The sequence below is a fragment of the Bos taurus genome, chromosome 10 (genome assembly GCF_002263795.3).
Source record: "Bos taurus isolate L1 Dominette 01449 registration number 42190680 breed Hereford chromosome 10, ARS-UCD2.0, whole genome shotgun sequence".
NCBI lineage: Eukaryota > Metazoa > Chordata > Mammalia > Artiodactyla > Bovidae > Bos > Bos taurus.
The window spans coordinates 36,084,954-36,312,064 of record NC_037337.1 but is presented as its reverse complement, the minus strand read 5'-3'; the positions used below and the strand labels follow the sequence as shown (position 1 = coordinate 36,312,064).

Below are 227,111 nucleotides of genomic sequence, written 5' to 3'. Positions count from 1 at the left end.
CGGCACACGTGCAGGAGACTACAAGGCAACACCTGGGACAAAAGAAACTTACCCGAACCAGCCACCAAAGAGAGCAGCGAGTTCACCTCCACGTGTTCACGCCCTCATCTGGATGTATCAAAATCTGACAACATTCTTAATCTGCCTTGTGACATCTGCCTTGTTGTGATTGGTTTTTTAAAAAAGAAAAGCAAAACAAAGGCAGCCTGTAACCTTCCCTCCCAGGCTCTTGAAAAATCTTCACTTCACTGAAGGGCACTTACAGGGCTCTCTCTGTGCCTCCAGCACTTTGACCGATGAGGAGAGAAGTACAAGGGATAAATAGCAAGTTGTAACCCTAAAGGGAGAAGGCAATGGCACCCCACTCCAGTACTCTTGCCTGGAAAATCCCATGGACGGAGGAGCCTGGTAGGCTGCAGTCCATGGGGTCGCGAAGAGTCGGACACGACTGAGCGACTTCACTTTCACTTTTCACTTTCAAGCATTGGAGAAGGAAATGGCAACCCACTCCAGTATTCTTGCCTGGGAAATCCCATGGAGAGAGGAGCCTGGCGGGATAAGCCTGTGGGGTCACAGAAGAGTCAGACATGACTTAGCAACTAAACAACAACCCTAAAGTATACTTCCTGGTCTGATCTGTTTTTCTGTACCCTCTTTCCCTATTCTCTACCTCCAGGACTAGAAGTCTAGCTAGAGAGATAAGACATATTTATGCTTAACAAAGGATTTGTTAAACTAAAAACTAATGCCCAGGATATAAAGAAATCTTACAAATTAGGAAGAAAAAGAAGAAAAATGGGCAAATGACTCAATTAGGCACTTTTCAAAAAAGAGAGTGGAAATAGGCAATAAACATAAAACATAATGTTCAATATCATTAGAAATTCAGAAATGCATATTAAACCACAACGAGATAATGCTTTACAGATTTGAAAAAAAATCAAAATATGTGAGCATCATGTATTGGTGAGGATGTCTAGCAGTTGAAACGTGAAACGTTACTGTTGGGATTACAAATTGTTATGATAGATACAATCACCTTGGAAAACAATTTGGCATCATCCAGTAAAGCTTAAGATGTTCATTACTGTGACCCACCAGACCTCTCATCGATAAACCTAGGAAAACTCACTGACTACATCAAGAATATTAAAAAAGAATATTCATAACAGCACTGTAATTAGCAAACAACTGGAAACAGTCTTTATTGCCATCTGAAGTAGAAAAAGATTTTGCTTGATTCATACAATGGACACTACAATAAAAATGAATAAAAAAGCAAATACTGGGGAAAATACAGAATAATCCTATTTACCTAAAGCTCACAAACATGCAAAACTAAACAATTTGAAGGAAATGATAAATATAATATTCAGGGTAGTGGTTACCTCTGAGAGAAGAGAAAGGGATGGAGGAGAGACAGAAATGCAGGGTTCTTAAAAGATAAAAATGATGTTCTCCTTCTTACACTAGGATGTGGGTGCAAAGGATTATAAATGTACTCAGTTTTTATACATATATTATAAGTATTATTTTGTAGCCATTAAATATTTTGTAAGAACAATCCTTTTTAAATGTCAAGTGTCTTAGAGGTAAGGCCACCATCCCAAGGCATATGTCACCTCTCTTGAAAGAGCCAGGTACATAAGGCTCTCATGTTCTGGGCAGAGACCAGGACAGGGATTTGGGGTGTGCTCTACTCTCTCAGGCTGGCCTGTGGAGGGGTGGGGAGGAAACAGGAGGGCAGACTATCTCAGACTGCCAGGGATTTATTAAATTTGCAAAACTGGTCTGCAGATGCAGCATAAGATAGAGTACTCCATCCAGAATCACCTACCCCAATGCTGATTGCCCTAGCAGAGGCATGCACACCAGATAATATCTTTAATATCCAGGAGGAAATGAATTCCCCTACTTGGTTTTCCCATCTGGCTTCACCTCTTGCCACAATCAGTTTATCTGGCAGATCTTCCTCCCCTATAAAAGGAGAAGAAATTGTTCTTCTACTACTCAGCTTTTCATTATGAAAATCAAACTGTGTCCACAGGGTTAACAGAGGCTTATGACTAGCAAATTATTACCTTGTTTTACAGAACAATAGATAAGAAACAACTTGTTAAAAACCCCCTCTGCTTGTAAACTCCCTTCACTGATTAAGCTAGCTTTTGTTTTTAAAGCTAGCTTTAATTTGTTTTTTTTTTTTTTCTCTCTCTAATTTCATACCCTTCAAACATCACATAGCCTGGGTAATATATCACAAGACTCCTTAACCACCCCTACAGATAACACCTTTGAAGTGTGGGTCGCTATAGCAACGGGAGCTCAAGTTGTTTCTTGGGAACTTGGAATCAGTTCATGTTCTGTTCAAGCTGGCTAAGACTGGCTGGGACCACTGAGCCTAAAACTGGGTCCACACAAGTGTCCAATGAACAGCCTTTTGACATAAGAGGGTCAAAACTCCACCATCAGATCATGCTAAGCGCCTGCATTTTTAAACATACATCCCATGAAGAAGCGTATAACCCAGATATGGCCACACAGAACACCATTTACCTTACCTTTTCCTATCTCTAATCACCTTCCCCCATGCCTAAGATCACCCTTTTTCTTTTCTTTTTTTTTTTTTTTAACTTTGGCTGTGCTAGCTCTTGTTGTGGCAGGTGGGATTCTCCAGTTGTGATTAGAGGGGCTTAGTTGCTCCCCGGCATGTGGAATCTTAGTTCACCCACCAAGGATTAAATCCATGTCCCCAGCATTGGAAGGTGGAGTCTTAACACTGTACCACCAGGGAAGTCCCCTACCCTGTTTCTTTATATCTCAAGTCTTCAGAGAGGCGGATCTGAGATTTGTTCTCCTGTCCCCTGGCTTGGCTGCCTTGGTAATGAATTCTTTTTCTGCTGCAAACCTCTGTGTCTTAGCATTTGACTTGCCATGCTTTGGGCAAACAAATTTGGTTTGGTAACAAAAGCATTATCAATGTGGCAGGGGCTGGATATTCATCATTCCTTATTTCCTTCCTTCCTCCATGCAGCTTTTATGGATGGTCTTTGTATTAGAGCTGTGCTAGGCATAGGGAATGGATCAGGCATGAACTCCATCCTGGAAAAGTAAGCAGTCCAGTGGGTAGAGAGTCTAGAAAGCAAATATTTATAGAACCAATTGTAATACAGGTAACCAGGCCTCAAAGGCAAAGAAAGAAAATATTAATTCCACTAAGGAATTAATTAATTAAACAGGTTTTTATTCCCTCCAAAGTAAAAATACTCAGTTTTTTCTTATTACAGAAGAAATACATGCTTATTTCAGAAAAATGAGGAAAAATACGGAAAAGATATTAAAAGCATTCCTTTCTCACCACCAAGACAACATACTTAATCTCTTAGCGTATCGCAAGAGGTACTAATACTAATGAAACTGAATCCTTAAAAATGAGTAGCTGGAAAAAAAAAATCAGTAGCAGATATTGGTGAAGTTTTTTATTTAAAGGACTTCACCACAACCTCTGGAATTTTTTATTTATTTTTGGCTGCATTGGGTCTTCATTGCTTTGTGAGGGCTTTCGCTAGTTGTGGTGAGCAGGAGCTGTTCTCTAGTGCAGGCTCAGAAGTTGTTGCACAGGGCTTGGCTGCTCTGCGGCATGTGGAATCTTCCTGGACCAGGAACTGAACCCATGTCTCCTGCATTGGCAGGCGGATTCTTAACCACTGGCCCACTTAAGGAAGTCCCAAATGTACTGCTATATGTGTAAAATATCTCACAATTAAAAAGTAAATAAATATAATATCTAGTCAAGGATTTGGGAGGACTGGTTTAGATATTTTGACTCCCACTAAACTAAAATTTAACTTTTAAGAAATGCTGACAATAAAATTAGAACCATAATCCATAAAAAAATCTTGTCTTTAATTTTTTTCAAATATTTATTTATTATTTTTGGCTGCATCTTGTCTTCACTGGGGATCTTTCCCTAAGATGCGTGGGCTCTGTAGTTTTGGTGTGCAGGCTTAGTTGCCCTGAAGGCATGTGGGATCTTAAGACGTTCACTGGCCAGGGATGGAACCTATGTCTCCTGCATTGGAAGGCAGATTCTTAATCACTGGACCACCAGGGAAGTCCCTATGTGTTGTTTGCTTTTTAAGTAATTAATTAATTTTTGACTTATACTGCAGGGCTTGTGGGATCTTAGTTCCCCATGCAGGGGTAGAACCTGAGCCCCCAGCAGTGGAAGCACAGAGTCCTAACAACTGGACTGCAGATGATTCTCTTCTTTTTAGTTTCTAAAACTACAAGTTGCATAAAATCATAGGATCAAAATAGATTTATAAAAGTACAGTTCACAGGTGGTAGAAAAAAATGATTAAAACAAAATCTGAAATGCTATCAAACAGAGATCAACCCAAGTTTCAGCCTCATGCAAACATTTAAAATGTTATCATTAGAGGAATGAATTTAATGAATTTAATTTTCATTCTGGATATTAAAAAGAGTTTTTATAAGCCTGTCCCTGTTTAATGTTACAACAATTTAAGGTTTAAGATTTTTTTAAATGATGGGGTGTGCATCTTTTTCAGATGTCAGCTGGCAGAAGCTGGCCCTGGGGACTCAGGGCCTGATGTGGATAACCAACAACTTAACCTGTTTTAACTTGAATTGCCAAAGGCACTGTTGTGTTGAGCTTAGTAAACGATTTGAGTAAAAATACGTAAACAAATTGAGCTGAAATCAAATAAAGTCTGAGTTTTGACCGAGGGTTAAGGAAAGGTGGAGAGAGGTGGCGTTTTCCAGGTAGGGGTTCAAGACAGAAAGAGCAGCAGTGGAAAAGGTAGAAACGTTGGGTATTAGGAGCATATTCCGGGAACACTAAGTAACCTGGTGTGATTGAGGGGAAATGGAACCTCAGCTGTAACGTGGTGTGATTGGAGGGAGATGGAACCTCAGCTGGCCAGACCACGGAGTTACTGCTCTGAGCATCCACTCCAGGCAGTCTCTCAGCTTTCCCCTGTTTGTGCGTGCTAAGTCGCTCAGTCGTGTCCGATTCTGTGCGACACTATGGGCGGTAGCCCGCCAGGCTCCTCTGTCCATGGGATTCTTCAGGCAAGAATACTGGAGTGGATTGCCATGCCCTGTTCCAGGGGATCTTCCTGACCCAGGGATCGAACCCGCGTCTCTTACATCTCCTGCATTGGCAGGCAGGTTTTTTAACACTAGCGGCGCCAGCTGGGAAGCCCTGGTCACTTTTACTCGCCTTCTAACCCATTCTCGATTCGCCTTTCCAGATCTCTGCTGGCTCCGCCCCCCTGGTAGTGCCTGTGGCCCCGCCCCCTAGGGAAAAACCTGGCCACGAGGTGGAGTCTCGAAGGGCTGCTCACCCCCGCCTTCTTATAGGCGCGCGAGGCTGCTAGTTGGCACCGTTTGATGACGTCACGGTCATTGACAGAGAAGCCGCGGCCTTCGCCACAGTAGCTAGCGGTAGTAAGAGTGAGTTGAGGTCCAGACAGGCTGGGGCGCCTTCAAAGGGCGCGGCGGAAAGGCCAGGGTTTTGTAGCCAGGGCGGCGGGTTTGTGGTCTGCAGTGTCGTGAGGCTGGGGGGTGGATTTGGAAGCCCATCGACCTGACTCCGGTATCAGGCTTAGGGGGCGTGTTGGAGGGGAGGCTGCGAAGGGCCGAGTGGGCGGCGTGGTAGTCAGGCCTGGGGGCTAGCAGAAACCTTAAGGTCGGGACTAGGGTGAGGGTGGCGAATGCTCGGGGTCTGGGCAGGGAGATTATCTTACAGGGTTCGGCTTTGGCGATGGGTGGACCACACTCACGAATCTCTCTCCCTTCCTTCGCCCGCTTGCTCCTGGTGGCTCACGCGGGCTGCAGGTGTAGCATGTCTAGTCTGGGGACCTTGGGTGGCGCCCGCGCCGGGCTAGGACTGTTGCTGGGCACCGCCGCGGGCCTTGGATTCCTATGTGCCCTTTATAGCCAGCGGTGGAAACGGACCCAGCGCCGCGGCCAGAGCCAGAGTCAGTCCAACTCTCTGGACTACACGCAGACTTCAGAGCCTGGACGCCAAGGTAGGAGCGGGGCTATTGAGGCCTCAGTGACTGTTGAGGGGGTGGGCTTGGGGTCGGGGCTGCTTGTAGCAGAACCTGCGGGACAGGACAACAGGAAAAACTAGGCGGGTGGGTGCGGGGCCCGAGAGTTTCAAGTTTGGGGAAAGTTTATCGAAAAGGAAAAGCAGTCTTCCTCTTCTGTCGTCTTTTTCCTGTGATCCCAGGAAAGTATATAGTGAAAAGGCTTAGCTTTCACTTTTAGTTCTGGCCGCAGAAGTGCTGTGTATGTATTAAAGTTACTTGCTTAGTGTGGTTGAGGTGTTTAATAAGTAAAGGTCCGAAAGAAAGTAAAAAGAGAATAGTCTTGGAGAAATTAAAATCTTTTGAGGCTTATGTATTAAATTAGGTTAATATTAACATTCGAAGACACCTTGGAGACTATATAGTTCAAGGTTTTGTTTTTTTAAATCCTTCTTATGAGTAAGTTGAGATTGAAAAAAGTTGTGTAACTTTCCCAAGGCTGTCACAGAGCAAGTAAGTGGCAGGATTGGGCTTGGTCACCTGGTCCTGTGGACTTCCCACAGCATGGGGCCGGGAGTGCACTTACTGCAGTTGAAGCTGAATATGGCTGGGAGCCAGACACAAATGGTTAGTACTTTCAGTTTTGGAAAACTTTAATGTTAACCCATTAGAGCAAAGCATCTAGGGCTCGTCCAAACTACTCCCCTCATGTGTGTGTGTGATAGAAGAGGGTTCAAGTCATCTTGCCTCATGTTCATTGGAAACACATGTTTCCTCTGATGACCAAATGCCAGTTAGTTTTTGAAGAGTCTTAAGAGTTTTCACCTTAGATTGAAATTGTTTGTCAGCATTTTAATAAGCTGGTAGTAAGAGCGCTGCAAGTGTGCTTGCCCTTCCTTTCTTTTCCTTGTATTTTGTTTGTTGGTTTGTAATTTCTCAGCTGTAATCTTTCTTCTACTGAGGTTGGGAGGTGGTAGCCACATTCCCAGGGATCTTTCTTGCTTTACATACTGGAACATTGTTGGGTCTGTACAGTAATCCAGCCTTTATTGTTACTAGATTTCCTCTAACAGCTTTATGCTTGCTTGGACTGTGCGTCCTGCCTTTCTGGTTTCTCTCCTGTTTTTACATTTCCCAGTCCACTTGTCTTAGGTATCCGTTTTCTAGCATTTTAGAATTTACTTAGAGCTCAATTCAGGGCTTGGTGATGATGTTTTTTCCCAGTGGGGTTTGGGTGGGTTTTTCCTGGTGTACCTTTTCTCTCAGTAACTGCCCCTGTTTACCTTGCCACTCTCTGATAATACTAAATGAAGCTCTTGAGAGGAAAGAGTGTTCTTTGCTATTCTTTGTAAAGTGCAAGATCAGAATTTGAGTGAGCTCAGTTTCAGTTTTGCTGTGTGGTAAGGATTGACTGCCTGGGATTTGGGCAGCAGGGCAGCTATCCTGCCTTCTAGGTATCGCACTCTTGCGAGAGCATTCTACATTATCTGCCAAGGTGTACAGTGCTCATGAAGGGCCCTGGGTGCAAGGTTTTTGGAACAAAGGGCTCTTGTGGACTTTTTTGTTTTTTTCCCTTTGGCCATGCTTGCAAGATCTTAGTCCCCTAGCCGGGGATTGAACCTGGACCCTTGGTAGTGAAAGCATGGAATCTTAGCCACTAAACCACCAGAGAATTCCCTGGAGAGCTCTCGTTTAAAGATTGGGACCTTGATTTTTTTTTTTTTCCCGGTTTGTTACCTGGGACTTGTGAATATCTGACCCTCAAAGATCTTTATAAATTGAACTCCAGTGAGAAGTAAGAGTTCTTGAGTTCTGGGTGCAGGATCTTCTCGTCCCTCTAGCCCACGGGCATCGCTGTCTCCTGTCCTCCGTCCTCCAGTCAGGCCGTTGCGGGCAGCCCCGGGTGAGGCTGGTGATGCTGCAGTGCTCTCAAGCCTTCCACGAGGACAGGAGGTGGTACTGGACCGCCTGGAGTTCGTGCTGACCAGCCTGGTGGCGCTGCGGCGGGAGGTAGAAGAGCTGAGGAGCAGCCTGCAGGGGCTTGCTGGGCAGATTGTGGGGGAGGTCCGGTGAGTATTGCAGCCTTCCTTGCTGCCTTGGCCCCTGCACCCTAGCTTTTCCTCGCCCCGACAGCTTTCTCAGCCTTTGTTGTCTGTCTGTAAGGACACAGCCAGTTTTCTGGCTTCTCACCTCTCTGGCAGGGAAGCCATGTGCTTGATTCCTTGCCTTACCTGAGTTCTTGCTGCCTTTGGGCCCTCAGGGTCTATTGCAGCAGCTGAAATACTTTGTCCTGTTTAACCTGGTCTGCTCTGTAGGCTGGGTCCCGCCAGCTGCCCTTCTTGCTCTCCTGAGGGCAGAGACCCCAGAGTTTCTCTGCTTTGGGCCCTTTAATGAGCAGCAGTAGTAAGAGGCTCCCTCATGGTGAGGGGAAAGGCAGGCTGGAAGGGCCTAATGGCACCCTCTGGAAAGGAGCTTACTTTTCAGATCACATATGGAAGAGAACCAGAAAGTGGCTCGGCGGCGAAGGTTCCCATTTGCCCGGGAGAGGAGTGACTCTACCGGCTCCAGCTCTGTCTACTTCACGGCTGCCTCAGGAGCCACGTTCACGGATGCCGAGAGTGAAGGCGGGTGAGTCATGTCTCCTGGAGACAGCTGTGGCTTCAGCCAGGTTACATTGTGTAAAAGTAATGTTCAGAATGAAAAGTTCACACCAAGCTGCTGTAAATAATTTTTAGAACAAGGTAAGGATATAAACAAATGAAATACAAAACAGTTGAAATAAGAAAAACCATCCACCACATGTCATCCGGACAGATGGGAATGTCTAACAGCAGTTAGTGTTTGCATCTGTTATTTTTCTCAGAGTAGGTTTGCTTTTTACCTAGTTATTAGATCCTTTATTTTTGTTTTATTGTAACGTCGGTTGGGTGGTTTCCTGTTATCAGGAGGACTTTGTAAGCTTTGTCTTAACGGCCGTATTTCCTTCACTGAGTGACTGGGCCAGGTCTACAGAGCTGTCTAAGCGCTAAGCACGCTCCCTCCCTCGGGAAGTTCTCTTCCCACGGGGAGATCCGCTTGTGCGCCCTCGCCCTCTTCACAGGTGGGCGGTGACTCACCTGAGTAACTGGTGGGCCAGCAGGTCTGGCCATAGGCCTTACTGTGAGACAGGGCTGCAGGCAGGAGTCTGGTGGAACGCCCAGGTTGGTCAGGCTGAGGGCTTTTTGGTTTTAAACCACGGGTGCCATTTTGAAATTTCCATCCCACGGATGGAGTCTGAATGAACATCTTCGTTGCAGTGCTGTTAATAGCAGCGTCTGCCCGTGTCTGCTTCAAGGCCGCCATCCAGGTGGCCCACGTGGGGTCTAGAGGCTGGTCTCTCTTTGTGGCCTTTGCTGACCTTTCTCCCCCTTCAAAGAAGAGGCTGGTGTAGTGAGCAGTCAGGCCTGTCCTTTCAGGGCAGAACGACTGGTGTAGCTCCAAACATACACATGGAAACCAGAAGCTAAACCAGTCATTCATGATCTTTGCAGCATGTCCCTCTTCAGCTGAAACACTTCATAATATTAACCAGTTTATTCCTCCTTTGTGACAGACAGGTGGGAAGCACTTCAGAGGTATTTCCTTAGTCTCACAAAGGAGAGAGAGGAGCATCTCTTAAGGAGCATTTCTAAGCAACCCAAGGAAGCCAGTTACTTGACATTTGAACTTTATGAGTGTGGAACATAAGGACAGGTCACAGCTCTGCCCAAGACTAGGATAATAGAACTCAAACCCCTTCATGATGATTTTAAGAAATTGTACAGGCTTCTGGGGGCAGCACGAGCCAGAGTGATTAACCAGGGAAGTTTATGGGTGCTTCGTAGCTTAGGGTGCTCACTGGGGCTCCCAAAGCCATACAGGGCAGGACAGGGCTGCCAGCTGCCTGTAGCAGCTGGAGAGAAAGGGTGGCTTCCTTAATAACAGCTCCAGCAGGCTTAGCCTTATGACCGATCCTGTGGCATGTGGAAGCCGATGGTCGTGCATGGTGCAAGACTGGTTTAGCCGACTGCTCTCAGGAGCAATGGCCGTGGTGAATCATTCATTTGGTCATGGTCAAGGAGACCAAGCCTTGGGAATGGCTTATTATTTTTTTTTAATTTTATTTTATTTTTAAACTTTACAGTATTGTATTGGTTTTGCCAAATATCGAAATGAATCCGCCACAGGTATACATGTGTTCCCCATCCTGAACCCTCCTCCCTCCTCCTTCCCCATACCATCCCTCTGGGTCATCCCACTGCACCAGCCCCAAGCATCCAGTATCGTGCATCGAACCTGGACTGGCGACTTGTTCCATATATGATATTGGGAATGGCTTTAAACCTGTGGGCCCTGGGGAAGGAGAGCTTCTTTGAGGGATGAAAGAATAAGACTATTTGATGGACAGCTCTGCGCCACTGAAAGCTGTGTTCTCGCTTTCTTCCAAATAAAACAGCTCCCAGGGGATCAGCTGAATATGCCAGAGTCCGAATCACTGGGTGGGTCAGTGAGCTTGTTCCCAGAGCCTTGTTGCAAATGCAGCTTTACTTCCCTCCTTGCAAAACCCAACTCGCCCTAATACCAGCTCCCCTGGCAAACCTGCCCAGGCATTCCAGCCAGGAGCCACTGCCGGCAGCCTCATTGCCACTCCTCCTTGGGTGTTTGCTTATCACCTCATTCCTCTTGGTCTTATCTTCCCCGCCACTGTGGGGTCAGGGCCCAGGCCTGCTTGTCTTTGCCTCAGCTCAGCACCTCTTATGGGGCTTAGCAGTTGGAGGAAAGAAATGTAATTGCTGGGAGGGCTGTGTGTGTAAGAGTCCTTGATCCCTGACGCGGGGGCTCTCCTTAAGGAGCAGAGTTGGCCTCCTTGCCTCAAGGGAGCCTGGAGTCCTTGCTCCACAGTGGGAACAGTGTGTCTAGCTTGAGTGCACAGGACTAAAGGACCTTTTCAGAGGTCTGTACTCATCTCAAAAGCTGCCGGGCATGTTGAACAAAAGGGTCACCACTTTTTCTCTGGTGGATTTCACCAGCAGCTGGGTATGTGGTCCAAGAAATGTGGGAGAATGCTGCGATACCAGCTGTCACTGGGTGGCAGCAAGGTCCCCCGACCTCTCCTTTTCCTTGCCCATGTGAACTCCCCGGCCTTTACGGCCTAGAGCGATCACAGCACTGAAGGACCTTCCTCCCTGCTTCCTTCCCTGGAGACTGCGCTCAGGCAGGATGAGAGCAGGGGTCTCTCCCCATATGCCGAGGCAGCCTTCAGCTGAGCAGGGAATGAGTGGGGTCTCCTGTTCTTTTTGCAACATGAAGTGATGAGACTCAAGCTTGCACCTGCCAAAAATTCATTTACTCATTTTGCCTCTGGGCCTGGTTGGGCTGAGTAGGGGCACTGGTAGCCACTGATTTGACTTTCTGGATGGGGCAGGTTATTGTCTAAGCCTAGGAGCCTAAGAGAGTTTCTCTAGGCTGCCCCTGTGTGGTCTTGCTCACCACCACCCAGGTTGGTTGTGAAATCTGATACCACTTGTCCTTGTCCCTTTTTTTTACTGCAAATTGCTTGAGGGGGGAGATACTTCTATAACCTCTTTAAAAAGCAAGGTTAAGAAGGTTTTAAATATTTTCCAATTTCTTGTAATAGATGTTTCTGGAGCCCCTTTGTTAAATGCATCTGAAAGCTCCTCTATAAAGAAATAGGATGGGTGGACTGGACCCCAGGTCTGGTTACTCACTTGGTCCCTGTCCTCTCTGGCTTTGCAGACGAGGAGGACAGCACTTGGACCTGCAGTACTCAGCCCCCTTGACCTTAGGCTATCTTGTTGTGACTTTGTTTGTGTCTCTCCTTCGGGTCTGATTTGCTCCAGCCACAGGGATCCTACCTCTCTTTTATTTCAGGACGGAGGAAGGCTTATCCTTAAGTGACTCAAGGATCTTCCCTGTGTCTTGGAACCTGCTAGCTCAGACAGAACCTGCTTTTCCTTCACTCAGCCTGGGGGCTCTTTGGTGTCTGGTTGTGACCCCTCGAAGCCTTATCTTCTGCTCTGCTCAGTTTTTGTCTGACTCAGTTGGCAGTTGGAGAAAACAGTATCATTAGCTGCTGGTGGAGGCAAAGATCCAGGAGAAACAGTGGATGCAATCAGAGTTGAGCTCCCCAGGAGACACCTGGATGGCAGCCCCACAGACACCTTCCTAAGGGATTGCTTGCATCTTCGGCCTTTCTTGCTTCCAGCTGCAGCCCTCCCCCGCTCCCCCCACCAGTTCCCAAGGTTTCCAAGGGCTACTCCTGTTGTGGTTGAGGTTTGGTTACTGACTTGGGACAGAGGTATACATTGAATTGAGAAAGAAAATATGTATATCTGTGGCTACCCACAGCCACAGAGGCTGGCATCCACCCATGTTGGTTCTGGCAGGTGCATTTGGCTGATAAAGCAAAAATGATTGACAAACCCTTCCCCTCGTGAGCCATCGAGCTCCACCTACATCTGAAGGTTTTTATCTTAAACTTTTATTACTTTACTTATAAGAATATATGGTCCCTAAAGCAATCCCATCTAATACTAAAATATAGGGGGGATATTAATTCCTCTGCCCTGAGAGGTCTACTGACATTTTGTTGATACCTTTCTAGGCTTTCTCTGTTTTCTGGCAGACGTGGTGGTAGCTAAGCAGGGGCTTCTCATATCGGCCTCTGACTGTCACAGGGCTCCGAGTTGGTCATTCTTCCCCTCCCAGATCATTTTCCTGTGGTTCCCTAGGAAGCATTCTCTCAGGACTGAGTCCCCCCTCAGTGAGGGGCATGGCTCACGGTCAGTGCTGATGGCTGCAGCGCTGTGGAGAGCCCCTCTGTGGAGGAGGCTAGACCCCTGGTGGTCTGAGGTTAAGTAATCCCCTCCCTTGCCCTTGTCACTTTGTTTCCCCGCCACAGCTACACAACAGCCAATGCTGAGTCTGACTATGAGCGGGACTCTGAAAGGGAGAGTGACGGTGACGGTGAAGATGAAGTGAGCTGCGAGACCGTGAAGATGGGCAGAAAGGACTCCTTGGACCTGGAGGTGGAGGTGGCTTTGGGTCTGGAGCCTGAAGCCCCGGAGGCTGGAGGCTCCCCTGGCCAGGAAGATGTGATGCCGCTCCTGCAGCAGGCAGACGAGCTGCACCAGGGCAGTGAGCAGGGCAAGCGGGAGGGCTTCCAGCTGCTGCTCAACAACAAGCTGGTGGTGAGGCTCCAACGGCCCGTCTACCCTCCTTCCCCTGCTCACTCCCACGAGTATGTCAGTGACCCTGCCAGGTGACATGGGAAGGGAAATGAGGGTGACACGGCGAGTTTCTGCATCTACCCTCAGGGTCGTACACCCTTTTCCAAGGAGGCCAAGTGCTGCCCCTAGGGGCCTGTGTACTCCCTGCCCCAGCGCTTCCTCCCCCACCACCCCCTGGGTAGTTGGCTCTGGCTCTCAGCATAGGGAGAAATGTGGAAAGAACTGAAACTTTCCCCTTTTATTTCCCTGAGGCAGACCCACAGCTGCTTGCCCCATTTGAAGTTTTCATCACCAGTGACAAGTGTCTGGGTCACTCAATCACAGTTCCCTTCTCAAGTTCACTGCCAGAATTTATGCAGAAAGACTGAAGGCAGGAGAAGGGGACGACAGGATGAGATGGTTTGGTTCGGTGGCATCACCGACTTGATGGACATGAGTTTGAGTAGGCTCCGGGAGTTGGTGATGGACAGGGAAGCCTGGCGTGCTGCAGTCCATGGTGTCGCAGAGTTGGACGCGACTGAAGTGAACTGAGCTATAAATGCCCTCAGTTAGAATTTCCCTTTTCCTGGGCCTTGCCACATGCTCTTGCTGTGACTCATTACATGTTGGAGTTGGCCTTCCCTCCTCATAGCATTGGGAGGCCAGGAGGCACCCACTTTGTGGGTTGTGCAGTCTACTGACTAGAGATGATGTCACCACCTAACTGCAGGTGAGAGGCCATGTAGATGGCCTGATATCAGTGTTTACGACACAGAGAGAAGGTCAGGGCTCCAGTTCTCTGCAGCTGAGAAGGAGCCCTCATCCCTCTCTTTGGATTGCAGCATGGAAGCCGGCAGGACTTTCTCTGGCGCCTGGCCCGGGCCTACAGTGACATGTGTGAGCTTACCGAGGAGGCGAGTGAGAAGAGGTCCTATGCCCTAAGTGGTAAGTGCTGACAGCCTCCTGGTGCAGCTGACTGATTCTGAGGGTGGAGCCAGCCCAGTGGCTTGGGGCCCAGGGGACCCACCAAGACGCAGGCTATCAGGGCAGCTGGGGCTCAGGTACTCAGCAGGGACAGACTGGCTCCCAGAGACCCATTTCCTCCTGGAGACACAGAATAGTCTCTGCTTTTCTGCACGGTATGGGGCTTGAGTCACACAGGCATATGTGACTGTAGCACAGCTGGCCTTGAACATCAGTGATTTGAGCAGCGCAAGCACATACAGTCCGTGGTTGCTTGGGCCTGAGGATTTGTTGTTGCTTAGTTGCTAAGTTGTGTCGGACTCTGCAACTCCATGGACTGTAGCCTGCCAGGCTCCTGTCCATGGGATTTCCCAGGCAAGAACACTGGAGTTGCCATTTTCTTCTCCAGGGCATCTTTCTGACCCAGGGATTGAACCCTCGTCTCCTGTACTGGCAGGCAGATCCTCTACTGGTGAGCCAGAGGGCTGACTATGTTACACGTGGATTTCTGACTGGGCAGAGGGCCAGTAACCCCTGCATTGTTCAGGGTCATTTGTGGTTGTTTCATTAGCACTGTTCTTTGTCCTAATTCTTTAACTACAAAGGGCAAAACCTTTCTTAACCTGAGGAGGGTTTTTTTTTTTGCTGCTGTTTAAGACTCTAGTTTCAGTTATGGAGCCTGTGGGGCAGGTGTTTAAGAACATAATGAGTGGAGTACGTTTGGTGAGTGCCAGGAAGGAGTAGTTTGGGAGAATACCACTAGCCTACAAGCCCGTGGGGTCTACTAGCCAGCTCTGTTGTCAGAACCTGTCCCCGGGCATGTAGGGTGCATCTGACTCATGCCAGGTTCATGGCCTGTCCTCTACTGTCGTGAAGTTAAGACCCTTGAGATTTTAGAGACTGGTTTTACGGGCAAGATGTGTCCTGACTAGCTACACAGCCTCTGAGTCAGGCACCGTCGGTGGACTTCCACATCTCGTAGTACAGCCTCGCAGACATTGAATTTTTGATAATGTAGAGTCTGACAGTACCTCAAGGTCGTCATTCTATAAACTGTTGTAGAATTCTGCCAATACAGAAAGGTCAGTTGAGCTGAATGTTTGATCTTCAGAAAAATCCCTGGAAGTTTTAACTGAAGGTGCTTAATTACTGTCTGTTTCTTTTCAAAAGTTTCTGCTACCTTTCCTGTGTTTCAGGTGAGGATTCTGATCAGCGTTTGGGGCTGGTGTCTGGACTCTTGGTGGCAACAACCACCTTTCCTTTTCCTTTTGATCATCTCTTAGTACTAATAGCCAACGTGAACCCTGAAGGTGGAGATGGAGCAGTGGTTAGAGAAGCAGCTATGCCCACACTGGTATGGCTCCTTGTAGCACCCCCAGACAGATCTGTTCCTTCTGGAGGTCAGGGGACTATGGAGAGACTTTGAAGGCTCTGCTCTGTGATTCTAGCCTTTTAGGACCATTGTTGGTGGATCTAAAGTTCATTTTGTGTTGCCTCTAGAAGCTGGACCATCAGGAGGCTGCAGGAACTGGTTGCCTTATTCTTCACCGTTATTTCCCTAGTGAGTGAGTGCTTTGAAGCGGGCAGAGTAAAGTCCCCTAAAAGACAGTGTCCCTCAGTGGTAGAGCCACATGGTTCTGCTTGGATAGGGGAATTGTAGGGTTCTCACCTGTTCTCTTTAAATGTATTTGTTGCATATACAAAATTATACCATGATTACTATCACTTATACATGAGGAAACATTTCAGATTAGCCAGCCTATCACCTTAACACCTTAATTTTGTTCCATTCCCTGTGTTCCCTTTCAAGCCCTCACCATTGAAAATTTCTTTTTATTATTTCAAATTTTTATTATACAGTTGACTTAATAATGTTTCAGAGGTACAGCGAAGTTATTCAGTTATACATAGATATACTTTGCAGATTCTTTTCCATTATAGGTTATTACAAGATATTCAATATAGTTCTCTGCTACACAGTAGGTCCTTGTTGTTTATCTATTTAATATATAGTAGTTCATATCTGTTAATCTCGAATTCCAAATTTATCCCTCCCCTTTGGTAACTAGTTTGTTTTCTGAGTCTGTTTTGTAAATAAGTTCATTTGTATCATTTTTAAAAAATATGTTTCACACATAAGTGATGTATATTTGTCTTTCTTTGTCTTATTTATTTCACTTAGTATGATCTCTAGGTCTGTCCATGTTGCTAAAAATGGCATTATTTCATTCTCTTTTATGGAAGCCCTCTTCTAATCAGATGTCCCATTTCGCAGTGTTCTGTTTTCTCCAGTGCGTAGGTGTAACGGTTCTGATCTGGAGGGCTCCAGCTCCTTGATGTTCTAGGGGACCCTTGTCAAGAGCCTGCATGTGATTAGGCCTTGATTTCTGTTAGTTTTGGTGCCTGGAAAACTTGGGTAAGGACTACATGAAAGTCATCCTTGGTCAGATGCCAGGTCATTTGGCTCTAGTGAGGAGTTCTGGCCCAGAGCCATGGTTACTGTTCCTAGATCATGGTCCTCTTGAGAATCCAATCAAAGCTGTGGACCCTCTCAAGAAAATGGACTTATGCCTAATATTTCAGTGGGATTTCATGGACACCCTAAGGCCTATCCACAGACCCCAAATCAAAAACTCTCCAGGTAATGATCTACTAGGGCAACTGTGATTGCTTTCGAGTCCTTTTATATTTGCAGTGCTCTGAGCATGTCGGGTGGGTGTTGTATAGCTGGGACAGCTGATGACAGAGATAGGGAAAGCAAGGCAAAGTGGAAGTTATCCTTGAAAAGCTATTTGTATCTCTTCACTCTGCTCAAGTGCATAACTATTTATAAGTCCTGCTTGGGTGGGAACTGTGAGAGCTAGAGCAGACCATCCTCCCACAGCCTTTCCCGTGGAGGGGTCACGGGAGCCCGAGTCAACTCTGGATCACTTCTGTCTTACAGGAAAAGAAGAAGCTGAGGTCGCTCTGGAGAAGGGGAATGAGAATGCGGAGTGTCATCAGTGGTAATAACACCCTGCAGGGCCCCAGAAAGAGCCCAGCATGGGTTAGAGTGGAGCAGAGCCCTTTCTTTTCTCTGCCCTGGCCAAACAGGCATTTGCCAGAGGCACCAGGAGAGGAAGCTCTGGCCTTTATTTTCATATGTCCCAATCCTCCCCCAAGCCAGGGACCCAGGGGAGTTTCCTTCGGGAAGTGCCTTGGGAGTGAGACAAGGGAAGAGTAGTACAGCTTCCTGTTGAAACTTGGAGAAATGAGTAGCTTTCTTATGTCATCCCTGGCTTCAACCTTGAGGCTCCTGGCTCCTCAGGGAGGTTGGGACATTGGCCGTTCCCCTCTCCCATACAAGCTCTTCATTCCCCTAGCTGCGATCCCTGGCTGGTGGTGGACTTTGGCTTCTTCGCTTTGCTGGCATGAGGAAACATAGATGTGAGCTCACCCCCAGGAAGTTCAGCAGTCAGTATTAGTCCACAAAAGCATCAGCCCTGTTTGTGATCTCATGTGGGCAAAGTCCTGCCACCTTGTGTGGGTCAGGGCCAACCTGGAGGCCTGGTTCTAGCACCTCAGTTTTAGTCAGTGTTCCTTTTCCACTCCCTGCTGCTTTCTGTAACTCTGCCCTCAGATTGTGAGCTGGAGAGCCCTTGTTTCCCCATCTGTTGCTGAAACTTTGCAGTGCCTCTTTTTAGATGCCAGGTCACTGTTTCTTAGACCTTTGTTTTTAAAGACAGAAAATGGGAAGCTGGATGGCTTTGTTTCCCTGGGAGGGTGTGGAGGAGAGGGCTGAAATCGGAGGCCTTTTCTTCCTCTGCTTCTGTTGCTAATTTTAGAGTATCCCCTTCCCAAACAGCTTCCCAGTGACGTACCAACTAAGCAGACAGTGTATTCACGTTTCTTACACATTGATGCTGATTTTTAGAGACCTGCTTAAGTTTTTATGACAGCTATGGCTATACTGATCATGAGGGGACATTTGGATTGAGACCTTGTCTAAATTTTAAGTATAAAAGAGCCCACTTTTTGTACCCAGTGTACTTTGGGGAACTGTGAACCTACCACTGTATCTGCTAAAGAATATGAATTGGGACCATAGGTCTGTGAAAAGAGGAATTATGTACAGATGAAGTACTGGGCAGTGCCGTCAGCCCTGGGTGGGAAGCCCCTTCCTGGCAGGGACGGTCCTCAGTCCTGAGCCTGCCGCTGCTCTCCCCCTAGGTATGCAGTGCTTTGTGGTCAGCTGGCTGAGCATGAGGGCATCCAGAGGCGCATCCAGAGTGGCTTTAGCTTCAAGGTGAGAAAGGCTTCTCTTCCTTCCCTGGTGCTGGTCTCGTGCAGATTACCTGCTCCAACCTAGCTCTTTGCAAAGGTGTTCCTACCCTACAGCTCTGTGACTTGCCTTTCTTCCCTTAGTAACTCTGCTCTCTGATGTTAACTTGTTTGTATTTCCGCTCTAGGAGCATGTGGACAAAGCCATTGCTCTCAAGCCAGAAAACCCCATGGCTCACTTTCTCCTCGGCAGGTGGTGCTACCAGGTGAGCTAGATTTCAGGGCTTGACACAAGGGCCCAAACTACCCTGAGACACTGATCACCGTGCAGTGAAGATCAGGTCACCTCAGCATGGTCTGGCTTATGTGTCCTTCCCTCCAGGCAGTCATGGGAGTGGTGACTGGATGCAGTCCTATTTGGCCCCTTTTCCTTTCAGTACAGAACATTTATTGTTCTTAAAGATACTTAAGTTTTTAGTTACACCTTGATCTTTTGATGGCAGGTCTCTCACCTGAGCTGGCTAGAAAAAAAAACTGCGACAGCCTTGAGTGAAAGCCCCCTTGGTGCCACTGTGCAGGATGCCCTCTCAAGCTTCCTAAAGGTATCAGGGAGGGAAGGGAAGGGTGGACAGCAGCCAGAAAGGCCGGGGTGACCTTGTTTTCCCTAAGGACATTAGTGTATTGGGAGGGGTTTCTGGTAGAGGGGAGTTTTATGTGTGCCTGTTCTGTGGAAAATGAGAAACCACTGGAAGGGCTTATTAAAAAAATGTAGACTCACTGAATCAATCTCCAGGTTGGATACTGAACTCTAATAAACTTTAGCCTGACTTGGATTTCGGAACCTCTTACTGAAATGCATTCTCCCTTCTCTAGGCTGAAGAACTACAGCCAGGATTTTCCAAAGCAGGAAGGATATATATTTGTAAGGTAAACTCATCTGCCCATTTCAACATAGATGAAATATATGTATGTTGATACTTTTTCTTGAAAACATACACTCATTCCCTTCTAGTCTCCTGGTGGTATTTCTCCCAGGTTTTCACTGTTGTCTCTTCTCAGTGCTACAAAGAACTAGGGAAAAACCCTGAAGCTAAAGAGTGGATGAAGTTGGCCCTGGAGCTGCCAAATGTCACTAAAGAGGTAATACTTAAGAGCTTTTCTAATACAGGGTTCTTTCACTGAGTCATTATGTGACTTTTCAGGAAAGAATGTCTTCCCGTGGTTCTTATTTCCCTCCAAAAGAGAGTCTGCACTTTGCATGTGGGATTTTTCGTATACATCTCACCTGGGGAGGAGACAGAGTTCGTAGGTTCCAGGTTGTCCTGGGAAAGTGGGAAAAAGACTGGTAATAGCAAGGAAGCAAAGGGCCCATTCTCAGGTACCAATGGTTTAGGAAATGTTGGCTTGGATTTAAAGTCCTAGTCTTATTCTCTTGTCTTCCTAGGATTCAGCTTTCCAGAAGGACCTGGAAGAATTGGAAGTAATTTTAGGAGAATAATCACATTTCAGTGGGCTTCATGACTCAAGGAAGGAAAAAAATTAAGTCTTTTCCCCTTAGGTCCTGCTTAGATCAGGAAACGGAGCAAGACTGCTTAAGGGAGTGTCTTGACTCCTAGGTCTGACTGCTGCTTGCTACAATTCCCCAATTTCTTCCTACTGGTTAATTTATTCTAATCCCTTACCTAATCTGAAATTGGGGAAGTACTTGAGACCTGGGTTTCTATTACTTTTTCCATAAAGTGAGTTCTCAAAAAATCAAGACTAGTATACACCTGCCCTAGGGTAGAGTGTGGATAAAACACTGGAGGCTCCCTTTCAACTGCTGCTGAGGTGGATGAACTCCAAAGAGCTATAGGAACAAAACACAGAATGTGTACTCTCTAATCTTTTTCACTGATTAATATTCAGAACCAAAATATATAGTCCTAAGATCACACACCCCAACCTACCAGGGCGGAAGGTCGGGGAGTCCATGGGTATTGCCTCTGCTCAATCTATCATGTGGATCGTAACTGTACTCCTGGGCTGAGCGCGGGACCACCTGACTTCCAGTGTCCTGGCAGCTTTTGGAACAGCAGTGCATAAGGCTTATGACTGAAAATGATGATCTGAAGAGTTGCCTGGAATATATTTTGGTACAAACTTGAAATAAATCCAAAATTTAAACTTAACTAGAAGTGATTATAATCCCCTTTCTATGTTTGTTTTCATCTCCTTATTCTTTCTTGGCACTTCAATAACTGTTTCCTACTGGGAGGCTATTGCAGACAAGTAGAAAAATAGTACCAAATAGTTTAGAATAAGCTCTTTGGTTAAAGAAAAATTGAGACAAGTTTTTAGGTCAAGGTCACTTAAAATACTTTATAGATCTAAAAGACTGAGATGCTTTTATATAAGAACCAAGCTTTCATTCCAGAGTCTGTCACTGTGGGTTTATTACATCATTCCAGGTTTGTTTTGTGATGGAAAAAAATGGAAGAAGATTTAGGAGGCACTCTGGTCTATAGTCAGGGAACAGCTGTTTTTAAAACAAAGTTGCATTAAATTTTGTCCTCCTATCTCCTTACATAGAGTAGGCTCAACACAGGCAACAGCTGAGATTTGCACTGCCTCTCCACCCAATTCTAGCCAAGAGGCCCTCTGAAAGTGGAAGAGTTGCTTAAAACTCATGCTGAGTAGAAGTGAAGGGGAAGGAGTAATCTCAAAGCCCTAAAAAGCAGAATAATCTAGGCAAGTACCAGATTTATACAGTACAAACCTTAATAGAAACAAAGGCCATAGGAATGCTATGGAGTAGCTATCTTGCGATATTTTCTATGAGTTTAAAGGAGAATAAAGGGAATCACCTGAAGGTTGGGACTTCCCCTTTAAAACTGAAAATGTAAAGTAATAGAAACTGATCATTCCTTCCCAGAGCCAAAACAGTATTATGCAGGCCCTATGTTGAAATATTCAGCTTGTACCAGGATAACTCCTATAAATAGCACATTCCCTACAAATAACTACTTTATTAGCAGCCCCACACTGAATCTACTTAAAGAGCTTCTGAAATGAGTATCTTGAATTGCTCTTAATATTAAAACAAAATTCTTACATAAGCTAATTCAGACATACAAACTTAAAAACCTGCTTCTGATTTAACAGTTTTTACTGATGAAGGGAAAAGAACCTGTGAGGCGACCCACTCCATTTGCTACGTAGCTCAGGTATTTTTTTCCCAACATTAACACAGAGAAGTCAGGTCTTTCCAGCTTTAGTTAGTTCTCTTGGAGACATAAGAGTGGCCAACAGCAGTTAGTTCTGAGTCAATCCCAAGGCGCTATGATGTCAAAGGTATTTCACACCTACCCCCCAAACCAAAGAATTCACATAGAGATTAATATATTCTAGAAGGAATAAACATTTCAGGTCAGCTTGTGACTACTGACTTGTCTCGTGTTTACACCGTAAGAAAAGCTGATATAATAGCTGTTTTCCTGAAAGCCTTTTTCTGCAGTCACAATAGGAAGAAGCCTGTGAAAAACTCCAGGGAGCAGTCCTTTCCATTAGTCTGCAGCGCTTAAGGTTTATCACAGGAAAAAAAACAATTCAGTCTTTGGCATCTCCCACTCCATCTGCATTGATGGCAAACATAGCTTCAGCTTCAGGAAGACAAGGAGAGTCATAGATTTTGCAGATTCTGGTTTCCCCTCTTCCTTTTCGCAGGTACAGTCTGCGGCAAAGACACAGACCAAAGCACCAAAATTACTATAATTAAAAAATTCTATTCCTGATCTATTTATGGTAGATCTAAAAGGTTTTTAGACGTATATGCTAACTAGAAGGATTTTAGGGGATCTTTCTGTATTCCTTAGGGTACTTATAATCCAGAGAAATCCATTTCTGCTCACCCCCTGCCCCCAGTGGATTTCCTATATTGAAACCTTTTTTAAAAAAATGATGAGACATTAATTCTTCAAATGTATTCTTCCACACTTGAGCTTTTAATTCCTTTGTGAACTAAAAGCAAACATTTGTTTTAACCAGAGCGTGATAATTACGTTAAGCAAAGGCTCCTGTGTCTAATTACAGACTAGGCCTTTAACAAGGTGTAAATGGAAATATTCTTTTCATGTCCACCTCACAGTAATATGACATTCCACAATGAAGTGCCTGTCCCATCACTGTACCTTGTTGTTGAGGCGTGAGCAATGATATTTCCTCCAATAGGTTTTTTAGGATCTGCAGCAAACATGGCTGCTCCATCCACTTGGGCTACCACCTGGTTGGTGATTACCACTGCTACACCAAACTGACAGGGAAAGGATAAACGTCATTTTTTGTGGTCAGACATTCCAAGAACCTTACTGCTGCCACTCCATCCCCCACAAAGCAATGAATGACTAAAGTCTCTATATCTAACTGATATCTTGATACCAGACTCCAGTATTGGCCTCCTGGCAAGGCTACTGGAATTCATAGCTCTTGAAATTAGGTATTCTCTGTCCCTACCCCAAAACTTACCTCATCAGCAAGTCGCAAAAGCATCCGCAGAAACCTGGCCAAGTGCATCTGCCTGGCTGAAAGCTCACCTCGACCCGAATAGTCCGTTCTGTAGAGGGCAGTGGCACTGTCTACAATTAGCAGTGCATACCTACAGGGAACACAGATTCTCTGAGGCCTGTTTCTAGACGCCGATGTCAGATTTTGCTCCCTTTCCCACTACCCTAACATTTTATATTTATGGCTACACTTATTTATTTATACAACATGCACTTGAGTTATCCTATAACAAAATTTCCAACAAGTTCAGGTGAATTATAGTTTCATATTTTAACAGTGACTTGACCTAAATCACAAAGCAAGGGTGTCAAAATAGGAACTAAAACTCGAATCTTCCCATTTCTAATTCAAGCTACTATCAAATTTGCCACAGCCTGTACAAGATTCAAGCCAAGGGCTCTGGGAAAACATGTTCAGTATCTTCTACTGCCCACATACCTGGACTCAACCATCATGGCCGATGCCTGATAAAGGAGCTGGGTCTGGTGGTCTGTGTTGAACCCTCGGGCATATGCTACATTATCCAGGACATCACTGCCAGAGAGGCCATATCTAGAAGAGAGAACATGTTGAGGCTGATACAAAACTAAGGCAATGAAATTACCTGAATGGGTAGGTAAGAAGTGATAGTAAGAAGGCTAAAGAATATAATTCCCTTTCTATTAGGAAGCCCAGGGAAACTACAGAGAAAGATATAACAGCAACTGCGTTACAGTAGATCTACCTGGCAGGACTTCAGAATAAATCAATCTATTCTTTGAGGATTCCTGAACTAGAATGATAAATTTCCAAATATAAGGAAACAATCAATGTTCTCCTGGAAAAACAAAAGGCAGCATGACAGATTTAGGACTGAAACAAAAACAATCACTCAAAGATCAATTAAACAAAATCATATAAACTGTTTGTTATATAGGAATAAAACCTCCTAAACTCAAAACCCTAAGGACTCAAAACTGTAAGAGTCCTATACTTAAGAGAAATAAGTGTACTCCATCTGTTCTCCCCTTTTTCTTGCTAGTAATAAGTTATAGAATCTGTGACATGGATCTATTATGGTTAAATAAGTAATACCTTAATTCATCTTATATTTCAATAATGATTTTTCACCTTTGCATTAAAAAATACCTTTCTTAGAACCCCTTTTCCTCCTGCCCCCAATCCCTCCCAGCATCAGGGTCTTTTCCAGTGAGTTAACGCTTCGCATGAGGTGGCTAAAGTACTGGAGTTTCAGCTTTAGCATCATTCCTTCCAAAGAACACCCAGGGCTGATCTCCTTTAGAATGGACTGGTTGGATCTCCTTGCAGTCCAAGGGACTCTCAAGAGTCTTCTCCAACACCACAGTTTAAAAGCATCAATTCTTTGGTGCTCAGCTTTCTTCCCAGTCCAACTCTCACATCCATACATGACCACAGGAAAAACCATAGCTTTGACTAGGTGGCCCTAGTTGGCAAAGTAATATCTTTGCCAAAGTAATACTTTGTTGGCAAAGTAATATCTCTGCTTTTTTTTTTCTCTAAATATCTCTGCTTTTTAATGGGCTGTCTAGGTTGGTCATAACTTTCCTTCCAAGGAGTAAGCGTCTTTTAATTTCATGGCTGCAGTCACCATCTGCAGTGATTTTGGAGCCCAGAAAAATAAAGGCTGACACTGTTTCCACTGTTTCCCTATCTATCTCCCATGAACTGATGGGACCAGATGCCATGATCTTCGTTTTCTGAATGTTGAGCTTTAAGCCAACTTTTTCACTCTCCTCTTTCACTTTCATCAAGAGACTTTTTAGTTCCTCTTCACTTTCTGCCATAAGGGTGGTGTCATCTGCATATCTGAGGTTATTGATATTTCTCCCGGCAATCTTGATTCCAGCTTGTGCTTCTTCCAGCCCAGCGTTTCTCATGATGTACTCTGCAAAGAAGTTAAATAAGCAGGGTGACAATATACAGCCTTGATGTACTCCTTTTCCTATTTGGAACCAGTCTGTTGTTCCATGTCCAGTTCTAACTGTTGCTTCCTGACCTGCATATAGGTTTCTCAAGAGGCAGGTCAGGTGGTCTGGGATTCCCATCTCTTTCAGAATTTTCCACAGTTTATGATCCACACAGTCAAAGGCTTTGGCATAGTCAGCTTGTCATTAAATGTATCTTAATAGGATCCCATTTCTTCAAAAGTGGTTTGATTTATTCATCTATCAAGACTCAGCTAAATGCCAGTACTTTTATAAAAGCTTCCCTGTATCTCTTGAATAGATGTGATTCCCCTTCTTCTGCACTTTGAGAAAACTTGATTTAGGCCTTTTTATGGCACTTGTGAGGAGCTACCTGCCATTCTTTTACTAGACTAAAAATTCCTTGAGGGAAAAGACTATGCCTTTCCAACTAGCACATTTTTTTTATACCTAGTAAATTCTGAATAAACATTGCTGAATATGAAGTTTTTAACCATAATCCAAACAAAAGGAGAATCATGTCATCACTTTAACTCAAGTAATATTTTCAGATTAAGGTTACCTAAAATCATTATAGTTCAAAAGTATAATACTGACTCCCTTATGTAATAGTTCAAAAGATAGTCTGTTGAAATAAAATCTATGTGCTATAATTTCTTGAGATCCAGAAGTCTCTATGCTTAAGAGTTTATCTTTTAAGAGAAGCAATCTATTCTATGTAAAGATTCTGATCATTACAAAAGCATATACTACGTCAAGCCTACTCTTCTGAGACTTAGCTTTAGTAGCTTTCCTCTGTTTTCCTACCCAAAAGAATAGAAAAACAAAAGAATGTCTAGCACTTGAAATAACCCTGCAATAAGATGAGCCTCGATATCAGGAGATCCCACTCCTCCCAACTGAATTTTCTACATCTTTCAATGGATTCATCATATTTGGCAAACCCAGTCTTTGCACTTTCCTGGACAGTTCACCAGTTATTCTTTGCCATTATCAATACAAAGGGAAGGTTAGCTGTTTTGTTTGCTTTTTAAAGTGGATTGATGATGATAAATTTGTTGAGTCTAGGCATGGAGACAAGAAAATGAAGCCAACACAGTTTTACCTTAGGATCATGACCAAATGGGGATAAAAAGATAAATTTTCTGTATTTAAGTCATAACTATAAGATAGAAAAAAGACTGAAGAGGCCTAAGTACTATACTACATAAACCTTCTAGTCTTGCCTCAAGAAACATTGATATAATCTACTATCAGGAATGGAGACTAACTTCTGCTGTTAGAATACAGATGTTACTAGAAAAACAGAGTCATCCTGGCCTTTCTTTCAGCAGAGTTCATAAAGATGATTATGGGGATCTCTGTGCTGATATTCTTGAAGTAGTAGAGAATTTTCAGTTCCTACAACTTGGAAAAAGCTGGCTGGAAATCAGTATCACTCATCACCAGGGAAATACAAATCAGAACCACAGGAGTCTATCACCTGTCAGGGTGGCTGTTCTCCCAAAGAAAAGAAACGCTGCTGAGGATGCGGAGAAGAGTGAACCCTCAGGCACTGTTCGTGGGAATATAAACTGGTACAGTCACTGTGGAGAATGGTGTGGAGGTTTGTCAGGAAACTAAATTATCATATGATCGAGTAATTTCACTGCTGTGTATGTATCTAAAGAAAAAAGACATTCAAAAAGATGTATGCATCCCAGTGTTCATAGTATTATTCACAACAGCCAAGATAAGGAAGCAACCTAACCTGCCAACAACAGAGGAATGGATAAAGATGTGGTATATATATTCAACAGAATATTACTAAGCCGTAACAAAGAATGAAATCTTGTCATTTGTAACAACATGGATAGACCTGGAGGGCATTATGCTTAGTGAAATAAGTCAGACAAAGAAAGACAAATACTGTATGTTATCACTTATATGTGGGACTTAATAAATAAATAGAACAGAACAGAAACAGACTCAAAGATACAGAGAACAAGTAGTTACCAGGGCGGAGAAGAATGGGGGAGGGACAAAAAAGGGGTAAAGGATTAAGAGGTACAAACTATTATATATATTAACAAAATAAATAAGCCACAAGGATATATTGCACAGGTAATATAGCCAATATTTTCTAATAACTTTAAATGGAGTATAATCTATAAAAATATTAAATCAGTATGTTATACACCTGAAACTAATATAATATTGTAATCAACTTCCCTGGAGGTCCAGTGGTTAAGAATCCACCTTCCAATGCAGGGCACATGAGTTTAATCCCTGGTTGAAGAACTAAGATCCCACATGCTGCAGGGCCACTGTGCCCCTGTGCCACAACTAAGACCAGTTGCGGGGACTTCTGGTGGTCCAGTGGCTAAGACTCCAATCTCTCAATGTGTGGGGCTTGGGTTTGATCCCTTGAGATTTAGTCAGGGGACTAAATCTCACATGCTGCAACTAAGACCTGGCACAGCCAAACAATGAAATATTTTAAAAATAATAATAAATAAGAATAAAATGAATTCCATCAAAAAGCAAAAAAGACCAGATGCAACCAAATATAAAAAAATCAACTATACATCAAGTATTCTATACACACATAAAAACTTATATAGTGCTGTATGTCAATTATATCTCAATCAAACTGGAAGATAAAATGGGAATTTTCATAGTAAAAACAAAAAAGCATGTAAGTTTGAAAAATTCAGCTGTATTGCCTCAAGGGAGTTCTGTCATTCTTTCTTTCATAGTATTTTAAATACATTCCAAAAGGGTAGGGACACTGTGGCAAGCAATGGTGGCCATGGTTCTCCAACTCAGCAAGCATCCCAATCACCTGGGGAGCTTGGCACACCACTGCTGGACCCTATCCTCAGTCTCTTGGTCATCTCTATTTCTGTAGATCTGTAGTGGAATCAGAGGACAGTGAAGGACAGGACTCTTTGCGACCCCATGGACTGTAGCCTACCAGGCTCCTCCCTCCATGGGATAGGCAGACGCTTTAACCTCTGAGCCACCAGGGAAGCCACAGGGATTCAGAGGATCTGCATTTCAATTTCCCAAGTGATGGTAATGCAGTTATAGGGAGGACTAGAGTCTTAGAGAAGGCACTGGCAACCCACTCCAGTACTCTTGGCCTGGAGAATCCCATGGACGGAGGAGCCTGGTAGGCTGCAGTCCATGGGGTCGCTGAGGGTCGGACACGACTGAGCGACTTCACTTTCACTTTTCACCTTCATGCATTGGAGAAGGAAACGGCAACCCACTCCAGTGTTCCTGCCTGGAGAATCCCAGGGATGGGGGAGCCTGGTGGGCTGCCGCCTATGGGGTCGCACAGTCAGACATGACTGAAGTGACTTAGCAGCAGCAGAGTCTTAGAAACCTCTGAGCTAGTCACCTGAATGTGAGTTAATATTCTTCAACAGAATATGGCAAAAATTTATCAATAAGGGTTGTTCTCTTGTGGAAGGAAATTAGGTATTAATTATCTTAGGAGGCCCTGTCCTGTAACTTTCTCAGATATATAAATTTAAATGCAATATACATAAATATAAACTCAATTATAAAAATTTTCCTGATAGAAGTGATTAAAATGAATTAAATTTCTAAACATTTTTCTTTTAGTTGACAAAACAGCCATAAACATGGCTCTAATAAATATTAGTTCATTAACAAACATCGAATGTGCTGTTCTAGGGCTTGGGGATACAGTGAATGGTCAAAACAAAGTCCCAGTCCTCATAACATTCTACTATCTCATATATCCTATCTGAACACTCATTTATACTATTGGACCAAAAGAACTCTTCAACTAATAAAGTAGCGTACTTAATTAAAAGTGTTTTCTGTAGAACACTAAAATCAACTTTGGGAAGGAATATACATTTTGATATACTCATCTTTGGTAAACTAAAATCAGGTTGCAAGAAAGTAATTCTTTTTTCCTGACAGGGATTTTCTAAGAAGAAGCAAAGGGCTACAGTTATTGTTCCAGCCTAATTTTATGCCTCAATGGTGTATATCTGATGACTTGGATTCCTCCAATTGTAAAATGGGAAAGACAATTCTGTTATAAAACTAGCGAATTCTCCTTAACTTAGCAAGGCAGGTTCCAATGTGAATCCAACATCTCAACATGCAATTAAATTTCATTTAATCATCACTAGGTTTCAGTAAAATGTGTGGTAGGAATCAAATTATCATATTTGACCCTAGACAAGGGAAAATTAAGGAAAACAATTTTGAAAGTTTATTTGAAAGCTGTATTAGGGGATGTAGGAAAATTACCAATTCTTTTGTTTAAATAAAATAAATTATTACTTATTTGGCTGCACCAGGTCTTAGTTGCAGAATGTGGGATCTATTAACAGTTCCCTGACAAGGGATTGAACCCAGCCCCCCTTGCACTGGGAGTGCAGAGTCTTAGCTACTGGACCACTAGGGAGGTCCCGAAAAATGTACAAATTCCTTACCAGCTTTTCTGAGGTATAATTTATATACCATAAAATTGATGTGTTTTAAGTGTAAAATTCAATGACTTTAATAATTCAATTTTAGAACATTTCCATTGCTCAGAAAGATTTCTCCAATCTATCTGCAGTTACTTTCTGTTCCTACTCCCTGCCCCAGGCAACCATGCATCTACTGTCTCTATAGATTTTCCTTCTGGGAATTTCAAATAAATGTAATTCTATTTGGTCTCTTCTGTCTAGCTTCTGTCATTTAGCATGTTGTTGGGGTTTGTCCATGTTATAACATGTATCATTACTTCATTCCTTTTAGCTGTTTAGTAGTATTCCATAGTATGGATATGCCACATTTTATTTATTCATTCATCAGTGGATGGACAATTGGGTTGTTTCTAGGTTTTGGCTATTTAATAATACTTATAAACATCCACAAACAAGTCTCTGTGTGGACATGTTTACATACCTCTTGGGTACATAACCAGAGTGTAATTGCTGGGTTATATGGCAAATTTATGTTTAAATGTCACAGTTTTTATTGTCAAGTCTCGATTCTATTCCATTGATCCATATGTCTATCCTTAAGGCAGCACCACACTGTCTTGATTACTATTGTTTATAGTAAGTTTTAAAATTGGGAAAACTGAGACCTCCAATTTTGTTCTTTTTTTCTCCTCCAAGAATGTTTTGGCTGTTCTGGGTCCTTGATGTTTCTATATTAATTTTATAATCAGCTTGTCAGTATCTGGAAAAAAGGCTGGTGGAATTTCAATAGGCACTGTATTGAATTTGTAGATCAATTTGATATTATTTTTAATAATATCACATCTTCCAATCCATGAATGTGAAATGTTTCTCTATGTAGATATTCTTCAGTTTCTTTCAGCAATGTTAGCTATCAGTGTACAAGTCTTGGACTTCTGTTAAATTTATTACTATTTCATTCTTTTTGATACTACTGCGAATGGAATTATTTTCTTAAGTTTTGAATTGTTCATTGCTAGTATATAGAAATACAATGGATTTTGGTATATTGAAATTGCATCCTTTGAACTAATTTAGTTCTAGTAGTTTTTTGTGTATGTAGCTTCTTAAGATTTTCTACATATAGGATCATTTCATTGATTAATGAAGATAGTTTATATTTTCTATTCCAATCTGGATGCTTTTTATTTTATTTTCTTGTACTGGCTGGGACCTTCAGTACAATGTGAATATAAGTGGTGAGTGTGGAGATCTTTGCCTTATTCCCAATCTTAAGGAGAAAACATTCAGATTTTCACCATTAAAAATGATGCCAGCTGTAGGTTTTTGTAGATGCTCTTTATCAGGGCATCTGATAAATGCTGTATCCATTACGGAGAGTAAGGTATTAGTCCCCAACAATTATGCACATATTTGGGGGCTCTATTAAGTGTGTATATATTTGTTATACTGTCTGGATGAACTGACCTTTTATTTATAAGATGTTCCTCTTTGCCTCAATTAGTACCTTTTTTTTTGTCTTAAAGTCTATTTTGTCTGGTATTAGTATAGCTACTCCCGCCCTCTATGGTTACTATTTGCATGCAATATTTTTTTCTCATCTTTTTAGTTTCAGCCTATTTGGGTCTTTGAATCTAAACTGGTTCTCTGGAAGGCGGCATACAGTTGATCTTGTTTTTTATCCAGTTTGACAGCAACTCACAGGTTTTTTGACTAAAGAAGCATGTTTTTCTCTAAGGTTATTCTTTTGAAACACACATACAACTTTGGGATATGGAGCAATAAGACAGAGGAAAAGATACCCTTCAGCCAGACTAAGCCTGGCAATCACTACAGTGACAGATGGAGCCATGTTTCTCTTGTCTGATCCAGTAACCTACCTCTCAGCCACTGCTAGCAGCCGTTCTGGCCTAAAGGTACCTTCGGTGTCAATGTACATGGCCTTTCCTTCACCTCCACCTCGGTCAATGGGAAGCTAGAGAGAAAAAGAACAGTGGAAATGACACTGTACTTCTGATATAACTGAACAACTTCCTTCTGACGGGCCTATAATCGCTTCCGCTCCCAGTAAAGCAAAAAGAAAAATAAAGTGACAATAAGATCTAGGGAGGAGACACTCACTTCTGAGAGAAGTGCATCTAGTAGTAGGTATGGAGGTCACTGTGAGGCTAGAGTCTGGCCAGAGTTGAAGAGTGCTTGGAAATATATACCAAAGTAAGTGATAAAATTATTTTTTTTAAAAACATACACTTCTTCCAATTAAAAAAAAAATTTCTACCATTGTTTACCAGCAAAAGACTGATCAAGTCTCTCAAGGCAATTTGGAAGATCATTTACTTAGCTTTAATAAGCAAGAGACTCTGATCCAATACCCAAATCATTTTATCATATCCAGATCACACTTAAACGAGCAGAGCTCATATTTACTGAGCAGAGTTCATTCCTTCGGGTTGCTGAAGGAGATTGGCAAATACCCCAGGGGCATCCCTAGCACATTTAATAGGTGTTTGCTCTAATAGTACACAGATATTGAAAATAAACAAACATAGAAAAGGAAAAATAATCAGAGTTTAAAAAAAAAAGAAAGAAAATGGAGGAATGCCAGGAAAACTGTCTCATGAGCTGTTCAGGGAAATCTGCTTTAGGTACCTATCCCATCCCAGATACTGAGTTCTACCAATTTTAAGTGAATGTGGCTAAATGGTAGTTTCCACCCTTGAAATCTACTTTGGAACCTTTAAATTCTGAGGAGAATCCCTTACAGCGGTTTACATTAAGTGCCTGGTAATGCCAAAATTTTGTCTTTTCCGATTCTGAGAAAAAGGATTTTTTTCAAAATTACAAAAGTACTACATGCTTGTATTAAAAATTCAAGCAATATAGAAATGAGTGGGGAAAAAAAAAAAAAAGGAAAATTTCTTCTTTTAAAAACTCCCATCTCCCAGATCATTTTCTGTGTATTTTCATACGAACACTTTTTATATGATTCTGCCACTTGGTATGTGACCCTGAGAATATTACTTCTCAGTTTTTACATTTTGTGTAAAATGTAATAAAACCTACTTATGGCACTGTTTTGAAGATGAGATAATTCACGCTAAGTGTTTAGCACAGTGCCTGATACATAGAAGGCATCTGGAAGACTCAAGCTGTCCTCCACCTCTAGGGCACTGACTTTAGCATATATTAAATTACAGAAGGCTTCGTTAATTTGGAAAGGGGAAAATGATTATGTTGTCATTTGGTAGGCTGGCAGATAAAATTGTTCAAACTATAGGAATTTGTGGAAAGAGCAAAAGATATATATACAACAGAAGAATGTCTTCAGAAAGCAAAAACTGCCTCAGTTTTTGGGGAGGAGAAAATCTTGACATTCAGGGGCCTAAGTCCATAGGAATTAAAATGAATGAGCTTCTCCTTTCTCTCACTTTCTTGCATCTTTAGTACTAGCATGAGTTCTTTTCCAGCTAAACAGACCTCCTTGGGCAGAAGGGAGGCCATGAGTGTCTGGACAGGGCATTGGTAGGCAGACTGACAGCAGAGAAGTGGACTGCTGGCCTGGTCACAGGGGGATGGACTATGTGCTGTACACCCCTGCTCATTTTGTCTCCTTTGCCTCACCCTTCCAGTGTCACCTCAGCTATCTCCTGTTGCTGGGCTGACCACCAAGGTAGCTATTTGTAATAACCACTTAGTACCATAAGCAGAGACATCACTTTGCCGACAGAGGTTCATATACTCAAAGCTATGGTTTTTCCAGTAGTCATGTATGGATGTGAGAGTGGGACCATAAAGAAGGCTCAGCGCTGAAGAACTGATGCTTTTGAACTGTGGTGTTGGAGAAGACTTTTGAGAGTCCCTTGGACAGCCAAGGAGATCAAACCAATCAATCCTAAAGGAAATCAACCCTGAATATTCATTGGAAGGACTGATGCTGAAGCTCCAATACTTTGGCCACCTGATGCAAAGAGCTGACTCACTGGAAAAGACTCTGATGTTGGGAGAGACTGAGGGCAAGAGAAGGGGGCGACAGAGGATGAAACAGTTGGATGGCATCACTGACTCAGTGAACATAAGTTTGAGCAAACTCACAGAAATAGTGAAGGACAGAGAAGGCTGGCGTGCTGCAGTTCATGAGGCTGCAAAGAGTCGGACACGATTTAGTGACCGAACAACCACAACAACCGTAATTTAATCTTATTTCATAATCATGCAAGCTGTTTTGAACTTTCACCATTTTATAATGCTATGGTGTAAATTCTTTCTACATATATTCTTGATTGTATGTGAAGAGTTTTCTAAGACACATTTTCTGTCAAGGGCATGTGCATTTAAAATTTGTACTTAACACTGTCCGCTCAGGATTTTAAAATTATTCTAGTACTGTGAACAAACATGGGCTATTCATTTTTATAACCTAAGTATGACTCTTAACTTTATATAACTTCACTATTAGACAGATCTCATACATAACAGGGTTTCACTTCATTAAGTTGAGAAAATCTGAACAAATAAGAGGTGATAATATTTAGATTTAAATCTAATCTAACAGCCTCTTTATACCTCTGGTTCCAGCTCTTAGGCTAGCGACATGTAATCCTTTCCATTACTAATGAATTAGAACTTTTTTTCTCTGACAAAAATATCAAAGATCCAGTTATTCAGCCAACTGTGAATGTTCAGTTGTTTTTATAGAGAGGGTATGTTTTAAAATTTTGCTTCAGTTTATTGTAAACAGGCATTATCTGACTAATAAACATTCCCGAGATAGGAGTCTGTCTGTACAACTTAAGAGCATCAGCATGCTATGCTGAGTTGCCAATGGCAACTACAGATATTGTGTAATGTACCCTAAATATTTATTCCATGTGAATCCCTGTCAAAACAACATAGGGAAAACATTTCTATTTTTAGAGGTCACATATCATATCAGATGACCCACATCTGAGTGATATTTTAAATAGTTCTATTTCCTTTTAGCTAAAATTTTCTAATGGTGCTTGAGCAATAAGCTGTAGCTCCGGCAGCTTGACTGTACCACTGTTCCTCTTCTCAATGCTTCCCCTCTATCCTAAAAGTTCTTATATCCCCCTCTTTTCTCCTCGGAGTTATTATGAGATGAGCCAACATAGCTTATGTCTACTTGATACTGGAATCCTAATGCGGCTACATGTGGTGACATTTTGGTTGCAATGGAAAAGATCAGCAGAGTTACTGAGGAGAGAAACAATCAAAATGAGAATGAGAAAGGAAAGTGATGAGAAAAACAGGAGACCAAGTTGTGCCTCCTGTTAGTAGATAAACTTTTATTCATGCAGAATGAAAATATTTTCCTATCTCAAGAAATGGTATTGACCACTTCAAGACAGTAGTGTTGACTGATGCACATTATCTGTAAAATGGGAAAAAAAAAAAAGAGAGAGACAGATTTTCTTGGGTGACTTGAGAGAATCAGTCTCATAGTATAAGCCTCTGCAGATATATGTGTTTCACTAAATGTGAACTCTATCCAAGACACAGTCCTAACAAAATCCATATTTCTTTAATGGCACATACCATCTGTATAACATAGCACTACAGTGATGTAACAAACATTTTTATAAAGTGTTCTTAAATACAGAATAAATTATAAATGGTAGTTCATAATTTGTTTCATAAGGGAAAATGCACAAAAGAGAACAATTTATATTTGATGTTTAAATTTATAAGTTCCAAGAATGAATATTATTTTGTTGAGAGGATAAGAACTCACATTGGATGGTAAGATACCAGGAAGTCCCCTCTGTCATACTGACTGAAGAAGGCAGATTTCCTTTCAGTTATTCTCTAACTCCACTGGTAAGTTGTGTCCTTGGGAGAAGTGAGTGTAATCTATCTAGAGAGTTTCCAACTTAACTATGGCTTGATTTACAATCTTTCAACTTTACCATCATGGGAAAGTGATATGAATTCAGTACAAACCAAAAATCTGAATTTCAGTCCTTTCCCAGGTGAGTCATTTGCTGTACAACACTTTCAGGGTACTGGGCAAGCACACTGCGCTCCCAGTCAGCCACTTGAGCTGGAGGGTAAACAGCTGGTACACTTAGAAACATTCTGGTTCTCACTTTCAGTATAGTATTCAATAAACTACATATGAGAAATTCAGCACTTTATTACAAAACAGGCTTTATGTTAGATGATTTTGCCCAACTGCAGGCTAATGTAAGTGTTCTGAGCATGTTTAAGGTAAGCCGGGCTAAGCTACGATGTTCAGTAGGCTAGGTGCATTAAATGCATATTTAACCTGTAAAACTACCGCACAGTTGTACTCATCTCACATGCTAGCAAAGTAATGCTCAAAATTCTCCAAGCCAGGCTTCAACAGTACGTGAACAGTGAACTTCCAGATATTCAATCTGAATTTAGAAAAGGCAGAGAACCAGAGATCAAATTGCCAACATCCACTGGATCATCGAAAAAGCAAGAGAATGCCAGAAAAACATCCACCTCTGCTTTATTGACTATACCAAAGCCTTTTACTGTGTGGATCACAACAAATTGTGGAAAATTCTGAAAGAGATGGGAATACCAGACCACCTGACCTGCCTCCTGAGAAATCTGTACCAGGTCAAGAAGCAACAGTTAGAACTGGACATGGAACAACAGACTTGGTTACAAATTGGGAAAGTACGTCAAGGCTGTATATTGTCACTCTGCTTATTTAACTTTTATGCGGAGTACATCTTGAGAAATGCTGGGCTGGATGAAGCACAAGCTGGAATCAATATTGCCAGGAGAAATATCAATAACCTCACATATGCAGATGACACCACTCTTATGGCTGAAAGCGAAGAAGAACTACGAGCCTCTTGATGAAAGTGAAAGAGAGTGAAAAAATTGGCTTAAAGCTCAACATTCAGAAAACTAACATCATGGCATCCAATACCATCACTTCATTGTAAACAGATGAGGAAACAATGGAAACAGTGAGACTTCATTATTTTGGGCTCCGAAATCACTGCAGATGGTGACTGCAGTCATGAAATTAAAAGACGCTTGTTCCTTGGAAGAAAAGTTATGACCAACCTAGACACTACATTAAAAAGCAGAGACATTACTTTGCCAACAAAGGTCTGTCTAGTCAAAGTTATGGTTTTTCCAGTAGTCATGTATGGATGTGACAGCTGGTCTATGAAGAAAGCTGAGTGCCGAAGAATTGATATTTTTGAACTGTGGTGTTGGAGAAGACTCTTGAGAGTCCCCTGGACAGCCAGGAGATCCAGCCAATCCACCCTAAAGGAAATCAGTCTTGAATATTAATTGGAAGGACTGATGCTGAAGCTGAAACTCCAATACTTTGGCCACCTGATGCTAAGAGCTGACTCACTGGAAAAGACCCTGATGCTGGGAAAGATTGAAGGCGGGAGAAGGGGACGACAGAGGATGAGATGGTTGGATGGCATCACCGACTCGATGAACATGAGTTTATAATAATTATACCTCAGCTATCCTTAGCTCCTGCCTCTCCTTTCAGTTCATTAAACAAGTTGCTACCAGAATATTTCTGAAAATTTGCTCATGCTTATCTTCTCTTGAAAAATGCTGAATGATCCCCACTCTCTATAGAATCAAGTCTATACTTCTTATATTTTGGTCAAGACCTTGTAAAATGGTCTTGATGTGTCCTTTTTAAAGGTTTGTCTCCTACTATTTGTCCAAATACAACTTCTGAGCTAGGTAAACGGACTTATTTTGTCTTATTATGTTATGCTCCCCTGTCTCTGCCCTATTCATACCATTCCCTATAGTTAAATGCTTTTTAGTTTATTTACCTGGTCAAATTTAGCATTCTTCAGGATCCTGGTCTAATCTCTTTTTCCCACAAAGTATTCAATGATTAGTGTGATGGAATCCTGTTTCTTCCTTAAATACTTAGGCTACTTCCCCTGTATTTTTTTATTTACTAATATATCAGGTATGCCTTCAGTTCAGTTCAGTCACTCAGTCGTGTCCGACTCTTTGAGACCCCATGAACCGCAGCATGCCAGGCCTCCCTGTCCATCACCAACTCCTGGAGTTTACCCAAACTCATGTCCATTGAGTTGGTGATGCCATCCCAGCCATCTCATCCTCTGTCATCCCCTTCTCCTCCTGCCCCCAATCCCTCCCATCAGAGTCTTTTCCAGTGAGTCAACTCTTCGCATGAGGTGGCCAAAGTACTGGACTTTCAGCTTCAGCATCAGTCCTTCCAAAGAACACCAGGACTGATCTCCTTTAGAATGGACTGGTTGGATCTCCTTGCAGTCCAAGGGACTCTCAAGAGTCTTCTCCAACACCACAGTTCAAAAGCATCAATTCTTCGGCACTCAGCCTTCTTCACAGTCTAACCCTCACATCCATACATGACTACTGGAAAAACCATAGCCTTGACTAGATAGACCTTTTTTGGCAAAGTAATGTCTCCACTTTTGAATATGCTGTTTAGGTTGGTCATAACTTTCCTTCCAAGGAGTAAGTGTCTTTTAATTTCATAGCTGCAATCACCATCTGCAGTGATTTTGGAGCCCCCCAAAAATAAAGGCTGACACTGTTTCCACTGTTTCCCCATCTATTTCCCATGAAGTGATGGGACCAGATGCCATGATCTTAGTTTTCTGAATGTTGAGCTTTAAGCCAACCCTTTCACTCTCCTCTTTCACTTTCATCAAGAGGCTTTTTAGTTCCTCTTCACTTTCTGCCATAAGGGTGGTGTCATCTGCGTATCTGAGGTTATTGATATTTCTCCCGGCAATCTTGATTCCAGCTTGTGCTTCTTCCAACCCAGCATTTCTCATGCTGTACTCTGCATATAAGTTAAATAAGCAGGGTGACAATATACAGCCTTGACGTACTCCTTTTCCTATTTGGAACCAGTCTGTTGTTCCATATCCAGTTCTAACTATTGCTTCCTGACCTGCATATAGGTTTCTCAAGAGGCAGGTCAGGTGGTCTGGGATTCCCATCTCTTTCAGAATTTTCCACAGTTTCTTGTGATCCACACAGTCAAAGGCTTTGGCATAGTCAATAAAGCAGAAATAGATGTTTTTCTGGAACTCTCTTGCTTTTTCTATGATCCAGCGGATGTTGGCAATTTGATCGCTGGTTCCTCTGCCTTTTCTAAAACCAGCTTGAACATCTGAAAGTTCACGGTTCACGTATTGCTGAAGCCTGGCATGCCTTAGGACATCTAATTCAATCATCTCCATTCATTCCAGTATTTACTGAGCACTGACTTAGGCACTAGCAGTACAGTAGAGAACAAGTCAGTTACTATAAGCCAGGTACTACTTTAATGAGTTTTAAGAGCATGGGCTCTGAAGTTGGGTTTGATTCCTGTAGCTACTACTTAAATGTGATATGATCTTAGGAATTGTTTAACTCATTGTTTCTGTTTCCAAATCCGTCCTAGCAAAGCAAACAAAGAAGAAACAGAAGGCATCTGGGGAAGTTTTTTCCCTAATGTAGGAAATACTAGGCATGCTTGTGTAACAATGAAAATAATTTAATAGAGAGGTAGACCAGAAAATAGAAGGAGCAGAGTCCTTGGAAAAGTGGCAAGGCATGGTAACCAGATCACAATGGTAGGACCTTTGAGAGGAAGAGAGACACTCTCTATTGTAACCCAAGGTAAGAAAAGGTGGCTATAGATAGATGGATTTACCTCACACCAGTCAGAATGGCCCTCATTAAACAGCCTACAAGTAACAAATTTTGGGGAGGGTGTGGAGAAAAAGGAACCCTCCTACACTGTTGGTGGGAATGTAAATTGGTATAGCCACTATGGAAAACAGTATGGAGGTTCCTCAAAAAACTAAAAATAGAGTTACCATATGCTCTAGCAATCCTACTCTTGGGCATATAACCAGACAAAACTTTAGTTCTAAAAGATACATGCACCCCTGTGTTCACAGCAGCACTATCCTAACAGCTAAGACACAGTAGCAACCTAAATGTCCACTGACAGATGGATGGATAAAGAAGATGTGCATATATACAATGGAATACTACTCTGTGGATTAGTACACATATATACAATGGAATACTACCCCATGGATTAGTACACATATATACAATGGAATACTACTCAGCCATAAAAATGAATGAAATACTGCCATTTGCAGCAACACGGATGGACCTAGAGATTGTCATACTAAGTGAACTAAGTCTGAAAGAGAAAGACAAATACCATATGATATCGCTTACAAGTGGAATCTAAAATGTGACACAAATCGACTTATCTACAAAACAGATATAGAGAAAAAGGGAGGGGGATGCTGGGGATGGATAGATTGGGAGTTTGGGATTAGCAGTTGCAAAGTATTATAGAGAATGGATAAACAACAAGGTCCTACTATACAGTACAAGGAACTACATTCAACGTTCTGTTACAAGAGACTTCCCTGGTGATCCAGTGGTTAAGAATCCACCATGCAATGCAAAGCGCATGGGTTCAATCCTTCACTGGAGAACTAAGATCCCACATGCTGTGAGGCAGTTAAGCCCATGAGCCACAACTAGAGCCCGCATGCTCTGGAACCTGAGCAATGCAACTACCTAGCCCGCGTGCCACAACTAGAGAGTCTGTGCGCCACAATGAAGGATCCTACATGATGCAACAGACAAGATCCCGCACGCTGCAACTAAGACCTAATGCAGCCGGATAAATAAATAAATAAAATCCTGTGACAAACCACAATGGAAAAGAATATGAAAAAGAATGTATATATTAGCATAACTGAATCACTTCACTAGACAGCAGAAATTAACATAATATTGTAAATCAACTATACTTCATAAAATTTTTATAAAAGCTACATGAGTTTATAGTTTTGACGTGAAGAACATGAAGAACAGTTTAGATTAATTTGCCTAAGAGTGAGGCTGAAGAGAAGCATGAAAGTTTGAGGAAAAAGGACAAATTACGAGATTCTTACTGAGTGGGGGAAAATGTTGCCTGAATGAAAAATTTTCAGGAGATCATTGAATGTTAAAGCCTGTCATCTTAAATTTAAGTGAGGTCAGTCAGCTTTATGTTAAGATTTTTCTCTAGTATGATCCGCTATTGGGGAAATCAGGCACTGAAAACATAGATAGGGTTCATCTAAGAATGGCATCTCTTCAGATGGGGAATGTAAATCTGAGGGTATCTGTAAAGGAATGACTTTAATGAAGAGTCATAAATATAAACCAGTGAAGAGGGAAGAAAAAGCCAGGAGAGGCCCAGTGGATAGCAAGAAAGTATGTGAAATTAATAATCTGAAAGTTTCCGAGCTGTTTGGAAGTCTTACAGTAGCAATCTGTCTTCTAATTAGCTATAGCATTCTTTTTCTTTTTCGGCTGAGTCATGCAGCATGCACAGGTTCAATACCCAACCAGGAATCGAACCTGTGCCCCCTGCAGAGGAAGTTCAGAGTCTTAACCACTGGCCCTGCCAGGAAAGTCCCCCTAGCATTTTTGAAGACAGAGAAAGTGCTTTTTTGGTCCATGCTAACAGATGCTTGCCAGTAGCAGCAATCAACTCATTCTTGTCCATGCGAACAGATGCTTGCCAGTAGCAGGAATCAACTCATTCTTGCTGATATGATTAGGCAGAGTCCCAACAGCTCACCTGGCATGTTACAGCCAATGTATGACAGATCTGGGTCTTCCCAGTTCGGAATTCTCCAAACATCTCTGTGATGGATCCAGTCTCAATTCCTCCTAAAAAGAGAAACATCTCTTAGCACAATATAAATGTTAGAAACATAACCATAGAAACATCCCAGTAGCTCATCAGAAAGATGTTTACATAATTTAGAGACCCAGTCTTCAACAAGCAGTAATTTTAAAAATACCTCATTTGGAAATAATTCTAGATTCATAGACAACTGCAAAGAAATACAGAGGTTCCATGCATTCTTCATCCAGCCTCCCCCAATGTTTGTTTTATATAATTATAGTATAGTATAAATATCAGAAAATTGACACCCATACGATTCACAGAGCTTATTCCAATTTCTCCAGCTATATATGTACTCATTTGTGTGTCTGTGTAGTACTATGCAACTTATCACATTTGTAGCTTCATGTAGGTATCACCACAACCAATATACAGAACAATACCATCACAAGTCAATAAGCAGTCATTTAAAAAATAAATTATAGATAATACCTAACATTTACCAAATAATTTTTGTGTATCTGTCATTGTGCTATCAATTCATTTAATTCCAATAACTTATAAGGTAGGAAGCTTTTTTTGACCTCATTATGAGGTCAAAGGTAAGACCTTATCTTCTTCAGTAAGATAAGAAAATGGAGGCATAGAATACAATACGTAATCTGCACCATGTAACATGGCCAGTAAACGCTAAGAGGGGGAACAGGAGGGAAAGCAAACGAGCAAATCTGAGTGTGATTCCTGAACTCATGCTATTTTGTGCCTGAATGTGATCAAATATTTGGGGAAGCAACAAGAACCAAATCTAACACTAAAATTTAGGACAGCAGTGCTTTCAAAAGTTCAAAAACTTAACAGCTTTCCATCAAGTCCTGAAAATTAGTGTGCACCACAATGTACTGATACTACAGTGTAGTATGTTAACCAGCCATCAGATTTTCTACCTTGTGGTAGAGTAAAAGGTTATATTATTTCTTTAGGCAGAGGGAGATGACTTTCAAGAATGCAATTATTAATTAGAGATTAAATTATTGAATTGGCAGATAATTTTAGTATTTCTAAAGTCAGCCTCACCCTTCAGTCTTACTGAATACTTTCCTTTACTTCTTAATTCTATCTAACACATAAACATGAACCAAATATCTTAGTTATGTTCTATAACCTGGATGCTTTGCCAACCGCAGTTCACGACATAGGATAAGAGATTACGATACCTTGAAGCAGTTTGTCAAGTTCTTTGGAGCCAGTAGTAATCTGTATGATCTCAGATCGCCTTTGGTGGAACTCAGTTGCAGTGGTGAAACCCATTGGAACTAATTTAGCTGCCTCAGTCTGGGGTAAAATAAGAAATGTCAAACTGATGAAATACACTTAGTAAAGTAATAATCAGGCATGTAGTGGGAAGAGGTAACATCTAACAAAATTTCCAGAACGATTTCTCTTTAAAAAGTTATCAAAACACTCGTAAGTTCTAGTTCTAGGATTATTTTCTCTCTGGCAAATAAAGGATAAACTAATTTAGAGACTCCAAGAAGACTGGCAACAGTTTAATTGTCATTCAAATAATACACTCATGTAGTTAAAAACAACAAATTGATACACCAACACATACATAGTTTGCCTGACAATACAGTACAAAGTCCAGTGTATTTAAACCTTTGTTTCCTGTTCCATCAACCACAGAATGTATCTCTTAACTTTCTACTTTGTTAAATGAGGACATTTGTCCTTTGATCTTTGCTCCCTCATCTACTTTTCCATCTCTGTCAACTGTACATTTTCTTTTACCCTGTCAGGTTGAAAACATTTAATCCTACTTTGTAGTCACTGATAAGCCATTAATGATCAGTCTATAGGTTGATTCCAAAATTTAAAAATAAAAGCTTTCAGATACATGGCGATTAAACATAATATTCCTAAATAAGCAATGAACCAAAGAAGAAATCACAGGGGAATTTCGAAGTCACTGAAATCAATGAAATTAAGACAAAACACACCAAAACTTATGGGATGTAGCAAAAGCAGTATTTAAAGGGAGATTTATAGCTGTAAACACCTATATTAGAAAGATCTTAAATTAATAGCCTAATCTTCCCACCTTAAGTTACTGAAAAAAAGAGCAAACTAAACATAAAGCAAGCAGAAGGAAGAAGATAAAATCTGAGTGGAAACTGGTGAAATAGAGAATAGAAATACAATAGAGAAAAATCATTAAAACCAGAAGTTGCTTCTTTGAAAAAAAATCAACAGAACTGATTTATTATTTATTTATTTTTTTTTAGAACTGATTTATAAAGAGTCAAATCACTAAAATCAGAAATGACAGAGAGGACATTTCTACAATCCTTACAAAAATAAATCTATGCCAACAGATTAAATAATTTACAAGAAACAAAGAAACCCCTAGAAACACACAAACTATCAAAACTCACTGAAGTAGAACAAGAATCCAAGTCCAGGCCCCAACTAATTAGCCAAACTTGAATCTAAATTCAGTAAAATAAACTGAATCTAATGAAAGAAAGAAAAGAGGGAGGGAGGAAGTAATGAAGGAAATTAAAAGAAAGAGAAGCAGGAAGAGAAAGAGAAAGAAAGTGGGAGAGGAAAAGAGAGAAAAAGAGAGAGGGAGGGAGGAGAAAATTTGGATAAATCTACAGCAAGTAGAGATTAAACTTGTAATTTAAAAACTTTCCACAAAGGGAAAAATCTAATGAAGAGGTAAATAGTGGTCTTGCTTTATTCTCTGAACTTCTCTATATGTTTAATACTTCACTTAAAAGTTGATTATAACGTTTGTATTATAGTTATTGCAGAACCAAAGGGTGTGCTAGAAATACATTTCTTTCACTAAGGTTCCAATGTTAACAACTGATGTCTCTCAAAGTTATCTGTCAAGTTCAAATAAATTTTTTTAAATGCCACTAGTTTCAAAATCATGCTCCACTTTACGCTGCTTTTATATCTGAGCCATATCTTTCTCTAGTATTCTCTGACTTAATCACTTCTCAAAATCTTCAGTCTCTCAGTCTTACTATGTATTCTACTGACTCCTTTCCTTCTTTCTCCAAACTGGGCTCTCTGCTCTCTCTTTCACTGGCTACCTGACATAGAGCCACTCCAACCTAGGTCCTGTGTTTTCTGATTTTAGTAAAGCATATCCTCAAGTATTGATAACTTCCTAAGAAACAATAGGTAAGAGCAAAATGTTCTGAATTCTTGTATTTCTGAAAATGTGTATTCTGCCCTAACACTGGGTGAGTAATATTGTTACCAATAGAATTATAGGTTTAAAATCATTTACCCTAAGAATTTTGAAGGGATTGCTCTACTAGCTTCCACCACCCAGATTTCTAATAAGAGACGTGCTATCTTTCTGATTTTTGTTCCTTTAGAGGTCACTTACTTTTTTTCCTCTGAAATCTTTCAGTCTTCTCTTTATAACTGGTATACTGAAAATTTCACACTCAGGAGTCCAGGTGTGGGCCTTTGACATTTTGTGGGGCCTTAGGCTTCTGTTTCAGAGAAGGCAATGGCACCCCACTCCAGTACTCTTGCCTGGAAAATCCACGGACGGAGGAGCCTGGAAGGCTGCAGTCCATGGGGTAGCTAGGAGTTGGACAAGACTGAGCGACTTCACTTTCACTTTTCACTTTCATGCACTGGAGAAGGAAATGGCAGCCCACTCCAGTGTTCTTGCCTGGAGAGTCCTAGGGACGGGGGAGCCTGGTGGGCTGCCGTCTACGGGGTCGCACAGAGTCGGACACGACTGAAGCAACTTAGCATAGCATAGCATAGCATAGACTTCTGTTTGCCTTTAGCTCTGAGAAATCTTAATTTTTTTTTTGAGAATTTCTTTACTTCATTTTTCCCATAACTTCTACCAATCTTTAGGATAAATGAAGATCAATGAAAATTAGAAAGTAAGAATACTAAAGAAAGGGGAGAAGAAACTATAAGCCAATATGGAACTCTAGTTTAATAAATGCTAAAATATTTAGGGGGAAATGTACTGCAACTTTCTTTAAAAAGCACAAAAAGAGCCAAGATGTACTGATGGCTAGAGAGATAAACAGATAGATGATAAAGCAAGTATATTAAAATGTTAATAGTAGTGTCCAGGTGGTGGGTAAATGAGTGTTCACTTCAAAATTCTTTCAACTTTACAGTAAGTTCAAAAATTTTACTCAAAAATGTGGAAGGAAAATATCAAACTCACAGAAGATGTTATCCCTTCATGTCATTTAGCCCCTACATTTTCTAGTTTATGAGCTCTTCAGTTCATTTCAGTTGCTCAGTCATGTCTGACTCTTTGCGACCCCATGAATCGCAGCACAACAGGCCTCCCTGTCCATCACCAACTCCCGGAGTCCACCCAAACTCATGTCCATTGAGTCGGTGATGCCATCCAACCATCTCATCCTCTGTCGTTCCCTTTTCCTCCCGCCCTCAATCTTTCCCAGCATCAGGGTCTTTTCAAATGAGTCAGCTCTTCGCATCAGGTGGCCAAATATTGGAGTTTCAGCTTCAACATCAGTCCTTCCAATGAACACCAGGACTGATCTCCTTTAGGATGGACTGGTTGGATCTCCTTGCAGTCCAAGGGACTCTCAAGAGTCCTCTCAAAAACCACAGTTCAAAAGCATCAATTCTTCTGTGCTCAGCTTTCTTTATAGTCCAACTCTCACATCCACACATGACCACTGGAAAAACCATAGCCTTCACGAGACGGACCTTTGTTGACAAAGTAATGTCTCTGCTTTTTAATATGCTGTCTAGGTTGGTCATAACTTTCCTTCCAAGGAGTAAGTGTCTTTTTATTTTATGGCTGCAATCACCATCTGCAGTGATTCTGGAGCCCCGAAAAATAAAGTCAGCCACTGTTTCCACTGTTTTCCCATCTATTTGCCATGAAGTGATGGGACCGGATGCCATGATCTTAGTTTTCTGAATGTTGAACTTTAAAGGAACATATTATAACCAATATGAAATTGGAAGTAATTTCATTCATTCAGGGCACAAATATCATAAGTAATTTGGCATGGTTTTGCCAAACTGCCAACTGCATAGTCTGGCAGAACTTGACTTCTTTTGTTTATATAATAAGCTTGCTTTCATCTGTCTTATATCTGTAGGAATTTTCAATGTCTGACAAAGTTTTTTTTTTAATGTCTGACAAGGCATAAGCAAAGGTCAGGATTCACTGAGTCACAAAAACTGATACCCAGAGAGAAACAACAAACAGACTTTAGGGACACCTACTGGCTTAATAGTATCACAATCTTTCAAAGAGGTATTAGGTATTCAGAATTCTTATTCAATTAAGTCACCACTTTAACAAATTTATTTATTTGAGCAATCCAATAAATGACAACTGCATACTTCCATAGATGGCAACATGTTTAAGAATTTAAATTAAGGATTACTTATGATATTTGCGCCCTGAATAAATTAATACTATAAAATAACAGACTTGCTAGCACTTAAAAATTCAAAGCTCTTAGTATAATACCTGATAAAACAGAATTTACTAGGTTGTATATATAATATGAGACATTAAAATAAATCTCAGATATTGTCCATCAGATTAGGTTATGTGGTAGAACTACATGCACTGAAGCTGCAGGAAGTTTTTTTTGAAGATTCTTTAGCTTTTGAAGATGATTTTTCTCAGAGAAAATTTCTGTGAAACTATAACAGCCATCAACATAAAAGTATAAAATATAATTTTATAAATTAAACACTTGCTTTACATTATAGAAAACTTCAACAGCAAAGCTAATCAAACTCTTTAACTACACAATGGTGATCTGTGGTCAGCAATCTTTGATGTTACTATAATTGTTTTGGGGTGCCACAAACTACACCTATAGAAGACAATGAACTTAACTGATAAATCTGTGTGTTCTGACTGCTCTACCCACTGACCATATCCCCACCTCTCTCTCCCCTGAAGTCTCCCGTTCCTTAAGACACAACCATACTGAAATCAGGCCAATAAATAACCCTACAATGGGCTTCCCTGGTGGCGCAGATGGTAGAGAATCCACCTGCAATGCGGGAGACCTGGGTTCGATCCCTGGGTTGGGAAGATCCCCTGGAGGAGAGCATGGCAATCCACTCCTATATTCTTGCCTGGAGAATCCCCATGAACAGAGGAGCCTGGCAGGCTACAGTCTAATGGGTCACAAAGAGCTGAACATGACTGAGCAACTAAGCACAGCACAGCACAACGGCCTTCAGGTCTTCAAGTGAAGGGAGTGAACCTGTACCCCCGTCACTTTAAAGAAAAAGACTAGAAATGATTTGGTTTAGTGAGGAAGGCATGTCAAAAGTTGAAATAGGCTGAAAGCTAGGCCTCTTGTGCCAAACCGTTAACCAAGTTGTGAATGCAGAGGAACTTCTTGAAGGAAATTAAAAGCACTACCCCAGTGAATACATGAACAGTAACAAATAGCCTTATTGCTAATAATGAAGAAAAATTTTAGTGGCTTGGGTAGAAGATCAAAGCAGCCATAACATTCCCTTTAGCCAAAGCCTAGTTCAGAGCAAAGTCCTACTCTCTTAATTCAGGGAAGGCTAAGGGAGATGAGAAAGCTGCAGAAGAAAAGTCTGAAGCTAGGAAAAAAGCCATCTCCATAACATTTAAGAGCAAGGTGAAGCAGCTAGGGCTAATGTAGAAGCTGCATCAAATTATCCAGAAGATCTAGCTAAGATAAAGAATGAAGGTGGCTACACTAAACAGATTTTCAATGTAGACAAAATAACGTTATATTGGAAGAAGATGCCATCGAGGACTTTCATAGCTAGAGAAAAGAAGTCAATGCCTGGCTTCAACAGTTTTCAAAGAATCAGCCGACTCTCTTTTTAGCAGCTAATGCCACTGGTGACTTTAAGTTGAAGCCAATGTTCATTTACCATACTAAAAGTCCTAGAGCCCTTAAGAATTATGCTAAATCTATTCTGCTTGTGCTCTATAAATGCAACAAGTCTGGATGATGGCACACCTGTTTAAAACAGTTTACTGAATATTTTAAACCCACTGTTGAGACCAATTGCTTAGGAAAGATCCTTTCAAACTATTATTGCTCACCAACAACATACTTGGTTACTCAAGAGCTTTGGAAATGCACAATGAGATTTAATGTTGTTTTCATGCCAGCTAACACAACATCCATTCTGCACCCTGTGAATCAGAAGTAATTCTGCCTTTCAAATCTTATTATTTAAGAAATGCATCTTGTAAGACCACAGTTGTCATAGACAGTGATTCCTCTGATGAATATGAGAAAAATCAGTTGAAAATCTTCTGGAAAGGACTTACCATCCTAGATGCCATTAAGTACATTTGTTAAAAATGAAAGTATTAAAAAAAAAAAAAAGTAAATTCGTGGTTCATGGGAAAAGGTCAAACTGTCATTTAACAGGAGCCTGAAAGAAGTTGGTTTTCACTCTCATGGATGACTCTGACAGGTTCAAGACTTTAGCAGAGGAAGTAAATACAGATATGGTGGAAACGGCAAAAGAACTAGAAGTGGAGCCTAAAGTTGTGGCTGAAATACTGCAGTATCATGATAAAACTTTCATGGATAAGGAGCTGCTTCTTATGGATAAGCAAAGGGTGGTTTCTTGAAATAGAATCTACTAGCGAAGATGCTGTGAAGATTGGTGAGATGACAACAAAAGATTTAGAATATGATATAAACTTGGTTGATAAAGCAGTGGCAGGGTTTGAGAGGGCTGATGCCAATCTAGAAAAATTTCTGCTGGGGATAAAATGCTGTAAAATAGGACTTCCCGGGTGGTCCAGTGGTTAAGAATCCATCTGCCAATGCAGGGGACACAGATTCAATCCCTGGTCTGGGACCATTCACATGCGATGAGGCAACTAAGCCCACGCTTAGGGCCCGTGTTCCGCAACAAGAGAAGCCAATGAAAAGTCCATGCACTGCAACCATAATAGCCCTCATGCAGCAACAAATGCCCAGGGCAGCCAAAACATTAAACAAATAAAAATTTTACAATCCTATCAAATAGCATTGCATACTACAGAGAAATCATTCATGAAAGAAAGGAAGATTCAATCTATGTGGCAAACTTCACTGTGGTCTTATTTTAAGAAACTGCTGCAGCCACCCCAACCTTCAGAACCACCACCCTGATCAGTCAGCAGTCATAAACGTCAAGGCAAGACTCACCAAAAAAAGAATATAAATTGCTGAAGGCTCAGATGATGGGTAGCATTTTTTAATAGTAAAGTATTTTTAAATTAAGGTATACACACTGTTTTTGTAGATCTAATACTATTGTATAGTTAACAGACTACAAAATAGTGTAAACATAATTTTCATAGGCAACAGGAAACCAAAAAATTCATGTGACTTGCTTCACTGCAATATTTGCTTTGTTGTGGCGGTCTGGAACCTAACCTGCAATTATCTCCAAGGTATAGCCTATAAATACGAAAGGATAAAATACATAAAATAAAATGTAATCACAGGGTACTATGAGTGCCAAAGGAATATATGAAGCAAGAAAAATGAATAGTAGCTGCAAGACATTGGAGGGAAATAAGAAAGGATCACAGTGTATCAGGATGAAATTAACTGGATTCTAGTCTTAGTTCTGCGATCAACTGCGTAACGTTGGATAAATAACTGAACCACTGTGCTCAAGTTTCCTTATCTGTAAGGCAGAGATAACACTGGTCCTACCTCTCTCTCCCAGTGTAGGTACGAAGGGCAAGTGAGAATACTGTGTATACAAAAGGGATGGGATTTCAAAGTTAAAGTGCTATAAGGGAACTCTACTCAATATTCTATAATAACCTATACTGGAAAAGAATCTAAAAAGAATGGATATTGTATATGTACTGACATATGAATCACTTAGCTATACACCTGAAACACAACATGGCAAATCAACTATAGTCTAATGTAAAATTTCAATTAAAAAAGTTAAAGTGCAATATAATATAAAGGATTATTATTACCTTATTTTGGTTAAGCCTGTAAAATCACTTTTACATCATTTACTAAAGTTAAAAAAACCTAAGTATTAATGATGTATAATTACACTTTCTTATGATTAAAGAATCTTGCTTATGACTAGTTAATTCATAGACTACACACTGGCAGCCTAATTAACATGACTCTAATATTCAAGGAATAAAAACAACTTTTCCATTTAAAGTAATACATGTTTAGGGGACTTTCCTAGTGGTCCAGTAGCTAAGAGTCCACCCTCCCAATGCAAGGGGCCTGGTTTTGATCCCTCTTCAGGGAACTAGATCACACGTGCTGCAATTAAGACCCAGTGCAGCCAAATAAATAAATAAATATTTTAAAAATAAAGTAATACAAGTCTATTATAGAAACTGCAGAAACTTCAGAAAATTGAGGCAAAAAAAAAAAACTGTTCACATTCTCACCATCCAGAAACAACAGTGTTAGTATTTGACTGTAGTTATCCCCAATGTATATGCTGGGGATAATTTATATGTGTATATAAATACACACATTTAAAAAGATAAAGACATAAGCACACAAACACATTTTTTAACCTGCTTTCTTATATCAGGAACATTTTCATATGTCAATAAATGTTCTTCAAAACTATTTTCAGTGGCTACATACTAATGAATATATTTCTAAGGCATGACATTGTAACATCCAGAAATGGTAAGGCACACATCACTCACGGCTGGGAGGAGTGCAAACTGGTAGTCAATTTGGCAGTATTTATGTCATACCCCCATGATATTGCAGTTCCCTAGGAAAAATCCCAGTTTATTCAAGGATACATACAAAGATAATTAGCTGGTAATACAGTCACTTCTGGAAAAGGGAAGAGGGTGGCACACGGGGGATGGAAGACGGAAGACTGCGGCCTTTCACCGTATGCTCTTCTATACCACTCCCACTGCTGCCTCTCTTGGTCACACAAGCGGTACTTACCAGAATTTTATCAGCTTTGGCTTCACTAATCCCCTTAATATTTATTAGCTCCTTCTTCGGTGCATAGGCAACAGCCTCTACAGTATGAAATCCAGCTTCTTCCAATTTCTTCACATCATTGGCATTTATACCACATTGCTGAAAGTGAAGAAAACTATGGATAAATCTAAGCTTTGGTTCCCTCATCTGTTGAATGTGGATATTGGCCCTACTTATTTCACAGGGCTGTTTTTAACTGTGATATTATACGCAAAAGCTTTAAAAAGTATGCCCTACATATGATGCATTTCATAACAAATTACCAATCTATTCATCATCAAAGGTATTCTCTTGGTGGCTCAGATGGTAAAGAGTCTGCCTGTAACGCAGGAGATTTGGGTTTGATCCCTGGGTTGGGAAGATCCCCCAGAGAAGGGAAAGGCTACCCACTCCAGTATTCTCGCCTGGAGAATCCCAAGGACGGAGGAGCCTGGAAGGCTACATACAGTCCACGGGGTCGCAAAGAGTCAGACATGATTGAGCGACTTCACTTTCACTTTTTTTTAGTTTTCATTCATTATCAAAACCAGTAGTTTTAAGCTAGCACTATGTAATTAAAAGACTCGTCATGAATTGGGATTAAACCTGTAACTAAACCTTTTGACTGGAACTCTAAATGAACTTTGAGACCTGGGCCCTAAAAGGCCACTTTAAACTGGTGCTTCCCAAAGTTTTCTACATCAAGCACCCATCAAGAATAATAAGTTTTACACTAAGCTGGGTAAACAGATAAGACTGTCCCAGAGCTAAGGGGAGCATATCTTAGCATACATTCTTTGTTGCCCAATAACTGGAAAGCTCGGCTTTAACAACTGATATTAAGAATGAGGAAAACTATTTTTGGTCAGGGATTTACATGCCACTTCTCAAAAACAAACCACCCAAAGGCACTTCCTTCTCCTGATAAACAAAGTCAGCTTTGGTTTTATTAGCCACCAAAACCATGACTTTGGGGAAAGCATGCATTATTAGCGGGATATGTATGTAGAAACCAGGTCTGTTGGTTTAAGCCATAAGATTTAAGCCATAAGCAATACACATGTGTGGTTATAAGGATGCTCACTGAAACCAAAAGTTGACTCTGAATTCTCCAATGTGTTTAACAAACCCGTTTAAGTATCCTCTGAAGAGCTGAAGCTTAGGTGGGAGATGGGAGGAATATGCATAAAGAGACAAGAATGAAGACTTTCTCAGTATACTCTGCTGATTCTTTCAGCCCAAGTCAATGGCACTCACTCTGGGACCACTGTACAATGTGGAGAAATAGTGCAAGGCCCCAGGTTTCATGCTTGATGTCCTTGCGCAGAGTCTTGAACTCTCACATCTTAACCCCAAGCCAGTGTGTCTATGACAGCTGTCTTCTTAGTAAGTTCATCACAGTTCCAAGTTGGTGGAGAGATGTTGTTCCTCTCCACTTCCTGCATAGCTGGCCCAGGACACTACAATTCCCTGGATGGTAATTTCATACTTAGTACAAACAGCACAGATTCTCATGGGATCCTAGGGCTTCTTAGTTTCTGACATCCAGTTCTAAGAAAAAAAAAATGATGAAAGAGGGGAAGAATTCTTGACAAAAAAGGGACCTGGCAGATACGTTTAGCAATTGTCTTAAGTCTTTCCACAGGATCCTTGACAACACTTCTGAAAACTCTAATTTGGACTTTAGTTTATGTAAAGGCTGTGATTCCTCCCAGTAGGTAGAACAATCTTATCCAGCATTATAATTTTAAAATTAACAACCAAGCACATACCTCTAGTCGGGAAATAGGTTGTGGACCAAAGCTTTCTTCTTCCACAGAAGTATCTGCATTTGCTTCAAGCTGCATTTGCATAGCCATTACTTAGTGTTCAATACTGAAAAACACAGATGACCATCAGGAAGAACACTAGAGAAAGTACAGACGCGCAAACATAGTTTTACAGTAAATCTCTTAAAGAATTACTTACTAGGCTTTTCCTCTGGATATATATATATATAAATAGTATGTATAATATATTTAAGAAAACTTATGGACTTTTGCCTAGCTAAAAAATGTATGGCATTTTGATTCTACTTGTTTGACTTATGCTAGAACAGAACAGAATGCTAGATTTTTAATTAAAAAAAAATAGATACACAATAAGCAACAAAAGTTTACTGTATAGCACAGGGAACTACAGTCAATATCTTGTAATAAACTACAATGGGAAATAAAGTGAAAAATAATATATGTGTATATGTCTAACTGAATCACCTTTCTGTGCACCTGAAACATTGTAAGTCAACTATAGTTCAATAAAATATATATATTAAGAAAAAAAAAACGACTACTAGGCTTTTGGTTTAATCACTGACCTACCCGTGGCAGGAAAAAGAAGAAATCCCTCACCAGCTTTCCCTTCCACCTGGACAGCTTAACTATATGAACTATGTCCCCCAGTTCTCCTGCTTCATATTTCTTATAGATAAGGGCCAAGTCTTATTTGTGTATAATTTATGATACATCATAAATGTTAGGTGTTTGTTAAATATTCAGCAACTGAATGCAGATTTTCCAGGACTCTACTTAAAAAAAAAACCCCAAACTGATATAGGATTAAAGTGTTTCAGTTCCACTGTTCCCTTCCAAGAAAGCAGGGTTTCGGGGTGATGGGAAAGGAGTGAAATGAAGGTACAGAATCACTGCCATAAATCTCCACTCCTGATACAGAAACAGTGGACTGAGATGAGAATTCTCCCCACCTTAGGCAATGATCATAGTTTGTAGTCCCACATTTTGCTTCTATTGTAACAAAAGTGTATGAAATTTAAAGATCAACATTTTAACCAATTGCAGACTTCACTGAATGCACAAATGAATAAGTAACGTGAAGTACCCTGCTCAGTTTGAAATCTTCCATATAAGGCCAATACCAAAAGTCAGATTATTTTAATAGTTAAGATTGCACTGATTGAAAGAATGGAGAACAAAAAATTTTAATTATCTTCATGAGGTATTAGTAAAAGCAAACAAGTCATGATGTCTACAAGGATAAATATACTTAAGTCACACCAAAATAATCTGGACAATGTAACAATCAAGATAAATTTAATTCAAAAAATAACAGGTAAGGAATCTCCAGTCTTAGAGGCTTGACAGAAGGTAACCATTTGTTCTTGACTGGTTCTGGTGTAGTTCTCTTAGATGGCATGCTTAGCATAATGTGAGTTTATAATTCCAAATATCAGAATCATCTGAAGGCAACTTAAAGTGTCTTCCTTCATAATTTATGAAAAAGATGGCTTGAACTGTATACATAAAGCAATAACCAAAAAGCAATAGGCTTAAAAACTGGACTATATTTAAATTTGGAAATTCTATCCATCAAAATGCTATGGCTGGGACTTCTCTGGTCATCAAGTGGCTAAGACTCCAAGCTCCCAATGCAGGGGGCTGGTGCTCAATCCACGGTCAGGGAGCTAATACCCAGTGCAGCCAAAAAAAAAAAAAAAGGCTATGGCTTCCCAGGTGACACAGTGATAAAGAATCTACCTGCCAATGCAGGAGATGCAAGAGAAATGGGTTCAATTCCTGGGTTGGGAAGATCCCATGGAGTAGGAAATGCACCTGGAAAATGCCATGGACAGAGGAGATGGGAGGGTTACAGTCCATGGTGTTGCAAAATGTCAGAGGACTGGGACTTCTCTGGTGGTCCAGTGGCTAAGACTCTGCACACGCCCATTGCAGAGGGCCCAAGTTCGATCCCTGGTTGGGGAACTAGATATTCACATGCCACATCTGAGACCAAGTGCAGCCAAATAAACTAGTAAAAAAAAAAAAAAGTCAGATGACTGAGCGACTGAGCACATCTAATCAAGACACCACGGCAAGAAGGAAAGTTAAACAATAGTGAGGGGGGAAAATATTTACCACAAATATAACTCAGGGCTGATAATGAGAATATATAAAGAATTCTTGCAAGTCAGCAAGAAAGACAACCCAATAAAAAACAGGCAAAAGAGATCTGAACAAGCACTTCATAGGAGAAGATACTCAAATGGTTAATAAACGTATCCACAAATGCTCAATTTCATTAATAATCAGGAAAATTAAAATTAAAACCACAAGATAATAGCTAAAATTTTAAAAAATTAACATTAACTATTAGCAAACGTGTGGAACAACTGAACACTCATTCATCTCTGGTTCGAGTGTACTGGTACTGTATTAAATATGGAAGGTGAAGACAGACAAATGCTTTGACCCAGGAATTTTGCCACTCTATTTTTTTTTGCCACTCTATTATTAACCCACTGAAAAACATATACGTGTGCACTAAACTGTATGCAGGAATTTTCTCAGCCATCTTTGTCCTGAAAGCTAAAAACTAGAAATAATCCTGATATCCATCATTGGTATTATGAATAGGAGGAATACAACATAGCAACGAGAAAGTATTGCTAAATGCAAAGACACTTACGAACCTACAGACAGAACGTTGAGCAAAGCCAGACACAAAAATAGTCTTTCTTTACATAAAATTCAGAAACAGGCAAAATTAACCAATGGTATTAGTAGTCAATACAGTGGTTACCTCTGGCGAGAGGGTGAGTATTAGAGAAGGGGGCACAAGGGAGGCTTCTGGGTGATGACAGCATTCTTTCTTGATCTGAGTGGTATATTCATTTTGTAATGACTCATGGAGCTGTACACACTTTTGATCTGTGCATTTTTCTATTTGTATACTACACTTGGCTTACAAGATTAAGAAAAAACAGCATACGTTACTACAGATCATTACCTAGACATAACGTAAACGGTCTTCCGCACTAGGAAAAGCAAATTATCTTACGGCAACCGGAGGTGGGTACTCTGGTAAGCAAAATTTTGTGTAATGAAAGGGCACTGACCAGAAACCTGGAAACTGTGGTTCTGGCTTAAGAGCTGTGACTCTGTCACTACACAGCTCTGGATCCTGGATTCCTCGCGGACGCCCATTAAGTAGGTGTTGGAAATGCAGGCCTCCCAAGGTTCCTCCCAGGAACTCTAACTAAACGCTAGAGTGCGCTTCTATTTTCCCCTCAGCGAACTGCGACGGTCGAAGTAGCCCGGACACGTCCCGGCTCCGCCCCGCCATTTCCGAGTTTCTCACTTGGGAGAAACGGAGGGGCCCCTAAGCCTGCTGCGGAGCTGGGGCCCAAATCTGGGTCTAAGCCTGGGTCCGGCTTATACCGGGACTAACCTGGCGGTGGAAGGGGCTTGGTCTGCGTCTCACACTCACCTGGACCTGCGGCGCTTTGGTATTCGCTAGGGCAGGCTGCACACTCCGACTACCGTCTGCTGGACCCGCCCGCGCCCGATCCTGGACGGACTGTAGATCCCCTCGCTTGTGCCCCGCTTCTCTACTCCCTTGCTTCGACCTTCTGCACAAAACCCAGGCGAGTTTCAGCTTCCAACTGCGCTCCTGCGGCGCGTCTCGCCTCCTCGTAGGCCTCGGTCTCAAGCCGCAGCGCGCGCTCTGCCTACAGCTTTCGGAAATCCCGCCAAATCCTATTGGGCAAGGTCACGCCCGCGTCAACGTAACGTCTCCCCACCCTTCTCTGACCCGCCTTCCAGCCGCTTCGACCACTCGTGAGACCGAGAGTTGGGCTCGAGGAACTTGAGCTTGCAGGATGTTATGGATTCCCGTCTTCTTTTTCTCCGTTAGGACTAATCCAGAACTTGAGAGTTGCGTTTTTCTCACCCTTTACCTGATCGAGGACTACAACTCCCAAGAGGTTGTGGGCCGCCAGAGACCACATATCCCAGTATGCACCGCGGGCGGGCGACTCAGCTGTAGCTTCTCAGCCCCTCTCCGAAATACCCAGACTCTTGGGAACTGGTGGCTTAGACAGTAAAGAATCCGCCTACAATGCAGGAGACCTGGGTTCGATCCCTGGGTCGGGAAGATCCCCTGGAGGAGAGCATGGCAACCCAGTCCCGTAATCTTGCCTGGAGAATCCCCATGGACAAAGGAGTGGTGGGTTACAGCCCATGGAGTGACAGAGTCGGACATGACTGAACGACTAAGCACAGCACTGGGATCTCTTAATATGCTTCTTAAGTGTCTAACCTGGGGCATTTGGCCCTTCAGGTTGCGCTGAGCCTCTAATTTAGACCACGTACGGAGTTCAGGTGCTTTCTAGGCTCTTATAGATGGTGGAGCTGATGATGCTGAAGTACATGGGTGAAACTGGAACAGAAAGCTAATGGAGAGAAAGAAAGGACTGAAATATTAGTCAAGCTGTGGTACTTTACTGGAAATTTGCAGGATTCCGGATTTTAAGAATGTAAATCTTTTCGTAGTTTATTAAAAGTTGATTCCAGTTTTAAAGGGTGATTAGTGGTACTTTCATGCATTGGAGAAGGAAGTGGCAACCCACTCCAGTGTTCTTGCCTGGAGAATCCCAGGGACGGGGGAGCCTGGTGGGCTGCCGTCTACGGGGTCGCACAGAGTCGGACACGACTGAAGTGACTCAGCAGCAGCTGCAGCAGTGTTTACTGGTGGAGAAGGCAATGGCAACCCACTCCAGTACTCTTGCCTGGAAAATCCCATGGGCGGAGGAGCCTGGTAGGCTGCAGTCCATGGGGTCTCAAAGAGTCGGACACGACTGAGCGACTTCACTTTCACTTTTCACTTTCATGCATTGGAGAAGGAAATGGCAACCCACTCGTGTTCTTGCCTGGAGAATCCCAGGGACTGAGGAGCCTGGTGGGCTGCCGTCTATGGGGTCGCACAGAGTCGGACACGACTGAAGCGACTTCGCAGCAGCATGAAGAGATGTATAAGACCATTAGAGAACTTTGATCTTTATTCTTTAGGTAATGGGTACATCTGAAAGTTTTTAATCCAGTGAATCTCATGCTTTAGACCTGTTTTTTGTTCCGCACTACTTTATATTTATGGAGTGCTTTAAAATTCATAAACTTTTTATTTAATCCTCACATGGTTACCCTGTGGCATTGAAGGACAGATTTCAGGATAGAGTAAAAACAACAGAAACTGTTATGAAGTGCTTTAAATATTTCAGGGAAGAGATTGTCGATTTAAAAAAGTCACAACCTAAAGGTTGAGAGTTATGTTTTATTTGGTGGGAATTTTTAGGACTTAAACCCAGGAGGCAGAATCTCAAGTAGCCTTGAGAGAACTGCTCAGAGGAGGCAAGGGGAGGAGCCAGGTTATATAGAAGTTCTACAACAAAGGACAGGCAGGCTGAATATCAGAGATTATTGTTAAAGGAAACCAGATATTCCAAGTTAAGAAATTTGGTGATTTTCCATGTCTGGGAAGATGCAAAAGTCTCGTGAGATCCTTGTTAATTGATATGGCAGGAAATAACTCCATTTCTCAAGATGAAGGTTTGCATTAGAGCAATGACAGAACAGATTCAGGAAGCATTCTGAAGGTAGAATTAACCTAACTAGTGATTCTAGATAGTAATTGGGGATAATAGTGAACTGCCATCCATACCGGAGATACACACCTTCATGCCTATTCTTCATATACTCTCCTTAGAACACCTGCAAACCCACAGCCCCTCTTGGCTATGTGATGATACATAACTTTGACCTTTCATTAAAATAGAATTCCTGTGGCTGTGGGGATGTCAAACCAGAGAAACCCATTTGCAGAAAGGTTAAGAAATGGAGATAAGGAAGTGGGAAAGAGTCAAACAGAAAGAAACTGTTTTGAAATCTGACTGCTTCCCAGATCTTTCCAGTTTCTCAGGGGCCCTGCAGCACTTAATGCTCTTGAGGTCCATGAGATAGCTCTACATTCCAATAATCTCCCTACATTCCAATAATCTTTTTTTTCCCCAGCTTAAACAAATTTGAGTAGTTTTATGTTCCTTTCTTCCAAGACAACCAACTAAGCTGGAAGTAAGACAAAGTAGATTTCTTACCAACAGTTCAATTAGCAATTCATGAGAATATCTATAAATGTGTAATTGAAGTTTTGAATATATATATCCCAAGTTACAAGGTAAGTGACCAATCTGAAATCTCAAGGAGGCAACTTCTAACAAAACCAAAACTTAATCAGCAGAAATCTGATCATTTGTTCAAGAATATGATCTCATTAGCATAATCAACCTGGAGCACAAAAAAGGAAATCCCATGTCACGTCCAAATGATCTATTTGAGTAGTACAAGAATGATGCAATATTAGAAAAAGTCAGTTATTTGGCTATATTAATGGGTCAAGGAGAAAAATCAAATGACTAATTTTATCACATTGGAAAGCATTTGTCAGGAAGAAATTTTCCTCTACCCTCATAGGTTCTTCTGGCTGATCTGAGAAATTGACATTAAGACAAAAGGAGAAAAATCAAAAGTTTAGTAATATGTACACCTGGAGTGATGCAGGAAATCTGAGTAACTCTGCAAAAGAGCAGAAACCCTCACCTTAAAAACCATCTTTAGCAAAAGACAAAACAGGATGTTGGGGATAGTGGCTTAGGACTTTAAAGGAGAGGAAGGCAGATGGAAAGGCAAATGTTTGGCAAATAAATATTTGTTGGGTCATGCAGAGACAATGGAACACAGAGTAGACTCGTGATACCTCTGTACCAGGAACAAACCTCTGAATTTTTTTTAGGCAATCAGGGGAAAGGTCAAAGTTACTTTCTGATCTTGATCAGGTCTTGATTGTTTTCAATTTGAAATAACCTACAAACCAAAGAGATATTTTGGAGTACTAAATTCTGTTCTACATATCCAATAAAATTAAACATCAGTTCAGTTTAGTTACTCAGTTGTGTCTGACTCTTTGAGACCCCATGGACTGCAGCATGCCAGGCCTCCCTGTCCATCATGAACTCCTGGAGTTTACTCAAATTCATGTCCATTGAGTCAGTGATGCCATCCAACCATCTCATCCTCTGTCGTCCCCTTCTCCTCCCACCTTCAATCTTTCCCAGCATCAGGATCTTCAAATGAATCAGCTCTTCACATCAGGTAGCCAAAGCATTGGAGTTTCAGCTTCAACATCAGTCCTTCCAATGAATATTCAGGATCGATTTCCTTTAGGATGGACTAGTTGGATCTCCTTGCAGTCCAAGGCACTCTCAAGAGTCTTCTCAAACACCACAGTTCAAAGGCATCAATTCTTCAGCGCTCAGCTTTCTTTATAGTCCAACTCTCACATCCATACATGACTACTGGAAAAACCATAGCCTTCACGAGATGGACCTTTGTCGGCAAAGTAATGTCTCTGCTTTTTAATATGCTGTCTAGGTTGGTCATAACTTTTCTTCCAAGGAGTAAGCGTCTTTTTACTTCATGGCTGCAGTCACCATCTGCAGTGATTTTGGAGCCCCCCAAAATAAAGTCAGCCACTGTTTCCCCATCTATTTCCCACGAAGTGCTGGGACCAGATGCCATGATCTTCGTTTTCTGAATGTTAAGCTTTAAGCCAACTTTTTCACTCCCTTCTTTTACTTTCATCAAGGGGCTCTTTAGTTCTTCACTTTCTGCCATAAGGGTGGTGTCATCTGCATATCTGAGGTTATTGATATTTCTCCCAGCAGTCTTGATTCCAGCTTGTGCTTCATCCAGCCCAGCGTTTCTCATGATGTACTCTGCATATGTTAAATAAGCAGGGTGACAATATACAGCCTTGACGTACTCCTTTTCCTATTTGGAACCAGTCTGTTGTTCCATGTCCAGTTCTAACTGTTGCTTCCTGTGTGGATCACAACAAACTGTGGAAAATTCTTAAAGAGATGGGATTACCAGATCACCTTATCTGCCTCCTGAGATACCTTTATGCAGGTTAGGAAGCAAGTTAGAACTAGACACGGAACAATGACTGGTTCCAAATCTGGAAAGGAATAAATCAAGGCTCTATATTTTCACTCTGCTTATTCAACTTACAGGCAGAGTACATCATGTGAAACACTGGGCTGGATGAAACACAAGCTGGAATCAAGACTGCTGGGGAGAAATATCAGTAATCTCAGATATGCAGATGACACCATCTTTATGGCAGAATTTCCAATAGAAATCCCAGTGGGATTTGTGTCAATCACTGGCAGTTGCCTATCCAATAGTATGGCTAAAAAAACTTAGTATGTGGAAGGATGCTCTCTAGTAAGATATGAATGAATTTGTCTTCATCCATATTCTTTTGTGTGTTGTTTGAATTTTTTGTACAAATTTGACTTTACAATGATAGTTTTAAATTGTAACAAAATATAAAATGTCTTGGAATAAACTTAACAACAAAAGTACACATTAAAAGGAACTTTAATAAAGGACACAAAACAGAAAAGCATACTATCTACTTGTAATGGAAGATTCAGCATCTTTAAGATAGCAGTCCTCCATTAGTTGATCTTTAAATTTAATACAACATGATCTCAGTAAAAATGTCAACAAGGATTTGTTGCAACTGACCCAGCTAATTCTCACCTTTATATGGTAAAATAAAAAGCAGGAAGAGTCAGGGACATTCTGAAATAAAAGGGTCTGAACCAACCAGCCAGTAAACTAAATTATAAAACTGTAATAATTAAAATGTACTTGTACACAAAAGTAGGTCAATGGCACAGACTAGTTTTCCCAGTGTTGTAGTTCCCTATTGCTGCTGGTAACAAATTACCATAAATTTAGTGGCTTAAAACAACAGAGATGTATTGTCTTACAATTCTAGAAGTCAGAATTCCTAAATTCTGAGTCTCAATGAACTAAAATCAAGGTGTTGGCAGGATTGTGTTCCTTCTGGAGGTCCTAGAAGAGAGTCTGTTTCCTTGTCTTTTCCAATTTTCAGAGGCATTTGCCTTCTCTGGTTTGAGGTCCCTTTCTCCATCTTCAAAGCCAACAATCATTCTGATTTCAGCTTCCATCATCACATCTCCTTCTCTGACTCTTGACATCCTGACTCCCTCTTATAAGGACCCTTGTGATTACATTGGATCCACCCAGCTAATCCAGGATAGTTCCACATGTCAAGATGTTTCAGCACATTTGCAAAGTCCCTACTGTGATGTAAGGTTACATTCATAGGTTTCAGGAGTTAAGATGTGGACATCTGTGGGCCATCTCTGGACTGTCTGAGCCACCAACTATATATTTGGTCAATCATTTCAAGTCCCCTAGTCATTATTCTGTCTACCATGCTCAGCTATAGATATGAATATATAGAGAAATTTGTATATGAGAAGAGAGAAATTATGAATCACTGGGAAAAAAGTGTGTTCATTAAATGGTGCTGAGATAACCACATAGCCATCTGGAAAAAATTAATTTTGATTCTTATATCTGTTTTAGGATAAATTTCTAAATGGATCAAAGATATAAATGTAAAGTGTTAAACCATAAAAGTTCTAAGAGAAACCATGGGCTTTACAGGTTCCAAAGAAATAAAGGGGGAAGCCAGGTATATACGTGACTTTTGACAAAGGCGTATGTGCAACCAAGCACACATCTTGGTAGGTGACTACTATTCAAAAAGAATAGATATCTTAGTTAATGGTGTTAGTACTTTTCTAAGTATGGGAAGATGTAAGAAACTGGGTTCATAAAATTTTCTCCAGAAAATATCTGAGGGCCAGTTCTGCCAGAGCATGAAATGCCTCATCCTGGTCTTTGCCCTGAATTCCTTTCTAGGATGTACTGTATGTACACTGCTAATGACTCAAATCTTATAGAACTGGATGGTGGCCAACATTTTTTTGTTTACAAAACCCTCCTTTTGTGTCTCAATTTTGACAAAGATTTGGGAGGCATTTCATGACCAATTTGTCCCACAGCATTAGGAATACTCATTCCCAGGTCAGGTGAGGATTTCATTGATATGCCACTCACTGTGCTATTACTGGACTTGGGCCTATTAATAGTTGCCCAAAGCCTCTGGATTGCCTGTCTTACTTGTCTCTTATGGTCCAGGAAATGGCTTATTCCCATACCTACACTATTATAAACATTGATCTTATTGAACTATACATTTGGTCAATCATTTCAAGTCCCCAAAAAAGTGAAAGTGTTAGTCGCTCAGTCATGTCCAACTCTTTGCAACTCCATGGGTTGTAGACTGCCAGGCTCCTCTGTCCATGGAATTATCCAGGCAAGAATACTAGAGTGGGTTGCCGCTCCCTTCTCCAGGGGATCTTCCCATCCCAGGCATCAAACCTGGGTTTCCTGCATTAGAGGCAGATTCTTTACTACCTGAGCCACCAACTATATATTTGGTCAATCATTTCAAGTTCCCTAGTCATTATTATTTTACTAGAGGCTCAGTCACACATTCTGTAATGTAAACACACACACACACAAACCAACCAACTAAACAACCCAGTAATCTTATGAAATAGGCAGAATACAAGTAATATGGCTAGCAACATTAATAGAGTCGTTAAGTAGTTAAGATAAGAACTTTCTTCCATTAGGTGTTGTCCAGGTCACCTGACCCAGTCTGTTCTGTACCAGTCATAATCTTTAAACATAAGTTCACCAAAGATGTCCACATATACAAGGTAGGTGGTAGTTCATTGAGACCTCTTACAGGATTGAGAAAAGAATTTTTTTTCTAAGGACTACACGGCTGGTGCCAGAAGAAAAACTGGTCTCTATGTTTGAACAGGTATTTCTGCTGTTGGGGAGGTTTGGTTAATGCATAATGCAGATGTGCAATGCACACTAGAGGGAAGGGAGGAGGCCTGAAAGGGCAGTGAAAAATTTTTTCTTGTCTTGCCTTAAAATGTTAATTTTATTTCATCATTATATATATATCTTTAATATTCTAAATGGCAAAACCCATCGTAAATAATGTCAAGTAAACCAACAAATGGGGGACATTTGGCAACCTATATCAAAAAGAGTTCTTTTATAAACACATCCTACAAGTCAATGAGAAAGATAACTCAGAAAAATGGGCAAAGATTATCAACAGACAGTTCACAGAAAAGGACATACAAATTGCTCTAAAGCACATGTGAAGAAGCACAATCTCACACATGAGAAGAATATAAATCAAAACCATACTGAGATAACCATCAAAAAGCTTGGGACACACTGTATTAGCAAGTTTGTGGTACTCATTCCTAGCAGGATTGATATGACTATTTTAATGGGCAGTTTGCTGACATCTATTAAAGTTACAAATGCAACTAGCCTTTGACTTAACAGCTCCATTTCTAGGAAGCTTTCCTATAAACTTACACATATGCAAAATTTCAGCATAATTTACAGTAGCAGAAGGTGATAAACAACCTACATGCTTATCAATAGATATAGCACATCTATCCAGTGGTCTATGATTTAACTAAAAGCAAAAATATGTGTTGGAAGTCCATTATGTATTGATCTGAACCTATCAAGATATGTCCTTAAGTGAAAACAGTAAAGTAAAGGACAGTGTGTATTGATGGGCTATTTGTGTAAAAAAGGAGAGAAGAAATATATATTTACACACTCATACCTACTTGCATACATGTTTACTTTTGTATACAGACAGGTTTGGAACAACAGGTAAGAAACAGGTAATACTGGTTGTCTCTAAAAAGGGAAACTGAGTGTCTAGGGGCAAAATAAAAGAGAAATGTTTACTTTCCTTGTGATTTAAGCACGATTTTTTAAAAAGAACACAATACAATTTTTCATTTTGGAAAAATTTTTAAAGGATGGGGAAACATCACCAGAAAGAATTTGGCATAGTCTAGGAAGGATTAAAATTTGCATCAGAAACAGCTGCAGGAAGATATACTTCCTTATGGAACAAAAGCAATTCATCAGTGTTTCCTAGAGCCTCGATGAAATCTTAGAATTGTACTACCTCTCGTGCCTGGCCACCAAGAAAACCTTTTTTTTCTTCTCTCTCTCTCTCTTTTTTGGCCACGCTGTGCAGCATGTGGGATCTTAGTTTCCTGACTAGGGATAGAATTTGTGCCCCCTGCAATGGGAATGCAGAGCCTTAACCACTGGACCACCAGGGAAGTCCGCAAGCAAACCTCTCTTCATCTCCAATTTTTCATTTTGAAAAAATTGAAGCCTAAAGAAATGTTGAAAGAACAGTGCATTTAAGCACCTATGTACATATTGCTGTATTTGTTTTCTCTCACTTTTTCTGTGTCTCTCACACACATGCATATATGCACATACCCACATATATTTTTAAAAAAAACATTTGAGGGTTTCCCTGATGGCTCAGTGGTAAAGAATCCTCTTGCCAATGGAGGATACACACATTTGATCCCTGATCTGGGAAGATCCCATGTGCCATGGAACAACTAAGCCCATGCACCATAGCTACTGAGCCTGTGTTCTAGAACCCCGAGCCACAACTACTGAGTCTATACACTGCAACTACTGAAGCCCAAACACCCTAGAGCTGTGCTGCACAACAAGAGAAGCCACCACCACGAGAAGCCAATGCACTGCAACTAGAGTAGTCTCCACTTGCTGCAACTGGAGAAAAGCCTGTTCAGCAACGAAGACCCAGCACAGCCAAAAATAAATAAAATTAAAGAAAGGCAATGCCAAAGAATGCTCAAACTACTGCACAATTGCACTCATCTCACACGCTAGTAAAGTAATGCTCAAAATTCTCCAAGCCAGGCTTCAGCAATATGTGAACCGTGAACTTCCTGATGTTCAAGCTGGTTTTAGAAAAGGCAGAGGAACCAGAGATCAAATTGCCAACATCCGCTGGATCATGGAAAAAGCAAGAGAGTTCCAGAAAAACATCTATTTCTGCTTTATTGACTATGCCAAAGCCTTTGACTGTGTGGATCACAAGAAACTGTGGAAAATTCTGAAAGAGATGGGAATCCCAGACCACCTGACCTGCCTCTTGAGAAATCTGTATGCAGGTCAGGAAGCAACAGTTAGAACTGGACATGGAACAACAGACTGGTTCCAAACAGGAAAAGGAGTATGTCAAGGCTGTATATTGTCACCCTGTTTATTTAACTTATATGCAGAGTACATCATGAGAAACGCTGGGCTGGAAGAAGCACAAGCTGGAATCAAGATTGCCCGGGGAAATATCAATAACCTCAGATATGCAGATGACACCACCCTAATGGCAGAAAGTGAAGAGGAACTTAAAAGGCCTCTTGATGAAAGTAAAAGTGGAGAGTGAAAAAGTTAGCTTAAAGCTCAACATTCAGAAAACTAAGATCATGGCATCTGGTCCCATCACTTCATGGGAAATAGATGGGGAAACAGTGGAAACAGTGTCAGACTTTATTTTTCTGGGCTCCAAAATCACTGCAGATGGTGACTGCAGCCATGAAATTAAAAGACGCTTACTCCTTGGAAGGAAAGTTATGACCAACCTAGATAGCATATTCAAAAGCAGAGACATTACTTTGCCAACAAAGGTCCGTCTAGTCAAGGCTATGGTTTTTCCAGTGGTCATGTATGGATGTGAGAGTTGGACTGTGAAGAAGGCTGAGCGCCGAAGAATTGATGCTTTTGAACTGTGGTGTTGGAGAAGACTCTTGAGAGTCCCTTGGACTGCAAGGAGATCCAACCAGTCCGTTCTGAAGGAGATCAGTCCTGGGTGTTCTTTGGAAGGAATGATGCTAAAGCTGAAACTCCAGTACTTTGGCCACCTCATGTGAAGAGTTGACTCATTGGAAAAGACTCTGATGCGGGGAGGGATTGGGGGCAAGAAGAGAAGGGGACAATGGAGGATGAGATGGCTGGATGGCATCACTGACTCGATGGATGTGAGTCTCAGTGAACTCCGGGAGTTGGTGATGGACAGGGAAGTCTGGTGTGCTGCGATTCATGGGGTCGCAAAGAGTCAGACACGACTGAGCGACTGATCTGATCTGATCTGATCAAAAAATCATTTGAAAGTAAAGTGCAGACATGTGTTTCCTAATAAGAGCATTCTCCTACATAATACCATTATCACACAAGAAATTTAACACTGATACAAAACTATTATCTAATATATAGTTTAATATTCAAATTTCCACCTCCCCAAAATATCCTTTATGAATTTTTTTAATACTGTTTCAATCAAGGATCAAGCAATGCCTTTCAAAAGTTCTTTAGTCTCCTGTAATCTAGGAGCATTCCCCTGCCTTTCTGTTTTGATTTCATGACATTTTAAAAAATTAATAATCAAAAACCTCAATTAAGTAGAAGAAGAGCAGAAAGGGGAATTCTCATGGCTTGCATTGTTGGCAGAGTCCAACAAAAAGAAGAAAGATTCCTTTTCTGGGAAGCGTTGAGCCAATGAAAAGCCTTTGTTTACTGTAGCCTCCTAGCTTTCCTTTCCTCTGTATAAAGTGTTTCCCTTTCCTTGTAGAGAGGGAAATTACATGTGGTCCACCATGGTTGCAGACCGTGAATTGCAGTTTTCTTCTGATCCCAAATCCATTTTTGTTGGAGAAATATCTGGCAGTCTAGACTTTAGGTCAACAACATGGATACTTTTGAAGAGCTAAGGAAGATTGTCTGGAACAGGGGTCACCAACCCCCAGGCCACAGACTGGTATCAGTCTGCAACATGTTAGGAACTAGGTTGCACAGCAGGAGGTGAGTGGTGGGCAAGCTTCATCTGCTGCTCCCCATAGCTCACATTACTGCCTGAACCATACCCCTCCCCTGGCCCCCAATCTGTCGAAAAATTTTCTTCCATGAAACTGGTCCCTGGTGCCAAAAAGGTTGGGGACCACTAGTCTAGGGACTATACTTTAAGAACCACTACATTAATTCTTAAGAAATGATAGTTTCCTAAGGGACTTCAAAATAGTTTTCTTTTACTGTGCCTTAGAGACAAAGGAATAACTACGGTTTGTACCTGGTTCTTTTATTAAGGTCCTGACATACTTTAATTTTATCTGAGTTTTCAAACAGGTGATTATTCCTAAAGTGAGCTTGCTTAGGCATATCTTCAAGGATATACTGGATACAGGGTAAAAAAAAAAAAAAACTTCATAAAGAGATACCACTTTAAACATATTTTACATAATAAACGTACTTTAATAGTGCAAAAAAATCTATTTCCAATCACTACTGAAGAAACTTCTAAAGAATTTTATAAAAATAGCCAATACTTTGAACAACTAGAAAAGCAAATAACTAGATAAATAATACAATTATGTTCTCCAAACCCAAGAAAGCAGAGATTATCATTACAAGCCAAATCATCCTTGGAACTGGTCATTCCAGGTTGCCAAAATGCATAAAACAAAACTTCTACTTTTTTAGGTTTACAGAAAGAAAGAAAACAACTCCAGTAAGAAAACAAATTTCATGGGCAGTTTCAGGGAAACACATCATATTGATGACCTTAAAATTTTTTCAAGGAGTTTACAGAAACAGGGAGCATTTAAATATTGATTTTTATGGCAAATGAGTTTTATGTTGACTTTTGAAGCTTAAAAGACCATTTACTATTTTGACTAGTAGTTCAGGAGTAAAAGCCAATCAAGAGGGCAGGTAACATTCATGGGACCCATAGAACTTTAACCTGATCCCAAAATATAAAGCAAAATATTAAGACAAATTAGTTTAAAAATGTAAATATATTTGAGAAATATATAAGGGAAACAAAAATTATCATGATTAGGATTTGACTAAAGAGTAGATGAAGTTTTTTCACATTTGTCTATCTTACAGATAATACTGATTATGCAGTTATCAATGGACATGCCTATTTTTGTGTATAAGAAAGTGTTTGGCTTCAGAAAACAATACTTAAAAGTTCATTACCATTACCAAAACTTGACAAATCTGTGTTTTGGGTGTGATATTGTTTGAAGCTATTATTAAATGAAAGAGACTGAGAATCTTGTTGTAAAGCATCCTTCAGAAAGATGTTTTATCTCTATGTATTTCTATATACATCTCTTTACTATATCACAAACACAAAAACAGTATTAATATATTTACATATATGTATCAGACCAAAAATTAATTTTTCCCTACAAAATTATATTTATTAGGAAAATACTAGTAGACACTATATAAAAGAACACAAGGTGTTTAAGAGAAGATGGCAACCACTCCAATAGCTGAGTGCTACTGCTTTCTCTTAATAACATCTCTGGAATGGAGAAAAAAGGAGGATGAATGGTTTGTAGATAGACCTGACTACCCTGGAAATATTTGGTAGGCAGAAGGCAGAAACCTAAAAATCACAGCCCTAGATATGGGAAAATGGCTAATATTTTTGTCTGTGGTGACCCCTCCTCTTATACTTAAAAGTTAATTCTTAAAGGGTTTGTACTAAAGCAGAGAGCATAACTTTAGTGGGAGAAATTTCCATCAGAAGAAACTTTACTAGGCTTCTATGACCTAAAGATGAATATTAAACAGTAATTGAAACGCTGGAAGTATTATTATTAAGTGTACTGTGTTTGATTTTTATAACTGAAATCCATGATTCTAGTGGTAGAAATGGCAGTCAGTCCTGAAGCAGATCTCGGTAAATTTGTCTGACTACATTCTTTAGGTAGTTGTCTTCCAGTGGCACTTTAGATAGAATGGCAGTGACTTCATCTTGGCTGGAAAGAACAAAAGGCTAATTAATTTTTCTGGAAACTTGTCTTCATTTCAATGAAATTCATATTTTTGAGTAGGGTTTCTCTATCTACTAGGAAGCACAAACAGGCATGTCTGGAAATAATTAGACTGTCCAATCTGAACTGAGATTCTAAAAATAAGGTCTAAGAACCAGTTATGTATGTAATTGTGAGGTACTGTGACTTAGCTGCTTTCTCTCGCAATAAAAATCTAAACTATTGGTGTTTGCTGATGGATTTGGGGTGGGCATATTCTACACTCTATCACCTTGCAATCCGTCAGCAGTGTATACAAAAAGTCACAAAACATACAGTAGAAATGAAGTACTTTTAAGTCTGTTCCACAAACTGAGAAAAGCACTATGACTACACAGTTCTTAAAGTGATTACTCTGTTTTTAAGGCCATAAAAGTTGTTCAGATGTGATCTGGGCTAAACTTAAGCAGGATTTTTTTCTTTTTGATTCCTGTTTTACGAAGGAGTGACCATAAAATGGAGCAAATATAAAAAAATAGACCAATGGTCTCCAGTATTCACTGGAGATAGCAATGAAGGTCACTGACTTTAAAAGAACAAATTCTTCAAAATGAAATGAGAGAGAGAGGTGACTTCTGGCTTTCACTATGGTCTATCCATTTTCTGACCACTTTGAGAAATCTTTCAAAGGAAAGAACAAAGGTAAAAAAGTAGTTGGGAGCCCTTTCTTGCTTGCTTTTTACTCACCCAATGTTTCCAAGGTGATTTTGAATAGAGAAAGGTAATGGGACTGATGGGTAGTGGGCTGAGAGAGACAAAGTTATCTCAAACTTTGCAAATGCTGCTGAGCTGGAGAATAAAAGCTTCAATCTGTAAAAGACAAGGTCCTCAATTAAAAATACAAAACAAAAATGGAATGAAACACAAATACATTTTCTTTTTATACTGAAACTATGGTATACATCATTGCTTACCAAAAGAACAGAGGGTAAAACATCTGGAACAAAGCATGCTTATGGTTGTATTTTCATCATTAGTCATCAAACTATTAATTATTTTAATAAGTTTTCGACTAACTACTTACTGTCATGGGTTGTGTCTCCTAAAATTCATGTATTAAAGTCCTAACCCCTAGTACAACAGAATGTGACCTAATTTGTAAAGAGGATCATTGAAGAATTAATTAGTTAAGATGAGATCATTTCAGAGTAGGGTAGGCCCCTAATCCAAAATAACTGGTGTCCTAACAAATGGGGAACATTTGGACACAGACATACACACAGCAAGAATGTCATGTGAAGATAAAAGAAGCTACCGGGATTACATATTTACAAACAAGGAATGCCAAAAGACTGCCAGCAAATCACCAGAAATTAAGAGAGAGGCATGAAATAGATTCTCTTTCATAGCCATCAGAAGGAACTGATCCTGCTGACACTCTGACCTCAGACTTCCAGCCTCCAGAACTGTGAGACTATGAATTTCCATTGTGTAAGCCACCCAGTCTGTAGTACTCTGTCATGGCAGCTCTACAGAAACTAATACACTTACTCAGTATTATTCACATCTATGCTTATTAGGTTATAATTTGGTCCCCATCGCTTTAAAAACTCAATCTCCTCTCCAAGGAGTTTGCAATGGCTCACTACCAGTGAGATTTCTTGAAGCATCTGGGAAAAATAGAAAAAGAAAAGATGGAAGTATAAAAACATTTCAGGGTTTAGTGACTCTTTTATAAAGAATGGCCCGAAGTTAAACAGTTTAGTATATCTTTAGTATATTTATCATTTCAGGATTCACTATTACATATATAAAATTTCAGTTCTGCTTTTTGGGACAGTTGACGTGATTTCCTTTAAATATTTCAGTGGGAATTTACCTTGGGTACCTGATGTTGTGTTGTACATGTCTTCTTCCAGGATTCCTGTTGCTCAATGTACTGGAAAATAAGGTTATGAACTAAAAGGGAGGAAGGAGGAGCTTTATCCTCTGAGGAAGCAAAAAAAAAAAAAAAGAAATCAAAAGCAGGCTATTACTTATCATTCATGTATTATATATACACACACACACACACACACACATACACACACACACACACACATACACACTAGAAATATTAACTAGAAATACCTTCAAACAACTAGGTATCTAACTATCATCTCCATTTTATTTTCAAACACATAAATCATCATATATAGTGAACATAAGTCACTGTGATATAAACTCAAGCCTTTATCACATACAGAATAAAACTGAGATAAATGTGTAGGTTTAAATGTAACATAACCCTGAGTTTAAATTCTGGCTTTCCTTACTACCTGAGTGATTCTAAGCACAAAATTGCTTTTGAGCTATAGTTCTCTAATCACAAAATGGAGAATAGTGTTGATGTGAGTAATACACATGTCTGATACAGAGTAAGTACCCATAATGGTAATTTTTAAATTATGGAAATAGCTATTACTCAAGATTTAGTAATAATTTTTTAAAATTTCTTTTAAAGCCCACACAATATTTAGAACAATTCTCAAGCAGTTTTTGGTCTAATACACATTTCTAATTACTATTGTTGTTTATATTTAATTTAGTATATAAAAGAGTTCTCAAGGAGCAATATACACTTATTAAATAATTTAATCAACATTAAATAAATTTCCAACAAAGTTTTGTTGGATTAAATGTTCTGAACTTACCATCTAACAGAGACTGAAAATTCAGATCAACAATCTTCCTATAAGCCTTGCCCAGGAAAGGGAGACCAACTAGGGAAAAACCAGCACAAAAACAGTATTTCTTTTTATCATCTGATTTAAAGCCACATACAACTCAGTACTTTAGAATCCTATTCTTTCTGGGTAGCAGGGTTTTTTCATAGACAGTTGAAGCTTTATCCCTGAATCATACTATTCTCTGTGTATGTAAAGTTTCCCCTGAGAACACTGAACTATATTAACTGGCAGGCCTTTAAGGAAATTTAAGGTGTGGGACATTTTTGTAAATTTATCAGGGCCTCCTCCTTTGAACACTAACGTCTGTGAAAAAATAATATTCTTTTTAGGAATCATATAAAGAAGATGACTACAACCTCCCCACACCTATTATCTTTGTACAAATACAGTGAAAACAATTTATGCTTTTAGCATCACAGTAATTTTAGCCACTCCAGTATTCTTGCCTGGGAAATCCCATAGACAGAGGAGTCTGGCGGGCTATAGTGAATAGGGTCACATAAGAGTTGGATGTGACTTAGTGACTAAATAACAGCAATGAATTTTAGGTAGCTAGGAGAGCTGATTGTTCTTCCATACACCAGAGTTATCTCTTGTCTCTAAGATTCTGATTCTTTTCACTCTATTGAATATTTTCTACGTGTTAGGCACTGAGGATATGCTAGTGAGACAAACAAACATGATCAACCTATGCTCTAAAGAATTACAGCTCAGGGGGACACACAGATAATTGCACTAATAAACACACCAAGAACTACAAACTGTAATAAGCACAATTAAGAAAACTGCATGAAGCAATTAGAACATATACCAGGAGGGCAAATAGCAGAGGGAGTGAGTAAAAGAAGAGTCAAGGAAAACTTTCCTGAGAAAGTGATAATTTAGTTGAGCTCTTAAGGACTATTAGTAGACATTTACTTGGTGAAGAGGAGGTGCTATGGTCTGAAAATTCATAGGCTGAAAACTTAATGCCCCCTGTGATAGTTGTAGGAGGTGGGACCTTTGGGAGGTGCTTAGATCATAAGGATGGAGCCCTTATGAATGGGATTAGTGCTCTTAAAACAGAGACCTTGAAGAGCTAGCTAGTTATGTGAGGATACAATGGAGTCTGCAGCCTGGAAGAGGGCCCTTGCCTGACCATACTGGCATCCGTATCTTGAGCTTCCAGCCTCCAGAACTGTGAGAAATAAATTTCTGTTGTTTATAAGCTACTTGGTGTATGGTATGTAAAATTTTATATTTTTAAATTTTCTCTAGTTGCAGCATGCAGGCCTCTCTTGTTGTGGAACATGGGTTCTAGAACGTGCCGGTGGCTCCATAGTTTCAGTGCATGGACTTAGCTGTCCCAAGACGTGTGGGATCTTAGTTCCCCATCCAGGGATTGAACCCATGTCCCTTGCACTGGAAGGCGGATTCTATACCACTGGACCACCAGGGAAGTCCCAGTTTATGGTATTTTTAAAATGGCAACCCAGAAGGACTAAGATAGGGCAAAAGTTTCCAGGCATAAGAAACATCAGGATGAATGTCCTGAGGTAGGATGGAATATGACTGAGCATGAATGACCATGATCTTTTAAAGAAATGAAAGAAATTCACTGTGGCCGATGTGCAGAGAACAGTGTCAGATGAGGCAGGAAAAGGAGGAAAAATTCAATTCATTCAAGGCTTTACAGGTTATAAGCATTTTGATCATCAGTTTAAGAGTAGGAGGTACATGATAAAATTTTCAACAATTACTACAGCTACAGGAAGGAGAAAGAAATAGAGGGGAAAAGAAAAAGTTCCAGAAAGACTATCTATATGTTATTGTACAGACTGAAGGTGTCTCTTGGCAGAAGAGACACAAAAAAGTAGAAGAATGTTAAATATGAATCAGTAAGTCATAATTTAGATATGCCAGGTAAAGAAGAAAGCGGTACAGAGTGATTCCTAACTTTTAATTTCGGACCTGAACAGAAGTTGATGCTATTCATTTAGAAAAGGAACTTTTTTATGGTGGCGGTGGTGGTGGGGGGGTTGTTCCACACGATTTACAGGATTTTAGTTTCTCAACCAGAGACTAAACCTGGGGCCATGGTAGTAAAAGCGCAAGTCCTAATCACTGAACAGACAAGGAGTTCCCAGGAACTGTTAAGGAGAATTGGGCTTGGACAAGGCTGAGAAATTATAAAGATTCAAAGTTTCAGTTTGGCCATGTTCACCCAGGGCTGGCCATGCTGAAGTTGTTTCAAGAGAAGAGACCTAAAGATACTGACAGGAGATTATAACAAAATAGCTAGGACTCTATCAACTTACCATCTAGTGATGTTTACCTATTTTGATAAACCTACCAATCAATATACAGAGAATTTCCAATTAGCTTTTTGGGTTAACTTATGTACATCAAAAACCCAGTCAAGAATCATCAGCATTAGAGCAAATACTCTATCACAACAGACAGACTGATGAAAAAAAAGAAGTCAGACTAAATAGATGTGAAGAGCATGTTGATCCATTTTTCTGGATAGGCAAAAATTCTATTATCTAATGTAATTCAACAAAGGGCAACTTTTCACCAGCTGAAGGTTTTTACTTTTTATTTAATAAAATAAAATTCTATTATCACTAATTAAAGTGATTGCCTCTTTTAAGATTTTCAGCAGTACTTTCATCATGTCAATACATGTTAATATTACATTAAAACAAAGATATGAATCTTTAGTAAGTTTAAGCATACATTTATCTGCAGAGGAATTATCTTATTATTGCTACTTACCTACTGGCTCTCCAAAGGTAATGATGAGTTCTATTGTGTCATAAAGAAAGGTGAATACAGCTTGATCATCACTCCACTCAATGACATCCCATTCAGACAAGCTGAAGAAAGAGAAAAGACAAAAAAACATTTTTAAGATAAAAGAAGAGAGTTAATTTCTTCTACCACCTGAATAGTACCATCAGCAGCTACTGGAGTTTTCTACTGGCTTGGGAGACAGTCATTATTTTAATTCCAAGACTGTGAATGTACAAACTTATGCTTTTGAAAGAAATAAGAACTGACTCAATTTTGAGTTATATGTCAGAGAAAAGCCAAGTCTAGGCAATATAAAATATTAAATATTTTAACATTACAAATTTCATAGCTCTCCCACCTTGTATACTTTCAGCTTCAAAAATTATTCTTTTTGAGAATACATTGCATTATAGCTTAAAAACAGTGATACACATTACAAACACATGTCAACTGCACTACTGGACTGAGACAACCACAAAGGTACAGGATAAAACACAAATTAATGCTACCTGTTTTCCCTTACCTCAACTGATCCAGTAGCTCTTCAGTTCTCTTTGTTTGTTTTTGCACAAAGTCTAATTGAGCAAGGATCTGCTCTTTCTGTATCTCCAGCTCTAAGAAATTTCTGCAAATCAAACCAGGTATTCACAGAAAGATAAGGTCACTGCTAGAGAATTCAGACATCATTAAAATAAAAGTTTATGACTAAAAGCCATGTGCTAAATGGCTCCCCCAGTGAGGTGAATGACGTATATTTTTGCATTTTTAGGTTTTTTTTAAATAAACATTAAACTAGAAGTTTGGGTCTATTATTATTAAAATTTACATTCCCCCCTCCACCCCATCCCACCCTCCTAGGTTGCTAAAAAACACCGAGCTCCCTGTGTTATACAACACTTCCCATTACTGATCTATTTTACATGTGGTAATACATACGTTTCAATGCTAGTCTCACAATTCATCCTATCCTCTCTTTCTGCTATGTCTAAAGTCCGTTCTCTATGTCTATGTCTCTATTCCCGCACTACAAATAGGTTCGTCAGTACCATTTTTCTAGGTCCCATATACATGCATTAATATATGGTATTTGTTTTTCTCTTTCTGACTTAATTCACTCTTTCTAACAAGCTCTAGGTTCATCCACCACACTAGAATATGTATCCTTATGGCTGATTCACATTGTTGTATGGCAGAAGCTAACACGATATTGTAAAGCAATTATCCTCCAATTAAAAATAAATTAACAAAAACTAACCTCAAAAAAATTTAATTTTCATTTTGATGTTAAAAATATAAGCATAATATAGACCATAAGAATGCCCACCTTAAAAATTAAACATGCCATAATTTTGGTGCATGCATTTGGTTTTGTTTAGCTTATTAGAGCTAAACAGAATTTATATTTTGTTAGTCATTTTGCTAGCATCAATTTAATTTTAGCTAAATTATTATCACCTATCAAGTTAATGTTTCCAGTTGGAATTTTACTGGTTTTGTCATTATTTGTATTTGATTTCTTTGAGTCTTACAGTTAAATTAAGATCCAGAGTATAAGAAACACACCTCATTTTATATTTATTTACAGTTAAGTGTCATATAAAAGTAGTTTAATGCTAGATTTTCTTTAACAGGATCCTGATATTACACAAGCTTGAGAACTACTGCCTTGGATTAATGCTTTGTAAGCAATAAATGCTTAGAGAATACTGCTAAGATGGCCTCCAAGGTCAAGTTCAAAGTGGAGTAGAAGCCCTGGCTCAACCTTAGTCAATATTCATGTTCTCAATCTTGTCAGTTTCTGGAGGTAGGAAATCACTTAACCATGTAGAGGTTAGCATATTTTCTAACACTCAAACTGAAGGCTAACCTTTGAAGCTTTTCTTCCTCAGTTTTCAGCTGTTCCAGTTCTTTGAAAAGAAAAACAAAAACAAATCTATCAGAATGTACACATTAAAATACTGGTATACAAATCATCTGTTTTATTGAAAAGTCTATCTCATTAATCTCATTTAAATAAAAAACTCAGAACAGAGGATTTTTTCCCCATTTACCTCCCTAATTAAATCAGTTACCTTTCTCTGCAGCTCTCACTTCAGAATTCAGTTCTTCCACAGGACTGTCTTTCTGTTCATCCTCCAAACTCTTAGTTTCTAAAGTAGACCATGGATTAAAATAACTCAGTCAAAAATAACTAAACAACCAGAGATGAAAAGAAGAGATGGTCCCAAAATGTCGTGTTAAGAATATTTCACAAGCATTTATGCTAACCCACCTCTTCCTTGACAAAAAAGCATTGAGATAAAATAATAATTTCATAAGACTTGCTTCTAGTGGCAGATGGAAATTGTTCATATATAATTTGCATACATCAAAATTATTGTTAGGCAACCCCATGGACTAAGCAGGAACACATACACATATATAAATGCACACACACATATTTAAATTTATTTCTGATACTTTGGAATCATCCCTAAAAGCCTTCTCTCTCCCCACATCCAAATCAACTTTAGACTTTTACCTCAGAAATATTTTGTGAATCTACTTTTTTCCTTCACCACTACTAAGTTCCCTTTATATAAACTATTGTCCTTTATTAACCATACCATCCAATAACTGCTTAACTTCTTAATTTACAGCCAATGCTTAACACCCTTCAAATGGCTATTCACTGTTCTCAGAAAAAGTCAAAATTCCTTAAGAGGCCCTCCTTGACCTGGTCCCTAAAGCTGGCATCTCCAGCTTTATCTTAGACTATGTTCCCTTTTGTTCTCTCTATTCTAGCCACATTTGCCTTATTTCAGATCCTTTTACTTGGTATATTCTTTTCCATAGAAAGGCTTCTGCCTGTGTTATTCATATTGAGCAGTCTGCTTTTCCCTCCCTTCTCACTTTAGCCCCAACTTATTCTTCAGACCTTGGCTTAAATGCCACTTCCTCAAAGGGAAGCCTCTCCTGACCTGACAGATTTCTACTTCAGGAACTTACGGCACCCTGGAACCACTCTTCCACTATTTAATGCTTATAATCTTTCCTCAATATTGTAAAAGCAAATTGTCAAATCCAAACATATTTGAATGTGATCTCCTGTAATATGAAACTAAAATAGCATTGGAGCTCTGTATAGTAATGTAAAAACTTAAAGTATGGAAGCCTTTCTTAATATATGAATGTTTGAATTAAAAGATAGTAATGGGAGAGTTGACCAAAAAAAAAAAATACTCCACAAGGGCATAAAGTTTTGTTTTTAATCACTACAGTAGTCTTAGCACCAAGCACTATACAAAGCACATGATAGGTACTTCGTAATTTGCTCAAGGAATAATGAAGAAAGAAGACAGAAATAGAGAGCCATTCAGTGGCAACTAGAGAAAGAGTGTGATTGTTGGTACTTTTAAAGGTAAGAAGTGAATATATTCAGTGGAGGAGGCAGAGAGGTTGTAAATACAAGAGATAAGGGAAAGTCAGTGTGATAAGATTCCTGAGAAGACAAGAGAGGCTGCAATTCAAAGTTTAGGTGGAGAGATTGATCTTAGGGAAAAGAAAGGAAGGATGAAAGAATGGATACAGATATATAAAAGTTTGGTTTGTTTTGTAGCAGGAAGTTTAGAAATTCTGGCTTCTATTTTTTTTCATGAAGTGAAAAAGCAAGGTAATGAACAAAGGGGTGTGACAGTCTAAGATTATGGACTTCATATATTTATTACCAGTTCAATGCAGAAAATATGCACCAGGCACTTTTTCTGTGTAAAGCATAGTGCTAAGAATTTTGAAGGATATGAAGAAAAATAAAAGCTGATCTTTGTCTTCAATGGAGCTTACAAATTAGATAGGAAAGTAAACTATAAAGAAGTAACTATAATTACAATTAGATATGATAGGTACAATAAAATAGCCATAGCAGCTCAAGAGAAAGAACACTATCCCTTGGTAAAAAATAAAAGGAGAATGTATTAGGCAAACACAAAGTGGCAGAACTGCATAGAAATGACAAGATTTGGTTGGAATTTAGAATGTGTAAGGGAGTAATAGTAAAAATCATGTAAGAAGGGAATATCTGAAAACGATGGTTGAGAACGCTAAATGTCAAACTCAGGAGTTTGGACTTTATTTTGTAATACATGGAAAGCCAGAAGTTTCTCAGGGTAGGAACACAAAAAAGGTGGCAAGAATTCATGGAAGAACTATACAGAACAGATCTTCATGATCCAGACAACCACAATGGTGTGATCACTCACCTAGAGCCAGACACCCTGAGTCTGAAGTCAAGTGGGCCTAAGGAAGCATCACTACGAACAAAGCTAGTGGAGGTGGTAGAATTCCAGGTGAGCTATTTCAAGTCCTAGAAGATGATATTGTTAAAGTGCTGCACTCAATATGCCAGCAAATTTGGAAAATTCAGCAGTGGCCACAGGACTGGAAAAGGTCAGTTTTCATTCCAATCCCAAAGAAAGGCAATGTCACAGAATGTTTAAACTACGGCACAATTGCACTCATCTCACACACTAGCAAAGTAATGCTCAAAATTCTCCAAGTGAGGCTTCAACAGTATGTGAACGAGAACTTCCAGAAGTTCAAACTGGATTTAGAAAAGGCAGAGGAACCAGAGATCAAATTGCCAACATCTGCTGGATCGTAGAAAAAGAGAGTTCCAGGAACTCTGCTTTATTGACTACACCAAAGCCTTTGACTGTGTGGATCACAACACACTGTGGAAAATCCTTAAAGAGATGGAAATACCAGACCACTTGACCTGCCTCCTGAGAAATCTGTAGGCAGGTCAAGAAGCAACAGTTAGAACTGGACATGGAACAACAGACTGGCTCCAAATTGAGAAAGGAGTACGTCAAGGCTGTATATTGTCACCCTACTTATTTAACTTATATGCAGAGTACATTATGCGAAATGCCGGGCTAGATGAAGCACAAGCTGGAATCAAGATTGCCAGGAAAAATATCAATAACCTCCGATATGCATATGATACCATCCTTATGGCAGAAATTGAAGAGGAACTGAGGAGCCTCTTGATGAAAGTGAAAGAGAAGAGTGAAAAAGCTGGCTTAGAACTCAATAGTCAGAAAATGAAGATCATGGCATCCAGTCCTATCATGGGTCCCCTCCAGTCCCATCACCTCATGGCAAATAGATGGGGAAACAATGGAAACAGTGACAGACTTTATTTTGAGGGCTCCAAAATCACTGCAGATGATGATTGCAGGCATGAAATTAAAATATGCTTGTTCCTTGGAAGAAAAGCTACAACTGACCTAGACAGCATATTAAAAAGCAGAGACATTACTTTGCCAACAAAGATCCATCTAGTCAAAGCTATGGTTTTTCCAGTAGTCATGTATGGATGGGAGACCATAAAGAAAACTGAGCACCAAAGAATTGATGCTTCTGAACTGTGGTGTTGGAGAAGACTCTTGAGAGTCCCTTGGATTGCAAGGAGATCCAACCAGTCAATCCTAAAGGAAATCAACCCTGAATATTCATTGGAAGGACTGATGCTGAAGCTCCAATACTTTGGATACCTGATTAGAACGGACACATTGGAAAAGACCCTGATGCTGGGAAAGACGGAAGGCAGGAGGAGAAGGGGACGACAGAGGAGATGTTTAGATGGCATCACCAACTCAATGGACATGAATTTGAGCAGGCTCCAGGAGCTGGGGATGGACAGGGAAGCCTGGTGTGCTGCAGTCCCTGGGTTGCAAAGAGTCGGACACGACAGTGACTGAACTGAACTGAACATAATGAATACTGTCCTTTATAATTATTAATCCTGCAGCAATGTACAGGTTGGACTGGAAAGAGAGAGAATGAAATTAAGAGTGTAGAAAGATTAGTTAGAAGATCTGAAATGGCACATGTCAGAATTAATGATAGTGTTAATGGGAATGGGGAAGAATACAGAAGATACTGAAGCGGATATAACAGGATTTGATAAAAGACAATAAAACTCAAAGACAATAAAAGTTATGAGCCTTTTACAATTTATAAGAATGGTGACACTTAATACAAATGAGAAGCATCATAGACAACAAATTTTCAGATATTATTTTGAAAATGGAAGACAATAACTTTCATTTTTTCACATAATGTTTAAGGTGCTTAAAGGACACTTTTGTTGAAAGGTTCAGCAAGAAGCTGGAAATGTTAAGTCTGGAACTCAAGAGAAGAGAAAGATGCCCTCATGCAAAATGATTACAAGTCACTTGAAGGCAAAAATCTGGGACATCCCGGGTGGTCCAGTGGATAAGACTCCAAGCTTCCAATGCATGCGGTTCAGGTTCCATCCCTGGTTGGGGAACCAAGATGCCACATACTGTACCTAAGCCCACATGCCACAACTAGAGAAGCCTGCACACCACAGTGAAGACCCACAGCAGCCTAAATAAATAAACATTTAAAAATGGGCAAAAATCTGTGTATATATTTTTTCTGACACTAAGTGCAGTATCTGGCAGGTAGTAGGTGCTGAACAAATGCTGGATGAATTTAACTGAATTTGGGAATCATTCATATAAACATAATTGTTAAGGCAGATGAAAGTATTAGGGGAGAAAATATAGAAATGAATAGATGAATGTTACACAAGGGGTTAGTTAGAAAAGGGACAAGAGAGGAGCTAAAAGGAAGAGTCAGGAGAAAAGAACAGTATCAAGATAGAGCAATATCATAGAGTTCAGGGAGAAGAACGTTACAGGAAGAAAAGAATAATCAGCAGTGTCAAATACTGAAAGAGGTCTAGATGGCTAAGGACTGAGAGAGACCAAATTTGATGATTATGTGAAATTTTGCGATCTTTGAAAAAGCAGTTTCAAGACAAAACTAACAAGTTGGGATACTGAGAGACCAAACTGAAAGGATAAATAAGTTCATTTATTAAAAAAAAAAACACAAGATTACGGTCTAGGTTATGAAGAGTTTTCCAAAGAGACTTATTATTTTGGGTATTTCTTGATTATGTTATGAATGACCACAGTAAAGGAGTTGCTCCAATTTAATGTCTCAAGCTGCTAACCAGGCTTCAGCATAGTGCTACTAGCAAAGTAGGGAAGGATTTAGATACAATTAAATTATCTTTTGGAAAAGTATTCAAGATATTTTACCTATTTCCACCTCGGTAAGATAGTTATCAATCTTCTTAAGTGTGTTGTCCATCTCATTTATCCTTTTATGAAGTTTCTCTCTCTCACTCTAAACACACAATATCATAGACTGTCAAGTTAAACCTCAAAACAAAACATTATAACATTATAAACAGTTCAAACTGCTAACATAACTGCTACATCTAATTTATGATCAAGCAAATCTTTTTGTTTGCTTGTTGTTATTTTTGTTTTGGCCCCGTGCAGTGGAAGTGCAGAGTCTTAACCACTGGATCACCAGGGAAGTCCCATGAACAGGCAAATCTAAAAGATCAAAACTTCTAGTCTTGTCTTAAAAAAAGTTTTTTAAGCATACATAACAGATTAATATTAATTCATATTTTATACTTTATTTTAGATTTCTATTAATATATATAACTTAGAGTTTATAAAAATGATCTATGGTCAAATAAATTTGGGAAACACTGTTCAAATAGAATTATAGCATTTTTTCTTTTTAGACCAAAAAAAAAAAAAAATTCTGACCTTAGACTTTAATATGTTAGCTATTATATTTCTCCAAAAGGGGGACACTGTATGTAACACTTTTCAGACTTATTTGCCAATGAAAATTTTTTTATGTAGGACCTTTCTTCAAGGATGATAATTTCGGAAAATCTATTTTTTTAAAATACACATACACATGCATAGCTGAGTATGGACTATGAGGAAGATAATACCAGAGCACAGATCTTCCTTAGCAAAGGAAGATCATAATTCTATATTGTTTTATTTCAATATATATAATTTGAGACGAGACATATGCCAGGATTTACTACTTTTGTTAAACTGAACCTCACTTCTTATGAACAATTTTAAGTTTTTGCCCAACTCTCATTCACATGTCTCCTAAGGAACATTCTTCATATTCTACAATCACTATAAAGTAATTTTAATAGATCTTTCTAAGCTCTTAACAGTCTCAAATTACCTGAGCTGACTGCACCAGCTTGCTGTATAAAGCCACTTTTCCTTGGTGAGTGAAGACTTTAGTCATCTTGGTAAAACGTGATTTTATTTTGTTCAAGTAAATTCCAAAGGCCTTCAGCTGTAAAGTCAAAGATTACACTGCATTAAAACAAACGAGTTAGAAAAGGCAAAAGGTCTGGGAAGGCTGGTTCAGCTGCTATGTGCTAAGATTTGCCCATCCTAGACTATGATTCCTAAGGCTTCTTATTTGCAAATTTAATTTCACTTAATAGCTTAAGTCCAGAACCAAAGATTTCAACTTTGATTCCAGTTGAATAATTCCAGTACAAAATTAATTTATATTACAAATTAGAAAATGACAGGTTCTTAGTTAATAAAACTTCAATCAGGGCAAATATAAAATGAGTTGCTTATTTAATCAATTAAAGTCTATCTCTTCCCTATCTAAATCTAAGTGAAAAGCAAACAAGAAGGGAACTCTAAATTTCAAACGTATTTCATATATTAAATTGATCATGTAAGAAATGTAAGATTCTATACTAACAATCATTCATGTATAATAAAATCCTACTGACATATTATATCTGAGAAGTAAACTAAAGAACTCACCACTAATTATCAAGTGTGAGTATGTGTATGTATTTGTGTGTGAGTGCTTAGTCGCTCAGTTGTGTCCTACTCTTTGTGACCCCATGGACTGTAGCCCTCCAGGCTCTACTGCCCATGGAGATTCTCCAGACAAGAATACAAGAATGGGTTGCCATGCCCTCCTCCAGGGGATCTTCCCGACCCAGGAACTGAAGCGAGGTCTCCTGCATGGCAGATAGATTCTTTACCAGCTGAGCTACCAGTGAAGTCCAATTATCAAGTAACAGGTACTAATTTCACAATAAACACTGTAATGTCTATAGTGATTCCCATTCAGAAAATAAGACAAAAGTACCTCCTCATCAGAGCAGTGTTTCATTTTTTCCCACAGGTTCCTATTTATATCAGTCAACAGTTTATCTTGGTTTAGTGCAGAAAGCTTTAATCTAAATAGAGAAAAGTTAATTAGCACAGAGTTCAGAAGTCAACCCGAATGATTCAATTTAGATCTACAGGCATACTTAATTTTTCCTAGGTCTTTTCTACATAAAGAGGGGAATTCACTCAGGAATAGTGGCCCGTCTGACTATTTCAACACTTGTAGAACAGTTCAAGAATGTTATGATTCAAAAAGATTTCCCTCCCAAATAGAATTCTCATCTCAAGGCATCAACTTGTTTCAAAATGAAAATACTGTTTTGGTCAAGAAGCTTATTCGGTTAATGAATACACTGTTCAATAAAGTTCTTGGTGAAATGAAAAATATGTCTTTTATTTTTACTTAAAACCAAACAAACTTTTTGGTCAACTCAATATGTTGCTTATAAAGAATCCTTTAAGGGCTTGTGAATGCATAATTGTTGGAAAGTTGTAGTTCTTTACCAGCTGAGCCACAAGGGAAGCCCTTTAAAACTATAATTCCCTTTAATTTATTTTTATTTACTGAGGTAACACTGGTTTAAGACACTGGTTTAAAACACTGGTTATATGTTTCATGTGTACATTATCTTTTGACATCTATGTACACTACAGTGTGTTTACCACCAAAAGTTTTAAAACTACATGATGCTTAAAAGATTACTTCATTTCTTTTCTGTTTGTTAGATTGGTTCAAATTCAGTTTGACAGTTCTAGATAAGTATGATATAAACACTGCCTTGAGTTGTAAGTTTTGGTTTACCTGTGAAAATCTAGATATACCTAATTTGTAAATTAGTCTGCTGCATCTACTTACACCAAACCACTGAGCTACAGTCTTGATTAAAACCATGTTCTTTTATAAAGCAAACTAAGAGCAAGTGTGATAAAACTATAAACCCAAAGGCAATCTTACTTTTAGGCACTATATAAATCTCTAAAGGGTACTATCTTCTTTTAAACATGTTCTTTTGGAATTTATGATATCATAATCTAATAATTATTGCTTATAAGGACCTCTGTTGTTGTTGTTTAATCACCAAGTCATGTTCAACTCTTTTGTGACCCCAAGGCTATAGCCTGCCAGGCTCCTTTGTCCATGGAATTTTCCAGGAAAGAATACTGGAGCAGGTTGCTATTTCCTTCTCCAGGGGATCTTCCCCACCCAGGGATTAAACCTGAATCTCCTGCTTGGTAGGTGGATTCTTTACAACTGAGCCACCTGGGAATCCCTATTAAGGACATACTCTTTGCTAAGAATGGCATGCAAACTTATATATACTACTTCTACTGCTCATTATATACACTACTTCTACACTACTAAGTAGGTATTATTAACCTCAATTGATGAATGTGGAAATGAAGGTTAAATAACTTACATAAGTAGCCAAGAGTTGAACTTCCATCTGACTACAAACCTGAAATTCTTTCCCATATACTATATATACTGCCAATTAATGCGGTCAGCTTTTCTTATGCCAGTGTTATTCTAATCAAAATCTTGTCACACAGATTATTCACCCATCCAACAAAACACACAAAAAATGGAAACTTTCATACTCTTCAATCTTCCGGCAAAGAACTTCACAATCTTCTTTATAAATCTGTATCTTGGGTCGGTAAACATATTGACTTAACATCAGGTCTTCCAGAGTAGGTGATGTGTTTACAGCAAACTGGAAAAAAAAAAATCCCTTAAAACTGGTATTTTGAGGACCAAACCACGTGCAAGGACTGTTAAGAGTCTCAAAACAGTGCTTGAGACATGAGTGCTTACTTTTACAAGTTCTACAAAGGAAAAATGGAAAACTTTAAATTCATATACCTAGTAAGCTACAGTTGGAATTTGAAATAAAGTCTCTGACATCAAAGTCCATTTCCCACTGATATTTAGAGGAACTGTGGAAGTTCCACACATAGGCTTAAAAATGATTTGAAAATGTTTATGCATTATTTGCACAAACACCTCAATAAACTTGGGTGGGAGAGAGAAATGGTTATACATTGTGTTTGAAGGATAACTGCTTTGCAGAATTTTGTTGTTTTTTGTCAAACCTCAACATGAATCAGCCATGGGTATACATATATCCCTCCCTTTTGAACCTCTCTTTCATCTCCCGCCCTATCCCACCCCTCTAGATTGATACAGAGACCCTGTTTGAATTTTACACATTGTTTTAAAACTATCAATATCTGAAAATTAAAACTTATAAAAAACCTCTTTATTGAAAGAAAAAAAAAAAGATGCCAGTTTCTAAGATTATTCTTTTCTATTCTCATTCACTAGCCCTGATCCTTACTTCTATCCCAGGTTGAACTCAGACTTTTCTGGCATACATAAAATGAAGCAGTAAAAATCTGGTTATTTTTTTAAATGTCTTATAATGTCTTTTGGACATTTTTAAAAACGTCTTATAGCTCTAACCCAATGACTTTCTGATGTCCCTAATGCAGTGTTGGAAAAACCAAGTTAGCCTATTACATATAAAATCCAAAGAAAACACTACAAATGTCCATTATTCATAGGCCGTGTGGCACAGAATAAGTCATTTTAGCATTCTAGGTTTTGGCCTCATCTATAAAATGGGCACAATATTGACCAACCTCTTAAGATCAAAGTAAAAGTTTTTTAAAAAGGTACCAAAGCTCAGGGCCTGCTAAATAATCTAACAAACTTTAGTTTCCTCTCATGCTCTCCTTTCAGTTGATAAATTAAAAGGAAATACAAATGAGGTTTTAATTTCATTTCTCCATCTGTAACTAGTTTTCTAACATGTTGTTAAAGTGCAAAAAGGTGCTAAAGGCAATGATTACTGATGATGACTCTCTTTCTTAAAAAGTAGTTTTAAGGCTAAATTTATAAAGAAAAATCAAAGCTCTATACTTCTCAAAGAAATCAGGCCTCCTTGGGAACATGGCTGACTGTCTTTCATATAGGAGCCAAATACTTAATAAAAGATTTTTTTTTTTACATAAGTATTTGGACATAATATGAAAAAATGAAGAAAATCATGATATCACTACTTTACAACTCTTAATAAATTGCTAGATCTAGATAATGATAACTTAATGGTGATCATCACCAGACATTAACTCCTGATGGAAGGACAAGTATAAAGAAAACTTGCAAAACAAAAACATGTCATCTGATAAAGCCTCTGCTGATTTACAGAAAATACAAAGGACAGGAGGACACGTTAAAACTAAAGTTAGGGTATGAAAAATGGGCAAAACACATACTTAGCAGAGTATGGAAAAACCTGGTTTCCTCCAAAAAAAAAAGAGGGAGAGAGAAGGGAGATCGGGGGACAGAGGGTTATTGAAGGGGACCTTATACTTTAAAATATAATTAAGAAAGAGCTATCAATCTCATTTGGGTTGCAATTTAACAAACTGGAAAATAATGCAGACAATCAGGGAAATATAATACTGACTGAATAATTAATCACTTAAAGATAAGATTATCATATTTGGACATAGTTTAAAGAGTCCTCATCTTTTCAGGGATACATACTGAAATACAGATAAATTAATGATACCTGGGATTTCCTTCAAAATAACAGGATGGGGAGGTAGGGAAATATAGAGACAAGGATTGATAATTTTTCTTCAAGTCTTTATTGAATTTGTTACAACATTGCTTCTGTTCTATGTTTTTGTTTTTTGGCCCTGAGGCACGTGGGATCTTAGCTCCCCAATGAGGGAACAAACTTGTACTCCCTGCATTGGAAGGCGAAGTCTTAACCACTGGACTACCAGGGAAGTCCCAGAAGTTGATAATTTTTGAAGTTTGGTGATAGATACATGAGAAGTTCATTAAACTATTATTTACTTTTGTATATGTTTGAAAATTCCTATAACATCTAAGTTTTCTTTCTTTAAAGAGTAAGGTTTCTCTTGAACCTTCATAACCACAAAGTGAAACACAGGACTAAGTTCCCAGAGATTCACCAGGAATGCCAAATGCAAAGGATATCAGGCTTATGCACTGTGCATACAACTGAATGCAATTGCCTATGCTGTAATGCAATACATGGGTTAAACTGCTGCTCCTTGATTCCAGGACTACATGCACAAGTCACTCCCTTCCCTTGCTTTATCTATTTTGATTAAGTGTCCAGTTTATGCACTATCAGCTCTTAGATATTTCAGGCCTGGTAAGGGTAACTTAAATGCAGAGTACATCATGAGAAACGGTGGGCTGGAAGAAGCACAAGCTGGAATCACGAATGCCGGGAGAAATATCAATAACCTCAGATATGCAGATGACACTACCCTTATGGCAGAAAGTGAAGAGGAACTACAAAGCCTCTTGATGAAAGTGAAAGAGGAGAGTGAAATTGTTGGCTTAAAGCTCAACATTCAGAAAACGAAGATCATGGGATCTGGTCCCAGCACTTCATGGGAAATAGATGGGGAAACAGTGGAAACAGTGTCAGACTTTATTTTTTGGGGCTCCAAAATCACTGCAGATGGTGACTGCAGCCATGAAATTAAAAGACACTTACCCCTTGGAAGAAAAGTTATGACCAACCTAGATAGCATATTGAAAAGCAGAGACATTACTTTGCCAACAAAGGTCCGTCTAGTCAAGGCTATGGTTTTTCCAGTGGTCATGTATGTATGTGAGAGTTGGACTGTGAAGAAAGCTGAGCACCGAAGAATTGATGCTTTTGAAATGTGGTGTTGGAGAAGACTCTTGAGAGTCCCATGGACTGCAAGGAGATCCAACCAGTCCATTCTGAAGGAGATCAGCCCTGGGTGTTCTTTGGAAGGAATGATGCTAAAGCTGAAACTCCAGTACTTTGGCCATCTCATGCGAAGAGTTGACTCACTGGAAAAGACTCTGATGCTGGGAGGGATTGGGGCAGGAGGAGAAGGGGATGACAGAGGATGAGATGGCTGGATGGCATCACCAACTCGAAGGACGTGAGTCTGGGTGAACTCCAGGAGTTGGTGATAGACAGGGAGGCCTGGTGTGCTGCGATTCATGGGGTCTCAAAGAGTCGGACATGACTGAGCAACTGAACTGAACTAAGGGTACCTGCAATAGTTCCACAACTGCACTGAAAGGGAGTATTTTGGTATGAAACACTCCTTGGGCATGCAGGAGGTCATGGGGCACTAACATAGAAACTTTTTTTCCCCTCTCAGTTTTATTGAGATATAATTGACATACAGCACTGTATCAGTTTAAGCTTTACAGCATAATGATTTGACTTACATACATCATGAAATGATTATCACAAGTTTAATGAATATCTATCACATGGAACAACAGACATGGAACCATCCAAATCGGGAACCAGTACATCAAGGCTGTATACTGTTGCCCGGCTTATTTAACATATATGCAGAGTACATCATGTGAAATGCCGGGCTGGATGAAGCACAAGCTGGAATTAAGATTGCAGGGAGAAATATCAATAACCTCATTTATGCAGATGACCACCCTTATGGCAGAAAGTGAAGAAGAACTAAAGAGACTCTTGATGAAGGTGAAAGAGGAGAGTGAAAAAGTTAGCTGAAAACTCAACATTCAGAAAACTAAGATCACGGCATCTGGGCCCATCACTTCATGGCAAATAGATGGGGAAATAATGGAAACAGTGAGAGATTTTTTTGGGGGGGTGGGCTCCAAAATCACCGTAGATAGTGACTACAGCCATGAAATTAAAAGATGCTTGTTTCTTGGAAGAAAAGCTATGACCAACCCAGACAGCATATTAAAAAGCAAAGACATTACCTTGCCAATAAAGTCTGTTTAGTCAAAGCTATGGCTTTTCCAGTAGTCATGTATGGATATAAGAGTTGGACTATAAAGAAAGCTGCAACCAGAAGAATTGATGCTTTTGAACTATGGTGTTGGAGAATACTCTTGAGAATCACTTGGACTGTAACCAGATCCAACCAGTCCATCCTAAAGAAAATCAGTCCTGAATATTAATTGGAAGGACTGATGCTGAAGCTGAAACTCCAATACTTTGGCCACCTGAGGCGAAGAACTGACTCATTGGAAAAGACCCTGATGCTGTGAAAGACTGAAGGCAGGAGGAGAAGGGGATGACAGAGGATGAGATAGTTGAATGGCATCACCAACTGGATGGACATGAGTTTGAGTAAGCTCCAGGAGTTGGTGATGGACAGGGAAGTCTGGTGTGCTGCAGTCCCTGGGTTGCAAAGAGTCGGACATGACTGAGTGACTGAACTGACTGAATGATCACCTCATACAGATACAAAATTGAAGAAATAGAAAAAAATTTTCCTTGTGATGAGAACTCTTAGTATTTACTCTCTTAACAACTTTCATATAAAACATACTACTGTATTAATTGTATTTATCATGTTGTACTTTACATCCCTAGTGCTTATTTATCTTGTAATTGGAAGTTTGTACCTTTTAACTGCCTTGATCCAATTCCCCCTCTCCTCATCCCATTGGTAAACCACAAATCTGATCTCATTTTTTATGAGTTTGTTTGTTTTTGAAATATAACTGACCTACAATACTATGTTATTAGTTCTTCTTACACAATATAGCAATATGGCATCTGTACATAGTATCTTTAGCTGGTCCTACCAGCTGAACTCCTACAATTGCACACACACATGAGTGCCAAACATACATCTCCCTGTCTGCCTCAAGAATGCCTCCCCAGTTCCACCCTAGAGGAGACTCATGGTCATCTAACTCCTGTAACAGATGCCCATAGTTGTGAACCTCCTTTTCCACAGCCCATACATTACCCATTTCTTTGGCCCTTCTCTACTTTGGGATTTTTTTTTTAAATACTTTTTTTGGCTGCACCACATAGCATGTGTGATCTTAGTTCCCCAACCAGACATGGAACTTGTGCCTCCTGCACTGGAAGCATGGAGTCTTAAATACTGGACTGCCAGGGAAGTCCCTACTTCGGGATTTTTAAATTTCTTTCCCGCGATAGCATGAACTCTTCTTACCATCTTTTTTTTTTTTTTTTTTTAACTGAAGTATAGTTGATTTGTCTTACCCTCTTGATGGTTCTTTCCCAGATACATTTCCCTAACACTGCCTTTCCTGACCTCTACAAAGCCTAAGACCAAAGGGGAAGAGTCATACTAATTCATACTAATATTCCCTTGATTCATCCCTCAAAGATTAGCTTCCCAGATATCCTCCACTGTTCTACCCTGCCAGCAACCTTTCTGTTCCTACGCTTCCCCTTTGCTTTCTCTGGCCCCTGGCACTGTTTCTGCATTTCCCAAGACTCTACATAACATACCTAGACACTTTTCTATCTCCCATCTGCAGCTGAGGCAAGGGGATTCTACAGGGAAGGGACACTACTATGGTGATGAGAATAATGAGGTTGGGGACCCAAAAGATGCATGAGTATCTTTCTCCTTTCTATCTTTGATTTACTTTTCACCTTTAGATATCAATGCTCCTGTAATTGATTTCTTTCTAAACAGCTTTATTGAGATTTAATTTACACACCATATAGTTCACTAAGTATGCAATTAAATGATTTATAAAATATATTCACAAGGTTGTGCAACATCATCACCAGCTAATTTTAGAGCACTTTCCTCTAAAAGAAACCTTGTACCCATTAGCTGTCATTCCTTCCTCCTTCACCCCTACCTTAGCCTCAGGTAACCACTAATCAGTTCACTTTTTGGCTATTATGAATAATGTTCATGTACCAGTTTTTGTGTAGAGGTACATATTCAATTCTCTTAGGTAAATACCTAGAATTGGAATTGGTGGATCATATAATAGTTCTGTTTAACTTTTTGAGGAAATAGGCTACACCATTTTACAAGTCTACCAGCAATGTATGAAAATTCCAGCCTCTTCACATCCTTGCCAGCAGTTGTTATTTTGTCATTTTGGCTACAGGCATCCTAGTGGGTGTGAAGTGGTAACTTATTTTAATTTGTACTTCCTTTATCACTATTTTGCTAATTGGCCATTCATATATCTTCTTTGGAGAAACGTCTATTTTGATCCTTTGATATTTTTAATTGGGTTATCTTTTTTTTTTTTAATTCTTTTTATTTATTTGGCTGCACTGGGTCTTAGTTGCAGCACATGGGTTTCAGTTCCCTGACCAGGGATTTAACCCAGGCCCCCTGAGTTGGGAGCGCTGAGCTGTAGCCACTGGACCACCAGGGAAGTCCCCAATTGGGTTATTTTTTTGAGTTGTAAGAGTGCTTTAAATATTCTGGATACAAGGCTAAGTTGTATGATTTTCAAATGTTTTCTCCTGTTCTGTGGGTTGTGTTTGCCCTTTCTTGATGGTATCATTTGCAGCACACAAGTTTTAAATTTTGATGAAGTCCAATTTTTAATTTTGGCACTTGTGCCTTGGTGTTGTATAGGATTGATTTTTTTAATGTACAATGTGAAGTATGGATCAAGGTTCATTTTTTTTCCTGTAGATAGCCAACTGATTCAACACCATTTATAGGAAAGGCCACTATTCTACAGGGGCATCTTTGTCATAAACCAAATAGTCATAAATGTGTGGGTCTCTTCTTTGAAAGTTAGAAGTCATCTGGTCCTAGTGACAATTTTAATGGTAAATTGCAAACTAAAAATTTCAATGGTGGGAATTTCCTGGTTGTCCAGTGGTTAGGACTCCTCACTTTCATGGCAAAGGGTGTGAGTTCAATCCCTGGTCAGGGAACTAAGATCCTGCAAGTCAGGTGGTGTACCCAAAACAAATAGTCAATGGTAGTTAATCAGAGTTATCCAGTTCTTGGGTTAATTTTGGTAATTTTTGTATTATGACAAAATTTGTATTTGGTATTTTTGTAAATTTGGTATTTTTCTAAAAAATCATCTAGGTCTTAAAAGTTGTCATCACAGTTGAAGGATTAAAAAAAATTCTTTTTATCTTTCTTTTAATCTGTGGATGTGTCTTTCTCAATTATATGTATTTTAGCTTTCTCTCTCCCCCCTTTTTTTTAGATTTATTTTTGGCTGTGTTGTGTTTTTGCTGCTGCACACAGGCTTTCTCTAGATGTCGAGTATGGGCTTCTCATTGCACTGGCTTCCTTCTCTTGTTGGGAAGCACAGGCTCAAGGTTAATGGGCTTCAGTAGCTGTAGTACATGGGCTCAGCAGTTATGGTTCATGGGCTCTAGAGTACTGGCTAGAGTAGTGCATGGCAGAGTAGTTGCATCGCAGGGGCTCCGTTGTCCTGAGGCACATGGGATCTTCCCAGACCAGGGATTGAACCGGTGTCCATTGCATTGCAAGGGGGATTCTTATATACTGGATCACAGGGAGAAGCCTTCCTTTGACTTAATTAAGCTCTTTAAGAGTTTTTTTAATTGTGTTTTCAAAGTACCAGTTTTTATTTTATTAGCTGCATTGCACTAATAAATGAAGCACTAAATGCTTCATTTTAGCTCTCTGACAAGAGGTGGAACCCAAACCCTTGGCAGAGAGCACACAGAATCCTAACCACTGGACTATCAGGGAATTCCCCCAAAGTACCAATTTTTAGATCTGTTATCTTTTCTACTAGTTTTTGTTTTCTATTTTATTAATTTTCTATTTACCTGAATTCTGTCTTCCTACCTTTTTTACAGATGTCATTTTATTGTTCATTTTCCAATTTCTTAAAGTATTAAAAAGTCCTTTAGTTTTAGATTCTCTTCTATAACAGTGATATGAGGCTTTTAATTTCCTGCTAAGTGTATGTTCTGTTGTATATCCCATAGACTGTTCTCCTTTACTTTCTAAATAGTTTTGCTTTCCTCTTTGATGTGAATTATCTAGAAACATGTTTCTTAATTTCCAAGATGTTTGTGTTTTTAATAGTTCTAATTTTATTGGATTAAGATCAGATATCTATGAAGTCTCCGTTTTTCAATTTCTCATGTTTTTCTTTGTGATCAAGGGTATACCTAATTTTTGTAAATGTTCAACAGACTTAAGTTAAAAAAAATACTATGTAATTTTATATGTAAATGATATGAGTTTTCTATTAATCTTTTAAACTAAGCTTCTTGGTTGCATTATTTAAATATTCTATGATTTTAAATATTTTTTATATTGAAAAATGTTTATTAAAACCTCTGCTATACTTGGCTTTTTATAATAATAGGGGAAAGCATATGTTCAGGAAAAAGTATAAAAAACAAAACAGATGGCAAGAAATGAAAAAAAAACTCCACCTTTTCAAAATTCATATTTTTTAAAAATAAATTTTTAAGCTAACCCCAAATGTACCTTCTATAGCAAAATTTTCTGTAGGAAAATTTGCTTCCTTAGATTCTTTTTTTTGTTTTTCTAATAAACACTTGCTTCGATACAGTTTAGTAAACATATATTTTAACTGAGATGACTATTTTGCCAAGAAATTGTACTTACTTTGGCTGGAAGATTGCTCTGTCTGGGTTTCTGTATCAGAATGTGTACCTGAAGAAGTATAAAGAACTCCTTTATTGTTATTCTTCCATCTTTGAGTTTCTGAGGAAGAAAAAAAGTTTGCATGACCATTCAAGGTAAAACTTGACCATTGCTCAAACTTTGACCATTGCTCAAAGTTTGTTTTTATGAGCAATTTTGACTAGAACCACCTCTTTTGTTTCTATATTGCTTAAAGTACTTTGCATATGTGTAAATATTATTCTGATGTAGGCTATACACAAGTAGATTTCATCTAATATTATTTCTTAAGTTTATTCAGTAATAGTAAAATTGGGGGGAAAAAACAACAAAACGTAGGCCTTCCAATTGTGATTCTACTCCACATAATTGACATGTCCTGTCCTTAACAAAAAAAAAAGAGAACTAGCCTTCTGTATATTTGAAATAGTTCATAATTCAAAAAAATTAAACAAGAGAAAACAAAATGAGGAAATCAGGTGCATTTGAGAAATAGTGGCTTCCCTTGTGGCTCAGTGGTAAAGAATCCTACTAATGCAGGAGATACAGGTTCGATCCCCAATCCGAGACTATCCCACATGCTGCAAAGCAACTAAGCCCATGTTCCACAACTAATGAGCCTGTGCTCCACAGCCCACAAACCGCAACTACTGAGTCCACGTGCCACAACTACGGAAGCCTGCACATCCTAGAGCTTGTGCTCCTCAACAAGAGACAGCCACAGTGAGAAGCCCGTGCACCACAACCAGAGAGTAGCCCCTGCTTGCTACAACTAGAAAAAAGCCTGCACAAAGCAAAGATGACCCAGCACAGCCAAAAAAATATATAAATAAAATTATTTTTAAAAATGAGAAATACTTTCATACCTCCTTTAAGCTCTCTTCACAAACGGTATCTCTGAGAAACTGTGATTCTATTTGACTACCAAGGTGTGCTAAAAGTAAAGCAAATTCAAGTGATGAACAAGTTAAATTAAATTATAAACTTAGTTTTAATTATTGTTCAGGTTTATGTGTGGTTCATGCTCTTGAAGCTATCTGCTAGGATCCTTCTGGGAAGACAGTCATTTGTAGGGTAAAGTATATTAGTTTTAAGGGCTCCATATTATTTTTCTACTAATTTTAAGCTTCTTAAGAAAATCACTCTTGTAATATAACACTTCTCAATTTGTTAAAACAACTAAGAATTAAAAATAAACTAAATATTATTTTACTTATCAACTATTTATAACTCCCAAAAATCTTATACAAACTTCAAATATCTCCTAAACTGAAATACATGTATTATTAGTCAAGTAACAGATGATTTCTCTTATTTAGCCTTCATTAAAATCTTACTGCTTAAGTCCAGAGAGGTCCCATCAACCTTGACTGAATCCAGAGAACTGCTACAACTAGACGGAGTTCTGCTCAGGCTTTTTATCAATACACTGTTAGCATTTTTATCCATCTCTCCTTCAGCACGGAGATCAGAAATCTGAAATCATCAATAAAGGAACATCATAAGAGTAAAGTTATTACACTATTAATTATAATGACTAAATGCTGAATGCCAGGAGAAATACTTCTAACATAAAATTTATCTGTAATCATATAAAATACTTTAGTAAAGAATTAGAATAAGTAACAAGCAGCTTAGTAGGCTTTTAGAAGTTCAAAGTAATTTTATTTAAAAATATAATGAAATAACATTATGTATTATACTATATGAGAAAATTGTTTCTCAGCAGTATCCAGGTTATAACCAGATCCTATGAGCTACCAAATGTTGACCTATCCAGTTATTCATCTACTAGACACCAGGGTCAGGGCTACTACACTGTAGAAAACAGAAGAGAATACTGACTATACAAAATAGCCCTGTCTGGAGTACAGAGAAAAAAATTTATTTCTAGGCTTTAGTATTTCCTTCCCCAGATGACCAAGACTCCTTTGGTTGAAGTCAAATAAGTCACATGGTCCTGGTTTTACCATTTTAACTATTTTACTTTACAGACTTAAGTGTCATTTTCATCTATCTGAAACCATTTTCTATCTGCCATTTTCATCTAACTGAAATCATCTTCTAAGCTTACTTACAAACTTCTGAACAGAATTTAAACTTTGTTTCTATGAACCTATACTTTCTAATCTTTATTTCTCCACTTACAAAACTCAGTCTAAATGACAAGCCCATGAATACTGGAGTGGGTAGCCTATCCCTCCTCCAGGGAATATTCCTGACTCAGGAATCGAATTGGAGTCTCCTGCATTGCAGGAGGATTCTTTACCAGCTGAGCCACCAGGGAAGCCTGTATTCTCCCCAAGTTATCCAAATCAGTGTTTTTAAATAAACATAAAATCTTACTTCACTTTGAGGTACTGGGTTTGATCTAGGCATTCTCCCATCCTCAAAAGAAATGGACTCTCAGCTTCTACATATTTTCATTCGTCAAGAAAATTCAGTCCATCTTTTCTTTATGCAGTCTGCATAATAAATCTTTTTACCCTCCAAACATTTTAACACTGAAGATGACTTATCAAACTCCATGTACCCTGCCTAGAGATTTTTATATGCAAAGTCACAATGACAAATCATTAGAAGTGACAGAATATTTAGAATTACACAATCAATATTAATTTTTTCTACTTCCCATTTCATTTTTTGTGACCATTTGTCACTTCAAACTGTGTTTAAGTCTACCTGCTAGTCAATTAATTTCTTTAAGATTTTATACAGGAATATTTCTCCAGGCCTATAACTGGAAATAATTCCTGCTTACCTAACACTAAAATTAAAATTCAAGAATACTCATAATTTAAAAGAAGACAATCAAGAACATTTCTTAGTTCAAGACAGGGCTTACCTCCTGATCTTGTGCAGTATCACTAAACACAATTTCATTTTTTCTGATTTTTTTCTCATTCTGAATATCATCATCATCTTGTACCCAGGTTCTTTTTTGGCTATTGCAGGTTTCTTCCATTTTATTTTCAGAGGGTGAAGTCTCTTTTTGGTATGTCTCAGTCAAAGCCTTTTCCTCAGTATCTATGCTGATAGAGTCTGAGGAATTAATCTCACCAGGATATATAGGGAGATTTTCCTCATTTATATATTGAGATGGACTTAAGTTCAGTTTAGCTCTAACAATTCCAATGCCTGAATCCTTATTGGAAACCGGCTGAGTTTCTAAGTGATTTAAATCAGTTGTGTCTGCTGGAACCTGCTTCAGATCATCAATACCAGTGACACTACAATTTCTTTTGTTTGGCAATCTGGGCAAAAATATTCCCAAAGAACATCTCCTCATTTTATCTTTTACAGTTGTCATTAATGGTACAGAGGTGGCTTCAGCTCCATTATGTGGAATGTTATTTTCTTCATCTTTATCATCTTTAGCACTGCTAGACACTGTGTTAACATTATGTGCTTCTGTAGCTTGCACTATACTCATATCACGGTGTGCCTTATTTACTAATTCAAGCAACTGTTCTGGAGAAGGTGGTAAATGAACTGGTTGGAAATCTAAAAATTCTTCAGTTTTTCCATTTAAGTTATTCAGATTTGGTTTGACACTACTACAAGTTGCAACACTGGATGCAATCACAGGATCTGATGCTTCTCGAGGATTGATAAGAGTTTGAATAACTTGCTTAGTCAAGGCTGAGTTATTGTGGAAATCTATAGCTGTATTACATTTAGCTGTTTGAATATTTTTCTTTGGTTCTTTTTTATAGGCCATAGTAAACTGTTTCCCATTATAGAGCATTGTGGAATTGTTTTCACATGTGGGTTCAGAGGAATTTCCTCCAACAATATTTAAATTATTTCCAGCTTTAGACAATATTGCTTCATCTTTATTGACACTATTCTGTCCTTGTTGAGGTAATGGAGGTAGTTGGGTTAACAGATGATGCTGAGAAACATCATCAACAAAGGTCTTCTTTAAACTGTGTTCTGCCTTATCAACAGAGGGCTCCACTTGATCCCTTGGAAGCTTAAAAGACACTGGCTTTGAGTTAAGTTTAGCCATCTTCCCTGAATCTTCACCATATACTAAAGTTTCATTTGATATTAGACTTGGGGGCTCCTTAATTAGATCTTGATCTTTTAGCACTTTTGGGGCACAATGTAACTGTCCTTGGGTATTGGTTTGAACGACTTTTTCCTTCTCTAACAAGCAAGGAACAGAATGAGACAGTCCCTCAGATTTCAAATCATCATCACTGGCTGAATTGTTTGCATAAGGAAGATCATTTTGCACTGGGCAATGACTGGCTTTTAAATCTTCATCTTTATCATGTAAGGACAAGACATTCTTTTCCAAATTACCAAAAAAGGAAGTAACATTAGGTAAACAGGAATAATTATCACCACATCCACAAATAGCAGTTGCAGGACTACCTGTAAAATCCACATTTCTTCTATCTGTACTATTTAACTGACAGCTTTCAATTTTGGCTTTTTCCAATGTATAGGCCTGGCCTACAACTTTCATGACTTCTTCCTCCACAGAAGTGCTATGGAATTTGACATCTGTCTCACCTTGACCCCCAGACAATGTATTAGTAGGAACAAAGGGTATCACATTATGCTTTTGCTCACTGTGAAGAACGATTTTGTTTTCTACAGCCAGTGCTTGTTTTTTAGTGACTTCTTGAATAGAATTACCATCTTGTGGAAAAGAAACACCCAAGGTTTTTCTTTTTGCTATTCCAAATGCAGGGCACTCTTGAAGTATTTTCTCTGTGGCTTGACAATCAATGAGAACAGTGTGTGACTTAGTAACTTCCAGATCACTGTGATTATCTACAAACATAACAGTTTTGTCTGTAGTCCTAGTGGTTATTTTATCTGGTGAGAGAGGTTTATATTCTAAGGCAGTCGTGTGACTTCTGGTGATCTCCATGTCATCCTGTCCACAGGTATACAAAACCGTATTAGAAGTTCCTTCCAAAGGCACCAAATGGGAGTCCTCTCTATCTTCCAGGACACTTTTGTTATTTATTTCCACTGTACAACACTGGAGGACATCCATATCATTTTTATCATTCTTTGAAAATGCAATGGTCGTGTCATTTTTGAGTCTAAGGCTTTTCCTTCTCTGATTTTTGCCTGATAGAGGTTCATTCAGCAATATAGGCTTTTGTACATTTCTGTCATTTTTCCAAATGGTTGATTTAGACACTTCCGTGTTATCAGCTATAAATGCTTCAGCTTTCTCTAAAGGACCATGATTAGACCATTTCCCTGGTAGTGTCAGCTGGCTGACTTTTGCGACTGAATGATCCCTTTTGACATTTTGCTGGAAAAAAACACTCTCTTCAGTAGAAGTAGGGGAAACTTTTGATTTTTCTAGGCTTTTTCTTTTGGATAGTTCAAAGTCAGGTCTATCTGGAAGCACAGTTCTCTCCTTTGTTTGGCAGTCAATGAAAACAGTATGGGACTTTGTCATTTCTAGTTCATCATGATTATCTACAAACACTACAGTTTTGTCCACAGGCCTAGTAGTTGTTTTATCTGGTGAGACAGTTTTACATTCTATTGCAGTTGTGTGACTTCTGGTGACCTCCATGTCATCTTGCCCACATGCATACAAAACAGTGTTAGAATTTCCTGCCAAAGGCACCAAACGGGAATCATGTTCATCTAGTAAAGGTCTATGATTTATTTCCACTGTACAACTCTTGGTGATATCCATATCATTCTCATTTCCCTCTGAAAATACAACAGTCTTATCAACTTTTAGCCTGCCAAGACTTTTTCTTCCACAAATTTTGACGTCTTGTTTTTCATTCAGAATTCCAGATTTCTGTACATTTTTGTCTTCCAACACATCCATGATACCATTAGAAATAAACACTCCCATTTTTTCTATAGGACTTTCATTACATTTTTTAACTTTTACAGCTTTCTGTCTGTTTACTGTTGATAACTGGCTATTAGTGTTTTCTAAATTAGTCTTACTTAGTTCTAGTACTTCAGAAGGACCAAATCCAGTAATGACAGTGTGACTGTTGGTTAGATCCATATCTTCTTCCTTCTCTGAACAAATAACTTTCTTGTCAGAACAGTCAGGAATGGGATTACCTAAACATTTCCTTAGTGGCTCAGGCAGTTTAGAATTCTGGCCTAGTACAGATTTTACTGTTTGACTGTTAACAACATTATGATTTCTCATGGCAGGCCATCCTCTTGATGAAAATAATGGCTTTGAAGTAGGAAACAAAGCTTGCTCACATGAAATTGTATTTCTGTTATTTCCCAGTGGTACCTGTTTGTCAAGATCTTCACGAGAGTATACTATATTATGTTTTGTTGCTACGTCCTGGTTAGTATCAGGTGACTGAGGAGAATCTTTATCAAGAAAGGGTGAAATCTTCAAAACTTGACTTTTTTCTTTGTCCCAGGTATTAGCTGGGATGTTCTTAGATATTATGTTTTGTTGTTGGGATAGGTCAATATGATCTTTCGTCATTTTTTCCCATTCATCTGAAAGGCTTTTGCTGTGAGAGTGAGATTTACTGGTATTTTCAGATGTCAGATCATAAGATGGAAGAGGAAACTGACTTCCTAAATTAACTGTGTGACTTTTAGTCAAATCCATATCTTCATCCATGAAGATTTCAGTCCTTTTGTCAGTCAATGAAACAAATAAAGGATTTTCCGGGCTCTGCTGTAATCTTTCCTTAGATACAAGAGGAACGGAGTGACAATTTACATTTATGTCCCAATTCTCTGACACAATTATGTGATTTTGGATCATCATTTCTTTTTCAGATACTGGTGCAGTTGCTTTCTGTACATTTGTCTGAACTTGTTTAAAAATTTGATTATCGATTTTAACTGTGTGACTCTTGGTAATGTCCATGCTATCTTCTCCTGAATAAACAGTTTTCTCTCCGAGAAGAGAGCTGCCATCTGGATTGGGATACATTTTAGAATAATTATTGTCATGCTTTACCAAATTTTTCTCCTCTCTCATACTTGAGTGACACTTGGTCAGTTCCATGACATCATTACAACTAGAATAGAAAAATGTCTTATCATCTTGCATAACTGGACCAGAATATTTAGATTCTGGGATCGTGGCCAATGGTCTGATATTCTGGTTGGTAGCCTGTGTGCCTGTTTGAATTTCTGTCCCTGTAATATGACTTCTGATCATATGTATGTTACCTTCAGGGTTTAAGGAAAGGTCTTGAAAAGCATCATTCGGTTTATCCTTAAAGACTGTCTTCTGTTCTAGTGCTTTAGTTTCATAACAGGTTGAAACATCCATCATGACATCCTGAGTTTGATTTTCTATTTCAGGCAGATTATCTGCTGAAGGTAACTTCTGTACAGTGTGGCTAATTGTCAAGTCCATGAAGTCATTGCCATAAACTGTAATATCATCACCTTTAAATTCCCTTAAGCTGGCCTCACTGGATGTGGGAACAAAAGTCTGAATATTGGTTGTATGACACTGGGTAAAATTCATTCCATCATCTTGTTCTCTAAAGAGTCTAGTCATATTCCTGGTATTTTCATCTACACCAAGAGATACATGCATTTGATGTACAGAAGTGGTCTTATTTGCTTCTTTGGAATGAATAGGCATCTCAGAATTTTCTTTATCAGGTCCTGTAAAAGGAAAAGCATTTGATTTTCCTATTTTCAATCTTTTTATGAAGTCATTAAAATTTATCTTCTTTTCTGAAGAAGTGTTTTGATCTACGGAAAAATTTAATTCTTTCTTCATTCTTGAATCTTCAGTGTGGAGTTTTAAGTTAGCCAGAAACGATGTAGTATCTATCTTGGTGGACTTTTCACTTTTGGTACAATCTAAAAGGCCTTTGGTGATCATCACAGTATGACTTGCTGTCAGGTCCATCTGGTTTTCATCTGAAAAGATGACTGTTTGGTCATTTGCATGTTTCCTTTCATGGCTGTATTCTGTCATTGAAATCTACAGCAAAAGCAAAATGTAAGGGATCAAATAAAGTGCAAACTTCTAAAAGGGTATTTTATAACATGTGCTATATAGAAAGATTATATAGGCAATCCTAAATGATGGTTTCATGATACATTGGTTTGTGTGAATCAATGGTGTGGTGAGTAGCATGTAATTTATTATTAAAATGTTTTTCTAAAGTCTATGAATACTTGCAGTTTTTGAAGGTTAATTATAATTAACCATTAACTAAAAAATGAAAAGACTGACAATACCAAATGTAACTGAAATGAAAATTATATTAGATAGGTCATTCTCATTCTAAGTAAAAAAAAAAATTAGAAGGAATAAGCGCATGATGGCTAAATTATAGTACACTCTAAGTTCTTGGGGGTTGAGTTTTCTTTGAATGCAGTGGTTTTACTTGTAAAGACATGGTCTAACACTGCTACTCAAAGTATGGTCTGTGGACCAGTGCATTACTGTCACCTGGGAGAGATGTATAGAAGTTCAGGACCTATCCCAGATCTAGGGGATAAGAATCTATATTTTAACCAAATTCTTAGATTATTCATATGTCTCATAAAGTTTGAGAATTTCTGATATAATTAACATATTTCTGTATTATTTAAACTGGAAGTGATTTAACTATACTTAGTTAATTGGGAGATAGTGAAGGACAGGGAAGCCTGGTGTGCTGCAGTTCATGGGGTCGCAAAGTGTTGGACACGATGTAGCGACTGAACAACAAGTTAACTGGAAAGGTAGGTAGCTTTTCCAGTCTATGTTGGTTCATTCTGGTAAGTAATTTCTAAATCATGTCATTAACACTAAATTTTTTGTGTTTTAAACTATCAAACAAAATTAAAATATGAAGGCATTTGAATGAACTCATACCTCTCTCTGGGGCATCTGGGTCTGAATGGGAGCACAAAGCAATGTGTTCATTCCTATTGAGTAAAAAGAAAAACTATAGTCATGACAAATGTATATATCACAAAGAGCCTGATTTTTCTATTCATAGGAGTTTCATTAGCTACAAGTATTTACTAAGTTTTTTCGGTTACTAAGTCTTTTGTAAAGACTTAGGTATTAAATTTTACTGAGACTTTCAAATTGTCCCACTTTAGAAACAGACAGATCAGTGATTACTGTATTCTCTGCATACTGAAATTTTAGAATGTGGTAGAAATTTTTAAAGGTTGGATTCTAAAGATGGAAAGTATGGATTAATTTTTTTCCTCCTTCAAGTCTCCATTTTTATTTTCTGGATAGTAGAAGTTACACACTAAAGAGTACCAACTGCTAAGACTGAAATGTTAGGGTAACATTTTTATTTAAAAAAATGTATTTATTTGGCTACACTGGGTCTTAGTTATGGCACACATGATCTTCGTTGCAGCATGTGGGACCTGATTTCCTGACTAGAGATGAAACATAGGCCTCCTGCATTGCAAACATGGAGTCTTAGCCCCTGGAGCACCAAGGAAGTCCCTGTTAGGGTAAGATTTTGAGCATCTTTTATTCTATGCTAAGGAATCTAGATGTTCCCAGATGAGATGTGCACTTTATAAAAATAATTCAAGAGAAGAAAATAGATTCAAGAGAAGATGAACCAATGAGGAAGCTAGAAAATAGATTCAAGAGAAGATGAACCAATGAGGAAGCTACTCTAATAGTTCAGATGTAGCACTGTAGAGAGTTGAACTTGTGTTAGGGCAACAGACAGTAAGAACAGAAATAAGAGATTAGATTTAAGACACTTTAGAACTGAAATATAAAGTTTTGGGGACAAACTGGACTTTGGAAACAAGGAAGTGACTGAAGATGCTATAATAAAACAAGAAATGTATCTAAAAATACTTAGGTTTAAGACAAATCTTTAGAATATTTTCAATAGTTATGGCAACCCTGACTGAATATAATGAAGTGATGATGGGCTTTTTATTAAAGCCTTATTTACATATCAAGCTTGCATTCTTGTCATTTATTTAACAAATATTGATTCAGAACATATATATGCCCCAAAACTCAACTATATGCCAAAGCACAAAAAAACAAGACCAAGTTTCTGGACTCAAAGAATTTCTAGATTAATAAAAGAGCCAAAAATAAATACCTAAAATACAATATGATAAATTCTACAATAGACTGAAAAATAAAAAGGGTATTTTGAGAGCACACATCAGAGTAACTAACTGCTTGGTTTTGATAGAGAAGGCTCAATTTAAGCCAGGACCACTTAATGTATGGTGTCAGTCTGTGAACTGCTTAATATCAATTAATTTAATATAAGGAGCTTGCAGCCACTGTAAAATTCGTTAGTAAAGCTTTACTAAGAAAAAAAAAGTCACTAACTAAACAGTAGCTTACTACCATAGTGCAAGTTCCTTTCTTATTATGGACTATAACAGTTGTGGACTGGCTACTTTGAATGGCACTTAAGTTAAGCTAAGGGAAAACCTAAATTAAGTGAAAGATGAGAAGACTGTTAGACAAACTGGATTAGGAAGATCTCTTTAGGTAAAGGAAACAGCATTTACAAATGGACACAGTCAGAAAAAAGACCATATGGGAAAATGCAAGTAGTTATTCATGGGCCAGAGCAAAATATGCCTGTAAAGGGCCTGAGATAAAGTTGGAGAAAAAGACAAGTGAAATTATAAAAGGCTTTCTAAGTTTATGCTAAGGAGTATGGGTTTTATCCTGTAAGCAAAATAGTGTCTTTTGAACAATTTTAGGATGGAGAGTAATACAATAAGATTTCAAAATACATAGAATGAATTAGAAGGATAAGAACCTAAATACAATAGTCCAAAAAAGAATTCAAGTGAGGATTTGAATTCAAATACTGGCAGAAGGTACAGAGAATAAGTAACAGATAGGCAAGATATTTCAAAGACAGAACTGAAAGAGAATAGGGCCAAAAGGATATATGGAAAGAAGGAAAAGTTTAAAAACGACTCAATTCCTGACTTGAGTGAGTGACTGTGAATGGGAGTTCAACATAGAAATGAGGAATAGCAGGTTTGAGAGAAATATTAGTAAGTTTGTTAAATTTTAAAGAGCTTGTGTAAAGATCAACACTTTCTCTATATTTTTTGTTCACGGTACTCTTAAATATTACTTTTTAAGGAATCTAGATGAAGAGAAAAACACATGATAATAAGAAAAGTATTCTGATCATACTCACCAGTTATCTCACAGTAATTATCTTCTGGATTCTTATTCCTAAAAATTAATAAGTAATTAAAAAATCTATACTCCAGACAATTACCAAGAATTCCAACAGTTGAAAGAGGAGGGAAGGTGAAATGTTTTCACAGGATAACTGGCAGAAAACTCCAAAGATATCTTTTATTTATTTATTTTTTTTAATTTCAACTCTTTTTTTTTTTCTAATTTTATTTTATTTTTAAACTTTACATAATTGTATTAGTTTTGCCAAATATCAAAATGAATCCGCCACAGGTATACATGTGTTCCCCATCCTGAACCCTCCTCCCTCCTCCCTCCCCATACCATCCCTCTGGGCTAGTGCACTGGGACGACCCAAAGATATCTTTTAAAAAAGACTCATCTAGTAAGAATCCCAGGGACAGGGGAACCTGGTGGGCTGCCGTCTATGGGGTCGCACAGAGTCAGACATGACTGAAGTGACTTAGCAGCAGCATCTAATAAGTGGGCTTGCCACACAGATCAGTGGTAAAGAATATGCCTGCCAATGCAGGAGACACCCCTGGAGAAGTGGGTTTGATCCCTGGGTCAGGAAGATCCCCTGAAGAAGGAAATTGCAACCCACTTCAGTATTCTTGCCTGAAAACGCCTATGGACAGAGAAGCCTGGCAGGCTACAGTCCACAGGGACGCAAAGAATTGGACATGACTTAGCAACTGACCACATCTAATCTGGAAGAAAAAATTACAAGGCAATTAAAGGAACTTACCATTAAATTTTTTCAGAAATTTAAATATCAAGAACACTATAAAAATATGCTTAACATATGCTGCTTGCTTTTTCTTTTCTTTTTTTTTCTTAAATTTTTTTGGCTGTGCCTTGTGGCTTGCAGGATCTTAGCTCCTCAACAAAGGATTGAACTCATGCCCCCTGCAGTGGTTAGGAAGCACAGGGTCCTAACCATTGAACATCAGGGAATTCCCTAATTTTTGGGAAAAGAATGATCTTTAAAGTAGCTCATTTTCTAGGAAAAAAAGGTAAGTAAAATGAAACAACCCAAATGTCCATCAATGGGGAGCTGACTAAACATTGGTGCTAACATACAGCATATTATAATAGACTGAGGTAGATCTATATGTAACAACATGGGAAGTGCTACAAGACATTAAGTGATCCCATTTTTGTCTTTTTTTTAAAGCTAAAGATTAACATGTAGTTAGATATATATACATATATATATACACACACACACATATACGCTGCTGCTAAGTCGATTCAGTCGTGTCCAACTCTGTGCGACCCAAATAGACGGCAGCCCACCAGGCTCCCCCGTCCCTGGGATTCTTCAGGCAAGAACACTGGAGTGGGTTGCCAATGCCTTCTCCAATGCATGAAAGTGAAAAAATAAAGTAAAGTCGCTCAGTCGTGTCCGACTCTTCTCGACCCCATGGACTGCAGCCTACCAGGCTCCTCCGTCCATGGGATTTTCCAGGCAAGAGTACTGGAGTGGGTTGCCATTGCCTTCTCCATATATATATATATACATATACATACATACATACATATATATATATATATATATATATATATATAAAATTTCTCCAAGGACATCCAAAATTATCAATAGTGTTTATCTGTGAGAAGCCTGAGTAATATGACCTAGAGATTTTTCTGTATAAGTATATACAGAGAATCTTTTCCTTCCAGCTCAGCTCTAGTCAATTACATGGAAAAACTGATATTTATTTAACCAACCTCTTAGTGATAGACCTTTAGAATCTTTTGCATCTTACATGAAATCTCTGTGCCAAAGAGCAAGTGAAGTTAAAATCTGGAATGACATTGGCAATTGTCTTCTACAGTATATGCTCAGATGCTCAGTCATGTCTGACTCTTTGTGACTCCATGGACTGTAGCCCAACAGGGATTCTACAGGCAAGAATACTGAAGTGGGGTACCACTTCATCCTCCAGAGGATCTTCCCAACCCAGGGATCAAACTCAAGTCTCTTGTGTCTCCTGCACTGGCAAGCAGATTCTTTACCAGTAGTGCCACCTGGGAAGCCCTCTATAATATTTACCTACTACCAATGAGTGACTTTTTATCTAGATTCTTAATTGATTAGATAAACATTATATCTCAATATAGCCTAAGTTATATTTCTTTTATGAGGAAGATAAGCATCTTTCCATCTGTTCAAGCTCTATGATTATTTAATTTTTGAATTAATATTATAATAAAAACATTTAATGAAAAAAATCTGAAGACCTGGTATTTATTGTTTTCCACTAGCGAACGTATTTTAAAGATTTACATATGAAAGTAGAATGTTTCATCCCTCTTAAGAGGATAAGCTATATTTAACAGCCATAGCAGCATATTATTATGCAAATAATGTGTTTTAAGAATTAATCCTAAGTATTACACAAAAGGGAATTAAAATAAAAAACAAAAAGAATATTAACTTTAAAAACACTTAAATAATAGGAATAAACAACATTTAAAGTATAATTTGCATCACACTTTTCTTACTTACTGTATAAACAGGACATTTTCTCCTGCTTCTGTTTCTATAAATAGAGAAAGGGTTATTAAAGTTTTTCAAAAATACAGTAATAAAGTATTAGAAAAATTACATAAGGATGTTAACAACAATAAAAAAATACTAATGCCGCACATTACCTTCTGCCCCTCACAGCTCAAGTTACACTTTTTAAGCAATAAGATAGATATTAAGTTATACCAGTTATCTGGTTAGATAACCACAGCATAATCATATAGAAAACAGATTTAGTAGGGGTTACAGAACAAATTTACCTGAAATTTCTGACTTTTTCACTATTTTCATATGAGACTCTGTCTGGAATACTCTAGAAAAGAAAATAAAGATTACTGAAAATCTGCAAGCTTTTTTTTTTTTTTTTGACTGAACTGCATGGCTTGTGGGATCTCAGTTCGCCCACCAGGGGTTGAAGTCAGGCCACAGAAGTGACAGCCTGGAATCCTAATCCCTAGGCAACCAGGGAACTCCCCCAAATCTTCAAGTTTTAATTAGAACACTATGATGTTTTGAGATAAGTAAGATAAAGCTTTCTGATTGATTTATAAAACTTCATAGAACCTCAGTAGTAAAACCAAGTAAGAATACCACATAACAAAATCTATAGGCCGATCTCATATATGAATATTAGTGCAGAAAACCCAAAATATTAGCAAACTAATGCTGCTGCTGCTAAGTCGCTTCAGTCGTGCCTGACTCTGTGCGACCCCATAGACGGCAGCCCACCAGGGTGCCCTGTCCCTGGGATTCTCCAGGCAAGAACACTGGAGTGGGTTGCCATTTCCTTCTCCAATGCATGAAAGTAAAAAGTGAAAGTGAAGTCGCTCAGTCGTTTCTGACTCTTCGAGACCCCATGGACTGCAGCCCACCAGGCTCCTCCGTCCATGGGATTTTCCAGGCAAGAGTACTGGAGTGGGGTGCCACTGCCTTCTCCGAAACTAACGCTAGCAAAGTTATTTTATGATTAAATTGGATTTATCCCAGGAATGCAGAGATAACACAACATCCAAAAATTTATTTTATCATATTAAAGATTAAACTACTAAAAACTCAGTTATTTTAATAATTGCTCTAAAAGCATTTACAAAACCCATTCTTGTTTAAAAACAAAACAAAACCCTCAACATTGTGAATCAACTATATTCCAATAAAAATTTAAAAATAAAACCAAAAATCTGCAACAATGAAGTTAAATTTACCCAATAATACAGAGAGAATAGGCGTACTGATTTTAACAAATGTAAACAGGTTGAAGTACCCTATTAAAAATGGCTATTGACTAAATTTTTAAAAATTTTAAACTCAATCTACAACCTGCAAGTTACAAATTAAAAATATTTAAAAAAATTATCTATGGACAAACAACAGAAAAGTGAAGATAACTATGAAGTAATTAAACACATTATGTTTCATAGCAAAAAAGAATTAGAACTAAACAAGGTTGCTATTATATACTAAGAGGAAAGTTATCAATGAAAACTAACAATGAATAACCCAATTTACATGTAAAAAGTCAGAGAAAAAAAAAATGAAAGAAATACAAACAAGAAAATGCCGAAATATATTTAGATGCCTCAAGATCCAAATTTTTATTTTTACTGAAGTATAGTTGATTTATAACGCTGTGTTAGTTTCAAGTGCACAGCAAAGTGGATCATATATATATATATGTGTGTATATATATATATCTACTTTTTTAAAATATAATGTATATATATATCTACTTCTTTTTTTTAAGATTCTTTTCCCATATAGGCCATTATAGAGTACTGAGTAGAGTTCCTTGTGCTATATAGCATGTTATTATTAGTTATCTATTTTATATATAAGATCCAAATTTTGGAACACCACACATTAAGTAGGCAAATAGTAAGTTGTAAATGTATAAAACATATTTACTAAAGCATATTTAGCAAACATATGGAGATACTTAACTGAAATGGCAAAATAGTTCTTTCCTCCATTTTCCTGTAAATTTATCTTAATTATGTTATCCCTTGCTCTCTCATTTTTTTTCAACCTATACAGTATCTATGATATAGGGAAAGCTTTCAAAGGTACAATCTGTTGCAAATATTTATGAACCAAGAAAGACACATGCTTTAATAACAAAGAGTTCAATCACACAAAAACTTTAAAATATTTTCTTTAATATTGTCTAGGTAGATGAGGAAATGAAAAATAAAACATTTCAAAATGAGACGAAAAAAAGCACAAATGAGCAAAATATAGAAAAAATAGTAATGACAAATAAAATCCAAATTAAAATAACTAAGATAATAAAATCAATCAAATCAGCTAAAATTAAGTGTTAAAATATACCCTGAGGAAAAACAGGTACATTACTAAAGTTACTAAAACCAGTAACAAAAATGTAATGACTATGTAACTGCTCCTTCTTTTAAACCTGGGAATTCTACTTTGAGGAATATAATCCCAACGAAGTAACTCAAAAGAAAAAAGGTTAATTTACATAAAAATATCTAACACAGTACAAATGCTTAACAGAAAACTTGAAATAGTAATTTGTACATTAATATTCAGCGCTAGTGGTAAAGAACCCCCCTGCCAATTCAGGAGATGTTAAAAGATGAGGGTTCGATCTCTGAGTCAGGAAGATACCCTGGAGAAGGGCATAGCAACCCACTCCAGTATTCTTGACTGAAGAATCCTATGGACAGGGGAGCCTGGTGAGCTATAGTCCATAGGGTTGCAAAAAGCTGGACACAACTGAAGTGACTTAGCACGCAATTAAGTAAAATTATCCATGTCCGATCTCTCCTCAGAGAACTAAGATTTTGCAAGCCAACAAAACAACAACAACAGCAGCAGCAACAACATGTGAAGGAAAAGTCAGTCTGAAACAAAGTGGAGAAAGTGAGTTATTAAATCAAACCTAGGCCACAGTTCGGAGAAGGCAATGGCACCCTACTCCAGTACTCTTGCCTGGAAAATCCCATGGATGGAGGAGCCTGGTGGGCTGCAGTCCATGGGGTCGCTAAGAGTCGGACATGACTGAGCGACTTCACTTTGACTTTTCATTTTCATGCATTGGAGAAGGAAATAGCAACCCACTCCAGTGTTCTTGCCTGGAGAATCCCAGGGACAGGGGAGCCTGGTGGGCTGCTGTCTATGTGGTCGCACAGTCGGACAAGACTGAAGCGACTTAGCAGCAGCAGCAGTAGCAGGCCACAGTTATTCAGGGAGTATACAGAGAGTACAAATAGAATCTTTTAAGACATTCAATAATAGGTGTGTATATATTTACTGTGGAGGTAGATTCATTAGGTTTCATAGCCTGGTGCCTTTAAACATTCTGAATTATAACTAATAGTTCAGATTCATAACTAATAGTTCAGATTCCATGATCAGCAAGCCATATTTACAGTATAATTTATTTTCTTAGGTAGAATGCCTTTGAGGAATGTATTGATGTACTCATATAAGGGTTCTGATTCATTTGTTTCTCATGATATATTTAGTAGTGAAGTGAAGAAATGGTTAGTCACTCACTCGTGTCTGACTCTTTGCAATCCCATGGACTGTAGCCTGCCAGGCTTCTCTATTCACAGAATTCTCTAGGCAAGAATACTGGAGTGGGTAGCCATTCCCTTCTCCAGGGGATATTCCTGACCCAGGGATTGAACCCAGGTCTCCTGTAATGCAGGCAGATTCTTTACCATCTGAGCCACCAAGGAAGCCCATATTTAGTAGTAGCATTCTTATTTACAAACAAATCTCTAGTGAATCTCTTTAATACAAGCCCATTTCTAAAAGATCCACCCAGTTTGGTACAGGGGAAAAAAAAATAGTAGTCTGCAAAACCAAGTTCAGGATTTAGGAAGATAGTGGCAACTTCACCAAGGAATATACCACCAAGGGAAGCCTACTGGCAGGCAATAGCTAGCCTTCCCCGGTAATACCAAATCTTATGTCTCTCCCACCCCCCACCCTTGGAATTCAATACATATAAAACATTGACAACTCATGTTTATCCATAAAGGCATTAATTGACTTACAGATAAAAGATAAACAGAAAAGAGCAATAAAACAATTACAATTACTATGAGTCAACAACAACAAATTTATATTTCAGAAGACACCTACTGTTTGGAACTACTCAGTTAACAGAAAGATGTCACACAGTGTCTGCTAAGAGGGAACTCCCTACTTCACCCCTTACCAACATCTACTTACTCTTCCTCTAAGGAAAAGAAGAAAACATTTTCCCAGCAGCCCTACAACTGAAATCCTGGGCATCCTAGTGCAAAATCATGTTTTATGTGGCAACTGCAGAACTGAATTTCTTTAATCTGTCTGATCCTAAAGGTTTATTAAGGTAAAGAATTTGGAGGAGACAGAGGAACAAATGAGGAATGGGAAATAATGGAGATTAAAGCCCAGGACTTGCCTAGAAGATTTCTGGACATGAAAACAATCAAGTCTCATCCAAAACTGTTCAAATCCAAGGTTAAATTGATCTAGGAACTCATCTCACTATAGGCCAAGTCAAAGCAGTCTAAGTTATACAGAAAATAAAATTTGAAGGTGGTGATATTAAATAGACAGTCTGTCTTTACAATAGCTAAAAAGAAAGCCTATTTATAGAAAAACAGCTACCCTGGAATACCACCACATCCCCTCCTCCTCCACAGAAATGTCTTGAAAATAACTGGTTCAGGAACACCCAACATATTCAATGATGAGGAAAAAGCATACAATCCAGAAAGACACCAAAGATTAAAAGAAAGCAAAGCATAATATACTTTATTAACATAAAAAAATACTGAGAAAAATGTCCCAAAGATGATGAAAACTGTATGCACAGTTTGCTATGGATTTAAAAAGCATAACAAAGCAATCATCTCTCTGAAAGGCAGAAATGCAAGAACTCAAGGAAAAGATAAGAAGACAGAAAATGACACACAAATAGATGAAATTAATGAAAGAAGCAGAAGAAAAAATATAATCATCAACAGAAAGAAGGTGAAACTGGAAGAGTCAGAGTGAGTAAGTACTTTGGAAAATATGATAAAGAACAGAAAAATTTAACTAAACAAAGTAAAAGAAAATAAAAGGAATTAAGAGAGACTATAACACAGAAAAGCAAAGATTATAAACATTGTATTTATAAAGTATTGAGTCCCTAGTGAAAAGGCAAAAAGATATGACACTGAAAGATGAACTCCCCAGGTTGACAGGTGCCCAATATGCTACTGGAGAAGAATGGAGAAATCACTCCAGAAAGAAAGAAGACATGGAGCCAAAGCGAAAACAATGCCCAGTTGTGGATATGACTGGTGATGGACGTAAAGTCTGATGCTATAAAGAACAATATTGCATAGGAACCTGGAATGTTAGGTCCATGAATCAAGGTAAATTGGAAGTGGTCAAACAGGAGATGGCAAGTGTGAACATCAACGTTTTAGGAATCAGTGAACTAAAATTCACTGGAAGGGGTGAGTTTAATTCAGATGACCATTATATCTACTACTGTGGGCAAGAATCCCTTAGAAGAAATGGAGTAGCCATCATAGTTAACAAGAGTCCAAAATGTGGTACTTGGGTGCAATCTCAAAAATGATAGAGTCATCTCTGTTTGAAGGCAAACCATTCAATATCACAGTAATCCAAGTCTATGCCCTAACCACTAATGCCGAAGAAGCTGAATTTGAACAGTTCTACGATGACCTACAAGACCTTCTAGAACTAACACCTAAAAAAGATGTCCTTTTCATCATAGGGGACTGGAATGCAAAAGTAGGAAGTCAAGAGATACTTGGAGTAATAAGAAAGTTTGGGCTTGGAATACAAAATGAATCAGGGCAAAGGCTAACAGAGTTTTGCCAAGAGAATGCACTGGTCATAGCAAACACCCTCTTCCAACAACACAAGAAAAGACTCTACACATGGACATCACCAGATGGTCAATACCAAAATCAGATCGATTACATTCTTTGTGGCAGAAAATGGAGAAGCTCCATAGAGTCAAAAAAATAAGACCGGGAGCTGACTGTGGCTCAGATCATGAACTCCTTGCAAAATTCAGACTTAAACTGAAGAAAGTAGGGAAAACCACTAGGCTATTCAGGTATGACCTAAATCAAATCCTTTATGATTATACAGTGGAAGTGACAAACAGATTCAAGGAATTAGATTTGATAGAGCACCTGAAGAACTATGGAAGGAAGTTCGTGACATTGTATAGGAGGCGGTGATCAAGACCATCCCCAAGAAAAAGAAATGCAAAAAGGCAAAATGTTTGACTGAGGAGGCCTTACAAATAGCTGAGAAAAGAAGAGAAGCGAACGGCAAAAGAGAAAAGGAAAGATATATCCATCTGAATGCAGAGTTTCAAAGAATAGCAAAGAGAGATAAGAAAGCATTCCTCAGTGATCGTAAAGATCTCTTCAAGAAAATTAGAGATACCAAGGGAACATTTCATGCAAAGATGGGCTCAATAAAGGACAGAAATGGTATGGACCTAACAGAAGCAGAAGATCTTAAGAAGAGGTGGCAAGAATACACAGAAGAACTATGCAAAAAAGATCTTCATGACCCAGATAACCACGATGGTGTGATCACTCACCTAGAGCCAGACATCCTGAAATGCGAAGTCAAGTGGGCCTTAGGAGCATCACTATGAACAAGGCTAGTGGAGGTGATGGAATTCCAGGTGAGCTATTTCAAGTCCTAAAAGATGATGCTGTGAAAGTGCTGCATTCAATGTGCCAGCAAATTTGGAAAACTCAGCAGTGGCCACAGGACTGGAAAAGATCAGTTTTCATTCCAATCCCAAAGAAAGGCAATGCCAAAGAATGTTCAAACTACTACACAACTGCACTCATCTCACATGCTAGCTCAAAATTCTCCAAGAGAGGCTTCAACAGTACATGAACGAGAACTTCCATATGTTCAAGCTATATTTGAAAAAGGCAGAGAAACCAGAGATCAAATTGTCAACATCTGTTGAATCATAAAAAAAGCAAGAGAGTTCCAGGAAAACATCTACTTCTGCTTTATTGACTACACCAAAGCCTTTGACTGTGTGGACCAAAACAAACTGTAAAATTCTTAAAGAGATGGAAACACCAGACCACCTTACCTGCCTCTTGAGCAATCTGTATGCAGGTCAGGAAGCAACAGTTAGAACTGGACATGGAACAATAGACTGGTTCCAAATAGGAAAAGGAAGTACGTCAAGGCTGTATATTGTTACCCTACTTATTTAACTTATATGTAGAGTACATCATGAGAAATGCCAGGCTGGATGAAGTACAAGCTGGAATCAAAATTGCAGGGAGAAACATCAATAACCTCAGATATACAGATGACACCACCCTTGTGGCAGAATGTAAAGAAGATAAAGAGCCTCTTGATGAAAGTGAAACAGGAGAGGGAAAAAGTTGGCTGAAAACTCAACACTCAGAAAAAGAAGATCATGGCATCTGGTCCCATCACTTCATGGCAAATAGATAGGGAAACACTGGAAACAGTGACAGACTTTATGTTGGGGGGCTCCAAAATCACTGCAGATGGTGATTGCAGCCGTGAAATTAAAAGACACTTGCTCCTTGAAAGAAAAGCTATGACCAAGCTAGACAGTATATTAAAAAGCAGAGACATTACATTGCCAACAAAGGTCTGTCTAGTCAAAGCTGTGGTTTTTCCAGTAGTCATATATGGATGTGAGAGTTAGACTATAGAGAAAGCTGAATGCTGAAGAATTGATGCTTTTGAACTGTGGTGTTGGAGAGGACTCTTGAGAGCCCTTTGGACTGCAAGGAGATCCAACCAGTCCATCCTAAAGGAAATCAGTCCTGAATATTCATTGAAATGACTGATGCTGAAACTGAACCTCCGACACTTTGGCCACCTGATTCGAAGAACTGACTCATTTGAAAAGACCCTGATGCTGGGAAAGATTGAAGGCAAAAGGAGAAGGGGACAACAGAGGATGAGATGGTTGGATGGCATCACCAACTGGATGGACATGAGTTTGAGCAAGCTCCAGGAGTTGGTGATGGACAGGGAAGCATGGCGTGCTGCAGTCCATGGCGTCACAAAAGATCGTACACGACTGAGCGACTGAAGTGAACTGAATGAAATTTACATAATGGAATAGAAAAAATATTAAAAGGTTGATTCAAGATTCAAGACCCAAAGCAGTCAAAATGAAGATGCATTCTAGTAAAGTCAATAAACTTCAAAGATAGGAAATGAAAAGACTCTCCTCTGATTTGTTCATGGAAGCATTCAATGCTAAAAGAACAGAACCACATTAACAAGTTCTTTAAAGAGAAAGTGAACTGAAGATTTTATATTCAGCTAAATCGTCAAGTATAAAGCCTGTAACTAACAGTTTGAGTACCCAAGAACTCAGAGAGTATTGTTCAAATGAGCCCTCAAATATAAGGGAAAAAGCTTCAACCAACCAAGAGATAATTAGGGCAACTATTGTGACAGAACTGATATGAACAATTAAATATATATAATAGAACTGATACACAAATGTGACAGATTCCCTAACGTCAAATTCCCAGAGAGAGAGAGAGAGATACGAGAGAGAAAGAGAGAGGGAAAAAGAGACATGATAAACATTTCAAAAAAAAAAAAATTAAGAAAGGAATGAGGATGGGGGAAAAATAAAAGGAAGAAGTAGGCTAACTACCTCATCCTTTATAAATACCAAAGGATATCATATAAAACAATGAAGTTTTAACTGAAGTTTAAGCATATTAAATAGTACAAGTAAGGGAGGGAACAGACTAACTTTACAATTGTTCATACATGGTCAAACAATACAAAAAGGTGTACCACAAATATGAAAGCAAAAATCTAGCAGAGACAGAAACCTTAACAGCAGTCTAGGTAGAATCTGAATCAAAAAGCAATAAACAAAGCAAAGATGATTAGTTTGTAATGCCAGAAAGTACAATCTTGAATAAAGATCAACAATGATAATATGCACCAATGAACATAGAATAAACATTCACAGAGAAAAACTATTGGATAAAGAGTTAGAGTGGGATGCAGTATCAATTAGAGACTAATTTACCTCTCATAATTCATGGAAATTAGAGTGACTGAAACTATATAAGATTACAGAAGACCCAAATAATAAAAGGTAGAAAATGGATAGAATTGATATGCCAAATTCTACACTCCAATAGTCAAAATATTATCTTCTTTTCCAAGTACTTATGGATAATTCACAATAATTGATCATACATAAGATCACACAGAAAATGTCAATAAAAATCAAAATAATACAGATTAGCATTTTCTCACTACAATATAACTGAAAATGACCACAAAATGCCTTTACTAGATATGAATTTTAAAATTCTCAAATAACTCTTCAGTGAGGAAATACAAATATATTGATGAGCATCAAGAAAATAATCATAAAAATACTACATATAAGAATTACATTAAATTAATAACAGGGAGAAGTGACGTCTTTATGATATTAAATCTTTTTATTTAGGTACTTGTCTTCATTTGTACAATTCTTTTTTTTTTTTTTTGGCCACACCAGGGAATTCCCTGTACAATTCTTAACTTAGTATCCTTCAGTAATGTTTTATTCTTCATATGCTATTATTATTAAATTTATAGCAACAAAATATAAAGAAAAAAAGACATTTATCTTCTGATTATTATTATGTAGGAAATATATTCAAATTTTTATAACTCCGTTTTTTTTCTCTATTTTTGTTGTTTAGCACCTCAAAAAAATGTTAAATAACAGCAGTAAAACATAGTTGTTTTTCTTCTGGACTTTAGAGGGGATGCTTTCAGTGTTTCTTTTAAGCATGCTGCTCCTGCTTGCTGCTAAGTCGCTTCAGTCGTGTCCGACTCTGTGCAACCCCATAGATGGCAGCCCACCAGGCTCCCCCATCCCTGGGATTCTCCAGGCAAGAACACTGGAGTGGGTTGCCATTTCCTTCTCCAGTGCATGAAAGTGAAAAGTGAAAGTGAAGTCCCTCAGTCGTGTCGGACTCTTTGTGAGCCCATGGACTGGAGCCTTCCAGGCTCCTCCGTCCATGGGATTTTCCAGGCAAGAATACTGGAGTGGGGTGCCATTGCCTTCTCCGTCTTTTAAGCATAACAGACTTTTAAATAACAATTTTCTAACGTTTATCTAATTGACACACCAATTATCCAAATCAGTTAGTACCAACATATTTGGTGTAACACACAAAAGTATTACCAGTAACATTTAAATTATTTTTTTCAACTTACTTTATAGTATCTGCAAAGCTCACTCGACGAGAGTTTTTCTTATTTCTCAAAGCATTGGGTTCCTAAGGGTAGAGAATATATGGTAAGATTCTTAATGAAACCACTAAGAAGTATGTTTCCAAGAGTATGATATGACAGACACCAGGTCTTATTTTAAATTAATGTGATATTATTAATTTTGATAATTTGATCCTTCAAAAATTCCAATACAGAAGCACTTAACATGAATATGATTTTCAATGTGAATGATGATAAGCTCACTGACACAAACAACATATATTTAAGGAAGGTGATTATTGTCCTTAACCTTTTCTCTCTCCTTTAAATAAATGGTAATTTTGCTATCCAGTAGAAGAAAGACTGGAAACAAAACAAGTGATATATTACCTATCATGGTAACCTTACTATGCTATTTTTAAGATTAAAAGAATTTTTTAAATTGTGGTAAAATACAATTAACATAAAATCACTTACAATTTTTCTAATTTTATTATGGTAAGAACTTGATGCGATCTACTCTCTTAACAGATTTTTAAGTGTACAATACAATGTTGTTAACTATAGACATAGTGTTATACAGTGCATCTCTAGAATTCATTCACCATGTATAACCGAAACTTTATACCCATTGATTGGCAACTCTCCATTTCCCTCTCCTTTCAGTCTCTGATAACCACTCCCCCGCTTTCTGATTCTATGAATTTGGCTCTTTTGGACATTGCACATAAGTGGAATCATGGAGTTTTTGTTCTTCTGTGACTATTTTACTTAACATACTCAAGCCTCTTTTAACTGTTTTTAAGTGTACGCTTCAGTACTGTTACATACATATATATGGTTGTGTAACCAATCCCCAGAAATCTTTTCATCTTTCAAAACTGAAACTATACTCAACAAACAACTCCCTCATATGCCTCAACTTCCCCACAACCACAATTTTACTTTCTGTTTCTATGAATCTGACTAGTCCAGGTAATTCATAAAAGTATTTGTCTTTTGTGGCTTTTTTCTTTCTTTTAACATCATGTTCTCAAGGTTCATTCACATTGTAGTATGTATCAGAATTACCTTCTTAAGGCTGAATAATATTCCATTAATACCACCTTTTGTTTATCCATTCATCTGTCAATGGATTCTGGGTTGCTGCCACCTTTTGGCTACTGTGAATAACCCTGCTATGAACAGTGGTGTACATCTCTTCAAGACTCTGCTTTTAATTCTTTGGGGTATATACCCAGAAGTGGAATTGCTGAATCATATGGTAAATCTATTTTAGTTTCTGGAGGAATCATTATTTTCTATAGCAGCTGTACCCATTTTACATTCCCACCAATAGTACACAGTCAGTTCAGTTCAGTCGCTCAGTCGTGTCCGACTCTTTGCGACCCCGTGAATCACAGCACACCAGGCCTCCCTGTCCATCATCAACTCTCGGAGTTCACTCAAACTCACGTCCATCGAGTCAGTGATGCCATCCAGCCATTTCATCCTCTGTCGTCCCCTTCTCCTCCTGCCCCCAATCCCTCAGAGCATCAGAGTCTTTTCCAATGAGTCAACTCTTCGCATGAGGTGGCCAAAGTACTGGAGTTTCAGCTTTAGCATCATTCCTTCCAAAGAACACCCAGGACTGATCTCCTTTACAATGAACTGGTTGGATCTCCTTGCAGTCCATGGGACTCAAGAGTCTTCTCCCACACCACATTTCAAAAGCATCAATTCTTCAGCGCTCAGCTTTCTTCACAGTCCAATTCTCACATCCATACATGACTACTGGAAAAACCATAGCCTTGACTAGACGGACCTTTGTTAGCAAAATAATGTCTCTGCCTTTCAATATGCTATCCAGGTTGGTCATAACTTTCGTTCCAAGGAGTAAGCGTCTTTAAATTTCATGGCTGCAGTCACCATCTGTAGTGATTTTGGAGCCCAGAAAAATAAAGTCTGACATTGTTTCCACTCTTTCCCCATCTATTTCCCATGAAGTGATGGGACCAGATGCCATGATCTTAGTTTTCTGAATGTTGAGCTTTAAGCCAACTTTTTCACTCTCCTCTTTCACCTTCATCAAGAGGCTTTTGAGTTCCTCTTCACTTTCTGCCATAAGGGTGGTGTCATCTGCATATCTGAGGTTATTGATATTTCTCCCGGCAATCTTGATTCCAGCTTGTGCTTCTTCCAGCCCAACGTTTCTCATGATGTACTTTGCATAGAAGTTAAATAAGCAGGGTGACAATATACAGCCTTGACATACTTCCTTTTCCTATTTGGAACCAGTCTGTTTTTCCATGTCCAGTTCTAACTGTTGCTTCCTGACCTGCATATAGGTTTCTCAAGAGTCAGGTGGTTCCAATTACTCTACATCCTAGCCAACTGTTGCTATTTTTTGTTTTTTTTTTTAACAGTTGCCATCCTAACAGATATGAATTCATATCTTACTGTGGTTTTGACTTGCATTTCCCTAATGATTAGTGATGCTGAACATATTTTCATTATACTATTTTTATTTTCCTTCATCTTCCTTAACAAGGACGAACATTTTTACTCATATCGATACCAAACACAAAACCAAATGAAATCCATAGAGAATTTTGCTTTCCTAATTCTGGATACCTGAGCATAAATTTTGTTACAAAGAATCAGGAATGTTCATACTCTCTGTTAAGATCCTGGCAGACACTACAGGTGGCCTTGAGCTTAATAATGACAATAATATGGACATAATAAATACTACTATACTTCTTACCTTTTAAAAAACCCTGAAATTTGTGTGGTATATTAGAAAGAGCACTAAGGAGATTACAGCTCCAATCTGAAGTCTGCCACTAATTGTGTGGGGTTAGACAAACATTTAACCTCTCTGGACCTCCTATTTCTTATTTATAAAATTAAGGAATAAGATTCAAGATTACTATTGAGGTCCTGTTAGTTTTAAAGCTCTATGAATCTTTGAATACATTATTTACTCATTCAAACATTCATTAAACTAAAAAAAAAAACCACACATACTAAATCTCACGCTGAGTGACAACAGAAGAATGGTAAAGCAAACAGTACAGTCCCTACTCTACTGGGGATTAATGGTAACACAGACATTAAAACAAAAATCTACACAAATATAAAATTCAAAATGTAGTGATATGAATAAAAACTACATTAAAAAATAATAATTTGGCCTGAGAATTATGGAAGATTTCTGTGAAGAAGTACATTTGAGATCTGAAGGATTAATTAGTAGTCAGATGAAGAGTTGAACAGAAGGAAAGCATTTGATTCAGATCATGTGCAAAGGCTTGATGTATTTGAGAAATAGAAAAATTTATTTATAGAGGCTAAAGTAGGGTAAGCACTCAGAATTAAATGGTCTCCAAAGCTATACACATTTCATCATTCAACAAAATGTACTGAAAGTGAATTATATACCACGTATAATACACTAAAAACACACACAACAAAGTTAATCTCAAGAGAGTTCTTAATTTACAATGGACATTAGTAAACAACTACAACAGAATATGTTAAGGGATGATTTTCTGAGAGAAGTGACACCAAAGCTGAGTCTTAGAGATCAAACGGGAATTATGCGGTAAAGAGGACTACAAATATGTGATAAACCAAGTATGATAAAATATTAACTGTAGAATCTAGGTAATGACTATATGAACATTCACTACAAAATTCTTTCTACTTTTCAGTGTGTTTCAAAAAATTTTTAATAAAATACTGGCAGGTAAATGAAGGATGAGGGACAAGCCATCTTAACAGAGGTAATATCACATATAAATACCCGCAGCCTTGACAGTTCATGTCTGTTTGGGGAATGGTAAGCAATTCTAAATGGTGAGATACATGTATGAGAGTGGCAAGAAGTCTGGAAAAGTAAATAGGGGTTAAAAATCAAGAGTGCCAGCTTGCTCAAATGTTTGGATTATAACCTGAGGGCCATGGAATGCTTACTTATACATATTCAACTGAGAATCATTTATGGTGCTCTCCCTTCAATAGCTAGCAAATTTTCTACTTATTGAAAGTATCACTGAAAATAGTCATCTATGATGCATTTGTACCAGAGACTTACCTGAATAGTTTCATTCCCATTTCCACCTCTGAGGTCCTGAAGAGGACTCCTTGGGGGTTTCAATATCTAGAAGAGAAATATTCAAGAAAGTCTGCTATTATCTATTATTATTTCATGATATAACTTGAAATCACTTCAAGTTATATCATGATCAGAAAGGTAGAGATGCTAAAATTCCTGTAGAAACCTCTAAAACACCACAAATTCATACTGCTTTGTACTCTGTGGCGGTTTTAAATATTTGGCTCCATTCCCTTCTCCTTGCCTCCAATTTCCAGTTATTTGCTTACTCTCATCCCATGTGGTCTGGGTAAAACTCTGCTTCAGCTCTAGGGTTCAACAGGTAACCTGGGGCCAAGATCAATCTGCACAAACATTCTTTCATCAATAGTGACTGGTTTGGGAATGAGGACTTGACCCATATCAAAATAACAGAGCCAACATGATTCAACCCTGAGTATTCTGGGTTTATTTATTTATTTTTTAATCCTGGGGAAACAGACACTATTTTTTATGTAGAACTGGAACCTGGAAGTTGGGTGAGCTAGCTGTACAGTAGTAATAATAATAATAGAGAGAGAGAGCTGTTCACTACCCAGAGGAAGAGATTAGAGTATAAAAATGAAAGGAAATCAAGTACTAATTGGGTCCAGTACTTTCACCATAAGTGTCCTTGCACAGACATCTGTCCTACAAACACTTCTGCTGCATAACTAATTGACCAGAAGACAATTTTGCTATAAAAGATAAAAGAGGGACATTAAAAAGGACATAATGAAACATGAAAAATGAATAACAAAGTTAAAGACTTTATTGCAAAATACAGAATACTTGAATACATTTAAAATGTGTGTAAATTCATGGCAATACTGCATAAATAACTGATTTTATTTTGCGGGTTGTACCTAAGCACTTGCCTTTTATCTTTCGCTCATAGTACATTTAATACATTAAAAAAAATTTATTGATTCATACTTTTCATTTGGCATCGTAGTTTTTCACTAAAATTTCTTCTACTAAGATAGGTTATCAGTTTTCAAACACTAGGATACATATTTGTAATTGAGTTTTGTATTGCGTTATAAAACCCTTCCACAATGATAATACTGCTGCCAATTAGTAATGGGGCAAAAGTGCTTGTGGCAAAGATTCTTATGGCGAAAGCATCACAGAACCACTGGTGCTATTGCTGGAACCCCTTGTCAGTTAACTTGTGCCTAATATCATCCCTATCTTTGGATTTTTTTCAATTTCATAACTCAAAAAGTTTTGTGCTTAAATAGATTTTAGCTGGATTATTTTGTGTTTTGCTGCAGCTCTGTACAATAGTTTTTATATATTTTTAAACAGATTTATTAAAGAATAATTTACACAGAACACAACGAATTAAATTACCGTGAAATCCATAAAATAGGAATTTTAGTATATCTACAGAATTGTGTAATCAGGTTAAATACTTGAGTCTTTATCCAGAGAGTAATAGAAGCCAGCAGGGTTGGGATGATGATGCTATTCAAAATTACTGTGGTATATAGTCATCAATCAATAAAAGGTAACAATAGCTCAAATAAGTGTTTCTTACTGAAGAATGTCGTCTTCCAACAGGTCTCTCCACATTGCCACTGAAAAAGGGAAAAAATTTTACATACACAGTGGTAAAAGACTGAATTCTAAAACCCATCATTATAATATCTCTTCCATGCTTATAAATCAGTCATCATTTTCACTTAATAAACTTTATAGTACAAGACTTAAATTCAGTATTTAGGAAGTTAGCATTTTAAAATACATACGGTATATCATACAACTATTTCCTGAAAAACAATCAGTACAACATAGTTTACCATATTGATATAAGTACGATTATAAGATAAATGGACTAAAAAAAAAAAAAACCAATAAGAAAGGTAATTCCCTGGTGGTCCAGTGGTCAGGGCTCTGAGCTTCCAGGGTAGGGGGCATGGGTTCAATCCCTGGTCAGGGAACTAAGATTCTATGAGCAGCAGTATGGGCTAAAAAAAACCCAAAAGATAAATGGATCATAAATCAAAAGCCTCTAGCTCTGGTTTTACTACTGTGTGATTTTTTAGACCAGGCTTTGAATACTGAAAAAGCCAAACAGATAATTTAGCAGATGTTAAGAAAAATAGGTGGTGTTGAGACTACAGAGAATTCCTTCCTGCCTGGTTTGATCATTACAGCTACTATGTACTTCACTAGGCTAGTTGTTGCCAAGCAAGAATATGAGCCCAGTGTCGTAACACTTGATTTTTCAGAAAAAACTGAAAATCTAACTGTTGTATGAAACTTTGGCAACTAGTTCAAAAATTAAAAAACAACGTTTAAACAATATTTTTCTTTGTCATATATACATATGCCTATAGGCTGTAAACAGTTGCTAGTTTGTGATGCCAACTTTAGACAAATCATTTCCTTGGGCCTCAATTTTCTCATCCTTAAATTGAAGAGATGGGAGGCAGTCTCTAAATCCGTCTCAATTTTGATTCTAGATGAGTTTATACAAAGATATGACAAGAAGTGCCGTGATTCTGTAACATTTACTTCTTTTCCCTGGAACAGATTGGGAAAACATTTCAGAAGTTATCCATATGTCTTACTGATTAGAAAAATATCTTTCTCTGATAAGGAGTTAATGTTTTTAGCTGCATTTCAAGAACTTACTTTTCGTCATTAGCCTCTGAAGATATCCCATCCATTTCTGAAGAAAAACTTTTCTGTAACAAATATACAATAAGAGAAAAGGTGAGAAAAAAGGAGGAGAAACTGTAATGAATGAAGAGATTAAGAACAGAATTGTGATTTTAGGATTACTTTCTGTGAGAGGGCCAAAAAAGGGAGGAAAGAAGGAAAAATTTTCATTACAGGAATATGAAATATGAAAAATTTTGAGGACTTTACACTGCTCTAATTACCACTCTTGGAAAATTCTCATATTCAAGATGAAATCAGTGACCAATACTGATTGGGATGATATGGACTTTATTGCTTCAAATAAAAAACTGTCCTAGTTTATAGAAGTTTATGGATTACATAATAATTCAATCTCAAAATGTAGTCAATCAGCCATCAAAATACAGCTTAATAAAATCTGCACAAAATGAATATTTATCTCATGAAAATTTAACTTTACTCAGAAAAAAAAAAAAATTAAGACATAAAAATAACCCTGTAAACACTGTAATTGGGACTACCCTGGTGGTGGGTGAATAAGATCTGTCTGCCAATGCAAGGGTCACGGGTTTAATCTCTGGTCCAGGAAAACTGCACATGCCACTGAGCAACTAAGCCCATGCGCCACAACCACTGAAGCCCAGGCACTCTAGGGCCTGCAAGCTGCAACTACTAAAGCCCGTGAGCTTAGAGCCTGTGCTCTGCAACAAGAGAAGCCATCGCAATGGGAAGCCCATGCATCGTAATGAAGAAAAGCTCCCATTCACCTCGCAAAGCAACTAAGACCAGTGCAGCCAAAAAATCAATCGAAAAATTATATATAAAAAAAAAATGTATTTGATTATGCTTACAATCCCACTCAGTGAGTATCTATCTGTCTTGGAAAGAGTGTGCAAAAGAAGCATAACCTGAAGTTTCTTTAGTTGGTCTTAGCTCCTACCTCGGAGAAGGCAATGGCAACCCACTCCAGTACTCTTGCCTGGAAAATCCCATGGACGGAGGAGCCTGGTGGGCTGCAGTCCACGCGGTCACACAAAGTCGGACATGACTGAGCGACTTCACTTTCACTTTTCACTTTCATGCATTGGAGAAGGCAATGGCAACCCACTCCAGTGTTTTTGCCTGGAGAATCCCAGGGACAGGGGAGCCTGGTGGGCTGCTGTCCATTGGGTCACACAGAGTCAGACACGACTGAAGCGACTTAGCAGAAGCAGCAGCAGCATAGATATATAAGGCAATGGGAATCACCTAGAATTTGATCTCTGACTCTCCTTTTGTCCTCCATCACTGTCTCAGCCTGTTTATCCATTTTTCTGGTTTTACTTATCTCTTGTTCACAGATTATAGCCATATCTACTTAAAATAATATTTTTAATTTAAAGTTTTAAGATAGTACATACTATCCTCTTTCCCAAAAGCAACTACCTCCACTACTTTAATTATTTTGTTTTAAAGAAAACTCTCTTAACTGCAATCATCTCCATCTCATACACAGACACTCTATATCCAGATATATACAGTACAACAAAGTAAATATTACATGCTAATTTTACTACAAAAAATATAAGATCCTAAAAAAAAAAAATAGCAAAAAGGAGCAATTTGTGAAAAGAAGAATGTGTTATGGTCACATTGCTTATATTCCAGAAATGCAAAATTGGTTCAACATTAGAAAATCATTTTTACAATTTACTATCCTAACAGATTAAAAGGGAAAAATCATAAATTATCTCAACAGATTAAAGAAAGTTTGATGATTTTTAACATCCTTTCAAATTAAAAAAATTAGCAAACTAGGAATAGAAAGTAAATTCCTTAATCTAACAAACAGTATCTATTTTAAAAGCAGCAAACATCAACTTAACAGCAAAACTGAAAACTTTTCAAGATCAACCAAGTATGATAGCTGTTTGCACTTCTATTCAATCTAGCACTAAGTCTTAGTGATTCTATATCCAATATATATCCCAAATTCATTCCTTTCTATCTTCACCACCATAATTCAAGCTGCCCTCATCTCTCAAGTAGAATATTACAATTTCCATCTCATTGGTCTCCCTACTTCCACTCTTATCCCCCTGAAGTCCTTTCTCCACATAGTAGGCAGTTATGTTCTTAAACATAAATCATCTTTAAGACATTCCCTATGTAAAACCCCTTAAAAGCTTACCATTGTACTGAAAATAAACTCTTTACCAGGACCTACAAAGCTTTACAAGATCTGGATCCTGCTTGCCTCTCAGACTTCATACTTAAATCTCATACCACTGTTTCTCTCTCTGTGCTAGACACATTTGCATTTCTATTCCTGCACAAACAAAGCTCTTTCCCAAGTCTTCAAATTTTTATTTGCTATTATTTCTTGGCAAGAAAGTCAAGAAAAGTACAATTTGTATCACTGTGTATGTCTCCTTTGTAGCATTACCACAACTGTAATTTAAGTCTGTTATGTAAATTAATTATCCCTTTTATCTTCCCAAACTAACTGATGGAAGAAATTTTGACATATTGAAGTATGGTGAAGCCATTGTCATCAAGCCAGATTACACATGATTTGGCTTGAACTTTATTCTAATTAGAACAGCCAGTATTAAAGCTTATCTAAAATACACTATACATGTGCTTTAGCCATTAAAGAAGAGGGTACACTGTCCAGAAGTAAAGAATGTCTGTTTTGAAGATAGACATAAAAGCCTCCCTTTCTGGGATGTCAGTGCTAGTACTCCTTTGATGATAAGGCTCCATTCCCAAGCTCCAAAAACATAATGACCGGCTGTGTATGTGTTAATCTTTCTTTAAGAAACATTGAAGGAAGGTACCCTTGTTATATTTGATGTTCTTTGTTCTGACAAGATATAAAGCTGCACTGAAAATCATGCTTCTCCGGAATAGTTCTTCAGAACTGAAAGGCTGTCTCCCAGGCTATACTTCTTAGTTTGGCTCAAATAAACTCTCTTCTGTTCTTATTTATAGATTGATTAGTATTTGCATCAACATATCCTTGCCTAAACAGTAAACTCCATGAGAATAGGGCTGGTGTCTCTTACGTTTACTGTCACATTTTAAGAATTTGGCACAGTGCTTAGTAAATAATATGAGCTCAATAAACTCAATGCCTTCCATATTTTTTTCTCCTTTTAGAAATATTTTCAAGTCCATATTCAAAATTCACAGATAAAACTTAAAGTACTATCAAACTTGTTGCTCAGTCACCAAGTTGTGTCCAACTCTTCACAACACCATGGACTGCAGCACACAAGGCTTCCCTGTCCCTCACCACCTCCCAGAGTTTGCCCAAGTTCATGTCCAGTGAATCAGTGATGTCATTCAACCATCTCATCCTTTGTCAGCCTCTTCCCCTTCTGCCTTCAATCTTTCCCAGCATCAGGGTCTTTTCCAATGAATCACCTCTTCACATCAGGTAGTCAAAGTATCAGAGCTTCAGCATCAGTCCTTCCGAAGAGTATTCAGGGTTGATTTCCTTAAAAATCGACTGGTTTGATCTCTTTGCTTTCCAAGGGACTGTCAAGAGTGCCACGGTTCAAAATCATCAATTGTATGGCACTCTGCCTTCTTTATTGTGCAGTTCTACATCTGGACTTCCCTGGTGGCTCAGACGGTAAAGCGTTTGTCTATAATGTGGGAGACCTGGGTTCGAGCCCTGGGTTAGGAAGATCCCCTGGAGAAGGAAATGGCAATCCACTCAAGTACTATTGCCTGGAAAATCCCATGGACAGAGGAGCCTGGTAGGCTACAGTCTATGGGGTCACAAAGAGTCAGACACAACTGAGTGACTTCACTTTCACTTTCTACATCTGTACATGACTACTGGAAAAACCATAGCCTTGAGTCATCTAAACATATTCATTGTTTGAAACAGTCATTGTGCATAAGCCCTGTCTCTCTGCCAGACTTAGTTAGCACTTAAGTGATAAAGAGTTGAAGCTTACTGATGTCCTCTTTTAAAAATACTCTATTTATTACATATCTGTAAGTTCCACTTCCAACAGAAATAGACTGCAGACTCTCACATTAAGCCTCATGTGTAAAATGCTGTTATGGTTGAACTTTTGATCATCATCACATTCATTGATTATTAATTGGTTCCAAAACTGTGCACCAGGCACGTAAGGAGGGGTGCTACAGCATACTCACAAAGGGGTTCTGGAATATTTTAAATTTCTGAGAGAAACAATTCTCAACATCTATCTACTGCTAGTTCAAAAGAGTACCCATTGACCTTACACTAGTTTTGGTTACATATTATTGCAAAGCTGGATTTTTGGCAGTTGCTGTGATATAAAGCAAGTACTTTTGATCAATGTGGCCCCAGAAATGAGCATGGCAGTATCCGATTCCAAGATCTGAAAGTTGCATAGTGTTCAACATGAAATGGAGAAGGACACTATGAACCTTGTTCCTCATGTTCTCCACCTGCCTTTTGTCTATGGAAAAACTTTACCCAAAGAATAAGCATAATCAGAGAAGTGAGAAAATGCAGATACAAAGGAAAACAGCCAAAGAGACCACATAATAATAGTTTAGTCATCAAGCATAGTAAAGGACCTTTAGTTCCTTCTCAAGGGCTATAGATATTATTCTGGGCCATATCCTGTGAGCTCTTAAAGATACTGAAACCCCCACCAGGTGGAAGAAGTGAACTACACGATGACTAGACTGTAGCCATGACATAAGCTGCCACTGTTCAGAGAATTAGTCTCAAAGAAACGGGAACAAGCCCATCCTAGAACTGAAGATCAACTGTATTTAAAACAATCAAGATGATGTTGGTCAGACCACCACATGATCAATTTCAAGATGACTGTCAGAGCTGACTGTGCTGTTTCTGCATGTAGCCTCTCCCTTTAAAATCTGTTGCCCACTGATCATCAGTGGGGGAGAGTTGGGCTTTGAACAGAAGTCTGCCCTCCTAGCCTGTTGCCAGCATCCAAAAAGAAGCAAACTTTGCTTTCCACCAACCTTGCCTCTTTATTGACTTTTGAGCGGTAAGCAGTTGGACCCCATTTTCAGCTATAACAGGTGCACATATCCAATCAAATAATTGCGATTATTTAAGAACAAAATAAAATATCTTTTCATTCAGTTTATGTATATATCGATAATCTCAGATATTCAGATGACACCACCCTTATGGCAGAAAGTGAAGAGGAGCTAAAGAGCCTCTGGATGAAAGTGAAAGAGGAGAGTGAAAAAGCTGGCTTAAAACTCAACATCCAAAAAACTAAGATTATGGCACCCGATCCCATCACTTCATGGCAAATAGATGGGGAAACAATGGAAATACTGACAGATTTTATTTCCTTGGGCTCCAAAATCACTGCAGACAGTGACTGCAGCCATGAAATTAAGACGCTTGCTCTTTGCAAGAAAAGCTATGACAAACCTAGACAGTGTAATAAAAAGCAGAGACATTACTTTGCCGACAAAGGTCCACATAGTCAAAGCTATGGTTTTTCCAGTAGTCATGTATGGATGTGAGAGTTGGACTATAAAGAAAGCTGAGCGCCAAAGAATTGATGCTTCTGAACTGTGGTGTTGGAGAAGACTCTTGAGAGTCCTTTGGAAAGCAAGGAGATCAAACCAGTCCATCCTAAAGGAAATCAACCTTGAATATTCATTGGAAGGATTGGTGCTGAGGCTGAAGTTCCAATACTTTGGCCACCTGATGCAAAGAGCCCACTCATTGGAAAAGACCCTGACGCTGAGAAAGATGATTGGATGGCATCACCGATTCAATGGACATGACTTTGAGCAAGCTCTGGGAAATGGTGAAAGACAGGGAAGGCTGGCTTGCTGCAGTCCATGGGCTCTCAAAGAGTCAGACACGACTGAGCCACTGAACAACAGTTAATATATTTCATAGTGTCCAGTGATATAGACTCTAGACCTGTGCTATATCAGATAATTTAAATTTAATTAAAATGCAATAAAATTTAAAATACCATTCTTGTCACAATTAGCCACACTGTAGGTGCTCAACAGTCATATGAGATTAATGAGTACCGTGCTGAGCAATGCAGAAATTAAACATTACCATTAACACTGGAAGTTTTATTGGTCAGCACTGTCCTACTACCAATATCTAGGGTATCTTTTACTGTCTCTTACTTAGCATCAAACACATCATTAATATTACCACTCCAAGTATTTTTCATTCAGTTTACATCTACTTGTCACCTTGTAAAAATTTCCAGCCATTTCACGTTGTCAAGAAAAATCATATCACTTGGAACGCAACCTTTACAGTACGTTAAATTCACATTTCAAATCATTCTTTCCTTCAAGTTCCACCTCAAATACCACTTTCTCCAAGAAGCCTCCTCTAGTCTCCATTGCCAAAAAGCATTAAATAAGCTCGTCTGTGTTCCCACATTCCTTTAGAATGTCCTGTAATCCTTTACAGTCTTGCTTTATAGTTATCTGTGTATATCAATTCCTTCCCGTTCTGGACTGTAAATTCTAGATGAGGGACTGAATCATCTGCTCCCTGCCCGAGCACAAGACAAGGAATCCAATACAGATCTGAGGAATTAGACTGATCCAATTCAACTGAAAACTTCAATCTTCATACCTAAAGTAAGCTCTGCTTTGGTCTTCTCTGTCATACCTCTATAAACCTATCTTTAAAATTCCAATCGACAAAACATATTTTTAGAACTTTTTTCTGAAACTCTACTATTGAGACAAACAGCAAGAAAAGACTCCTTAACTCTGGCTTAATAATGCACCGAGGATTTTTAAAAAACTTATTTGTGGCGTACTAATACTGGCTTTATTTATGTTATTACATCCGCAGAAGACTCAAAATCTGCTCAGTGCCGCTAGCACTCAGATCAGACACTGTAAATAAACCATAAACCGAGAGTTTAAAATCACATTTCTGTCACTTCATTTATAGCTAAGAAAAGACTGAGTAAGAAATGCAAACACCCGTGAGTTCCCCAAAGAAGGGAAAAGGAGGTAGGTGCTAGGGAGTCCTGGAGCCCTGACAGAAGATGGCGGGGCGGGACGCGGAGAGAGCCGCGGGCCAGCGACCCAGGGCCGCTCGTGGGGCCCAGGTGTGGATGGAGACTGCTAGCGGGGCGAAAGGTGGCCCAAGTGCAGGCCGAGGTGAGAGAACAGCGAGTCCTGCACCGGGGGAGGGCGTCCGTACCTGAGCCCAGCGAGTGCTGAGGCAGCCTGGCTGTAGGCGCGTCCCTCTCCTCCCAGCGTGGGGCCTTGAGTCCGCTTTAACAAAACCTAAATCCCGCGGGCGAAGACCAGGACGAAAGTTACTCGCCGCGACCCAACGGCTTCACAAATTCTCCTCAGACTTGTTTGTGGTCCGCACACTCCTCACATAGCTCACCCCCACCCCTTCACACGTCTCCTCACAACGCCCAGAGGACCTCTGTAAAGCATTCAAATCTAACCGCCTAGCGGAAGCGCAGGCGCAAAGCCGCTCAACGCGTCAGCCCCGCCCCTTAGGCGGCAGACCCTCCCTAAGATTACTTCAATGAAAATTTTTTCCCAGTTTGTATGCCAATTTTATTTCTTTCAAGGTTATCTCATTTTCTACGGAATTTTCCTTTATTCCTCCCCACTGCAGATTCCTCACTGCATGGGAGCGGCCATCTTCTTTTTATTTCTTGCTGTAAAAAAGATCGGAGCTTTGCTTCCGTACAAAATGGCGGCTCCCATTCCATTGCGTCACATCCCCCTAGTTTTACTCCCTATAGCTACCAGGAAGGAGTAGGTTTCTGGGACGAGGTGGCCGAGTGGTTAAGGCGATGGACTGCTAATCCATTGTGCTCTGCACGCGTGGGTTCGAATCCCATCCTCGTCGAACGTAGGTTTTATTTTTTCGCCACTGATTTGAACCGATGACGGTAAATTTCCTTGCGGAATGGAAAGAGTTGCTTATTCATTGCAAGTATGATTTACTAGTCGACTTTGAAACCTCCGGTTTGACTCTTGAAAGACAGCTTTTGGAGCATTCTGATCTCACGTATAAAGAAAAAGGGAAAGAGACATTTTCTGGGAATCAGAGTTAAATAATGCGTTTAGTGTATTTCTAATGTAGCGAAAAACAGTGCACAGAATCCCACGATTATCGCTATTTACATATGTTCTAGTGGTGGTCTGCTCAGTAGTAATTAACCGAGCTCCTGATTGAGGAACTTCGGTTATTGTGGACTCTAACCCCAGCGTTTTTCATACCTGTCGTTACTATGAAAAATCAGATTTTACTTCAAAAGCTACCGTGAGACTCAGTGTTCAGGGTTCTCTTTCAGTCCCCAGAAGGCTGCAGGTGCTTCAAGAAAAGTACTCAACGTTAAAAAAAGATGTTGACAGCACTTGAAACTTGGTAGTTATCTATAAGTCAGAGAGGTGAAGACATAGCTGCCTTCCCAGAGGAGAAAGTTTTAATTCTTCTCTTGGATTTAAGCAGAGAGGGAGTAGAAAAAGAATAGAGATTCTCCTCCTGAAGGGTCATCAGGCAGTCTTTCAACTACATTTAACCACCGTCATTTATCCAGTATTTATCTACAGGCACCACAATGAATTACAGCACTTTAATTCACAATAATCCTGTGATCACGACAGACATGTTTATTATTCCGTTTTACAGATGAGGACACTAAAAGATAAACTTGTCCAAGGTTATACAGCTTTTGTAATTCCAGAAAAGGCATTTATTTAAGTCTATCAAACTCTGGTGGCCCTTATCCGCCACCCTATATGGTGCTGCTGCTGCTGCTGCTGTCGATTCAGTCGTGTCCGACTCTGTGCGACCCCATAGACGGCAGCCCACTAGGCTCCTCTGTCCCTGCGATTCTCCAGGCAAGAATACTGGAATGGGTTGCCAAGTCGCTCAGTCGTGCCTGACTCTAAGCGACCCCATGGACTGCAGCCTACCAGGCTCCTCCGTCCATGGGATTTTCCAGGCAAGAGTACTGGAGTGGGGTGCCATTGCCTTCTCCTGGAAATTAGTAAAAAGCGCTCTTCAATCCTTTGCGGTCATGGTTTACACATTCTCTCCGCACTGAATGGTACCCCAGAACCTGACACTCGGCAGATACCTTCAGCCCTGAGAGTGGAAATCAGGCTCCAGTGACTCCTCCCACACCAATCCAAACCCCTTAGGAATGTAGATACCTCCCACAGCTGAGGGCTGAGGGTCACCCGAGCACTTTGCTTTCTAATCCATTCACCACCCTGTTGCTTGAAAGGATTTCAACCTGGGTTCCACACACTCCCAAGGGGTCCATGGATAGACCTGAATTGGTTATTTGGTTGGGAGAAAAAAATTGCAGCTTTATCTTCATTAATCTCTAATTGAAAACACTTCCTTCTATTAATAAAGGTAAGCAACAAAATACAGTTCTATTAACCTTACCTGTGATTTTTGTCACCAACTGAAATAACAGATATTGTTGTATCATATTAGCAATATGCAATACTGCTATTGTTTTATGCTCATTACTGCTATAGTACTTCAATATACTGGTAGTTATTGGACCTATCATTAGATCTTGTAAACTTAAGCATTCATGAGGAAGTATATGCATTGTATTGTTGGTTCACCAATTTTTTTATTTTTAATTTTATTATAGTTGATTTATAATTTATTAATTTCTGCTGTACAGCAAAATAATTCATATATATATATACACATACATTTTCATATTCTTTTCTATTATGGTTTATTACAGGATATTGATGTAGTTCCCTGTGCTATACAGTAGGACCTTGTTTATCCATTCTATATGTAATAGTTTGCATTTGCTAATCCCAGCCTAGATAGTATATTGAAAAGCAGAGATATTACTTTGCCAACAAAGCTCCATCTAGTCAAGGCTATGGTTTTTCCAGTGGTCATGTATGGATGTGAGAGTTGGACTGTGAAGAAAGCTGAGTGCCAAAAAATTGATGCTTTTGAACTGTGGTGTTGGAGAAGACTCTTGAGAGTCCCTTGGACTGCAAGGAGATCCAACCAGTCCATCCTAAAGGAGATCAGTCCTGGGTGTTCACTGGAAGGACTGATGCTGAAGCTGAAACTCCAATACTTTGGTCACCTCATGCGAAGGGTTGACTCATGGGAAAAGACCCTGATGCTGGGAGGGATTGGGGGCAGGAGGAGAAGGGGACGACAGAGGATGAGATGGCTGGATGGCATCACCGACTCGATGGACGTGAGTTTGAGTGAACTCAGGGAGTTGATGATGGACAGGGAGGCCTGGTGTGATGCAATTATGGGATTGCAAAGAGTCGGACACAACTGAGCGACTGCACTGAACTGAACACAGTCAAAGGCTTTAACATAGTCAATGAAGCAGAAGTAGATGTTTTTCTGGAATTCTCTAGCTTTTTCTCTGATACAGTGGATGTTTGTAATTTGATTTCTGGTTGCTTTGCCTTCTCTAATCCAGCTTGAACATCTGGAAGTTCAAGATGTTCATGTACTGTTGAAACCTAGTTCTCGGTTCACATACTATTGAAACTTCTTAGTTTGGCTCAAATAAACTCTCTTCTGTTCTTATCTGTTCTATTTTGATAACTGTATTCCAACATAATTGGTTGACTTTATATTACAACAAACTTAATTTTATGCATTTAAAACCAATATTCTGAGAAGGGACCCATAGGCTTCACCAGACTGCCCAAGATCTGTGTCACAAGAAAAGGTTAAGAGCTCCTGAGGGATTTTCTGAAGTGTCCTCAACACATTAGTCTTAAAACCCCTCCCCTGAATTAGGCCTTTTTCTGTCTCCCCAAAACCTTTGCAGATGCTTTACTTACTCCTCTCCCTGGATCATGCTCCTGCTGCCCAACACCTCCTTCCCATCAACCCCTTCCTGGCTGGCTCCTGCTCCTCCTTCAGATCTCAGCTTTGATGTCATCGCTATCATGAAGACTTTCCTAGCCCTGCAACCTGCAGCTCCTTCTTAGATTTCTCTCGCCTGGTCCCATGCTCTTCTGCTTCTGGGTCTTTGTACCCCTCCTAGATGTTCCTGTAGCTCTGTGTGTCTTCCTCAGCATTTGCCAGATGGTATTTAAATTGTCCATTGGTGCTTTGACCTCTCCAAAGAGTGGCAAGTCTACATCATTTTTCTGAGTTTTGCCTGCTTCTCACAGTGATGACTTCCTATGGAAAATTGATAAGGTCTATCAATGTGTCTAGTCTCTATAAATAAAAAGTGAGTGGGTTGTTTTCTCAAAGGAAGATCTTCAGTTGTAAAAATTCTGAAACTATAAAGCACTGGAAGTGTCTTGAGGTTAAAAAGAAGAAATCATGAGTGGAAACTCACTTTTCTATTCCTCATTTCTTTACCTGTTTTCATGCTTAGTTCATTTGTGGTTTCTTTCATATGAAATTGCAGTAAGTCTTGCTGTGATGGTCCCAGTTTTTTTGCATTTCTGTGATCTATTGATGTATAAGAGTTGTGCTTATTTTACCTCTTTCTACGAGACTCAAAAGGATTAAGGCTAACACAGTAAGGTAGAGTAAATCTCAAATCCAGAGAAAAGATTGTAAATCTCCTCTTGGATTCTGTCTGGAGTCACAGCTGGAAAAAAAAAAAAAAAAGGATTAACAACATGCCAGATTATTTAAAAGCCTAGGGGTGGTGGTGTGGGGACTTGGATTAGTAATGGAAAAAGAAATTTATAATAAATGAAGGCAGTAAGAGTTAGAGGCGCCATCTACTGGAGGAGCTACAACTGAAGATTTGGACAAGACAGTTCTGCCTGATCTGCTAATACATTTTGCAAGATTCCCATTACTGACCCCCACCCCCAATTTGTCACAAGCCACAGATCAAGGAAATCATTCTCCATCAACACCAGTTCTTCATAAGTCCTATCCTGAACTGTTGCAGGACCCCTCAACCTCTGGAAGACCAGAAATAAAGAACTACTGTACAGCCAAATTGCATTACCAAGATATTCCAGATCTCTTTATTATTTCAGTGCCAGGGAATGAATCTCCATTCTGAGTCCAACTTCAAGAAGACCAATTCTCAATGGAGAATGAGGTGCTCTGGAAAAAATTGTCCAGTGTATAGTTGGTGATGGTCTGCTGCCTGGGCAGGCCCTTATGTGTCAGCCTCCCTCACAGACAAAGCTCTGAAGAAGTGAAATGTGTGTGTGTGTGAGCCCTCACAAAGTTCTAAAGGAAGAAGTGAAATGTGTGTGTGTGTGCGTGTGCGGCCTCCCGTTGTTTCTTAAACTCTTATAAGAAAAACCCAGACCCAGGGCTGTAAGACTTGCAAAGGTTGGTTTTGAGAGGTAGGCAATGATATAAGTTAAATCCTTCTATTCCTTACCATTAGGAAGTGTAGTCCCACTGGGAAACATCTCTGGGAAAACAGTCATGACAAGGTCTGTGATGTGATGCATTAGTCACTCAGTCAGGCCGGACTCTTCGCAACCCCATGGGCTATAGACCACCAGGCTCCTCTGTCCATGGGATTTTCTGGCAAGGATACTTGAGTGGGTTGTCATTTCCTTCTCTAGAGGAATACTTCCCGATCCAGGGATCGAACCTGGGTCTCCTGCACTGCAGGCAAATTCTTTACTGACTGAGCTATGAGGGAAGCTCCAAGGCCTGAAGAGGTTCAAGAATTAATGCAAGAATTCTCTGTTGAGTTGGTGCAACACCAACTCAAAACTTTTTTCTCAAATCATTCCCTTAGCTTCATGCTATCATATGAAAACCTCTACTTTGCCAAAATAACTTCTGGGAATGCCTAGTAAGCTGAAAACTAAATAATATGTCATATTGAAGATCAATTAGAGCAAAAATTGAAATCTAGCTTATAGTAAACTTGCTTGGGGAAGACAAAATGAATAAATGCCAATAGAACTGGGGAAATGGGGAATAACACTTGCTATAGCCCATGCTTTGTAACTTCTGCAAAGATAGCTATGAATAGATAGCAAGCAACAGTACACTTTTCCTGATCATAGTGAGAATGAGCAATGCCCGAGATTTCAAATTTCAAAATTTTCTTTTGAGATCTTCAGAATGAAGTAAAACTGGGTCAAACTCAACTTCAATAGGGTGAAATTAACAGATGATGGCAAGACCTGAGGACATGACTGGTGATCCATGGAGTTAGAAACAGAAGCAGTAATTCCTTTTCTGATTGTGGTACTGTGGAGTAGAAAGTTTTTCATATTTCTCTTTGGGCTAAATAAAAGGCCATTGGCCCTGAAAACCCCTAATGACTAGGTTCAGAAAGCTTCTGAGTCAGGGAACAAGAAGGCATCCACATATGGAGAGTGACCCACCTGCACTCTATGGAGTCAGAAGCGCCTGTGCTCAGACCCTTCCAGACCTTGCCCTATGTATCTCTTCATCTTGCTGGTCTTTTCTAGCCTTTAATATCATTTGTAATAAACCATAAATCAAGAAAGGAAACTGTTTTCCTGAATTCTGTGAGTTATTCTAATAAATGGTTGAACCCGAGGAGGGAGTTGTGGGAAATTTTGATTCACAGGTAACAATCTAGACCTGCCATTGTCATTTGAAGTGGGGACAAGTTTTGTGGGACTGAGTCCTTAATTTGTGGGATCTGACCCTATCTCTGGGTAGATGGTGTCAGAGGTGAGTCAGATTGTAGGATACCCAGCCTGTGTCAGAGAATTGCTTGATGTGGGGAAACCACCACATATTTTAAAAGTACAGAGTATTCTGTGAATAAAGAAAAGTGAGTTTTTCTTTTCTGGTATTTAAAATAAACACAGAAGCAGAGAGTAGAATGGTGATGTCAGGGGTTGGGGGCAGGGGGAAATAAGGAACTGCTATTCAGCAAGTATAAGGTTTCAGTTATGCATGATGATTTTAAGTTCCAGAGATGCTGTACTGTGCCTATAGTTAACAGTATCATATTGTACACACGGATTTGCTAAGGGGCTGATCTCACATTAAGTGTTTTCACCATAATAAAAAAATAAAACTTTTGTGAGTCACAGGACACTGCCAATAAAGTGAAAAGACAACCTACAGAATGGGAGAAAATATTTGCAAATTATATATCTCTTAAGGGTCTTATACCCAGAATATATAGTCTTATAATTCAACAACAAGCCAATCCAAATTAAAAAAGGGCAATAAATTTGAATAGACATTTTTCCAAACAAGGTACACAAATATCCAACAAGCATATGAAAAGATGTTTAACATTATTAGTCCCAAGGGAAATGCAAATCAAAACCACAATACTACTTCAATCTCACTAAGATGACTATAATCAAAACAATGGGAAATAACAAGTGTTGGTGAGGATGGAGAGAAATTGGAACACTTGTGCATTTCCTATGGGAATGTAAAATGGTTCAGCTACTGTGGAAAAGTTTGGTGATTCCCCTAAAAATTAAACAAAGAGTTACCATATGACCTGGCAATCCCACTCCTTGGTATATACTTGAAAGAACAGAAAACATGTATTCAAACAAAAATCTGTACACAAATGTGCACAGCAGCACTATTCACAATAGCCAAAAAGTGGGAACAACCCAAACGCCCAATGAATGGGTATAACAAAATGTGGTATATCCATGCAATGAAATATTATTCAGCCATAAACAGGAATGAAGTACTGATGCATGCTATGAATTGGATGAAGCCTGAAAACATCATGCTAAACAAAAGACGACAGACACAAAAGGTCACATGTTGTATGATTCCGTTTGTATGAAATGTCCAGAATAGGCAAAAACCATAAAGACAGAAGATTGGCTAATTGAATCAGGAGCTAGGTGGAAGAGGAAATGGGGATTGCCTGTTTAATGAATATGGGTTTCCTTTTGAGTGATGAAATGTTTTGGAACTAATTAAGAGGTGAGGGTTGCACATCATTGTGAACGTAAGAAAGGCCACTAAATTCTATGTTTTAGAATGGCAATTGTGTTGTCAATTTTACTTCACTTAAAAAAAGGAAAAAAGAAACAACTAGTGAAAACATTAGACATACAAGGTATTAGAAAAAGAGCTCTATTTACAAACCAGAAAGTTCCCAAACTCTAGCTGGAAGGAGAGGAAGGTCTAGCAAGTATGAGCAGATCCTTTAAGAGCCCAGCTTCACCCCCAAGAAACTCTGTACCAGCCCATGTGGTTAGCTCCTACTTCATGGCCCATTCCTGTTCCAATCCAATAAATAATCCCTCCGTTGGCCATAGTCCTCAGTGTTCTTGCCAGTCATCTCGTGCCCAGGCAGGCATTGGTGAACAGTACTCAAAGTCTGGCCCTTTATAGCGCAGGGCATGCAGAAACATCACAAGATCCTGGGGCGAGGGATCCTGTGGCACTCTCCGGCACTCTGAACAGAGTGGGTCTGTCTCTTGATTCACAACATCCATTTTGGTTGCCTTCTCTGATGTCACAGGCACTCCATCCAGATCCCGAGGGGCTGCCTCAACTGCTCCATCTATCTTCTGGGAAGATGCAGCCATCTCTTCTAGGCAGTCCTTGCTGAGCTCTGAGGAAGGTGCTGTAGAGTCTGGGGCTCCTGGGCACAGGTCACCCTCATAGAGATCTAGCACATCCAGACTCTGTTTGGCCTGGTGCTCTGCCACAAGGTCCCGCAGGAGTTCCTCATCTGTCTTTGGAATGTGGCCGCCTCGGCCTCGTGAGGGACCCCAGGCGGCTGAGTTGTAGATGGGGTCATTGAGGATGGGGTGGCCCAGGAACTGGAGGTGGACTCGGATCTGGTGGGTGCGGCCTGTAAGTGGCCGGCACCGTACCACACTGGAGTGGCCATTGTAGCTCAGTCTCTGGAACACTGACTCACAGGGCTTGCCCTGAGGATCCACACGGCACACCCCTACCTTGTAAGATACCACCAAGATGGGTTCCTTGCAGGTTACTTCCTCGGTAGGGAACTCCCCCACCACCCGGCACACGTACTCCTTCTCCAGCTACACAGGAGGGAAGAGGGAGAAAGTCAGTGCATGAAGCCCAAACCCTTTTCAGTGATGACAAATGCATCCGTATCAGACAGAAGAGGGTTCAAACCCCAGCTCCACCATTTACCAGTTGCACAATCCTAGGCACATTACAGTACTCAGCTTCTTTAAAACCCATTAACTTGTCTATAAAATGTTTGCTTAGAAAAGCATTTATCGCAACAGGGCTATTCCGAGGATTTAGTTAGCTGGGCTCTAACATACTTGGTATTGAGCCTGGTAAACAGTAAACAATAAATACATTATAATCAGACCCAGAATTACAAGTCTCAAGACCACAATCACCACTATTTAACTCTTCTACCCAAACCTCTTCCAACTCTATCCAGAATCTTTCCACCAAGTAGACTCTCTCCACAGTCTTAAAAACCTTGCTCAGCCTGTCAGCATTTAAAATTTTCAAAACAGCAAATTACCAAGAGAGGCAGTATATGTTATCTCTAAAGATCTTTTGAAACTTAAGAGATAAGAACTTGTCTCTGGCTCCTTAGGTGCTGACCTTCCTAAAGATGGGAAGCTTGAGCAGATAAACACAAAGGCTCATTTCAGATCTAGAACTCAGTGACACCCTTTCGATGAAGAGCATTTGTGAGTCCAGAAGTGGCCTGCAAGAAGCAAACTCAGTTTGGCTCACCTGCCGGTCCCGAACCTGTTCATGAATTCTCTCTGAGACGGCTGCTGTCTTGGCAAACATGAGGACCCCAGAGGTAAGGCGATCAAGCCGATGCAATGGGTGTAGCTCCTTTAGTTGGTGCTCCTTGCCCAGGATGAAGATGACCGTGTTGTGTCGGAATCGGCCACAGGGGTGGACAGGAATGGAAGAAGGCTTGTCTACAACCACCACATCTTCGTTCTCTGCTAGCAGGCGGATGGGCTCTGCGGTAACTGGTGGCTCATGCCTGTGCACTGTGTTCCGTAAGAAGTCATTGTCCTGCCAATGACACAGGCAACTGGTCAGCCCAGGGTCCAGCCACCTATGATCAGTCAACTTCACACACAACTTCCCCCCATCTTCCTTACTGGATGAAAGAATGGGCATAGTACATCCTTAAGCAGAAAAAGCAGTATACACCATGTATTCTTATTTTGTAAACACACAGACACACAGGTAGAAGCAGGAATTGAAAAAGAGCTAGAAGGATATACCCAAAATGTTATCTATCTCTGGATGGTGTGATTATGGTTTTTGCTGTTCTGATTATTTGTATTTTCTCTACAATAAAGTTATATTTAACAATATATTTTTCTAAAATGAAGGGGAAAATCCTCCATAAACCATCACTTATTGTGACCTTGAACAAACACCAAGCTGTAAGTCCAGAGATGTGGGCTCTAGACCTGGATTTGCTACAGGCTTACTGCATGCTCTTAGGGAAGTCACTTAACTTCTCTAGGCCTCAGTTCCCTTATCTGTAAAATGTGAGCGTCAGTCCAGATCTGTGCTTCAAAACTGTGACTGATTCAAACCACTCATTTTCCAAATGCCTTACCATCCCCTCACAAATATGGTGAGACACTGTTAATGACAATGTCTGGTACCTCTTAGCTGTGATGGAAATTTAAAGAAGGGTCAAAGCACTGGGCTACACAATTCTGGTCTCAATCTCTGTCATTTCACAGTTCTATCCTATCAGGCTCTAGGATAAATAATTCAAGTGGAAGTTATAAGAACACGGGCTTCCCTTGTGGCTCAGCTGGTAAAGAATCCCCCTGCAATGTGGGAGACCTGGGTTCAATCCCTGGGTTGGGAAGATCCCCTGGAGAAGGGAAAGGCTATCCACTCCAGTATTATGGCCTGGAGAATTCCATGGATTGTATAGTAGATGGGGTTGCAAAGAATTGGACACGACGGACTGACTTTCACTTCACTTACAAGAACACAGGTGTTGGAGGTGGCACTGTGCCTTACTTCTGTGAGGTTGATCTTGGTTTCCTCAACTTCCTCACAGGCAAAATGAAGTGACAGTATCTACTCCACAGGGTTGTCATTATAATTAAATGTTAAAGTACATAAAATGCTTAACGCTGTGCCCAGCACACAGGAGATACAAATGATAGTCTCGATTATTACCGTTTGTACAGAGATCTACAATGCAAGGCAGAAAATCATCAGTGCCACTGCCAGAAGACTACATAAAAGGAGCTGTTAAGAATTCCCTGGTGCTTCCCTGGTGGCTCAAACGGTAAAGAATCTGCCTGCAATGCAGGAGACCAGGGTTCAATCCCTGAGTTGGGAAGATCCCCTGGAAAAGGAATTGGCAACCCACACCAGTACTCTTGCCTGGAGAATTCCATGGACAGAGAGGCCTGGCAGTTCATGGGATCGCAAAAGGTTAGACACGACTGAGCGACCAACTTTCACTTTCACAAGAATTCCAACTTCTGTGCCTTGGAAACACCAAAGTCGCTTTGATGGAGGGGATAAGGCGGCTGAGGTCTGAAACATACAGGCAGTCTACTTGAGGAAATGGAGCGGTAAAAGAGTGTTACAAGTTAAAACGAGAACGCTTCAGAATGACCCCGAATTTACTCCGGTACCTATGCCCTAGTAACCGAAAACACCATGCCCCCTTTCGGGCAGGCCCCATCAGGACTCCACCTTGAGCACAATGCTGAGGTCCTGTACCGGCTCCTCGTTGAGGTGCAGGCGTCCCGCCCGGACAGCGGCCTCGTAGTAGGCCAGGGGCTGGGCTCTGAACTCCGTGCCGAAGACGTGCAGCAAGCTGTGGCCCACCCAGCGGCCTTTGCAATAAGTTCGGAAGTCAAAGTAATAGGGCCGCACTTTGCGCAAGCCGCCTTCAAAGTAGTAGCTGGTCTCAGCAAAGTGCTCATCGCCGAAGCTAACCCCTGCCCGCCGCTTCTTCGGGGGCGGCACAACGCGCTCTCCAACCGCGCCCCGCCGCTTCTTCCGCTTGCCAGGGCCCAGGGCTGCAGCCAGGGCCCGCTCCCCGTTTCCTGAGGGCTGCTTCGCGTCCCCCGAGACCGGCTCCTCTCCTGGACCCCCCGGTTCCGGGTGCCCAGGGGGCTGCTCACCCCTCGCGGCGCCGCCCGCATCTCCGTTTTGCTGAGCTGGAGCCCCCAGCCCGCTCGCTGCCTCAGCCCCGGTCGAGAGTCTTTCCGCCATGGGTCCCCTACAGGCACTCCAAGTCCTGGCAATTGCGAGGAACCGGAGATTGGAGCACACTTGCCCAAGAACCGGGAGCCACAACCGGCCTCCCAGCCACATGACCCAGCGGCCGCTGCCTCTGGGTCGCGATCTGAGGGCGTCACTCGGCACCAACCAATCAGTGAGACCTAGTGCCGAGGCGGGACCGCGTTGAGAACAGGCGTGAAGGAGGTAGCTGAATGAGTTGAAAGCTGTAAGAATGACTCATTAAAAGTGTAGATTCCATGTAGATATGCTCGAAGTTCCTTTACTCTGGAAAAACTCTTGAAAGAGTTATTAATATTTCAAAACAAAATAAAATGAAGATTGCTAAACTCTGAATGTACTAAGAAACACTGCGTTGTATACTTTAAAGGGTGAGGATATTTTGTGATTTATAACTCTAAATCAAATCCCTTATGATTATACAGTGGAAGTGAGAAATAGATTTAAGGGACTAGATCTGATAGAGTGCCTGATGAACTATGGACGGAGGTTCATGACATTGTACAGGAGACAGGGATCAAGACCATCCCCAAGAAAAAGAAATGCACAAAAGCAAAATGGCTGTCTGAGGAGGCCTTACAAATAGCTGTGAAAAGAAGAGAAGCGAAAAGCAAAGGAGAAAAGGAAAGATATTCCCATCTGAATGCAGAGTTCCAAAGAATAAGCAAGGAGAGATAAGAAAGCCTTCATTAACGATCAATGCAAAGAAATAGAGGAAACCAACAGAATGGGAAAGACTAGAGATCTCTTCAAGAAAATTAGAGATACCAAGGGAACATTTCATGCAAAGATGGGCTTGATAAAGGACAGAAATGGTATGGACCTAACAGAGCAGAAGATCTTAAGAAGAGGTGGCAAGAATACACAGAAGAACTGTGCAAAAAAGATCTTCATGACCCAGATAATCACAATGGTGTGATCACTCACCTAGAGCCAGACGTCCTGGAATGTGAAGTCAAGTGGGCCTTAGAAAGCATCATTACGAACAAACCTAGTGGAGGTGATGGAATCCCAGTTGAGCTATTTCAAATCCTAAAAGATGATGCTGTGAAAGTGCTGCACTCAATATGCCAGCAAATTTGGAAAACCCAGCAGTGGCCACAGGACTGGTAAAGGTCAGTTTTCATTCCAATCCCAAAGAAAGGCAATGCCAAAGAATGCTCAAACTACCGCACAATTGCACTCATCTCACACGCTAGTAAAGTAATGCTCAAAATTCTACAAGCCAGGCTTCACCAATACGTGAACCGCGAACTTCCAGGTGTTCAAGCTGGTTTTAGAAAAGGCAGAGGAACCAGAGATCAAATTGCCAACATTCACTGGAACATGGAAAAAGCAAGAGAGTTCCAGAAAAACATCTATTTCTGCTTTATTGACTATGCCAAAGCCTTTGATTGTGTGGATCACAATAAACTGTGGAAAATTCTTCAAGAGATGGGAATCCCAGACCACCTGACCTGCCTCTTGAGAAACCTATATGCAGGTCAGGAAGCAACAGTTAGAACTGGATATGGAACAACAGACTGGTTCCAAATAGGAAAAGGAGTACATCAAGGCTCTATATTGTCACCCTGCTTATTTAACTTATATGCAGAGTACATCATGAGAAATGGTGGGCTGGAAGAAGCACAAGCTGGAATCAAGATTACTGGGGAAAATAGCAATAACCTCAGATATGCAGATGATACCACTCCATGGCAGAAAGTGAAGAGGAACTAAAAAGCCTCTTGATGAAAGTGAAAGAGGAGATTGAAAAAGTTGGCTTAAAGCTCAACATTCATAAAACGAAAATCATGGGATCTGGTCCCATCACTTCATGGGAAATAGTTGGGGAAACAGTGGAAACAGTGTCAGATTTTATTTTGGGGGGCTCCAAAATCACTGCAGATGGTGATTGCAGCCATAAAATTAAAAGACACTTACTCCTTGGAAGGAAAGTTATGATCAACCTCAGTTCAGTTCAGTTCAGTCGCTCAGTCGTGTCCAACTCTTTGCTACCCCATGAATCGCTGTATGCCAGGCCTCCCTGTCCATCACCAACTCCCAGAGTTCACTCAAACTCATGTCCATCGAGTCAGTGATGCCATCCAGCCATCTCATCCTCTGTCATCCCCTTCTCCTCCTGCCCCCAATCCCTCCCAGCATCAGGGTCTTTTCCCATGAGTCAACTCTTCACATGAGGTGGCCAAAGTACTGGAGTTTCAGCTTTAGCATCATTCCTTCCAAAGAACACCCAGGACTGATCTCCTTTAGAATGGACTGGTTGGATCTCCTTGCAGTCTAAGGGACTCTCAAGAGTCTTCTCCAACACCACGGTTCAAAAGCATCAATTTTTTGGCGATCAGCTTTCTTCACGGTCCAACTCTCACATCCATACATGACTACTGGAAAAACCATAGCCTTGACTAGACGGACCTTTGTTGGCAAAGTAATGACTCTGCTTTTTAATATGCATCTAGGTTGGTCATTACTTTCCTTCCAGGGAGTAAGCGTCTTTTAATTTCATGGCTGCAATCACCATCTGCAGTGATTTTGGAGCCCCCCAAAATAAAGTCTGACACTGTTTCCACTGTTTCCCCATTAAACGTTCAAGGTCAGGAGGGGCGGCAGTGAGGATATACCCCTCCTCCAAGGTAAGAAGCAGAGGCTGCGTGAAGAGATGACCAACCTAGATGGCATATTAAAAAGCAGAGACATTGATGCTTTTGAACTGTGGTGTTGGAGAAGACTCTTGAGAGTCCTTTAGACTGCAAGGAGATCCAACCAGTCCATTCTAAAGGAAATCAGTCCTGGGTGTTCATTGGAAGGACTGATGCTAAAGCTGAAACTCCAGTACTTTGGCCACCTCATGCGAAGAGTTGACTCATTGGAAAAGACCCTGATGCTGGGAGGGATTGGGGGCAGGAGGAGAAGGGGACGACAGAGGATGAGATGGCTGGATGGCATCACCGACTCGATGGACGTGAGTTTGAGTAAACTCTGGGAGTTGGTGATGGACAGGGAGACCTGGCCTGTGGTTTGATCCCTGGGTTGGGAAGATCCCTTGGAGAAGGAATTGGCAACTCATTCCAGTACTCTTACCTGGAGAATTCCATGGACAGAGAAGCCTGGCAGGCTACAGTTCATGGGATCACAAAGAGTCAGACACTAATGAGCAACTAAATTTCACTTCTTGTAACTCAATAAAGCTGTCATATATGTAATTAAGCACACACACCCGAGGAAAAATATTTTTACATTTGTCCTTCTCCTTAACAGCATGAGGACTAGAGATCTCCCACTTGCCTTCCATATGCTCCTGTCCTGAGATTAAAACTCCAAGTGGATCAGAAGATGTATTTGTCAGAATTCTTAAATGCAAAATACTGAAACCAACTCCAGTTAACTTCATAAGAGACAGAATTATTGAAAGGATATTAGTGCCTCATAGGATTCATAAGAGAGCTGGAGAACAGGCTCAGAAACAGCCAAATCAAGATAAGCCAAGACTTCTGAGAACCTGCCACATGACAAAAGGGTGAATTTTATGGAGTGTGAATTGTATTTCAATAAAGTTTTTTGTGTTTTTTTGTTTGTTTGTTTCAGAATGTGTCTGAAATACAGACAAGGAGAAAGCTATAAGAGAGGTCTAGAGAGGGAGTCCTTGTGGAATTGTATAAAGCCTTGCTGCTCAAAATGTGGTCTGTGAATTAGCAACATGGGAAACATCTAGCAACTTGTTGGAACTGCAGAATCTTTTCCCTCTTCCCTTCAGGCCCCCTGAGTGAGAATCTCTGTTTTAACAAGATCCTCAGATGATCTGACCGCATATTTAAGTTTGGAAAGCACTGACATAAACCATGCAAAGTAGACTGTTCTCATACCTTTGGACATCCAGCATCTTCTCAACACTCTTCTTTGTGTGGGGGAATTTCCCACATTAAGTACTGTTTCCAAGAGGTAGGATCTAGAAACTGGCTTCTCAGACTCCCTAGCAACTTGGGCATCCATCACCTGGGCTCCTTTGATCAGGCAGAGCCTTTGGTTCAAGAGGCATAATAGCAGAGGAAGCAGGCAGTGTGGAATTCATGTCTGACAAGATAGCATTGGAGGGATTTATATATTTATATATGGAGTTATATTGGGGACTAACCTGGGGGAAGTTCCTGTGAGCAGTGCCCAGCTGCAGTATCTACATTGAGTGGCACTGGGGTGCTCCCTGAGAAGTCCTTCACTGAGTTTTAGAAACTCCTGGCTATATAGACCCCAAGTCTGACTCTGGCCCATCTTGAGGTTCTGTGAACTGTTTAATATATTTTAATCCTGTGGTCAACAGAATAGTCATTAGCCATATGTGGCTATTTATTTACAATGAAAGAAAATTTAAAATTCAGCTATTCAGTTACAGAAGCTGCATCTCATGTGCTCAAGAATCACATAAAACTAGTGGATACCTTATTGGACAACTTAGATACAGAACACTTCTATCATTACAGAAATTTTATTGTACAGAGCAGCTTTAATTAATCCCTTTTACCGCTTAAACTGGCTAGAATGAGCTCTATTATTTGAACTAAGAACTCTACCTAACTTACTCTGATAAGAATTTAAGCCTTTAAGAGCAATGGGGAATTATCAAAGAGTTTCTGGTGTGTGTGTGTGTGTGTGTGTGTGTGTGTGTGTGTGTGTGTGTGTGTTTGTGTGTGTGATGATCCAATTTGTGTGTGTGTGTGATGATCCAATTTTCATTCCAAAAAGATTAACTGGTTGCCACTTGGAGAAGAGACTGAAGAGTGAATCACAAGCTCTAGCTCCAGTTCAGTGTAGTCTTTGACCAAAAGGTTTCTAATTTAAACATTCAGACACCAAACAAATTTTGAACATTTGCCAAGCATCACTTGGCTTCAGAGATACAAAGGTAAGAAAGACATGGTTTCTGACCTCAGTGAAGGACTAGGCTGCTTGAGAATACAAATAAAAAACGTATTTGTACTAATCACACTGTGGGAAAGCAGAGTCTAAGATAGAAGGATGTTGACTGCTGTCATGTGGCTTCCAAGTGTGAGCAGTCCTTGGGAAGACGGAGATCATCAGGGCTTATGGTTTCACTTTTGCAAGTCCAGGATCTGGTTTGGATTTATTCAGCACACACACTAATTAAACTCAAATGACATGGATGAATTAGTAAGGGTGTGCTGTGCTCAGTGGTGTCCAACTCTTTGCAACCCCATGGACTGTACACTGCCAGGTTCCTCTGTCAATGGAATTTTCCAGGCAAGAATACTGGAGTGGGTTACTATTTCCTTCTCCAGGGGATCTTCCCAAGCCAGGAAACTGCATCTCCTGCATTGGCAGGTAGACTGTTTACCACTGCACCACCTGAGCAGCCCTATCAGAAAAGGGGACCATTTGTTAATTTACAACTGTCACTTTAAGTTGAAAGGTGTATTCAATTTTACATTAGCCACTATTGGTGCCTACTATTAAAGGAACCCTCATTCTGGTATCAAGATATGTAAGATATGTAAGATATGGGTGGCCAAATTTGAAATCAAGAGGGTATTTTTTTGGTGAGTGGGAAATTAGAGAAAACTTCGTAAGTGACTTGAAAGGCTATGGAGCAGTTCAATGAAGCACCCATAAATCTATGATAGTCATCCTTTCTATGAATCAGATGCTACAAGATTCATGTCACCAGGTCAGGCAGCAGTTGGAGGACTCTGGGAAACCACCCATCCTCATATATTCTCTATGAATAAGCACTGGCAAAAATCTTGCCTATTATTTGCTCCTTTGTTTTCTAACTTTCTTGCTTTCCACTTCCTTCTGTGTGCATTTTCTAAGAATGGTCATAAATGTAAGTAAAAGAGTGCCTTGTAGTTGCCTTTCACATGGTGGTAGTTATCACCACCATAGCCACACTGAGAAGCTTCAGACACATCTAGAGACTATACCCTCAGCCAATCTACTTCTACAGATGGGTGGCTACTGTCTTTTCTCACATATAGCTTTGTGAGAGAGTAATCGGCCCTGGAAATTGGAGATCAGGTTGGGAGGGTTATGTCTCAGCGAACCCCTGAAGGATATCAAAGGTCATCTTCTGACACACAAAGCCTTTCTGACACACACCTCCCATGACCACTGGCTCCTTTATGTACTCTGGCCACATTTCCGTCATATCTCTATAACTCTTTGCTGTGATTTGTAAACGTGTCTGTCTCCACGGAGCTTCCTCCTAAGCCATAAAGCTGGGAGCCATACGAAGTCTTACCTGTCTTGAATTCCCGCTTAACACAATGCCTGGAACACAGCAGGATCTTGATGCCTATTGACTAAATTAATGTGGGAAAGCGTCATAACTGGTGAAAAGGACAGGGATCTCCTGTGGGAGTAAGGAAAGTAATCGCCTGCGTCCCCCATTCAAAGTGCATTAAATTCTCTAATTTGCGTGTCTAAGGTCTGAAATTTTCGGGGACCAACACCAGTCCAGAGAACTGCTGAGGAGACTAACTTGCTTAGGGAACCAAGAAAAGTCAAGGCCTTGGAAACTGGGCTTCCCTAACCGAGCGGGAATCATGTGGAAAGCGGTGTACGCGCGGCTGGAACGCACTGATGTAGGTGGAATCAACCTGGTCCCTTGGAAAACAGGGACGGAGGGTGTGTGCTCTACCGTATCCAGGCAACAACAGTCCCGCCCGTCGTTTCCGAAGCGCTATGCAGCTCACTTCCTTACCCAGCCGAACTCCTCTCGACCAATCGAAGCACAGAACATCGCCAAGTTGGGCGGTGGTTGGAGGATTCCCGGGATCCGTCACCTGGAGACTCCGCCTCCTTATTTCTTCCCTGCTGCCTGCAAAGAAACTGAGCCGAGCGTTTGCGGGCTGCTGGCAGGCGGTTGTGGTAAGGCGAAGAGGCGCAGGGTTGCGCAGCGTTTTCTATCCTTGGCTCCGGTCGCATTCCGAGATACCACAGAGGTGCCTGGGGGCCTGAGTCGTCCCGCCTAGCCAGTCCTTGAGGCTGGAGTGATTGAGGCCCTGGATCTGGACACGAGGGTTCTTTCTCCGCTCTGGACGGTACTTCCTAGTGGGGACCGGGGGACCAGGGCTCTGATGCTAGCAAAGTTTTGGTGTGGGTGGGTTCAAACGACTTCGGGATGGGAGTGGAGCCTCATTGTGACCCTTGGCATCAGTTCATACTGGGCCTCCGTCACATCTGGCCTTTTACTTCCGGGCCCTGCGCTTCCTGGGCTCTCGCTCCTGAAATAATTCAGATCTTTTCCTCAGCAGCCTTCCTAATCTCAAAGGTCCCTCCTGAAAGGAGGTGTCAGTTCATCCTACTAGACTAGATAGTTATGAAAGCCCCCAGGGCTTTGTGGGTAGCTATTCCCTCTTAGCTCTGCTCGTGCTATTTTCAGTATAGTCACAAACAGGCTGAGTTTTATTGGGTAAAAACATGGCTTTTGGAGCGGCGGGGGTCTGGTTTCCAATCAAGGATTCACTCTATACCAATAATGTGTCTTTGGCAAGTTATGCTTCTGATCCTCAGTTTTTTCATCTGTAAAATGATGAAAATGTCTATCTTTCTGTTTTGTTTTGTTTTTAAATAAGAACAGGAGGCATAAGCTCAGCTTCTCCATGTAAGGAGCCAATGAGCCAGTACTCTGACAGACAGGTTTCACCAAGCAGCAGTTTTATTATCCTGGTGTACTGTATATGGAACTGTGCAGGACTTTTAGTCTGTGTCCTATTGAAAACAGAATTTAATTGGTTGAGGACAGAGTGGTCACATCTTGGAGATCTTTGGAGGAAAGTGCAGGACGGTTGTCCTCACTGGAAATGTCCTAGAAATACCTCTATGTGTGTGCTTGCGTATGTGTAAAACATCCATAACATATATTTACCATTTTAACCATCTTTAGATGTAATGTTCGGAGAAGGCAATGGCACCCCACTCCAGTACTCTTGCCTGGAGAATCCCATGGACGGAGGAGCCTGGTAGGCTGCAGTCCATGGGGTCGCTAAGAGTTGGATATGACTAAGCGACTTCACTTTCATCTTTCACTTTCATACATTGGAGAAGGAAATGGCAACCCACTCCAGTGTTTTTGCCTGGAGAATCCCAGGGACGGGGGAGCCTGGTGGGCTGCCGTCTACGGGGTCGCACAGAGTCGGACATGACTGAAGCGACTTAGCAGCAGTAGCAGCAGCAGCAGATGTAATGTTCGATGGTATTAACATTATCAAACAACCATTACCACCATCCATTTCTAGAACTTCCCAAACTAAAACTCTGTATCCATTAAACAATAACTCCCATTCCAACCACCCCATCCCCATCCCAACCACAATTTTATTTTCTGTCTCTGTGAGTTTGACTGCAGAGACCTCATGAAAATGGAATCATTCAATCATTCAGTCTTTTGTGTCTGGCTTATAGAAATTCTATTTTAAAAGACAGACTTCATTATGAAAACAACCCAAGTGCAAAGCCAGAAGAGAAACCCAATTACCCTTTTGTCATCTTTTTATCTATAACATAAGAATGTAATAGAAGACATTTTAAATTTTGTTAGGAAAAACTAATTAAAAGGCTGTAACTTTCCTTCCCAAGTCAGTTCTTATTCACTTGAGATTTTGTTTTTCAGCTCAGATTCCAAATGAAAATGTTTGAAAGCATTGACTCTACAACCACAAGATCTGGCCCAGATCTTTGGGCTGAAATCTGTTCCTGCCTGCCACATCCTGACCAAGAGGACAGTGCCAGCAATGCCTTCTCAGACTCCTTTATGGATTCTTACCCTGCAGGCACAGGCCAGAGGGAGGCCCCACACTTTGCTGCACAGCCAGCTGTAAAGCCTTGGGCTCCCTTGCAGGATTCAGAAGTGTATTTAGCATCTTTAGGTAAGTTAGATGGCTTTTTTGTTTGTTTGTTTAAATCTGAAGCTGGAGGTTTTAAGGAAGCATGTTGAAGTTCTGTTACATCAAATCTGGTTTTCTATTCTTAATTTTTCTTTTTGTCCTCACCACATGTATCTGTCCGATGTAATTCTACAGGGGGTTTCAGGTTGGTTGTTGGGAAGGAGCCCCCTTTTCCCAGTATATCCCTTAAAACAATCTTTGTCATCTCTGGCCTCTGTTTCATCTAAATTTTGCTTTATTTGTTGGCATTCTACAGAACACTCTTACCTACTCTTAGTGGCTCATGTATTAAGGTTACCCAAAAGTGTCAAACCTATACCTTCCTGAAAGAAAAAGGTCATGACCCCAGAGCTCCATTTGGATTTCTGATGCTACAGTTTGAGAAACTGTTATATTTAATAGAATGATTGTTGGGATGGGAGTATATTGACATAATGGGCTTCCCTGGTGGCTCAGTGGTAAAGAATCCACCTACCAATGCAGGAGACTTGGGTTTGATCCCTGGATTGGGAACATACCCTGGAGAAGGAAATGACAACACTCTAGTATTCTGGCCTGGGAAATCCATGGACAGAGGAGCCTGGTGAGATACAGTCCATGGGGTTGCAAGAGTTGGATACAACTTCCCAACTAAACAACAACATATTGACATACAGTTCATTCTTCCTCTTGTTAGCCATTTCACTTTTAAAATATTTCCTGGACACATCTTCACTTATCTTTATGGCCTTAAGTATTTAGAGAGACTCCTAACTCAGGAAAGAGACGCAGATCGTCCCTTGATAGGGGAAAGACAAATATCAGTCTTGGACAGGATTGCCAAACTTTAAAATTGTGTTATCCTGTTTTATTAAACATCCATGAGACCCATCAACATGTCACAAAGCCAAACCTGGGAATAATTATTTGAAAAAGGAAAGACAATTCTGGAAGAAGCTTTTGAGGAAGGACAGAAAGAAGAGTCAGAATAGGGTTTACATATTGCTAAGAAATGTCTTGGAAAAACAAAAGCATTTGGTTAATGATGTGCAAGAAAAAATATGAGAAAAACACATGTGGAATGATGGCTAATGAAAAAGATGAGGGTGTAATGTGAAATTTGTTGGGAAGCCATCAGAAATAGGATAGTCATCCATGCAGTAATGGCCAAGGAGGTTAACAGTTCTGTTGTGGCAGTCAGAATCTGTCTTCAGTGATGGTAAGGAGAAGAAGCAACAGTCTGAGGAAGCTGGAGAACCAGATCCTCTGGCTTGTTGGTGCTCTGTGTCCTGGGAAAAGAAGAATCTTTCATGGAATCAGTCATGTCTTTGATTGGTGAAGACTGGTTCAGGAAGTTAAAATTTCCACTCATCTTTTCTAAAATCAGTTAACATGATGATTAAAATGTCCTTCCCTGAAGAAAGCAAGAGGCATTTCTGTTGCCTATGGCAGAGTCTGGGTGACAATGGCAGGCAGGTTTGGAGGATGCAAGGGTGCCTGTTTCTGCCTGATCACACCGAACTAGGGACTCAGCACACAGAGAGGGGAAGACTTCTTCCAGCCCCAAAGACTACTTCCACCTTGACAAGGTCTAACAATATAAAGATTGTTTTTATTGCCAAATAAACTTATGTCAGAGAATCCACTAAGAGCAACAATTAAAAACTTTTAACCAATTCAACGTGAGATGTACATAATCCTTTTCACATCCTCCTGGAGAGAAAAAACTCCTCAAATATTTAACATTTATCAACTGTAGGTTTGTTCTTTTTTTTTTTACATGGTGAGCTTTTGGTGGTAACTTGTAGCAACAAAGGTGTTTGTTTTGATAAGTGGGTTCAAGTTGATGTGGCTTGCTTAGAAATGAAAACCAGATTGCGAATCATAAAGCTTCTGTTGGTCCTGGGCTTGATGTCCACTTATCCCCTCCAAAATGGCATCATTTACCCATTTATTATAGTTGGAGGCAAGACTAAATTAAGGCAGAAGACAAATGGTGATACCCTTTCTTGGATTCTTTATTCTTAAATCGTTATTTATTTGACTGCACCAGGTCTAAGTGAGGCACCCAGGATCTTTGATCTTAGTTGCACCATGTAGGATCTAGTTCTCTGACTAAAGATTTGGCCTGAGCCACCTACATTGGGAGCTTGGATCCTTAGCCACTGGACCACCAGAGAAGTCCCTCTTTCTTGTGTTCTTACTTAAACTGCAAAGAGTAACTAAACATGCATCGTCAGGAAGCCATATGGACTGCTCTCACAGGGATTATAGGATGTTTGCTTTTATTAAGACTCCAACATTCAGGACACAAGTAGAACAACTTTTAGAAAAAACTGTTAGGAGATTCCTTTTCTTTAATCAAGACTTTAATCACACATCATGATCTTAAAGGTCTCTTATTATTGTGTTCTCATCAAGTTAATTTTAGTGTCTAATGAACCACTGAATGAATCTCTCTCCATTTTCTCTGATTCTTTCTCATGAGGTTTGAAAACCACTTTATGACACTTATAAAAAAAAAAAAAAACAGCAACCATTTACTCCTCAGAAAAACTATTTTCAGGAGTTGAAAAAAGACGACAGTATACACATCACACGCCAGGGAAAACAGGCTTTCTTTAGAGAGATACCTGCTGGGCTTCTATGATTTCAAAGAAAACATGCCATCAGTTTATTTATGAGAATCTATAGTTTTCCCTTTTCTGGAGTTAAACATTTGTTTGATACAATGTAGAGTGAAGATGTTGTGAAGGAAAAAGAAAAATGTACATTTGTCCTTAAAAAAATGAGAGCAATGTGCTTATACTCATCAATAAGAATTTTTCAGTTGGCATTTTGCATTTTAGATTACTTTTGTTTCATATTCAGTTTCCTTGTTAAGCTCAACTTCCTCTCTCTTTAGAGAAGAAACTGAGAAGAATCAAAGGTTTAAATCAGGAAGTGACTTCGAAGGACATGCTTCGAACCCTGGCCCAAGCAAAGAAGGAATGCTGGGACCGGTTCCTCCAGGAGAAGTTAGCATCTGAGTTCTTTGTGGATGGACTTGATTCTGATGAGAGGTAATTGATTCCTAGACATGCTCCAGGTGATAGTATGTTTCACCAAAAGCATTTCTCTTCCTCTAAAGAAGTCAGGGAGAGTGACATCTGAGTCCAGATATAAGTTGATATTAACAGCAGCTTTTCTGAGCTAAATATCATTCTTTTTAAGGTGGTTTTATTTGCTCTTAGTCCAGTGGCAGATTTTTGCGAAAGGATATTTTTTCCAAAAAGCAAATACCCCATCTACATCTTGATCACAGGTTGAACAGAGTTGAGAATAAACCACCGTCTTCATTTTTAAGTACACACTGCACTTGAGAAGCTAGTCATCAATCAACAACTGGAACCGTCTTCTTACCTATGAATCTCCACTGCCTTACAGAGTTTCTGTCATATTGTAGACACTCAAATTTGTGTAGCACAAATGAATGAATTTCTTAAGCATCTCTGGTGTGAAGGGACTGTGCTTGATGTCATGGGCATGAAGGGGGAGATGCAACAACATTCTAGACCCTTCTTTTGGTCATCAGAACTAGTTTGGGGAGAGAAGAATATATATGAAGACATAGCTAACAAAACGAGGCACATAAGAGCCAGATGAGCAGAAGTGACAATGTGCTTTAAGAGCTGAAAGACCGTTGAGCTCCCTCTGGGCTCTAGTTTTGTACCAAAGGGAAACAGTATCTGCAGATGGGCCAGATGCAGAAAGGAGGAGAGAGCATTCTGTCACAAAGAGCAGGATGATGCTTGACACTGGGCACAGGAACTCTGCCACTTACTGGCTGAGTAACCCATGTGTGCCTCAGCTTCCTAGACATGCTCCAGGTGAAGCAGGAGTAGTAGCTCTTACCACATAAGGTTATTATGAGCCTTAAATGAGTTACTGTGTATAAAGCACTTAGAACTTGTGCCTGGCACAGGGTCAGTACAAAGTGTTAGCTATTCCTAATATTATTCTTCCTAACAGAAGTTTAAAATTCACTAAGAAATTATTCAAAATGAAAATCAATGAGGGAAATAAAAACCTGAATTTTAACATATGGTTTTAGGGACTATGATTTAACTTTCCCTGGTGGCTCAGAGGTTAAAGTGTCTGCCTGCAATGCAGGAGACCTGGGTTCGATCCCTGGGTCGGGAAGATCCCCTGGAGAAGGAAATGGCAACCCACTCCAGTATTCTTGCCTGGAGACTCCCATGGACGGAGGAACCTGGTGGGCTACAGTCCATGGGGTCGCAAAGAGCCGGACACGACTGAGTGACTTCACTTTCACAACCTATCATTAACATTGATTTTCAGAGTCCCATGGTATCAGATGAATACTGCTGCTGAAATCATGGACAGTATGTAAATAGAACTTCATAGTTACATTTTATTTTTTAACTTGCGAAGTATTTTCACTTACATTATCTCAAATACTCAAGGTGGCCCCAGATCCTTCAGAAATCAGGATGGCATCTAAGGTCAGGCCAGCTACCCTCCAAGGGTTCAGAAAATAATATAAAATTTACTCTTTTTTTTTTCCCAGTAAACTGACCCAAACACAAAAGATGAAGACGCGCCGATTCCTGAGCCACTAATAATTTGGTATTATATTCTCTCCCCTCTAATATTAATATTTCCTTCCTTTCCAGTTCTGAGTAACAAAGACAACTTTCTTTTGCATAATTCTTAAATAGGAATTCTTTTGCTCTGAAATACGATCAGCACCAAGACTCAAGTTCATGTTTCTGTGTATTTATTAATACCTAAAATAATGTGGTTTTCCCTTCCTTGTAGTAATAACTGGAACCCTTTTATGAAATGTGTGGTAGATGAAGATTAAATACCCACATTGCGTTGCCTTGAGCCTACATCTGTGGGAATGCTTCTTTCTGTTCAGAACAAGCACAGGAAACAGATATGCATTTGGTTTTAAACCTAAAAGTGTATGTTTTAAGCACAGGCCATTTTGTAGTGGAGTTGTGTGTTTCTTCACGTATGTGAAGACCAGATAGGTGACCCCTCCTCATCGAATGCTCTTGGCAAGGGAGCAATGGGCTGGGAACTCTTACTGTCCACATGACTCCCCCATGGTAGGTATCTGAAATCTGCTGGTTACGGCTTTATTTCTTGGCTTATGACTTTTTGCTGTTAAAGAGCATAGAATGAGCTTTCCACTATTTCTGGTCATTTGTAGTTTACTGTGAATGTCTAATACCTTTAGAGGAGGATCCTGGATGCTCAAGGAGGGTAGGCGGGGATACTTCCCCCTCGCCACTGTGCTGTGCTTGGTCGCTCAATCATGGCCAACTCTTTGCAACCCCATGAACTGTAGTCTGGTAGGCTCCTCTGTCCATGGGATTGATTCTCCAGGCAAGAATACTGGAATGGGTTGCCATCCCCTCCTCTAGGGCATCTTCGCAACCCAGGGATCAAACCCACGTCTCCTGCATTGCAGGTGGATTTTTTACCATCTGAGCCACCAGAGAAGCCCAAGAATACTGGAGTGGATAGCCTACCCCTTCTCCAGGGGATCTTCCCAACCCAGGAGTCGAACCAGGGTCTCCCACATTGCAGGTGGATTCTTTACCAGCTGAGCTACCAGGGAAGCCCTCCTCCTTCCCCCAGATCCAAATGAAAAAAAGCCCCCTGGCATAGTGGCCATTCCTTTGTGGGGGATATTGCTACTCAGATGTTTCCAGCTTGGCATCTTGCTATAGAATGAACTAAATAAACAAAAACACCCAAACAAACCACACTTAGTGCAACTAAGTGCTGTAAGTATAATTGAGCCTCAGACTACTTCAGGTATCAGAGATACCAAGATGCTCAGGTTTCTGCCTTACTAATACAGAAGACATAAGAGACGTGGGCTCAATCCCTGGGTTGGGAAGATGCCCTGGAGAAGGGCGTGGCAACCCACTCTAGTAGTCTTGCCTGGAAAATCCCCATTGGACAGAGGAGCCTGGTGGGCTACAGTCCATGGGGTCACAAAGAGTCGGACACAACTGAAGCAACTTAACATGCAATAATTTGGTATTTATTTGAAATGTTTCCTGCCCCTTGAAAATTTCTCTTCTCTCCAGTTTGGAGGAAAAAAGCCCAGACAGGCATAGGCTCTTCAGCTGTTCTCATTAAGTCTTCAGAAACTGCCTTTGAAGGGGGGCTAGTGCTGCTTATTGCCCAAGTGCCCCCTAGCGGGTAAATTATACCATGGAGCTGCTAGGATGCACAGCTGTCAGAGGAGCTGTTGTGCCCCGCACCCTGTGTTAGCAGTGAAAAACCACTGTAGGAAGGAATCGGTGGTGGGTGGGAAGGCAGTCTTGGAGTATCTGAGATAATCATTAAGTAATTAGTCAGTGAAGTCTGATGCAGTCACACTGTCCTCCTCTTCTTTCCTAGCACCTTGGAACATTTCAAGAGGTGGCTCCAGCCAGATAAGGTAGCCATCAGTACAGAGGAGGTCCAGTATCTGATTCCTCCAGAGTCACAGGTTGAGAAGCCAGCGCCCAGGGACGAGCCAACAGCAGCAGAACAATAAATTACACACATACATGCCCAGCAGCTGTCTTGGGTCCGGAGGGAAAAGCGGAGCACTCGTTGGTGGTGACGGTGGCAGCAAGGAGGTATCTAGGGAGGGAAAAAGCCCAGCCTTCTACTCCACCAAGCACGAAGCCACAGCCCCCTGAGGATTTGCCAGGGCCTGGCATGTGTGACTGTCTTGAGTAAAGTGACTGACCCAGTGTGCACTGGATCAAAGTACCACCTTACTCTATGTCTCACAGCTTGTCTGAGCTCTGTTGCTGCAGGTCAGAAGTCTGCTAAGAACCTAGTAAAGGACGAAGTGTGAAGGTATTGGGAAAAACTGATGCCCTTGTATATAATGCATAAGTTAAATGAGCTGTACTTTTTCTTGCCTCTTCTGAACGTTCCCGCCCATGTTCCAAGTGTTCCATTGGTAAACTGTCAGGGGTGTGTAGAGTGAAAGAGAGTGAAGTCTGCCTCCTTGAATCCAAGCCCCAGCTGGGGCTTCTGCCAACTCCATAATAAATATAGGGACTTTAGGGAAAAGAGGCTGGGCTTTTCCTTCGTCTGATTTGTTTCTTGTGGGGAAAATGAACGAAAGAAGTGTGAAAATGTTGGTGTCTCTGTGTATACATGTATATATATTTTTAATCTCATGCATGGTTTCTCCCCTAACTTCCTCTGATGCTTAAAAAGAGCCAGGTTCCAAATTAGACATGTAAATATGGTGTTGGTATTTGAAACCGCTCCTGGATAATTCCACTCCTGCTCCTTGTGGCTGCTTTCCTGGCTGAGCCTGTGCTTCCTTCCTTGTTTATGGTGTTCCTGTTCAGTTTGTATCGCCCACATAAAACTCTTCTCCTCAAACTAGCCGTGTGTGTGGTGTTATTAACCCGATTCCTCCGAGGGAGGTGCTTCCAGGCAGTGAGGAGTTAAAGACAAACACATGTCAGTGCAGGAGAGCTGATAACCTCTGCCAGATTACTGTTTTTTAAAATATATATATATATATATTTGTTTATTTATTTATTTATGGCTGTGCTGGGTCTTCGTTGCTGTGAGCAGGCTTTCTCTGGTTGCAGAGAAGAGGTCGACTCTCTAGTTTCAGTGCGTGGGCTTCTCTTTGCGGTGGCTTCTCTTGTGGAACACAGGCTCTAGGTCACATGGGCTTCAGTAGTTGTGGCACATGGGCTTAGTTGCCCCTGGGCATGTAGGATCTTCCCACAGTGGGGATCGAACTGGGGTCCCCTGTATTGGCAGGCAGATTCTCAACCACTGGACCACCAGGGAAGATTCCTTTTTTAACACGTGCCCTCTGACAAGCCAAACTTCAGTGCTATGAGGGTAGGAGCTCTGGGGTTATGGCTCCAATGAAGCTTCTTTTTGGGTAGTAGGTTCCAAATCCCTAATGATAAACAGGTAGCCATAAAAATCTCCAGTGAACATTTGCTCATTTCTAATTCAAGTAGATTTAGAAATTTTGCGATGGCACCCCACTCCAGTACTCTTGCCTGGAAAATCCCACGGACGGAGGAGCCTGGTAGGCTCCAGTCCATGGGGTCGCTAAGAGTCGGACACGACTGAAGCGACTTAGCAGCAGCAGCAGCAGAAATTTTGCCTTGTCCAAAAGGATGGGAACCAATCAGGTTATATGAATATTTTTGTCATAATTTCCTGATTTATTTTCCCTTTTTTTTTTTTTTGCCATTGACTACTGGTGCTAACTTTATTCCTACTGCCTTTTATTAGTAGGATGTCTTTGATAAAGTGAGTGACCCTCTGTTTCCCAAACACTTGGAGGAAGCCAGACACTGACAATCATCTGGTCCCGGACTAAAATTGCAAAGGATTCTGCCTGGTTCAGGTGCCAGCCCTCACTCTTCCTAAAGAGCCATCTGATGGCTTTCAGATGAATGGATATGTTTAAAAAGGAAAGGAAAAAAAAAAGATTTCCTTCTCCTTGCATGATAAACAAAATTATTTTTCCTCAGTAACAACAATTTAAGAAGAAAAGCAGTGAGGTCTGAAATATTCTCCCAAAGAGCAGCTGCTCATCGATGGTTAGAGAATGCTTCTGAACCAGAAAACAGCATTACTCTCATTCAGGCAGGATTCCAACTTTGCCTTTTCCCTTTCTCCTATTTTCGACCTAAGTAACAGGAATCTTAGTGTGAATAAAGATGGAGTTGATTTAGAGGAGCTGAGAAGGAACTGTAGGGCTGAAAGGTGGTTAGCCCAGGGTGAAAACTGGGGGCTGGGGTGAGGGGAAGGCCTGGATCTCTGGCTGCTCTTTCACTTCACTCTTAGCAGAGACAGGCTTCCACAGAAGGGAGTCCAGTGGTTTGTAACCACTGGAGTCCAGTGGTTTCTTAATTGGTTTAGAGCTGACAACTTAAGTGATTTGTCTAAAAACAAGGTGAAACTATTTACCCCCCCCAAAAAATTTGGTATTAGTTTCCAAAGCTAGCTTTTTAATATAAATTTAACTTAGGCAATGGATGTATCAGTCCTAAATTTGAAACCAAGAGTCTTGGGTGCTATCTTTATCCATGCTGTGGCTTACTGTGTGATCGTTAAGTTAGTCAAATGACCTCTTAGTATTCTAGTCCCGTTTCAGAAATGAGACTAACCATAGGAAAAATTCTATTGGTCAAAAATGCTGATCTGTTTCCTTTGACCCTGGGAACTCCCAAGGAACTCCAGTTAAGACTTCCTCAAATCAGTAAAATTTATGAGTTGAGAGAGCCTTTCTTATCACCCTTAACTTTCTTCCTTCCTCTTGTCCTTAATGAAACAGAAAGAGCACATGGAGCAATATTTACTGCTAAACCTTAGCGGCAGAGAAGGGCAATTCCCAGCAGGGCAAAAAGGTCATGACTGGGTATATCCAGAGAAGGTTGGGTTGGAGCCAGGGAGATAAGGTAAGTGACTGCCACTGTCTCTCCTGGCTCCGGGCTTGGCAAGATCAGTGCTGGAATGGCACAGGCTTGCGTCCAGTACCTGCTCCAGAAATAGGCTCTGGATGGAGCACAGCAAGTAAACAAACATCCTACCAGCTCTTGCTGAGGTGTGTCCCTGTCAGGCAGGCCTGCCCACCAGGACTGTTGTGGGAAGACGAAAAATGTCCTGGAGCTACTCCCTGGCCTTGCTTTGGAATGAGTCCTCCAAAGCTAGGAACAGCTCCAGCCACATAAAGCAGCTGATATTTTCCTGAAAATTCCAAACTCTCCCAACCAGCTTTGGTCCTACCTCAGTTATAACATTCAAGACGGGACCCTGCCGAAGCTATCTCAGGCTTGTGGGAGGGATGTTTACTTGAACCTAGTGGGCTATTTAAGGCACAGATTCATTTCTCTAACCAATATTTGTTGAGCCCCTGCCATGCTTCAAGCACTGCGCACAGTGGGGAATAAAATAAAACTATCTTCCCACGTGGGTCGATGGAGGGGGTGACGCAGCCTGGTTAACTGGTGCTGGAGGCCTCAGCAGAGGCACAGAGTGCTTTGAGAGCGTATGGGAAGGAGAGATGAGAGCCCTAGGCCAGTTAGGTGGGAGGTAGGAGGAAGCTCAAGTTAGGGAAGCTAAGTCCAGAAAAAAGAATAGCAGCTGGAGAGACGAGAGGTGTAAGAGCCCAGTGGCAGAGAAAAGTCCCAGAAGAGGAAAACAGCAAGTACAAAAGGCCAAACAAAGTTTGGAAACTGGCAAGAGGTTCAGGGTAGCTGGAGCATAAAGGACAAGGGAGGCAGCATCAAAGGTGAGGTTGGAAGTTAATAAGCAAGGCCAGGTGTGAAGGGCTTATAAGCCATGTTCAGAAGTTTGGAATTTATTTGGGGAGCAACAGGGAGCTAAAGGGTCATTTTAAGAGGGTCAGTGACAGGATCAGGATTGCATCTAGAAAGATGGTTATAGCTGCCATGGGTTTGACGTGTTTAAATTGATGAGGGGAACACAAATTCACACTTGGCAATGATGTGTCGACACGAAATAATGCAATCAGATGGCTCTGGTTTTTCTGTGTTTTTATTTTCTAGCTTGATTTCTTTGAAGTTATTTTTTTCACTACTATAGAACAAATAGAATCATGTATTGCAGCTTGTATTTTCCAAAGATGGCCATTATCAATATATCACATCCCACACGTTCATCTTACAGTGTGGTGTGGACACTCTTCCGCTGAGATGTGGGGTCAATATTCCCTCCCCTGGAGCCTGGTTAGACCTATGTAACTGCCCCGCTAATAGAGCACAGCACAAATAATGTGACTTCTGAGGTGAGGTCATAAAAGCATTCCACCTGGGACCTCTCTGTCTCTCAAAATGTTCCTTGGTAGGTCTGAGCCAGCATGTGAGAAGTCTGGCAACCTCGAAGCCTCCATACAAGAGAGGCCCGGCAGAGAGCCAGAGGGGCTCCCACAGGTTAGCCCCCAGTTGTTTGAGTCTTCCCATCCCAGTGATTCAAATAAGTTATTTGAGAAAAGGATTGTGGGAGCAGCTGAGGCCTGCTGGTACACCATAACCTGGGCTTCTCTGGTGGTTCAGTGGTAAAGAATCCGCCTGCCAATGCAGGAGACACAGGAGATGCTGGTTTGATCCCTAGCTTGGGAAAATCCCCTGGAGAAGGAAATGGCACCCACTCCAGTATTCTTTCCTGAAAAATCTGAAGGGCAGAGGAGCCTGGCGGGCACAGCATGAAGGGTCACAAAGAGTTGGACGCGACTGAGTGCGTGTGTACCCCATAACCTAGGTTTCAGATTTTATAGCTAATTTGCAGCCCCTTTTAGTTTCCGATGGTTACAAAATTTTAATAGTTATGCTGGATGTAGCATGGAGGGGAACAAAATTGGGTGCAGGCACCAGCTGTGAGGTGGTTGCAGTTCCCTAAGAGGTGACAGTGACTTGAGGACTTGTATTTCTACCGAGGGTGAACAATGCTGCAAGAAAACATCACTGCCACCTTAACAATGAGGAATAGCCAGATAATCGACAAAATCACAGCTTTTCTTGAGTCCTCAGAAAGCTGAGGTCACCAGGCAACTAAGTAAAGCCCCTTCAAGAGAGAGAGACACACACACAGGAACTGTTTCAACTTTAGCAGAGCACAGGAAACAGGGGTGGCTGTCATACAAGCGGGTAAGATGAAACCAACAAAAATTTTAACAAATGTTTAAAAGCTAGGGTGTCATGGGCTAGCATGTCAGTTTAGGGTAGCTGGAGACCATTCCAGACACGGGGGGTGTTATATACTCATAGGCACGCTTTATTCTACTGACTCCCCCTGAGGTTCCTGAGAAAAAGTGAGAGCAGGGCAGGAAATGAGAGAGCTTTCCTCTTTGGTGGTGCAAGCATATATTGATTAAGGCAGTGCTGGGGGAAGGCAAAAGGCCTCAGCTGCTCCCACAATCCTTTTCTCCAATAAGCAACAGCCTTAAGTTAGGGAGGGGCAACAGAGTTTTGCTTAAGTTGTTATTGTTTTCATTTAGTTGCTAAGTCATGTCCAACTCTTTGCAACCCGTGGACTGTAGCCCACCAAGCTGCTCTGTCCATGAGATTTCCCAAGCAAGAATACTGGAGTGGGTTGCCATTTCCTTCTCCAGGGGATCTTCCTAACCCAGGGATCGAACCCACGTCTCCTGCATTGGCAGGTGGATTCTTTACCACTGAGCCACCAGGGAAGCCCTCATCTACTTCTAGGTAAAGGGTAAAAAAACCTTCTTGTCCTTCTTTGACACTTGAAAACCCATTGATTTTTTGGGGGAAAACAGAAGCAAAAGACCTCTACTCCAAGGGGAGAAGCAGGGAACTATCTCAGGCTGAAAATTCAAGCCCAGGTCTGTTCTGTTAGGGGAAAGGGAAGAAAGATTGACCCAAAACCAACCACAGGTAGGAGGTGGAGTTTGGGAGCAGGAGCAGAAATACTGAGAAAGATCCACTTCTGAAACTCACATAGGACCTGCCCAAGACTGAAGCAGAAGCAGGATGTCAGAGACCCTGCTCTAACCCCCGTGAGCCTAGCACCAAAGAGCAAGCTATGGGAGTATCCTCTGGGTCGAGGGGCTGGCATGCTGGGATGGCTGAAAAGGTGAGAGTGGAGCAGGAATACAGAAAAATACAGGAATACAGAAAAACCCTCTGACACATGGTCTCCACTCTAAGCAGCATCACTAGAAGGATGTGTCTGTGACACACTGAGATAATGACAGCAGCAACAAAATCCAAACCCTGCCTGACTCCTAACTAGATTAATTCCATCTTGCGCCCACCCCTCAGACCAACTTGCGGACAGAAGAGGCGTGACCATTTCCGGGCAGAAATACCGTTTACCTCAGTCTCTGCTGTTCTACAAAGGATAGGCACTCAATAAGAATTTACAAAACATACAAAAAGTCAACAAAGAAAAAAATCCAATCCATTGTCAAAAGATACATCAACAGAGCTAGACTGGCAAATGACACAGATACTGAAACCATCAGACAGGAACTTTAAAAATAGAAACAACTTAGTATGTTAAACAGCCTGTTGGAAAAAAAAGTTGGCAGCTTACATGAACAAAGGGGTAATTTTGGCACAAACACAGAAACTGTAAGAAAGCCAAGTGGAGGGATTTCCCTGGCTGACTCCATGCTCCCAATGCAGGGGGCCCGGGTTCAATTTCTGGTCAGGGAACTAGATCCCACATGCTGCAACTGAAGATTCTGCTGCCACAGTGAAGATCGAAGATTCTGTGTGCTGCAACTAAGACCCGGCACAGCCAAAGAAATAAAAAGAAAGCGGAAAGGAAAGGCTAGAAATAAAACACATGTGATATCAAAGATAAATTCCTTCAATGGGCTTGTCAATAGGTAGCACAGCTGAGGAAAGAATCCATGAATTTGAGAAAGGAACTAACAGAAGCTAGACTCAAACTAGATTAAGCTATAAAGGGACACTGACGGGGAAAAACAGAAGTGGAGCTGGCCTCAAGGCCAGCTAGATCTAAGGACTCAAACAGTATCTTCAGTCTTTTTTTCACTATAAACTTTGATGTGTGTGTTGGTGTGGCACAGAGAGTTCTGCACATCATCCCAGTTTAGCAAATCCAAAGGTAGAGCTCTCCCTTCTAGCTCTATATAATAAATCTCAGGGAAGGAATCTGATTGGCCTGGCTTGGGTCACATGCTTATTGAAACAATTACTGTGACCAGGGAAAGGATACTCATTTCTTGTCTGAGCCTAGGTCCAACCCCAGGGTAATAGGTACAGAGTTTGGGGGTTGGCAATTAGACCAGACCCATTTGAGAATGGCAAGTGGGGGAAGAGTTGCTGTTACCTGAAAAAAAGAGCAAGAGGGGCTTCCCTGGTGATCCAGGGGTTAAAAAATCTGCCCACCAATGCAGGGCACATGAGTGCAATCCAGGAAGATCCGGTCTTGGTCCGGGGAGATCCCACATGCTGCAGAGCAACTAAGCTTATGCGCCACAATTAACAAGCCAGTGCTCTAGAGCCACAGCTTCTGAAGCGTGCATGCCTAGAGCCTGTTCTCTGCAACAAGAGAAGCCACCACAATGAGAAGGCCACTCACAGCAATGAACAGTAGCCCCTGCTCCTGCAACTAGAGAAGGCCCCCACACATCAACAAAGACCCAGCACAGCCAAAAATAAACACATAAATCTTAAAAAAAAAAAAAAAGCAAAAGGGATGCAGAGAAGCCAAAAGCACAGACATTCAGTGCCTTCGGTTCAGTTGAGTCAACAGTGTTGGTGGTGGTTTAGTCGCTAAGTCATGTCTGACTCTTGCGACCCCATGGACTGTAGCCCACCAGGCTCCTCTGTCCATGAGATTTTCCAGGCAAGAATACTGGAGTGGATTGCCGCTTCCTTCTCCAGGGGATCTTCCCAAGCCAGGAATTGAACTCAGGTCTTCAGCACTGCAGGAAGATTCTTTACCAACTGAGCTATGAGGGAAGCCCACTTGTGTACCTGCCAAAAAATTATAATTCTAGAAATCAATAGTGGAAATGTACTTAGGGCCATAGTAGTGAAAAATACATTCTGTACTGGTCGTACTGCTCCAAAGCATCATTGGGGCACCACACTGAAAGAGGAATGTTAGCAAATCACAGTGCTCCCTGGAGGAGGGGTCCAGGATGAGGAGGCTCAGAAGATTGAGTCATTTGAAGAACCAGGGCAATAAGAGTTTTTGGCCTAGAGAAGAGAAGATGTAGTAGCCATGGTTGGCCTTAGAATATCCAGAGCAGCCTTGGATAGAAAGATGAGACATCGAAGTATAGAGGACAACTAGGTCCAGTGTGGAGAAGTCTCAAGGAGGCCAATGACCATTTAACATAAAAACTTTCTAACAGCTATCCAAGAATGGACAATGCTTACTTATGAAGGTAGTGAGTTCCCTGTCACTAGAGGTGTTTAAGCAAGTGTCAGAGAGGTTGTAAAGGGAATTCCCAAATTGCTGGAAAATTGGATCAGGTAACCCCCCTGAGGTTCCTTCCCAGTTACAACAGTTCATGGCTGTCTGTTGGAGATCTATGTAAGCTTGCTGCTAACAAGTCTGCCCTGGCCTTCCCAACATCTGGGAGGTAGAGCTGGTGAGTGCTTTTCCTTCCCTAGATGATAATGACCCCTTCCAACAAATACCTGATCACCTACCAACCAGCAGTCAGGAACAGAGCCTTCCAACACTTTTTTTTAAAAAATTAATATTTATTTATTTGGCTGCACAGGGTCTTAGTTGTGGCACTCTGGATTTTTGAAGTTGCAATATGCAAATTCTCAGTTGCAGCATGCGAGGATCTAGTTCCCTGACCAGGGATCAAACCCAGGTCCCCCAGCATTGGGAGTCTTAGCCACTGGGCCACCAGGGAAGTCCCTTTCCAACACTTCTTATCTTAGCTCAGCCCTAAGGGAACTGACTTTGACTCTGGCTCTGAAGGTCACAGAAAGACAGCACTCATGCTATTTATGCTCTCTGAATACATATCATGAGACAAGGACTTGGATGTAGGCATTATTTTAGGGGCTGAGTAGGAGTGAGGGAGCAATGAGACGGGGAAATTGAATTGAGGGGACCACTCTGGGTACTTACAGCTCAGTCCTCCTGGGACCACTCTGAGGAACCATACAGATCACTGATCAGAATTCCTCCCGAGTGATAAAGTAATTCCACTAGTGCCTTCCCTTGTTGATTGAGGTTTGCCCTTGGGAGAGTTAAGCTCCTGAGACTCCCAGGCTGCCTGGCAGGGGCTGAGGAGAGCCTCTGACAGAAGAGAGGCTGTGTCAGAACCATCCACTGCAGCTGCAGCTGGACACAAAAGTGGGCTGGAAGGACATGGGCACTAACAACAACATCTGCTACAGCCCCTTTCCCACCCAGGCCCAGACCTATCTTCCAGGGCAGCGTGGGACCTTTGATTTGCACATTCCAGCCTCCGTGGTGCACATTCCAGTGTAGAACCTTTGACGGCACATTGCCGGTTGGCTAGTTCAGCACAGCCCTGTCTGAGTGTCCACCCACAGCTCTACTGGGCTCCAGTCTCCCTTCTGGGCCTGACTCCCTCTCTGGGCTCTCTGGGCTGGGGGCACCGGGCTGGGCCCTCTAAGCTGGCACCTGCTCTCTTCTCCATCCACATGTGAGCTGGAAACAGTGACATCAGGGACATTGGCTCCATCGTCCTACACTGTGTTCAAGGCCAGGGAAGGCTGAAGGCTGGATGGGCTCTGAGTTTCCTCTCACTATATCTTAAAAAGAAAAGGCTAAGCACAACCAAGAACTCAAAGGCCCCAAGAAACCTCACTCAAGGCCATAGAGACACTTCAAAGATGGGAAATCAGAGCACTAACATTGGAGGCAGGGTTCCTGGCCAGACCCAGAGGACCAATCCAAGTTGGCTCACCACTCCTCTAACTTCTCTGGCCTGCTTTGGTCAGAGCTGAACACCTCTCTCTCTTCCTCCCTTGGTTCCTCTTATCTTCTTACTCCCACACTCCTGTCTGGTACTCAGCTCTTCTCTCCTCTTCCATGTTAATTACCTTCCAGGGCTGCTTCATCATCTCTGATGTTCACATCCACAAGTCTTTAATTTTCGCTCTTTTCTTTTCATCCCTGCTCAGTGTTCTGATGTCCATTTTACCACCTTGGAGAGGTGAGGCTGAGAGTGAGTATTTATGATGAGTTAGGGGTGAGATGGAACCAAGGACCTCCCTAGGGCAGGAAGAGGGGTGTGTGTGCGTGTGTGTTTATGTGCTGGTGTAGAATGAGGTTCAAGTTTACCATTATTAGCTTAGGACAAGATCGCTCCCCTAAGGTGGCAAATATTATCCAGCCAGAGGAAGAGCCTGGCCAGCAAATCCTTTCAGACTCCACCTGAGCCCTTGGAGAGGATGAGACAAAGAGAAATATTGGATCCGAGCCCCGCATATAACAAGGTAATTGACTGGGATGGGAGCAAAAGGGTGTGAAAACTGACTTCTCTCACACCTCTGCCCTCTTCCTCTCCCCTCCCTCCCTCAGAGCCTCTCCTTTGTCCTTTTAGCCTGGGGTTCTCTCTGCTTATGTCATCAGGGGTCCCTGTGCCTCTCTTTCTTTCTTTTTCTTATTTCCATCTCCGACTCTGTTTCACTTTATTTTCCCCGCTGTCCTGCGCTGCCAAGGTTCTGTCACCATCTCTCTTGCATCTTCATAGTCTCTGGGTCCCTAAGTCTGTTTGCTTCTCTTTGTCTAGGTCAGAGTGTGTGCCTCTAACTTGGTCTGTTTTTCTGTCTGTCCGTATTCCCGGAAGCCCTGTAACTCCGGAATGCCTGGCAGGAATGGCTTTTCTGAGAACGGAGCCTGGGACAGCCACCCAATGTGCTGAGTAGAGGTGGCTAAGGACATTTCCAGCCCAGCAGTCGTCATGGCAACAGCTGGGGCGGGCCAGGCAGGGATGTGCTGAACCACGTGGGCTTGACCTTTCTGTGGGTGTCGGGTTTGAGCGGGAGCTGGGGAAAAACAGCAACAACTGCTTCCCTTTGGCCCAGCCCTCAGGCATCCGGGCTGGGCGGAAAGGAGAGAGGGAGAGACGGAGAACCGGGACAGCTGGTGACACAGTGAGAGAGGGACAAAAGGTTAGCCACAGCCATCTAGAGAAACCACGGGAGAGAGGCACCGGAGTACAGCACGCACACGCTCTTGCGGTGTCACCAAGGCTCCCATGGTGACTTGACCTGTGGAGGGCACCAGACAACCTTCCTGGAGGCTCAGCTCACACTTCGCAGCCCATGCTCTGGGTGGGTGGTTACAAAAGGTCAGCTCCCTACACTCAGAGATCCCCTCCAGACTCCTTCAGATCAAATGTCACTTTTTCCACACTGCAAATGCCTTTATTGCTCCAAGACACATATGCTGAAACATAAAGAAACGCCAAATGATTCTTTCAAAAATAGAAATAGAAAATAAAAAATGCAAACGTCCAAAGAAAGACACCCAAATAAAGGCATGTCTCTGTTTTCACATCAGCCTTCCCACTGGAGGGTGTGGAGGGGGTCCGATCGACCCGGGGACTTTCAGAGGATCACTCCCTGAGTAATGGACATTGATGTTGGTTTTCACCCAGAGCTGCTTGGTCTGGGGTGTGGGCTGGAGAAGGTCCCAGGCTCCCCAGAGACAATGGTGTACCTGCATGGCAATGAGTACTGGGTGGTATGTGTCATCCTTCTTTCCTGCCAGACCTCAGCCCCACCCTGCTGCAGGCCCTGTAGTGCCAAGCTGGTTGCAAGACAGAGTAAACGTCACCTCTGACACACCTGCAGCTTGGCCTACTGGCAGCCCATGGGCTGGAGAGCAACACCTGGTTGGCATCCGGGTGCCTTCCCTCTAGCCCTGAGCAGCTGTTTCCTATAGCTGTTCCCTCAACCTATGGCTTTACGGCCTCCTCTTGAAAGAGCCCCCGAGAGCGGGCCTGGAGTGGGAAGAGAGGGCTGGGGCCTCCTTCCTGTCTTCCTCCCTCTCCCGCCTCCTGGCTGGCTGCAGCTGTGTTGCCTGATGTGGAGCTGAGCACAGACTTAATTACTGCTCAGCCCTGCTCATTAGTGCCTCTGAAAGCCAGAGAAGCCCCGAGTTATGAAGTCCCCAGCACAGTGCAGGCCCAGGCCCCAGGTTTCCTGGGTGATCGCTAGACCCACTTCTTGTGGATTGGGTCTGTCTGACTTGGGCTCCCTTTGAGGGCCTCCTGTGGGAGATGTTCCTCCCTGGGATGGGAGAAGGGTTGGAGCTGGAGGGAGGTGAGTGAAGGCTAGGTCCCCTTGTGGGCTCACTCGTGTATGCAGAGCATCGGGGGACAACATACGGTGGAACATGTGAAATGCCACTGCAATTCAAGAACGATGGACAAATGATTAAATAAACCAAATGCGCTCAAATCCAGCACACTGATGACTTACCTGCCTTGTTGGGGTGGTGTGTGTGGGGCGGCGGGGGACTTAAGCCAGGAGTCTATGCATTGTTCAGTCACTTTTTTTTTTTTTTTTGCAGTGAAATGGAATAAAGAACTATGGAGCGCCTGAACACTGAACAAAAAAGGGAAGCTTGAAGGAAGGAGGAGAGGTTGGGTGGACCCTGGAAATTATAAACCCATAGACCTAGGTCTGTTACATGGGAAAACTTTACAAATATTAACTTGTAAACACCCTAGAAAATCAAATGAGATAATATACATGAAAGCACTTTAAAAAAATAAAACTTTAAAGGGCTATAGAAGTATAAGGTGTTATTATGAAATATTTCTGCTCAGGCAGACTGTAAACCAGATGCTTGGGGAGGCTGGAGATTTATGATAATGGCTCATCACCCACAAGGTACTCACACATCTTAGGCTGTTTCATTTAATTAGTCGTTGCCTCTCAGAGACTACTGCAGAAGCCTTCTAAGTGGCTTCCCACTCCACCTTCTTGCTTGTTCTGTTCATCTTATAACTCACTGCTGGGTTAATTTTCCTGATGCAAAGCTCTAATCCAGCATTTGCTATGCTTCCTCTGGCTGACAGTATAGGGCCTGGAGACTTTGGCTTAGCAGCCAGGATCCTCCATAATCTGGTTCTACCCAACTTTTCCAGCCTGATTTCCCTCCTTCCAGCCTGGCAGATGCAGGCTCAGGTCATTTACCCAAGACTACTCAAGACTTCTAACACCAGACACCTGACTCCCAAACCAACGCTCTTTCTTAGCCCGTAACTTCTTCACTTTGATGAATAGAACTGCAATGACGAGCTTTCTACGCTGAGCTTTTTCTCTTCTTTTGAAAAATTTTCTCAGGACAAATTCCCAGGAGTGGGATTACCAGGTCAAAAAACATTAATATTTTTATGGCTGCATGAATTGACGTACACTTTGTAAAAGGGTTGAGCTGATTTATATTTTAGCCAGTGATATAAATATATACAGATTCTACCAGACCCTTCTTTCCACTGGGGTAAACCTTTGAATAAATTGCTTATTGAATACAGGATTTCTTTTTTTTAGTTTGAATTTCTTTGATCCTTGAGATGGACTATTTTCCATGCTTAGGTTTACTACTTGTATTTTATCTTGTGCAAGTTGTGTGTTTATATCTATTGTTCATATAATTATTAAAGCCTTCATGTTTCAGAAGCTGCAATTTAAAAAGAAAAGGCAGTCTGGAAGAGCAGATATGGTGGATGCTGTGAAATCAGAGCAGAGGTCCTTATCTGATAAAGGCATGGAAATAAGTTGTATTTTGAGTAAATTGTTAAATCAAAATTGAGATCAACTAGCTTGAAATACTAGTCTACATTTAAAGGGAGAATTAGGAAAAGGCATTTCCTGGACTCAGACAATACTTTCCCTGACCTTGTCAATGTGTCATAACACTAACATTCATTATTTAATTTCTGAGTCATTTTGGTGACTATATAATTACCCTAGAACAGAAATGATTTATTTTTATGTTGTGTTTAAAACTATTTTAGTTTTTTACTAAATAATATATACACATGGTACTAAGGTCAAAGATATAAAAGGATATAGAGTTAAAAATCACCTCTGCCACTTTCCTCTGTTTTCTAATCACCTTGTTCCTTACCCTGGAGACAGATGCTATCCCCAATTCCTGGTGCATCTTTCCAAGGATATTCTATACATATATGAGGCTGTATGTGTATATTTTTAATAGAAATAACAGCATCAAATACATGCCAGTCTTTTGAGAACATTCCATATCAGTATGTAAAAAGTTTAAGTCTTTTTTAAAAACTGTAATGTCAAATGGGTGTTCTCTATAAACAAAAATGTATATACACAGAGAAAATTTTCAGGAGGTACTTGCCTCACAAGTGAGCCTCTGTTGTAAAGAAATTATCTATTAAGCCAACTTCATACATTTCAGCTATGATTCATTTCATCAAAATTAAGTTTATATAGTTCTATAAAAGGTCTTCTCTGGTGGCTCACTGATAATGAATCCACCTGCCAAGCAGGAGACGTGAATTCAATCCCTGGGTCAAGAAGATCCCCTCTAGAAGGAAATGGCTAACTACTCCAGGATACTTGCCTGGGAAATCCCATAGACAGAGGAGTCCGGCGGGCTATAGTCCATGGGGTTGCACAAGAGTCAGACATGACTTAGTGACTAAACAATTACAACAATTTCTAATAGAAATTTGTTCTGTAAAGAACAAAAGCCATTTAATTTTGAAATAATTAAGCAAATCAATTGTTAAGGATTATACAAGGTGACATATCCTGACCTGGTCAGAAAGTGTGATCATATGTTTGAAAAAATTGATGCTATGTAATTCCTGTACTTTAAAAAAAGCCACAAATGTAATCGTTCTGCCTGTCCAATTTGTAATTTAACAAACATCAAAGCTGTGAAGTGTAAAAGAAAGGACTTTCAATGTTGGTTGATGTAGGATACACAGTCCAGGGCTCAATCTACCAAGATTCTACGTTCTAACATGGCACGAGGCTAGACTTTTACCCAGGATCCCAACAAAGAGTTGGGGCATCAGTTCAGTTCAGTTCATTTCAGTTGCTCAATCATGTCTGACTCTTTGCAACCCCGTGAACAGCAGCAGGCCAGGCCTCCCTGTCCATCACCAACTCCCAGAGTCCACCCAAACCCATGTCCATTGAGTTGGTGATGCCATATAACCATCTCATCCTCTGTCGTCCCCTTCTCCTCCTGCCCCCAATCTTTCCCAGCATCAGGGTGTTTTCAAATGAGTCAGCTCTTCGCATCAGGTGGCCAAAGTATTGGAGTTTCAGCTTCAACATCAGTCCTTCCAATGAATACCCGGGACTGATCTCCTTTATGATGGATTGGTTGGATCTCCTTGCAGTCCAAGGGACTCTCAAGAGTCTTCTCCAACAGCACAGTTCAAAAGCATCAATTCTTCAGTGCTCAGCTTTCTTTATAGTCCAACTCTCACATTGATACATAACCACTGGAAAAACCATAGCCTCGACTAGACGGACCTTTGTTGACAAAGTAATGTCTCTGCTTTTTAATATGCTGTCTAGGTTGGTCATAACTCTCCTTCCAAGGAGTAAGCATCTTTTAATTTCATGGCTGCAATCACCATCTGTGGTGATTTTGGAGCCCAGAAAAATAAAGTCAGCCACTGTTTCCACTGTTTCCCCATCTATTTGCCATGAAGTGGTGGGACCAGATGCCATGATCTTAGTGTTCTGAATGTTGAGCTTTAAGCCAACTTTTTCACTCTCCTCTTTCACTTTCAACAAGAGGCTTTTTAGTTCCTCTTCACTTTCTGCCATAAGGGTGGTGTCATCTGCATATCTGAGGTTATTGATATTTCTCCCGGCAATCTTGATTCCAGCTTGTGCTTCATCCAGCCCAGTGTTTCTCATGATATACTCTGCATATAAGTTAATTAAGCAGGGTGACAATATACAGCCTTGACGTACTCCTTTTCCTATTTGGAACCAGTCTGTTGTTCCATGTCCAGTTCTAACTGTTGCTTCCTGACCTGCATATAGGTTTCTCAAGAGGCAGGTTAGGTGGTGTGGGATTCCCATCTCTTTCAGAATTTTCCACAGTTTATTGTGATCCACACAGTCAAAGGCTTTGCCACAGTCAATAAAGCAGAAATTGATGTTTTTCTGGAACTCTCTTGCTTTTTCCATGTTCCAGTGGATGTTGGCAATTTGATCTCTGGTTCCTCTGCCTTTTCTAAAACCAGCTTGAACATCTGGAAGTTCATGGTTCACATATTGCTGAAGCCTGGCTTGGAGAATTTTGAGCATTACTTAACTAGTGTGTGAGATGAGTGCAATTGTACAGTAGTTTGAGTATTCTTTGGCATTGCCTTTCTTTGGGATTGGAATGAAAACTGACCTTTTCCAGTCCTGTGGCCACTGCTGAGTTTTCCAAATTTGCTGGCATACTGAGTGCAACACTTTCACAGTATCATCTTTCAGGATTTGAAATAGCTCAACTGGAATTCCATCACCTCCACTAGCTTTGTTTGTAGTGATGCTTTCTAAGGCTCACTTGACTTCACATTCCAGGATGTCTGGCTCTAGGTGAGTGTGAGTGATCACACCATCTTGACTATCTGGGTTGTGAAGCTCTTTTTTGTACAGTTCTTCTGTGTATTCTTGCCACCTCTTCTTAATATCTTCTGCTTCTGTTAGGTCACTACCATTTCTGTCCTTTATTGAGCCCATCTTTGCATGCAGTGTTCCATTGGTTATCTCTAATTTTCTTGAAGAGATCTCTAGTCTTTCCATTCTATTGTTTTCCATACCCTGAAAATATCCCCAACTTCTTTCAGTCACTGACCTCAGGGCCCACATCTATTGGTTTAATGAAAACTGTCCTGTGCTTTCAGCCTATACCATCTTTAGGGAGTGAGTCTCACGTGTTTATTCCCTGCTATGGAAAGCAATTTTCTTTGCTCCAAAATTATTTTGAAGTAGCAAATTTGTGCTTTATTTGGGGAGTGAGTCATTGTCCACCCCATCTGTGCTTCGTATGATCTTTTAAACTTTGATCTTATCTCTCCTTGGAATTTATCTTTCCGAGTTTAGAGTCCTAGCGCTTCTAATGCCTGCTTTCTAATTGCATAGTTAGAATGTATCATGAGTCATTTTATTCATTCACTTGCTCATTCACGTGGTATACGTGAGTCACTCTTTTCTCCTCTAAGTCTTTGCTCAAATGTTACCTTCTCAATGTGGCCTACCCTGATTATTCTATTTAAAATTGAAGCATCCCCTCCTCCTTTATTCCCCTTGAAAAGTGAAAATTAAAGTTAGTCCCAGAGTTGTGTCCGACTCTTTGCATTTCCATGGACTGAAGACTGTCTCGCTCCTCTGTCCATGGAATTCTCCAGGCAAGAGTACTGGAGTGGGTTGCTATTTCCTTCTCTAGGGGATCTTCCCGACCCAGGGATCAAACCCAGGTCTCCTGCACTGCAAATGGATTATTTACCAGCTTATTCCCTTTACTCGGTTCTATTTTTCCACATTACTTGGCACCTTCTACATTACTTTTCTTGTTTGTCATATATATTCTTTATTGTACATCTGCTTCCCCTAGAATGTAAGCTCCATTGTGTACTGAATTGCTGATACATCCCAAGAATCTGGAACACTATCCAGGGCATGGTGGGCCTTCCATAAAGACAGAATTTGTTGAGAGAATAAGCAATGTGAACTCCTGCTGTGTGTAAGATGCTGGACCAAGCCTGTTGAGGTGAGTCTGTTCCAGAGATGACTCTGCTGTGACTCTACACTCAAAGAACCCATAGTCTAGCTTTGAGTTGAGACGCTGAGCTAATCACAATACAAGACATAAACTGAAGTACAGAAAAAGAGCTGGGCAGTTAGAGGAGGAAGAAAAGAAAGCTTTCGGTCATGAAAAAAACAGAGTGATGGCATGAGCAGGGGCAGAGGATGGGCTGAAGGGTCAGAAGGACTGGGGCTGAATCCGGAATCTGCCCCAGTGGAATAAGATTGGCTTGTTATAAGCGCCTCATCCACACATTATGGGTAAAAAATATTTACCATAGTAGGATTGTGAGGGTCAAATAAGATAATGCATATATATAGGACAGATAAATAACAAGGTCCTACTGTACAGCACAGGGAACGATACTCAACATCCTGTGATAAGTCACAATGGAAAAGAATGTGAAAGAGAGTATATATATATGTGTGTATCACATAGTCACTTTGCTGTACAGCAGAAATTAGCACAATATTGTAAATCAACTAGATTTCAACAACATTTTTTAAAAAAGATAATGCATAGCCTGTGGTGGCTAGCACCTGGTGCCAAGTCATGGTGAACTGATATCAATCCGCTTCTTCCTCTTGCATGTCCCTCAGCAAGAGAGCAGAAGTTATGACATCTAATGGAACATTGTAAGTCATTAAAATGACGGTTGCCAGGAATGTGTACCAGCACGTAAAACAGTTTATGACCTATGTTCACACATGCACAAAAGACTATAAAATTGTTCATGATTACAATTGGATAAAAATAAATCAAAATTTACACAAAATTAGGACTTTTCCTGGGCTAGTCGGGTATATACCTAAATATACACCTTTGACTTTTGTAATTGTATTTCTCTGTCACCATTTAATTTTGATGCCATTTCAAACTAACAGAAAAGTTGCACAGTACAAGGGATTTCCAAATACCTTTTACTCAGATTCACTAATTATTTGCGTATTTCCTTTCTCCACTCCCACCTTCCCTATATAAATATAGAATTTTCTAAGAATAAAGACATTCCCTTGCATCACCACACCATGGAGAACTTTCTACTAATTTTACAAATAAGAAAGTCGACTGTACCTTCCTGAGATCCTAGGCCGCATTCTCGTTAGGACACAAGGCTCTTCTCTATAGCCCTTGGGCCCCTCAGATCTGAAAACAGCAGAAAACTACCAGGTCAATCATGCTGCCAGTGGGCAGGGCCCCCTTAACACACCTGGCATAGGGGAAGGTATCTTGTGCCTTCCCCTAGGTTTTGGTACTGCCTCTGGGGAGGCTCCTGTTTTCATACTGAAACTCTGCAGGTGTAGAGCCATAGAAGTTTCTGTGATCCTGTGAGCTTATCCACTGGAGCTGAGCTTCCCTGGAGAATGAATGGACTCTCAGGGGAAAGGCACTCAGCTGTCTACCAGAAACTTCTGAGAATGTTTCTTCAGAGCACTGAGTTCTGGGGACCAATCTACAAGTGCTAGAATCAGAAATGGTCAAAGAGGAGTCTGTCCTTGCGATCCGAGGCTTACAGCCATAGTCATGCAGGGATTGTTTAAGGAGATGCTTTTATTTGGAGGAAAGAGGTCTCTACAGAGGGCTCTGGGCAGCGACTTAGCAGCAGCCAGCTGGGCAGAGGGGTGAGGTCTCCCATTAGCATCTAGACAAGGCCTGCACACAGGTAATCAACTTGTACACACCTCCACCATCATCAGGGCAACAGTCCTCCCCACTCCTCCCTTGGTCCTTCTGAGTTAGGAGACCCAGGGCTGTCTTTTCATATTCACAGCCTCTGCCTCCTGCCCCACCAGGACAAACCCAGGCAGAACAGATCCCACAAGCTGCAGTCTGGGAAGGAATTTAGTCTCATTTCCAGCCCTCACCCCACTGGTCTGGCCTTGAGGCCCAAGCCTAGTCCCCAGCAGGCCCCAGGGTTAATAATGGCTTTGCCCTTGCTACTCTTGCCTTCACCCACAGATGCTCCTTCCTCCCTGGCTCTGTTACTTGTTAACTTTGTGATTTGGAGGCCTCAACCTCTCTGGACTTGTTTATTCATCTATAAATGAGATAATGAGTTCACCTCATAGACGTATCAGAAATATTCATAAATGTGCACAATATCATATGATGCAGGCACTCACTGAAGCCTTATTTGTAATAGAAAAATATATGGAGACAATCTGAATGTCTGCTGCTGCTAAGTCGCTTCAGTCATGTCCGACTCTGTGCGACCCCATAGACGGCAGCCCACCAGGCTCCACCGTCCCTGGGATTCTCCAGGCAAGAACACTGGAGTGGGTTGCCATTTCCTTCTCCAATGCATGAAAGTGAAAAGTGAAAGTGAAGTCGCTCAGTCGTGTCTGACTCTTCACGACCCCATAGACTGCAGCCTAGTATTCCCTATCAAAATTCAAATGGCATTTTTCACAGAAATATGAAAAATACTTCTAAAATTTGGGTGGAACCACAAAAGACCCCAAAGAGCCAAAGCAATCTTGAGAAAGAGCATAGCTGGAGGCATAAACTTGATTTCACACTTTATTACAAAACTATAGTGATCAAAGCAGTATGGTATTGGCATAAAAACATGCATATAGATCAGTGGAACAGAATAGAGAGCCCAGAGATAAACCCATGCATATATGGTCAACTGATTTATGACAAGAGCCAAGAATATAAAATGGGGAAAAGATAGCCTCTTCAATAAATGATGTTGGGGATGGAATGGGAGGCAGGAGGGAGGCTCATGAGAGAGGGGATTATGGCTGATTTTCACTGTTGTATGGCAGAAACCAACATAACATTGTAAAGCAATTATCCTCTGATTTAAAAACTTAAAAAAAAATAGTGTTGGGAAAACTGGAGAGCCACATGCAAAAGAAACTGGGCCATTAACTAATACCATACATAAAATCCACTCAAAGTGAACTAAAACTTGAACATAAGACCTGAAACCATAAAACTTATAGAAGAAAAGCTCCTTGGCATTAAAAGTGGGGATTTCAAAAGGAACAAAAGCAAAGAACAAGCCGGACTACATCCAAAACTTCTGCACAGCAAAGAAAACCATCCACAAAATGAAACAGCAACTTATGTAATGGGAGAAGATATTTGCAAATCATATGTCTAATAAATGGTTAATATCCAAAATATATAAAAATTCATACAACTCAATAGAAAAAAATCTGGTTTTAAAAATAGGTAGAGGAAAAAAAATAAAAATAGGTAGAGGATCTGAATAGAAGACATACAGAGAGCCAATAAGCACATGAAAAGATGCTCAACATCACTAATTATCAGGGAAAGGCAAATCAAAACCACAATAAGATATCTTCTCATACCTGTCAGAATGAGTATTATTAAAAAGACAAGAAATAAGTGTTGAAGAGGATGTGGAGAGAATAGAACCCCTGTGAACTGTTGGTGGGAATATAAATGGGTGTAGCCATGTGGGAAACAGTTCCTCAAAAAATTAAAAATAGAACTGCCATGTGATCCAGCAATTCCACTTCTGGATACACAGCCAAAGGAAATGAAATCACTATCTCAGAAAGATGTCTAGACGCCCATGTTCACTGCAGCATTATTTACAATATTCAAGACATGGAAACAACTTAAGTGTCCACTGATGGATGAGTGGACAAAGAAAATATGGTATAGATAAAGAAAATATGGTGTGTGTGTATATATATATACATGTTTGTGTGTGTATATATATATATGATGGTATATTAATCAGCCACAAAAAAGAAGAAAATCCTGCCATTTGCAAAAACATGGGTGGGCCTTGAGGGCATTATGCTAAGCAAAATAAGTCAGAGAAAGACAAATGCTGTATCATTTCACTTACATGTTGAACCTAAAAAACCCAACTTGGACTTCCCTGGTAGTCCAGTGGTTAAGAATCTGTCTGCCAATGCAGCAGACATGGGTTCCATCCTTGGTCCTGGAAGATCCCACATGCCACGGGGCAACTAAGCCTGTGCACCGTAACTTCTGAGCCCGCCCTCTAGGGCCTGCGAGCCACAACTGTTGAAGCCCTTGTGCCCCAGAGCCTGTGCTCTTCAATAAGAGAAGCCATCGCAATGAGAAGCCAGAACACTGCAACTAGAGAGGAGCCGTCACTTTCCAGAACTACAGGAAGTCCGTGCGCTGCAACAAAGACCCAGCGCAGCCAAAACTAACTAAATAAAAACAAACAAAAACCCAATTCATAGAAACAGAGAGCAGACTGCTGGTTGCCAGGGCCAGGGCATAGAGGGTAGGATTGGGAGAAATGGGTGAGGATTGTCAAAAGGTACAAATTTCCAGTTATAAGATAGATAAATTCTGGGGATGTTATACACAGCATGGTAACTATATTAATAGAACTGAATTGTACATTTGAAAGTTGCTTAGAGAGTAGATCTTAATAACTCTCATCACAAGAAAAAAATTATAACTATATGAGGTAATGGATGTTACCTAAACTTACTGTGGTGATCATTTCATCCATGCTATTGCCTGATTCTTTAATCTTAGGAAATCTGCTCATTGCATCCCATCCAGTGCTGGTGATAGAAATAGCTATGGGCACCTCTATCAATTTCATATTTATCAGAGCATGAAATACATTGAAGTGATAAGTGTAGTGTTTTACAATAATGAAAAAATAATGACAGATCATTATGTATTGGCATAAAAGATTTTTATACTTTTAAACAAAATCTGCAAGATGCAGAATTATTTTCAGTAATTCAGAAATGCCTAGCATATAGCATATAGTTAGCAAAATACTTGTTGAATTGAAAGACTATGATCCCGGTCTGTTTGTTTTTTTTTTTTCCTTCAAATTACTACCCAACACACACTTATGAACAAGCCCATATATCTTCATGTGCCTAAAGAAAGTTCTGGAAGGACAGTGAACACTGTCAACCATGTTTACCCCTGGGGTATGAGCAACTTTAACTTTCCCTGGCTCTGATCTACAGAGCCCACCTCATGGTAGGTGAGGCTGCAGTGGGCAGCCCACCCGTACACCAGCATCAGAGGAGTCTTTGTTGGAGGCGTCTTCAGTCCTGCTTTCTTAGTGGGAAAGAACAGTAAAGCCCAACTACTTCCAACCACTCAGGGTAACTGGCAGGGTCAGGGAGAAAAAAGCCAATTATTCAGGACATTGTTTTATTTATACCTAAGGAGAGACACCAGAAAGAGAACCCCCAGGGGCCTGGGTACTGGGTGTGACCTGGAGGTGACTGTAAACAAGCCCAGACCCTGGCAGGGGACCGCCAGGGGGACCTCTCAAGCATTTAGGTCAGGATTGTGGGGAGGCTGGAAAAGCTGAAACTCTGGGGGGAATCTCTGATTTATAAGCCAAGACTTGCTTGTAAAGCCCATCAAAGATGTTTTTGCACGTTATCACATTTGATCCTCACGATAATACTGAGGGAGGCATTTATTTATTTATTCGTCTATTTATTTATTTACTTATTGGCTGTGCTGCATGGCTTGTGGGATCTTAGTTCTCTGACCAGAGACTGAACTCAGGCCCTTGGCAGTGAAAGCTCAGAGTTCTAAACACAGGACTGCCAAGGAATTCCTGAGGGAGATATTTATTAATTTATAGATCACTAAGTATTTTCACCAAGGAAAACCCATTTCTAACATTAATTCTGATAATTAGTGAGCACCTGATACAGATAAGATAGAAAGATAGCTGGAGCACTTGTAATAGCTAATTCTGGAGTATAGACTCATTTTAAAATCAACTTTTTTGAGGTATAATTTACATACAATAAAATGTACTCCATTTTAAGTATATTAATTTTATTTTATCAGGAATGTATCCATTTTAGGTATATTAATTTTAACGTACATCAAGTGCACAAAAAGCAGCTTGATGAGTTTTTCCAAGGCTATATACTCATATAACTACCCCTCCAATGAAGACAGAGCCCTTACATCACCTCAGAAAGTTTCCTTAAACTTCTCTTCAGTCATTCCTCCCATCCAAATTGTCCACAGGAAACCACAGACCTGCTGTTACTATAGCCTGGTTTTGTCTGCTCCAGAATTTCATACAACTAAAATCATTGTGTTTGGGTTCCACATTCAGCATATTTTTAAGATTCATGCCTGTGTGTGTATCTGTAATTTGTTCTTTTAAATTACTGATTTGTCTTTATTTTTTTAAGATTTTTTTAATATGGACCATCTTTAAAGTCTTTACAATAATTATAGTATTGCTACAATATTGCTTCTGTTGTTTTTATGTTTTGGTTTTTTGACCACAAGGCATGTTGGTTCTTAGCTCCCCAACCAGGGATTGAACCCTGCGATGGAAGAGAAACTCTTAACCACTGGATCACCACGGGAGTCCCTGACTTATCTTTAATTATATTAAATATATCATGATTTATTTATCCATTCAGCTGTCAATAGGTATTAGATTGTTTCTGATTTTTGGTTACTGTGAATAAAACCGCTCTGACTATTCATATACAAATCTTTCTATAGATGTATATTTTCATTTCTCTTGGGTAAATATCACATATTGTTACATATATTAACATTACAGAAAATGGCCAATCTGTTTTCCAAAGTGGTCGTACCATTTAACACTCCCACCAACAGTGAATGAGAGTCCCAGTTGTTCTATATTCTCACCAATAAATGGCCTTATTGGTCTTTTAAATTTTAGTCATTCTGGTGGGTATGTATCTCAACACAGCCTTTATTCAAATGTTAACTAAAGATACTGAGCATATTTTCATTTGTTTATTGGTCATTTGCATATCTTCTTTAATGAAATGTCTGTTCAAACTTTTGTCCACCGAATTTTAATAATTAAAAACATTTGTTTCATACTTCCCTGGTGATCCGGTGCTTAAGAATCTGCCTGTCGATGCACGGGACATGGGTTCACTCCCTGGTCCAGAAAGATTCCACGTGCTCCAGGACAGCTAAGCCCATGTGCCGCAACTACTGAAGCCCACATGCCCTAGAGCCTGTGGTTCACGACAAGGGAAGCCACTGCAGTGAGAAGCCCGGGCACCGTAACTAGCGGGGAGCCCCCACTCACCACAACTAGAGAAAGCCTGAACACAGCAGTGAAGACCCAGGGCAGCCAACAATAAATAAATAAATATGTTAAAAATGTTTTTCATTTAGCAAATTTTTACTGATGTGATTGAGGTAATCATGATTACCTTGCTTTTTTTACAGGCAAAGAAAGTAAGTCCAGATAAGACTTACCCAAAGTTTCCTATAGTACAAAACCAGCTATTTGTGGCAGTATGTCTAAATTATTCTGAGCAACTGTCTGCAAAGAAGGGGCTGTTAACCTCAAGCTGTTGTGAACGACACCTACCTGCTTAGTAGACTTTGTTCAAGGTACCCAGATGTTTGAGAGTGAACCAGGACCATCTGATAGTTTAGCTTCCTGTCTAGTAAAAATAAAGTAAAATGTCATATGTGCACCTAATTAACAGATATACTACATTCGTGGATCAGAAGACCTAATATGGTTAAGGCCAATGATCCTAAAATTGATCTATAGATTCAACATAATTCACCACAAAATCCTAACTGGATTTTTTGGTAGAAATTCACAAGCTGACTCAAGATTCATATGGAGATCAGAGGGAACCAGAGTTACCAAAACATTCTTGAAAAAGAACAAAGTTGAAAGACTCATGGTTCCCAGTTTCAAAACTTAATACAAATTCACAGTAATCAAGACAGTGTAATACTGGTATAAGGATAGGTATAGAGCAATAGGATATAATTAGGAGTCTAGAAATAATCCTTTAACTTATGATCAACTCATTTTCAATAAGAGTGCCAAGACAATTCAATGAAGGGGGAGAGAAGAGTCTTTTCAACAAAGGCTGCTGGGACAACTGGCTATCCAAAGTTGGCCTCCTACCTGAGACCATAAGCACCATATATTTCTTAGAAGAAATACAGGAAGAAAATGCAAGCATACATCCTTGTAACCCTGGGCTGAGCAAAACACAAATGACAGAAGAGAAAATAGATCAACTGAACTTCATTAAAATTAAAAACTTTTGTGCTTCAGAGAATAAACACCATCAGGAAAGTAAAAAGGCAAATCAGATAAAGTATTTGCAAAAATATTTGCAAATTAGATGTCTTATAAGGTGCTTGTATCTAGTATATACAAAGAACTCTTACAATAATAAAATGATAAATAATCCAACTGAAAAATGAGCAAAGGATCTAAACAGACTTTTCTACAAAGAAGAATATGTCTAGTGGCAAATGACCACTAGCCAACAGGGAAATGCAAATCAAAACCACAATGAGATACCACTTCATATCTACCAGGCTGCCTATGACAAAAAGACAGATAACAATCATTGTCTGCTACTGCTGCTACTGCTAAGTCGCTTCAGTCGTGTCCGACTCTGTGCGACCCCAGAGACAGCAGCCCACCCAACCCTGGGGTTCTCCAGGCAAGAACACTGGAGTGGGTTGCCATTTCCTTCTCCAAATCATTGTCTAGGATGTGGAGAAATTGGAACCCACATACATTGCTATTGGAAAACAGCCTGCTATTTCCTCAAAAGATGAACACAGAGTTACCAAGGTATGTACCCAGGAGAAATGAAAACATATATCCATACAAAAAATGTATAGAATGTTTATACAGCTTTATTCATAATAACCAAAAAGTGGAAACAACTCAAATATCTATGAACTGATGAATGGATAAGTAAAATTCCATACAAAAAGGACTTAATTACTGATACATGTGACAACATACATGAATGTTGAAAACATGCCAAATCAGTCACAAAAGACCATATATTGCATGATTCCATTTATATGAAATGTTCAGAACAGGCAAATATGTAGAGACAGCAGGTTAGTGCTTGTTTAGGGAAGGTACTGGGGGGAAATGGGGAATGACTACGAATGGATACAGATTTATTTTGGGGATGACAAAAATATTCTACAATTGATTGCGGTGATGAGTGAAGAACTCTGTGAATATACTAAAAAAACATTAAATTTTACACTTTAGGCTTCCCAGGTGGCTCAGGGGTAAAGGATCCCCATATTATTGCAGGAGCTGCAGGAGCCACAGGTTTGATTCCTAGGTCAGGAAGGTCCCCTGGAGTAGGAAATGGCAACCCACTCCAGTATTGCTGCCAGGATGATCCAATGGACAGAGGAGCCTGGCAGGCTATAGTCCATAGGGTCACAAAGAGACAGACATGACTGAATGAATGAGCATTCATTCACACTCACTTTACACTTTAAACAATTAGGTGAGTTGTATTTAAAAAACATTGTGCAAATGTCAACTTTTATAAATTATTAATTGGGAAATGATTTTATATACTTACCTTGTTGTTGTGTAGATAAAGTACTTTTAAGATAAGTTCACAGCGGCTGCTTCTTAATTACTTCAGTCATGCCCAACTCTGTGCGACAATATGGACTATAGCCTGCCAGGCTCCTCTGTCCATGGGATTCTTCAGGCAAGAGTATTAGAGTGGGTTGCCATTCTCTCCTCCAGAGCATCTTTCCAACCCAGGGATCAAACCTGGGTCTCTTGCATGGCAGGCAGATTCTTTACCAATGGACCAAGTTCACAGAGCATAATGCAAAATGATACCATTACTCAATACATTGCATATTGGTTGTCAAGTTATTTGCTGAAATTATATTAGTATAGTAAAATGATCCTGCTTCAGAGGCAGGTATAGAAAAGATTTCCATTATGATGAACAATATGTGAACTGAAACAGAAGAAAATATACATGGAATTGGGTACTAAGTAAATGTGTTTTTGTCAACATTCTATCCATGTTGTTCTGAAATAAAGAACAGGTTCTTAAACATTAAAACACACACACACAAACAAGGAGAATGACACAATCAATAAAACATGCAGAACATAAACACACACACACACACACACACACACTCAATCTGGCAGCTGCCGACACATCTAGAGATAACTAGACAAGCTCTAGTGACGAAGGCTTTCCATTTTCCCCAAGGAAAGGAACATTTACTCTACTCGCTCCCACCATTTGCATCCCTAACCTAGGTGCGGAGAGGGGAGGAACCTCTGTTCTCACCAGTTTGTCTTTCTACTTTCAGGCGTGTCCCTGGGTTTTCAGGGTTAGGAGGCTCGCTCAGGGGTGTGGCAGGGTGCTCAAGGCAAGGAGGGTGGCCTCAGCAAACAGCACTGCCACCTCGTGGCTGGGGATGGTCCCACTTCTGGATACGGCCCCAGGGACCCTCAGTGCGGCTTCTTTAGACTCCTCAAAGGAACACATTCAGTAACTCAGCAGCATTCCTTCAGATTTCATTTTTATTGTTTTCTTAGTATAAAGTTAATTCACGTTCACCTTATAAATTTTAGAAAGTAGAAATAAAGTTAAAGAAAACAATAAAAATTATCTGTAAGCCCAACTCCCAGAGATAAGCAAAGTAAGGCCACTTGAGTGAATGTTTTTCATTTTTCTTCTAATTTTTTTTTTTTTTTAGCAAAAATGGCATTATACAGTACATACAGATTTTTTTTTTCATGAAGTAAATATATTGTCCAAATATCTTTCCACTCATTGTTAAACATTGTTCTGGAACTTTTTTTTTTTTTTCCATTAAGGAAAATTCCAAAAATGTAGGAAAGCAGAGAGCCTAGTATAATGGGCTTCTATATACAAATTACTCAGCTTCAACTACTATCTGCACATAGCTGACCCCACAATACTTTTGATGGCTGCATTATATTCCTTTCTTTGGCTGACTGGGCCATAGTTTATTCACAGCACAGTACAGTGTTAGTTGCTCAGTCTTGTCCAACTCTTTTTGATTCCATGGAATGTAGCCTACCTGTGTCCATGGAATTCTTCAGGCAAGAATACTGGAGTGGGTAGCCATTCCTTTCTTCAGGAGATCGAACCTGGGTCTCCCACATTGTGGCAGATTCTTTACCATCTGAGCCACCAGGGAAGCCCCTGTTTAAATAAATAATAACTTATTTAACCAACTCTTTATTGGTGAGCATTTAAATTATATCCAGTTTTACACTGACATACTGTTATACTGGGATGAACATCTTTATTGCTAAGTCTTTACAGAAATGCATGGTTATTTTCTTGATTAAAGTCCCAAGTCAAAGATGACATGAAGTTTTTAAGATGTTTCTTATATTACCCAGATACTTTCCAGAGAGGCTGAATTGGGAGCCTTTTTAAAGATAAAAAAATTGAGGACATTTTCCCTCATATGATAGTGAAGAGAAATTGGTAGAGAAAATTTACAATGATAAAAGAAATCTACTATAAGTTCAGCAGTGTTTAAAAGGGAGTTTTACTTGTATTAATCACAATCACACCCACAGAGTTTTCCTTCAAATTTTTTATTTTAAAACATCCAAAACCACAGAAAAGTTGAAAAGATAGTACTATGAGCACCCTTTTACACTTTCTACCAAGCTTTAACAAAGGTTAATATTTGATCATTTTGCTCTCTCTCTCACTATACATAAACACATTTTTTGCTGAACTTTTTGAAAGTAATTTGCAAACATCACACCACTTCACTCCTAAATACATTAGCATGCATCTCCTAAAATAAGGGCATTTCCTTTCATAACTACAAACCACCGTCACATCTAAGAAAACTAAGAATAATTCCATGATATAGCTAATACAAGGCTACATGGAAGTTTCCCCAATTGTCCCCAGTTATAGCTTTAGGGAAAAAAATCAGATTGAATCAAAGCTTCTGAACTGTTGTATCATTTGATCTAGGTTAGCTACTCCTTTCTTTTTGAAGACACTGTTCTTTTGAAGACTGCAGGCCAGCTTTCTTACAGAATGTTCCACTCGCTGAATTTAATGATTGTTTCCTCTAGGTGTTGTTCAACTTGTTCCTCTACTCCCTGTGTTTTCCAGACCCCTCTACAAAAGAGGTGGACTATACTTGATTATATTATTTATTGGTTCCAACTGTATTCCATCCTTTCCTCTGAAGTGCCGGGCCTATATAGTACTCAAGTATTTGTTTGATAAATGAATGATTTGCTTGTATCCTTGTGCAGTGATTTTCAAGAGCCAGTATATGGATCGTTGATGATCTTGAAGATATTTTCACTAGACAAGAGCAAATGAGGAAACGAAGGACTCTAGAGAGAGATTTCCAAAAAGACAATTATATTTCCTCTAAAAAAACTTGTTAATTCACCTTACAAATTACTTAACAATTCCAAAGGAGAAAAAAGTAATGTAACAGTGGAGAAACATAGTCGTCACCATTCTAACCATGTGATTAAAGTTAACTTGTCTCAAAATAGGACAAACCAATGTCACATACTTCCTGCTGTGATATACGGAGGAGGGACACATCATTTCTGTGGTATTTTTGGCAAAAATGCATTACCTGAATATAATCATGAGGAAACATCAGACAAATTCCAACTGAGGGACAGTCTACACAATGACTGGCCCATATATTAAAAAAAAAAACCCCATCAGTGTTATGAAAGACAAAGAAAGGCTGAGGAGCTGTTCCAGACCGTAGCGGACTGAACAGACATGACGACTGAGTGCAACATGTGATCCTGGGCTGGACCCTAGAGCAGAAAAGACAATAGCTCTTGGAAGGAGGAGGAACGGAAGGATGAGACGAAGGGGAGAGGAGGAGGAGAGGAAGGAGGAGGGGGAGCTGCAGCAGTAGCAGGGACGGGAGGAGACATTACTGGGACAACGGGCAAAAACTGAAGAAGGTATGCAGATTAGATAATAGCATTGCACCAAAGATGTCAGACTTCCTGATTTGGTAAGAGCATTGTGGTATTTCATGGTTAAGAGATACTGTGTCTACAGTTTATTCTCAAACAGTTCAGTTAAGAAATTTATGTATTAATAGCTACACTATTTTCTCTCTGTGTCTGTGTGTGCGTGTGTATAAAATGACAAACCACAGGGTGAAATATTTGGTAACTGGCAAATCTCAGTGAAAAGCTCATTGTGCTATTCTTGCAACTTTTTGTAAGTTTGAAATAATTTCAAAACAAAAAGTAAAAAAAAGCAAAATCTATTAGTAATCCTTCAATGATGTCATTTCCATATTTTTAGAATTAAAAAAAGTTTATGAATGAAATGATAGTGATTATTATCAGTGAACTTCTTGGAACACTAAAAAGTTAGCCACTTCCTGTTGGCCCCTTCTCCAGTGTCTTTCCTGGTACAAAAAAAATGTTGTAAAATGTGAGAAGCACTATTTTAGTGTGTATCCCTGAAAGAATGGACTCCTGCCTTCATCCAGGGGCAGGATGCCCTGTGTCTTCAGGATGAGCCAAGAAGAGCTCTGTGGAGGCCACGTGGGGCGTAAGAGACCTGCACACATACGTCTTGAGCACTCATCCACAGCACACCTCCTGAGTGTCTTTGGAAATGGAAGTCCTGCCCCTCTTGGCATGTCCCTGGATGTCCAGCCTAAGGTGTGATGGGGTGCTCCAGAGTTGACCAAAGGGACAGAGTTAACATTACTGGCTCTTTCTGGAGATAGCAAAGACAGAACGAGAAAAACATGGCAAGTTATAAGGGCTCCTAATTAAGCCCTCAGCTGCATGGAGCTTGGACCTTGATGGAAAGGGTAGGATTTAGCTAAGCTGGGGGAGAGGGTGATGATCTTCCCTTACTACACTCAGTAGGTGCTCAGAAAGTGGCTATGTTGCCATCATCAACTTCAGGAAACAGGGGCAGCTCAGACTCCGGATCAAGCCAGACTTGCTTCCTTTACCAATTCTCAGTGGAAATGTTTAGCTGACCAAAGAGGATCCCTGGATGTGCTGGGATGGTAAGCAAGCTCCCCTCCACTTCCATCATCCCAGGAGATTCTTGAAGGATGCAGGACCCTCAATGGCAGGTGAGATTAAGAAATAGCGTTCCAAATTGTCATTATATGCAGATGACATGATACTGTATATAGAAAACCCTAAAGACTCCACACAAAAACTACTAGAACTGATAAACAAATTCAGTAAGGTAGCAGGATACAAGATTAACATACAGAAATCAGTTGCATTTCCTTACACCAACAATGAAGTATCAGAAAAGGAATGCAAACAATCCCTTTTAAAATTGCAGCAAAAAATTAAAATACTTAGGAATAAACCTCACCAAGGATGTGAAGGACTTATATACCGAGAACTACAAAACATTAATAAGTGAAATTGAAGATGACTCAAAGAAATGGAAAGATATTCCATGCTCTTAGATTGGAAGAATTAATATTGCTAAAATGGCCATATTACTCAAAGCAATTTAATGTAATCCCTATCAAATTACTCACGACATTTTTCACAGAATTAGAAGAAATAATTCTAAAATTTATATGGATCCAAGAAAATCAGAGATACCAAAGGAACATTTCATGCAAAGATGGGCTCGATAAAGGACAGAAATGGTATGGACCTAACAGAAGCAGAAGATATTAAGAAGAGATGGCAAGAATACACAGAAGAACTGTACAAAAAAGATCTTCACCACCCAGATAATCACGATGGTATGATCACTGACCCAGAGCCAGACATCCTGGAATGTGAAGTCAAGTGGGCCTTGGAAAGCATCACTACGAACAAAGCTAGTGGAGGTGATGGAATTCCAATTGAGCTATTCCAAATCCTGAAAGATGATGCTGTGAAAGTGCTGCACTGAATATGCCAGCAAATTTGGAAAACTCAGCAGTGGCCACAGGACTGGAAAAGGTCAGTTTTCATTCCAATCCCAAAGAAAGGCAATGCCAAAGAATGCTCAAACTACCGCACAATTGCACTCATCTCACACACTAGTAAAGTAATGCTCAAAATTCTCCAAGCCAGGCTTCAGCAATATGTGAACCGTGAACTTCCTGATGTTCAAGCTGGTTTTAGAAAAGGCAGAGGAACCAGAGATCAAATTGCCAACATCCGCTGGATCATGGAAAAAAGCAAGAGAGTTCCAGAAAAACAGCTATTTCTGCTTTATTGACTATGCCAAAGCCTTTGACTGTGTGGATCACAATAAACTGTGGAAAATTCTGAAAGAGATGGGAATACCAGACCACCTGATCTGCCTCTTGAGAAATTTGTATGCAGGTCAGGAAGCAACAGTTAGAACTGGACATGGAAAAACAGACTGGTTCCAAATAGGAAAAGGAGTTTGTCAAGGCTGTATATTGTCACCCTGTTTATCTAACTTCTATGCAGAGTACATCATGAGAAGTGCTGGACTGGAAGAAACACAAGCTGGAATCAAGATGGCCGGCAGAAATATCAATAACCTCAGATATGCAGATGACACCACCCTTATGGCAGAAAGTGAAGAGGAACTAAAAAGCCTCTTGATGAAAGTGAAAGTGGAGAGTGAAAAAGTTGGCTTAAAGCTCAAGATTCAGAAAACGAAGATCATGGGATCTGGTACCATCACTTCATGGGAAATAGTTGGGGAAACAGTGGAAACATTGTCAGACTTTTGTTTTTCTGGGCTCCAAAATCACTGCAGATGGTGACTGCAGCCATGAAATTAAAAGACACTTACTTCTTGGAAGGAAAGTTATGACCAACCTAGATAGCATATTCAAAAGCAGAGACATTACTTTGCCAACAAAGTTCCGTCTAGTCAAGGCTATGGTTTTTCCTGTGGTCATGTATGGATGTGAGAATTGGACTGTGAAGAAGGCTGAGCACCGAAGAATTGATGCTTTTGAATTGTGGTGTTGGAGAAGACTCTTGAGAGTCCCTTGGACTGCAAGGAGATCCAACCAGTCCATTCTGAAGGAGATCAGCCCTGGGATTTCTTTGGAAAGAATGATGCTAAAGCGGAAACTCCAGTACTTTGGCCACCTGATGCAAAGAGTTGACTCACTGGAAAAGACTCTGATGCTGGGAGGGATTGGGGGCAAGAGGAGAAGGGGACAACAGAGGATGAGATGGCTGGATGGCATCACTGACTCGATGGATGTGAGTCTGAGTGCACTCAGGGAGTTGGTGATGGACAGGGAGGCCTGGCGTGCTGCGATTCATGGGGTCGCAAAGAGTCGGACATGACTGAGCGACTGAACTGATCTGATAAAAGATCCAGAATTGCCAAAGCAATCTTTAGGAAATAGAACAAAACAGGAGGCATAACCCTCCCAGATTTCAGACAATACTACAAAACTACAGTAATCAAAACAGTGTGATGTTGGCACAAAAGCAGACATATGAATCAATGGAATAGAGTAGAGAGCCCAGAAATAAACCCACACACCTATATACAACGAATATCCAACAAAGGAGGCAAGAACATACAATGGAGAAAAGACAGTCTCTTTACCAAGTGGTGTTGGGAAAGCTGGACAGCCTCATGTAAATCAATAAAGTTAGAACACACAATCACACCATACACAAAAATAAACTCAAAATAGTTTAAAGACAAATATAAGACATGACACTATAAAACTGCTAGACGAGAACATGGGCAGAACATTCTCTGATCTAAATCATACTAATGTTTTCTTAGCTCAGTTCCTAAGGCAATAGAAATAAAAACAAAAATAAACAAATGGGACATAATCAAACGTACAGGTTTCTGTACAGCTAGGGAAACCATAAACAGAATTAAAAGACAACTTATGGACTGGGAGAAAATATTTGCAAATGATGCAACCAATAAGGGTCTAACTTTCAAAATATACAAACTACTCACAACTCAATTACAAAAAAACAAACAACCCAATCAAAAAATAGGCAGCAGACCTAAATAGACATTTCTCCAAAGAAGACATACAGATGGCCAATAAGTACATGAAAAGCTGTTCATTATTGCTAATTATGCTTAGCAGGTGGCGCTAGAGGTAAAGAACCCACCTGCCAATGCAGGAGACATAAGAGACCTGGGTTTGATTCTGGGTTGGGAAGATCCCCTGGAGGAGGGCATGGCAACCCACTCCAGTGTTCTTGCCTGGAGAATCTATGAACAGAGGAGCTTGGTGAACTGTAGTCCATGGGGTCGCAAAGAGTCATGACTCAGGTGACTTAGCACTGGATTGCTAATTATTAGAGAAATGCAAATCAAAACTACAATGAGGTACCACCTCACACCAGTCAGAATGGTAATCATTAAAAAGTCTACAAATGGATTTTCCCTGGCAGCCCAGTGGTTAATATTCTGCTTCTTATGCAGGGGGTGCAGATTTAATCCCTGGTAGAGGAACTAAGATCCCAAATGCCACATGGTGCAGCCAATAAAATAAATAAACAAATTTTTAGAAAGTATACAAATAATAAATGTTGGAGAGGGTGTGGAGAAAAAGGAACCCTCTTACACTGTTGGTGGGAATGTAAATTGGTGCAGCCATTATGGAAAACAGTATGGAGGTTCCTCAAAAAACTAAAAATAGAGTTGCCATATGATCCACTAATCCTACGCCTGAGCACACAACCAAACAAAATTATAAGTTTTTGCATTTCAAAGAATACACATACCTATGCTCATATAAATGGCACTATTTACAATCATGGAAGCAACCTTAATGTCCAACAGATAACTGAATAAAGATGTGATATATATGTATGTATGTATGTATGTATATATATATATATATACATATAATGGAATATTATCCAGCCATAAAAAAGAATGAAATAATGTCATTTGATTTGCAGGAACACAGATGACCAAGAGATTATCATACTAAGTGAAATAACTCAGACAGAGTAAGACATATACCATATGATATCACTTACATGTGGAGTCTAAAATACAAAACAAGGGCTTCCCTCATAGCTCAATTGGTAAAGACTCAGCCGCCAATGCAGGAGACCCGGGTTTTTACTGGATTGGGAAGATCCCTGGAGAAGGAAATGGCAACCCACTCCAGTATTCTTGCATGGAAAATCCCATGGACAGAGGAGCCTGATGGGCTACAGTCCATGGGGTCACAAGAGTTGGACACGACTTAGCGACTAAACCACCACCAAAATACAAAACAAATGAACACTTCTACAAAGCAGAAACAGACTCACAGACATAGAGAACAGACTCGTGCTTGCCGAGGCGGATGGCAGATGGGGGGAGGGAAGGATTGGGAATTGGGGATTAACAGATGCAAACTAGTATATATAGGAAGGATAAACAAGGTCCTCCTGTATAGCAGGGACTATGTTCAATATCAAATTCAATATGTGATAAATAATGGAAAAGAATATAAAAAAGTATATATATGTATATATATCTGAGGCACTTTGTTGTACAGCAGAAATTAACACAACATTGTAAATAAACTATACTTAAATAAAATTAAGAAAGAAAGAAAAGAAATGGGGTTTCAAACTTTTGGATAGAAAAAGCAGGATCCTGAATGTGCTCCATGGACTGTGGTAGGCCTATTGGACAAGAAGAGAGGATCCTGCCAGGCCTCTGGGCTCCACTGATAGCTCTGTGAGCACAACTGAGGGTACAGCTGGGAGTGGAACCCAGGGCAGCACAAGAGCTGACGTCTCCCGTGGGGACACCAATGGGTCACATACAGTCCATCAAGCTGGGTCATAAGTTCCTGTGCTGAACTTGGACAGTGATTCCAGATTCAAGGGAGGTGTGGTGGAGGCCTGAGTCAGGGACCATGATGACAGCTGGGGGAGGGCACAGTTTGGGGCACATGTTAAAGATGGAGATTAGTGAGGTAGGGGAATAGGGAGCCAGAAATAGCTACAGGGTTGTAAAAACTGGGAAACAGGGATGAGAATGGGGATGGGAGTTGACTACCTACTAGGGTTATTGCTGAAGCTGCTGAGTGAGTGAGCTTGAGCTGTGATAAGGGTCAGGGGTGGGGCTGAGGAAGGATCTTGGGGAGACTGGGTCACTGGGGAAGACAAGGTGATGGGGGGTTGGGCAGGACAGGGTTGGAGGACAAAGAGGGCAACCCAGGTCCCTACAGATGCACACTCCACAGGAGAGGGTGTCAAAGCCAGGAGAGTTCACGTGCTGTGTATTGCTAAGCCGTTTCAGTCGTGTCCGACTCTTTGTGACCCCATGGGCTGTAACCCGCCAGGCTCCTCTGTCCATGTGATTCTTCAGGCAAGAATACTGGAGTAGGTTACCATGCCCTCTTCCAGGGGATTTTCTCCTCCCAGGGATCGAACCCTTGTCTCTTACGCCTCCTGCATCGGCAGGCAGGTTCTTTACTTAGTCCCAAAATAGAGGTCTGGGGACCTCTGGGGAGGTAGAGACCTCTGGGGAGGTCTGGGGAGTAGAGGGGCGGGGCCAAAGGCGGGTGGGGTGCGACCATGGGGACAGGTCAAGAACGCCTGACCTCCTCGGTGGGTGGGGAGCTGCTTTCCTGGGACCATCCCTCAAAAAGTCTTGCCTCTCGTCACCAGCTGAGCTCACTACGGCTGCTGACCCTATTTTACACACTCCTGTCCAATCCAAGCAACAGCCGGAGCGTCGTCTCAAACCTCCGGTCTAAAACACTCTGTTCCAACCTGGCAAAGCGCAGGCCCCAAAGGTAGACCCGGGTGACCACCCAGCAGGTGGCCCCTCCCCTCCCGGCCTCGGGGTCCAAAGGGGCGCCCAGTCTCCGCCCTGTTGTCGGCGATGGAACCGGCAGTGCGAGATCCGCGCTGGAGCTGCCAGCAAGTTCCCGCCGGCTCAGCGCCAGAAGGCGGCGCTGCGAGCGGACAGGGCCGAGACCTTGACCCTGGCTCGGCCCCGGGGGAGAAGCGCGCGGGGCCGAGGAACGTGTCTGGGCGCACTCTGGGCCTCGCCCGGTGCGGAGTCTGGGCGGCTGGCGGGCGTGAGGCCAGAGTCACGAGCAAGAGGCCGAAGCGCGGAAAGCTCGCGGAGCGCCCAGGGTCCGGGCCACTCGCCAGATCCCAGAGCGGGACCTGGAGCTGCGCGGGGCCGGGGAGAACGCACGCGAGTCACACCAGGCCGCCGCGGGGCGCGACAGCTGGGAGACTGCTCGGGGTTCATTGCCTAGCGCCTCCCACCAGCCTGAAGCTAAACAGGAGAGAGTAATTTGCACCCCAAAGAGGGAGGTTTTGCTTGTCCACTAGCCGAGCAAAACAGGTGCCCGCTGTAGCCACATCCCCACATTCGCGCGCCCACCCAAGGGCTCAAAGACACCTTTATTGTTAACGGAAACATTTGGGCGGGAGCAGTTACGCGAGCTCACCGCGTTCAATCAGGCACGTTCTTCACCAAATGAGTACACGCGCACAAAATATCTTTTTTTAAGCGGGTAACCTGAACCCAGGACTATGCAAAGCGCATGGTAACCCAGATTTGAGTATTTGCAGACTGTCTTTCCTCCCTGTGCCACCCTTGAAGCAGGACTTAGCAATTACTCTCAGTTCTCTCAAAAAAGAAAAAAAAAAAAAAATCCACGTACACAAGACCTTTAGTAAATCTTGTAGTGCTTTTCTGTTGTTGTTTGACGGTTTATATGGCAGGCCAAGGAAAGAGGGGGTTTCCTTGCACATACAGCATAGGTGCAGAGTTTCATTGTTAGACATCTCTTCCCTTATTTGCCTTTTTGACTGTTCCTCAACCACTCTTTCTCTGAGAGGCCTCTTAATCTTGCCCAGCCCCAGGCACTCCCTCCAGGGTCTTCCTCTGGGCTTCTGCATCTTTTCTCCTTCCTCAGGCAGAGAACAGCTGGGTCATGCCTTCCCTAAACTGCTCATGGGAACATATGCTCTCACCCAGACCAGACAGCCTGCTCAACAAAGACCCTCTCATCACCAGCATTCATTCTCTGCAGAGATCAGCAACAATTTTTATTTCTGAAACATACGGCTTCTTCATCCAAAAATCCACATGGGGTTGGTATTTTTCCCATTTTACAGATAAGGAAACCGAGGCTTAGGAAGATTAAGTAACTTCCTCAGTATCACATGTAATAGGAGCTGAGCCAGTATTCAAACCTAGGCAGTCAAGCTTTTTCTCTTGCCACAAGCAGCCTCTTAAAGGGGCAGTTTAAATAGCCACAGCTGATGTGACATCTTTTGGGGCATCTATCTCAGGTGGCACTAGTGGTAAAGAACCTGCCTGCCAATGCAGGAGATATAAGACATAGGGATTTGATCCCTGGGTCAGGAAGATTTCCCCAGAGGAGGGCATAGCAACCCACTCCAGTATTCTTGCCTGGCGAATCCCATGGACAGAGGAGCCTGGTAAACTATGGTCCACAGGGTTGCAAAGAGTCAGATATGACTGAAGTGATTTAGCATGCACACACATAAGTATTTGTTATGGAACTGTTGCATATGTGGTGTCCCTTGCATCATTCTGTGGTTCTTTGATATGAGGACTTGAAGCAACGTTTCTCAGATATAGAAAGTTCAATTGGATGACTTAACTATCCACATTTATATTATTATGAATCACATACAAATGTAGCTGGGCAACATGGCCCATTTAATCCTCACAACTCCCTACAAGGTAGGGACAGTGGTAAAGTGATTCTACCTCCTCCAGTGTGAATTCCTTTATAGCGAATTCTGTTGCCTCCAAATGCAGCAGTCTCTTCTGGTGCTAAGGATGAATACCTAAACAAACTAGATGTCCTATACAGTAGCCATTACCTACATTTGGCTGTCCAGCCCTTGTAACATGGCTGGTGTGACTGAAGAATCACATTTTAAATTCCATTTTATCTTATTCAATTTACAGGCAATGCAGTTTGGATGCATTCCTTGGAAAACTTTTTTCAAAGAGTTTTTTGTTTTGTTTTGTTTTATTTATAAATTTTTGCTGTGCTGGGTCTTCTTTGCTGCACTTGGGCTTTCTCTGGTTGCGGCGAGCAGGAGCTACTCTTTATTCCAGTGCAAGGGCTTTTCATTGCGGTGGCTTGCAGAGAACGGGCTTTAGGCACTCAGGCTTCATTGCTTGCAGCTCGAAGGCTCTAGAGCACCAGATCAGTTAGTTGTGATGCATGGGTACACTTGCTGTGTCACATGTGGGATCTTCCCAGACCAGGGATTGAACTGATGTCCCCTATGCCAACAGGCAGATTCTTAACTACTTTACCACCTTGGAAGTCCCTCTTGGAAAACTTTAAAGCTTCTTTGGAGAAATTTAGGTATGTGAATCTACTTTTTCAGCTGTACGTTTTTTAAAATCTAAAAACAGATCAAATATTTGTAATGAAAATTTATCATCCAAATTGAGATAATGTAATGGCAAAATATACACAGAATTTAAGACATAAAAAAAGAATATAAAAAGCTCATTAATAAAAAAAAAGCTCATTAATAAGTTAATATTGATTACATATTGAAATGAAGATGTTTTGGATATGTTGGGTTAAATAAAATATATTAATAAAGAAAAAAAGAAAATTCTGACATATAGTACCTTACTTTTTTAAATTGGAGTATAATTGCTTTACAATGTTGTGCTGATTTCTGTCCTATAACAAAGCGAATCAGTCAAAACTGTATATATGTCCCTCCCTCTTGAACTTCCCTCCCACCTTCAGCCCCCAATTACACATCTGTAGGTCATTTCAGAGTGCCCGGCTAGGCTCCTTGTGTTATATAACAGCTTTCCACTAGGTATCTATTTACACACAGTAGTATATATATGACATATAGTACTTTAAAATGTCTTCCCCATAATGCCACAGATATCAGGTTAATTATAAATACTATTTGTTGTTGTTCAGTCACTCAACTCTTTGTGACCCCATGGACTGCAGCACGCCAAGCTTCCCTGTCCATCACTATCTCCCGGAGTTTGCTCAAACTCATGTTCACTGAGTTGATGATGCTATCTAGCCATCTCATCCTCTGTCGCCCTCCTCTGCTCCTGCCCTCAATCTTTCCCAGCATCAGGGTCTTTTCCAATGAGTCAGCTCGTTGCATCAGGCAGCCAAAGTAAATGTTATATAAATACTACGTGTATATACTACTACAAATGCTACATAAATACTCATATGGCAATATCTATATACCAGGCATTACTCTAAACACTTTACATACTCATTTAATAATTAAAACAATCTTGTAAGGTATATCCTATTATTTGTTCAAAGATATTAAAATTGAAGTTTAATTTACATAAAATAAAACATACAAAATTTAAAGTACAATTATATGATTTTTGATTAATATATATACTCATGTAACCTTCACCTTAATCAAAACACAGAACATTTCCATCACTCCAGAAACTTCCTTCTGCCCTTCTCAGTCTTTACCATCCAAAGAAAACACTGTTCTGATTTCTGAGACCATAAATCCACTTTGTTTTTTCGAGAAACTTCCTATAAATGATTCTATGATTCCTATAAATCATAGTCTGGCTTATTTAGTGTAACCCTTCTGAAATTCGCTCATGCTGAAGCATGTGTCAGGAGTTGTTCCTTTTATTGCTGAGTGGTATTCTGTTTTATGAATACATTACAGTGTGTTTTCAGTTTACTTGTCCATGGACATTCGAGTTGTTTCTAGTCTTTGGCTATTGTGAATTAAGCTGCTATGAATATTTGTGGACAAGCGTTTCAGTGAAAGCAGATTTTAGTTTCTCTTGAGCAAATACTTAGGAGTCAAATACAGGGTGTATATTTAACTTTATAGGAAACTACCGAATAGCTTTCTAAAGGGTGTAAAGTTTGATATTACTATAAAAAAGAGGAAACTGAGACCCAGCCAGATTAATTAATTGTCCTGGAATAGCTTGCCCAAGCATATGTGTTCTAGAGTTTCTCCCATGGGGAATGAATTGAAGAAAGGGAACGCTGATGCTGGGAGGAAAGAGGATGCTAAACCCTGGGGATCCAGCCCAAAGCACTGTCTCTCTGCCTGGTGGAGGGGCCGTGTACAGGGGCAGTGCTGTCCAGGCTGGGCCTTGGGGGTCCAGTCTGGGGGGTGTCAGATGACACCTTCCTCACTGCGCGTCTCAGCCCCGCTGGCGTGCCACTGCTTGGCCAGACTCCCCGACCAGGAAGCAGCGGGCAGGCAGGGCAGTAAACTGCTCTTTACACCCGGCTCTCTCAGCTCTTTGGAAGCATGAGGCTGGAATGCTTTGCCCAGGACGATTCTCTGTGGATCCTGTGGGTGGGACCTGGATCCCAGGAGGCCCCTCAGCCGGTGGCGGGAGTCTTTCAAACTTGGTTTGCTCCTGCCGCTGCCAACCCCAGCAGTCAGCACAGCATGCTCTGGACTCTCTACATCTTTTTCTCTTTGTTCCACTAAGTGATTTTTCAGGAAGCAGCTCACATGGAGAAGTGAGATCACATTTATATTGTAACAATCAAACATCTCAGCTGAATTATCATCTGGTTGGAAAGACACCAACTTGCAGATTCTAACAATAGAGTTGTCGACATTGAAACAGGAGCAGAGGAAATAGACTTTTTATTATAGTGAGGAAATAAGATTTTTAAATGTTGGCATTTGATACAGACAGCCATTTGAACCAGAAAAATACCATCCAACATACAATAGGTAATTGACTGAATAGAAAGCAAACACATTTTCATCAGTGAGATGGAGACTGCCATTTTTTAAACCTGAAGATGTACTCTCAGGAGGCCTAATTTACCTGGCAACTTTCTACTCTACTTGTCCTTTTGCTCTAATATTTTGATTTACTTGAAGAAATGGAGACACACAACAGATGCTCATGATGAAAAGAAATGAAAGTCAGGGATCTAATCAACCAGCAAATTTCCTCAGATCCTGAAGGGATACCTAGGTTAGATACTGTAGACACTCAAGAAGAGGTGAGGGCCATCAATCTCAATGGGGAGACGAGACTTGGGCGGAAGAAGTCAGTGAGCCATACAAGACCATCTATATAATACAGTTATGTCACTAGTCATGAAAATTCACATTTTCCTTAGACCACCATCATCTCACCAAAGCTGAATTAAAAGTTCACTGAGATCTTTTACTTCTAAAAATTTAACTTCTTGAATAGATAATACATTAACAAGGCTAAAACATCAGAAGATATCTGAAGCGTTTTCACAAAAGTCTCCCTTCTGTGGCTTCTCTTAGTCTTTGGTTCCCATCGATTCTCCTCCACTGTTATTAGTCTGAGTTTCTTTACGTGCCAATAAGCATTCAGGAATAATCTTTCTTTTACACAGTGTAGCATACTGTTCATGCTGGTCTACATCTGACTTTTTCCTCTTAATATATAGCTTGAGGATCTTTCTGTATCTGCTCACAGAGAGCTTCCTCATTAAAAATTTTTCCCCAAAATATGATAGTGTTTCACTGTATGAATGAGCCATAAATTAATTATCCAGTCTTCTTGTCTATGAACATTTAGGTTGCTTCCAACACTTTTGCTATCATAACTAATAATGGAATGAATGCATAGTGACAGTATACAAGTGACTATATGCATGAATGATATCTTTCGGGTAGACTTCTAGAAGTAGAATTGCTGGGTGGGAAGGTAAGTGCACCTTCAGTTTTGAGAGATATTGTCAAGCTGCTCTCTGCAGATGTTGTCCCCTATTATCCTCCTAATTTTCCCCAGGCCCTTGCCTACAGAGTGTGTTATTGTAAGTTGAAAAGTCTTAGTGAAATATGTTTTCAGTGTAGTTTTAATTTACACTTATTTTATGAATGAGGTTGAACATCTTTTCATATATTTAAGGCCCATGTGTTTCCTTTCTCTGTGTGGTCTTTTATACTCTTTGCTCATTTTTATGTTTTTTTTCTTTGCTTATTTTTACATTGGGTTATTAGTGGATTTTGCTTTTTGTTTTTATTTATGGATTCTTTATATAATAGGAAAATTAGCTTCTAGTTATACAAGTTACAAATATTTCCTCAAAGTTTACATTGTCTTTTGACTTTATAGTATTTTTGCCATGTGGGAATATTTTCTTTTTAATGTTGCTAAATATATCAGTCTTTTTGGTATGTATGGCTGTTGGAATTTACTCATAGTTAAAAATATTTTCCCACTTTGAGAGAGGAGCTTATTAAAATAGCTCAACATATTATATTTTTATGATTATTTACAACAAGACATTTACTGCATAAATTGATCTCCTCCCTTGCCCCACATCAGTACATTAGATAAGCATGGTATGATCAAAAGTGACTACTCTTTTTAAAAAAATATTTGTTTTTATTTACTTACTTAATTTATTTATTTGACTGTGCCAAGTCTTGGTTGCAGCATGTGGGATCTAGTTCTCTGACTGGGGATTGAACCCCAGGCACCCTGCATTGGGAGCATGCAGCCCTAGCCACTGGACCACCAGGGAAGTCCTGTGACTACTCTTTTAAACAGAAAAAATGCCCATATTCAGATATTTTTAGACATTTTAATTTATTATATTCTAGCCACATATAGAACAGAAAACCTTAACTGTCACATTCAAAGCTAGATAGCAGGTTCAAAACTGAAGACATGAAAGTGAAAGTGAAAGTCACTCAGTCGTGTCCAGCTCTTTGCGACCCCATGGACTATACAGTCTGTGGATTTTTCCAGGCCAGAATACTGGAGTGGGTAGCCTTTCCCTTCTCCAGGGATCTTCCCAACCCAGGGGTCAAACCCAGGCGGATTCTTTACCAACTAGCTATCAGGGAAGCCCAAAGACATGAAAAGATCTCAATTTAGAATATAGTCCCCCCTCAAAAAAATTAAATTAAAGCACAAATAAGGGAATTCCCTCGGAGAAGGCAATGGCACCCCACTCCAGTACTCTTGCCTGGAAAATCCCATGGACGGAGGAGCCTGGTAGGCTGCCGTCTATAGGGTCGCACACGACTGAAGTGACATAGCAGCAGCAGCAAGGGAATTCCCTAGTGGTCCAGTGGTTAGGACTCTGCACTCTCACTGCTGAGGGCCCAAGTTCAATCTCTGGTCAGGGCACTAAGATCCCAAAAGCCACACAGCGTGGCAAGGGGGAAAAAAAAAAAAAAACTAAAAAAAATTTAAATGGGTTACATTTTCACATCAAAGAAAGAATTTCCATGAAGGGGATTGATGTCTATAATATATATATAAGTATTAAATATTTCAGAACTGAATATTCAGGTAAGGCAGTCATAACAAACTCTGGATCCACCTTAATCCATCAAAAATCAATACATATTTAGCAGGTGCCTGCTGTGGCACGGCACTGCTAGGCACTATGGGGAATATAAAGAAATTGAGGGGTCATTGTTCATGTTTACTCTTCAACATTTCATATTATTTTTCACATATTTATGTGATAAGTTAGGTATTAAGGTATATTTCTAAGGTATTTAGCTGGCAAGTCATCTAGAAAGTTTGGCCAAGAGAGAGCAAATATGAGTAACCATGAGATTTTTGTTACTAAAATTAAAGAAAGAAAACAGTTGACATTTCACTTCTTCACAAACTCGAAGGGCATAAGAAGGAGACCAACTGCAGCCTCCCTTAAATTGATTTATCTTGCGCTGTCTCTGCAACTGCTCCCACAGTGGGGTGAAGAGAGGTAAAGTTTGGTCATCTTGCCACTCTACGCCTAACTCCTTCCATCTTAGGAATACAGTTTTATGATCATTGCCTTTGGTGCACTAGTGTATTAATAGTATCCTTATAAAATGTAAATGGTTCTGCAGTCTTTTGTTATTTCTATTATTTTATGCCATGCATTTTAAGTGACATCTAATGTGTTTGGGGGACAGTGATAATATGTAAAGGTTTGTGAAGTCTGAAAATACATCTAGATTATTTTGCATGCATTTTTGCAGCCTTATGGAAGTAAGTACCATTTAGAAGATAGCAGAGATTGGGTACTTCCCTGGTGGTCCAGTGGTTAAGAGTCAGCCTTGCAATGCAGGGGACAAGGCTTGGATCCCCAGTTGGGGAACTAAGATCCCACATGCTGTAGAGAAACTAAGCCCATGCACAGCAACTCTGAAGCCCACATGCCGCAACTAAAGAGTCCGTGAGCCATGACGAAAGATCTTGTATGATTCAACAAATATCCCACGTGCCACAACTATGACCTGATACAGCCAAATAAATAAAAGACAGGGAGCTGTAGACCTGACTTCATGATCCTCTTTCATAGGGTAATATATTTCTAGAAAGGGCCTTCCCATCCTGGATCTGTATTTCCAGCTCCCCTTATGGGAGGACCACATGCTAAATTTGCATTGGTGGAATATGAACAGAAGCTGTTGTATACCACTTTCAGGTCAGGTTTAAGAAATGTGAGTGCCATCTCCAAGTTCTCTCTTTGCTTGGGAGATGGCAGAGCCATGGGAGGGGAGGAACCCCCTGGATCTGAATCACCAGAGGGAAAACAGATACCCACTGAGCAGGAACAGTAACACCAGGCTGTTATATGAGGAAGAAATACACTTCTGTTGTCTCAGAATCTCTGAGATGTTGGGGTTTATGTGTTATAGCAGGTAGTGTTACCCTAATTAAAAAAAAAAAAAAAACCTTTCATTATATTTCATTTTTTTGTAATATAATTCCAGGATGGAATGTGGCTCACTCCTCTGTTTCAGCTGTGTAAGCTTGGTCCCTCTGTCCTTATGGAGGTTATAATTTAGTGAACTGTTCTGTCTTTAGCCATGTTCTCATTTAGTGACCTGAATGAACAATAGAGCATCTAGAAAAAAACTTGCAGACAAAGCTGAAAGGGGTAGCATGATGTTCTTTGAGAGACTCAAGATTCAAAATTTATCTAGACTGGTCAAAAGGAACAAGATGAAATTTAGGCATGCATTAAAATGATACACTTTCATAGATGTGGTTTGAAACAATTGTAATGATTCAGACATTATTATGAACTGGGATAGGCAATGTTTGATTAGTAATGGAAGAAAAAAGGGATGTGTAAGGAAAAGGTGATTCTAATGCTCTGAGTGATGCAGTTTACTCTCCAGTTATCTGAATAAAAAATCTGAGGCAGAATGTGTTAGATTGTCATCTATATACTTTAAGTGTATACGGCTCAGACATAGAGAGTTCCTTTCACTTGGAAAACCTTCCTTACTTGAAAAACAACAATAAAGCACACATCAGAAAGACTGGATTTAAAAGATTAAAACCCACAGTTTTAAAAATTCACTGTGGTGGTAGTTCAGTCTCTAAGTCATGTCCAACTCTGACAGAGGTGTCTGTCAGGCTCCTCTGTCTATGGGGTTCTCCAGGCAAGAATACTGGAGTGAGTTGCTATTTCCTTCTCCAGGGGAACTTCCTGATCTAGGAATCGAACCCAGGTCTCCTGCATTGCAGGCAGATTCTTTAACAACTGAACTAACAGTCCATGGAATTCCCCAGGCCAAAATACTGGAGTGGGTAGCCTTTCCTTTCTCCAGGGCATCTTCCCAACCCAGGGATCAAACCCAGGTCTCCCGCATTGCAGATGGATTCTTTACCAGCTGAGCCACAAGGGAAGCCCCAAAATTCATTAGAACTCATGTTTACAGAAAAAAGGGGAACTCATTCTATGTCAGACTCTTCTAGGTGCTGACCTCAGCGGGGAAATAGAGTTCTGTATGAAATTACCATAACAATAATCACTCATCTTTATAGTGCTCTAGAGCAGTTCTGTCCACTGGAAATGTAATGTGAGTCACATATGTACTTTTAATTTTTTAGCAGCCACATCAAAAAGGAAAAAGAAACAGGTGAAATTAATTTTAGTAATCAGATCAGATCAGATCAGTCGCTCAGTCGTGTCCGACTCTTTGCGACCCCATGAATCGCAGCACGCCAGGCCTCCCTGTCCATCACCAACCCCCGGAGTTTACTGAGACTCACGTCCATCGAGTCAGTGATGCCATCCAGCCATCTCATCCTCTGTCGTCCCCTTCTCCTCCTGCCCCCAATCGCTCCCAGCATCAGAGTCTCTTCCAATGAGTCAACTCTTCACATGAGGTGGCCAAAGTACTGGAGTTTCAGCTTAAGCATCATTCCTTCCAAAGAAATCCCAGGGCTAATCTCCTTCAGAATGGACTGATTGGATCTCCTTGCAGTCCAAGGGACTCTCAAGAGTCTTCTCCAACACCACAGTTCAAAAGCATCAATTCTTCGGCGCTCAGCCTTCTTCACAGTCCAACTCTCACATCCATACATGACCACAGGAAAAGTAACAGATATTATTTGACTGGTCATCTCAACATATATTCCATATGCAAAATTATTAATGAGATATTTTATCCTTTTTTCATACCAAATATTCAAAATCGAGTGTATATGTTACACTAGCAGCCCATCTCAGTTCACCAGACACGTTCCAAGTATTAGTAGCCCCACGTGGCTAGTGGTTGCTGCCTGAGCACAGTTCTAAAGAGTTCATTGTCTCATTTAATCTTCATAGAAACCTTCTGCCAAAGGTATTATTATTCACATTTTACAGATTTAAAACTTTCACAGAAATTAAGTAATTACTCCAAGACATCCAGACATAATGGAAGAGTCGGGGCTGGAACCCACTTCCTGATGGGCAACATATCTTGGGTTAAGTAGGCCGACATGGAGTCAAAAGAACTGGCTTCAGATCCTGGCTCTGACATTTGCTCAGCTGTGTTACCTCAGGCACGCTTTTTTCACTCTGACATTTTATTTCATTAGCTGAAACCTGGTGATAATAAGAACACTTATAGGCTATTGTGGGATTAAATAAGACGATGCCTGCAAAATGCTCAATGCAGCACCCAACCATGGCAAGGGCTCCATGGAAGCTCGTGGTTATCACCTTGACAACAAGCCCAGTGCTCCTCTCTCCTTCCCACACTGCTTCCTGGAGCCTCACCTTCCATTCACCAAGGGTTCATTCTCAATGTGTGACTTCCACCAGGAACCAAGGAACTGGATGATGGTTCTGACTCTACTACCAGCCTCATCCCAATACATTACAGCTGCTTTGCTGTCATTTTTGCTGTTGTCATCTTCCAATAGCACAGGGTGAGATGACTTAATGAACCCAGCAATGTTGGAAGCCAGCCACAAAGTCTCATTCTGAGACCATTTTGAAGAACCCCCTCATGACTGCAGGGATTGCAGGAGTACCTGTCACTTGGTTAGGGACTGTCCAATCCCTTCTTCATGCCCTTTGCAATCTGCAGGGCTGAAGGCAGGAGGTAGAATGTCCCCAAGCAGAAGCTGGGGTGTTCACATAGTCTCCTCCCCGCCTGGCACTGGTATCCCCACTTATCTGCAGTGTTGTAACATGACCCCTTCCCCCAGAGCCAGGTTTAACTGCCCACAAGCCAGTAACAGTGTTTTTTTTTTACCATCCTGAATGAAATACTTTAATAAAATATGAAGTTGGAGTATTAAACTCACAAGTAGTAATATTGTGGTGCTCACACATGAAATGCATGCTGGTTAATGGCTGCCCCACAGAGTGTTTTCTTGGTCATCAAAGGGAATGGCTTTACTGAACACAGGCTCTCAAAAGATTGACACATAATGAAGTGAATCATAGTTCATTCACCCATTCAACAGATATTCACTGAGCCCCTATCATGGACCAGGTGTTGTGCAGGGTGCTGGGGAAGCTATGGAGGGCAGAAAAGAATTGCTGCCTTCAATGACCTTATCTTTAGAGGGGGATGTAGATAGAAATCAAATATAGAATTACCAACTGTAGTAAGAGCTACAGACGAGAGGGAGCAAACCACAGAGAGATCTGATCTGGTGTGCAGGTCAGAGGAGGTTGCCCTGAGAAAGTAAGGTCTGAGCTGAGGAGGCTTAGAGTAAGTGAGGGCCTGGAGGGATAGAAGAGGTGTCTTGGCAGAAGGGAAAGTGTAGCAAGGATTATGCTGGGGTCATCTCAGGTCTAGGATAATAGACTGCATATCAAGACTCTCTATTATACAAAGGTCCACTGTATGTTCTACAGAAACGGTGTTTCCAAAATCAGCTCTCCAAGGGAATTCCTGGCAGTTCAATGGCTGGACTCAGCACTTCCACTGTAGGGGATCCCATTCGATCCCTGGTCAGGGAACTAAGATCCTGCAAACTGTTTATCGTGGCCACGCAAAAAAAAAAAAAAAAAAAAAATCAACTCTCCTAAATAAGAAAGAGAAAAATGCTGTCCCAAACTTCTGAGAGAAGCAAGCTGGATGGCCAGGTAGGAGAGGGTTGGGCTACTTGGGCACCATCCGGGGGCAGTGACTGGTGTCCTGCTTACAAGCCAGATCTTTCAGGTTTGTCCAGACTTGAGAAAACTGAACCTGGTAACAGTGGAGGAACCATCTTCCCACCCTTGCATTGATGGCAGCAAGAGTTGAATGTCATGAGGGGCAGGGTGGTGGCTCTGGTCTCTTTTGTCAACAAGTGGGTGGAGCAATAAGGAAACAGCAGATACAGAATGTGGTAGGTGTGGGAAAGGGAAGAACAGCAAGGGCATCTTCCACTGAGTTTGAGGGAGTGGAGAGGATGGATTGGGGTGCTGGGGTCTCACCCAGTGACTTCAATGTATTGGGGGCTTGTCACTAGAGATTACTGCATTTTTTAATGCCCATGTCTGGCCTCCAGGTTGTCAGGTTGTGAGAATATAAAGCTCAAAAAAAATGTCCAGATTTGGGACTTCCCTGGTGGTCCAGTGGTTGGGACTCCACAGTTCCACTGCAGAGTGTCCAGGTTCAAGCCCTGATCTGCGGACTAAGATCCCACAAGCCATGCTTCATGGCCCACCACCGCCCCCCGCCCCCCCACCATCAAAAGAATGTCTAGACTTGGGAGCTGCGTCCCTCTTCTCCCCCTTCTCTCTTCCTCTTTTCTTCCTTTCCCTTCCCTTCTCGTTTCTTCCTCCTCCTTCTTTTTCTTGGGGAAAAACCGTAGTTTTGGACACGTCAAGTTGCAAGTGCCTTTGAAACATCCAAATGATGTTAATTAGCGGCTGGACAGGTAACTAGTTTGCAACTTAGAGGGGGAGACCTCTAACCTTAGAGGGCTTAGAGATCTGTGTGTGAGCTCATTGACATACATAGCACTTGAAGCATGAATGCAAGGTTGGGGGAGAAAGGAAGAAAGAAAGGGGTCCAGGAAAGACCTTGAAGAGCCTCAACATGCAACAGCTGAAGGAAAATGAGTCCACAAGACAGCCAGAGCAGTAGGGTCAGACAGTGAGGAGAGACACCCAGAGAGGACGTTGTCCAGAAAGCTAAAGGAGGCTATAGGAAAGAGAGTGTGGTTCCCCAGGGTTGAATGTTCCTAGGAAGTAAAAAATGGAGCCTGAAGATGCCCACTGGATCTAGTGGGTCATAGGTCATTTTTTATTTTGGCGGAAGATGTTTCTATGGAGTGATGGGGGCTAGGGGTTGGAAATAAATAGTAAGTTGGGAAATGGAGACAACAGGTATAAACAACTCTTTCCAGAAGCTTGATTATTCTGTTAGAGCTTGCAAATGTGAACTTGAATCCTGTGCATCAGGACTCACTGAAGTGAGTATCATATTTCAGTGGAAAGAGAGCCCCCATTGGTCAATGGGAAATCCACATACTAACAGCACTAGTGCCCTCCTTAATGAATCTGCGGAGCATGGATTCTGGTGGGATTGCTACATATAACGTGGCATCAAGACAAATGTTTTCATTTGGGGTATGCACTTGTAAACCTCAACAGCATGATCTGTACATGCAGATGGTTTTGTAAACAATTACTGATGAGGGGAGGTGTTTTTAGCCCATTGATCTACCAGGAACAGGAAGCGACAGGAAAAGAGACTAATCATAGTGATGGATGTGTGCATCAGAATTCCTGACTCACAGCATGCATCAGCACCCAGGTCTCACCACCACTGCCTATGACACTTCAAACAGCATTAAAGCCATCTTAAAGCCAAGGTCGGAGAAGGCAATGGCACCCCACTCCAGTGTTCTTGCCTGGAGAATCCCAGGGATGGGGGAGCCTGGTGGGCTGCCATCTATGGGGTCGCACAGAGTCAGACACGACTGAAGCGACTTAGCAGCAGCAGCAGCAGCAAAACCAAGGTGGTGGGGGTCTGCTATGGAAACGCAGGCATGTGCCATTTATTCAACTCTGACGAATGTGAACTACAAGGGCAAGCAAGAGTGTGGGACCAGATTTTTGGAAACTGAAACATTTACTAGTACCCACAGCTTTGATGCCTAAAGTCAAAGGCAGAGGATTATTTCAGTCATTTTGGATCCCAATACTTCAGACATTTTGACTCATTTGAAGACACTGACAACACTCACTTGGTTCTAAATCAGCATTTTTTTTTTTTTTTTGATCTGTGTACATATGCCTCAAAACTCCTAACTCTAAATTCTGATACCAAAGGCTCTGATTTAGAGGCAGATACTTGTTTTTATATTTTATCCTTTTTACCTGGAAAGAAGCAGATCCTGGAAAGTTGAAATACATGTCAGGAAAATAGAGAATGTTTGAAACCTTAAAATCGGTGTTCATTAAGGCAAGTATCTTGACAGCACATCATATTGACGGCAGACATACCATACAGTGAGAACGCTGGTACTCACTTAAAAACGGCTTCGGGCACACTTGAAACGTATTTATTCATAGAGCATGCATAAATTAAAGGGAAGGGTTTTCAGAAACAGTTATCTGACAGTGACAGTTATCTATGTTCAGACATCTGGTGCTTGTCTCTCAAGCCTGAGCTCCTCGTTGGGTTTAAGAAAGATGCCAACACTGCCAAAATATCTCTTTCACACCACAATTCACTTTAATAAATACTGATGTCTCCAAGTCCTCGGAGGAGGAGAACGAGGCAGGTGGGTTGAGGACAGTGTGGGCGGTGTCAGAGGACCCTGGGGTCTCCTTATAACCAGGAAGAGAAGACAACCTCTTGCCTGGGGTGATTTTAGAGTGCCTGGAAAGGACCCTCAGGAAGGTGGGTGGGAACGATGATGAATTACAACCATAAAACTCCCCCACTGTGTAAGTCAGGAATCCCTCTAACAGGAGCTAGAGATAAAATGTAAATGCTTATGGTTCTGCAGGAGATAATTCAGAGATTTAAATTCACCCTCAGGTGGAAATGATGCTTTCAGAAAACCGGTTGATCCTGAAGGAAGGAGTGTGGGAGAAAGACCAGGCAGGAGGGCAAGGGCTGCTTCAAGGACTGAGGTGTGAAGGAAGGCTGACAGGAGCCACATTCTGGCTTTGGTTCAGAACTGGGTATGACTGGTAAAGAATCAGTCTGCAATGTGGGAGACCTGGGTTTGATCCCTGGGCTGGGAAGATCCCCTGGAGAAGGGAAAGGCTACCCACCCCAGTATTCTGGCCTGGAGAATTCCATGTATAGTCCATGGGGTCGCAAAAAGTCAGACACGACTAAGTGAACTTCACTTTGGGTCTGACGGGGAGGCAGACACAGAGAGAAAGAAAGTGTGAGAGATGGGAGTGGGTTTTCTGTACTCTTGGGAGCAGGATGATGGGCTTGTCAGAGAGCAGGCATTTCAAAAAGATACCACCCTTTGGCTGCCTTCTCTGCAAGCCTCAGGCACTTCATTCACAAGGATGCCTCCAATGTCTTTTCATCCATCTTGACAACTGCCACATCGGCACAGGACCTTAAAATTGGTTGCAAGACACCGTTTTCAGATATGCTTAGAAGAATCAATCCTGTCCATCACCTTCACTTTCTGAGAAACTCAAAGTGATAGTTGATGGGGACCAAACCAGATTTAGGGGAAGGACCCTGCTGAATTCGTCTATCTCTAGTTTAATAATATGGAAGGCAATGGCACCCCACTCCAGTACTCTTGCCTGGAAAATCCCATGGACGGAGGAGCCTGGTGGGCTGCAGTCCATGGGGTCACTAAGAGTCGGACACGACTGAGCAACTTCACTTTCACTTTTCACTTTTATGCATTGGAGAGGGAAATGGCAACCCACTCCAGTGTTCTTGCCTGGAGAATCCCGGGGACAGGGAGCCTGGTGGGCTGCCGTCTATGGGGTCGCACAGAGTCGGACACGACTGAAGTGACTTAGCAGCAGCAGCAGCAGCATTTGCACATTGCATTTGCACTATATTCTTAAATAACATTTGGATCTTAAGAGTTTGTATGTGTCTGGGTATACACGAACTTACCATGATGATTAGCTTAAAACTTTTATTTCTTTTTAAAAAAAAACAACACTTTTTTTTGTGTGTGAGAGACAATATAACCTAGTGTTTAAGGGAGTAGGTCCTGGAGCCAGATGGCCAGAGTTTAAATTCCAGTTCACCTGTCTGCTAGCTGAGTGACCCTGAGAAAATTACTAAACCTCTCTGTGCCTTACTTTCCTTATCTGTAAATTAGACATGACAATTGTACCTGCTTCCTAGGGTTGTTATGAAGATGCAGTGAAATCATACATAGAAAGTCAGGCCAATATCTGGCATGTAGTAGCACCTAATAAATGTCAGCCACTTCTGTTGGTGGTTTAGGGTTTTGCTTCCTATATCCTTCTAGTTCCCTAAGCCACAGGTTAAGACGTTCCTCTGTCTTCTGTATTTCCTGCAAATCGGCAGCTGGTTGTCTAAGGTTTTGTGGTGTTAGTGGCTGCTGTTGCTGAGTGCCTAGATTCTTTAATTCATTGGGGATTGCAAAATGGTGATATTCTATCACTTACTTTTTTATTATTAATTAGGGTACTTTATCTTAAAAATGCTTCCTTTCGTCCACTACTTGGTTGTTGTTTAGTTGCTAAGTTGTGTCCGACTTTTGCAACCCCGTGGACTGTAGCCGATCTGGCTCCTCTGCCTATGGGATTTTCCAGACAAGAATACTGGAGTGGGTTGCCATTTCCTTCTCCAGCAAGGCCCTTACTGTTTGGTAGCCAAGTGGTAAAATTCAATAGAAAGTCAAAATAAATGCTTGATTCTTTTAAATTTACTAGTTTTTAAAGGTAAGAAATATCATTTTCTGAAGATGACTTTTAAAATACCAGTATGAACTCAAATTTGGACATAGCTGATTGTTTCAGTTGGTTACAATGATCTTTTCTGAAGTTACAATTGTCCCATCTTTGGCTGTGGGAGTCTTTCTAAGTTGACTTTCATGACAAGTCTTTAATCATTCCCTTGCTATCTGATAAAACATGATGTCCAGGCTGGTCTTTTATATCTCCTATTCCAGAACTGGAACCAACCGTTTCTCCAACAAACTCTATTTTTTTTGTGTGTTGTTTTTGTTGTTTTTATTTTTAGTAGAAAATGGTATTTCAAGACTACAGTCTGGGTACTATAGATATTTATTGCTCCTGGATGGGTCATTGTTCCTAGGCCTCTTCAGCTGATAGAGCTAGGATGGATAGATCAAGTGATAGATCAATAGATAAATATAAACTATCTCATGAATTCCTACTAATACTTCCCATTCAGACTCAGGACTAAAATATTTTCTGTTTATTTGTTTGTTTGTTTTTGTTTTGGCTGCAGCTTGCAGGGTCTCAGTTCCCTGACCAGGGATTGAATCTGGGCCAAGCAGTGAAAGCCAAGAATCCTAACCACTAGGCAGCCAGAGAACTCCCCTGCTTTTTGTGTTTTTCATCTTAGGAAGTTTTATTAGTCATGTATACTTCAGTAAGAATTAGCTAGTGAAAGTGAAAATCTCTCAGTCATGTCTGACTCTTTGCAACCCCATGGACTAAACAGTCCATGGAATTCTCCAGGCCAGAATACTGGAGTGGATAGCCTTTCCCTTCTCCAGGGGATCTTCCCAACCCAGAGATCGAACCCAGGTCTCCCACACTGCAGGCAGATTCTTTACCAGTTGAGCAACAAGGGAAGACCAAAAAGACCAAAAATACTGGAGTGGGTAGCCTATCTCTTTTTCAGGGGATCTTTCCTTCCAGGAATCAAACTGGGGTCTCCTGCATTGCAGGTAGATTCTTTAAGGACTTAGCTATCAGGGAAACCCTCAAGAATTAGCTAGACCCTTCCCAAACTGAAAGATGAGAATAAGTTCTCAAGCAAGCTTAAGCAGAAAAGGGAAATTTAGTATAAGGATACCCAGAGCTCAAAGATGCAAATGCAGCCAGGCCTCGAGAAGGTGGTGGAACCAGGGGCAAGAAAGCTATCAGAGATCAGGGCAGCCCTTCTCCATGGGAAGCTTCTTGCTTTTCTTTCATCAGATTTACTTTCTCCACTTCATCATCCACATGCTTGGTAAAAGGTGTCCAAACACTTCTAGGCAGTAAGCATTTTCCTGTGTTACAAACATGGGTATTGGGGGTGGAGACTGGGGCTGGAAAAGGAAGGGCTGTTCCCAGGCAAGAGGGAATCTCAGTCACGTGGAGTCCATGTCATGAGGGGTATGAGAACATAAAGGCTGTGGGCACAAGGGAAGGTGGCCGTAGCTTGTGAAAAGAATGCAGGACTACTGGGTTTTCACTTAACCTTTTCCGTATCACATCTGTATCTTATTCTTCTGCTCCAAGAAGCCTGGTTCTCAAGGACACAGGGCAGGATAAAATTAGAATATCACATAATTAATAATCTACTTTATCCCACTTCACACACACAATAGTCTCAAAGTAACATTAATACTACCACTATCAATGTAATTACTGAGAACAATTAAAATTGGTTTTTACGTATGTTCTCTGCATTGTCCCATTGTTATAGTTGTCTATAGCTACCCTGGTGGCTCAGTGGTAGAGAATCCACCTGCCAATGCAGGAGACGTAGGTTTGATCCCTGGGTCAGGAAGATCCCCCTGAGAAGGAAACGGGCACTCACTCTAGTATTCTTGCCTGGGAAATCCCATGCACAGAGGAGCCTGGGGGACCTACAGTCCATGGGGTCGCAGAGTCTGACACAACTTACCAACCAAACAACAACAACATAGCTACATTATACAAGAATATGGCCTTTGGTGCCCTATATTTTCTGTTTTACCTCTTGCTCTGTCCTAGTCAGACACGACTGAAGCAACTTAGCATGCACACACAATCTTAGTCCTATGAGTAACCCTATATTTAATGTTCACACCAGTCCTTATGTTGATATTTTTCTAGTCATTTTGATTATCTTAATTGTGAATTCAAAAAAAAAATTTTGCTGCACCATGCAGCTTGTGGGACATTGGTTCCCTGACCAGGGATCAAACCCACAACCTTGGCAATAAAAGTGTGGAGTCCTAACCACTGGGCCACCAGGAAATTCCCGTAACCAATTTCCTTAAGTGTGACTTTTAAAAAAAGTCTTTATTGAATTTGTTACAGTATTACTGCTGTTCTATGTTCTGGCTTTCTGGCCATGAGGCATGTGGGATCCTAGCTCCCCAACCAGGGATCAAACCTTCACCCCCTGCTTTGGAAGATGAAGTCTCAAACCACTGGCCCACCAGGGAAGTCCTCAGTTGTGACGTTTTAAGAATATCCTTCAAAATTATATTATTAGGGTTCTCCAAAGAAACAAAACCAATAGGCTGTTGTGCATGTGTGTGCATGTTTATGTGTGTGTATGTATATTTATTACAAGGAATTAATTCAAGCAATTATGAAAGCTGAAAAGTCCTAAGATCTGCAGTTAGCAAGCTGGAGACCTAGGAGAGCTGATGGTATTAGTTAGAGTCCAAAGCCAGCAGGCTCAATTCTCAAGAAAAATCAGTGTTTCTGTTTGAGTTTGAAGGTGGGAAAAAAAAAACCATGTCCCAGCTTACTCCCAGGAGGGTCAGCCATTTTTTCATTCAGACCTTCAACTGACTGGATGTGGCCCACCCACATTAGGGACCACAATCTGCTTTAATCAGTCTACTGATTTAACTGTTAATCTCATGTCTGACCAAATATCTGTGGCCCATGTAAGTTGATATACAAAATTACCCATCATAGAAGCAGAGGTCAGGAATACTTTTTGCTCCCCCTAACATCAACAAGAAGTCATTCATTCTGCTGGCTCATTTACAAGGCCAGACCTAGTAATGGTGCTGGTATTATATGAAAGGCTGCAATTTAAAGAGCATTACATGTATTATCCCATCTCCAAACAAACCACAATCCATATATCCAGAAACTGAGGCTTTGAGAAGTAAAGCAATTTATCCAATGTCATAGAGGTAAGTAATGAAGTGGGGATTTGAATAAAGATCTCCTTGATTTCCAACACTTTGCTCTTAACCACTATGCTAGATATCCTGGAGAAAACATGGGCTTATAAGGATAGAAGGTGACACTTTCTATCCTGTGGTACACAGTTTAACTAAGTGATAATTACATGTGCTCCAAGCCTCACAGTCTCTTTATGTATACTTTGAAAAAAACAGATTTAAAATAGTAGATAAGTGAGAAAACAATAAACCTCTTCATCACCAAATTTTTTTTAGCCATGCTGTGCAGCTTGTGGGACCTTAGTTTCCCTACCAAGGATTGAACCCAGGCCCTTGGCAGTGAAACAAGTCCTAACTGCTGGACCACCAGGGAGTTCCACATGACCAATTTTTAGATTTGGTTACTGTAATGTAAAACTTCAGGAAGCTCATTTCTCCATTTCTAGAGTCCACAAATAGTGGTATGTGGGTTATGAAAGCTATGATACTTAGAATTAAAAGAGAAAAATAATTTTGGACTATATATATATATATAAAACGGTATACATAAAATATATCTACATTTCAAAGAGTAATAAAATAAACACACATGGACCCATCTTTCTACCTGAATTGTATCTACTACTTTCTACTACTTCTGGAAATTAGAAGTAGATGGAAACATTTTGTACATGTGCTTATCTATGAAAGCGAAAGTGAAGTCGCTCAGTTATATCTGACTCTTTGTGAGCCTATGGACTGTAGCCCCCCAGGCTCCTCCGTCCATGGGATTTTCCAGGCAAGAATACTGGAGTGGGTTGCCATTTCCTTCTCCAGGGGATCTTCCCAAGCCAGGGATCAAACGTGGGACTTACACATAGCAGGCAGACTACTGTCTGAGCCACCAAGGAATCTATAAGAGAGAGTCAAAAGTGCAAAGCTGATTTAAGAGCTGGTTTGAGCCTCTTAGAGTCTTGTCTTTTCCAAAATAGATTCAGAGGAACCCCAGACCTGTGAAAAAAGGGATTCTATTGTCAAATAAGTTTGGAAGAACAGTGCATATTCCATCTCCACCTTCCACTCAAATCTGGAAGGGACATATTAACATATCAGGAATGTTTTAAATGTGCAGGAATCTTAAATTTTTGTAGTTCTTTAAAAATCTTGTAAATTCTGAGAAACTCTGGATTTCCCCAACATATTTGACCATCAAAAACTTTTATGTGGCCTGTTTCAACCTGAGTGCAACTTGTCTTCTCTGGGGAAATGCCAGCACAGGTGCCTGCTGGTGACTAGGGCATAAATGGAAGCTTTCCTGACGGTGATGCTGACGGAGCACAGTATGAATGATCAAACCTCTAGACTCCTGAGAAAAGTAGAGGTTCAGGAGGTTGGGGGAATGGGGACAGTCAGAGGAGTCTAGTCAAGGACATGGGCAGAGGTGAGAGCCAACACAAAATTAGAAGTTTGCCCTGCTGGTCCAGGGCAATACTACCTTCAGCTGTGCAACTTGGCTGGTGGTTTCCAGGAGGAGACCATGAAAAATAAAGCATAAGAGCCTGTTACTTGGTTTGTGTTGGAGTCTCTTAGTTCAGGCTACTGTAACAGAGAGCCACAGACTGGAGGCTTAACAACAAACTTTCATTGCTCACAGTTCTGGAGGCCAGGAAGTCCACGTCCTGGCAGATTTGGTATCTGCTGAGGGCTCTTTTCCTTGCTTGCAGATGGCCACCTTCTCACTGTGCGCTCACATGAAGAGAGAGAGAAAACTCCAGTCTCCCCCTCTTCTTGGAAGGACACTAGTCACATCATCCTAATGAACTCATCTAAACCTAACTACCTCCCAAAGGCCCCACTTCCAAATACTATTACACTGGGGATTAGGGTTTCTACATATGAATTTTGAGGGGGCATAAATATTCAGTCCATAGCAGTCTCATTAACAATGATTGCCTTAACAATTATTGTACAAAATTTTGTAGTCCTATTATGTTTAAGAGTACAAGCTGCTAAGCAACATGTGTCAATGCACTGTGAAGCTGCCCCCACCCAGCATCTGAACACGGACCCTTTTCTTACACCGTCTACAGAAATTAACTCAAAATGGATTAAAGATCTAACTGTAAGACCTGAAACTATAAAACAACTTAGAAGAAAACATAGAGGAAACCTTCATGATATTGGAATGGGCAATGATTTTTTGAATATGGTATCAAAAGTACAGGCAACAAAAGTGAAAGCAAAAATAGACAAACGGGACTACACCAAACTTAAAAACCTCTGTGCAGCAAAGGATGCAATCAGGAGAGTAAAAGGCAACATACAAAATGCAAGAAAATATTTACAAAGCATATATCTGATTAGGCATTAATATCTAGAATATATAAATAATTCAAACAACTCAGTAACAACAAAAACACCCACAAAAGTCCCAGTTTTAAAATGAGGAAAGGACTTTAATGGATATTTGTCCAAAGAAGATGTAAAAATGACCAAGAAAACATAAAGAGGTGCTTAACATCACTAATCATCAGAGAAAGCAAATAAAAATCACAATATCACCTCACACCCTTTAGGATGGCCACTATCAAAAAGAAAAGGCAAGCAAACAAACAGAAAATAGCAAGTGTTGGCAAGGATCTGGAGATATTAGAACATTTGCACACTGTTGACAGGATTGCAAAATGGTGTAGCTGCACTAGGAAACAGTATGGAGTTTCCTCAAAATAATAAAAACAGAACTACCACCTGATTCAGCAATCCCACTTCTAGGTATATATCCAAAATAATTTAAAATCATCTTGAAGAGCTATTTGCACACCCATGTCCAGTGCAAATTTGCACGCATCAACAGATGAATGGATATAGATACAATGGAATTCTATTCCATTTAAAAAAGAAGGAAGTCCTGTCATTTGCCAAAACACAGAAGAACCTCGAGGATATTATGTTATGTAAATAAGCCAACCACAAAACACAAATGCTACATGATTCTACTTATATGAGGTATCTAACATAGTCAAATTCATAGAAACAGAAAGTAGAAAGGTGGTTATCAGGGGCTGGGGGGAAGGGAAACGAGTAGTTTAATGAGCAGATTTCAGTCATGCAGGATGAAACAGCTGTAGAGATCACTGTGCAACAATGTGCGTTTAGTTGACACTATCATATTGTACACCTGAAAATTAAGAGGGCAAGTTTATGTTACATGTTTTTTACCACACGCCAAAAAAAATGCCTTGTCCAGTAACCTCCTCAGATTCTGCTTTGAGTAATGTTCCTCAAGCAGTACCTTCCAGTCAGAGCCTGGGAGACTTCTTTTCCAAGTTCCTTCTAGAAAAGAAATATAAAACTGACTTTTCCGGGTACTTCAAAAGCTAGAATGATGGAAGAGAAACCATCCTGACCTCAAGGAGTCAGGCAGGGCAGTTCAGGGCAAATACAGGGAGCTGTATTTGCAAGTAAGGACATGACAGCCCAGAGTAACACTGGTGGGGTGGGTGCCAGGAGGCGGTGCCAGAGGAAGCTGCCCTGAGGAGGGGCAGAGCTGGGGCCAAGGTCTACTCTACAGGCTGGTGTGCAGCCTGGAGACAGAGGAAGGTCACCAGGACAACTGGAAAAGCGCCCCCAGCAGTGGAAGGGCAACGTGAGCAACTCAGACTCTCAGAGAGGGAGCCTTTAGTTCTGGGAATGACACTGCCAGAATGAATGAGACTCAGAATCCAACAAGGGCTACGCACTATTTCAAAAAGCCAATCCTGGTAAATTGCTTGATATTTAATCCTCAAGAGGGTCAAAGTTAATCACCATTTTTGATTCCTTTGAGACAGACTTTAAAGTTGAACTCATACTTTTTTAGGTTTTCAAGTTTTTAGGTCCTACTACAGAAAAAAAATATATATACTTTTATATATTTATACTTTATATATATACTTTTTTCTGTAGCACACACACACATATATATAATTATATATATTGTTGTTTAATTGCTAAGTTGTGTCCAACTCTTGCAACTCCAAGGACTGTAGCCCACCAGGCTCCTCTGTGATGTGATCCTCCAGGCAAGAATACTTGAGTGAGTTGTCATTTCCTTCTCCAGGGGATCTTTCTGACCCGGGGATTGAACCAGTGTCTCCTGCTTGGCAGTGGATTCTTTACCACTGAGCCACCTGGGAAGTCCAATTATGTATTATATATATTATATATAATATAATGGAAGTCCAAAATATGTATTATATATATTATATATATATATAAAAATTTTAAACTATGGATCTATAGAAAACATAACTTAAATGCCTTGCAAAGTAGATTAGGAAAGAAGGGCTATTTCACATATACCATATGCTCAGCCTGGCCTGTCTCCTTGACTTCATGACAGTAAGGCACCTCCTGTGCTCTCCCCATCCCCCCACCCCCCTGACCTCCCGCCACAGTGATTACTGCTCACATCACAAGGAAGCCATATCCTGGGAAAGTCATAACAGTCCAAAGCATTCCCCGGAATAAATGTACCTATACACTTCAGTCCACACAATGTAGTCATTTTGGACGAATCAAGGAATCACACATTTGACATTTCCAGAAATTACTAGGCAATTTGCTGTTTAATCCTGTATCTGGGAAGCCTTTGAAATCGAGTCACTCTAATGCTTGAGACCCTAACTCAGTTATTCTTCAAAAGAAAAAGGGTTGAGTTAGAGAGGGAAATGTGAAGAGTTACCAGTAAGTGCCAGGGTCCAGCATTTTGCAGTCTTGAGGAACATGCTGCTAAGTCACTTCAGTCGTGTCCGACTCTGTGCGACCCCATAGACAGCAGCCCACCAGGCTTCCCCGTCCCTGGGAGTCTCCAGGCAAGAACACTGGAGTGGGTTGCCATTTCCTTCTCCAATGCATGAAAGTGAAAAGTGAAAGTGAAGTCCCTCAGTCGTGTCTCTAGTGACCCCATGGACTGCAGCCTACCAGGCTCCTCTGTCCATGGGATTTTCCAGGCAAGAGTACTGGAGTGGGGTGCCATTGAGGAACATACACCCCATTAAAAGAGAAAAAAAATTGCCCAGTTCTCTGGCATCCACTTGTTACTCAAGTAAGTATAAAACAAAGTAGATTTATGGAAATACTTATTATATTACTGTAAAAAAAAAAAACAAAATTACAGGTTCAAAGAAAATCACAGCTAAAAATCATTCAAATTAAAATCATTCATTTTATGTGATAAATGGTGCTGTTGCTGCACTGAATTCTGTCCACCCGACTATGGTGCCAACTGCAAAGATGCAGGTTCTCTGAGTTCAGCTTGCTTCCTTCTATCAATTTCCACACCATTTTTTGGTACTATCATCAGGGAAGAGCTCTGGTAGAGTTGCTTGCACCACCTCTGTTGTAAATGCAAACTTGGAAGCGGAGATGACACAGAAGCACCGGATTATAAGGTAGTGCTTCAAACCATCAGGAATATTATACGATAATTTGCTTAGGTCACCACCAAAGAACATTCAAAATTATAAGACTCCCCAGAATATGTCTGTAGGTCATAGTCTGACAAAAATTTCCAAAGCCCAAACCTGAGGTACCTTTTCTGTACCACAGCTCCCTTTGGTGGTCTGGTGAAGCTTCAGAATTGCATGTTGCGTAAACAAATCATAGGATTGCAAAGGAAACCAATTATATTGAAATTTAGCTATCAGTATATTAAGAAATGAAAATGTGGTATTAATACATGCTTCTTTATGAATATATTATTCACAGGATCTAGTGGCAGGTCTGATAACATAATTTCTAAGTAGTAATGAGTATAATTGATAGTTTGTGATATCTTCAACGATGGTAAAGTGATATTAAAAATATCTGTGATGTCTCTAAATGTCAAAGTCACCAATTTTACTAATATTTCATAAAACTATGAATTTATAATATCTCATATTTCAGAGGAGGTTAGAGAAAATAAAGATACAACTTTTCCCAAGATTAGCAACCTCTTGAAAACTGTCCTCAGACCTCTAAGGGGTCCCAAGGACCCTAGACAAGGACGCGTGGTCTAAATCTTACCCAAATAAAATGGTTAAAATTATATACATGTATTCAAGATTAAAGGCAAGCTTGGATGATTAAGGAGCTGCCCTGGCCCGGACCCAAACCCAGCGCTTCTGGCCAGCAGATCTCTGAGTCTCTGTGGCAACATACCATGAAGAGCTGAACTGTCCTGGCATGAGAAGGCTCTTACTTCCATCTTCTCCTTTACATTTTTCTCTTCAAAGATTCACTGCAGGGTGAGGTATGTATCCTCCCCTTAGCCTTCAGAAACTCCTCCCTGGGAGGAGCCCTGCATTTTACAGTGCACTTGTATGGATCCCAAGTCAGGAAGAAAGGCCCTAAAGAGATTCTGCTCGTTTCCTATGGGGGAGGGGGTAATTACATAGAGTACAGGGACCCCCTGGTTGTTAGGCAACAGGTCATGAAGAAGTGGGGCCCAGAAGACCTCCAGAGCGAGAGACCCCCAGTCACCTGACTGTCCTCTCTACCCACCCTCTGGCTAGGAAGGGCTGAATTGCCCTAGGATTGCTAGGCAACAGGATAGAATTCACTGATGATGGTACCCAGAAATCTGTTACACCCTTGGTAGTCTGGCACGTGGTGTGTGTGTATGATATGACCCATCCCTTCCCTGGAGGTCTAGAAAGGGGCAGAAAAAGTGAAATTTCTAAAAGAACTTAAAGGGGAATTTGGGGTTCCAGCAAGGCTGACAATGAAGGCTAGGCTTCACCGTAGTATGTTGAAGGCACCCCTCCCCTTATCCCTTTGGGGTGTCCTTCTCCTTCCCACACTATTTTGAAATCCTATCAAAATCTGCTCTCTATTCATGGTCAAGGGGCTAAAAGTGACTACTAAACACATCCATTGTAAGAATCCAAGTGATAAGACTTCCCAGCTGCTTCCAACAGTGTGGAGAACAAGCATAGGCTGAGAAACGAGCTCTCTGTATCAACCCCGGGTCAGCCTCTCAGTAAGTGTGTGACAGCCCTCTCTGACCCCTCAGCCTCCATTTCTGTAACATAAAGAGGTAAATTCCATCAGAGAGTCACCAGGAGTATCAGACCTGCCAACCTGAATCTAACCAGGAGGAGCCTATCCAAAAATCTAAGTTAAGGGACATTCTGCAAACAACTGATTTGAATGCTTCAAAATGTCAACAGCATGAAAGACCAAAAAAGGCCGGGGGTGGGGTGGGGGAGTGGGAGACTGTTTTAGATGAAAGCATACTAAGAAGTCATGACATGACTAAGTACAGGGTGTGAGCCTTGATTTAAGAAATAAAAAGTCAAAACACGTTATCCAGTCTAATGGGAAAATTTGAATATGGACTTAATACTGCTGTATAAATATAAAATGACCCAGGTTTGATCGTAGTATGGGGTTACCTAGCAGAATGTCCTTTTCCTCAGGATACTCGCTGAAATACTTTGAGAGTGAAGCACTATGATGTCTGAAATCCATCCTAAAATGGTTCAGGAAAACATACACAGAGAGATAAAATAAATGTGGCAAAATGTGAACCGATGAATCCAGGTCTATGGGTGTTAACTGTATTAATTTTACAACTTTTATGTAGGTTTGTACATTTTCAAAATAAAAGAAGAAGAGGTGTACAGAAATCTCTTCACACAGGGCCTGGCACAAGGAAGTAATTAATAAACTATGATTGACCTTTGCATCTACAAAGGGATGATTTCATAAACCAAAAGAATGACCATAGAAAATGGAATGACAGGCTCTCACGCTGGATGGTGGCCGGACTTGGAGTGCTGGGGCTCCTGCTGTGCCGGCCCCCGAGGGTGAGGACAGTGTCCATGACACAGGCAAGAGCTCCTTCTCTCACCTCTGGGAGGAGGACGTCCCAGCCAGCCCAACCCAGGCCATTGGTCCTGTTCACAGCCTGGCCTTGAGACTTCTCCTCTAGGCAGGATAAGAGATTAGACCTGGAAACAACACTCTTAATCCCAGGCTTGACGGCTGCGGCCCCCTAGATGTGGAGCGGATGATACTTTTGTGAGTGTGAAAAACAGGTGCTCTTCCTCTGGGAGATCCAGCCTGTGTCCAGGCACCAGCCATGTAATTGCACACAGCAGCCCTAATTAATCCCTTCTATATAACCCTGAATATTCATTGAAAGGACTGATGCTGAAGCTGAAGCTCCAACGCTTTGGCCACCTGATGCAAAGAGCCTACTTGTTGGAAAAGACCCTGATGCTGGGAAAGATTGAGGGCAGGAGAAGGAGGTGACAGAGGATGAGATGGTTGGATGTCATCACTGACTCAGTGGACATTGAGAAAACTCCAGGAGATGGTGAAGGACAGGGAAGCCTGATGTGCTGCAGTTCATGGGTCGCAAAGAGTCGGACACGACTGAACGACTGAATAATGACAATGTAATGATAGCTTTCATTTATTGAATGCCAGGCATGTTCTGTGACTTATTTTGAAACCTCACAACAACCCTCCGGGACAGGTCTCATTTTGCTCATTTCACTTGTGGGGGAAACAGTTCAGAGGCTGGTTTGATTGACCTAGCTAGTGAGTGTCTGAGCAAGAGACCAAGCATCTGAAGCCAGGACTGCTTGACTCCTGAGCTCTCATCCCATGGATGACCACTCTCCAGCCTTCTGTTGGTACAGAGTTTTATGCCGCATCAAACTCCTTTCCTTGTGTGGTCTGCAAGTCCCCATAACCCCACAAAGTAGAGAAGATGACAAGTGAGGAAAGTGAACCTTAGAGAAGGGCTTGCTCCAGATCATCAGAGGCGTGTGGCAGAGTGCGGACTGGAATTCAGGAATCGGGTCACTCTGTGTCCTTAATACCCTAACTGTGCTCATGCATGCTCTGTCATATCTGACTCTTTGCAACCCCATGGACTGTAGCTTGTCAGTCTCCTCTGTCCATGCAATTCCCTAGGCAAGAACACTGAAGTGGGTTGCCATTTCCTCCTCCAGGGGTACTCCAAGGTACTCCCTCCCTATTAACCCCTGGAGACTCCTACCCACCTCTTCTGGAAGCTTGGCTGGATTAGGAACAAACGAATAGGGCCCCCTTTCACCTCTGCTTTAGGGAAGCCATTCGACTGTTGAAAGTTCCTCCCTTTGGGGAATTCACATGGTCACACTTCAACTCCCAGGCTTCTCTCAGTTTTACTTTTCATGACATCTGTCTCTCATCTATTTTCCTGCCAATCCTGGTAGCACTACTTTCTGTCCTGCATCACAGCAAGCCTACGGCCGAATCCTGGGCTGCTTGCTCCATCTCATAAACCTCTGCCATTGCTTCCTTAGTGGAATATCTCTCCTTCCTTCTAGTTCTCTCCTTTTAAAAGCAATATGCTAGCCACCAGGTAGATGTTCACTGTGATTCCTGATTTCTCTTCCTACAGAAGTTCCTCTTCCTCTATTCTCCTTGCTGCTGTTTATCCATCCATCCATCCACGTACCCATCCATCCATTCATCCCGCCCTCCATCCAATTACTTATCCATTTAGCCATTCATCCTCCCATTCAGAATTGCACACACACACCTATCCATCCATCCATCTATCCATTCATCCATTTATTCATGTATTCCTCCATCTATTCTGCTGACCTTCCACTTATTCAGCCTTTATTGAGCACCTATTATGTGCTACAAATACAAAGAGAAACAGTCTGACTCTTGCCTTT

At 40.5% G+C, this 227,111-nt stretch overlaps 5 protein-coding genes and 2 non-coding genes across 20 annotated transcripts; 4 read left to right on the top strand and 3 right to left on the bottom strand.

Moving 5' to 3' along the window:
- Positions 1 to 5,429: 5,429 nt before the first annotated feature.
- Positions 5,430 to 20,697, top strand: RMDN3 (regulator of microtubule dynamics 3). 8 transcript variants are annotated; one of them, XM_024997478.2, is made up of 14 exons: positions 5,430 to 5,478; positions 5,863 to 6,056; positions 7,936 to 8,125; positions 8,541 to 8,684; positions 12,997 to 13,285; positions 14,146 to 14,248; positions 14,676 to 14,738; positions 17,211 to 17,271; positions 18,476 to 18,551; positions 18,715 to 18,792; positions 19,030 to 19,128; positions 19,400 to 19,453; positions 19,586 to 19,666; positions 19,971 to 20,697. In XM_024997478.2, exons 2-14 carry the CDS (start codon positions 5,870 to 5,872, stop codon positions 20,022 to 20,024), a joined length of 1,479 nt encoding a protein of 492 aa, XP_024853246.1. In that variant the 5' UTR covers positions 5,430 to 5,478; positions 5,863 to 5,869; the 3' UTR covers positions 20,025 to 20,697. The 8 variants fall into 8 exon arrangements, with proteins under 8 accessions (XP_024853246.1, XP_024853244.1, XP_024853245.1 ...); XM_024997476.2 differs by having other exon boundaries at positions 7,879 to 8,125; XM_024997477.2 differs by having other exon boundaries at positions 5,430 to 5,620.
- Positions 20,698 to 20,870: 173 nt separating this feature from the next.
- Positions 20,871 to 56,833, bottom strand: RAD51 (RAD51 recombinase). Of its 2 annotated transcripts, none has more exon segments than NM_001046179.2 (10): positions 20,871 to 22,238; positions 22,696 to 22,817; positions 23,030 to 23,159; positions 23,507 to 23,620; positions 31,334 to 31,428; positions 41,083 to 41,174; positions 42,348 to 42,465; positions 51,087 to 51,224; positions 52,877 to 52,979; positions 56,367 to 56,833. In NM_001046179.2, coding segments are annotated over 9 exon segments (1,020 nt in total). In that variant the 5' UTR covers positions 52,964 to 52,979; positions 56,367 to 56,833; the 3' UTR covers positions 20,871 to 22,114.
- A 12,573-nt stretch (positions 56,834 to 69,406) lies between these two features.
- Positions 69,407 to 132,642, bottom strand: KNL1 (kinetochore scaffold 1). The gene is given in 27 exon segments (XM_002690821.7): positions 69,407 to 69,496; positions 69,498 to 69,591; positions 70,333 to 70,455; positions 71,137 to 71,255; positions 71,465 to 71,574; positions 72,279 to 72,347; positions 75,072 to 75,172; positions 75,613 to 75,714; positions 76,957 to 76,996; positions 77,162 to 77,239; positions 82,205 to 82,292; positions 83,175 to 83,291; positions 84,117 to 84,207; positions 85,739 to 85,854; positions 94,544 to 94,642; positions 95,428 to 95,495; positions 95,899 to 96,037; positions 97,407 to 102,491; positions 103,374 to 103,426; positions 105,670 to 105,707; positions 108,190 to 108,223; positions 108,471 to 108,523; positions 118,462 to 118,523; positions 122,537 to 122,602; positions 124,119 to 124,158; positions 125,219 to 125,271; positions 132,402 to 132,642. Coding segments are annotated over 26 exon segments (7,044 nt in total). The 5' UTR covers positions 125,254 to 125,271; positions 132,402 to 132,642; the 3' UTR covers positions 69,407 to 69,472.
- A 349-nt stretch (positions 132,643 to 132,991) lies between these two features.
- TRNAS-GCU (transfer RNA serine (anticodon GCU)) lies at positions 132,992 to 133,073 on the top strand. Its single transcript has one exon. It is a non-coding gene; the product is annotated as a tRNA-Ser (tRNA).
- A 3,610-nt stretch (positions 133,074 to 136,683) lies between these two features.
- On the top strand, positions 136,684 to 136,799 carry LOC112448617 (small nucleolar RNA SNORA26). Its single transcript, XR_003037000.1, has one exon. It is a non-coding gene; the product is annotated as a small nucleolar RNA SNORA26 (small nucleolar RNA).
- Positions 136,800 to 140,212: 3,413 nt separating this feature from the next.
- Positions 140,213 to 144,468, bottom strand: RPUSD2 (RNA pseudouridine synthase domain containing 2). The gene is made up of 3 exons (XM_002690820.6): positions 143,799 to 144,468; positions 141,834 to 142,130; positions 140,213 to 141,151 (listed from the first exon to the last, which is right to left on the bottom strand). The coding sequence occupies exons 1-3, from the start codon at positions 144,423 to 144,425 to the stop codon at positions 140,417 to 140,419; spliced, it is 1,659 nt and encodes a 552-aa protein (XP_002690866.2). The 5' UTR covers positions 144,426 to 144,468; the 3' UTR covers positions 140,213 to 140,416.
- A 6,715-nt stretch (positions 144,469 to 151,183) lies between these two features.
- On the top strand, positions 151,184 to 173,245 carry CCDC32 (coiled-coil domain containing 32). Of its 6 annotated transcripts, XM_059890273.1 has the most exons (5): positions 151,184 to 151,229; positions 152,974 to 153,229; positions 156,132 to 156,288; positions 170,088 to 170,190; positions 172,274 to 173,245. In XM_059890273.1, exons 2-5 carry the CDS (start codon positions 152,986 to 152,988, stop codon positions 172,274 to 172,276), a joined length of 507 nt encoding a protein of 168 aa, XP_059746256.1. In that variant the 5' UTR covers positions 151,184 to 151,229; positions 152,974 to 152,985; the 3' UTR covers positions 172,277 to 173,245. The 6 variants fall into 6 exon arrangements, with proteins under 6 accessions (XP_059746256.1, XP_059746255.1, XP_005211615.3 ...); XM_059890272.1 differs by lacking the exon at positions 172,274 to 173,245 and having other exon boundaries at positions 170,088 to 172,266; XM_005211558.4 differs by lacking the exons at positions 170,088 to 170,190; positions 172,274 to 173,245 and adding an exon at positions 159,653 to 160,642.
- Positions 173,246 to 227,111: the final 53,866 nt, after the last annotated feature.

Coding starts and splice junctions, on each gene's coding strand:
- RPUSD2 (XM_002690820.6), bottom strand. CDS start 144,425: ATGTGGCTGGGAGGCCGGTTGTGGCTCCCGGTTCTTGGGCAAGTGTGC. Junction 142,131..143,798: donor ACCTCAGCATTGTGCTCAAG/GTGGAGTCCTGA, acceptor TGTCATTGGCAG/GACAATGACTTCTTACGGAA. Junction 141,152..141,833: donor AACAGGTTCGGGACCGGCAG/GTGAGCCAAACT, acceptor CCTCCTGTGTAG/CTGGAGAAGGAGTACGTGTG.
- RAD51 (XM_059890358.1), bottom strand. CDS start 52,412: ATGAAACCTGGGGCCTTGCACTATTTCTCCACATTGTACAGTGGTCCC. Junction 23,621..31,333: donor CTGCTAGCAGTGGCTGAGAG/GTAGGTTACTGG, acceptor TCTCTCTTCTAG/ATATGGCCTCTCTGGCAGTG. Junction 22,818..23,029: donor TTTTGCGACTTGCTGATGAG/GTAAGTTTTGGG, acceptor TTTCCCTGTCAG/TTTGGTGTAGCAGTGGTAAT.
- RMDN3 (XM_024997476.2), top strand. CDS start 5,870: ATGTCTAGTCTGGGGACCTTGGGTGGCGCCCGCGCCGGGCTAGGACTG. Junction 18,552..18,714: donor AGAGTGGCTTTAGCTTCAAG/GTGAGAAAGGCT, acceptor TTTCCGCTCTAG/GAGCATGTGGACAAAGCCAT. Junction 19,129..19,399: donor CCCTCTCAAGCTTCCTAAAG/GTATCAGGGAGG, acceptor TCCCTTCTCTAG/GCTGAAGAACTACAGCCAGG.
- CCDC32 (XM_005211558.4), top strand. CDS start 152,986: ATGAAAATGTTTGAAAGCATTGACTCTACAACCACAAGATCTGGCCCA. Junction 153,230..156,131: donor AGTGTATTTAGCATCTTTAG/GTAAGTTAGATG, acceptor CTCTCTCTTTAG/AGAAGAAACTGAGAAGAATC. Junction 156,289..159,652: donor GGACTTGATTCTGATGAGAG/GTAATTGATTCC, acceptor CTTCTTTCCTAG/CACCTTGGAACATTTCAAGA.